Here is a 288358-nt window from a genome sequence, read left to right on the forward strand (position 1 = left end):
TGACAGTGAATAACTTTACATCTGAGGCGTTTAAAGACTCCATTTGTCCATTATTTATTTCCAAAGATACACGACAATGTATAAAGGGCTCCATTACCTTCTATGTTACATTATGGCCTCGTAGAAACAGTTTTTGTAAAAATAGGCTAACGATTGCATCATAACCACTCGACTCTGTCGCACAGTAGAGAAATAACCGTACAGACAGGAGGAGAAGCTCGCAGGCAATCGGGGAGATTATCTTAATATGGCGTACTGGCGTTACATTTTAAAATACTACACAAAATAATTAATCAGAATACTTACTCCTGCTCACTCACGCCAAAGAACTCCCCGCTCAAGCTCGCCGTCTCTGCAAGATTAACGATGGCAGTTTTCACGCACAGCTACTAGAAGATTTACATCTGTCAGACAGGTTGCGGACGTCATCAAGCTTAGTGTGAGTCTGCGCGTCAGAAAGGGAAGTGCTAAAAATCGCTAAAAATGGGCTTCACTTGACTCAATTGAGTTCCAATGGGGTCGCTGTGTCCATTTCTTTTACTGTCTATGGTAATAAGCAGAGTGTACGTGGGATGTGCACCCGCATATAGGTGCATATTATTAAAACGCTCTTTAAATAACAAAACAAATATTGCGGCATTGACTTTAGACCAGGTTTCAATTGATCAATGGTGCAGTCTATTTGAGTTGCCTCAAAATAGCAACACGCCAACAATGCACCTGAACACACCTTGTTTTCAGACCAGCATGCCCATGGGTACACAAATATATGCAAATGCATTTGCTATTTAAACAATGTGGCGCAGGACGTGAATATTATAACTGGGTCGTACTGAAACTAGCAAAAAACGCTTGTGTAGCGTCTGCCGCCACATTGTGCTGAATGTATGATACAGCCCTTATTACGGTTTTGTGTAAAATTCTGTGATTGCTTTTTACTGTTTTTATTCATTTTGAGGAATACTGTTTTCGTGTAAGTGATATGAGTAAATGCATGTTCTCATTTAGTCTAGAACTACAAGAACCATCATGTTCACACAGCGCACACAACACCCTCTGCACTTTATTTCTCTCAACATGGGGACAGGAGAGCTGTCAGTCAATAAATGTGAAAAAGTAACTTGCGTTACTTATTTGAAAAAGTAACTTTGATATTTTGTTGTAAATTGAAAAAGTATTGCGTTTCTTTACTAGTTACTTGAAAAAGTAATCTGATTACATAACTCAAGTTACTTGTAATGCGTACTTTACTGTAAGATGAAATGCAAAAAAAAATTAGTAAACAAAGTAAATATTTATTATTATTATTATTATTATTCAAAAAATCCCAAACCAATCTTTTAACTAATTAAATGTTCCAGTTATTTTTTATATATATTATACATAAACATTAAATTATTTAATTTATAAAAGAAATAAGTTAATATAATTTTTAAAGTAATTCTAATTAGTTTACATAAAACAATACAGTCTATGCTGCACTTGTGTGTGTGTCTGCTGGTTGTACATGTATGTGTATTGTATTACCTGTGGCTGGACGTGTTTTAGACATGCCACCACAGTGAGACATAGTGAAGCCATCCTGAGCAGAGCAGGAGAAATATGCCTGAGCCGCCCACTGCGTCAGTGAAAGAGACTGAGCTATTGTCCTGCAATTTCCCTCACTTCATTACTGTCACACTAAGCAGATGGTCCCTTTCAGAGCACACACACACACACACACACACAAACAGCCTGAAACTACTACGCACATGGCCACTCAAACACACCATCAGTGTGAATCACTCTTTCACAAACAAAGACACACACACACACATACATACATACTGGTTTCCATAGACATCATTATTTTTATACTGTACAAACTGTATATTTTATCCCCTTACCCCAACCCTACCCCTAAACCTACCCATCACAGAAAACCTTCTGCATTTTTACATTTTCAAAAACTTAATTTTGTATGACTCATAAGCAGTTTTCCTCATAGAGACCAAACAAATTTCCCCAAAAGGTCAAAAATGACTGGTATTACTATCCTTGTGGGGACATTTGGTCACCATAATGTAGGGAATGTCAGGTACACACACACACACACACATACACAAGCAATATGGCTTCTTAATTAATTCTAGGCCATGATCCACATTCAGTGCAGTCAAGTCATTAGCATAATTCGCTTTGCTCATGAGCGTTCAAGAATGTGATTTCAATTATGAAAAACTAAATAAACTAAACCCTGGGTAATTGAATATCACAAGAAACAAACACACTGTTTGATTTAATAAGCAGGTCTGGAATTAATTTTGCTGTTTGTCATTTTATGCATGTGTCTAGTGTTTGGATAACATAAAGCATTTGCTGCCAGTAACTCCATGCAAGCAGCAGAGAGAAAGTCAGTCAATATTAGCATACAAAAGGATTTGCTAATTGCTGTTATAACCATTTGCATTATCCACAAGGGAATATGCAAATATATTTGTTCACTGGCCTTTGAGGTGATCCTGCTAATATCAAAAATAGGATGGTAATGCTTCTCATTCTCATTGGTAATTTCAAAGGTTCATGGTGTAATTTTTTTATTTTAAAATAATTTTTCCTATCCCATTTACAGTTTTTTTTTTTTTTTTTTTTTTTTTTTACAATCACTAGCACCCATTTCTCAGTATAGGTCATGTCTTCAAAACTCTTCACACATTGACCATAACAGTAGTCTATGTGATCCTCAGCAATGACCACAAGAACCAGACAAGTCCTTTGCACAGATCCTATGGCCAGTTTCAACTCCTCCCCACCATATGCCGACATGATGTATCCCAATCTTCAAGCAGAAGTAACTGGATGAAATATTCTGAATGATATCAAGCCACAATTCTGATTGTGACTGGAATCATAATCACACCATGTTAATTTGTCGGGTCAGAGCAGAACTGGCCTGGTTTCACCCAAGGTTTTTTCTCCATTTCTGTCACTGATGGAGTTTGGGTTCCTTGCCACTGTCGCCGCTGGCTTGCTTAATTATGGACACTTAATATTTGGCAATATACTTGATTTGACTGTTGGATAAGAACTGAACTGGGCTGGATGATTACATCACTTTTTTTCAACTGAGCTGCTTTATCACTTAATTGAACTCATTTCACACTGATGATCTGTACAGTTATTGAACAGAGCTGAATCAACCCAGAATTGACCTCAGCTCAAACTCAGAAGTGTGAAACTTCATCTACCATATAACTGCAACTTAACTGAACATTCCCATTGAATCTCTGCCCAAGCCTAGAAAAATCCAAGCCATCGATGGAGGCCCTATTGAATGAGGCTTCATCACCCACCGCAGCTTACCACTTCACCTTCTAATGGGAGCCCTTCACCAAGAATACATTTCCCTGCTGATAACCAAATATCTTTAACATCTTCTAATTATGGAGATTTCTTTGGATGGAAATTCACAATTCTCAGCTGTGTTGGTCAGGCAAACAACTCACCTGCTGGTCCTCCTTTTGCAACACTCACTATCTTCATTTTCCAGAACTCTCCATAGGCACTACTTCTATTAAAAGCTAATAATTATCCATCAGTAGTCATACACATAGCCACTGATTTTCTCACAGATCTACTAGAGCTGTATTTTGGTCGTTATAGTCATTATTCCTGATTCAACTACCTAACCTGCCTTCTGCTTTTGCCACTGCAGAACTCTTGTTTAATCATGTGTTTAGGTATTTTAGGATACCAGAGGATTTAGTGAGTGACAGAGGACTGCAGTTCAATGCTTTATGGAGAAATTGGGGCTAACAATAAGTCTAACATCAGAATACCACCCACAAACAAACGGCTAGGTGGAGCAGTCAAACTATGTAAATAGCCACTTCCTTCACACATTCTGTTCTACTAACTCAGGACACTGGGCCTAGTTTTGGCCAGGGCAGAATATGCTCCAAACTCCCTAAGCCATTCAACTGACTCCTTTCCAGTGTGTGCTGGGATATCAGCCTTCATTACTACTATGGAATGATAACCCCACAGATTCTCCAGCAGTGGATGATTGGTTTAGATGCAGCGAAAAAGTCTGGGAAGACACCCATTATCACCTTGAACAGGTGGCACAGACATACAAAACCTTTGCAGACCAGCGCTGTATCAACAACCCTCAATACCACCCTGGAGATCAAATATGGCTGGCCACACAAGATCTATGACAACCAAATAAATGTAAAAAACTCAATCCCAGAGTAACTGTTGAATTCCAGCACAAGACATCCTGGTTCCAAGAGTTTCATGCTAATCAGAATGCTGAGGTCCTCATCCTAGTGCAAAGGCAAAGAATAGCAGTGCTCCTGGAGTTAGCTTTTTTGGGAGGGTACTGTCAGTGAATGTCTTGGTCATTGTTGTAACCTCCTTTTCCTGATGAAGGGAACGAGACATGACATCGATGACTGCACTAGGGGTCATGCTTTGGAGCTCCACTCCCCCAGACATACAGGTATAAAAGGAGCCGGCATGCATCCACTCATTCAGGTTTGTGCTGAAGTGTCTCGTCCATTTCAGCGGACAGTTCAGCACTGTGGCAGGAGGGACACCACGTCTTGTTCCCTCCATCAGGGAAAGGAGGTTACAACAGTAACTGAGACGTTCCATATCGGTCAGTCACTTCAACATGGTGTTGATTACTCACACCGTCACAACAGCTGAACTGTGTTACGAGGTTTTGGTGGTGTAGATGTCGGCAAGCCCCAGTGTGCCGGGTAACAAATGCACTCGCAACAACGTAACCTACCCATTGCCCCACGTAAGCTGTGTAGTCCTTTGTTCCACCTGGGAACAGAGAGGACAGTATTTACCATGGGAATAGGTCACTTCAGACTGTCTTTTGACCTTTTCTCTTTTTAATAAAAAAAAATCACAACTGTGCGGACCTGAGGAAGCGCTGGGGAAGCGTTTCCTTTTTCCATGCAGAAAAGGAACACTACAGAGACCATATCCTGTTTAAAGCAAGGTTAACGAGGAGAATACATCACAGGGAAGTACCGCACCGGGAAGAAGTCTCTGTTGTTGGTCCAGCCTGAAGAGGGAGTAATTTCTACAAGCACAGTGACTGTCAGCAGAGACAGAGCTCTGCGAAGTGGAAGACATGGGTTTACGATCGGGGAAAATGTATCATGGAGGATACCTCATATGAGATTACCATCAGGGAATCACTACACACGGAGCACTCAGTTACAGTACACAGGCTGACCTGAAGGGGCATGCATCATGAGAACTGGGCCTTGCATCGAATTTGCTGAAGGAATTTCTTCCCTGCCACAGGGTGCTGAAAAGTAAGATACATCCAGGGTTCACCGGTACGGGGAACACACGTGGACAAAGAAGTGCATGTTATCACCTCAGGCAGGGAAAAGGCGCTATATGCAAGCAGTACACTCTGCCCGTTGCCCGTAACTTACGTGTTTGTACCCAAAATACAGGATGAAATTAGATATTGTAAATCTCACAAAGGTATTGGGTGTAGTCCAGCCTGCTGCTCTACATGTGTCTGATAGAGAATCACTGTTCACTAGAGCCCAGGAGGATGCAACACTTCTCGTGAAGTGTGCACAAACTCCTAATTTGGATGGCACACCTTGGGTCTGGTATGCCAAGGTAATGGCATCCACGATCCAGTGGGCCATCCTCTGTTTGGAGGCAGCCTTCCACTTCTGCTGTCCCCCGAACAGAGGGGAAACACTTTTGAAGCTCTGCATGCAGTCCAAGTAAACACTGCATACTGGACACAGCAACGACAAGGCTGGGTCTGCCTCATCCCGAGGCAGCGGTTGCAAGTTCACCTCTTGGTCCCTAAAATGGGTAGTGGTAACTTTGTCACATAGCTTGGCCAGGGTCTCAGGGAGTATGCTGGACCGAACTCAAGGCACATTTTACTGACAGAGAACGCCTGCAGGTCCCCAACCCTCTTAATGGAGCCAGAGCCTAGTTTCAAATCAGTTCTTTGTCTTTCGACACACAAAGCACCAGCTATGAACCAGGAAAAGTGGTTCGTAAGTAGCACCAAAACATTGCTGGGCTAGAAGTAAGAACCACTTGCACCAGGGGCTGGGGGCGGGGTTACTGTGACCAACAAGAAACTTGTGATTGCCATTTTTGAAATAGCAGCTAATCAAGCTAATAGCAGCTCGATCGTAATCTCCGTCTATATACAAATTACGGCGAGCCGTGTTTGGATGCCGAAGTAGGTTCGCAAAGCCATGAGCATCAACAGTAGTGAAACATCCGCGACTGTTGATAGAAGGCTTGTTCGAGATGCATCGGAGCAGCGTGGACCGATTCGGCGGGTGCAGCGGATCCTCGGGAGCGTTTGTAGAGCATACGACTCCTTGTACTTTTGGATCGTGCTTGTGGAGCTTTGATGTCATGCGCCGATCGCTTTGTGAGAAGCCGATGCATCTCAAACGAGCCTGGTGTATTTGTGTTTGGCGCTGCAGCGCTAGCTTTGCTGTGAAATATGAGACGTATACAGTGACGTAAGACCTGGCTCTGTGCTGGCTCTCTAGCCTGTGGAAAGGCAAACCAGTTCTTAGAGGGCTCGTCAGTTGAACCAACTCCGAACTGGCAATAGCACTAGCTCTGAACTAGTACCCGGTTCGTGCTGGCGGAAAGGGGGTAAGAAAGATCCCATGAGGGAATAAGGCATGGCCTAGTAGGATTCAACCACCTGGCACCTCTGAGGATCCTGATGATCAGGTCATGATTCCCTAGAGACCTACTATCCACTGCGTTGTGATGTGCCGCTATGGTGGCCACATACACTTTCAAGGTGGAAGGGAACAGCCAGCCCTCTAACCTCTCTTGCAGGAAGGAAAGCACTGATCCGACTGTGCACATCTGTGGGTCTTATCCTCAGGAAGAATGCCAGTTTGCATACAGACTCAACTTTGAAGCATACAGCCGCCTCTTAGAGGTGGCTTGTTTAAATGATAGTTTCTATCACTGCCACTAAAGTCTACTGTGTCCCATTCAGAGGTCTGGGCGTGGGGGGCAAATTGTGCCCCAACCTTGAGAAAGGAGGTCCTTCCTCAGGGGAATTTGCCAGGGAGGTGTTGTCACAACGAGCATGAGTTCAGAGAACCCAGTCCAGTTGGGCCAGTACAGCGCAACCAACAACACCTATTCTCCGTGCTCCCTGACTTTGCACAACATCTGTGCAATCAGGCTCAGTGGGGGAAACATATTTGCATAGGCCCCGGGCCAGCTGTGTGCCAGCATATCAGTGCCGAGGTGGGCCTCGGTCAAGGAATACCACAGCGAGCAATGGGAAGATTCCTGGGAAGTGAACTGGTCTATCTGCACTTCACCAAATCGACTCCAAATCAGCTGGACCACCTGGGGATGGAGTCTCCACACCCCCCTAAAAGCATCACTCGTCACAAATGCATGTCCTCTGGGCGATTGAGTTTGCCTGGGATGTGATTGACCCACAGCGACTTCAGATTAGGAGACAGCGGAAACGTTGGGACGGCAGACATGCGTCGTGAGTATAAACAGCTGTGTTTATACTCACCACACTCCACCACATGCTTGCCCTGGATCAACAGTTATAACCTCTGCAGGGCCAGCAATATTACTAGCAACTCGAGGCAGAGTGGGTGCACACTGGCTCCTTTTATACCAATATGTCCAGGGGAGTGGCGCATGCAAATTCCACTTGTCAATTTTCATTGGCCTTTTCTCAAAATATTAGAGGTGACTGGGGCTCCCAAGTATGACCTCTAGTATCAGTCATCGACACCACGTTGAAGTGACTGACAGATAGGGAACTACCATTTTTTTTCAAATGGATACTTGTGGAGTTTGACACACAGACATGGGAAGATTTTCTCCTCCTCCCTCCTGCAACAGGCCCCACGGCGAACAGGCCAAGGGGCCTGTTTACTTTGCTATCCTAGCAATAAACCTACAGTTTAGATTTTATAATTTTATTGAGAACCACAATCTGAATTATGTTATTTTTCTTCATGTACCACACAAGCTGATACTGTCACATTCAAATCTCAAAAGAATTCCAGGAACACGAGGCCTTCTGCCAGACAGCTGCTCACCTGCAGATGGCTGCAAACGTTCCCGCTTAAACTTAGCACCTGTTACACATATTCTAAACGAAATCTGCAAACATTCAGAGGGATATTTATCTAACCAAAAATCAGTTCACAAGATAACCAAGACTTGCAAAGTGTGGCCCCAAGGTAAATAATCACAGTGTTATCTGAGTGCACGCGCTCTTCCCACCGATACATGCGTGATTTCGCTTCACTTTATCTGCTATGTGTTTACGTGTTAAAGTTGAAAGTCATGTAAAGAGTATAAAGTAAGGTATGATTAGTTATACTTAATTTAAAGATATATAGGCCCGGTTTTACAGAAAGTCAGGATTAGGCCTTAGTTCAATTAGGATATTTAAGTAGCTTTTATAAATGTTCACTAGAAAAAAAAAATTACTAGTGTGCATTTTGAGACCAAATCAATGGCACTGACATATTTTAAGATATGTCAGTACAAGTTGCTTTCAGTTTAAACAGCTCAAACATGCATTTTAGTCTAGGATTAGCTTAAGCCTTGTCTGTGAAACCGGGGGATAAAATATAAATCGATGCTTATAAATAAAATTACACTGGCAGTAGTATGCAGCAGTGCTTACCAAAACTTTACCATACAAAAATACAGTAATAGTTTACAGGATGATTTTGGTGACTTTACTTTAAAGTTTATAGCGATTTATGTCATTAAATGATTTAATGCTAAACAACTCAACTATTCAAAATGTTCTCGTTTATACTGTAGCATTTAATTCCTGCTGCTATTTCGTTGTTTTGAGTAAATTATTAATTTACTGAAAGAATTTACAATGGCATTTTTACAATGTAGAGTGATGTTCTGATTAAAACATTTCATCGAATGACAATGCTATTAGTAAGCATCCAAAAAGCTTATAAATAGACAGTTACAAAATATTAGAGATTGAACTTGTGCATATTTGTGTGCCTTACAGTTGTTTAATGTTTATCAGTCGTATAGAAAGGCTGAATGATGATATGAATATTATGGTCATTAAACAAAGGGCAGTTGTAATATGGCAAACATGTTTTTCAAACATATTCTCTTCTAAACTACAGTAAGAAAGTAAGCCTGCTGCTTTCATTTGAATGGCTCAGTCTTAGACAACAATGAACAGCTCCAGGTCTGGCCTGATTGATCACACTAACTTCATTACAGCACAGTGACATTAATGAGAAGAACAAACTTATTTAAGTTAACTGCCTGTTCCTACTGTGACAAGTTTTGACAGAGTGCAGTTTTCAGATACGTGCTTCAGTTCTCACACTGTGCCATTTAAACTCTATCTGAAATCTGCCACTCGGGAATCTGATTAAGGACCTTCTCAAAGAATAGAAGGACATATCTAACATTCCTCAGACCTGAATGAGATTTTGTGTGCAATACATAATTGTGTACAAACGCACCAACATGTCATGCAGAGATGTTCTTAATATATTAATTTTATATGTAAATCATTTTTCTTTTGTCCTTCCTCTTTCATTTTTTTATCAACTTTGTACTTCAAAAACTTCAGAAAGTGTACATTTTAAATTATCTTATTATCTTCAATCACTTAACGCTGACTTTCTTTAATGCATTTTGAATAACCTCTGTGCATGAAACTTTGTTTTGGATGTTCTTGAGTTTTGGGATGGGTTCTTAGATTTGCAACAGATAATTCATATGTAATGTTGATTGTTAAACAGACACTGACAACAACACAACTTCCTTCAACTCCGAACATAATGAAATTGTTGGAATTTCCCCGAGGCAGGAGACTTGAAGGTGTGGATCTTTGAAAAGTAACGATTATCCAGGATGAAATGAAAAATGTCTGTTAAAAGTTGCTACACCCCTGTCCTGCAGGTGACAGTAATATCAGCAAAAACACTTGTCAGTTTATTATATATCATCTATTGCTATAACAAAGTAATCATATTGCCCCTTACAAATAAGTGGTATCATAATACTGTGTATATCACAGTACTGAATGATTACCATATGATATTACCATATTCATGTTAGTGGCCTTACTTAAAATTTATTTTGTTTTGAATTATGCCCAGCAATGATGGATCAATGGAGAGCAAAACTAAAGGGAAAATGGTGTTTTACAGTTTATTACCAATAAACTCCTGGAGATGGGCTCTGACTGTGCTAAAAAGGCTTGGCATCTGTCCCAGTGTTGACATACAAAAGCTCACCAATATCTAACAAAACCACCTCCAAACTCAGATAAATGTGGGAATTTTTTCGCTCACGGTTAAGTGCTATACTAAATACATTAATTAGGCTGGTGGCTGACAGCCTGGCTTATGGCTACAAAAGGAGATAAACGGGAAGTTATAAACTCTTTATCGAGCCTTACTGACAATGCTTAACTTGATCACAACACCAAACGTGTAATTGGATAAAAAGTTTCTGTTTCTATAATTATTCTGTAAAGACATGCATGAATTACTATAGTAATAACAAAAACAATATTTCTAGGTTGAAGGTTCAACACAAGTTAAGCTCAACAGCATCTGAATCTCTTTTTTTTTTTTTTGGTCCTATCTATTAATTTATTCAAAAATACATTAAATCCATAGATATTATGACTTGGACATACGTATTTAAGGATTAGCATGTTTTTGGCCTGATCGGAACCAAACCTTGAGTCTGATTGTCAATAATTACCAAAAAAAAGTTGAAATCTTGATTCACATCTTCTAAGGGATGCCAAAATGTTCGAAGTGGGTTATATAACTCATGAACGGAATGAGATATTTTCACCAAACTCGGCACACATATGTAAGAGCTCATTCTGTGGTTGTGTTAGAAAGGATGTGGCAACTGGCCACTTGGTGGCGCTATAACATGGGAAATTTTTTTTAAAATGGCTATAACTATGCAACCTGAAGTCTGATTGACTTGAAAATTGGCATTACCAAGGTGCCATGACTGTCTAGGACTTTGGCTTATCTCAAAAAACATGGCCGCCATCGGCCAATGAAGTTTGAGCACCAATTAGACAAGGTTATTGGAGGCTGATCATAATGAAACTTAGTAGGCATGTTCGACTCATGGGCCTAGAGGTCTGTGAGAATTTTGAAAAAAATTGGCCACTAACAATTTTTACGCCTCTGTAATCACGTGGTGTTTCACACATCCACACAATATTCATATCATTTGATAGATCTTCTCATACTAGAAAAACTGCTGTCAATCAAATCGTTCTTTAAATATTCACGATTTTTTTTGTGAACTAGTTTTAGGTTTTGAGGTCACTTGACCGCAGAAAAAAAAAAAATAATAATGCAGTACAATTCTCTGGACTGTAGATCAATAATTATCAACAACAACAAAAAAAAAACTTTAAAACAAGATCTTTTATAAAATTGGTGTGGTCAAATGTTCAAATAAGCCCATAATTCCTAAACGAAAACTCAGAACTTCATGAAACTTGGAGATCACATGCGACATATGACTCTGAACAAGTGTGCAAAATTTCATGGAGATCGGGCGAAAAGTGGAGCACATATATTTCCTTAGTAAACTGCCTATATTGATTGTGAATGGTCTTTTCCATCTTTGATCCAAGTGGTTACAGGCTTGAATAATAAATAATAATACCAAATAAATCATGGTACCATTTTACGCATGTGCTTAAAGACCCTGAAGTGCTTGAACCCCGATAATTGCTGCTCGCAGCTGTATTCTTTTATTTTTTCTTAATATTTATAATATCACTGTATTTGTCAGTTATGATTATTATTGTCAGTTGTGATTTTATATATAATATTATCACTATATATAATAGTTAATAAAAAACAAAACCAAATCACAATGTGACTCCCAACAAATGTAACAATATTCATGAATTAATAATTCATGACAGTTATAAATAAATAAAATACTTAAAAAAAAATTGTACACATGTAAGAGAAAGGTTGTTATTACTTCATCTGATGTAATGTTTGAATGTGAAAAAAGTGGCGGGTGCACATTTCTTCAATGCTTACGGTACTAATAGGCGTAATTCTGTCTTTGTCGACTGACTCTCACTGTCATATTTAATGAATACTTTTCACAGATTAACAATTATGAGGCCTGACCATGGTCTAAAAGAAGGCTTATCCACACTTCAACTCTAAATGAGGCACCAATCAATCAGAACGGCCAGCATTATTCTGCCTGTCCGTCTGAGAGAGAGAGGTACTGTGCCATTGTTAAATGGTGCTGATTGGCCGACTCGCTACTTCAACCACCACCAGCTCACGGGTGAAAGGATGTCCATGTAGAGTTTTCTTTAAAACTCAAAACACCTGCTTTTTAAATGATCACCGTCTCCTGTGTTGAAGCACTTTTTGAGGGATGTGGTCTGGGCTGGACGGGGTGAGGGGTGGAGGTTGGTGCTGTTGGTTTGTGGAGGGCGGTGAGTGGGTATGTTTGAAGACCTTGGCTCACAGCCACAGTTGGAACAAAAAGGCGTACTCTCTTTACATGCATAGCCAGACAGACTAGACTATTCTGGCTTCCAGAAGAAAAAAAAAGTCGACATAAACAGACCTTTTTAGTATTTCCTCCCAAAACATTTTAAGAGATTTTCATTCCTATTTGTTTATTGGCCACAATAGAGGTCACACTATGCAAACTGGCTGGATTCGATTGCATTTGTTTTCAATATTGCATATGAAGCAGAGAGCAAACTGAAGCCGTCTCTGCAAACATCAACAGAGTGAACAAATAAGAGCGGATTTGTATAGCTAAGTATTGGAGAGACAGGTGCAGAAGAGAGAGAGACAGAGAGAGACCCATCAGGTGAGGCGCTCTGGACCAGCGTTCATTCAGTGTTGAGACTCGGCTCTGACAAATTACAACACCTATTAAGTCGTACATCAGTCAAAGGTAAAATATAACAACATTAGGTTTTAGTAATAGTAATTTCATTTTAGTAGTTATATATTTTCCTATATGTACAGTAAAGAAAGTTTGTTTCTCAACTCAAAATGTCTAGGACTAGATTTAAAGGTATAGTTCATCCAAAAATGAAAATTATCCCATAATATTCATCCTCAAGCCAGGTGTAAATGACTTTCTTCTTCCAGTCAAACACAATCAGAGTTATATTAAAATATTCTGGCTTTTCCAGGCTTTATAATGGGAGTGAATAGTAACCAAGATTTTGAAGCCCAAAAAAGCACATCCATCCATCATAAAAGTAATCCTCATTAATTTCAGAAGATCTTTATTAACCCCCTGGAGCCGTATGGATTACTTTTATGATGGATGGATGCACTTTTTTGGGCTTCAAACATAAAAATGATACCATTCACTCCCATTATAAAGCTTGGAAGAGCCAGGATATATTTTAATATAACTCTGATTGTGTTTGACTGAAAGAAGAAAGTCATATACACCTTGATGGCTTGGGGGTGAGTAAATTATGGGATAATTTTTGGGTGAACTATCCCTTTAAGTCTTGTCTGTAAAACTGGGGGTTAATGTTTTGTTTATGTTGCTATGTTTGTCTTTGGATGGGAAGCTAAAATTTTAACACTAAAGCTAAATAAAATAAAGCAAAATGCTAAAATAATTATTAAAACTGAGGATGAAGCTAAAAATAAGGATAAACTAAAGTTAAATCTAAAACTACAGCCAGAATAAGTTTAAACTTGAAAGCAAACTCTAACCCCCAGTTTCACAGACAAGGCTTAAGCCTAGTCCCAGACTAAAATGCATGTTCGAGCTGTTTTAAAGGGGTGGTTGATCATTATTTATCTTTTTAAACTTGTGTAATGTTGCTGTTTGAGCATAAACAACATCTGCAAAGTTACGACACTCAAAGTTCAATGCAAAGGGAGATATTTTCTTTTAAAGAATTTGCTGTTTAAGGACTACAACAAACGGCTGGTAGGGACTACAAAGAGCTTCTTCCTGGTTTAGTGACATCACAAACCCCGAAATTTACATAAACCCCGCCCCCAAGAACATGCAACAAAGGGGATGAGTCCATGTTGGGCTGTTTTAGAGAAGAGGAAGAGTTGTTGTAGTAAAGTGTTGTTGTCATGCCGTCATTTTACGCAGGACTGATTCACAAACGAGGGTCAATTCAACGCTGGATTTGCACAAAAGATGAACATGACGACACATGCTAGTCGATGAGTTGAATCAACTTCACAGCAACTACATAAATTTATCCACTAACCGTTCAGAAACATTCAGTTTCATTCTAAAAGTTGTAACTTCTTCCTGAGTCTCTCCATCAGTGTCCGACTCATTTTAGCTGCGTGAGATTCTCCTGCTTTGTTGTTGTTGAGCAACTGAAATGCGAGCTGTTAAAGTGCCATCTGTGGGGTATTTTGAGCTGAAACTTCACAGAAACATTCTGGGGACACCAGAGACTAAATTAAAGTTATAGCTAAAGCCAAAACTAAGCTTAAACTATAGCTCTAAGCTAACATAAAGGAGACATTCTGTATCTTTTTAAATATTCAGTTTAACCAGAAAATTTGTGAAAGTCAAAAAAGGGCTTCCTGAATTCAGGTAACATGTGACTTAATGCTATTTTCTACCTTTTCAAAAGAGGTACCATTAATTCCTTTCTCTTTCTTTCCACTGAAATCAGCTTAATGCCATTTTGCCTTGTCAATAAGAGCACTCCATCAATCTGCAACAATTGCATATTTCAACAAAAGGCTTATTAAGGCATTCCCCTTCCTTCCAAAAAAAGATTCCCCATCAATTCAACCTGGTTCTTATAGAGATCAATGCCACACTCAATCTCTCCCTCTCATTCTCTGCCTTCTCTGGCCTTTTCATTCATTCACCCTTGGTGCGTTAACTATTGTGGGTATTTGTTTGTGCGTGTGTGTGTTTCTGGGCAGTGTGTCACTCAGGGCAGTTAAAGTATGCCCAGTCTTTGGCCAGATCAAGATAATTAACTGAAGAGGTCACAAACTAATGAAATGAAAAGAGTCCCACAAAATGGTGCTCACTAATCCTATTTGCTGAGACATTATTCAAAAAGCCAAGAATGGAAAAAATGGAAAAGAGCAATGTGGGGCATTATCAGTGTGTTTTAAGAATATAAGCTAATTTATCTGACTTTGTTCAATATAATCATTTTAAATGACCTCACATCTTAACAGTTTGCTTTTATTTATTACAGATAAATGATACACATTGAATGCAGTTGTGTTTCTGAATAAATACCATAGAGAATACATATTTATTTCAGTAGCTTTGCAGGGATTTACAAATGTATGCAATGTTGGATGTAACTACCGAATAGTGTTTTAAAGCCATTTTAATAAGCAGGTTCACTTGTGAATTATTTTGGAGATTTATTTAGACATTTATTAAGTGGCACTTCAGCAGGGAGAGGCAAAATAAGATGTGAAGTACTTTGACATTTACACAACAAATCACTACAAAACAGATTTTATTGCGGCACAGAATGCAGTGCCTACCCTTACAGCCTTTCAAATGTGAACGGATACCCCTAACTTGAAGTCATGTGGTCTTAAAGAAAGCCTATTTCCGCCACATAAGAGAAAAAAAGTCATAAATGGTAAATCGTGGTAAGGACATAGTCATAATTATGACTTTAAATGTATAAATTATGATGTAAAATGTGGATATTTTGACATTACACTATATCTACTCCATAAAGTTTTGGCAACAGATTACAAGCAATATTATTGATTAAATTCAACAAATAGAATTGAGTTAGAATTAATCAAATGAATTTCTTAAATGTCAATCATTTAAAACAAGTAAAATTTAAACAAAACAGACAGACATCAAAGATGAATTAAGAACACTTTATTTTTTTTGCCAACATTGAAGACATTGATTTTGGTCACCATTAGTGTGATCGGTGTTTCACCTGGTTGGGCAGTTTGACTCTGCTTTTTATGTCAGTTTGTGGTTTTTGTAATGGTGTATTACACATTTTAAATGGTTGACTTTTAAGGAATTAATTTGATTAATTCTAAATCAATTCTTGTTGAATTTAATTAATAAAATTGCTTGTAAACTGTTGCCAAAATTTTCTTGAGTAGATACAGTAGATTACTTTTTACAGCGTTTACCAATACTTAATGTACTTTTTCTAAACTCTTAACACAGCAACATACCTATATCACATAATTAATTTTCTGGCCAAAACCATATTTTGGTAAACAAATACTCTAATACAAAACTCTACATTTCAAAATTTTAAAAACCTTTTTCTAAATGCTAACTCTATTAAAACACAGCAAACATGATTCAAAATCGAGTCATTCTGTCAAAACACTAGCAGTAGCTCATCCAACATGAATATATGGTCAATCATAGTGTCAAAATACTAACAGTTGATGGCATTATGAAAACTGCATTATCGGTCATGTTTCGGTTCTACTTGCAGAAAATATGAAATCTATTGTTTTTTTATAATTCAGTTTCCTTTTACTGCAGTACGTAAGCCATTCCACATTTTTGGTTGAGTGCTGAATGTGTGCATTCTTGGCAACATACTATAAAGTAAATAAGTCATTATTTTATAGAAAGTAAAGTAGAAGAAAAGAAGAAGAAGAAAGTAACAGAACTGCTCAGGGCAGCCAATGGTCAAATGGGTCCCCTATGCAGAACTTTACGTGCCCCCTTGGTTGAAATCGCTTTCTGGGGGTGGGGTGTTGAAGTTTCATTTTTGGATGATCTAACCCTTTAAACCTTTGTAAAATGAGGGCATTCAGTTCTGCAGAAAACATTGAGAAAATTGTAATGTGTGTGAAAACAGGTGAAATGTGTTAAACATTTCGAGCAGTGCGTCTTTGGTTTGAGAACTGAATTAATTGTTCTGGAAACTGTCAACTGAATCAGATAGTTTGTTAGCAATCGTGAAAAACTGTAAGTTATGTAATTATAACAAAAAGTTAAAATTGAGAGTCAAATTAGATACTGCAATTAAGACATTAAAGGTGCAATATGTAAGAATTTTGCAGTAAAATATCCAAAAACCACTAGGCCAGTGTTATATATTTTGTTCACTTGAGAACTTACAATATCCCAAATGTTTGTAATTACTTGTAAATCGTGATAAAATTGCAATTTTAACCAAGGCTCCAGGACGTGTGAGGAGTCGCCTTTCAATTGCGTCATACCGGCGTTATCCTCGGTTTCCGCTTTTATTTTGTAGAAACCATGGAAACACTAAAGACGCTTTAATATATTATGTTTTAACAGACAAGGGAATGACTGTTTTGATATAATTTATAGACAGAAAACTACTTATTGTTATATAGCTCAACACGTTTAGTCTTATTGTTTAAATCTAATTTTCTTGATTTTTTTGCGAGTACCATGTATTACCATTCCTCAGAGAAAAACACTATTTTGTGAAGTAGCTAACATAGCATAATTAGTAACAGTAATACAGCATTTTCTCCATCATACAATACATTTTAAAATTAATTGCATGCCATTTATCAACACAAGCCATCCAGCGTTTAATATGATATTGTAAAATCGATCTAGTTTACTGCAGTGTGTAACAGTGTCTCACAGCAGCCACCAATCGAATGCACAGAGTAACGTTATAACATCGTTTTCAACACACTCAAATGTATCTAATATGATAAACAGAGCTGCGTTACCTCATACTCATGACCGGAAAAGCAGAAGCAGCGCTGTGTCATAATAAAAGTCCTGCTGCTCGTGAGGCGTGTGTTGCGCAATCGCTCCAGCTCCTCGTTCAGCTCCCACAACACTCGCTCCTGCTCTGCTTCATACTACAGTAATCTTAATAATCACATCCATAAGGCATGATTTCTGCCTGAGTCCTATTCCGATTATTTCCACCGACTTTGAATTGAAGACCATGTCCCAAGATACTGCGCTCAAACGTGGCGTCATCAAGCTACGCCTTTGTTTTGAATAGGCCTCTAGCGACCTCTAGCGGACAGAACATTTTACATATTGCACCTTTAATCAACATTCTTTGCCATAATTGTTTATCTCATAATTTCGAATTTTAAGAAATCATCATAAAAAAACAACAGAATTTTCAATAATTTAGTTCTTTTAATGAAGCTTTTTTCTTAATTATAGTTATGCCAGCCTGACACTTTTGACCTTATGTTTTATTTCAGAAATTAAAAACATGTTCATCATAGAGATGTGTATTCAAGTCACTGTGTGTATAAAGTGCATTTTAATATACTTTTGATTGTATTAATCAATATGTACACTTTCTAGGCTCTTTTGACTTGGGCCAGTAAGTGGCCACCAATAACCACCATGACGGAAAACTATAGTAGTACTACTACAGTAATGCCACGAGCTAAGATTTTGTTAGTGTACAGCAAAATATAATTTTTATGTGAAGGACATCTTAAAAACTAAGTTTGGAGTCAGGAGTACAACTCGAAAGCAGCACATGACCAACCAGACCCCCTGGTTCTTCCTTTATTCAAGAACAACAAACCCAACAAGGGTCCAGCTCCAGTTCCAGCAGTCATTAGACAGATATAAGCTCACTATCAGAAGTCTAGCAGCCCCCTGCTTTAATGAACTTAATTAGCAGCTCTGTCTGTGTGGAATTACCCTGAAAATCAGGAATGCTGGGCAAAAAAAGAAGAAAAAAACTGGATAGAAAGCTGAAAAGAGCGAAAGAGCCACAAATAGGGGGGGAAAGAGGGTGAATAAAGTGTGCGTGGGGGGGGGGGGGATTAAAATAGTTTGAATTGAGTCCACACTCTGCACATTCATCCGTTATTCTGCTCAAATCTGTGTTTTGTTCAGGCCAGAGTAAAGTAACGTCAATCATCTCAACCCGACTTAAGAAATTGTTATGAAATTGCTTTCGCACATAATGAGGGTCTCCACCACCCGAACCTCCCATCTATATTAGCCCTAAAGGTCAAGAGAGAGTGAGCGAGAGAGTGAAATTCACCACTACCAAACCGCTCGCCCTCTGGACACACATCAAAGTGACAGGAGCGTCCAATCAGATTTGTCTAACAGGCATTACATGATGAATATGGTGCAGCCGTGGCACAAAGGCTTCTTTGTGTGGGCCTGGAGTGAAGGCCATTCACAGCTCCAAACAGCCAGCCAGGGTGGAAGTAAATGGCCAAAAGGCTCTCATCAGAAAAAAAAAAAAAAAAAGAGAAGCCAAACTTGTGTGGTACAATGGTCCATGCAAATGACTGCAAACCCCCCCGTCCACAACTCTGTGAGACACGGTTAGGTCGTCTGAAGTTTAGACAGCTTAGTGCTGTCAAAGTGTAAGGCTCGGCGTTTTCAAACTTTCTTCTTTCTAACTTCTGAGTGAAAAGCAAGTTTTATCTCCCTCCTCCTTAAAGACAGAAGTCTTGTGATTTTTTGTTAGGATTTATAGAGATCCTGAGGCTTTTAGGGAAAGCAGAAGAGTTTTATCCGTAGATGGAATGGCGGGAGGCTGTTGTGAAGTTAACATGCAAGAAAAGAGAAGACAGAAAAATGTGGTATTTGCAGGAGCCTACAAAAATACTAAACTAGTTTATAATACTGACTTTTTTAGCAATAAACATTAAATAAACATATTAAAAAGTGACGAAATGTGTGAAGGAAACGAGGCACATCTGAATCAAATGATTGTGAGATACCTGATTGATCATCTGATTCATTTTTGAAGGCAGCATAGATGTATCCGTTTTTACGCTCAAACATTCAAAAAATTTATATGAAGAAAAATATGTTTTTTTCTCCAGGCTTTAAATTCAAACATTGCTCAAAGGGCCATAAAACAGACCCAGGTGGGATTACCTTTGGAGGAAAGCCATTACATGCCAAGACAAAGTCCACTTTCATCACTTTACAAGCAACAGTGGCTGAATTCTTATCCACATTTAGTTTATGGTCAGGCTCCGCCCCCACAGGTGATTCTGGGTGTGGCTAGAAGCATCACTCTGCTATGGGCCCTTTAAAGGAATAGTTCACCCAAAAATGAAAGTGATCCCATAATTTACTCACCCCCAAGCCATCCTATGTACTTTCTGCTTTCAGCCAAAAACAATCAGAGTTATATTTCAAAATATTCAGGCTCTTCCAAGCTTTATAATGGGAGTGAATGTTGCCATTTTTTGAAGCCCAAAAAAAGCACATCCATCCATCATAAAAGTAATCCACACAACTCCAGGGGGTTAATAAAGGCCTTCTGAAGTGAAGCGATGTGTTTTTGTAAGAAAAATATACATATTTATAGACTTTAATCACTAGTTTCCAGTAACGTCCGTCCCCGCATTCATGAGAGAGTCGAGTTCCGGCTTATGATTTAACATTTGGAATTTGAAGATCAAGGTAATTTGTATTTAATTTGTCTTCCGGAAAACATGAAAGTATCTTCTGTTGCTTCTGAAGGGCAGTACTAAATGAAAAAAAAAAATGATATTCAAGCGAAATAAGAAAAATTGTGACATCTTCATCCTGTTCAAAAGTTTTCACACCCCGACTCTTAAATCGTGTTTCCTTCTGGAGCATCAGTGAATGTTTGAACCTTTTTTTATAGTTGAGTTTAAATCCCTCAATTGTCCTCAGTGTGAAAAGACGGATCTCAAAATCATTCAGTCACTGCTGTAAAGGGTTCAAATATGCAAAAGATGATGGAAAACTGATGAATCTGCAGGAGCTGGAGGATTTTTCTGAAGAACAGAGCTCAGTTTAACTGCTCAGGACAAACAAGAGACTCATGAACAACCATCACAAAACATAAAAACAGTCGTGGATCATCAGGTAACCACACATAGTATTGAGAATCAATGGTTCCCAAACTTTTGAACTGGGTCATTTTAATAAATTCAGCTATTGTTTTGTCTTGTGGATTAAATGCAAACGTCTTTTATGTTAAATATCTTACTCAGGACAGTACTAAATAAAAAAATAACATGCATTTTGTATGATCTCTTATTTTGTTAAAATTTTGCACATTTTCACAGATTCTGCAAGTGGTTCACATACTTTTTCTTGCAACTGTATATATACAGTACTGTGCAAAAGTCTTAGGCACGTAAGTATTTTCATCCCCCAAAAAAGGTTTTAAGCCAGTTATTTATATCTTTTGCTGTAATGTGTCAATATCCGTTCACATTTCCAAACATTCATTTTGCCATTAATTGTGATAATCCAGTGAGATTTTTGAATACACAAGGAGTCTGACAACAGCCGGTGCTCCACGTGGAGATCAGAGCTCACCATCATTGAATCCGTCTGTGATTACATGAAGAAACATATGAAACTGAGACAAACTAAATCCAGAAGAACTGTGGGCATATCTCCAAGAGATTTTAAGAAACCTGCCACCAAAGCTACCTGAAAAATGATACCCAAGTGTACCTGGACAAGAGCTGTTTTAAATGCAAAGGGTGGTCACACAAAATATTGTTTTGATTTAGTTAATATAAGTTAATTGATAAATAAAATCTATTTATAACAGTATTTTTAAAAAAACAATCCTCACTTTACAGCATTTTCACACAAGTGCCTAAAACTCTTCACAGTACTGTATCTTTGCAGGCAGGTTTCTTTAAGCATCTTAGAGACACGGCCACAGTTTTAGTTTGTCTCAGTTTAATCTGTTTCTTTATGTAATCACAGACGGATTCAATGATGGTGAGATCAGATCACTGTGTGGAGCACCGGCTGTTGTCAGACTCCTTGTGTATTCAAAAATCTCACTGGATTATTACAATTAATGACAACATGAATGTTTGGAAATGTAAACGGATATTTCCTATTGACACACTACAGCCAAAGATATAAATAACTGGCTATATATATATATATATATATATATATATATATATATATATATATATATATATATATATATATATATATATATATATATATATATATATATATATATATATATATATATTTATACAACAGTTCTGTCTGGTTCTCGAATCTGATTGGCTGATAGCCATGCGATATTTCAGTGATAACAGCACTCCTACTGCCTTTTCACCATTTGTATCACTCCGCTAGAAGTGACTGTCATGGCGGCCGATCAAATCAACAGTAATTTTTACAAATACTACTTTTTGTACCACGAACTGTAGTTTTAATAGTTTTTTAGGCGCGAATGTAGTTGTTTAGACCTGAAATATGTGACTCATATTTAATAACAGCGCCTATTTTACAATTTGTTTTGGCGTTTTCGGAGATGCGATCTCGATTGCGTCAGCGGCCGTTCAGTGCTTCTGTGACCGTCGAGATCAGCTTCATCTCGGCCAGTGCCTCGGGGATTTGCCGCTGGCTCTTATAGTGGTTAAACACGAGACACAATTCAATTTGAGTACATAGAACGGGCAATCTTTGGTCTTATTAATCTATTATTTGTTACAGAGCAAGTCGAATTGTGCTATATTAAATTTGATGATAATAAACGTTACGTTACATCCTTATATAGCACATTGACTACAACTAGACGGGACATATCAGACTTTTCTCCGCTTCAAATATGTAAAACATTAAACTTTATAAACATATGTTTTTTTGAGTAAAGAAAACGCTTTACATTTTTTTTTCCAAACATCAGATCTTTATTTACCTTTGCATTGCACAGAGATGTCCAAACTGCGTGCGCACTTCATTCAGAGGTGAGGCGGATTAATGAGGCTTGATTGACAGTTTGAGGATCCAATGGAGTTAGGAGGTTTTGCCACAAGCTCTTTAAAATCCTTTTCATTCGTTAAATATTTGTAAAACCCACATACAAGTGTAAATGGTGACCTATTTTTTTTTTAATAACTAGTGCTTTATGTTTGACTGAACTGTACAATTGTGCTTATATGTTGTTCAATAAATATTATTTTATATAAATATGTCCATTAAGTAATATGGATTGAGTGAACATTACATTAATACGGCATTAGATGGCAGCAAAACTTTACAGGAGAATTAGTCAGTGAGTCACAAGAGACTTTTAAATTGAAAGGAACTTTTGCAAAAGGAAGTTGTTTTATCGCTGTGGTGTTATGGATGGAAAATTCCCAAAGCTAAAAAAAAAGAACAAATACAAAGATCGCTTACCTCAGCGGACATTCAAACGGACTTCTATAAAGGATGTAATATTATGGACATCGACTTGATGAATGAATGTAATGCAATATACCAGACACAGGTAATAGCCTACTCTCTTTCTCTCGCTCTCTCTCTCTCTCTCTCTCTCTCTAATACTGTAGAAAATTCAATGTGTTTCAATGAAGCGACTCAACGTTCCTTCGTTACTAGTTCTAAAGTGACATTTTAGAGTTAGCAACGGAGGCTTGGTCCAACTGTCAAATTGAGATTTTAATCCGTGGCGGAAGGAAGTAGTGCTGCACAAAAAAGGGTTTTAAAGACACTCCGTTGTTGTTCTTATTTATTTACACACTGGTGCCGTCGAACTGAATATATATATATATATATATATATATATATATATATATATATATATATATATATATATATATATATATATATATATATATATTCAACTTATTTTCTTTTGAAAATTCATGTTGATGTATGTTTTCAAAATTGCTGCATGGGTGCAGTTGAATATAGCAATCACTTGCACTGAATATCACATTTCAAGAGTTCATTCTCTTATAAACTAAAGTCGGCCCACTGTTAAACACAGTGACATGTCATTTTGGACCCCATGAAGGTCAGCAAAGATTAACTATATTTCAAAATGAAACAATAACCCACCAGTAGGTGATTTATGCTGAGTACATTTTTCTTTTGGTGCCCTAAAAGATATAGAAGAATCCATAAAGAGATGAATAATTGCTGTCATAAATCACTCCCTTATTTTTTAAAACTCCAACCGAGAGGGTTCATCAGCTAGCCAATGGGGTGGAGCAGATGTGTCCCACCAAACACAGGCACGTGGCTCACACCTGCTTAGAAGAACTCTTTATGGTGGCCGAGGGGGCATCAGTGCCCCCTTTGAGATGAATGGGGGAGCATTAGTATTTGCCTGTTTTTGAAGGACCTTAATTGCTCAAATAGATCTTTATCTTGCCTTTTAGAACCACAGACCATCTAAGTTTTTATGCATGAGCTGCACCCAATAAACTCTTGATGGATCATTAAATGGGGTCTTTGTGTTTTATTGTCCCCATGTATCAGCCTGCAGCTGAAATCCAAGTCATTATTTCAATTATTAACAATAAGTAGTGTCATTATATATATATAGAAATGCATAAAGGCAGCTATGAGGATTTCAAAATGACTTCTTTGAATTGGTTTGACAGGGCTGAAAAACTCAGTTGGGGTTAAACACTGACAATAAAAATTTAGACTGACTGCCCTCTGATAAGAAATAGCCCATATAGTGTCTTTGTTAAGAGACAAAATAAGGCAATAAGCCCCATGAAGCCATGGTTTACAGTGAATTTATAACAGCTAAGGGGCGTTGTTAGGCACGACTCAGAGTGATATACATACAGAATACAAATATTAAAGCCAAAAAATATGCAACTTTTATGAAGTAATATCATTAAAAGCTTTCTTTCCGCTTTCCGCTAAAATAGTCCCTGACCATGAACAGCAACAGAAGTTACATTATTACGCCATTAGATCGTGGCAAAGATTGTCTTTATGAGCGAGTCATTCAGTTGCAAAGACTTTTATACTGAAACTTGTTGTGAACAGGGAACAAGACGCAAATGACAAACGCTTTGACTAGCGCTGTGTCAGCAGGGCACCGGAAAACCCATTAAATGTTAAAAGGACGACATTCAAACAGAGTTTTTTATTATGAACATAGGACTGACCTGAAGGAAAATGCTAAATCTGAATGTAAGTAATAAACACCATATCTCTCTCACAGTACTCTTCTACATAATTCAGTAAGCTTCAATGAACAAAATCATTTGAGAGCAAACATATGTTTATGCTGCTAAAAGTGGTTGCTAAGACAGACGCAGCAACAAACACATTCAGTGGTGCAGTGATACTTATGTAATGCGGTCAGCTGTATGTTTGAATAGACCCTTTTCACATTTCCGGGTTTCTCAAAAGCGGAAGTCGTCATAGTTGGGTAAAATTCTATAGCGGTGAATGAGAGAATACATTAAATATATTTTTTGTGTTTCTTTTGCTCAAATAGCAAAAGAAAAGTTGTTTTCACAACTTTCAAAAAGAGGGAAAATAATAGAGAGCGACTGATAATGGCAGTCAGAAGAGAGAAAGATGTCATTTTTACCATCACTTTAAGAAAAACCCTCACAGCAGAATTAACTTTTTTTTTTTTTTTGTGTGTGTGTGTTTCTTTTTTGTAATTTGATGCAAAGGTAATATAATACTAAGTATAGTATTATAAATGTACATACATTTTTTTTAAAAATGAAAATATAAAGGATTTACGATATTGATGACCGTTAAAACGCCTCATCGCAGTCTGTGAACAACGGCTTCGAACGTGGCTCAACCAATCAGAATCAAGGGCCGGAACTATTCCTTTATGTAGCCCCGCCCCTTTTCAGCGCTGCGCTCCTTGTCTTTTGTCTTCCGGTTTGTATTTCCACAGCGATCTTATGTATTTATGAATTAACTGCTCGTTTTAAAACCTTCTGGGTGTACTGAGATTTGTTAAAAGATTAGTCCACTTTTTTAAAAAAAAATTCCTGATAATTTACTCACCCCCATGTCATCCAAGATGTTCATGTCTTTCTTTCTTCAGTGGAAAAGAAATTAAGGATGAAAACATTCCAGGATTATTCTCCTTATAGTGGACTTCAGTGGCCTCCAAACGGTCGAAGGTCAAAATTACAGTTTCAGCGTAGCTTCAAATGGCTTTAAACGATACCAGACGAGGAATAAGGGTATTATCTAGTGAAACGATTGGTCATTTAAAAAAAATACAACTGTTTATGATTTATACACACAAAATATCACCTTGAACATACTTCCGGTTTCCGCATTCTTTAAAACGCTTACGCTGTATGTTCTACGCCTTTCCTATTCTACTTACGGAAACAACGCGGCGCCAGTTTCATTTTTTTTTCCGTAAGTAGAATAGGAAAGGTGTAGGACATACAGCGTAAGCTTTTGAAGAATGCAGAAACCGGAAGTACGTTCAAGGCGATATTTTGTGTTTATAAAGCATATACAGTTTTTTTTTTTTTTCGAAAATTACCTATCGTTTTGCTAGACAAGACCCTTATTCCTCGTCTGGTATCATTTAAAGCTCTGCACTGAAACTGTAATTTTGACCTTCAACAGTCCACTGAAGTCCACTATATGGATAAAAATCCTGGAATGCCTGGAAGGTCCTGGAAATTCCCTCAAAAACCTTAATTTCTTTTCGACTGACGAAAGAAAGACATGAACATCTTGGATGACATGGGGGTGAGTAAATTATCAGGAAAAGTTTATTTAAAAGTAATCCTTTAAGACATCTGCTTTAAACATTACAATGCTCACGAAAACTTTCATTACCTCTACAACAAGTTAATCCACTTCACCAGCTAATTATTCTTTGACAGCGATGCCACAGAAATGTACGGGGCTAAATCAAAAACCGAAGTTCAAAGACCCTTTTCAAAGACGCGATTTAACGGTCATCAATATCGTAAATCCTGCAAAGTTTTTTATATTTTCATTTGAAAAAAAAAAAAAAGCATAGGTACATTTATAACACTATACTTAGCATTATATTACCTTTGCATAAAATTACAAAAAAACGAGTTAACGCTGCTGTGAGGGTGTTTCTCCAGCGGTTATGCGAGTGACAGTAAAAATGACATCTTTCTCTCTTCTGACTGCCGCTATCAATCGCTCTCTTATTTTTTTCCTCTTTTTGAAAGTTGTGAAAACACAATTGTGGAGTTTTTCTTTTGCTATTTGAGCAAATGGAAACACACAATATATTTAATGTATTCTCTCATTCACCGCTATTGAATTTTCCCCAACTCTGACGACTTCCGCTTCTGGGAAACCCGTAAACGTGAAAAGGGTCTATATTATAAAGATGGCGGCGCTCTTGTCTCTCTGGCGCGTAAAGTCTATAAAGGGTGTTTTTTTTATTCTTCCACATCCAGGGATGTTTTATCACCTGTCATGCAGGGAAAATATACCGACTTCCCAACTCAAGTTTGAACATTTGAGTCGTAAATCAACCAGAAACACTGAATATTCATAAATAGAGCAGATTTATTTATAAAAACATTTCCACAAAATATATTTGTTAAATCACTTATGTACACCTACTAAAAATGGACAAGTGCATTTAAAAAAATCTGCCATGTACGGTTTCACAGGAAGAACTACGTCTAAACAATAAAATCTTGATAAATACAGATCGACAGATCGAATCTTCTCCAGTGTTAAAAACAACTTTGATCTATATCGGAATGGTTATTATCCCAACAAACTAACAGAGTTCATTGTCACAAAGAGGCCGTTGTGCTCCACTTACAAAAATATATCTTCATCTTTAACAATACAAAAAGTTATAGTACAAATTTCAACATAGGTCCTTAAGCAGACCTGGTAGTTGGTTGTAGGTAATAATCAATATAACTTGACATTCTTGGAATTGACTAGGGAAGTTTCTCAAAATAGCAAAACAGGACATAAAGAAACGGCATCAACATATCATCCCCACAAATTGCACTTATGAAATATGTTCATCTTAGTCTTGACTTGTATTGTGGAAGCTCATCGACCCCACCGGGGTTTGAACCTACAACCTTTTCCAGCGTAACCACTAAGCCACGGCACGGCAGACTGCTGAGGCAGCATCTGCGAAGTTTAGGCAATTTTGAAACACAGTAGTTGTTTAAATCTGGTCTAAGATCAGCAACAAACCACCATAATAGGTGGTCAACAGACCAGCAAGAAACTAGCAACCATGTCCCAAAATAACTGGGATTTCCAGCAGTCAGTTCCCTTGGAAAGTTTGGGATCTCATCAGTAGCGATCAAACCAGGTGGTGAAGTCCAGCAGCTCTTGTTCCTCGGAGCTCAGGTGCTCGTAACTCCCTTCATCGGACGAATAGGATGAGTGTGGCGACTCTGGATCCGCGGAGTACGAGTTCGAGAGTGTCGGTGACGGAACGCCGCACTGGAACGCGGCGGAGATCGCGTCGTGCTCGTCTAGCAGCTGCTGCAGCGCGCGGATGTACTCCACCGCCGACCGCAGCGTTTCCACTTTACTCATCTTCTTATTGGCCGCGCCGTTAGGGACGTGCTGGCGCAACGTCTGGAATCCCATATTGACCTGTTTGACGCGGTTTCTCTCGCGTTCGTTGCGTCGCGCCACCGCGACGGGCTGCTGCTGCGGGATGGTGTATCCCAGCCCGTTGAACGTGAGTCTCCGCTTGCAGCGCAAAAGCTCCGGCGAACTCGAGCGCTGTCTTTTCAGCACCTTCAACTTGGTTTGACTCGGGAGCGCGCACTCTTGCAGGGTGATGGTCGCGTTGCATGCACTTTGCGCCAGCTGCGTTGCAGTATCCATCTCTTTTGGTAACTCTCAAATCCACTGTCACTGTCAGAAAAAAGTGGCGACGCACGACTCTCGTGCCTTTCGCGTGGTCGGTCGGGAGTATTGTGGTCCGAGTCTCGCTGTCCCTCGTATCTGATACAAACTTTGGCAGCCCTCGGCTTTTTCAACACGCGCCCGACACCCCACCCCCTTTGAAGACGCACGCTTCTTGCTCGAGACTCCGCCTCCGCCGGGTGACGCTCCGCGAGCCGGGCGCGTGGCTCCGCGAGCTCAATAAACAATCGGACGCTTTCACTGCGCCAGCACGCGCTGTGTGCTCATTTACATCCCAATATCTGCAGTCTCAAAGCCTATTGGTGGATTCAAACGCTTTTAAACTGAATGAGAGACCACAAAATGTGCGGAATAAAAGGTGAATGGCTTTATAGATGCTTTTGAATCTAGCCTAACTACTTTGAAAGCGCTCAGTTATACTGACAAAAATACCATCATACAGAAATGTATATAGGCTACGACATGAATTAGGCTGCATGTAAAAAGCTTCGATTGGTAGTCTTATAAAATACAGCGGAATCCAAAAGTGAGATTTCAAATGAAAACGCTGCTATTGATTTGTTTGACTAGTCTGACCGAGTTCAGTAACAAATTTGCTTAGTAGCTTGCCTACATTTGATTAGTAACTTAGCAAAAGGTTAAGTTAGGAATCTTAAATCCTATTTATTTTACATAACTTTCCTTTGATTAACATTTTTCAATATTCAATTATTTGCAGAATACAAAATGTTCCTTTGGAACTTACGGTGTGTGTGTATATATATATATATATATATATATATATATATATATATATATATATATATATATATATATATATATATATATATATATAGCAAAATCCTCAGTGTTAATTTAACACTGATTTTTCTGTGTATATAATATAGGCTATTTTTTTTTTTTTTTAAATACCCATATACTGGTATAATACTAATAATTTATTAATTTATTATGCTAGTGCTGTAATCACTGTTACCACTCATGGTAGTTGCAGTTGTAGTACTAGTAGCAGGTGTCTGTGTGGAAATCTGACTCCCTCTATTGGTAAAAACTTACATTGCTTTCCAAAAGTCTTGCCAGAATTGTATTTTGCACCATATCCTGATAATTCATCAACTATAAAATGAATCACCACTACTTTATAATAAAGTACAGTTTTTATGCATTAGTTTAACTAACAACGGACACTGCAATATTTACTGTTTATTAATTTAGTTGAATGTTAATTTATAAACTGAAAATGTAAAAAAAAAAAATGTATTGCTCATTAATGCATAATTATTTTCATATTACATTTAAAGGTGCATGTAAGAATTTTGCAGTAAAATATCCAAAAATCACTAGGCCAGTGTTATATATTTTGTTCACTTGAGTACTTACAATATCCCAATGTTTTCAACTGTATGTAAAAAATCATGAGAAAATTACAATTTTATTCAAGGCTCTGGGACATGTTGTTACGGTTCGATGTTGTAGAGAAGAGGCGTTCACGGACGTCCACAGCAAATGGGTTCTTTATTGACACAACGTAGAGAAACAACATTTAAACACAAGGTATAACATATAAGAACAGACAAGGAGTGAAGGGAGTGAGTCCATATATATATAGGGAGTGCAAACGAGGAAGTCCAGGTGATGATGATGAGTGAAGATGGGGAGACTTGGCGGGTCAGGAGACGTGGACGGCTATGGCAAAGCACCACCCACATGAGTGTCCCCCACATGTCCCCCACCCACGGGTACTTAGAAAACTGGAAAAATGTTGCCTGGTCTGATGAGTCTTAATTTGGATGGAGGGTCAGAATTTGGCTTAAATATCATGAAAGCATGGATCCATCCTGCCTTGTATCAACGGTTCAGGTGGTGTAATGGTGTGTTGGATATTTTCTTGCCACACTTTGGGCCTCTTAGTACAAATTGAGCGTCATTTAAACGCCACAGCCAACCTGAGTATTGTTTCTGACCATATCCATCCCTTTATGACCACAGTGGACCATCTACTGATGGCTACTTCTAGCAGGATAACACACCATATCACAAAGCTCAAATTATCTTAAACTGGTTTCTTGAACATGACATCGAGTTCACTATACTGAAACTGTCTCCACAGTGCGTTCACACTTGTCATGTTTGGTTCGATTAAAACGAACCCTGGTGCGATTGCTCGGTTAGTGCGGTTCATTTGAACATATGTGAACGCTGCCATCCGAACCCTGGTGCGCACCAAACAAGCGGACAGAGGCCGCTGAAAAGATGGGTCTCGGTCCGCTTCCAAATGAACTCTGGTGCGGTTCGAATGATATATGAACGCAACACAGACCAAAAACAGGAAGACGAGACCCTAAAAAGGACAGAATCCTCACGCATGTCGGTTTTTCTTGTCATAGACGCGAGTTTGCCCATCACAGGCATCAGACGCGCGTCTCCACGCAGCAGATCATTTGTGTGTGTGACGGATGGATTCCCGCCGGTGTTTTGACTCCTTTACACATTTTATAAGCTCTTCACGAGTTCCCAGCTGGCCAAAATACCATCACATGAAAGCTACGCACTGCTACACACACACAACGAGCACATTTACCTCAGCACACAGCATTGTTTTGGATGTTCGGTAAGTTCCATCTCAAAATAGGCAATAAGTCATAAAATCTAACCAATCACGTTGTGAATGTATCCCTATGCCTTAAGGTTCGGTGATAAAATTGCCAATCTGAACGCTAACCGGACCAGGACTAAATGTTTTTTTTTCTTCTTTGGTCCGGACCAAATGAACCAAACAAACCGAACTACAAGTGTGAACGCACCCTAAAGATCTCAATCCAATAGAGCAGCTTTAGGATGTGGTGGATTGGGAGATTTCCATCATGGATGTGAAGCCGGCAAATCTGCAGCAACAGCATGATGTTATCATGTTAAAAGTGCACTATGTAATATTTTCTGTCCGCTAGAGGTCGCTAGAGGCCTATTCAAAACAAAGGTGTAGCTTGATGATGCCAAGTTTGGTAATCTTGGGACATGTCGTCTTCACCTCAACGGCCGGTGGAAATAATCGGGATAGGACTCGGGAAGAAATCATGTTCATGGATGCGATTATTAATGTTACTGTAGTATGAAGCAGAGCAGGAGCGAGTGTTGTGGGAGCTGAACGAGGAGCTGGAGCGATTGCACCAGGGGCGCCATTGGCACGGGGGACGGGGGGTCAGGGACCCCCGCAGTTTTGAAAAGATAGAAGTCGACCCTCGCACTTTTGATAAGGGCTGCTTCAATTAGTCACACTATATCATCTTTTAGCTTAGGATATTTTCTTTCAAATGCACCATTTGCACGTTTCTGTGAGCTTTCGTTCGTAAACAATCAACTGTTTTGTCGCGGATGTGAACAGGAAATGCGCTCTCGAACGGATCTCCAAACCATCGATCAAAGCGTGCTAACTTTTAGGACAGGTCGATGGTATATAAATCGTGCCCGAACGTTAGCGTTTGTCAATCAAGTCAAACCGTCCATTCAGAAACCGAGAAATTTGACACTTTCAGGCTGATCTCTCACGTTGACGCACGAGCTGGCTTGACTGAAGTTTTCGTGAGGATTTATAGTTTATGGACTGTTTTGATTTCGGTAATTACATCTTAAAAGGCAAAAGCATTGATGGCATCTATAAAAAAATCTGAAATCGAAACGGAAGTGATATTGCCTCATCCAGTGGAGGAAGCACGAGAGGAGATCTATGCGTTTAATTGGTATGTGTATACTGTAATACTTAATTTACAATGCTTATCAGTGGCGTGCACTTTGATCGTGAAAGTGCCTTTTGCGGTCGCATCGTGGTGTTCCCGATGTGAACATGAGCTCCAGTTCATTACAATTTAGAGCGGTTAAGGCCGGGTACTTCATTTCCCGCGTTCCGTTCAGTCTCGCGCGAGCCTTTCAGAGAAACTCCTTTGCTGATGAGCGCGGAAAGACCATGGGATAGACGTGCATGCATATGTGCACCGCCCGTTGTCATAACATAAGAAAATGCTGTATTACTGTTACTAAAAATAAAGCTGGTTATGCTATGATAGCTACTTGACAAAATAGTGTTTTTCTCTGAGGCACGGTAAAGCATAGTACTCAAAATCAAGAAAATTAGATTTAAACAATAAGAGTAAACATGTTGAGCTATATAATGATTCATTTTCTGTCTATAAATATATCAAAACAGTTGTTCCCTTGTCTATTAAAACATGAAAATATTAAAGCGTATTTGGTGTTTCCATGGTTTCTACAAAATAAAACCGGAAACCGAGGGTAACGCGGGTATGACGCAATTGACAGGCGACTCCTCACACGTCCCAGAGCCTTGGTTAAAATTGCAGTTTTCTCACGATTTACAAATAGTTGCAAACATTTGGGATATTTTAAGTACTCAAGTGAACAAAATATATAAAACACTGATCTAGTGTTTTTTTTGGATATTTTACTGCAAAATTCTTACATATTACACCTCTGAGAAAAGTTTGCAGCAACTTGTTGAATCTCTGCCATGAAAATTCAGGCAAATTCTGAAGGCAAATTAAATTTAATTTTTTTCATTTCTAGTCACTAAATAATTAAGAAACTTCCATTTTTGTTATTTCAGTTTACTACTAGTTTTTCCACATTTAAAAATGACAAACCATAACCTTAATGATAATATACAGTATACACTGATCAGGCATAAAGTTATGACCACCTTCCTAATATTGTGTTGGTTCCCCTTTTGCTGCCAAAACAGCTCTGACCCATCGAGGCATGGACTCCTCTAGACCCCTGAAGGTGTGCTGTGGGATCTGGCACCAAGATGTTAGCAGCAGATCCTTTAAGTCCTGTAAGATGCGAGGTAGAGCCTCCATGGATTGGACTTGATGTTCAGCACATCCCACAGATGCTCGATTGGATTGAGATCTGGGGAATTTGGAGGCCAAGTCAACACCTCAAACTCGTTGTTGTGCTCCTCAAACCATTCCTGAACCATTTCTGCTTTGTGGCAGAGCGCATTATCCTGCAGAAAGAGGCCACATCCACCAGGGAATACTGTTTCGATGAAAGGGTGTACATGGTCTGCAACAATGCTTGGGTAGGTGGTACGTGTCAAAGTAAAATCCACATGGATGGCAGGACCCAAGGTTACCCAGCAGAACATTGCCCAAAGCATCACACTGCCTCTGCCAGCTTGCCTTCTTCCCATAGTGCATCCTGGTGCCGTGTGTTCTCCAGGTAAGTGACGCACACGCACCCGGTCATCCACGTGATGTAAAAGAAAACGTGATTCATCAGACCAGGCCACCTTCTTCCATTGCTCTATGGTCCAGTTCTGATGCTCACATGCCCACTATTGGTGCTTTTGGCAAAGGACAGGGGTCAGCATGGGCACCCTGACTGGTTTGTGGCTACGCAGCCCCATACGCAACAAACTGTTTTTTCCTTGGACCACTTTTGATAGACACTGACCACTGCAGACCGGGAACGCCTCACAAGAGCTGCAGTTTTGGAGATGCTCAGACCCAGTCATCTAGCCATCACAATTTGGCTCTTGTCAAACTCACTCAAATCCTTACGCTTGCCCATTTTTCCTGCTTCTAACACATCAACTTTGAGGACAAAATGTTCACTTGCTGCCTAATATATTACTTGATAAAGAGATAATCGGTGTTATTCACTTCAACATATATGGTGTATAGAAAGATAGAGAGAGAGAGAGAGAGAGAGAGAGAGAGAGAGAGAGATACGAAATGTTCTTATTGTGTAGAGTGGTTTTATCCCCACCAGAGGGCAGAAATGTACAAGACAACAACAACCCCTGATCATTAGTAGGCCTTCACAACAATTACAGTAACGTGACAAAGCCAAAACTAGAAGTTATGCACTTTCTGTTGGTATCATATTATATATTTATGTTTCAATTTTCTGTTGAAATGTACATTCACAAAAATAGTAAAGTATTTTTAAAATAACAAGAGAAAGTGGTACACAACAGTTTTGTCCAGCTGAGATTTCAGTTATGGTGTTCTGCATAAATAGGTTTTTATTTCCATGCAGTCACAGGTTTCTAAAACTTTCTCTCTGTTTTTCATGAAATCACGAAAAAAGGGAAGTGAAAACACTATATTGCTTTATGTAGGCGAGGAGCCCCCTGTCAGCTGAATCTGGTCAAGAGACTTCAGTATAGGGGAAACAACCCCACACCGGAGGAAAGCTCTTCCTAGGAGTTCGTAGAGAGAAGTGCACCCGTTACACTGAGATTCATTTCCTTTTTCCACTGCTAAATAACAGACACATGCACTTTAAACCTCAAGGGAAAGTGCAGTGAACGTGCAATATTTATAATAGCAATAGTTTTCTCAGGTTCCTCTCTTACAGCTGGCGTGAGAAATGAATGAGGACAGAGAGACGGATAGAGTGCAGAAAGACATCTGTTCAAGAAATGACGTGTCTTTGAGACTGTAGTCTCATGACCACAATCCCCCTTATATGATTTATTTTTGGCACCAAAGTTGCAATTTAATCACTGTATCCAATAGAAGAAAACTGAATTTAGATGTATGTCGAACCAATATGAATGTGATCACACTTTAGTTTCTTTACAGCATTTAACCATCTGTCCACAAGGATTTTGTAATAGCACGAAAAACAGGGATAGTTCACCCAAAAATAAAAATTCTGTCATCATTTATTCACCATCATGTCATTTATTCAAACATGTATGACTTTGTTTTTTTTTTTTTTCAGTGGAACACAAAGAAGATTTTTTTTTTTTTTAAAAAACATTTAAAAATTTTGTCCATGCAATCAAATTGAAGCCGAGTTTTGGACCCCATTGACATTGTCAAAATAGCCCCAAACTGAAACAACAGTAAACAGAGCAAATATAACAGATTAATTACATTAATATTACAACTGTACTATCAATATTACAATGAAAAAATGAATTTCATTGATGTCATTTGGACTAACCTATATAAAGGGACCATTTTGGATCAAGTCGTGCTGTCAGTATCATGTGACAGGATGTGAAATCATTCAGACACCTGCAAAGGACCACATGATCATGAAGCAAAGTTACTAACTCTCTTTTAACTATTTGAAAAATTCATGTTTTCACTTGTTCATACGCATGTCCCGAAACATCAGGTCATTCGGTACAACCGCTATAAAACATGGAAAATGTTGTAATATTTGTACTAAATATAAAATGTTTGCTAGCTAGCTAGATATCAGTCTGTTAGCACTGTTTGAAAATATCGTCATTCGGTGTAACCAAAAGTGTCATTCGGTAAAACTCAAATTTTGACCTTCTTGTAAAAAATGACAAAAGTAGTGTTAATTGATTATAAAAACCACATAATCTCATTGTTAACACAAAATTATATCTCCAGTATATTTTTTGTTTTTACACTTTTAAAAACCTTATTCGTCAATGACCCATAAATATCTGTGTGTTTTAGTGATTTGGACCCCATTGACTTTGCAGTCAAAATCTTTGCAGTCCCAAACAGTAAACAGAGCAAGTTTAACAGATTAATTACATTGAAATTACAGCTGTATTACTATTTAACACATATATTATGAGTTAACAGATGTGAAAAATTCTAACGTGGGTAAAACTAAGGAGAGTCAATACGGCTCAAAGCATATTTGTCTGCGTGCGTTCAGGTAAATCACTGTAGTCTGATTCACACATCAGAGAAGGGTGTGTAGTAAAACAAAAGTCATTACATTGTAATCTGTTAACGTTATAAATCATACTGTTTGAAGTTCAATATGTAATTTCACATCAACATGATGCAAGATCTGTATGAACTCTGTACTTTTATAGTTCTGTGTACGCAAGTAGCTACTGTTTGACAAGACATTATAATCACAATAAGCCTTTGTATCCAAATATCATTTAACACCGTGCAGCACTAGAGCAGTCATAAGTTTTCTATTTTAACATATTTTAAAATAAAATTATTTTCCCAGTCTTCAGTGTCACACGATCCTTCAGAAATCATGCTGATTTGCAGCTCAATAAACATGTATTATTATCATCACGGTTGTGCTGCGTATTATACAATGGCATAATAAATGCCAGTTATTAACATCACTGTGTCTTTAAGATATCACACTTACTTACTAGGGTTATCATATTTTGGCATTAAAAATGTTTGAATACCCCTGAGAACGAGTCTGTTTATGACCAAAACAAATGAAAGTGGTTGGTATAACAGACATGTAAATGTGTATTCAAAGCCAATGGGAGTTGCATCAGCAGCCTTCGCCTCAAAACGATGATGCAACAAAAAGTCACTTTTATTTTCGAAAACGACTCGCTTTCTCCAGGAATTTCGCTTTATCGATAAACCCCTCCCACCTGAAGGGGCGTGCCCGAGTTTACCCGTATATAAACATGAGAGTAACGTCAGAGCCATGTAAACTCCGCGGTAGTAAAGCTGCTTCAGGACCCGAAGTTATGGCAGCGATGCAGAGGTAAGACGAAGGAATTATTATCATTATTATGAAATATAGGCTGTGTCTCAAAACCTAGTGCACGAGCACGAGGAGCCGTGTTAAAGAGGGACAAGTTTACAGTTTGTGTCAAGTTACACTATCATTTCCTTCTGAAGTTATCGTTAGGGTTAGGTATAGGGGTAGTGATTTGAACTACATTTTCGGACAGAAATGTTGACTTACATATAGTTCAACAATGGAGATAAAGTCTATTTTTTAATATCATCCGAGAATCAGTCGGATGATCACAAATATGCTATCTAGGAAGGCAGCTGACTCGGTTTGAGACGCATATGAAGGTAGTACAGTTGAATAGACTACAGATAATGTAATTAAAATGCATATAATAAAATATAAATGATACATAATTATATATATATATATATATATATATATATATATATATATATATATATATATATATATATATATATATATATAAAAGATACATAATATATGCAAAGATAATTTGAATATGTAAATATATAATTAGCAAAATCATATATATATATATGATTTTGCTAATTATATATTTACATATTCAAATCATGTATCTTTGCATACTGTTTTAAAAAGTAAAAGGTAATATGAAGTTCTAAAAAAAAACTATGGTAGGCAATTATTTTGGACATTTTATTTTACATTTTAGTTTGAATTGTATATATATATTGATAGAAGTTTCAATTAAAGCAAAATATTGTAGAAAATTAATATTGTTAAAATTCAACCAAAATCCGTATATTTACATTTAGCACAGATAAACACTGCAGTGTGGCATATATAGTGTATTTGAGTTTATAAGTTATTTGGAAAATTAGGCCTGGGTCATTGATGAACAAGGTCTTTAAAAGTGTAAAAAAAACAAAAAAACAAAAACATAATGGAGATATAATTAATTTTGAAGTTTTATTAAGTGTTAACAATGAGATTATGTGGTTTTTATAATCAATTAACACTGATTTTGGCAAAATTTGTCACCAAAAAAGTCATTTGGTTTAACCAAAATTTTTTAATTTTTTTTGTTTTACCTACCTAGTTAGCAAAAGGACAATCAAACATTTTATATTTAGTACAAGTTTTTAAAATATTACAACATTTTCCATGTTTTATAGCGGTTTTACCGAATGACGTGATGACATGAATTTTTCACATAGTTAAAAGAGAGTTAGTTACTTTGCTTCGCGACCATGTGGTCCTTTGCAGGTGTCTGAATGATGTCACATCCTGTCACATGATACTGACAACATGACTTGATCCAAAATGGTCCCTTTATATTGGTTACTCCGAATGACATCAATGAAATTCATTTTTCAGGACATTTTTTTTTCTCATAACAAAGCAACAACTTCTACACATAATTTGAATAAAATTTTGCACTATGTTGATATTTGATGTTATAAAATCATGCCAGAATAAAAAATACATACATGTATTACATTTTAAGATTGGTCGTTGGACAGTTAAACCAAATGACATTTTGACACTTCAAAAACTTTAAAATGTGCAAAATATAATTAAAACCTTTTGGATTCAATAAAAGAGATATAGTTGTACTACCATACATACTTTGAATGTCATATCTTTGTTTTTTATTATTATTAAGGCCCTTTGAACAGAAAAGTGACCCGTCACGTCATTGACAATTCAATTATTTAAAAAAGAAAACTAAAAAATTGCTTATAAATGTAAATTTAAAATAAGCTTCTAGTGCATTCAGTAGACAGCTGTCTGACATACAATGACGTCACTAATCAAATCTCTCTTTTTTTTTTTTATCTTTCATTGTTTTGTTTTATGCAGCACAATCGGCAAACCTCAGTTCGGCCCATGGCTTATAGAGCAGGTGGAAAGTGGGCGGTATGAGGGAGTGCGCATGATAGGCAATGACATATTTCGCATCCCTTGGAAACACAACTCTAGAAAAGACCTTGGGGACGAGGATATTAAAATATTTAAGGTAACTTCCTCCTTTCATCACACGTTTCACTTCTGCATGAATGGTCCAAGAGGCATATAGCTGCAGTCTGAAGATCTTCAAAGGGGGGTGCAATTAAAAAAGAGGGGGTGGGATTTCCTAACCATTGAGTGGAATTCACCCTTAAATTGTTTTATAGACCATTCACACCTGATGATGCACCAATGACTTGATTTGAATTATACTAACTTGAAATAAATGTAACATGCACTTTGTTACAGGAGTGGGCTGTGGTCAGTGGGAAGATCAACGAGCACCCTAACGACAAAGCCAAATGGAAGACAAATTTCCGTTGTGCGCTTTATAGTCTGAAAAACTTTGAGATGTTAGAGGATCACTCCAAAGATCCGGACGACCAACACAAAGTCTATCGCATTATCCGTCCTCAAAGTGAGTTTAACTGCTCAATCTGCACTTGTCATGGAAAAATGAGTTGATTTATAAAGCTCTGGCTAATCTTGTTCTTCAGATCACCAAGAGGTACAGAGTGCAGAGCCAGTTCAACTTCCCCTACCATTCATTTCTGAGGTCTTCAGCACAAATGATTACATGCCTGAAGACATGGAGGTAAGGCCCAGATTTATGACTGTTAATGATGATATGTACACAATAAATGGAATTCATTCTTTTTTTAAATATGAAATATTTTTAAATATTACTTGAATTAAAAAATTTGGAATAATTACATATTTTTTTCTTTTTTTTGTTGTAAAAATCTCTTAGGCTCACCAAGGCTGCATTTATTTGATAAAAAATAAAGAAGAAACTGTGAAAAAGTATTATTATTTAAAAGAACAGTTTTCTTTTTTAATATATTTTAAAATATAATTTATTCCTGTGATCAAAGCTGAATTTTCAGCATCTTTACTCCAGTCTTCAGTGTCACATGATCCTTCAGAAATCATTCTAATATGCTGATCTGCTGCTCAAGAAACATATTATTATTATTATCAATGTTAAAAACAGCTTTTGCTGCTTCATATTTTCGTATATTAATACTTTAATTCAGCAAGGATGGAATAAATTGATCAAAAGTGACAGTAAAGACCTTTATAATGTTACATTAATTATAATAACTTTCTATGAATTAAAGAATCCTGAAAAAAAATATTGATCACAATAAGAACCATTATTAATAATTCAGCCTCAGTAATAATTGTTAATGATTGCATGTCAAATCATCATATTAGAATGATTTATGAAGGATCGTGTGACACTGAAATTCAGCTTTGATATCACAGGAGTAAATTACATTTTAAATTATATTTATGAAGAAAACATTTAATATTTAAATAATATTTACATTACAATATTATCATTTTTACTGTATTTTTGATCAAAATGCTTTATTTAAAAAATCGTAAATATTCCACATTGACCGGTATTGTATATAAATAAAGTGATTTAAATATATTTTTGAAAATATAATAAATATATTATATTGTGTCTTTTACAGCAGGAATTGCTCAGCCAGGTGGAGACAATGCATCTAAATCCACAACCGGCAGGTATAAAATTTACCATCACTACGATGAGTACATTTAGTAGTTTAAATCATGACTTAGCAACTCAAATCTTAATGTGCGGTCAGTCACATACTGAAATCCAGTCATTTCAATAGGATCTGTGTGGTCAGAATTGTCAAGTTCACACAAATACACTGACCAACAGAAAGCTGCCTGTTTTGAAAGTGACTTCTGTCTGAGCACAATGCATACTTATATAAATAAAGATGACTTAACATCACTTGACTCATTATAAGCATTATATTAGCAAGTTTTGCTCCATGGCAGGAAGTGTGATAGATGGGGAGGCACTTTGGATTCGGCACATTCACAATATACCCTCTTTCTATTCACAGAAACCCAACCATGGGACTGTTCCCAACAAAACATACAGACTACCTCGAGGAGCTACTTTGGGACACCCTACCCAGACCAATGCATGCAGAACAACATGCCTGACCCAGTCCAGCAACCCTACACTACTGGTAACACAAGACACCAGACGCCAAAACAGTTTTATTCAACCAAGTTTCATAAGAAATTGTAACTGTTTTTTACAAGTTGGCTAATTTGTACAATTTGATTAGTATAAAAACATACAATTTTAAGAAAAAAAGCAAACATTAAATGGTTAGTTCACCCAAAAATGAAAATTATCCCATGATTTACTCACCCTCAAGCCATCCGTGGTAAAAAAAAAAAATGTCTTGTTTCTTCCAAGTTTTATAATGGTAGTGAATGGCACTCCTGATTTTGAAGTCTAAAAAAGTGCATCCATCCATCATAAAAGTAATCCATACGACTCCAGGGGGTTAATAAAGGCCTTCTGAAGTGAAGCGATGCATTTTTGTAAGAAAAATATCCATATTTAAAACTTCATAAACTAAAATAACTAGCTTCTGGCAGACTACCTATGCAAATTGACTGGATATCTTTTAGGATGGATGGATGGATGTGCTTTTTTGGGCTTCAAAATCTCGAACACCATTCACTACCATTATAAAGCTTGGAAGAGCCAGAATATTTTATAACTCTGATTGTGTTCATTTGAAAGAAGATAGTCATATACACCGAGGATGGCTTGAGGTTGAGTTAATCATGGGATAATTTTCATTAAGGTTCACCCAAAACCTAACTGTAAGTGGGGCGAAAATATATGAATGAGATTGTATGAATTCGCCACAAATTTGACAAAACGTAAAATATGCCACGAGACTGTGTTGGTTGTATTTGAACCATTGACACTGTCCATATCTAGAATATTGCATATTACATAGTAGTGTATCTCTAAATTGTGTTATATAATGTTACTTCCAGCACAGCAATGGAACGTTCCTGCTCTCTGCGACCTGGAGATCTCGATCAACTACAGAAGAACAGAAGTTTTGAAAACTCGCCTGTGTTCGTCACTCGTTCAGTTTTACTACCAGTGTGACCCATCTGAGCTGATTGGAGAGCCAATACGCTTCCCAACCACCGAGGGTCTGATCGACCACAAACAGATTCAGTTCACTAAACGCATCCTAGACAGCATTCAGAGAGGTCTGCAGCTGGAGGTGAACCAGTATGGCATCTACGGCTTCCGTCAGGACAAGTGTAAGGTCTTTGTCAGCACCAGTGACCCATCTGAGATCCAGAACCCAGAGCCCAGAAAACTGCATCAGAACTCCAAGGAGCAACTGTTCAGTTTTGATAAGTACATAAAAGGTATAAATGATGAGAAGGGAGTATTTACTAAACATACTGAATATTGTTCTATAATATGTTGAATTAATATCCAATTCATTTGCAAACAACTTTTAATTACCAAAAACATAATTTTATAGCTTGGTTCACCATTTGCAACCCTGTTACCATGATTGTTCCCCATTACAAAAATGAAATATTCCTTAAAATTGTGACATATAGGAAGTGACATCATCATAGGGTGTTTTCTACAGCATAGCAATAAAAAATCTCATGCCATTTTCTCAGTTTTTTCAACAAATTGCAGAATTGACTGTATGGGTAAATCTCAAATTTCAAACCTGTTACCATACTTATTGTGCAGAAATTTTTTTGAAAATTTATTTTCCCCTTAAATTTATGAATAATATAAGTTTATCACAAACTAAAAATCAGCATTTGGTCCCAAACTAGCTACTGAGTGACAGATTATGTGAAATATGCAACCCTGTTACTCATTTTAACATTCATTTTAAATACATTTTATTTAGCCTAATACTTATATAAATATAATTTAAAACAAATGTTAAGCACCTTTCGCTGACAAATTGTTGAAAAAAAAAAAAAACTGCAAGTAAAAAAACATTTTTTTCCCCAATTTTCTCGCAAATCGTAGAATTGACTGCTTAGCCTTCAACCCTGTTACTGTGTTTATTCTGGAAAAAAAGAAGAGAAAACACTGAACAAATATTTTTCTTTAATTTATGGAAAATATGTTTATCACTAACTACAAAACCAGCATTTGATCCCATACTAGCTAACAACTACTGAGTGACTGATTTCTGTGAATTATGCAACCCTGTTACTCATTTTGACCTTCATTTTAAATACATTTTATTTAGCCTAATACTTATATAAATATAATTTAAAACAAATGTTAAGCACCTTTCGCTGACAAATTGTTGAAAAAAAAAAAAACTGCAAGTAAAAAAACATTTTTTTCCCCAATTTTCTCGCAAATCGTAGAATTGACTGCTTAGCCTTCAACCCTGTTACTGTGTTTATTCTGGAAAAAAAGAAGAGAAAACACTGAACAAATATTTTTCTTTAATTTATGGAAAATATGTTTATCACTAACTACAAAACCAGCATTTGATCCCATACTAGCTAACAACTACTGAGTGACTGATTTCTGTGAATTATGCAACCCTGTTACTCATTTTGACCTTCATTTTAAATACATTTTATTTAGCCTAATACTTATATAAATATAATTTAAAACAAATGTTAAGCACCTTTCGCTGACAAATTGTTGAAAAAAAAAAAAAACTGCAAGTAAAAAAACATTTTTTTCCCCAATTTTCTCGCAAATCGTAGAATTGACTGCTTAGCCTTCAACCCTCTTACTGTGTTTATTCTGGAAAAAAAGAAGAGAAAACACTGAACAAATATTTTTCTTTAATTTATGGAAAATATGTTTATCACTAACTACAAAACCAGCATTTGATCCCATACTAGCTAACAACTACTGAGTGACTGATTTCTGTGAATTATGCAACCCTGTTACTCATTTTGACCTTCATTTTAAATACATTTTATTTAGCCTAATACTTATATAAATATAATTTAAAACAAATGTTAAGCACCTTTCGCTGACAAATTGTTGAAAAAAAAAAAAAAACTGCAAGTAAAAAAACATTTTTTTTCCCAATTTTCTCGCAAATCGTAGAATTGACTGCTTAGCCTTCAACCCTGTTACTGTGTTTATTCTGGAAAAAAAGAAGAGAAAACACTGAACAAATATTTTTCTTTAATTTATGGAAAATATGTTTATCACTAACTACAAAACCAGCATTTGATCCCATACTAGCTAACAACTACTGAGTGACTGATTTCTGTGAATTATGCAACCCTGTTACTCATTTTGACCTTCATTTTAAATACATTTTATTTAGCCTAATACTTATATAAATATAATTTAAAACAAATGTTAAGCACCTTTCGCTGACAAATTGTTGAAAAAAAAAAAAAACTGCAAGTAAAAAAACATTTTTTTTCCCAATTTTCTCGCAAATCGTAGAATTGACTGCTTAGCCTTCAACCCTGTTACTGTGTTTATTCTGGAAAAAAAGAAGAGAAAACACTGAACAAATATTTTTCTTTAATTTATGGAAAATATGTTTATCACTAACTACAAAACCAGCATTTGATCCCATACTAGCTAACAACTACTGAGTGACTGATTTCTGTGAATTATGCAACCCTGTTACTCATTTTGACCTTCATTTTAAATACATTTTATTTAGCCTAATACTTATATAAATATAATTTAAAACAAATGTTAAGCACCTTTCGCTGACAAATTGTTGAAAAAAAAAACTGCAAGTAAAAAAACATTTTTTTTCCCAATTTTCTCGCAAATCGTAGAATTGACTGCTTAGCCTTCAACCCTGTTAATGTGTTTATTCTGGAAAAAAAGAAGAGAAAACGCTGAACAAATATTTTTCTTTAATTTATGGAAAATATGTTTATCACTAACTACAAAACCAGCATTTGATCCCATACTAGCTAACAACTACTGAGTGACTGATTTCTGTGAATTATGCAACCCTGTTACTCATTTTGACCTTCATTTTAAATACATTTTATTTAGCCTAATACTTATATAAATATAATTTAAAACAAATGTTAAGCACCTTTCGCTGACAAATTGTTGAAAAAAAAAACTGCAAGTAAAAAAACATTTTTTTCCCCAATTTTCTCGCAAATCGTAGAATTGACTGCTTAGCCTTCAACCCTGTTACTGTGTTTATTCTGGAAAAAAAGAAGAGAAAACACTGAACAAATATTTTTCTTTAATTTATGGAAAATATGTTTATCACTAACTACAAAACCAGCATTTGATCCCATACTAGCTAACAACTACTGAGTGACTGATTTCTGTGAATTATGCAACCCTGTTACTCATTTTGACCTTCATTTTAAATACATTTTATTTAGCCTAATACTTATATAAATATAATTTAAAACAAATGTTAAGCACCTTTCGCTGACAAATTGTTGAAAAAAAAAAAAAACTGCAAGTAAAAAAACATTTTTTTTCCCAATTTTCTCGCAAATCGTAGAATTGACTGCTTAGCCTTCAACCCTGTTAATGTGTTTATTCTGGAAAAAAAGAAGAGAAAACGCTGAACAAATATTTTTCTTTAATTTATGGAAAATATGTTTATAGCTAACTACAAAACCAGCATTTGATCCCATACTAGCTAACAACTACTGAGTGACCGATTTCTGTGAATTATGCAACCCTGTTACTCATTTTGACCTTCATTTTAAATACATTTTATTTAGCCTAATACTTATATAAATATAATTTAAAACAAATGTTAAGCACCTTTCGCTGACAAATTGTTGAAAAAAAAAAAAACTGCAAGTAAAAAAACATTTTTTTTCCCAATTTTCTCGCAAATCGTAGAATTGACTGCTTAGCCTTCAACCCTGTTAATGTGTTTATTCTGGAAAAAAAGAAGAGAAAACGCTGAACAAATATTTTTCTTTAATTTATGGAAAATATGTTTATAGCTAACTACAAAACCAGCATTTAATCCCATACTAGCTAACAACTACTGAGTGACCGATTTCTGTGAATTATGCAACCCTGTTACTCATTTTGACCTTCATTTTAAATACATTTTATTTACTCTAATACTTATATAAATATAATTTAAAACAAATGTTAAGTTCCATTCGCTGACAAATTGTTGACAAATTTTTTTTTTTTTTTTCAATTTTCTCGCAAATCGCAGAATTGACTGCTTAGCCTTCAACCCTGTTAGCGTGTTTATTCTGGGGAAAAGATAATGTTTCAAAATATGCTACTGTAACAGTTTAGACAGTATAAGCTATGATTTTAATATTAAATATTTAAATTTTACAAACTGATGGACAAGTTGAAAATCTTTTCTGTTGTAACTGACAGTATGTTACAAATGCTGTCTTTAAATAGACAATAACAACCTCAACTGTATTACAGCAATGTGTTTTCTCATTCGGATTCGAATATCACAATTGTTTTTCAGATCTGGTGGATTTTAAAGAGAACAGACGGGGGTCTCCGGATTACACCATCTACCTGTGCTTTGGGGAGAAGCTCCCTGATGGAAAACCACTGGAGAAAAAACTCATCACTGTCAAAGTAAATATCTTAAAACAGAAACACATTTTTAGTTGCATTTTAAGTGTTTAAGATATAACGTATCTTTTTCATCTTTCGCAGGTTGTCCCTCTGATATGCCGCGAATTACATGAAAGAGCTCAAATGGAGGGAGCGTCCTCTCTTCGAGATAACGTTAGCTTGCAGATCTCCCACAACAGCCTTTTTGACCTTATAAATTCTTTGGGTCTGCCTTCAATGGACTAAAGCTTCTGTTTTCACCATGAAATTAGTCAGCTGTCATTCATTTTCAAGTTTATTCGTTTTGCTACTGTTTACTTCTAGCACAATGCAAACTGAGAGATCTTTTTTTAGAGGTTATTTCCATGGGGCATTCTGGGGGGATTGCTTTGCGGATCTTGTATTTGCTCAAAACTCATTGCTGGTCTTTTACTGTTTGATGGTAATCTCAATGAAACTATTGTCTGAAACATCTCCTTGTTAATATTTTCTAATGAGGGCTTCAGTCTCATTTTAATATCTTGTCTTCTAGTGAAGAATCTTTCACACTTTGCCCAAAGGGCTAAATTTGCTTTTTGTCTGTTTCCTTGTTTATGAATGTGATATCTAGAAAGATTGATGAAATTAAATGGAGTCATTTAAAAAGTAGTGGCTGACTTTTGTGGCTGTTAATTTATTGGATAATGCTGATACCAATAACTAAAGAGTGATGATGGACATCATGTAAAAATGTCAAAGTTGAATAAACATATATGTTAAATGTAATATTTATTTTGTTATATCATTTAAAAATGTTAATATAAAACATATTGCATTATATAAAATATGTATTAAATATAAACATTAAATGTATATTTACATGTAAGACAGTGAATAAGATGTACTCAAAATCGAAAATTCACAGATCTATAACTAAACTATTCAGCACATTTCACAACTAGACATTTTCAAAATTCCTCCTAACTAAACATTATTTTCGGAATACACTGTGCAGAATTATTAGGCAAGTTGATTTTCAGATTTTTTAAATTTATTTATTTATTTTTTACCAAGGCCATTTTACCAATTCCAAACCACATAAATATTAAAGGTACAATATGTAAGATTTTTGCAGTAAAATATCCAAAAACCACTAGGCCAGTGTTATATATTTTGTTCAGCTGATTACTTACAATATCTTTAATGTTTTCAACTACTTGTAAATCATGAGAAATTCCCCATTCTAAACAGTGACACGGGGCAGTGCAGTCGCCTGTCAATGACGCAGTTACCTTTGTTACCGCCTTTACTGACGTAGAAACCACATGACAACAGTGCCGTGGACAAATGCGGAAGTAGTGTCTAGCGTCCAGCAAACCACTAGCTTGCTTCAAGCAGTTCCTTATTTACTTCTTGCACGTTTTATGGTGGATTGTGTTACTTATTTATGGAACATAATTACTGTTTACCATCTGCCGCTGATTCTGTCGACAAGGACAGCTCCCGTAAACTCATGACCGGAAAAGCGGAAGCGGCGCCGGCGACTGTGTCATAATAAAAGTCCTGCTGCTCGTGAGGCATGTGTTGATCAATCGCTCCAGCTCCTCATTCAGCTCCTGCAACACTTGGTCCGGCTCTGCTTCATACTACAGTAACGTTAATAATCGCATCCACAAACATGAGTTCTTCCAGACTCCAATCCTTATTCTTTTGCACCGTCCGTTGAGATGGAGACCACGCATGTCCCAAGTTTCCGCTCTAAAACTTGGCGTCATCAAACTACGCCTTTGTTTTCAATAGGCTTCTAGCGACCTCTAGCGGAAACAAATATCACAAATTGTACCTTTAACTATTATTAATATTGCATTTAATCATTTATAAGTGATATATAATTGTTCATGAAGGTTGGAAATGAAAAACACCTTATATTCAGGTGTACAGAATTATTAGGCAGGTTTTCTTTTACAGACAAAACAAGCCAAAAAAAGATTTAAATTTTGACTTTTCAGTCTAAGTTACTAAATGCACATGAGAAGGCTGGAATACTAATGCAATACTATAAATTGCAAAGTTAAGGCATGACCATTGGACAGCAAAACGCTCATTGGGTCCAGCACCACCATTTTCCAGAACTGAAAACTACTGTACCTGGAGTCTTCAGAAGTGTGAGGTGTCAGGATCTCAGAGACTTAGGTTAGGTGAAGAACCCTTAAAAATGACCCCCACTTAATAAGAATCACAAGCTGAAGTGAAGTAAAATACATGAAGACTGATTTCCTATAGGCTTTATAGACAGACAGATTGAGAGTGACTCTTGTAGGACCAGCACCACATCCTCTTGTACCACTGTTTGCAACTTTGCAATTTCCAGTATTGAATCCTTCTCATGAGCATTATTTAAAATATATTATATATATATATATATATATATATATATATATATATATATATATATATATATATATATATTTTTTTTTTTTTTTTTTTTTTTACTTTTTTGCCAGTTAAATCTCTTTTTTTGGCTCATTTTGCCTGTAACAGAAATCTTGTCTAATAATTCTGCACACCGGAATATAAGGCATGTTTTATTTCCAGCCTTCATGAACAATTATATATCACTTATAAATGATTAATTACAAAATTTATAGTAGTTATTAGGATTGGTGTGGTTTGGAATTGGTAAAATGTGCTTGGAAAAAAAAATATGATCAGAGCTTTCATAAAAATCAACGTGCCTAATAATTCTGCACATGGTTTATTATATGACTAATTGTGCAATCATTGGGTCTCATTCACTAAGCATGCGTACGCACAAATTTGTGCGTGAAATGTGCGTATGAAGAATTTTAAGAACAAATCATGATTCACCGAAAATTTCGTACTAAAAATTATTCTAAATTTACAACAAAATATAGGAAGAACTAAAAGCACTCTTGCTCAAAAAGCACTTACTCTGTATGGACTTATAATCATTAAGAAGTCATATAAATATGAAATTTCATCCTAACATGACTATAATTATTATATTAAAGTATGTTACATAATTAAAGTATGTTGTATAATTGTATTATATAATCCATCTATAAAATTATTAAATAATATAATTTAATCTTAAATACATTTCATCATATACAGTGATTATGTTCAGCTGCGAGGTTTCTCTGAATAACAGATGCATGTGTGTATGTACAGCTGCCTCATGAGGTGTCTATAATCTGGGTCTGTATGAAAGGTGTTTATTGTGAGAACTTGTGAGAATGGCACGCTTGGCATTGCTGGAGGATCAGGCGAGAGCGTGTCATTAAACAGCGCCAGCGGCATGGCTTAACAGAGTGATGCAAGCCTGTTATTAAAGCACGTGGGAAGCCCTTAAAGACATGGTTTCATTCACCAATGAAATCTGACAACAACTGTCACATAAATTTTGTTTCTAAACGCTCGAATCATGACAAAAAAATAAATTTTTCAGACTGGATCGAGCTAATGCGCATGTGCAGTCCTAAGTGTGCGTCTTTATAGAAAGCGTGAGTCTGACTGTTTCTATAGGAACCGGAGCTTTAACGGCCGCTGCAGTGACGCGATGACTTTATCAATCAGCGATTGGCTCTTATTTAAAAGGCGGGACTTATTCCACCACTTTCTCCAATTCAAAACAATACGAGTGACGCCTCTTGTGTTGTTTATGCCCTTAATGTTGTAGTTTTCCCCATAATATCGAAAATAGTATTGAATATCAATGAATAACCTTGTGCACGCGGCTGCTCATTTAGAATACTCCAAATTCACTAAAATAAGAACGAGGTTAAGAACAAATTCATGTACGTACAAATACGAAATAATCCACACAATTATTAGTGAATGAGATCCATTATTGACAGTTGAATCATTAAATATCAGCAACTTTTGCAACTGTGAAACAAGCAAGAAGCATGTCAAGATATATTTTTTTTTTATTAAATAAAGAATCTAATAAAATTATTTACACAAACAGTGGATGCACCAATTTTACATCATTAATCATGTATTCTGTGACTGCTTGGATTCACATGATAAAGTTCACTCCAGTTAAGAGAACAGAATCCTCTCTGTCAGGAAAAGAATCAACTCTCTGAGCAACTCTGCAGTTTGCCACAGGAAAACAGGCCACATGTTCTGCAACTGAAGTTACATCAAGTTACATTTCTCAAGCAATGAAAATGATAATTAATGAAAAGGGTTCAGAAAAACCTTTTGAATTACACTTTTCAGGCATTGTTTACAATCAACTTTTCTTATCAATGCTTTTCATTTAGTAATGCAAAAAGAAATGGTTATTTTCGAGTCTGAATGTCATTTGTAAAAGCAGTCATTCACTAAAAAAAAAAAAAAAATGCCAATGGCAATCAGGAAAAACAATTGGCAAACACATTCATCTGACATGATTTAAAAGGAAATCTGCTAAACAGTCACTTTTCAACTGAACAGAAAAGATCCATTGTAGCCAGTTCACGAGTGTCACGAGTTTCCTATTTACAACAAAGCCATTCGATGAGGGTGAGGCTCTTTAAAAGACTTTAAAGAAATCAGTCAACCAAATAGATTCCAGAGTCTCATAAAGACTAGATATCAGAACAATATTTTAAATTCGAATAAATGCTCTTTTTAAGTATTCGGAGAGATCGCAGAACGTCCTAGAGGTTCTTATGCGTGTACGTCATATACCAAAAAAAAATTATGTCAGTTGTTCATGATGATGTTTACCAAGTTCAAGCATATTGTGTGTGTGTGTATATATGATACATTAGTTAACACAAATGAGCTTTTTATATTTTAGTCTGATGCAAAAGCCTGTCTAGCAACTTACACTTCCTGTTGGATAAGCTTAAAATAGCAAAGAAACACAACACCCTCTTGAAGACTCGTTTTAAACGATGGCAACGTAAAGATTTTTCACATATCTTGTATTCGAACACACCCAGATATTTTCAAATGATCTTTACATTAAAAAGAAAACATACAAACATTCAAAACTGTTCATTTGATTTGTGATAACAAGAGATTGAGCCCTTGGGAGTTTCCTATGTCGTCATAGAAATGCACAGATTAAAAAGTAATCAAATCTACAGTTGATTGCTAATGATACTGTCTGAAAAGGATGTATAACCTCACACTGAAGTTTGGAAGTCTTTCGGGACGTCTGCGTTTTGGCTTTGTCCAGTTTCGTCTTTCTTGTGTTTTCTTGCATGTTTATACTTATCCACATAGGCTTTGACCAGGTTAACTACCTTCACCGGGTTGATCTCACCACTCTTGCTATGACACACCTTGTGAATGGGGCAAACAAGACATAATTGGGATTATTTTCATAGTAATAACATAATTCTTTAATAATTCATCCAAGAAATGGCCCACTGGAGAAAAAGAAACCAAAATAGTATTTGCAAATGTGCTTGTCACATGTATTTACTTGGGTGGTAAAAGGAAGTGAATATGAAAATCAACTGCAAAAGAAACATCTGACGTCACGCAATTACCTTCTGAACGGCTTTCCGCAAAATCTCTTTGTACTCTTCCTTTGTGATGTCTCTTTTCTGATAAAAGGGCTTTATTGCAAGTTTGACCTCCTCTATTGCTCGCTCTTGCATATGAAGTTTCTTCATGTACTACAGAAAGAAAAAAAATGCTTAAAAATTCATGACATCAAGACAATGGAAAGAAATGAGTCAGCGATGTGATGAAACTGCGCAGTGATGCTTTGTTCACCTTATCTTTCTGATTGGGGTCTTGTATAGCTTCTTTGCGGGATTTTGGTTTGCTGGATTCATCTTGGGGAGGAAGGCTGGAGACTGTTGCTGTGAGTTTTGTATCAGCCTTAGATAAAGCTTTGTCCTTTAATATGGAATAGATTTATGGTATTACTGTAGTACCCATAACATTACTTAAGCTGGAATGTCCATTGAAACTGCCCACAATAATAAAAAACTCCCATTAAAAGTTTAAAAGTTTAATGAGGTGTCTCAGCTTCCTGTGATATTCCGGACTTTCCCTTTGCTAAGGTTTAGTTCACCCAAAAATGAAAATTAGCCCATGATTTACTCACCTTCATGTATACATGACTTTCTTCTTTCAGTCAAACACAATCGGAGTTGCATTTAAAAATATTTTGGCTTTTCCGAACTTTATAATGGGATTGAATGGTGTCATTTTTTTAAGCCCAAAAAAGCACATCCATCTATTATAGCAGTAATCCACATGGCTCCAGGTGGTTAAGAAAGACGTTCTGAAGTGAAGCAAAGCGTTTTTGTAAGAAAAATATCCATAATTGTAACTTTATAAACTGTAATCTATAACTGTATCACTAGCACTAAACGCAACTCTGATTGTGTTTGACTGAAAGAATGATAAACACACCTAGGATGGCTGGAGGGTGAGTAAATTATGGGATAATTTTCATTTTTGGGTGAAATTATGGGATCATTTCCATTTTTGGTTGAACTCTCTTTAAGGTAATGTGAAATAATAATTTATCAAGCTCAAAATCAATGCACTTGAATGATTTCGGAGAAATGCAAAACTTCACAGGAAGATTTAGTGAAGATACACAAAATGACAATAATAAACCTTAATAAACTTGAATTGTCAGGGACACTCCTTGTGAAAGAAGGATGCAATTTCCAAGTGTAAGGATAACTTTCATTTCATCTGAAGTGAAGCCTTATAAGGCTGCTTTCAGTTTCGGTCACATGGGTACAATAGGAATTGCATCACCATTGTTTTTACCTTCCTGAGAGATCATGTTGCAAATTGTGAATGTGAACAGTGACATGATGACACCCTCTGGTTGCTTGAAGCAACTGCATATGAGGTGCAACTAATATGATGTGCACTGGTATCCACAAAAACTTATTTAGATCAATTTATGTAACCTCTTCAATAAAATTCTGTATTTACTAGAGCTGTTCCACACAAGTATGATGGTTTGGAACATTTTCACAGTATTTTGGTATATACAATGCAATCACTGGAGTTTACACTTGAAGTTCTTCAAAATATCTTCTTTTGTCTTCTGGAGACTACAGTCATAAGTGTGAAACAACGATGAGGGTGAGTAAATTATGACAATTTTCATTTTGGGAGAATCTATCCCTTTAAAATACTGCAAGAAAGAAAGTATACGACAAGGTTGTACCTGACTGGAGGTTTGTTGGGATGTAGCAGACCTTCGCGACCCTTCTTGCTTGAGTTTTAGTTTGAAGAGTGCAAGTTCTAAATAAGGCACGGGAAAACATTTTTACTAATTTTCAAAATATTTTAGTTTTATGTAGCTTGAATGCTTCAGACCAAGCCTGATGTGACTAAATGTGCAAAGTAGTACATCAAACAATTTTACTCACTGCTTAATTTCTCAGACTGGGGTTCTACTGGTTCCTGCAAATTCCAGGTAACTCTTTTGCCCTGTGGTTTAGACTTTGCACCAGCTGTAACTGTTTCAGTAATTTGCTTATTCCCTGTTGGAGCCTCTGGAGTGGTGGATTTGGGGTCTTCTGTTGAGTCGGCCACAGAGCTCTCACTCATTTCTTTCTTAATGAAGTCCAAATTATCAATCAAGTAATCAACGCTAATATCTTCATCAGACGACATAACAGGTTCTTGTTTTATTGGGGGGTCTGGTGGTTGGAGAGGGGACAACTCCATGTCCTCCTCTAAAAGTGGCGACTGATATGACTCAGTGGGCTCCTTTTTACAGTTCACGGTATCCATGTCAGGTGTATCCAAACTGATGACAAGAGGGTTGTCACGGCAGCTTGGTGAATCATCTTCATCAGGCCATATTTGCTCAATTTTATTCTTTTTTGGCTCAACCATTTCTTGTACTTTCATTTCATCCTGAAAGCCAGTGAGGCTCTTTTCTAAATCAACACTGTTCAAATTAATTTCATTACGATTTGGTGATTCCTTGCTGAAGATGTTTAAAGACATCATCTCTTCATTTTTCATCTCTTTAACACCATATAATTCTCCACAGTTAAGACCGAGTTCCTCCTCCTTTTTGAAATCTTTCAACTCCTTGACAGTGCTAATTGGCCGAGGTTCCTCTTGTTTAAACTGTTTGGGCTTAAGCAGCTCAAGCGAAACATCTTCCTTGCTTTCTTTAATTGTTGTAGTCTGGTCACCATGTTTTGATGACCCAAGACCATGAGTTGTGATGTCACCATCTAATTCTCCATACAAGTTAAGGCCAAGTTCCTCCTTTTTTAAATCTTTCAACTCCTTGACAGTGCTAATTGGCAGAGGTTCCTCTTCTTTAAATTTGTTGGGCTTAAGCAGCTCAAGTGAAACATCTTCCTTGCTTTCTTTAACTGTTCTAGTCTGGTCACCATGTTTTGATGACCCAAGACCATGAGTTGCGATCTCACCATCTAATTCTCCATACAAGTCAAGACTGAGTTCCTCCTCCTTTTTGAAATCTTTCAACTCCTTGACAGCACCAATGGTCCGAGGTTCCTCTCGTTTTAATTTTTTGGGCTTAAGCAGCTCAAGTGAAACATTTTCCTTGCTTTCTTTAACTGTTCTAGTCTGGTCACCATGTTTTGATGACCCAAGACCATGAGTTGCGATCTCACCATCTAATTCTCCATACAAGTTAAGACCCAGATCCTCCTCCTTTTTGAGATCTTTCAACTCCTTGACAGCACTAAAGGGCCGAGGTTCCTCTTGTTTCAATTTCTTGGGCTTAAGCAGCTCAAGTGAAACCTCTTCCTTGCCTTCTTTAACTGCTCTAGTCTGGTCATTATGTCTTGATGACCCAAGACCATAAGTTGTGATGTCAACCAACCGAGTCTCTTGTTTAATTGATGGTTTAGCAGTCCCATATTCGTGTGCTCTTGCATCTTTCTCTGTCTTCACAGTCATTGTAGACTTGATTGAACCAATAGTGGGCTCATGTAACTCAGTAGACATGGGCTCTGCAGACTTATGGGAGCTCCTTTCTGTACGCCGAGAGGTCTCTGATCGATCCTCTCTCCTTTTCCGCTCTCTAGACGTTGATCTTGATCTTGACTTGTGTCTCTTTAACCTATTCTCACCCTTATCCTTTGATGTTCTCCTCCTTTCTCTGGATCTAGATCTAGAGAACGAACGAGATCGCCTTCTTTCTTTTGATCTCTTCTTTCGTCTTTCTCTCCCTCGGTTGTCATTCCTCTCACGACTCACTCTTCTCCCACTTGTCTTCCTCTCTCTACTGCTGGAACTCGAGGAACACCTCCTGTCTCTTGACCGTGGACGTCTCCTCTCTTTCGATCTTGAGCGCTGCCTCTCTTTTGATTTTGAACGGGATCGCCGCCGGTCTCTTGATCTTGAGCGTGACCTCCTCTTTTCTTTTGACCTTGAGTGCTTCTTTTTATGAGAGTCTTTAGATGAAAGGCTTTGCGAGGTTGATGGTGACCGCTTCCTATCCTTGCACTGGGACTGGTGAGGTCTTTCCATTATGTTAGTAGCATTAAAGGCACCACTGACTGAAGGTAGCTCTTTACACACCCCATTTCCTTTGGAAGCTGCTTGTAGATTTGCTAGAGACTCTTCAAGGGACTTTGATTGGGGCCTGACGGGTGGAGGTTTAGCCTCAGGCTCAGACTTCACCTCCAACTTAACGTTTCTGTCACTGCATGACGAGCTTGATCTGGAGTGCTCCTGAGTTTTCCGAAATGGACTTTCTGGTGTTTCACGACTTCCAGGATCTATGCTAGCTTCGCATATAGTAGAATTTATAGAAGCTCCTGAGGTAGCCTGACTGTCGATTGTGTCTGAATGATGTGGTGATTGTTTGCACGGTTTGTCTCTGCAAGGATCTGGTTCTGTCTTAACTTCTGCACATATTTCCGAGTCTCTCTCCATATCGGAGTCCTCACTCATAGGCTCAGATTTGATGTGATGACAGGCATCCTCATTGACTCCAACTGCCACCCGAGACTCAGTATTTTGAGTGCTAACATCAAGACCCTCAACTTCTGGTTCATTATCAGATGAATCAGACCCTGTAGGGTTAAAGGGGTCATAGACCTCACACTTCTCCTCTTTGACTTTTCTTTTTAATGACAACAGTATCTGTTTACTTTTATTACTCTTCTTTAATGATTCCTCATCATTCCCAGTCAGAGTCCCTCCTGATGCAGGAAGTCGCCGAGCTTGCCATGGGTTTCCACTAGTGTTTATACGGAAACTGACGGAGGAGGAGGACGGGCGTGAGTTTGCAGAGGCACTGAAAGAAGATGTAGTGGAGGTGAAAGAGCTAGAAAATGAAGAAGAAGCACCAGTTCGGTCTGCTCTTTGCCTCTGAGCATCCACTGTCCTGTTTTGCTGACTTGTACCCATTCCTTGCTGGTCAACGGTACGTTCCCTACCTGTATTCCCTGCTAAGCTGGTCGCTGAAGACCCAGGCAAAGTACTGCTACTGCTGTCACTGCTACTATTTGCACTGGAGGTACTGTCCCTTTTAATTTTTGGTATCCTTGGCAATACAGAAACATCAACCCATACAGGCTTTGGAGGAGGCTTTCTCACAGGCGGCTGTCGGGCAGTACCCTCCTTGTCTTGATGGGGAGAGTCAGAAGGGCTATTTGACACCCTTGAGAGGGGTTGACCTCTAATCCCATTAGTGCTCAAGTGACCATTTCCAGGTCTTGGTGGATTTAGGGTGATGGGCCTGTGAAGAGCACCTGGATGCAGATGGGGATGTCCCAAAGGAGATTGGTGAGAATGAGGAAGATGTGGAGAGTGTATGGGTGGAGATGTGGGATTCTGTGGTGTGGAACAGGATCCATGAGAATTGTGTACTGGTGTGGGCCTCCTCAATGGGCTAGAGGAAGGACCAGGCTGTTCAAAGGGGTGGATGGGACTTGTTTCTGAGTTTGGTGTGTTTGCCGTTTCCCCTGAGCTTGATTCTCTAGGGGTAGTGTTCCTTGGCAAGGACAGGGACACTGAAAGGAATTAACAAAAATCCCTTTGAAAGGATGACAATCATGCAACATCAAGTCAAGCATTGCTGAAACCATCTACACAGATGCATTTAAGGAGTACAATAAGGTCTGGCTTATGTTTGTGGTTGCAAATAGATGGTGTGTGTATTATATATATATATATTTTATATACATATTAGGGCTGGGTATTGACACAAATTTCACGACTCAATTCAAATCACAAGCTTGCGATTCAATACTATCTAGATTATTCGAAAGAAACGGTGTACACATTAATCAACATTCAGACAGATGTAAATATACTCAAGTTAGCCCAAAGGCAAATATATAATGCTGTAAACTATAAACTACAACCAAGTTGGTACATCACTATAAAATTAGGTTAAAGGTTTAAATACACTGATTTGTAGGCTACTAACATCTAAATTACAAGTTTTTATAATATAACATTATAATATTAAATTCTAAATGACATGATTATGTTTTTACTAATTTTTTGTATAAACACGGTCATAAAAACATGAACGATTTATTCAAACAAATTAAATACTGAAGTTAAGTAAAAATACAATGAATATGCAATGTAGTTCACATATTTATCAAAATGCTCCTCTCTAAGTTTATTTTCCTAGCTGACTAACGAGTTTTTGGACAACGAATGACTTTTGAGTTAAATATAACGTTACGTTTGTTTTATTGACGTCTGCAACATACCTTCTGATGTTCAAAATGAGAATTGATTAAAATCAATATTTTTTTACCCATATATACCCATACTATATACAGTTGCATAGTTAGTTAAATATATAGTTAGTTAAAACTCAATCATCACGAGTGTCAAGGCTTACTATGCCAAATGCTGTGCTGTCATCAGAAATTTGCAAAATATTCATATTGTACCTAATTTCAGTACCTGTACAACCCTAACAGAGGATAAAATTCTTGCCTGATATATGATATATATCCAAAGCATGACTTACCAGGTTTGGTTGCTTTGAGGGAACCATCTCTGTTGATGACCACATCAGAGCTGTCCATGAGAAGCATGCTCTGACCACTGAGAATACTCCCCAGCAGGTCTGGTACAGGGGCTTCCACCTGTGGGATACTCACACCTTGCCTGGAAACCACCACACAACCAGGATTTAAACATCCATTTAAACCCCAAACATATTCTCATTGTGATTTTCATCACCTTGAAGTAGAAATCATCTGTTTCCTCCATCGTGACCATAAAGAGTGATTCCCCCCCTCTAGTAGTTACCTGGAGAGGCCGGCAGATATGGGTCTGGCCACAGGCTGATGGGACCGCAAGGCAGAACGGGAGAGGCCACGGCGTTTGGCATCCAGAACAGAGGATGGTGTTGGAACTTGAATCTCATCCTCCCTAACAAGATAAATTGGAAGATTAACTTAGACACTGAACCACTTACTTCTTAGAAATATTTGACAAATATAAAAAATAAAACCAAGTAGAACTTCACCTATCGTCAAAGGGGTCTAGGTCAAAGGGATCTCCGTAAACAGAGAGGGAGGCTGCACCGATTTCTGCCCGCATACTTCCTAAACTGTACTCTGAAGGCCGATAAACTGAGGGAATGATGGAACCAGGCTTGGGCTTCTTAATCCCTAAATTCCTTGCAATACGACCTCTGGAATTAGTTTCCTTCTTTTTGACCTGAAGGGGCAAAAAGTTCAGTTTTATCAGTTTTTTTGCCAGACATGTAATTGCAAACTTTCACGTGTTCTTACATAGAGGAGGTAAAGCAATACTTTTAATCAGCAAAGCATTTACATTAGAGCTTTTGTCAAGAACTTACCAGTTTTCTTCTCAATTTTGACTTCCTCACTTTGCGTTTCCGTCTTCTCCTCACTCCCATGCTTTTTGTTGTTTTCCCCTCTGAGATTGCTGAGGATTTGCTATTGGTTTTCCTTCTTTTAACTGGTAAGAGAATCCCATTTAAATCAGACAGATAGACAGAACCACACCAAACTAAACAATCAGGTTAATGAAAACTTAAAAGTCTAAATACATATGATCCATTTCATGTTAACCAATGCCAAGAGGTCAGGCAAAACAGTAAAGTAGGTAGTAACACATAAAAGTGTCTTCTGTAAAACATGTTATTTTACAATAGGGTATCTGATTTCTTGAATACATACACTTCTGTTAAAGTTTGGGGTAATTATTTTTCTTTGAAAGATATTAATACATTTATTCATTTTTGGGTTTGTTCACCCAAAAATAAAAATTATCCCATAATTTACTCCCCCTCAAGCCATCCTAGATGTATATGACCATCTTCTTTCGGGCAAAAACAAATCGGATTTATATAAAAAAAATATATTCTGGCTCTTCCAAGCTTTATAATGGGAGTGAATGGGGCATAAGATTCGGAAGCCCAAAAAAAGTGCATTCATCCATCATAATAGTAATTGATACGGCTCCAGGGAGTTAATGAGGACTTCTGAAGCGTTTTATTTTTAAAGAAAAATATCCATATTTATAACTTTCTAAACTAGAATCACTGGCTTCCATACGCAAGTCGATTTCGAACTTTAACCTGACGCATGACGTATTGATGATGTACAGAGTATAGAGCAAAACACCGGTCACGAATTAGAAGTCTAAAACGAGAATTAAAGAGAAATGTTGGAGGAGCTTGAGTTTGTTGCCCAGCCCTATTTGTTTGAACCACAAGAGACGTCTACTCTCACCTAAGCTTACACTACTTCTACATCCTACGTCATACGCTGGAACTCGACTCTCTCTTGAACGCACAGACGGACGTTACCGGAACCTAGTAATTAGTTTATAATGGTTTAAATATTTTTCTTACAAAAACACACCGCTTCACTTCAGAAGGCCTTTATTAACCTCCTGGAGCCGTATGGATTACTTTTATAATGGATGGATTTTTGGGCTTCAAAAAAGTCATATACGCCTAGGATGGCTTGAGGGTGAGTAAATTATGAAATAATTTTCATTTTTGGGTGAACTAACCCTTTAATTCCAGGTGTAAACGGTGGGTCTATGTGTCTCACCTGTCTTTCTCCTCCGGCGGGGTCTGGGGCGAGGAGTCAAGTCTCGAACATACACGGCTGTGTTGAGTCCGGCCACTACAGCATTGATGGTCTCATCCAACCATGTGGACTGCATCATATATCTGGGAGTAAGCTAAAATACACCACCACACAAATCAAGCACTCACTTAGCTCACAACAATAGTAGTACAGTACCGCAAAAAACATTCCCAAAGTTTAAACAAGTTTGTTCAACCGCTAACTCCAACCACATGAACAAAAGTAAGTGATATTTTTTTTTGTTCATGCTTATTCTAGCATGTATGTCATTTACTTGTATTTGAACAAAACAACATAAACATCCAAAGTATCCAGTTGTTTTAAACAAACCAGTTAGACCAGATTCATCATGTCAGTGACACAAAAATCTCAGCCATCAGCAAATCAGTCAAGACAATGTTACATACTTGTGATTAGAGAGCAAAGCAAATGCATCATGCAAACCTGTGCTGCTGTGCGTGCCTGTGTGATACGATGTCTGTTGACGTTGGCCCGAACTCGCTCGCTCTGCTGGGTCCGTGCGATAGCTCGGGTTGGTCTGGACCGGGAACGGCTGGTGGTTGGGAGAGAGCTGCTCTCCTCTTCACTAATTTGTTCAGAACCTATAACAAGATGAAAAATGGTTATTATTACAATATGTAACAAATCTAAAATGCAATGTTAATGTAAGTGGTTTTAAGAAATGAAAGATGACCTGATGTGCGGTTGTTGGCGATGCACTCTGGGCAGAACCATTCCTCTACAGGTACAGCATCCAAAGGCGGTGTGAGACATTCCATGTGATACCTTCCGTAAAAAAGTGAGTATAATATAGAATAAGTAGTCGAATTGAAATTAACCAATAAAACTGGGGTCCTGTAAATAGGCGGGGCTAACACGCAAGATCGTATGTTAAAGCAGTGTTTCCCAACCCTGTTCCTGGAGACACACCAACACCTCACAATTTCCAACTAATACTAATCAATCACACCTGAATCAACTCATCAGCTTGTTAGTAGAGACTCCAAGACCAGAAATACATGGGGCAGATACAGGAGACATCCAAAACTAGTGTGCCTTCAGCAGCAAGGTTGGAAAACACTGTGTTAAATTACTAAACAACAAACACTCTGACTAAATTATGACTATTCCTGGAAATTTAAATAGATAATTCTCTGATTTTTAAAACAACACTGTATATATTCAAATCACTGTCTATAAAAAGTTTGTCAGTGTCATGATCCATGTTCAAATCGCTGCTTAACACAAATAAGCAGATGACACATGGTACCTCTGCACTGGTCAAGAGGACTAATTATTTGTGATCAATGGATAAGTAGATTATTTAATCATTTTATGGAGATTACTGGGGCAAACAGATCCCTTTATATATCAAACACCAATCTGAATTTATTAATTTAAACTCTTATACTTTTTATATTCTTAAAAGACTCCTTTACAAAAGGTAAAAAAGTCATAGGATTTGAACATAGCCCAGCATGACTACAATGCTGCCCCAGAGACGAGGTAGACCTAGGGTTGTCAAAAGTACCAAATTCGGTATCAAGTCGGAACTGAAATTTTACTTAAAACACCTCTGATAGGCAATTGTGTTCACGCACTCAACAAATACAGTATGTCAGTGATTGGCTACAATGATCAACACTTCAAAAACATGTTGCAAATAGACATCTTTGACACTCTTCACCAAACGGTAAGCGTACACATGGGAGCATTTGAAAGTAGGCGTCTATCAGCGGATCCCTAATATATACGCGGATAGATGCCAATCACTGACATAACTGTTGAGTGCGTAAACAAAACGGCCAATCAGAGGTGTTTAAGAATCCGCTCAACAGCGCTCAAAATGCTTGGGGCAAATGCTGGTATTGTCACATTTAGCAATTATTACCAAAGTCAGTACTTTTAACAACCCTAGCCTATCTATATGTGCACAATATAAAATTATACAATCATGTCTTAATACCGCATATTCTTAATTCAAAATAAAATGTTAATATTTTAATAATTTCCATTTATGATAATCCCAGGGGTTGAATTAGTATCTCTTAATATGTTGAAACCGAACATGTCTGGCACCACACTGCATTTAGCTGGTTTAAAATAATTCACGGCAAAACTGTAGTTGATGTCCATTGTCCACAGTAACTAAGCACCTAGCTTACATCACATTCAATACTGAACCATATCTGATCAATTTCAACTTAATCTGTCTGTGGGTTTTCTAATGCCTTACAAAATTCTTATTCGAGTCGCAAGTCATCAAATTTGGGAAGTCCACAACTAGGATTGTTATACATTTCTTACCCAGCATCACAGCCATCACACAGCAGGAGACGATCTTCACGGTCTCGACCCCCGCAAACCTCACAGCTGGTCTGATCCAGGTCCACGTCCACCTGTTCCTCCCCAGGTTTTACAGGCTTCTTAACTGCAATCTAAGCACACACAAACCAATACTTTCCGATTGAGGCTGATATTATGGTGTGTTAAATGTGCCCTTCGAGTGGAGTCGGAAATATCATAATTATGATGTCCAAGCACATGAATGACCAAGAAAAGTTGTATTTAGAAAGGGGGAAAACTCTTTTTATATTCTTAAAAGCAAGCAAGGAAGCAAGTGTGTAGCGTCTAATAACCACTTGACTTCCACATTTGTGAAACCATGTTGTGATACCATGTATAAATAAGTGATTGAAATCAGTACATTTTGAATCCAGATGTAGTTATTAGGGTTTATTATTCACAACATATTTCTTTAAATGTGGAAAACGTAAATGGAATTACAGAATCCTGTCATAAAAATGGAATTTACTGAACAACACAATGTTGTGGAATTTGACAAATTTTGGATACAAGTCGGGCTGTACACTTGACCAAATCACAATATGGACTTCTGAGGCAGCATAATGGTTTAATGATCTACAGCAAAATAGAGTGAGCTTTGGTGATAACTAAGCAAATATTTAATTACTACAATAGTAATTTGATATGAAATCAAAGTGGAAAACGTTGGTCAAAAAAATACATTTTATATAAAACCTGACCACTAACTGCAACTTCAATTTCATTTGAAGTTGTCAGATCACATACATAGAAACTCAGAGGTCTTCACGAGAACCCGTCAAAATAAATGCTCGGTTTACTTGAAGAAATTGTGACGGAACTATATTACTATTGGACAGTACAATGTACCACTCAGAGTAATCATAAAACCAGAATTTTTTGAAAAAATAGTTGTTTAATAAGTTGTTTATAAAGAGGAAAAATACCAATATTTGCAATTCTTGATCATAAAGTTTAATAAATGTAATTCTGAATATTAAAATTTAATTAAACCATTAAAATGGAATCCAGAAAAGTTAAATGGAAAGCACTGAATTTGGGAAAAAATCAAAAGTTTTTCATAGGGCCCTACATGTTGTAATAACGAATGCATGACTCAGAAGTATGAGTTTCATATGTGCAATTTAAGACAGCCCAAGTCCTCCTGGGAAGTTTGTATTTGTGAATTGGGAAGTCACGAATGTCACGAATAAAGAATGCGCATCAAGTGTGTTTTTGATTTTTCATATTTTTATTCAATTTATTAAGTTGATGTAAACTAGGGATGTGCAACGATTAACCGTTTGCAAAATAAAAGTCTGTGTTTACGTAATATATGTGTGTGTTCTGAGTATAATAATTATGCATATATAAATACAGACACATACATGTATATATATATTTAAGAAAAATGTTAGATTTATATATAATAGTTATATAACTATTATATATATATATATATATATATATATATATATATATATATATATATATATATATATATATATATATATATATATATATATATAAAAACATGAATGCATTTCTTAAGTTTATACATGTATGTGTGTGTATTTATATATGCATAATTATTATACACAGAACACATATATTAGGTAAACAGACTTTTATTTTACAAATGATTAATCGCGGTTAATCGTTGCACATCCCTAATGTAAACTGAATTGTTATATTGTTTGATCATAATTTTACAATACTACTTTATTCAAAGACAATTCAAGTTTTCCCAGTTGTCATTACAATATTGTGTTGCCATTTATGTGCGTGAAACTCATAAACCTTTTCAGCATGACTAGAACACACCATTAAATTAGCACCTAATAAATAACTCGAAATGCCCATTCACACCGTGAACGATAACCATAAGTTTATATAAGAAAAGGGCGAACTACAGCTATAATGAAAATGACACAGAGGAACCGTATTGTTAGAAACACTTTCTGAACTTTTTTTTTTCTTTTCCAGCTGATGAATGATGAAAAACACTGACAACCAATCAGAATCGGCAGACGATATAACTGCAGCATGCTTATAATAAACAGAACATTAACATCTATTGATGAACAGCCTAATAATTATAGTTATAGTTCTTGGTGTGAATGGGTCTTTTATACGTAACAGCAATCCTGATGGAAAGATGTGACTCACTGTTTTTTGAACTTTCCCACCATGGCACTTTCTCAGAAGAATGTTATTAAAGACTATTCGGTCCACAGGACAGGAGTTGGCATTCTGAAAAAAAATGTGACATTACTTTTTATGAACCAGAGTTATTATAGTTAACTTAAACCATTTTGTTACTTGAAATAAACTATATAATAAACTATTTCAAGTTAATGCACTAAAATATACTAAAACTGAAATAAAAGTTAATAAAACCTATGTAGACATTAAAAAACACTAATAAAATTGACAAAAAACAAACAACAAAATTACTAATACTATAAAATTAAACAAAAAAATATATAAAAAGATAAAAAAAATCCAAATTAATTAATTAATAAAATAAAAAATAAATAAGTCAGTGCAATTGACTTGCAAACAGGCATGCAATGTCTTTGTCCAAGGTGCTGTGATTGTTTATGAGGACATTCACGTATCTCAAAAAACATCGGCCAATGAAGTTTGAGCACCTATTAGACAAGGTTAACAGGGGCTGGTCGGAATTAAACTCGGTTGCTCTGTTTGACTCATGGCCCTTCGGTGCTTGAACCCATAATAAAATAACACTGTTATGAACAATATTGCATCAACCATTAAGTTACTTCACCAGTTTTTTTTTCAGCATTATTCATAATATGCAAATACAGAACAGAATCACTGACCAAATATGGACAAGATCTTTATGTATGAGTGATGTAAAGGGTCTAAGCCCGTCAATCTTACCTTTGACCATTCCAGAATGCAGTCCAGACAGAAGTAGTGTTCGCAAGACTCCGGTGTGGCCACGGGCTGCTCGTGGAATGAGTTCAGGCAGATGGGGCATTTCTCAGAGTCCTCATCTGAGCTCAGGCCAGCTGCATCCACAGGAACATTCCCTGCAGCTCCTTCCAGGACACTGACGGAGTTCTCATCTGAGGATACAGGTAAAAAGCCTGAGTGTTTTTCTTCCCATGTTTGTTTGATGATGGTGTGGCTGGTCTTATGATATGAATATTTAGGGCAAAATGTAAACATGTCACTCCCAACGAATAAAGTGCCACATGATCTGATGTCACCAGAGAAAAGTTGTCATTGTCAAGGGGAGGGGAAGATAATGGTTTTGATTAAAGATTACGAGGGCACATTCATTTTTCATTCATGTGCATCAGGGTAAGAACTTAAATTTTCCAGGGGCAATATTTTTTTACCTTTACAGGGACAATTTTTATAACTACCGTATTAAATGTATCCGTGTTAATTTTTATGTCAAATCCAATCACAATGCTATAGACTGTCACCAATCAAATGTTTTTCAAAAACAGAAGCTGCATCTGATATGCAGTGCTCCAGATCTACAGAAGGTGGCGCTTGGACCTGATTTGGTGGCGCTGGGCAGGCAGTAGGGGTTGAATCATAAAGGTAATTTAATCTTATTACTATTTTTTTTTTTGCATTAATAAGTACAGTTACTAATAATATTACATGTTTATTTATCTGAAATGTGACAGTAAAGCACTATGTAGATACAATTAACTTTTATTGACAACAGTAACAAAGTAGGGAAAAAATTTGAATATTCTATTCTTATTAAATGTACCATACTGAACTGACCGACAGTGATTATAAAGTGAGCGCTCTTTACTTGCTTTGTGTGTAATTCAGTCACAATTTGAAGAAAAGTTTTTGTTTTTTATGAGACTTTGTGACTTTTCCCCATATATTAGCGAGTGGAAATGGCTATGGAAAAAGCTAATCTACTGTTATACTTGTAATTTCATGTCTTTAAATAAAAGTTTGTTTGCCATAAAATGTTCCTTCATCTTTAAACTTTTAGTTTTACAAGTCATCACATTAAAAATAGCATTAAAATTGAATCATATTTAGAGATTTGAAGTGCCGAATTTAAAAGCTTCCCACAAGATCTCGCTGCGATGTTATTAACTCTGCGGTGAATTCAGTGCTTTCTCTTTGGATCTCCCAGCGCTCTAGTAACAGACGTAGTGCGGTTACATTCCACGTTCATTTAGTTTGATGTTTCTCATATGAATTAAGGCCCCGTTTTTCATGGTTTTTTGAAGCTTTGATTGTGTTTATAGTGTGCAATATAACATGTGTTCATGTTTCGCGTGTATTTTTCACATAATTTACTTATCTGTATACCGCTGTTTCCACTGTCATAAAAACGGGCTGATGACTTCCTTGTTCTATGAAGTCCCTCCTTCAGAAATACGTAACGAGTTCTGATTGTGCCAGCGGTTCCTGTGTTGTTATTCGACAGCAGCTTAAGCGCTCCTTGCCCGGAAAGGTCACGCCTCTTACCATAGCGTGTGCTGCACATAGTTTTAAAAACTGTTTTAGTGCCGTCATTAAAGAAGGAAGTAGAGGGATGTAGTCCAAACTGGCCGTTCGATGTAGGGGACTTCTGTTAAATAAAATATCTCGCTTGGCATTGAACTTTGAGCTGCAAAATTTTACAGATTTTATTTATACTCTAACAACCACATTACACACTAACTAAAGTTTGAAACATGGGATCATGAAGAACGGGACCTTTAAGGCCCCAGTATACTTCAAACGAAATCGAAGAACGAACTGATGTGACGTCATTTTGAACAAAATCAGGCCAAAACGAAGTTTGTTTTATGTTCTTTTTGGAAGTTCGAAACGGCTTGCCAAAGCGAACTTTCAGGAAAAGTTTGCTCCAGCTGCAAAACACCTTCGTACTACCATTGGTCAGTGACGATAAAGTAACAGGAAGTGTGCGCTAAGGGTCCGCCTTCATCCGTGTGGGACACATCTTTGACTCATTTCATGTGTTTGAGTTCGTCGAGGTAAGATCTCCACGGATGAAAACATGAACACATTGGATAATCGCTTTATAGTACAAAATGACGTTGAGCTTCTGATGGAATGAGGCACTGACACTGTTTTTCATGTTTGATACTGTAAAGCTGCTTGATTTTAAAGGGTTAGTTCACCCAAAATTGAAAATGATGTCATTAATGACTCACCCTCATGTCGTTCCAAACCCGTAAGACCTCCGTTCATCTTCAGAACACAGTTTAAGATATTTTAGATTTAGTCCGAGAGCTTTCTGTCCCTCCATTGAAAATGTATGTACGGTAGACTGTCCATGTCCAGAAAGGTAATAAAAACATCATCAAAGTAGTCCATGTGACATCAGTGGGTTAGTTAGAAGTTTTTCAGCATTGTCATTGTCAAGTTTTTTTAGAAGTAATTATTCAGCATTGTCTTCTCTTCTCTGTTGTTATAATCAGACGCTTTTCTTATGCTTTCTATAAAAAATGCTTGCTGTTTTCTCATTTTTGTTTATTTTGATACTGAGAAGAAGAAAGCGCATGGCACATATTTACATATTCATCTAACCGTCGCTCTCAGCAGTGTGGGCGGCGTCAGATGTTCGTTTACAGTATATCGCTGGTCACGCATTTCGAACTTCGTTTTACCCCTAAATGAAGAACAAAAAAGAACTTCGTTTGAAATATACCGGGGCCTTTATGTGCAACAGAAATGGCAGCTCTCATCAGTTGGGCAATGTTTTGGTCACACCAGTGTGACCTCTAACAAAACTGAATCGCACCGACATGAAAAAAGGACACAAAATGCAACCATTTTGTCGCAGTCTGGAATCCTCATATGGCATTTATGTTTATTACACAGAATGTTTAATGCTGTTTAATGTAAATACATGCATGATCATTAATCTTGATATTGTAATAACGATTATTAATGCTGATTAATAAAACTTTTTTTGTGGGGAAAAAGCATATTCAAAATCACATTCTGGCTTCAGACATAACAAGCTAAGAACCATTTATAAATGTATTGCTTTTTACAGATTAGATAATCAAGACCTCACATTGGTTATTTCAGTAGCATGAAAAACAAAACGGTTATTCAAACCTGGATATAATACAAAGAATGCAAGCGAAGAACACCGAAGCAAGCAGAGTTATGCACTTTCACAAAAACTCCTGTTACAATCACTGAAGCTGTCTACACTGTAAAATTAATCTCTTACTTACATTTTTCTGCACTTTGATGTTATGATGATGAAAGAACTAGTGCGAATGCAGATTCAGAAGTCAGTCAGTAAGCGTGTGCAACAAATCTGACATTCTCCGCAGAAGAATCAAAACGCCTCTGATTGGACATTACATTCATAAGCTCAACAGAAACGTGTGTGCTTAGTTATAAAGCTGAACGCTGCATATGAAATATGATGCAACATGAGTAAATCTACAGTAAATGTAATGCTGCATTCGATACTTTACATTCATTTCGCATTGCACTTTAATCGTGACAGCCGTAATAGATCTTGCTTAATTGTGCTGGGGCATTTTTGCCCCCTTAGTTTGAATTTGTAGCATTTTCGTAGCATTTTTGAAAGTCCACTTTCATTTCTGACCCTGATGTGCATGGACAAATCATTTGTAATAAACACTGCAATATTCCATAAAAAAAATTAAGAATCATAAATTGATCAGTACACTATTTATTCCATCTCAATTCTTTCAATATAATTAATTGTTAAATTGAGAAGCATAAAAAAAGTCATCACAAAGGTATGTTGAAGTTAAATCTTACTTTCACTTTCAAGCTCATCATCTTCCTCCTCCTCCTCCTCCTCTCCATCAAGGACATCCTCCACTTCATCATCATCATCTTCCTCACTGCCTGTTTCTCCTTCCTCTGATTCCCCCTCATCTTCTGAGTCGTCCTCTGAATTGGTATGACATGCAGGAAGAGAAGTCACATAGAGTAAAAGAAGAAACTGAATAAAAATATGTATTTATTAAATGCAATCCTAAACTTAACCCTATAAAGCTTACTGAATCATATTTGATACACAAATTTCTAAGGCCTCTAAATGATCAACATGACCACAACTTTGATGTTTTCTGCCATCTGATTGATAGTTTATACTTTTTTTTAGATTATAAGTAAAAGGTCTTATAATCTAGTAGAATTCTAAAAAGTCATGGCATGTATCTTTTATTGTGAAATCTTTACTTGTAATTTACTTTTAACTTTTATATTGTTACTTAGTAATGTTTCAAGATGAACACTTGCTGTAACTGAACTGAAGCAACTTTACTTGATTATCCATATATTATCTTTTAGAAAAATCAAATATGATACATCAGGCTTTTGGAGAATGTTGATTTGTATCGTTCTGTCAATCATCATTATGTTTTGCCCCCCACAATACAAACTACAGAGTTTTTATCATAAAACTAAGCATTTAAATATCATCTTAAGACATATCATTGAGAAATACACAGAGTGACAACTCATATTTTCTTTCCACTATATCATATGAGCAATAAAAGCCTGATGAAATAGGATATGAAACATAAAGGTTCAATAAACTTTTCTTTTTTTTTCCCCGGTATTTCAGACTTTACATGGTTAAATAGGGGCTAGAGATGCATTTAAGGCCCACAACACATCCCTGTGTCGTTCCCTTCGCTGACAGAAGACCACTAACCGTCATCAGAGATGATGGTCATGGCAGGTCTTTTTCCTTTTCCATGGGAGACATTCCTGTTGATCAGCTCATCCTGGCTGTCCTCATCATCCATGATTATGCTCTGATATAATCTAGATATTTTTCAGCACTGAACAACCTGTAAGGCACATATTCATTATACAATGTGAACATCCACTCCAAATGTGATTTAAATAGTATTTTAAATAGTGTCAAACAGAATTAATACATCAGAATAATCTAATAAACGAGGTTAACTATCTTTATCATCAGATATAATTTATCAACACTCATCTGTGTACTCATTTTAAAATACAGTATCACCCAAAACGATTAGCTTTCACGTCAAGCTTAAATGTCCTCAGAAATGTTTTAGATTTTGTAGTTTGATACAGATGGTTCAATGCACATAACTCTCAATGCTTCTATTAAACGGAACAATGTTATTGACTCGATGCTAACGGCAAAGATCAAACCAGCTAATAAAAACACTAACCTGCTTCATTTAAACTACACATTCCAGGACAGTTATAAAGAGGCTGTAAACATGAAAAATAATGCAATGCAAAACACCAAAAGTAATTTTATTTTGTGAAAGTGAGCCTTGAGCACTTGTCATATAGCTAATGCTAAAGCTAACACGCTATCTGTGTTTCTTGCCCTTAGTCTAAATTTAACTCTTCAGCTATTTTTGTTATATGTACTATCCAGGCCGTATCCATGCAGCTTTTAGAGGCGATAAAAGTCCCATTTTTTTAATTCATCGGGGAGGTTATAATTTTGAGCATTTGTACCTACCCTGTAAGGATGTGTAAGACATTATTTGTGTTTTGAAGTCCGTTTGTCTTTGACGCTAGTACGCTACCGGCTGGAGAAATTACGAATCCTACTATGGCAAGGAATTGCTCATGAATATTAATTAAAGTTTCGTGAGGTCTGCCCAATAGGCTTTATACGACTGCCCGAATGTGGGCGCTAGTGAGCTGGCTACTTGGGTAAATGTTTTGGCTTATGAATATTAATTAGCACGTAGATTAATATTCATGAATTTAACTTTCAACTGTGTAAAACAGTGACGGTGAGCACACACACCATAACCTTTGTTTCCGTTTTTGTTTTTTCCACAATATTGTTTACTTCTCTAGCCTTCTCTATAATTCTGTAAAAAATAATTTATTTATTTAGACTATTTTTTTTTTCATCAGCTGACCAATATGTCAAAATTGAATTCTGATAGAGTTGTTGTCCCTATTTTTTATTCATTCATTTTAGTCACAGTATTAAATAATTTGCATTAACCTATTTACTTTATTTAGTAAATACGGAGCCTCTAAAGAGATATGAGCTGTATCCGAAATCATATACTGTCTGAGTAAGTACTACATTTGAATTTAATTTACTTCATGACCACTGAAAAAGTCATTCTATATAGTATGAATGCGTGTAGTATGAATGGAATCCGGATGTACTACATCCGCCATGTTGTTACTGTAACATGACCTACCAGCATCAGTTTCGTTCCCTCAACTTCATTCACAAATCCTCTCCCGTGGCCTCATCATTGGATAGCAAAGTGTCCATCGTACGCGCACTTCAGAATCTCGCCTATAGTCATTTGAGTACTTTTCACCTACTGTTTTTCGAATACTATGAATTCAGACATACTACTCTGTTCGCATACTGTTTTTCACGTACTATACAGCCTAGTAGAGAAGTATTCGATTTCGGATGCAGCGATGGTGATGGCCTAAGCCTAGGGAAAAAAGTAAGATGGGAAGAAAAATTATAATTTTATAACATAATGCTTTTGCAATGTAACTCAAAATGTTTGCGTTCCCCCAAGAAACTTTCGCTGTGTCCAAAATCGAATACTTCTCTACTATATAGTATGCAAAAAAACAGTAATATGTTCAAACTCATAGTATCCGAAAAACAGAAGGCGAAAAGTACCCGGATGAGTTACTACTTTCGGCGAGATTCTGAAGTATACATACGATGGACACGTTACTATCCCATGAGGCCACGGGAAAGGATTTGTGAATGGAGTGGAAGGGACGTAAGTGACGCTGGTAGGTCATGTGACAGTAACAACATGGCGGATGTAGTACTTCCAGATTTCAATTATACTACTTGAATTCCTACAATATATAGGAAATATATATAATATATAAAAGTATATACTTTTTGAAATATATTGAAATTATTCAATATATTTATTTTGAAATTGACTATATTGAAATTGAGATTTATGAAATTTAAATGGTATCAAAAATGTTAATATCATGAAAACCTTCCTCAAAGCAACAACAACAACAACTGTATTGTGATAAATATCGTTATCGAGAAATAAAATTACTCATATTGTGATATAAGATTTTGGTCATATCAAACCCCTAGTACTAAGTATGTTTGAAACCAAGTGTGCCATACAAGTCCTGAAAAGTGAAGCCAAAGCATCTCAACTTTTATCTGGGGAGCCCCGCCAAAAACGTGGATTTTGCCCCCGGAACGGGGGCAGGTTTTGTTGTGAAAACATGACAACACCATTGATAGCGCACGGTTTCACTTCATGCTTACTACTATGCAGACTCAGGTCCCAAATCAGCACAAGATGTCAGCGCCATATTAGGACATTGGCGGCTTCACTTATCTACAAATGGAGGTGCGTCGTCGATATATTTTTACAGTCTATGATTGAAACAAAATACAATATTTCTACGGAGCCCTGCACGACATGCAAGAAAAAAAATTAAATTATGTGCACAATTTACTATTTCGTTCCCTCGATTTACTAAAACGTGCCCCCGATTTATAAATCATGCGCATAATTTATAAGTCAAGGGAACGGAATACTAAATCGTGCGCACGTTTTAGTAAATTGAGGGAACGAAATACTAGTGATGTGACGTTTGACACCGAAGCTTCGAAGCTTGTATCAAAAAAATGAAACATCTCACAGTGAAGCACTGTATCGGAGCTTGATTCGTTTTGCTATAACCACGTGATCGGTGACGTCCGAAGCTTCGTTTTCACACACAACAACGTGACTGCTTCGTAATCTGATTCAAATAACATGAACCCTTGCGCAAATGTGAAGTGTCATTTGCATTTTAGCAAAAGAATATGCCATAATACGAATAAATATTTACATGTGTTCAGTTTGTATTTATTCCCAGTTCATACTTCATTCTATGACAATCATTTATTTTGATAATATATGCCAAAGCTTGCCTATTTCTCCCCCGAAATTTTATTCACTCATTTATTCAAATGTAAAATGACACGTGAAAGACTTTATGTATAATAATAATTTAAATTGTTTAATACGCTTTCATAGTACAAACTGATTTATTACATGAAACAGTCCAAAAATATCCAAAATCGTGCGCACGTTTTAGTAAATCAAGGGAACGAAATACTAAATCATGTGCACGTTTTAGCAAATCAAGGGAACAAAGTAGTAAATCGTGCACACGTTTTAGCAAATCGAGGGAACGAAACAGTAAATCGTGCGAACGTTTTAGTAAATTGAGGAAACTAATAAGTAAATTGTGCGCACGTTTTAGCAAATCGAAGGAACGAAATAGTAAATCGTGCACACGTTTTAGCAAATCAAGGGAACAAAAATGGTAAATCGTGCGCACGTTTTAGCAAATTGAGGGAACGAAATAGTAAATCGTGCACACATTTTAGTAAATCGAGGAAACTAATAAGTAAATCGTGCGCGCGTTTTAGCAAATCGAGGGAACGAAATACTAAATCGTGTGCATGTTTTAGCAAATTGAGGGAACGAAATACTAAATCGTGTGCAAAATTTAGCAAATCGAGGGAACGAAATACTAAATCGTGTGCATGTTTTAGCAAATTGAAGGAACGAAATACTAAATCGTGCGCACGTTTTAGCAAATCGAGGGAACGAAATAGTAAATTGTGCGTATGTTTTAGCAAATCGAGGGATCGAAATAATAAATCATGTGCACGTTTTAGCAAATTGCGGGAACGAAATAGTAAATCGTGCGCACGTTTTAGTAAATCAAGGGAACAAATTAGTAAATCGTGTGCTTGATTTAGCCAACTATTTTTTTCCTGCATGTCATGTCCGGGGCTCCGTACATTTCTGCTCTATGTGGTAAATAATATGCATACTGTGCACCTTATGTGAAGTTTCTCAAGGGGAAGCAATACATTTGCAATAGAACATTAAAAAATGTAAACAAACGAAAAAAACATAACATAATTCTTTATAAATATATATTGTTTCCTATGTATTGTTTTCTCTCCCAGTCCCTTTAGGGCCTCGATTAAAAAGCTCAAAAACTAGCTTTTTACTAGTTTATTTGTTTATTTACTTATAAAACATATTATATTTAATATATAATTACTGTATTATTATTATTAAATATAAACATTTAAACATAAACAAAATCAACATTTTAAAACGAAACGGCCTGCCCTCCTTTTTCTTTATTTCAAAATCCTCAACTTTATGTTACAGCCGCTTACGTTGAGTTTTCAAAATGATTTTTCGCGCCGTCTCTCTCTCTCTCTCTGTCTGTCTCTCTGCATCCTTCGTACGTGCACATCAACACTAGCTTCATGGCTTTACTATACACAGGCGAACAGAGTTCAACCACTTTCAAGACACGGGTGGAGCTCTTTTTTTCGAAAACACGTGAAAGTAATATATAATTGTATCAGTTGAGCTATATGACATCAGTGTCCACTTGCAAAAATCAAAATGCAAAGTGCGATGCGTAAATGACTATAAATATACCAGAAAAGAGGAAAGTAAGCGCGCCGAAAATGGTTCATTCCTAAAGTACGACGTGCAAAACCGAACGCGCCGCACCCCGCTATAACTCTCAGAAAATCCACCGAACAAGTTGATGGTCATAGACAAGCCCCTCTGACGCTGTAATTCGATAGTTCCATTTAATAGGCGGGCTTTCAATAAAGGAATCGGCCGACTATTGGCTGACTGTCACGTCAATCAAACGCTGATTTGCATAAGCAGGTCAGGTTGCAGTTGCAGGGGAGTGGGCAGGGTTGGGATAGCGCAAGTGAGCTGAACTTCTGCGCTGGTGTAGTGTACTATCCTCAATTTAATACTTTATTTGAGAAATTATTTTCTTTGATGAAAATAGCTCTTGCTGCGTGTGTTCTGACAGGACACCACTGAGGAATGTTGGATTTGCTATTCTTCGTGTAATTAATGGGTTTATTGGGAAGTTGAGGTGAGTATGTGTGGCTTTTACCTCTAATTGTCTCTCAAAATAATATTTATCTGTTTATTTGAACAGTTTATTTTATCCTTTAATATTTCTGCTTTATTGTTGTTGTAACAAGACATATATAGCGATACATTAATATTTTACCATCAGTGATTAATTAAAAATTGAGAACTATATTGATTGAAAAATGCTTTATTTATATTTACAAACATATTCAGGCGTTTCATCCATAGGCCACATGGTCGAAGAATATATTATATTAATTTATAACTCATATATTAACAAATATAAATGAATTTACATATGTACATCATCATGTATGACTGTTTAGCTATAGCCTATAACATGTACTATATGTATTCAGATATTTACAGTGATTCCATGGTTTCCTGTGGCATCAGAACTTGTGATTTCTGAAAGCAGGTAAGCCACTGACTAACGCACATTGCGCCTATTCTCCACTCCACTGTGCGTGTGACAGCGGCTAACCAGCTTTTGGATGTGTGCCTGACTTCAGCAGCCGTGGGAATGTCCCACTGGAGACTACTTAACGGATATAGTCACCGAGGGACACTTTTGGGTCCACGGTCCCTCTACAAGTCTTTGTTGCTGTAGCTCAACTGGTAATGCTTGAAACACGAAGGTTGTGTGTTCGATTCCCATGGAGCACATGGATCAATGTACAGTAAATGTAAATTTTGTATGACATCAGCCTACGTGCAGTGTGTCACAGCCAGTGCTGGATATACATGTGCTCCTGTACAGTCTTGTGTCATACCGATTAAACTTGTATCTGTAGATTAAGTTTAGTATGCAATAATGATTTTATCAATATATTTTGCGTGCATCCAGCAGCTCTGAACTTCTGAACTTGTGGGAGTGTCATTATGTCAGCTGAAATAACTTTGAATCGTATTTTCACAACTTGAGTGTGACAATCAGTGTTATTTTCCATAAATGTTTCATTAAAAAAGTTTTGTTTTCAGTTTTGGTTGTGTACAGTAAATGTGGTTTAGTAGATGTTTTCTCTTTTCAGTATGTTGGTGATTTCATGATATGACACTATATTATATTATGAAAATATATCAAATAAAATATAAAGTAAATCTTAACAATTTCGCATACGTTATGTGAAATAGCGTATATATTTAGCAAAAAAAAAGTTTGTAGTAAGATTTTGCTAAAGAAATGGGTGATGCAGTGGGGAACCAAGTAAACAATTTGTTTACAATTACAAATAAATGTAAAAATTTATTTAAAAATTAATACAAAAATGCTTTTAGCAACAAAATATTGAAGTAGTTGTACGATTTTCCTAAAGAATTTGTTAACATGGTGCAACACAAAGTTAACAATTTAAAAGTTAAATTTGGTAAAAAATAAAATAAATGAAAAAATTAATAATTTTTCATATGTTAATGTTTCCATTATATTATATATTTTATATTATGAATATATTTTATATATTTATTATGTTTTATATAATATATATATATATATATATATATATATATATATATATATATATATATATATATCTATATCCTATTTCAGAATACAAATATGCTTTTAGCCACAAAATATTAAAGATTGTGCTAAAATTGTGCTAAAAAATGAGTAACATGGTACATCAGGCATTGTCTTGAAAAGCACTTTATATTACATAAATCTGACCGAATTTAGTTGATTTAGATACATTTTGGAGTTTGAGTTCCATAAAATGTAAATCCCGCCTCCTAACATTAAATCAAATTTCGTATCAATTCTCAATGGCCATTTATAATGTATAACCGTTATTGGGATGTAGCAGCCGAAAAATCATTATTGTGTCTTGGGCCATGATAGTGCTGTGAACGGCTCTGGCTCACTTAAGGGAATTCATCACAGATTAGAGATTTGATTTGATTGAATAACTTTTGAACCTGCCCTTTTTTGTTGTGATTAAACCCCCTTGGTGGAATGAATTTAAAAATGTAATTCTCATTAATGGAGATTCATGACCATCGCCACACCTTTACTTGTGTTTATCTGTATCTATAGCTCCTATAGCTGTACAGTGTTGACTGCCATGAGGATTTGAGGCTTATCTCCAGCCATGGCAGACGGTTCCTTGATCTCATCCTTATAATCCACTTTCATAGTTTATTCATTATATCAAAGCACCCAACTAATAGAGAACACTGAACACTGTTTTTTTTTTTTTTTTTTTTTTTTAACTGAATCATAGTGTTTAGTGATGTTTACAGGACATTTTTAGTAAAATGCAGCAATTGTTTGGACACCTTTATGGTGAAGTGGAAGAACAGATCTGTGATGTCAAGGTAAGATGTGCAGAGTTTTTTTCTGTAATAATTGAAAATTCCTTTTTTTATACACAACATTACATGGGTTTAGTTTAGTGTCTCCTAAATTCCTAGAACCATATTTCACTCAAAAAAATTAACTTTCACTGTTAGTTTCACTCAAACCATCCTTGTTCATATGACTTAAAAATCTCATGTAGAAAAATCTACTTGAACTTAATTGATCTGAGTTGTTTCTACTAAAAATGAGAATTGCTAGCTTTACTTAAGTATTTGTTCAGTGAAACACACAAATTAATGTTGACATAACTAACTGGGCAGTGGATCTGTAGTTCCCAGCATGCTTTGCAAGGGACTGCATTATGAGAATAAATTTAGGGATTAAAGTTTTATTTTATGCTTTTAGCTTTCAGTTTTGTTGACCTTATGTACACCTTATGTAATAAACATAACCTTATTAATTAAACAGCACATATAAATATTATGTAACAGTGACAAATTCAAATGATTTGTATTTACTCAAAGAAATGTCAGCTTTACTTGAATTTATTTTGTTCATACAACTAAATTGATATTTGTACAAAGTACTCAATATAGTTGTGTGGAAACACTTGACGCTGCTTTTGTTTAAGTAAATCCAACAATTTATTTGTTCAATATTCATATATTACAATTCATAATTATTAGAATTTTTTAATGAAAAGATGTATTTATACTTTTTTAAATAATATATTAATATCATGTATATTAAATGTGAAATGTATTGTATTAAAACATTTAATACATAAATATAACAATGAAATAATAAAATAACTAAATAAATATATAAATCAATATTTATTTGCTCTCAACTCGTTTCACTTGAGAATGGCATCTCCACGACCGTTTATGAGCGTTATTTATTCATATTAAACATTTAACATTTTAAAGTTATACATTTAAAATATTTACAGTCAACACAACAGTCTCCGTGCTCACAGCATCACAGACATTAATATTTTAACGATTTATAAAAGATGAATCACTGTCTGGCCATCTGGGATTTTGTTATGGAGATAAAGTTATGATTATAATTTATAAGTATTATACACTACATCGTGTGTATATTAGCACCATTTGTTGTTTTCTTGTGGTATGAGATAGCGTTTAGACCCGGAAGCGCCGCAGCGTGACGTCAGACTCAGACTTAACCGAATAATAACACTTAATATCAAGAAATTCTGAAAAATAATGTTAATTGACCCTTCGCCGGGAGTTTGATTGACAAGTGATCTAACCAATCATAACGCTGAATCCTCCATTTTGTCCAAGAAAGCAGTCAGGAGTTAAAAGATTAACCTTGGTGGACTTAAACTTGAAAAATGGTGTGTACTGACATCTTTCCGCTTTGAAACAACATTCCTTCTGATGTTCATTCATGTTTATTTGATGCTGTAAATTAACTAGTCGGAAGAGATGATGGGGTCTTTGCAAAGGCGTTTTACTTAAATTATTAAGTATTAATTATTATCTTAAGTGGTCTGAAACCTTTGGACCCTACTGTATATACTCTCAGTGTACTTTTAGAAAAATTGAGACACTGTTGTAATTTTTATTCATGTTTTGAATTTTTATTTTTATAATAGTTTGTATTAATTATTTTTATTATTATAATTATTTAATTATTAAATGTCTATATAGTTTTTATTACTATTTTCAATTTTAGTTTTAGTTATTTTAGTACATAAAGTTAAACTAAATGAAAATAAAAAGCTGAATAATTAGCAGAAATCTTTTTTTTGTTTTGTTTTGGTAACAGTTTACAATAAGGTCCATTATTTAACTTAATAAGTTAACAATGAGTGATATATGTGTTACAGTATTTGTTAGTTAATAAAAATTCAACTTTGTTTGTTTACGTTAGGTCCATTAAATAATATTAACACAACTTTGATTTTAATAATGTATTAGTAAATGTTGAAATTAACATTAACCAGGATTAATAAATGCTTTAGAAGTATTGTTCATTGCTAGTTGATGTTAACAAATGGAACCTTACTGTAAAGTGTTACTGTTCTTATATTTTATATATCAGTTAAAGTCAATTAATTATGGTTTTAGTAAACTATAATAAGCTGGTATAAACAGCAGTTGTGTGATATGAATACTCATTTTATCCATAATGTATATTAACCCAGTTTAAGTGTTATAAAACATTCCCTGTGTTTGTTTTCACTTATAACATCTGAACTTGTGTGAATCAGTAATGGAAAGTGGCAAAAGATGTACGATCACTGAACTGACAAACTATCAAGCGCAAGTCATCTAAGACACAATGCACAGTCTTTATTATACTTAAATACATAGACAAAAGTAAAAGTTCTCGAGATAAAATCTGGTAATATTTTACAGTAAATACATGATTTGAAATGTACCAAAAAGTAGTAAATATATAATTAATATATATATATTCATATATACAGGATATATATAACATAAGCAGTTATACTGATGACAGTTAAGACAGCGGGGTTGAATACAAGCAGAAAGTCATTATAAATCCTTAGCCCTGTGCTTCAGGTTTATTACCGCCAAGATGATTCCCTGGATGTCAGGACTGCAAGACACATAGAAAAGTACATTGAGTGAAACTGTTGGGAATAGCAACCATGACAGGTACAAAAATACTTCATCTGCGGGGGTTTCAGACACATTCCCATGCACACAGCAGCTGAGAGAGCACAGAAGGAAACTTCAAACCCAGGGAAAAGTCTGTAGGTACCCAGTGTTTTAGCAGATGCGAAACCAGCAACATACTGCCTCAGTCTTATTGATGAATTTGTAATGTAGCACAAGGCATTGATAATGTGCGGGAATGATGAATTCAACATCATTTGTTCTTTGGAAATGGCAAATACACACAGAGACGTTCCAGCAGTTTTACTTTGCAGGTTTATCCAGAAAGTGTCCCGATAGTAGCAGATACAGACCAGAAAAACAAGTGTTCACCGGTAAAACATCTACTCAAATATGATGTTCTTGTCATTTATAAGTTGTATTCCACTTTTAAGAAAAGTCACAGCTTTGGAATTGTTTGAAAGCATATGAATATGGAAAGGTTCATATTTTTGAATACTTGTGCAGCCATTTGTTTACAATCAGATGCTTTCAAAATGACTCTTATGTACAGTCACAATCTTTGTATTAACATTCAGAACGAATAAAATGACTGTTTGTCCTCTCACTAACTCACTCTTGGGGACAAATAGTTGTTTAAGGAGACAAGATAACATGTCACAAATGAAAGCCATCACATCATTAGATGTGGTAAAGTGATAGGATTTTTTGTGATTTACCCTTATGATGTCCAAACTAATTTTCTTTATTCCATGAATGGAACACAGGGGGAGATATTTAGCAAAATGTTCATGCTGCTGCTTTTACATTCAAAATCATATAGTAACCAGGGGCAAGATTCACGAAACATTCTTAAAAGGTTAGTTTACCCAAAAATGAATATTCTGTCACCAATTACTCACCCTCATGTCGTTACACATCCGTAAGACTTTCTTTCTTCTTCAGAACACAAATGAAGAGCTTTTTGATGAAATCTGAGAGCTTTCTGTCCCTCCATAGCTACACAACTACTAATTTCAAAAAAGTGAATCGACAGCCCATCGGCTAATTTTCATGTTTGTTATTAAACATTTGTTTTGGATTGATCTATTTTTAGAGTTTAAACCAAAAAATGTTGTTTTATAAGAGAAGGACAGGTATGATTCAGTTTGCGGCACTTCTCATTCATTTCTATGGTGTCCGCAAACAGTGATTGTCTTTTGCACAATTCTGAACGGAGTTCAATGACGTCAAGTCTGTAATGTGATTGGTTATCACAGTGAACACGTGATCCAAGTTAGCCATTACACTTTCTTCAGTGGAAGAGCTTCTGACCCTTGTATCTCCCCACAATAAGACCATTTCCATCTCTCAAACATGATGTGTAACAAACAAGAATGAACCTCATTGGTTCTTGAGGAAGCTCAAACGTGCTGCTTAACATGAGAATGAACCTCATTGGTTCTTGAGAAAGCTCAAACGTGCTGCTTAACATGAGAATGAACCTCATTGGTTCTTGAAGAAGCTCAAACGTGCTGCGTAACACGAGAATGAATCTCATTGGTTCTTGAAGAAGCTCAAACGTGCTGCGTAACACGAGAATGAACCTCATTGGTTCTTGCAGAAGCTCAAACGTGCTGCTTAACATGAGAATGAACCTCATTGGTTCTTGAGAAAGCTCAAACGTGCTGCTTAACATGAGAATGAACCTCATTGGTTCTTGAGGAAGCTCAAACATGCTGCGTAACACAAGAATGAACCTCATTGGTTCTTGAGAAAGCTCAAACGTGCTGCTTAACATGAGAATGAACCTCATTGGTTCTTGCAGAAGCTCAAATGTGATGCGTAACACGAGAATGAACCTCATTGGTTCTTGAGGAAGCTCAAACATGCTGCTTAACATGAGAATGAACCTCATTGGTTCTTGAGGAAGCTCAAACGTGCTGCTTAACATGAGAATGAACCTCATTGGTTCTTGCAGAAGCTCAAATGTGAAGTGTAAAACGAGAATGAACCTCATTGGTTCTTGAAGAAGCTCAAACGTGCTGCGTAACACGAGAATGAACCTCATTGGTTCTTGAGAAAGCTCAAACGTGCTGCATTACACGAGAATGAACCTCATTGGTTCTTGCAGAAGCTCAAACGTGCTGCTTAACATGAGAATGAACCTCATTGGTTCTTGAGAAAGCTCAAACGTGCTGCTTAACATGAGAATGAACCTCATTGGTTCTTGAAGAAGCTCAAACGTGCTGCGTAACACGAGAATGAATCTCATTGGTTCTTGAAGAAGCTCAAACGTGCTGCGTAACACGAGAATGAACCTCATTGGTTCTTGAGAAAGCTCAAACGTGCTGCTTAACATGAGAATGAACCTCATTGGTTCTTGCAGAAGCTCAAATGTGATGCGTAACACGAGAATGAACCTCATTGGTTCTTGAGGAAGCTCAAACATGCTGCGTAACACAAGAATGAACCTCATTGGTTCTTGAGAAAGCTCAAACGTGCTGCTTAACATGAGAATGAACCTCATTGGTTCTTGCAGAAGCTCAAATGTGATGCGTAACACGAGAATGAACCTCATTGGTTCTTGAGGAAGCTCAAACATGATGCGTAACACAAGAATGAACCTCATTGGTTCTTGAGGAAGCTCAAACGTGCTGCATTACACGAGAATGAACCTCATTGGTTCTTGCAGAAGCTCAAACATGATGCGTAACACAAGAATGAACCTCATTGGTTCTTGAGGAAGCTCAAACGTGCTGCGTAACACGAGAATGAACCTCATTGGTTCTTGCAGAAGCTCAAATGTGATGCGTAACACGAGAATGAACCTCATTGGTTCTTGAGGAAGCTCAAACATGATGCGTAACACAAGAATGAACCTCATTGGTTCTTGCAGAAGCTCAAACGTGCTGCTTAACACGAGAATTAACCTAATTGGTTCTTGAAGAAGCTCAAACGTGTGGCATAACATGAGAATGAACCTCATTGGTTCTTGAGGAAGCTCAAACGTGCTGCGTTACACAAGAATGAACCTCATTTGTTCTCGTACGTCAAGCAAAAATGAGTTTCCGTTCATCATATCTGATGTGTGAGTTGATGAATGTTTATATGTGAATAAAAGCCTAAATTAAATATGTTTATCATATAAAGTGATTGAGTCTCTTCAGAAAATTTGGACTAAACTGCTCAATTCATGTTGCGTGGGGCAAAAATCTCACAGATTTTAAAAATATGTTCATTTGTGTTCCGAAGATGAACAAAAGACTTGCGAGTTTGGAACAACATGAGGGTGAGTAAAAAAAGACAGAATTTTTTTTTTTTTTGGATGAACTAACCCTTTAAGAATAAAATTCTTCTCAACTGATATTTTCTTCTCAATTTAAGAACAAGGTTAAGAATTATCAGTTATTGACTGATAATCTTCCCCTCCGCTATGGCTTTTAAATCTCATTTGCACTTCCTTATATTCAAACATGTCACATACACGTCACTCCAGGTTTGGATTGGAACCCCAAACATGTCAAGGCTATACTGAGTCGAGCTCATCAGAGTCGGGGAAAGCGTTCTTGGTTGGAAAAGAGCAGTGTGAACATTCTTCAAAATGTCTTATTTTGTGTTTCATGGAAGAAAGTTATACAGGTGTGGAAGCCCAAGTAAAGTAAATGAAAACTGAATTCATATTTTAGGTGAACTATCACTTTAATAACACACACACACACACACACACACACATGTTTGTTTTTGTGAAATGTGGGGACATTCCATAGACATAATGGTTTTTATACTGTACAAACCGTATTTACTATCCCCCTACACTACCCCTAACCCTAAACCTAACCATCGCAGGAAACTGTGCACACTTTTACTTTCTCACAAAAACTCATTCTGTGTGATTTATAAGCCTTTTGAAAAGTGGGGACATGCTGAATGTCCTCATATTTCACCTTTTTTTGTAATACCCATGTCATACCCATGTCATTATACACATTTATGTCCTGATATTTCACAAAAACAAGTACACACACACACACACACACACACACACCGAGAGAAAGAGAGAGAACGAGCACTGAAGTATAAATCAGCAAAACAGATGATAGGACTCACAACAACACAATGTAAGGACACCAAACTGGGACAGAAGAGCGTAAAAAAAAGGAAAGGAGGGTAGAACTCAAAGGAACATTGCAAAGACACTTTAGTTTGCAAATGTTAAGTGAAATTACATCTTCATAAGCAAAACTATCTCAACTAAACTTCAACGAAAGTTTTTAGCAGCTTGTCAAGATGTAATTTGAAACCAGCCCACTATCCCTTAAACTAAAGTGATGAACACAGGTCATAGTAACACTTCTTTATGAAAGGCACTACATACTGACAATGTAATATGTAACATCAATATTTACAGACCCAAGTAGTTAAACAAAATCAGCATGTACTGTATATTAATAGTACTAATATACAGCGGCTAAAGCTATATCGGTAATGTTGTGTAAATTAGTTGACGCAATGCCTTTCAGCTAAAGTGCTACAATAATCAGGCATGTTGATCAAAAGAGGGCGGTTAAGGGGGGCCACCATGCAGGCACTTTCACCCAGAAAGGGCTGCCGCCACTGGGCATGGCAGGCTGGGGTTGCAGAGCAGGGCAGGCAGGGAAGCAGCAGCAGGCTGTCACACATACACACCCTCAGGGTTCAGGCTGGACACCAGGGGGTGCTGCAGGTTGCGCGGGTGACCAAGGAACTGCTTAGCAGTGGGACGTGGGGGTGAATCTGTGGGAAAGAAATATCGGGTAAAATATACATCAGCAACATCAGATGCTCATATAAACAAAAAACTGTATTCATGGAATAAAAACATGCAGTGTACAACAACAACAACAAAAAAATCCCTAAAAGAAATAATGTTTCCCACAAAGCAACAGACTTTACTTTCCATTTCCAGTGTAACAAATGAGCAGAGATGTTTCGAATCTCCTTCTTGAAATATTTTTTTTATTTATCAGACAGTTAAGACATATTTACGTTACATTAAAATTGAAATACTTAAATCCAAGATGTCCGAATGCTATATTTTGAATTAAATATGCATAAACAAACATAATGACAACAAAGTGAGACAAAGAAATGAAATACTTGTCTGTATATACTGTATACTGCCTACTGTTTGAAAAAAATATAGTAGCTGAAACAGTATGCATTATATTAGGATAAATATTTAAAACAGTAGCATGCAATGTCACTTTACCTCATTATGTTGCATGTTTAATTTAGCGAGCAACATTCAGTTAGATGTTGGAAATAACTTATTTTTATTTTTGTATTAAAAATCTTAAAATGTGCAGGCTATACTGTAGCACACTACTAGAAATAGGAAGTGAAGTATGGTAGTATGCTATTCCAAATTAGCCATTGAAAACTGCAGATCATGTGATTCCAGTTACCACATCATTAGCACACTGCATTGTAAATCAGTAAATCATTTGGGTATTCCAAATATGCAGACAATGTGCATACTATGTTTGAATACACACTATAGTTCTATGTTAGTATGTAACTAGTTGTTAGTATGCTGTATGTGTAGTATGCAGTAAACAGTATGCTGACGTTAAAGAGATAGTTCACCCAAAAATGAAAATTACCCCATGATTTACTCATCCTTAAGCCATCGAAGGTGTATATGACTTTCTTCTTCCAGTCAAACACAATCAGAGATATATTTAAAAATATCCTTGCTCTTCCAAGCTTTATAATGGTTGTGAATGGTTAATAAAGTCCTTCTGAAGCGAAGCGTTTTTGTAAGAAATATATACATATTTAAAACTTTGTAAATTCAAATAACTAGCTTCAGGTGGACGACCTTACGCATAATGCATAATGTCAACTTGCGCCACTAGAGTAACCCGTGATGCTGTAATCGCAACATAATGATAAGATCTTTATCATCAGCAAATATCTATGTTATAGCATCCAATCACATTTTCTTTTGCTGTACTTAACATAACAAGAAGTTAAGAGTCAAACTGCCCAACTAAAGCAAAAACTGACCACCAAAATGGTGACACCAAACCAGACTTATTTTTTCAATAAACTATCAACATCTAAACCTTTGTAAATCTCAATAAGAACTTTTATACATGCATGACAGAAATAAAGTTAGTCTGGTTTATAATAAGTGAAGCTGGTAATGCTGTTTTTGGAGTTATTTAATGATGTCGGGTTGGGTTTTCACTTTCAACCAAAATTTGACATCTGAGCTGTGCGAGTCCACATCCAGTGGCCAATAGGAAGCTTCCCGCTAAAATCTTTATAAGAATGTTAGGGGATAATGTTCTAACAATGTAACATTTTTAGAATGTTTTAGAGAATGTTATCCAACCTTTTAGGAGAATGTTCTGGGAACAAAAATAAAACTTGGCACTGAAAGCATTCCCAGAACATAGCATAATGTTCTTAATACAATTTCTAGCTGGGATTATAAAGCTTGGAGGAGCAAGGATATTTTTAAATACATCTCCAAGTGTGTTCGCCTGAAAAAAGATAGTCATATACACCTAGGATGGCTTGAGGGTGAGTAAATCATGGGATAATTTTCATTTTTGGGTGAACTATCCCTTTAATTTGTTTTCTCTGATGAATTACTTGCATATACCTGCAGCAGATTTAGTGTGTGTGTGTGTGTGTGTGTGTGTGTGTGTAGGCCATACCATTGTCCTGCTGTTGTTGAGCCAGGTCCAGTTCTTTCGGGTGTTCATTGAGGTCTGTGCGGGCTTGAGTGTGGGTAGGCAGGGCTCCAGCCTGCTGGATAAACTGTTGTAAATTACACTGTCTGAGCTCCTTATTCAACTCCTCAACTTCCTCCTGCTTTGCCTACACACAGAGAGAACAGACTATCACAAACAGCCTGCTGACTAAAATAAAAAAAAAAAAACTGTTCAAAATATTATGAATATGAAACATAAACCAAAGTCATTTTTGGAGTTGCTGCACTGTAGTATGTTGTTAAGATGCTTCAGATAAAGACAGACAATTGGATACATTTGACATTTTTTGTATTTATTAAATTATTATTTTATATTTTTAATATTTATTTTGACATTTTTAACAAATGATTTAATTACTACCTTTAAATCAATCCCTGTAAAAATTCTTGTGAATGTTGTCTGAATACAATTTTGCTTCTTTCTTGTAATTCCACCAGCAATCACAAGGAGGCGCCATGTTTCAACAGCAACAACAGCCAAGGCAGTAAGTTTGTGCCCTGTGGCTTTGTTTACAGTAATCTCGGGATTTGTCCTCTATGGGTACGTTTCACACCTTTCTGGCTGTAGGTTTCACGTGTTTAACAAGACAAGCCAAATTCAAATACAGACAAGTCAAAGGTAACCACAAAGTATGCGACTCAAGTAATCACCTGAGCTGCCATTTGAAAACTATGATAATTCACTGCGTGGTCATGGAGGAAGAGCAGCATACTTCACATGCAAGACTTATCTAATGAGAATAGATTTTGATTATGTAAGAGATCCGGTTAGTCACGGTTGATTTTCTTGCTTTTTGGAAGAAGACATAAAGGAAGATTTTCAAATGGTACTTGTGATATGAAGTAGTGTAGATCATCTTCACAGACTTGCAAGTCTTTGATTTAAGTCTCTGGAATAGTGAAATATTGAAATGCTGTTTTAAAACCGAGGCTGGTGCATAATTACCTACCTACAGTGTGAAATTCATACATGCCTAGCAGGAAAGGAAACTCATTTAATAAGTGTATACCTTTATTTTGTCCTTTCAAGGCATAAAATACACAGGAAATAAAAGAAATGTATGCGTGTCCAAATAAAAACATTTGTTTTTGTGCACAGAAAAGTAGGTTAAAAGATTGAATGCATATGTTCTGAGTGTGAACATCTGAATCATTTCAAAAGGTGAGTTCCTTTGCTCAGATTTTCAGTTCATTGCTCGTACGCCCTTGCCGAGGGGACCGCAATACCTGCCAGCATTTTGTAGCCAACAGCTATAAGCCTCTCTCTTGAGCCACACCCTCTCTGCTTACCTTCAGCAGAGTCTCCGCCCTCCCCAAAGCCTTCTCAAGCTCTATAAGCTCTGCCTCCAACTCCTCCCCCTGCTTTTGTCGACTTTGAAGATCTGCCTTGACTACCCCCAAAGAGTCTTTTGAATCGGACTGATTGGGCAAGTTGTCCACCTGTAGCATTTCTCGCTGAATGTCCTTTTCAAGCTGCATGGCACGAGTGTTGAATTCATGCAACTTCTGCCCGCAATCATCCAGTTTAGCATGCAGCTCTCCTAACCGCCGCTTCATCCCACGCTCCCTCTCGGTCTCGATCCTTAATTCCTCCTCCCAGAACTCCTCGTCCACCAGCTCTTGCTGGTTCTTCCACAAGGTATTTTCCAAAACCTCCATCTCTGCCTGCAGGGATGTCTCCTCTGTAGACGTCTGGTCCCAAGTTTCGCATTCCCTGTCCACAGCCACCAGCTGGGACTCGAGGGCACGTAGCTGCTCTTGCTGCTGGAGAACATGCCGGAACACCTCCTCTTTAGATGGCCCCGGAAGGTACGCCGTGTGTGGAACTGGGGATGCCCTCTGTTCAGGAGAAGGTGTTTTACGAGAGTCCTTAGTTTTTGTACGAGGAGAACAGGAAGGGCCCAAGTTGAAGGTTAAGGATTTCTTCGGTAATCCCCGTTTCGGTTCTGATGTGGAAGGCTTGGAGTGAGGGAGGGTGCGGTTGTGCAGACTTTGTTCCTCACTGCTGCTGGGACCAGTCCGCCGCAGGAAGAACTGCACCTCACTGCTATGTTGGCCCAGTTTGGCCAGGGACTCCAGCGGCCGCTCATTGGCCAGAAGTTGGCGCTCAGTGTCCCTCAATTTCTGAATGAGAACGTATCGCCCCGTCTGGCCTGTAGAGAGCACAGGGGTAGTTAGAGTCTTAAAAGGCATCATACCTACTTACTCTTTTGTACACTTATTATGTGGACAATCCCCCTTGATCTAGGGTCCTGTTTACACCTGGTATTAAGATGCGGTATTAAGTGGACGATGAAAAATACAGGTGTAAATGGGGTCTAAAACGTTTTGAGCTTGTCCGCTGTTGACCAATTCAAGAGGATTGCTTTCATAGTGTAGACACTCATGTGGTCGAATGAGTTTGAACAGCCAAAAAAGACCACCAACTCTCTGCCTGCTGATCTAATGCTTAAACATTATGGAAAGCGGGCTATCTAGACAGGATTTAAACTTTGTCGGCTGAAGACCCAAGTTTGGTTTGAAGACAAAAAAAATAAATGTACCAAGCACAATGTTCTCTCACCATTCCTGATTTCTAACACACACTCACAGCGTTCTGTATGTTCTTGCAGCTGTCGGAGCAGAAATGAAAGCTGATGCTCACCGTATGTTTTCTGTTGTCTCCAGGCATGTTCATATTTAAATTGCATGAGCTTATGTTGCCCATTAGATTGAAAAACCCATACATTTACCCACCCATAGACCCTCCCCTTGAATAAATCAGGACAGAAGAGGTTGAAAGTGAACAAAAGTGACCAGCAATGTACACAGGGATATCTCCATTGTCTACTTGTGATCAGATTGACCAAAAAGCATCTTAATACCAGGTATAAACAGGACCTAGGGGAACTGTCCGAGGGTTACTTTAAGTGTCTTGATCAAGGGCACTATGGCAAGGCCTCATTGACAAAAATTTTGTTGGCTTCTAACCTACAATCTACTGGTTACCAGCCCAGATCTTTTAATGTCTAAACTCACCACCTAAAGTTCATTCTCAGAGGTACTTACCAATGGCTTGAGCGAGTGCAATGACTACATCCTGGCATGATGTCTCTTCTGACAGTCCGCAAACCACTCGTACAACTCCATCCACCCAAACTTTCAGCTCCATCAGAGACACTGAACACAGATCAGCTTACATCAGCAATGCATGACAAAGTCTGGATTCTGAAATGACAAAGCAGCAACAGTGCCAAGTTATTGCAACATGTTTTCATGGTCTGAAATATATTACATTACAAACTTCAATAATCCTTTATCATTTTCGGTTCAACACAGAGGTTTTGATAGTTTTTTGATGCAATACAATGGCTGAAGACATCCATATGACATACATATGCATAGAACAATTAACAAAACACAACAATCCATTGCCCCAACATAAAGTACTGGAGACCTTAGGTATAGTCATAAACAAACAAATAAATAAATAAAATCGCATGAGGGAGCATGCCCTGGGACCTTGCTAAAATGGTTCACACTTCAATGCCCCCAACTGAAACTACGCCCTTTTCTGTGGAGTTTAGAATTTGAGAAGACAAAATTACTAAATTGCCCATCTCTAGTCCAAACTTGTAAAAAATAAGGCCCAAAAAACATCCATAAAGAAAAATCAAGCTATTTTCTACTTTAATTGTTTCTACCTGATTGATCAAACTCTGCAGGTATTTCCAGACATGAGACTTGAAATCATGACTGAACATCAGGTCCAGTGGGTAAGCAAATTTCAAGAGTTATTATTAGCAGAAGGTTGATGGACTCATAGCTCTGCTCCAATTAAATGCACTGCTGGCTCTCTTCAAAGGCATTTTGGCAGATGAATGCTTAAGGGAACAGACAGGCAGAACTTAGTTGTTCAGAGACTGCATGTGCTTGCATGTGTGTCTGAGTCCACTTTGAAGCCCCACAGCAGGAACAGATGGAGCTGCTAAGGTAAGGTGTGCATCTGAATTTTTCAGCCGTGCAGTTATTGAATGAATACCTGTTTGTGAGATTAATAAGAGTGAGACATAATGAATGTTGGCTCTGTGCACTTTGACTGTTGCGCATTACACCCTTTGTGAGGAAATTCTATGATAAAGTCTACCGCATTAACTTATGAAAACATTTAATAGCAGTGCTAAGATACAAAGCAGACCATTTAGCAGCTGCTAAGTACCCGATGATGGATCTCTAGGCCACAAAGTCAAGTTTAATAGAGAATGAAGAGAATTAAGGTGAGAGGAGCAGCATTTTTTTTTCATAACTCACATAAACATGTCAGGGTCATATTCGCCCCCATTGTATGTGTGTTTATTGTGTGGAAGCTTGTTATCGCTGTAGAATACAAACTTCTCAGAATTCTGAGATATAAACTCACAAAAATTTTTTTTTTTTCAAAAACCTTAAAGGATTAGTTCACCCAAAAATTAAAAATATCCCATAATTTACTGACCCTCAAGCCATTCTAGGTGTGATTCTAGTCTATAAAAGTTAAAAATATGGATAATTTATTACAAAAATGCATCGCTTTGCTTCAGAAGGCCTTTATTAACCCACTGGAGTCGTATGGGTTACTTTTATGATGGATGGATGAGCTTTTTTGGACTTCAAAATATCGGTTACTATTCACTCCCATTATAAAGCTTGGAAGAGCCAGAATATATTTTAATAGAACTCTGATTGTGTTTGTCTGAAAGAAGAAAGTCATATTCACCTAGGATGGCTTGAGGGTAGGGCTGGGTATCGTTCAAAAATTTTCGATACCGAGACGATACCGATACCTTGACTTCGATACCGATACCTAAACGATACCTTTTTCGGTACCAATTTTATAAAATATGTTTAAACAAGATTACATAACCTCAAAAAAATCTTTGGTTTTATATTTTAACTTTGTTGACTTGTTTTCAGACTCAAAGACTCATCTCCTGAGCCACTGCGGGGAATAAAAAAAGCACAAATTAAAAAAATTTACCCAACACAATAAATCAGTGCAAATAGTTTTAATAAAGTTTAGTTTTCAATGCAAAAATTAAGTATGTGAGGCTCTTTTTTAAATCACTCAGCAATTGTTCTTCAAAAAAATAATTATTATTAACAAGATCAAAGTGGAAGTAAGAGTGATGCAAGTTCGTTGCGTCTTACCGTGAAATAAGAGTTCTGTGTCTTTATTAAAATCAACACATTAATGATTCATCTCTCATCCACCCGCAATTAATTTGAATGTTATTTTTTTTTTATTATTTCTTGGCCCGACCCGCAGATTATCCGCAGTATCAGGAGGACGCTGATACCCCTTTTTCAGCAGAATTGTTCGCGTTCTGGAGCCAGAGGCAGAGCCTGTGCTCGTGCAGGCGAACTAGAGGCCGTCACGAACCGGTCGCGTGTTTCCATAGACTTGAGGGACGAACGCTGATGTAAAGCTGCTGTGTGTTGTACCTTAGACTACAAAAAACATTGCGCGTTCCGCTGTTTCTGCAGGCAGTGCTACACTTTTGTTTTCTGTTAACAGTATCTGTAGTGAACCGGCTGCTCACATAAACAGCCGTTTCTCACCCGTCCATTCGGAGATAAACTGAAAACGAAACCGTTGATTCAATCGCCCTCTCGCACATAGGGTCTCTCTCGCACGTATAGTTTTATATATTTAGATATAAATAACAATGTAGCGCAACGTTACTTGCTCCTCAACGAGACAGCGAAAGCATTTCTCCGCCCCTCTCCTTGGCTCCATTCTGAGGTACCGAAATTTGGTACCGAATGACAAGACACTTTTCGATACTCGGTAGTATCGAGGCAGTTCGATCGGTACCTAAAAAGTATCGAGTTCGGTACCCAGCCCTACTTGAGGGTGAGTAAGTTATAGGATAATTTTTGGGTGAACTAACCGTTTAATTTTCTTCATTAAAGGTGCCCTCGAATGAAAAATTTAATTTATCTTGGCATAGTCAAATAATAAGAGTTCAGTACATGGAAATGACATACAGTGAGTCTCAAACTCCATTGTTTCCTCCTTATATAAATCTCATTTGTTTAAAAGACCTCCGAAGAACAGGCGAATCTCAACATAACACCGACTGTTACGTAACAGTCGGGGTGTACACCCCAATATTTGCATATGCCAGCCCATGTTCCCAACATTATGAAAGGCATTAGACAAGGGTGGCCAGTATTAACATCTGGATCTGCACAGGTGAATCAACAGACTAGGTAAGCAAGCAATAACAACAGCGAAAAATGGCAGATGGAGCGATAATAACTGACATGATCCATGATATCATGATATTTTTAGTGATATATTTGTAAATTGTCTTTCTAAATGTTTCGTTAACATGTTGCTAATGTACTGTTAAATGTGGTTAAAGTTACCATCGTTTCTTACTATATTCACAGAGACAAGAACCGTCGCTGTTTTCATTATTAAACACTTGCAGTCTGTATAATGCATAAACAACTTCATTCTTTATAAATCTCTCCAACAGTGTAGCATTAGCCGTTAGCCACAGAGCACAGCCTCAAATTCATTCAGAATCAAATGTAAACAATATAACAGTATACAATACTCACATAATCCGACAAATGCATAACGAGCACTTTGTTAAGATCCAATTTGAGGGTTATATTAGCTGTGTGAACTGTTTATGCACTGTTCAAGGCAAGCATGAGCTCTGTGGGCGTGGAGCACGAGAATTAAAGGGCCAGCAGCCCTGAATCGGCTCATTTATAATGATGCCCCAAAATAGGCCGTTAAAAAAATGAATTAAAAAAAATCTATGGGGTATTTTGAGCAGGTAAAAAAAAAAAGGCACCTCTAAACTCAAGTCCTAAACTTGAAAACTTCCAGTTTGAAATCGGTTTTCTTTCCACCTGCTCTTGTAAGCCTCTTAATCTATTGTTTTTCTGTTCTTCAAAAATTCTGAAATGGTGCTGGCGAACACTGAAGCTTTCTTCCAGCCCTTTCCCATCCACACTGAAGCAGAGGAATGCTACCCTGTTGGCCCACGTGCAGCAGAGAGTAAAACAAATCTTCTTTTGTCTCCTGTACCTCTAACAGGCTCATACTAAATGAAGCCCGTGGCCTCAGGGTACACCTCTCAACTCAGCCCGCTGCAGTTACCATGCCAATAAAGTACTGGAACGTGAAAGATGAATGGCAGAAGAATCAACAGGTGCCAGACGCACCAGTCGGACAGTTTGGACTTATGTTCACAGGATTCGTGTTAGAACAGAAAAATATATATTTTAGCATGGTGACCTGACTCACAGCAGGCTTGCATTTGAGATTTGGGTGAATCATCAACTTCCATCTTAAAATGCAATCACTCGCACATGTCCAGACCCACTGCTTCAGAAATGCAGACCCACCCCAGACACATCTAAAACGTCCCTGTCTCCTCCCTTCTGAGCACGTTCTCCAAAAGCTATGATTACTGGAACGATCCCATTCCTCTCTCTCATCATCCTCTTTATGTTTTGTGGGCTGTTGGGAATATGTCCTGAGGAACAAGCACACTGTTATTGTGCAGGCGTGGAGCTTTCTCTTAACGCAGATTTTATTAGCCAGTTGTTCTTATTGAAAAACTACTGTGCAAAGCTGCCGTTAATAAATCAATGTAACTGTATGAGATAGTTAGAGGAGTGAAGCTCTAGGGGGAGATAGAGAAGTCTCACACAACTGCAACAACTACAACTGCTCACATCTGCAGAAGGAAGCACGTAAACATCATCTTGCCCCACAAGGGATGTGATCTGTGCTTTCTTTTAGCAATTCAGCTGTTTAATACACAAAGCATGAAAGTGCAAATAATTCATGAGGCAACACTGACGTTACGCACAAAGACTATGTCTATTGCTTATTCTATTTAAGTATTAAATATGTCGTGCTACAGACAAGAATGATATCTTAAACGGTGCAAATGTGCTGATCTTTTCCAAACGATTCAGACTTATTCTGCCTGGCAGATGAAAAGCTCATGAAGACATTTAACCAGGTACAAGAGCCATATCTTGAAAGAATCACATGGCTACACCCTGGAAATTACCCAGAACAACCTAGCAACGTATTAACCACCAATACCAAAGCCACACTCTAGCATCTACCCAGAACACCATATCAACATGTCAACAGCAGCCAAAACACCCTAGCAACACCCTAAGCAACTACCTAGAACAGTTTAGCATCAGCATAGCAACATATTGACGACCACTCATCCTAACAACCAGCTAACAACACCGTAAGCAACTACCCAGAACTCTCTAGCATTCACATCTCAATGTATTAACATCCCACCCTAGCAACTACCCAAAACACCATATAAACCACATAGCAACATGTCAACAACTCCCCAAACACCCCAGCAAACACTACCCAGAACACCTTATCAATTGCATAGCAATGTGTTAACAACAACCCAAAACACCCTTGCATCCACCTAGCAACTACTCAGAACACCTTATCAACCGCATTACATGTTAACAACACCCTAAAACACCGTAGCAACCACCTAAGTAACTACCCAGATCACTTTAGCATCAGCATAGCAACATATTGACAACCACTCACCCAAACAACCAGCTAACAACACCCTAAGCAACTACCCAGAACTCTCTAGCGTTTGCATTGCAACATATTAACATCCCACCCTAGCAACTACCCAAAACACCCTATCAACCACATAGCAACTTCAACAACACCTCAAACACCCTAGCAACCACCTAGCAAGCAACTACCCAGAACACCTTCAATGTGTTAACAAACCCCAAAACGTCCTAGTAACTACCATCCTATACCGTAGCAACTTGCAGAATATTACCTAGAACACCCTATCAACCTCATAACGTTAACAACCACCCAAAACACCCTAGCATCCACCTAGCAACTACACAGAACACCATATCAACCGCATACCAACATGTTAACCTAAAACACCCTACCAACCACATAAGTACTACCCAGAACACCTTATCAATTGCATAGCAATGGGTTAACAACAACCCAAAACACCCTAGCATCCACCTAGCAATTACCCAGAACAGTTTAGCATCAGCATAGCAACATATTGACAACCACTCACCCTAACAACCAGCTAACCACACCCTAAGCAACTACCCTGAACTCTCTAGAATTTGCATTGCAACATATTAACATCCCACCCTAGCAACTACCTAAAACACCATATCAACCACATAGCAACATGTCAACAACACCCCAAACACCCTAACAACCACCTAGCAACTACCCAGAACACCCTATCTAATCACACATCAATGTGTTAACAAACCCCAAAACTTCCTAGTAACTACCAAGCTACACCGTAGCAACTTGCAGAATATATTACCTAGAACACCCTATCAACCACATAACATGTTAACAACCACCCAAAACACCCTAGCATCCACATAGCAACTAGCCAGAACACCATATCAACTGCATACCAACATGTTAACCTAAAACACCCTAGCAACCACATAGGTACTACCCAGAAGACCCTATCAATTGCATAGCAATGTGTTAACAACAACCCCAAACACCCTAGCATCCACCTAGCAACTACCCAGAACACCCTATCAATTGCATAGCAACGTGTTAACAACAACCCAAAACACCCTAGCATCCACCTAGCACCTACCCATAACATCCTATCAACCGCATAGCAACATGTTAACTTAAAACACCCTAGCAACCGCCTAAGTAACTACCCAGAACACTTTAGCATCAGCATAGCAACATATCGACAACCACTCACCCTAACAACCAGCTAGCAACACCCTAAGCAACTACCCAGAACTCTCTAGCATTCGCATGGCAACATATTAACATCTCACCCTAGCAACTACCAAAACATCATATCAACCACATAGCAACATGTCAACAACACCCTAGCAACCACCTAGCAACTACCCAGAACCCCCAATCACACTTCAATGTGTTAACAACCCCCAAAACTTCCTAGTAACTACCAAGCTACACCGTAGCAACTTGCAGAAGATATTACCTAGAACACCCTATCAACCGCATAACATGTTAACAACCACCCAAAACAACCTAGCAATCACCTAGCAACTACCCAGAACACCATATCAACCGTATACCAACATGTTCACCTAAAACACCCTAGCAACCACCTAGCAACTACCCAAAACACCATATCAACCACATAGCAACATGTCAACAACACCCCCAATCACCCTAGCATCCACCTAGCAACTACCTAAAACATCATATCATCCGCATAACATGTTAACAACACCCCAAAACACCATAGCAACCACCTTGCAACTAGAACAACCTATCAAAAGCATAAAATGTTAACAACACCCCAAAACACCCTAGCAACTACCCAGAACACCCTATCAACCACATAGCACTGTGTTAACAATCCACAAAAACATCCTGGCAACCACCAAGCTACACCCTTTCAACTTGCAGAACATATCAGCATCCACACTTGTTAACAACCACACAAAACATCCTAGCAATCACCTAGCAACACCCTAAGCAATTATACAGAACACCTTAGTAATCAGACAAATATTAGCCACAATACAATGTCTAAACATAACAGTGGAAAAAATTCTTCATATGTACATATTCTTCGAAATGCTCTTGCACCACTGAACAAACATCCGATCAGATGTGATATTGACAGCTTTTGTTTTGTCTGTTCTTGTCTATATAATCAAATGCATTTCTTTAAGCAAACATCGTTATGTCTAAGCAATGGAATATCTTCATGTCAAACGTCAGGCTGAAACATGTCACTTGTCATAACGGCTAGAAGAAGAAAAAATTACAGGTGTTTGGCTTATGGTGGGTGTTAGTTTCATACCTTTATTAATACAATATGAGCAGACACAAAAGGCCACTTATATCACATGGAATAAAGTTTCAGCTGTTGATGTGCATATATCCCATGGTGCATGTCTTCTTCAGCCCCCACATATGCATAACAACTGCTCTTTCTGAGTGAGAAAACATCTGTGTTTTAGCCTTTTCTGCAGCTTTAACAAACAAAAAAGTAAAATACAAGGGCAGGGTGGGACGGCTCTCTCTTTCAGCTGTTGTGTGGCTTTGATTTAATGTTTCCTCAGCAGTTGATCACTGAACGAATGTGGTGCTGAGAAAGCAGATGGATTGTGTCATGGAGTGACTGATGGGTGTGTGTGGTGAATTATAACTGTCTCTACTCATTATGGATCAATCAGTGATTTATTAGGATGGCATCTCCAATCCACAGCAGTGAGGCATCAGCAACATCTCTGACTAATGGTCTTTTATATATGAAATAAAACAAATAAAGGGCCAGACCAATCCAAAGCATAGTCACTAAAGGTCTGATAGCAGATCCAGGCCCGACAGGACCGTGTGAGGTTTCTGACCATGATTAGTTCACTTTCTCTTCACTTTTTCTTCAATTTTACATATATTAGGGGTGTAACAGTACATATATTCGTCCCGAACCATCACGATACAGATGTCGTGGATCTGTGCATACGGTCAGATGACGAATACAGTCAATCACAGGCGATTCACACTTTAATCCAGAAGGGGGCGCATGCGGTAATGCAATGCTGTTTGCTAACCGCCACAACAGAAAAAAGCACAGAAGAAGAACAAAATCTATGCACTGCGTCCGAAATTGTATACTCTTGTTCATTACTAAGTATTTACTGTAATTTAATTAATTTTCCCTTGAAAAAGTAAAGTTAGGGATTACTCTTAATTTTTCTAATTTAATTACAGTTACTTCTGATGTAATTGCATGAAATACTGTATAGTAGAGTTGTCAAAAGTACCGACTTCGGTACCAATCTGTCAACATTACATTGGCTCCCTATTAAACATTGTATAGATTTTAAAATCTTGCTACTTACTTATAAAGCTCTAAATGGTTTAGCTCCCCAGTACCTAAGTGAGCTCTTAATGCATTATAGTCCTTCACGTCTATTGCGATCTCAGAATTCAGGCCAGTTGATAATACCCAGAATATAAAAATCAACTGAAGGTGGCAGATCCTTTTCCTATTTAGCACCTAAACTCTGGAACAATCTTCCTAGCATTGTTCGGGAAGCAGACACACTCTGTCAGTTTAAATCTAAACTAAAAACACATCTCTTTGCTCTTGCATACACATAACACATTATCAATACATTAACATTTTTCAAATCCGTTAAAGGATTGTTACGCTGCAATAATTAGGTCGGCTGGAACCGAGAACATTTCCTATAACACTAGATATACCTGTACATCAGAATAAGAACGGCATCTCCGCTAATATCTGTCTCTCTGCTTATCCTGAGGTTTGCCAGGTGCTGGATCCAGACCGTATCGAGATCAGATGGAGAACCTGTGTCTGGACCTGACTACAACGTAGCCCAGGAGACAATGGGCCTACAGATCCAGTTCTGGCTGCATCTATAATTCAGATTTTTAATCTCCGTATCCGCTTACATATATTTATATATAATCTATTTTTAATCTCTATAATAAAAATGTATAATTCAGATTTTGATCTCCATATTCATTTACATATATTATATATATATATATATATATATATATATATATATTATATATATATATATATATATATATATATATATCTTCCAAGGGGTTTTTTCCCTTCCTAGGACTTTCCCAGTGTTAGCACGCTGGGTTTTTCTCCTAGGGGTTTTTTTCCACCCCTGGGAGTCAGCCAACATTGGCTTAATGTAGCACCATCTTGTATATGTTACACATTACCACGCTTGCTTGTACTTATTTTTTTTCTGTGCTTCTAATATGTAAAGCTGCTTTGAAACAATTACCAATTGTAAAAAGCGCTATATCACAATAAAAGCGCTATAACACAATCACCAATCAGAGGTGTTTACGAATCTGCTCAACAGCGCTCAAAGCTTACCGAAGTCGGTACTTTTTGGTATATAGCCTATAATATGTCATCAACATGCTACATGCATCAATAGGTCCTCAACATGCTAGTGTACACCTAAAAGTTGACAATGCAAACTTTAAGATAAATACACATTTAAAATCTACAGTCTTTCTACTCTTGAAACAGACAAAAAATATTGATGACATCACCTTACACTTGTAGGTATGTCCCAATATTTGACCCATAAAATGCCCTCTACAATGACAATGTTCCTCCTGCAAAGTCATCTGTGACTGACTAGCAATAAGTCAATTGCTAATAAGCTAATTATTGTCCATAGCTGTGATGTAAACTAAAGACTAATGGTTATTCCTGAACTTCCTGTTCCAATGGGAAACATGTCAGCAATGGAAGAAAAATTGCAACAAGAACAGCGCGGCCAGCTTAATTAGTGCAAAAAAAAATCCATGGATGTCTTCGTAATTCTGTATCAAACGTACTGTCTCATCCATTCATAGAAAGCTCAATCACACTTCTGCATCAAAATAACCATCAAACAACTCCAGGCAAGTTCTGAACATGCCCCCCACCAACAAACATTACAGATGAGTCAGTTGGTGGTTAACATTTTTGTACTTATTTCCTCTTTGAATAACTGATTAATCTTCTTTGAACAAACATGAACCTATAAATATGTCATTGCTTTCACATATGAATTACAGTCGGATCAGCATGCATTGAGTGTCTCCGTCCATAACCTGAATAGACATTCCTTCATAATGGCCTTGTTGCCAGCAACAAACACAATCAGAAACTGAATGTTGTCCATAACTGCAATTTGTCTGATTTCCTGATCCAGACAGATGTGTTTAAAGTAAACATAAAGTAAATACTGAACTTTTTTATTTACTCAATACACTCCCGGCCTCCCAAATGCTACTTTCTGGCATACACATGCTAATGCCTAGGCAGGGACACTGCAGTTATCCACAATCACAAAAGTTTATTATTTGCATGCGTTCTTGGCCGTTAAACATTTTATTCACAAGCTGTTCTGACATGCACTTTTCTGAGCGCATACATCCTAAGCGTGCACACTAAAAGCCTGTCAAACAGCGTGTGAGTACTAAACTAGGTTATCCTTCGCATCTATGGGGTATTTTGAGCTGAAACTTCACAGACACATTCAGGGGACACCTTAGACTTATATTACATCTTTTAACCCTCAGGGGTCTGAGGATTTTTGGGACCCTGGAGAAGTTTTGACATTTGTGCTTTTTTTAGTTGTTCATGAACATATTAATGGAAAAAGTGTCATTACACTGTATTCAGCACAAACTAGGCTACAATAATATGTGAGGAACATGTATGTACATGTTTGTGGTTTTGAAGGAATAACGTATATGCGTGGTTATTGAACTGAAATAAAGCCAAAAAATATATATTAAATCTTTGTTCACAAGACTTCTGGATATTTGAGGTTGTAGACTAGAGTTTTTGCTTCAGAATGAGGTAAAAATTATGCTGCCTGCTTGTTCATATAAAACAATAGAGATTTAAATTTTCTAAAACATCTTTGGTCAAGAAACACAGTATGCGTGGAGGTGTGAATCCTCATGTATAATGGGTGATTCTCACCTGAGAAGACAAAAGAATCACATAATAATGACCTGAAATGACTTGCATATTAATGAGGCCTTTCAGTCAGGTAGGCTATGAAAAAAACCCTCTGTGATCATGATTCAAATCTCATCATGGTGTAAATCAAACATACAGAAAAAACAGCAATACTGTGAAATATTATTACAATTTAAAATAATGGAATTCTATTATATTCTTTAAAATATAATGTATTTCTGTGATGCAAAGTGTCTGAACAATTATGTTACCTCTATGGCATTTCATACAGGCTTTTAGCTTAAAAGCATGCACATTTGGAGAAATATTGATGGATTCTCATATGTTTCTCAACAGTAATATTTATTCAGGATTTATTGTCATTACTATGAGTGCTGGATACTGTGTTGTTTTCAATTCATACTCGCAGCCGGAGGGCGCTCTGTACACCTTTAGTCCACAAATGCCTGAGCACTAAAGAAGAATAGGCTATCCAGGAACTAACTGGACTAACAGAGGCCAGAGATCACTAACTATGACTATTCAAAACACTTTTCAAGACAATAAATACACGATTGAGACGATGAATGCATGCATTGCCTCAGAATTTGCCTCTGAATAGCGCTGACTCCGTGGGCGTGGCCACATTAGCGGATAATGAGCTGAATCACGGATTTCTGACATGGCTCACTTTTTATACAGATTTCATAAACACAGAATGTTTGTTTCCGATTTGACTTACACGATTTAAAACATGACATTTCAACGTTTTTTTAGACATAAGTCTAATTTTTTTGTGATTAGTATTCACTAAGTTACAGTTCGTTCAGAGGGAGATGAGAGATCACGCATCATGTTAGTTTTCTTTATTTTACAAAAAGCACAACATTTTGTTGTTACTCTGAGTGTACACAAATAAAAGAAGATATTCCACAGATTAAAATGGTGTATAACTCTTAATTGTATGTGCAACATTAACAGAGTATTTTGAGTCTCTTTCACACTGGTAAGAAAAAAACCCTGTCGGTATCGCTGGCGATACCCTCAGACCTCAGAGTGTTAAAAAGACGTTCTACGGCACCTTTAAGTTTGTCTTTACTGCTCAGCCACTTGCAAAATAGTAAAATCAACATGATCAACCTTTTTGCCATATCGCCCACCCCTAGTTGTACATAACACAGTATGTTAACAAAAATGTGCAAAATGGATCTCCCTCACAAGAAATGTGGTTGGGAAGTCCAATTAATTTTTTGCAAGTTTGCAGAATAGTCTCAAATTCCCTCCTTTGTCCACAACAATAATATAAGAGGCCATGACTTTTGCAGTCATTTGCGATTTACTGTATAATAAATTACGGATAATGATTTTTAGGTGTCTCCTATCACATGAATGGTAGGAGCAGCAACCCTTTGCCTCTAAGACAGAGGAATGTTGAGGGCACCAAAAGTGACCAGGCTTCACCTCTAACCTAAACAAAGGCAGCCTGGGAAAACAAACAAGGCTGTCTCTGCTCACTGCCCAGAAATCCCTATCTTGGCTTCAGCAAGTGGGATGCACACACACTGAAAAAGAGAGACTGCAAATGTGTGGGCACACATTTTTGTCAGGCCGCCAATGGGAAGTTGCATTTGGACTTTTGACTCAACATCGCAAAAAGATCACAAATAAATGTCAATCTTATGTCTGACACCAAATTAATACTGTGTGCAACCACAAGAAAAGAATCTGTTAGACATTAGCATAATGCATGGGTTGTAATTCCAGTGCTAAAGACAGGTGGGTGGTTTTCACTTCATGAGAGACACTAACCAGGTGTAAGCAGACCATAAGGGAATCTGCAGAGAAAATAGTGTGAGCCGTGTATGACAAGCCCTGTAAGAAACCAGCTTTGAAACATTATGTTCTCTTGTGTGGAGCTTTGCAGTTTGTCATAACCAATTAAATGTGTTTTTCCACAGAGGAAATGAAATCAGAAGTATTTGTTTACTGACATCACTGAACAGCCGTACCAATTTAAGCCAGTGTATGTGTCCACTTTACCATCTCTATTCGTGAAATTTGCTTGCATGCAGCATGAGACTTCTGGTTCATAAGTTATTTAATACTCTTTTACATGCCTGCTGTGCTAAATAATTTAAAATGGTGTTCCACACTTTATATAATGTTGCTTTCTGTTCCAGATTTATCAAAATGATGAATATCAAAGCCTGAGGTGTAAAAGACAGATCGCCAACAAAGGAAGTCCTGAGGCATTGGCCTATTTTCAATGCAAGACAGAACAGGTGCACCTACTATATTAAAACAAGACCAAACTCCCTTGTGGTCAGACAGTAAAGATCTGGACATTTTTAAACAGGTGCACAAACTGTACATCCACCATCAAATTCCTTCTGAAGTGAAACTACTTATTAAAGTCAACATGAAATCACAGTTGACCCATTTTACTTTAACATATACATTAATGGATTCACTAAAGTAAAGTTTGTTTTTGTAATCTTTAAAGTTTACTAGCGATATTTGTTGTCAAAATTACCAACTTTGGTACCAAGTCGGTACTGAAATTTAAAAAATGTTGAGCGGATTCTTAAACACCTCTGATTGGCCATTGTGTTCATGAGCTCAACAGATATGTCTGTTATTGGCTAAAATGATCAACGCTTCAAAAACATAGATACACACTGGAGCGTTTTAAAATTTGTAAATTGTTAGTGGTGAAATGATTTCAATATTTTCAATATTAAATATTTTTTTTTTTTATATTTAGCTATCTAGTCAGTGAGGTTAACTGGCAAGTTAAGAGGTGGTGTTTTAAAGTAATTCAATTTGAATTTAAAAATGCAGTTTCAATAGTTTGCAATAATCTTCATATATAAAGTATTTCATACTTGGTTGATTAGGAAGTTTTTCTTTTTTTTTTTCATTTGTAAATGAAGGTGGTGCATTAAAGTGGATAAATTTAGATCTGCAATTTGAATATTTTGCAATAAACATTTTTTTTTTTATCATTAACCAATTAGTCAGTTAGTGAGGATAACTAGCAAGTTTATCTAAATTTTTTTAATACTTCAAGGTGACATTTTAAAACAGATAAACTTCACACATATTGTATTGCTGTATATCTTTAAAAGTGCAATAGGCGATTCTTTACAGAAACATTTATTGTTATACTGGTTAAAAGTCTCCTCTTATACTGATAGCAATCACTATGTTAAATGGTCTAAATGTATTTTTATAAATACACATCATCTGTGCAAGGCGTAGGAACACAAAATGTAAATCCAATCATTATATTCTGTCCGAATGAAATAATTAGGTTGTATCTGCCTGTCAACGTATGTTTTTACACACCCTCGCGCACCCTGTTCGTTATGTAGACAGACGTCAGTCACGGAGCACCACAAACAAACAGCAGTCACCTTTTCAGTTCCTACTAAATCAAAACAAGGAACTTTTCTTGCATTCACGCCATAACTACCGTAATTAAGAGATGAACCTAACCGGAGCTGTTCACGTCCTCAGACTCGGAATTATACGTTTCCATGTCAACAGTATCAACACCGAAATGAATTTGCAGCAGTCAGGTACAAGCTCTCCAAGTTATTTATGTTCATTATTATTGTATGTTATGTGCTTTGAGACATGAGGTAGTTTAACGCTGTCTCTTGTGATGCTTTGCCTAGAGCATCGATTTGCAGTGAGGGTGGGATCGTATGCTTTCAATGCTTTAATTCCTCAAACCATCTTCACTAACCGTGTGCTGCTTTAAAGAGGATAAATTTAGAGACATGATTTCTCAGTGAGGTTTCTAGCAAATTCCAAATGAGAAGTTGATTTTGAACATTCAGACATTTTAGTTTTACAACTGGAAACAACATTATGTTAAGTTGAATGCTGACCAATGCTCTCTTTACTCTGTAGAGCATTGGTTTATTCACAAACCATGTTAAATTCAACTCCTACCAAGATAGCACATGACTGTTCATCACCTTTCCACATGACATCTTTGGCGAAGGTCAAGGGTCTGTACTCTGCTTTTTCAAGCTTCAGAGAATGTTTGCAAAAGGTCTGGAATGTGCGATTTTAGGTGACAGATCCAGTCCCTGTGGCGGGAAACCTCACTGTTGATTCACAGACAAAAACGTTAGTGGAATGCGTGTGTTGCGAAACAACACATTCCTGGTGTGGGAGCATTGAGAAGTGTGTGCATTCTTGACATCCCCCTGCCTGCTTTATTCCAGATATTCTACTACCAAGTTTAATGAAGCAGAAAATCCATGATAAAGAGATACCTCCCACCAAGAGAGTGGATTAGGTGACATCAAATCAGGCATCCAAAAGAGCACAACAGGCTGGATCCAGGAATTAAAATCTCATATTCGCCATCGAAGAATTTTAGTAATAATGTATAAAACTTCCATCAAATCACATCTTCCATGACAGATCTACCATGCTTGTGTAAAATTCGTCAGGAACTTTATGAAAAGTCGACGGTCACTGTTGCATTCTTTCTTCAATCAACATTTTGTCCTGTTACTTCTGCAGTTAAGAAGTGGCGCAGATGGGAACTTTGGGGCATCGGCACTAAGCAACAGTGGTGAGCAGCTTGTGGTTTCCAAGGGAGGATATTTATATGGGTGAATCCCGGCGAAGCATAGCGAACTCACTCTCTCATTATGTGAGCTTTGCTAAATAATTACCAGGACAGTCTTGGGACATGAAAAGCATCAACACTTGGATTTTTCACACGATTCCAAGTCTCCTTGATGCGTCAGGCAGAAAGACAATGTCTATGCCAGTGTCCTGGGTCAGACAAGTGTTTCAAGTAGTATGCGTGTGAATCCAAGAACCACAGGAGATTGATTCTTCAGTCAAGACATGGGAACCAAGGATGAAACAAAATTACAACTTAGAGGATTGGGATCTAAGCTCTTTCAGATTATCAAAGATTATCAAACAACTGAGCTTTGTGAGAAAAGCTGTAAAGGGTGTCAGGATGAGACATGAGAAAATGAGAGACAGACTAAACCTTTCCCTGAACTGTGATTTTGCAGAATAAAAATAACAGCAGATGCTAAGGCGAGGAAGAAAATAGAAGCATCACCTGCTTTAAAAAAAAATGTAAGGCACCCTAAAAATAACTTTGTTTATCTCACAAATTCACACTTTGTGAGATTAAGAAATGTTTCAAATTGGAGAGAAGAACTAAACCAAATCCTAGAGTATGTGATTTTCAACATTTTCAAAACACAGTGTAAATAAAAATCTTTTCAAATTCTAATTTAAAATACATGTGCCAAGTTTAAATCATGTCTCCGTTTCGTGTCGTGCCTAACAACGCCCTTATTCACGATACACCACAGCCTCTCATACCTTATTGCTTTTATAAAACTGTTACCACACAATACAAATATTAAAGCCAAAAAACGTATCAATGCAACTTTCATGAAGTTAACTTTCACTAAAAACCTTCCTTCCGCAGAGAAAAAAATAGTCCCTGATCGTGAACAGCAACAGAAGTTACATTATTACACCATTAGATGGCGACAAAGACTGTCTTTATGAGTGTATCAGTCAGTAGTGAAGACTTTTACATTGAAAAGACTGAATTGTTGTGAACACGGAATAAGACGCAACTGAAAAATGCTTTGACTAGCGCTGTCAGTCACGGGAAAACCCCTTAACTGTTAAAAGAACAAGATAATACATCGGACATTTAAACAGATTTTTTATTATGAACACAGGACTGATCTGAAGGAAAATGCTAAATCTGAATGCAGGTAATAAACTCGCTCACTCGATCTCTTTCTCACAATACTCTTCTACATAATACAGTAAGCTTCAATGAACAATATCAGTTGAGAACATACAGTTTACGTTGCTAAGAGTGGTTGCTAAGGGTGTTGTGTAGTGATACACAGAACTGTTGGGTGAAGCGGTCATAGCCGCGTTTTATCGTGAATAAAACACAGCAGAATATTCAATCAAATATTTTAAGAGATTTCCTGATATCATTGCTCACATTCTGTTTTCACGTTTCTGCACGCTGGTTGCACCACATGACTGATTTGGCAGGCAAATGTTTTTTCAAATATTTTTAACAAAACTGCTTCACTGCTTTTTCCCTCCAAAATTTAAATAATAAAAAAAGAAAAATGGCATCTTTCTGATGAGGCTTTTTTTCTAAATTATGATATTAGAACAGTTGTACCACCCTGACATTTTTTTTATTGAATGCCTCTCAAAAATATCAAAAATACATTTTAATTTCAGAAATTCCATGAAAAAACTTGTTCATCATAGAAGAGGTGTATTCAAGTCAGTGTATGTGTGAATTTAATTTTTATGCATCTCTTAATAAATTCATAGAACCATACAAAAAATGCGCACCACGTCTTTGACTTTTAACTGAACTCGAATGACAATCTTGCGAGTTCTTGCAGATTTTCACAGGTGATATTTATATGCTTTGAGGATGTTGTTAGTTGTCCTTGTGTTGAGTAAGCACTCAGTGTTTGTGGTTGTTTTGCTTTTCCATCTCTTGCTTACATCAGACAGGAGTTTCCATACGAGTAAACGTCAAACCCAAATACTTTTCTCGAAAGCGCTCTACCTCTCTGAGTTGGTGTTTAAAGTGTTTAAAAGTCATGTTAATTCTTTCTAGGAGTGCTCATTCCCCAAAGTGAAGTGAAGGTCGACATCTACAGACTGTTACAAAAATTGTTTGCATGGGAGTTGAGGTTGTTTCATTATTCTTTCATTCTATTCAATATCTACAAGAATAGCAGGAGAATAACCGCACCTACTCTTGTAAGGGTCTCTGGAGACTTCATTCCTGCCAGAAGATATATTCAACAACACACATCTGGAACATTACAAAGCATTGTAGCTAGTTAGTTCACCCAAAAATGAAAATTACCCAATGATTTACTAACCCTCAAGCCATCCTAGGTGTATGACTATCTTCTTTCAGATGAACACAATCAGAGTTATATTAAATAATGTCCTCATCCAAGCTTTATAATGGCAGGATGAGATTTTGAATCCCAAAAAGCACATTCATCCATCATAAAAGACAACCACCGAGCTCCAGGGGGTTAATAAAGGCCTTCTGAAGTGAAGCGATGTGTTTGTGTAAGAATAATATCCATATTTAAAACGTTAAAAACTATAATAACTGGCTTCTGGCAGACGGCCATATGCACGTCGTCTTGCAACAAAAGAGAAACCTCTGACGCGATGTAAGTCGCAGGATGTAGGAGTATCGTAAGTTTAGACGCCTCAACGCGGTTCAAACAAATAGGTCTAGGCAACAAACTCAAGCTTCTCTTCTCTTATAATGAGATCCTCCTCTCTATAAACATTCTCAATTTTAGACTTCTAATTCGTGACCGGTGTTTTGTTTTGCTCTATCCTCTACGCTTCCACATTTGTCAATACATCATGCGTCAGGTCAGAGATCACTCTTCACCGCAAATCGATGTGTACGGCCGTCTTCCAGAAGCTAGTTATTTTAGTTTATAAAGTTCGAAATATGGATATTTTTCTTATACAAATACATCGTTTCACTTCAGAAGGCCTTTATTAAGCCCCTGGAGCCGTATGGATTACTTTTATGATGGATGGAAGTGCTTTTTTGGGCTTCAAAATCTCAGTAACTATTCACTCCAATTATAAAGCTTGGAAGAGCCAGAATATTTTGAAATATAACTCTGATTGTGTTTGACTGGAAGAAGAAAGTCATATACACCTAAGATGGCTTGAGGGTGAGTAAATCATGGGATAATTTTCATTTTTGGGTGAACTATCCTTTTAAGAAAATTTCTGATACCATTTCTATGATGGAATACTGGGAAAACTTTTGTATAACATATTATACTTATCTTCTGGGTCTTTACAGAGTGCATTTAAGATGGTTGGATTTGGCTTGAAACTAACCTGACCTTGAGAGCGATCAAAGGCTTTTTATTGTGTTATCTGTGAATCTTCACACTTTTGAACACATATTTTCACACCTTCCTGAGATTGTCAATGGAGTGTGAAAGACAGAAGCTTACAGGTCAGAGAATAGAGAGTTGCAGAGAACTGGAAAGATCCAGGCAACGATAGAGAGAAACAGGGAGAAGGTTCACACTGAATACTTACAAAGCAAGTAAATGATTTGCATGTAAGATGAAACTGCCCATCGTGAAATACAGAAGCTTTCACAAACTCTAATGAAAGCTCACATGTGTTTCTCAACATTGATCCAGAGAAAGCCAATGATGCTTAGTGGTCACCACAGGGGTCAATGAAACTTCACTTTCCAGTAAAAGGCCATTATGTGTTTTCTATTACCATGGGGATATGAGAGAAAAACTAAAAAAAAACTAAAAAAAAAAAAAATCAAAAAAAAAAAAAAAAAAAAAAAACGAACATGCCCAGGTCACATTTGAATGATAATGAAAATTAAACCTATTTAAGATTAAGATAAGCACATTTTCCCTAAAATTCTCATTACTGTAAAGCACTAAATATATACAGATACCAGAAACTAGTGATCATAAAATTATAAATATGGATATTTTTCTTACAAAAATGCATCACTTCACTTCAGAAGTTCTTTATTAACCCCCTGGAGTCGTATGGATTACTTTTTTTGATGGATGGATGTGCTTTTTTTGGCTTCTAAATCTTGGTTAATATTCACTCCCATTAAAAAGCTTGGATTTTTTTAATATAACTCTGATTGTGTTTGACTGAAATAAGAAAGTCATATACATCTAGGATGACTTGAGGGTCATTTTTGGGTGAACTATGCCTTTAATCAAAAATGTTCGTTAAAGGATTAGTCACTTTCAAATAAAATTTACGGAACGAACGCAGTGCCAGTTCCATTTTTTCTTTCCATAAGTAGAATAGGGAAGGCGTAGGACATACAGCGTAAGCTTTTTGATGAATACGAAAGTGCGGTTTTGGCGGAAGCACATGCAAGGTGATCATTTGTTTATATAAAGCATATATATTTACATTTTGTCTAAAATACCCGATCGTTTCTCTAGATAAGACCCTTATTCCTCGTCTAACGTTTAAAGCCCTTTGAAGCTGCACTGAAACTGTACTTTTGACCATCAACCGTTTGGAGTCCACTGAAGTCCACTATAAGGAGAAAAATCCTGGAATGTTTTCATCAAAAACCTTAATTTCTTTTCGACTGAAGAAAGAAGGACATGAATATCTTGAATGACATGGGGGTGAGTAACTTATCAGGAAAATGTTATCTGAAAGTGAACTAATCCTTTAAATGGAACATTTAGTGATAATATTTCAAAGTGATTTCCATCATTTTTGACAGATTTACCCATTTTTAAAACATTCCAGTAAACACTGCTAATATAGATTAAAAGTTAAAATGTAACTGTCCCCACTTTTCAAGCATCCTTGTGAAAACAAACCTGGAAAGAGATGTAAGGGTTTGGGGAGAAAACGAGAGATTCTTCGCGCATTCCAGTGAATTATTCATGGGATATATCGTAAATTAAAATCGGAAGAGCAGACCACAAATGCGCAGTATTGTCTTTTTGTTTTTTTTATATTGCTACAGTGGAATACAAGGGGGAAAAAAAGAAAATAATCAGGAGGAAAAGAATTCAGTGAATGAAAAGCCACAGATATTCTTTCCATACGGCGTGACATTAAAATACAAAGTGTTACGTCTGAAACAAGAAGCGCCTCCCTTACTCTAAAACGCAGTATCGTTAGGAAAAAGGTGGACACAGAACACAAACACACCGCAGCACGTCTGCACCTCTAATGGATAGCTGTGTACGTGTTACTGATGAGGAACAGCAGATCTGTCTAAACGGAGCAGTCCACCGGTAGATCACATCAGCATCACCCTAAACAGCTTAACAAGCCAAGTGCTGAACTGTCACTTCACCCGCCCCCTTAACAAAGAGCTGAGCTGGGCATTTCAAAAGATGATCTGCTGCCTTTGACTTTACGTCACAAGACTTAAGTTGATTAGTCATGAAATCTTTCACGTGACCACATATTCCACAGGTGCTGCATCTGCAACATTTGACTGGATGCGTTGCTGTGCAGTTGCTATTCTGAGCGGTGAAGTCATACAGCACATGCTTCGAAAATGAAGGTTTTGTTGAGTGAATAAGATAACGATATTACATGGCTCCTAATGATAAACTAACCAGATTTTGTGCCCGTGCTGGACTCATGCAGTCTGGTCATTAGCAGACCGAATGCAGTTAAACACGGATTGACAAGGGAATCAGGTTAGATTAAAAGCAAACAGCAAGTTCATAAAGGACTTAGTGAGAAGCGCCTTGTTAAAGAAGCATGATTCATGTAGCTCTAAACACATGGGCACATAATTAAATCCAGGATCCACGCTATCATCCATTATCCGTCATATTATGGTTCATGTCTCATTTTTCATTGGAAAAGAGAGTTGAAAGTGATTACAAAATTTCTTGAAGAAACATTTCCTTTAAAGGGTTAGTTCACCCCAAAATGAAAATTCTGTCATTAATTACTCACCCTCATGACGTTCAAAACACGTGACACTTTTGTTCATCTTTGGAACACAAATTAAGATGTTTTTGAGTAAATCTAAGCGATTTCTGAGAATTTAAACTTTGACACTTAAAAAAAAATTCTAAAATGAATTAATATGAATTGAGCAATTTATTCTCAAAGAGACTCAATTGCTTTATGTGATGAATAGATTGAATTTAGGCTATTATTCACGTATAAACATTCATCAACTGTAAAATTAGGTTCATTCTCGTGTTACGCAGCACGTTTGAGCTTCTGGAAGAGGTTTGTTCTCGTACGTCAAGCAGGTTTGGTTGAGCTTCTGTTGCTAATCAATGTTTATATGCGAGTAAAAGACTAAATTAAATTAAATTAAACAAAGCGGAAAAAAATGGACTAAACCACTCAATACATAGTTTTACAATCTCTTTATGAACTTTTTGAAACATCAAAGTTGTGTAGCTGTCTATGGAGGGACAGAAAGCTCTCAGATTACATTAAAAATATCTTCATTTGTGTTCCGAAGATGAACGAAAGTCAGGTTTGGAATGACATGAGGCTGAGTAAATGATTTTGATTTTTGGATGAAATAACCCTTTAAATATTTGAAAGGTCTCCCTTCTGGAGTTTCAGAAATGATCTCAAACTGTGCTCAGATTTTCCAAGATAGGAAAGTTTGCAATTTACCACCAAACATCTTTTTATTAACTCAAATATTTCTCATCAAATTTTCTGTTATCCATACTTTCGCCTAAGTGAACTTGCTCATATTTTTCTTCAGGAAAAAAAAGACTCCAATAGTCTCACATGAGTCTCCTCTGGAGTTTCGTCGGAGATCTCAACAGTCTCAAACAGCACTCAGACTTTCTAAGATACCAAAGTTTGCAATTAAATGTTAAAAATTTGATTATAAACTCTCATCAGATTTTTCATCTATGTTTTCCATATTCCTTTTATAGTTCCTTTATACACTTACTATTTTCTTCTCCAAAAGATGATTAGAAAAACACCAAGGAGATATTTAAAGGGATAGTTCACCCCAAAATGAAAATTATCCCATAATTTACTCACCCTCAAGCCATCCGAGGTGAATATGACTTTCTTCTTTCAGTCAAACACAATTGGGAGTTACATTAAAAAATATTCTGGCTTTTTCAAACTTTATAATGAGAATAATTGGCGCAATTTTTTCGAAGCCCAAAAAAGCACATCCATCCATCATAGAAGTAATCCACACAGCTCCAGGGGGTAATAAAGGCCTTCTGAAACGAAGTGATGTGTTTTTGAAAGAAAAATATCCATATTTATAACTTTACAAACTAATCACTGGCTTGCATACATGAGTTGATTCCAGCGAAAGAGTGACCTCTGACCTAACACATGACGTATTGATGAACGCGGAAGCACAGATGGAGCAAAACAAAACACCGGTCACGAATTAGAAGTCTAAAACGAGAGTTTTTAAAGAGAAATGTGGGAGGAGATTGAGTTTGTTGTCCAGCCCTATTTGTTTGAACCACAAGAGGCGTCTAAGCTTACGCTACTCCTACATCCCACATCAAACACTGGAACTTGACTCTCTTGCGAACACGGACTGATTTTAGTTTATGAAGTTATAAATATTTTTCTTACAAAAACCTCTTGCTTCGCTTCAGAAGGCCTTTATTAACCCCCTGGAGTCGTATGGATTACTTTTATGATGGATGAATGTGCTTTTTGGGCTTCAAAATATCAGTTACTAACTGTAAAGCTTGGAAGAGCCAGTATATTTTTAAAATAACGATTGTGTTTGACTGAAAGAAGAAAGTCATATACATCTAAGATGTCCTGAGGGTGTGTAAAAGATGGGATAATTTTCATTTTTGGGTGAACTATCCCATTAAATGAAAATTTGATGTTTATCTGCTTACCCCCAGGGCATCCAAGATGTAGGTGACTTTGTTTCTTCAGTAGAACATAAATGATGATTTTTAACTCCAACCGTTGTGGTCTGTCAGTCGTATAATGTGTGTCAATGGGAACTTCATCTATAAGAGTCAAAAAAACATGCACAGACAAATCCAAATTAAACCCTGCGGCTCGTGACGACACATTGATGTCCTGAGACATGAAACGATCGGTTTGTGTGAGAAACTGAACAGTATTTATATAATTTTTACCTCTAATACACCACTATGTCCAACTGCGTTCAGCACTCGCTTAGTGAGGTCTGACAGCGTAAGTAATGTCTCACACTCATTGACATATATACGCGTGAGAGATCACTTCCGTCATCAGAACACGTTTTCTGACCTCACCAACCGGATGCTGAACACAGTTGGACATAGTGGTGTATTAGAGGTAAAAATTATATAAATACTGTTCAGTTTCTCGCACAAACCAATCGTTTCGTGTCTTAGGACATCAATGTGTCGTCACGAGCCGCATGGTTTAATTTGGATTTGTCTATGCATGTTTTTTTGACTCTTATAGACGAAGTTCCCATTGACACGCATTATACGACTGACAGACGGCAGCGGTTGGAGTTAAAAATCATAATTTGTGTTCTACTGAAGAAAAAAAGTCACCTACATCTTGGATGCCCTGGGGGTAAGCAGATAAACATCAAATTTTCATTTTTGGGTGAACTATCCCTTTCATATCCGACCATCTCTATACAGAAATTTAATTAAATGGAGAGCAACGCGAGACTTTTGCTCAAGTGTACTGCTCAGATTTTTCTTCTCAGAATAGTTTCAGAATAAATCTCAACAATGTCTCGAACTGTGCTCAGATTTGCCAAGATTCTTCTAAAACCAAATTATATGAGCTAGGGCTATATCCACATTAATTTTATAATTCTCATTCATGTCTATTCTAGGAGAAACATCTGAAAAAGAGTTGAAGCTTGAATGAAATATAACAAAGACCTCCATTAAGTCTCCCGAGCAATTAAAGAGCAACATCTGAGGAATAAAGTTTTCCTCTGAACAAAGCTTAGTGTAAAATAATTTGAGTCCCTGAGATCTCAATGCTCTAACAGACGTCTCACGCTCTAGCAGCGGCTCAGGACCAACAGGTTGATTTGAAGCCTTGATTTACAACTGCAAGCAAACATGCGGAGGATAGTTTTCTTACCTCATAAATATAAAATTCCTCTTGGCTTTGCCTGCTACTTCCACATAAAAGCAGATACTTCCTCTAGTTCCTCTGAGACTGACGTGCAGGTCTTCCGTTAGGATGGTGTGGTGAGTGTGTTCTGCTCTTTAACGCTCCTCAGGAATGCTCCGGCGTCTGACAGCACTTCCCACTCACATCTGCAGCTCTCTCTCTCTCTCTCTCTCTCTCTCTCTCCCCGCCTCAGTGAACTCTGCTGACATCCAAAGCTCCGCCCCCCTCTCCAGGTAGGTCGAGTGTCTTGTTTTGTTTTGAGCAGTTTCTGTCCCCTAACTATCGACGTGCTTCACACCTACACCCATCTATATAGTTACCTTAATGAGGACATACTTAGACCTCTATTGTTTTTCTACAGAGCTAATTATAATTGCTAATTTTGCTAACACAAACATAATCCTAACAGAAATAAAAATGTTATTAATTATTAACAACACATTATTTGTATGAAATCCTATTAACACTTTACAGCAAGGTAAAGAGAAATTTTATTATTTCTATTATCTTGATGTGTTTGGCATGAGTGAGCATTAGGAGTTGTTTTTTTTTTTTTTCACTCCACTATCTGTGTGTGTGAGCGTAACCAGATGCGAACGTTTTATTGCTCACAGTTCAGAATACTTCATGGAGGTCTCTGTTTTGTCTTGGATTACAAATAAATAAGACTTAGTTCTCCACTTTATCTCACTGCCCATCTAGGAGAAACAATCGAGATAAGAAACATCACGAATGAGACCTCCTTCCAATGGATAATGGTGTGCTCTGTTGTAGATGACGAGTGCTTAAAACACACATACGATACACTGAAACTGGACCATCAGCTTCCCACTGAAACCAAAAAACACAGCAAAAACCAAGTGGACGGACGGCTCCATCACAAAACATGATGGTTATGTGGGTGTCATATTACAACCCAAAAACAAATAAGAAATACATTGTTTTGCAAGAAAATGAAGCCAATTTATAGGACCATTAAGATGTTTCAGCTCATTTTCCTGATCATTTTTCATTACTGTAATGTGTCCAGATGTTTTACTTTTGAGTTTATGATTCTCATTATTCATAATGATCTTGTTAGATTCTCATTATTTTAATACAGTAATGAAAATAATCCTAGACACAATTTGATATTTTGAATGAGATTTTTGTTTAATCTGTAAATTATCGAATAAAATAAATGGATAAATATATTAATTAAATGCATTGTTAATACATTTATAGATGAATAAAAATAAAGAAATCTAAATACTAAAATGTGTAAACTATATATTATATATATATATATATATATATATATATATATATATATATATATATATATATATATATATATATATATATATATACATATATATATATATATATATATATATATATATACACACACACACACTTATTTATTTAATATTTGGTTATCCATCAATTTTAAAGGATTAGTTCACTTTCAAATGAAAATTACCCCTAGTTTTACACATCCTAGGTGTTCTTGACTTTCTTCTTTCTGATGAACACAATCAGAGTTAAATTAAATAATGTCCTGATGCATCCAAGCTTTATAATGGCAGCAAACGGGGGCAATGAGTTTGAAGATGAAGAAAGTACATCCATCCAAAGCAAAACGTACCCCACACGACTCTGGAGGGTTAATAAAGGCCTTCTAAAGTGAAGAAATGCATTTGTGTAAGAAAAATATCCATATTAACCAAGTTATAAAGTAAAATATCTAGCTTCCTCCAGACCGCCTTCCATATTCAACTTATGAAGAAAGTGTAATCCCTCTCGCAGTTCAAAAAGCTTACTCTACGTCCTCCGCCTTCCCTATTTTACTTTATAACTTGGTTAATAGGGATATTTTTCTTACACATATGCATCACTTCGCTTCAGAAGGCCTTTATTAACCCCTGGAGTCGTGTGAAGTACGTTTATGATGGATGGATACACTTTCTTGAGTTTTATATAGTTGGTCCTGTTCACTGCCATTATAAAGCTTGGATGCGTCAGGATATTTATTAATATATCTCAGATTGTGTTCATCAGAAAGAAGAAAGTCATATACACCTAGAATTGCTTGAGGGTGAGTAAATCTTGGGCTAATTTTCCTTCTAAAGTGAACTAATTCTTTAAGGCAGTACAAGTACTAGCATGATGTATAAAAGCTTCCAAATAATATATAATTTTTATGTACTGTGGTAATAAGAATTTGGTAAATGTGAAAAAACTAGGGCTGCAACGATTAATCGCGATTAATCGTTTGCAAAATAAAAGTCTGTGTTTACGTAATATATATGTGTGTGTTCTGTGTATAATAATTATGTATATATAAATACACACACATTCATGTATATATTTAAAAAAAATATATATTTATATATAAAATATTTATGTTTATATGTAATATAAAATATATATAAATATATATATATATTTATAATACATGCATACATTTCTAAACTTTATACCTGTATGTGTGTGTATTTATATATACATAATTATTATACACAGAACACACACATATATATTACGTAAACACAGACTTTTATTTTGCAAACGATTAATCGCGATTAATCGTTGCAGCCCTAGAAAAAACAATGCAAATAATATGACTAAATCAGCTTTTTATTCAGCCAAAATATAATTGTATTTCTTCTGAAGTTTGGAAATGTGACCTGCATGGACATGTTTCTGAAATTCAACCATACGATGTAAACAGCTGTTATCTATAGCCCTGTACAACACTGTCACATTAACAATGTAATGAGTAACAACTGAGCCTTTGGCCTGATTTGTCCACACAACGACATAAACATGCACACACAACAAAACCAGCAGTCAATTATTAATGCGTCCTCTCGCTTTGTACACCAAGAGCAATACAATTACCTTCTGCACCATGATAACAATGCAATGCTTTATAACAGTGTATGATCAACACGTGGAGTTCATTGCCACTATGATAAATAATCTCTTCTAATTTAGTAAAGTGTGAATTGAGGCAGGATTAGCCTTAAAGTGTCCAACATTAAGGGATTAAAAGGTGGTTATAACTCTTGGTTTTATCTGTTTTACGTTCCACTGACACCCTTGAAGCATTCCTGAGGGCAACTTCTTAAACCTGTAATCTCGCCCCATCCCCCGCGGCATCTCAGACCCCCCACGCTTTCTGGAGCCGCATTCCCTCAGTTTCGGGTTACAATCCGGTTTCAAAATGCATGAATTAAATGTGCACTGAATAGCCAATAGCCAATTTGTCTTGAGCTGTTACTCAATTCCAAGAACGCAGAGAACGGACTTGTGTTCTCGTGAAGTTCGGTCTTGCAAGGCGACCTTGAAAGAACAATCTTGGAAGGACACGAGGACAGAGAACGCATCATTTGAGAATTGAGATGTACTGCGATCTTGTTGCTCAAATGAATGTCCCAGCATATTATAAGTGGCTAATGCACAATAAATACAACATAACACAAACAATTGTCATAACCTATTAAAAAAATTCTTTCATATTATGATAGGCATTGTTTTCATATAATTTTATATCTTTTTATTTCACCGCGTGTATTTATAAAAATGAGTAGCCTTTGGCTGTTATGCTGTGTCAATGTTAAGATTATTTTTATATGCCAATAAAAATACTGCAGGCTTTCTTCAGGTTATCATTTTATTAACGGTTTACTTTCACGAGCCGTCACGTATTTGCGAGCTTGTAGCTGGAATCTCACAAGAACTTTAAAGCTTACAGGCTTCCGTACGTCGACCGCCGCAGCGTCTTCTGGGATTTTTAACGGTTCGATTCCCTCCAGTTTGCATTCAATGCATCCTCGATATCAAGAACACATCCGGGTACTTTCATGTGTCCTCCGTTCTTGCGTTCTTGAGTATTGGAACGAACTTCGACGGTTGAAGATGACGTAGAGCAAGAACACAAAGACGCAAGATCGCCGAAGAACGCATATTGAGAAACAGCCTTGAACTCCATATTGCCACCTATTGGTGCGGATGCCAAACACTAATTTGCCAAACAAAAGCGTACAATAATGAGAGAGTGACGAGATGCAGACCTTATTCCACCAAGTGCAACATGTTCCTAGACTAACAAGATGCAGTGTTGCCAATTGCTTTCAGTTGAAAGTAGCTAAAATTGGTCGCTAAATGTCGCTAGATGACGTCAAACTGGTGAGTCCACTGATCTATATTAATATAAATATAGATCAGTGGGCGAGACATGGAATCTATATAAGGTTTGTAAAAAGTTGCTAGGCTTTTGACAAAAATCTCAAAAGGGGCGAGGAAGTCGCTATATCTATAGCGACAAAACTGCTAAATTGCCAGCTCTGCATCTTTGTTAATCCTGGAACAACATTCCAATCAAACAGATTTGTGGGCCAAGTTTATGCTTTACAACCAAGTTAAGGTGCTTCTACATCAGTTTTGTTCATCTTTTCCCTCTGATTTTAGGGATAACTTATGGGTAGGGTGAAGTTTAGGGGTAGGGATATGGTTAGGACAAAATTTTTGACAGGAACTTTGTTCCAGGATTAACAAAATTTGCCTAACTCTGCAAAATTTAGGATGTGCTACAGAGATACAGCGAGCGGTATTCATCTGGTCATGTGATCACAAAATGCCGGCCTCTATGAGGAGGTCCAACTGCAGAATAAAACTGGTATCTCAAGTGAGTTTATCATTTTAACCCTTTAAGTCCTGAAGGCATTTTTAGAGTTGTTTTAGAGTGACATACACAAAGTAAAGACTCCAAAACTATAGCAAGGAGGGTCAAAAAGGTAGGTATCGTTTGATAGAAAACTTTGTACATTTTTAGAACTGCTGATAAAAGACAAAAATATATATAATTTTACATATCTTTCTTCATCAGGAGCATCCACTGTAAGTAATGATGTGCCATTTTCCACGATCAGAGTTTTATGAAAGTTTTATGTGTCATAACTCCGTGAGGAACATCTCGTGATCGGCGCAATGGTTTATGTTGATTTTGGACATCGTGAGAATCTGCTGTAAATAATGATGTGCCATTTTCCACTATCGGAGCATGTTTCATGAATTTACAAGTGAAAACATTACATAAATGCCACATCCGTATATTATTTACATATGGGTCTTGCTGGGCTTCACATACAAAAACTTGCCCAAGTTTAGTCAAAGCCCAAAACAATTATGCTTTTTGTATTCTACTCCATGAGACCTTTTAAATGACATATGACATGATTATCTGAGCTGTTTGATGTTTTTGACACAATGCAGTGCATAGTACAAAAAAGTTTTTCGTAATTTATGAAAAACATTTTTTTATTTATCAACAAATAACTCAGCACTACTTAGGAGTTAAAGGGTTATATTACCCCAAAATGAAAATTCTGTGATTAATTACTCACCCTCATGTCGTTTCACATCCGTAAGACCTTCTTTATCTTCGGAACACAAATTAGGATATTTTTGATAAAAAAAAAAAAAAAAAAATGCCAGCAAGATAATTAACACTTTTAGATGCCCAGAAAGCTACTAAAGACATTTAAAATAGTTCACGTGACTACAGTGGTTCAATCTTAGTGTTTTGAAGCGACGAGAATATATTTGTGCGTCAAAAAAAACAAAAAAACAACAGCTTTATTCAACAATATCTAGTGATGGGCAATTTCAAAACACTGATTCATGAAGCTTTGAAGCTTTGCGAATCTTTTGTTTCGAATCAGTGGTTAGGAGCGTGTATCAAACTGCCAAAGTCACGTGATTTCAGTAAACGAGGCTTCGTTACGTCATAAGTGTTTCGAAGCGTTTAGAAATTTCAATGGTTCACGTGACTTTGGCAGTTTGATACACGCTCCGAACAACTGATTCGAAACAAAAGATTTTTCAGTAGTATTTTTTCGTAGCTAGGTGGCGCCCGCCGGCGGTACACTCCAGTTTAGCGGGATGACTCAGCACTCGTTAAGAATTGTTCAAAATAGTTGGATGCATTAAAAAGTTGAGTTTCTAAGCTTTTTTAACCATTTTGGGTTATTCCTGTCAGTGGTTGCCTAGTAATTTGACTATGATTTTTTTCATGGGGGGTGGTGTACCGCCGGTGGCACACTTCAGGTTTAAGCGGTTAAAAAGATTTCTCAAGAGTACAATTTGTTTGTTTGTTTATCATTTGATGATCTGGACATCAGAAAGCATGGCTGATAACCGCATGACCTACTTTATGAGGAACCACAACTTAAATTCAAAAGGATTGGCCTGAATAGGAACGCGACTGCTTCCTTACCTAATCTATCTTGTCATTGTATTTCCATTCGCACACAAAAGCTGTTGGGTGCATTGTAAAAGAATAAATATTCCATCGTAAAGAAAAGGATGCTCAGCGGTTAAACTTGTTTCAACATAAAACTGAGCAGATGTGACCCATTAGTTTCCCTCAAACAGATTTCAGCATTCGTCCAGGAGATCTTTTCAAAGCACAGGTGCACTTTGAAGAATCCAATGACAGAGACACTCTAAAGTCTCTTTAGATCAGTGGACAAAACATGGACAGGTGTGCTGAGCTCAAAACAGACCACTGCATACTTTATTAACAACCCATAACAGTGACTGAACACTAAATGACAATGCTTTACTACGATTAAGAGAATTAGGCTGCTCAGACTGCAGGCAAATTGGATTTTTTTTCTCAAATCAGATCTTTTCAGGCAGACTGTCCGCACTATTCATTGTAAGCAATCAAATAAGATTTGTGTTCAGACATAACCAACCTATCTGCATGAGTTGAAAGAAAGTCATACGGGTTTGGAACAAGATGATGGTGAGATTTTATTGTTTGCGTGAACTATTTCTTCAACTGCACAAGGCAATGAGGCAATGAACTTTGGATTACATGCATCTTTCTTGTTACAAATAACAGGCAAAGCTCTTCTTCAGGAGGGAAGTGAAACAATCTGACCTTGACAGTAGAAAAAAGAAAAAGAAAAAAGCAGCCCATAATTGGAACAGGCATGCCAACATTGTGTGAACAGGTTGTGATTTTAAATGGTGTCTGACTTTTCTTTCACATAATGAAGAAAGAAGAAAAACACCTCATTAAAAGGATGAAATTCTTGGAAAAAGTAGCTTGGGGGTATGATAAAAAAAACATTTAATATATTGTTTGTATATTTGTGTAGGCAGAAACAGTACAGATTTCTACAGTACCTATTAAGTCAAGAATACTGATTTCATTTCAAATCATTTTAACTAACCAGATCATATGCATTAATATTAATTTAGAATATAGACAAACCTTATTTTACTGTAACTGGCAATATGTTTAATCTGCCCTATTAAGCATTAATTTTTTTTCTATTTAAAACAAACAAACAGAACATGAATCTATCAATTTACACTTCTATAATTCAAAGTGGCTGCTGCTACACTGCTACACACAAAAAAAGGTTTGTTTTTACAACTTCTCACAAATCTTTTGTCAAATCAGCTTAGCTTCACAAACATTGTTCAGGTAACATAATATTTTGAGTTTCTGTTGAATAAACTAATCTCGTTCTTTGTATCAACTCAAAATTATAGTTTAAATGTACTCAAACTTGAGTATGGCCGTACTGTATTTTTTGTAACCTTGCATACATGTATGCGCAGGTCGCACATGCGCATTTAATGTTTTTGCAGTAATTAAGGTGGCAACCATGCCCTGGGGTGTCGATTCACAAGGTAGTCAAAGAAAAACTGCATAAACAGAACAGACGGGAACACATGCGAGCTACAGCGACAATGGAGGCCTATATAGACGAAAGATTGTGCGAAGAGGTTAGAAAGTACCCTCATTTGTACAACTCTTGCATCAAAGAATACAAAGATGTTTACATGGGTTGTAACTCATGGAGAGAGATTGCTCAAAACTGTCGAATGCCTGTGTACGCAAGTCAAATTAAGTATACTTTGCAAGGCTGTGTATTCGACTGTGCACATAAAAAAAAACAAAAAACAAAAAAAAAAACACGAAGGCAACCAGGTTAGGCTACTTTAGGTTAAACCAACAAATAATTTTTACAATGTAATTGTGTCTTTAATCATTTCTGTGCATGATGTTAATCTAACGCCACATCCACAATAATACGGTTTGATTTAAAAATGTAATTTTCCAATGAAAATAACATTTTCTAAAGTGTCTCCACGTTCTGTTTTCGCTGGAGGAAAACAATGAACTCAGTGGAAATTCTGGTATCGCTCCCGCATCACATTATAAAAACAGCATTTAGTAAAAATCTATTGATAAACACACACCTTTTTCTCTTCAGATAATGGCACTGCGCCGCTGCGGACTGAAGAACACGCTGACTGAAAGACAGGAAGGAGCCAAAGCCTGCTGCCATTTTCATACAAGGTTTAAAGGGAACAGAAGCGATAAATTTGTTTACAGATTGTGGAGCTAATCACAATTTTAAGAAAAATTGAGGGTACGCCACAGCTTAAAATATTGAAGTGCTGATGTGCCGAATTCCTACCCCCTGCCAAATTATTACCCCCTAGTATTGGTATAGGTTTAGTATTAGGTGTGGGGGAGGGGTTAGGATTAGGGTTGGGGTTAAGATAAGACAATCAGACAACGACTTCAATGAGGGAGGTAATAATTTGGCAGGGAGTCGAAATTCGGCACAACACCTGTACTGCGTACCAATGCTTACTGGCCCACTTCGAGCACGGTATATAATATATGCATTTATAAATGTGCATTTATGCACAAAAATACTTTGAAATTTAAAGTATTTTTTGAAATTAACAATTAAGATTTATGTTATTTTACAATTAAGATATACGAGTCATTAAATTTAAATTTGTCTTGAAAATGCCAATGACAGTTTTTCAAAACCAATTAGACCAATACAAAGAATACATTTATAAGAACTTGGCACATGTGTTTTAATAAACGTGATTTTTAAATGATTTTTTATTTTTTAATTATGAACACTCTGACTCGGAGTGCATTTTTGTACATATTAACATCAGCACAAGAATCAAGTTGAGTTTCTTTTGCAGTAGCGAAATATACAGAAAAGCAAAATCCAAATTCTAAAACTGAAAATCCAAAATGGATTGGAACAACCTTTGAGTCAGGAGGTAACAGATGATGCTTTAAAAATGCATTCTAGGTTTGGAACAGTGATATTCACACATACAAAAAGCTTCTCCACAAATCGCAATGCATAGCTTTGGCATCAGGAAGAAGTAAAAGCAGAAACAATACAAGGTAGCACCGCTTGATTGTTGTTTATAGGCAGCGCTTTTAAATATAGCCCGGCTCTGTCATTACGGTCACCACATGATGACAGAGTTCTTTGTCGTTTGCTGGAATTTGTGTGCAGTGCAACTTACACTTCTCATTTTGCAGTTAAACTCCTATAACTCAGTAAAGCACAGCCCCAAATCTCATTGTCAACAATAAAAGTTTTCTCCTTTCTCCTTAGGCAATTCCAAACAGCTCGAGTTTCAGGTCTATTTTAAACACGCACCCGAAGCAAAATATATTCAACAATATCTAAGAGTTTGAAGAAACAGAAGTTTCAACAGAAGTTAAGCTCGAACTAAAACACTCAGAACCACAAAAGTCTATAATACCCAGACAATGTAAAGCCAGAAAAGCAATAGGTTAACAATCTGAACTTTCATGCCACTATACTTAGTTTATTTCCTCAAACCAAAGTTGGGGGGGGAAGTGTTTAACTAATTAATTCTGATGATTCTGTCAGAATCACAGTGAGAAAGTGCCCATTCAGGATGAAAGAATTTTGAGTAATTTTCCCTGGAAAAGAATAGAGGAACAGGAAGTTTTGTGATTTTGTTCACCTGCAGCTCATTTACTTGCTGATGTTTTTTTTTTTCCTCCATTTATTGGTATTAGCCTATACTTATATTTAATTGTGAATGCTTTTTTTTTTTTTTTTTTACATTTAAATGACCTTTGCTTCAACCTACTTAAAGATATTTAAAAAGTACTCTGCTGAATCTTTGGCAAATCTCAAGATGAATATTCATTTTCATACTGCACATTCAACTGTTGTGATGCATGAATTTACTTGTAGCACTTAAAATTAGTTATTTTAGATCTTACAATTAAATTTATCTAGACAAAATGTATAGAATTTTACTATTGGGCCATTTACTGTTAATCTGCCATAACATGAAAATAATTATAATATCAGCCAGAACTTTAATATTGTTTCATCCCTAGTTTTATGCAATAAAATGTTAGTTATTTTGCTTATGTAAAAATTATTGTAATTTTAACTGTAAAATGCGACAGTAAAAACCCGTTATTTGGTTAAAAGTTCCCTTACAACATACAGAGAAAAACAGTAATAGATCTAACCTTACATTGTGTAATTTTACAGTAAAATACTGTTATACTGTTTTTGAAGTAAAAACAACAAATCATCTTAAAATTTACAGTGAAAAGCCATAAAATTACATTCCCAGATTTTCCTGTGAATCACTTCACATTTGATGGCTTTTAATTTTAATAAATATGTTTCTTCATAGTTTTTTGTTATCATTTATGTGCAGTAGGGTTTTATATTGCATCTTATGTTGTTAAATTATTGTTTATTGCATTTTAGTAGTATCATTGTTACCATTATGGTGATTGTTTTGTGTTTGTGTGCATGTGCGCTTTCTATAGTATTTTCCTCAGCTTGTGGAAAAGTTACTTGTGATGAACTTCATGTGGGTTTCTCTTTATGTTATTACGGTGATGCCAGTATATTTTAAAAGTACAACAGATTTAAGTAGAAACATGGCCTCGCTTCTGGACTTACCAGTTTAAAGTGTAATTTTTCTTTTTTTGTAAATTACAGTTTTAAACTAAAATTTGCAGGCTGTTCTATAAACATGTTTACATTTTTACAGTATTTTTGTGTATCTGTTAGATCTCATCTGATTAACATCCATATATCCCTTTTACCTACTTATATAAAATATATTAGTATATACTAAGTATATAAAGTATATAAAATATATACTACCATTCATAAGTTAGGGGTCAGTCCTTTTTTTTTTTTTTTTTTTAGAACGAACTAAAAAGTTTTATTTAGTAAGCGTGCATTAAATTGATAGGTTTCCACAAATTTTAGCAGCATATTTAGCTGGTGTCTAAGCCTGGGCCAAGCTGGTCTGTTTGTTGGTTTTAGAGGAGTTTTGAGTATTTATCAGGTTGGAAGACCAGCTGGACAACCAGATACAACAGATAAACACCAGCTTGGCCAGGCTGGGAGACCAACTAAACCAGCTAAGACCAGCAAATCCCTAACCAATGACAACAGTAATGCTTTTCTTGTCAAAAACATCTAACTAGCTGTGCACCTGGAGTTCTTTGGTACTGTAATGACCTGTTTACACCTGGTATTAAGATGTGTTTTGGTCGATTGGATCACAAGCGGATGACGCTAAATACAGGTGTAACCGGGATCTAAAACGTTTTCAGCTTGTCCACTTTCGACCACTTCCAGAGGTGGTCGAAAACGCATTTGACTGGATTGCTTTCGTAGTGTAAATGCTCAAGTGGTCAAATGCGTTCAAACAGCCACAAAAGACCGCCTACTGAACTAACGTGTAAACATCATGGGAAGCGCACTGCCCAGACAGGATTTAAACTGTCGACTGAAGACCTAAATTTAGTTTGAAGACTAAAAATGTACCAAGCACAATGTTCTCTCACCATTCTGATTTCTAACACACACACACAGCATTCAGCTGGTCTTGTGGCTGTCAGAGCAGAAACAAAAGCTGATGCTCTCCGTATGTTTTCCATCGTCTCCTTTCGCCTTCATTTGTAAATTGTGCAAGCTTATTTCATCCATTAGATTGGAAGATCTGAAAAACCCATTCATTTACTCACATATAGACCCTCCTCTTGAAGAAATCAGGACAGAAGTGGACAAAAGAGATGAATTAAAACACCAGGTGAAAATAGGAATGAGTTTCCCTCGTCCACTTGTGATCCGATCGAAAAAAAAAAAAACGCATTTTAATACCAGGTTTAAACAGGGCCTATGTCAGTAAAACAGCGTTGAGAACTTCAAGGTCACGTCTCCAGCCAGAGATACAAAATTTGGAAGTGCAGTTTTGGGTGGGTCGGTTGTTTTTGCTTTCTGTCAGAAATGCTTTCAAGAGCTCAGGAAGAGGAGTATGAACAAAATCACCTGTCATGTGCCTGGGGGTCACGGGGCACAAGAAACAAAAGGCATGTGAACTCATCTTTCAAAGGCCCCCCAGCTCTGTCTGACAGATATCCAAACACAGAGAACAATGACGCTTTCAAAACATTTCACTCTCATCCTTCATCACCATCAAAGAGCTACAGACAGTGCGGCAGACCCATATAAAGATGTTTTTGTTCCATTTCTTCCAAATTAGTCTTGTTAATTCATTGGTAGATCCAGATACCCAAATGTCATACACATTTCGAAACATATCCAACAGATGTTACTGAATTGTAGCCAGCAGCACATCTCCAGAATGAATGAAGCTTTGTTAGGCTGTAGGTGGTAGAGAGAGAGAGAGACGATAATAAAAGCAGGTGTGTGTAAATGACAGTATTGGGTGGATTCCAGACAATGAATCATTCCTGAGGGCAACAGGTCAACGGGAATATCAGGACTGTTCAAGCAACTAGTAATGACGCCATGTCATTCAACAAGTACTTAGATCCTCAACAACATACAAAAGAATGATTATATAATACCTTGCACACAAACTGTGTGCCCAGAAAGTGTTTAGACATGAGTCATATTTAAAAATCAAATCAAATGCCATTTATTTTAAAGAAATATATGCAAGCACTTTTAAAACAAAACACTTTACAATAAGAAGTTTGTTGGTTTTAAAATATACAACAGATATACGGTTTAAAATGACAGACACGGATAGCCAGGCTGTTGGATTCAAAAGTGCCTCCACATACTGGGCTGCACAATATATCGAATGCTTTTGTCACGCGCATTTCGCCAGTAAAGCTGGTTCCCTGATTACCGCTAAATCGCCATCACCTGCTTTCAAATGAAGCGGCATTTAATAGACAGAGCCGTAGATCACTGACAAGCTACGCAATATCGTGTTCATTATCTCAGATGAATCGCCTTCGATATTGAACGTGATATTGCGTAGCTTGTCAGTGAACTACGGCTCTGTCTATTAAATGCCGCTCCATTTGAAAGCAGGTGAAGGCGATTTAGCGGTAATCAGGGAACCAGCTTTACTGAGGAAATGCGCGTGACAAAAGCATTCGATATATCGTGCAACCCTAATGTATATATTAAGGTTCATCACTAATTCAAGAGCCCTTGCCCATCATTGTTTACTGTACTCTCATGTTGGTTGGCCTGTGTTGTCATCTCAGACTCAAGCACTTTTACTTACTTATATATAAAATCATCTTATTTACGTATTCATTGCGTATTTACAGCAGAGTATTATTCAGCAAGGTGTAAAGAATTATGGTCTTCGCTCACAAGACTTATCTTTTAAACATCCCGAAAGTTCACAGAAATATGGGTAAACGGGCATTTAGCTATGCTGCTCCATTTGATTGCAACCAGTTTCAAGACAAATTAAGTTTAAAAGAGTTGGTATCACTAAATGTTTTTAAGGTTATTTTAAAGGATCTAGTTTCTGAGTGATTTGATTGTAATTGTTTTTGAGTGATTTTGTGTATTTCTGTATATGTAAATGAATGTATTTGTTATATGTTCAACTAAATGTGCTGCCTGTCTTGGCCAGGACCCTCTTCTGACGAGAATATATTATATTATATTATATTTATATATTTATATATATTTATATATATATATATATATATATATATATATATATAAAATGACCTTGGGACCAAATATGATCGTAAAATTTACGATTTGAATGAAAAACTGTACACACTAAAAAAAATGTCCCTTTAAGACAAGTTGTTTCACTCAGCGGCCATCTTTGAAACGCGTCTCGGGCACTGCAAGTTCAGCTCCTATCCAAGCTTTCGATTCAATTTCATATTTGAAATCACCAATGAAATCTGACAACAACTGTCTCATAAATTGTGTTTTTAAATGCCCGAATCATGACAAAAAAAAACAAAAACAGCATTTTTCAGGCTGGATCGAGCTAATGCACATGTGCAGACCTAAGTATGCGTCTCGTGTCATTTTGGAGGTGCGCGTCTGACTGTTTCTATAGGAACCGGAGCTTCTAACGGCAGCTGCGATGACTTTACCAATTGCCGATTGTCTCTCATTTAGAAGGCGGGACTTATTCCGCCATACTGCCTCTTGCATCATTCAGTCTTTGGTTAAAAACGACCCAAGTTGGGTGAAAATTGACAAACTCAGCAATTGGGTTCATTTTAACCCAGCGAATGGGTTGCTTTAACCCAGTGGTTGGGTTAAATGTTTGCCCAACCTGCTGGGTAGTTTTATTTAACTCAACTATTGTTTAAAAATGACTGTATTGCTTGCTTAAAATGAACCCAAAGTATGTTGGAAATTAACATGCATGTTTAATAAATGAACATGAATAATAATAAGCATTTATTAAATTGCTTATTAATAAAAGTTCACCTTTTGATTATTATTGTTGCCTCTAGTAATTATGTGTTTGATATTTTGGGTTCATTTTAAGCCAGCCATATAGTAATTTTAAACAATAGCTGAGTTAAATTAAAACTGCCCAGCACTTTAGGCAAACATATAACCCAACCGCTGAGTTAAAACAACCCAATTGCTGGGTTTGTCCATTTTCAATCCAACTTTGGTTGTTTTCAACGCAACATTTGTACGACGGTCCTAACTCCAAGCCGAAAACTTCTCGCTCAAGTGGGGTGAGAGCAGATCATACAAAACTGTACGAATGAGATCATATGAAATTGCAACAAGTCAAAATAGTTACAAATTGCTGAGAGACTGTGCTTGCAGCATTTGTTTTCAGATACCACTTGGTTTGATATTTTGAATCTAATGCAATGACATTCATACATTTTGGAGGCAACAACCTTACCTTCTCTAAAAAAGATCATAAAAATACTAAACTACCATAATTTCTCATTCAAAGCTATACAACATACACGAAAACGTTACCGAGAACCACCATCGAGAAGCATTTCTTGGCAAAGTGTTTCCTGCGCAATTCCAAAAGCCAACAGTTTTGTGTTATAAAACATCTCTTAAACGGAACAGAACAGCTAAAAAATTTAGCTTATTTTTTTGTAACTCTTGCAAATCTAACATATTTACACCCCACAAGTTTGCATGAAACTTCAAAACATTGAAAAATGAAACTCTATATGCCTACATGCCAATAAAAACAGATTACTCACCTATAATGCTATCTTTAGAAAGTGCAAGACTTGTCTGAAAGCGCGAGACAGTTGAAGCCACCTGATTTGGTACGTGAGAGTCCGTGTGAAGCGTTAGGAGGGGCCCGGAGACAAATCTGAAGTGGTGCCGCCATTCCGTTACCAGGGAGACTGATGCTCTTTCAAAGCGACCGACCAATGGCGAGGCATTGCGATTGTGTTGGGACAAAAGTCACATGACCAGTGTTTGAGCAGCACACAAAACATGAGTGGGGTTGGGGTGGGCAGGAGTTGTCGGGGCATTCGGGGGAGGAATGGACGCTTGAAAGAGTCACAAAAGAAATCAAACGGCAAGCAATCACACCATGGTGAGGCACCAACTTTATGCTTGTTTAGGGGCCATTCCTTCAGCCAAGCAAATCCAGTGACCTTTAACAAGCACTAAGAATCTGTGAAAACACATTCTTTTTCGATTGAACAATAACTGTTAAACCAAACTTTGACGAGGTTAAAAAAACGCACCTCAGAATCATGAAGGTATAACAACGCTCCTTCAAACTATCAAACTAATTTTGTTCAATTGTGTTTCGAATGATGTTATTTCATGAGGTTCATCACGTTAAGTGCCCTACGAACATTGCTGCGACTCTGATGTAATCATGGAGCAATGTTACGGTCCATAAAACTCCAGTCAACAATAGTTCATCTCTGTGGTAGATTGTCAGTTTGCAAAAGGGATGTTTTTCTTTGATTGATCTTACTGTGACAGAAATGAAAATAACACAAAATGTTCAACCTTGAAGAATTCAAGCAGAACGGGATGGATAGATTCAGACTGGTAATATTGATTTATACCACAATTTACATAAGGAGGGCAAAGTTCAATTACAATTAAATCTGTTCAAATATTTTGTGATTATTTACTCACATCTTTATCTCACATCGTTCCAAACCTGTATGACCTTATTTCTTAAATAGAAAACAAAAGGAGATATTTTGAAAAATGTTCACACTGCTCAGTTCCATGAAATGAAGGTAGACAATGGCCATTTAAAGGGTTAGTTCACCCATAAATTTCTGTCATTAATTACTCACCCTCATGCCATTTCACACCCGTAAGACCTTCGTTAATCTCCAGAACACAAATGAAGATATTTAGTTGAAATCCAATGGCTCCGTGAGGCCTGCATAGTGAGCAATGACATTTCCTCACTCAAGATCCATTAATGTACTAAAAACTTATTTAAATCAGTTCATGTGAGTACAGTGCTTCAATATTAATATTATAAAGTGATGACAATATTTTTGGTGCGCTAGATAGTGCGCACAGATAGTGTGCACAGACTTTAAAAGGTTCGCACACTCAACTGTGCACAAGATGAAGCGGGACACGGAAAATGAAGTAAGGCCTATACCCATGGCTTAAAAGACAACTTTTATTTTCTTTCACACACAGCACAGAGAAACAACTTCCTAATAAAGTGACCAAACTTCTTGTCAAGTAGACGAAACTGATGTACACACCACTCAAAGATATAGAAGAAAATGAATAAAAACATTTTGGATCAATAAACCTTGAAATATTAAAAACTGTTTAATCAAACATTAATTTACAGATTTGAATTAGAGCAGAATATACCGTTCTAATAAATAAAAATAGCATAATTTAAAAAAACGAAACAGCCATAATTAACCCAGATAGCACACGTATGTCTGCAAGATGTCTGTACTTCATCTGGAAAGTATCTGCTGTTTACAAACATCTTATAGACATCTTTAAGATGTCAGTTTTACATACATTCTAAATCATAAACATCTTAAAGACATCTTCTAAACGTCTATTTGACATCTGACAGGAAGTGTCATATAGACGTATTGCAGATGAGCAAACACTCTAAAAAACGTCTTCCAGACGTAAAAATACACACATCATATAGACGTCTCCGAGATGTACGTGTGCTAACAGGGAAGTCACAACTGCAAAATGCCTAAAGTGCAGGGGAATATATATAAATATAAATAAAGTACACCATAAAGTGCATACCGTATGCACGCCAAAACTCATTTCGGCATATACATTCCACGACACTGCACACGTATTATTGATACGCATTTTCGTGTGATCGGGCACATAAAATCAGATATTGAGCACACCCATATCTCATTTCATAACACCTCTGCAAAGATTCCACTGTGAGATTGGTAGTCGAATCAGGCTCCTCCTATCGAAGCATCGAATCGTCGACTATTCAGGGTCACCCTACACTGCTTCATTAAGCTTCGGAGCGTTATGAATCTTTTGTGTCGAATCATGATTCGGATAGCGTGTCAACCCGCCAAACTGCTGAAATTTGGCGCTTCGACTTTGGCGCTTCGAACCGCCGATGCAACACAAAAGATTCATAACGCTATGAATTTTCGTTAAGCATGCCATAGGTTCTGGGTTTTAATCCGCCCTCGTGTCGTTTTTTTCTTAACCAAGATGTTAATCAGTGATTGTATATCAAGAGCACGTTTATGTGCATTTTGTTTTGTGATTTCACAGGAACGAATAGAGAGTCTCCGGTGTTAAGTGATATATTAAAGCACTCCTCCGTGAAGACTGAGCAGTGTGCACGAGCATCAAGAGAACAGTTGCGCCATAGCAGCGGCAGCAATGACTCTGCATGATTTTTAAAAATCAACATCACAGTGCCAAATCGCATCTTATTTAACACAAACGAACGAATTGCTAATCAACTACAGTAGAAGTGTTTCTTTTGTATTAGATACATCCGTGTCGTGAGATGTTTCAAAGGGTGGTGGGGACAATATCAACCCTGGCAAAAAGTGGTGGGGACATGTCCCACCCATCCCACCCGCAAATTACGCCTAAGAGGTTGAACCACTGCAGTCACATGGACTATTTTAACGATGTCTTTAATACCTTTCTTGGCCTTGATGCTTGTTGCAATGACGTTGCTGCCTATGTGTGGTTCAGAAAGCTCTCGGATTTAATCAAAAATTTCTTAATTTGTGTTCTGAAGATGAACGAAGGTCTTACGGGATTGGAACGACATGAGGGTGAGTAATTAATGACAGAAATTTCATTTTTTTGTGTTAAAGGTGCTAAAGAGGATGTTTTGTTTTATAAATTTTTTGCAATAGTACTTGAAACGGTCTTTACTAACTGATAAAAGACAATTTATTAGGTGCACTGAAAGGAATAATATTAATATACATCATCTGTGCACGAGTAGGGCCTTAAAAACGTCAGCTGATGATCGCGTAAACGATTGGCCCTCTGTCTTGTCAATCACTGCCATGACGTTCCTTGTGAGAGACGAGCGCGGCTGCGCGCTCCAGTAACTTTCCACACTCCACAGGCGCCGCATGCAATGTTTTTGTCCGGAGACAGGAGTAACAACTGCAGATTATGAGTTACCTGCGGTGAGTCCGACAAAACGAATCCACGAACACGACACAGCGAATGCCGATGGTAAACACTCGTGTTCGAATACGAGCGTTTACTAGTTTTGGGAGGCCTTCCTTCAAAGGAGGGGGGTTGTTCTTACGCATGCGCTCATTTCAAAAACTGTCTTTGGTTTCTGAGTCGACGAAAAGATCCTCTTTAGCACGTTTAAGTAACCCTTTAAAACTAAATAAATAAAAATGAATACTTTTTAAAAATGTATTTCAACAACTTAAATTTTGGCCTGTTCATCAAAACTTGATGTAAAACTTGCCTGTTTTTAAAAATATTTTTCAAAGTAAAAGGTTTTTTACAAATATGAATGATTAATTCATAAACATAATTTGGTTTTAGGGGGTTGTACCACATGACAGTTTACAACTGACCTTGTCATAAAAAAATAAATAAATTATCTGATATTTTATGAGACTTACTGACTTTGAAACACAGTAGTCATAATAATAATAATAATAATAATAATAATAATAATCCAAACTACTTAAAGGCCATTCACACAGAAAAAAAAAAACTATATTTAAAAACAGGCAAGAAAATGTCTAACTGCACACTGAATTAAGTCCAGACTAAAAAAAAAAAAAAGACGACTTTTTTTAGTCTGGACTGAATTGAGTGTGCGGTTAGCAATTTTCTTGCTTGTTTGGAAAAACCCTTTTGGCTCTACGCACCTGAAGCAAAAGGTTTTTTTTATCCATTTGGAGCACAACAATTCTTTTTATATGTTTAAAAACAGGGCAGTGGAATGAAAAAAAATGTGTGGGAATGCATTTTTTCAAACTTCTTTTAACTTAAATGCCACGTTTTTAGAAAGCCGTAAAATGCACGAGACACAGCAAAAGACGCAAACACAATGTTAAAACACATCTGTCTGGTTCATTTTACATTTAGAAACAAAGTAAAAGCAGTGCAGTTGAATGCAAATTTGTGTCTGTCTGCATAATAATTTCCTTCTTTTTTTTCTTAATTATGATATCAGTACAGTTGTCACCTTCACATTTTTTATTTTATACCCCCCAAAAAATATAGAATTGACTTTTAATTCAGAAATTGAAAACATGCTTTTCATACAATGAATTGTATTTTATGTATTTTTGTGTAAATTAAAAAAAGATAAAACTTCATGCAAAGTAAATTGAGTGAGTTTTGGGGTATTAGTTTCCTTTTTTAAAACTGGCAGAAATACCAAAGACTAATTTCCTTTTATAAAGCTCTGTAACCCAAAACTGACTTGATAAGGCAATGATATCACTTCAAATGATTTTGCAATGCTAATTCATTTCTTTTGAACTGCCCTGTTTTGATCATGAGAATATGTAACATAACCAAAACAGCAATGTGGTAATCAAAGATTGTGTTTCAGGAACGTTAAGGAGTAATTCCCAACATATTTCTATCATGAGAAACATAAAGTGGAGGCATAACTCAGGAGGCATAGTCAAGCCTACGTGTGTGTGATGTGAAGTGGGTGCCCGTGAAGAAGTATGCGCTATCTCCAGATGGTACATAAGCTCTTTTTGTTCTCGATCCATCTAGCAGCTGGACAGATGAGTCACTGTGAAGAGCTTTTGCAGGAGGAGAGACAGACACTATTTGATTCCCATGTCCGCCAAAAACTAGCCCACTTCATCCAGAAAGAACATGGTAAAAATCACATTTCGGGAGGAGGGTGTGTGAGAATTTCATGATGGAAATTGCAAAACACCACGTCATGAGTGAAGAAATAAAGATTACATAAAGTGCATTCACTAAAATTTGCCATTTGTCGGCAAATAAGATCCATTCTCTATTGCCAATAGTTTAGCAATGTAGTAGTGCTGGCCGGTATACCGGATTCAATTTCAAGTATAATATGTATGTTGCAAATACCGCCATACCGAAAATACCATGTGAGCCCTGATTTTCGCGATTCAGAAAACGCGGACAGAATCTTTCTTTATAAAGTGGAATGTCTCAAAATTTGACCATTTTTGGATAAACCAAATGTAGGGCTCTACAATGAATCAAATCACAATATGGACTAGTGTCTGAGAATATTAAAGCTTAAAAAGACTGGTCTTTAAAGCCTCTGCCGCATCACTATATGAAGACATGAACTTCATCTACAGAATCACTTTGTGAGCATTTTATAGTTTAATTTGAGAAAAACTATTATCATATCATAAGCACACAGAAACTCAAAGGTCTTCAATGGCAACCTGTTAAAAAAAGTTCAGTTTAACGTGAAGAAATTGTGAATATATTAATTCAATATGATAAGAATATATGAATTCAATTAGAAATGCTTTTTGATTATTACAATTTATTTAAACCATTAAAACTGAATCCAGAAAACTTAAAGGGGGACTCAGTGATATTTCAAATCCACTGTTTGGAAGTCAGTCAGGCCAACAACAAACATCTAAAACATCAGCATCGGGGGGGTATGACAGTCGAGGAGAGAGAACGGGGGGTTATTTTTCATGAAGCATTTTGTTGCGCGTCAGCTGTGATAGACATCCACCCGCATTGCGTGTGTAAAAGTGGTCAGATTTGAGCAGGTAAACCACTGCGCACTGACGACTGCTAGAGAATGAGGTCCCAGGTGAAAAAAAAAGTACATTTCTATAATATACTTATTTAAAAAATGTATTTAGATACCACTTATAGTACATTTGAACCCACAGTGTGCTACAAGTGGTAGCAAAATATATTTTTTAAATACAGAGATAGTATATTAAAAGCACATTTTAGTTCATATTTCATGCTGTCTCAAAATAGCACAGTTGAGTACACTTAGATGTCATTAAGATGATCTTAAGAAGTACTAAAGAAGAATTTTTAGTGTATTAAGTACAAAATTAGTGCCCTTGTGTAATGCCTCAATCATGGGCTGGCATATGCAAATATTGGGGGCGTACATATTAATGATCCCGACTGTTACGTAACAGTCAGTGTTATGTTGAGATTCGCCTGTTCTTCGGAGGTCTTTTAAACAAATGAGATTTATATAAGGAGGAAACAATGATGTTTGAGATTCACTGTATGTCATTTCCATGTACTGAATTCTTGTTATTCAACTATGCCAAGGTAAATTCAATTTTTAATTCTAGGGCACCTTTAACTTTTAATAGATTGTTGTTAAATTGTATATGTTTCATGACTTCAATTAATTAGACATGCTTTTTTATTACTAAAATTTAATTTAACCTTTAAAATGGAGTACAAAGCAATGAAAATGGAAAAAACAATAAATATATGGTATTTGGGAAAAAATAAAACAGATTTCATAGGGCCTTAGAAGTCGCTCGTATTTGGGCAGTTGTGTTTTTTTTGTTTGTTTTTTGTTTGGAGGGATGAATTCCTTCCACTCCCTCCTCTCTAAAGAGGATTTCCAGAATACAGCTGCGAATTTGGGCTTTTTAGTGGTTGGCACTCAGACAAAACGTTTGACCGCTTAATCGTTATTTAGTGTGTGATGATCTGAGATGATTTATCTGTCTGTCAATGCCACTGACTATCACTGCTCCATCAGTTTGAGTGAGTGCGGTGAGTGAGGTGTCAGAGGCAAGTAAGCACTCTTCCCATTCCGCCTGAATGGTGATGCTATTCATATCAGCAATGCATGCATTTTATGACTATGTTACTGCTACTGTGTATGTTACTATTTAACTTTTTTTTAATTTATTTTTTTACCAGTCTTACAAAAAGATATTTTGACATCTGAAGTAATTGAATTCAGCATTTGTATGCCATTACGAGTGGCTTTTGATGCAACAGTAAGAAATTACTTAAAAAAAAAAAACATAGCCATCAATGAACATATTTATTTGTAAATACGATTATATTATTTGGATATCCATGGAAAATAAGACCCCACCCCCGAAAACCAGGGGTCGTGTAATTTGTAGGGCTGGGTAAACAATATCCATTTCTCGATTTTAATCGATTCTCATTTTTACGAACCGATATCGATTCTTAAATCCCAAGGATGGATTGGTCTAGTCTGTTTTCAGTTGATGAATGAGCAGAATAAGTAGCGCCTCCCATCCAATAAATCACAATAATCTTTGTGCTTTGTTACTTTTGATATGAAGCAAAGTCTCAGGGTGCGTTCACACTTGTAGTTCGGTTCGTTGGGTTCATTTGGTCTGGACCAAGCTAGTCCTGGTCCGGTTAGCGTTCACATTGGCAATTTTATCACCGAACCAAAAGATACCGAACCTTAAGGCATAGGGATACATTCACAACATGATTCGGATTTTATGACATATTGCCTATTTTGAGACGGAATTTACCGAACATCCAAAACAATGCTGTGTGCTGAGGTAAATGCGCTCGTTGTGTGGCGTAGCAGTGCGTAGCTTTCATGTGATGGTATTTTGGCCAGCTGGGAACTCGTGAAGATTTTATAAAATGTGTAAAGGAGTCAAAACACCGGCGGGAATCCATCCGTCACACACACAAACGATCTGCTACGTGGAGACGCGCGTCTGATGCCTGTGATGAGCAAACTCTCGTCTATGACGAGAAAAACCGACATGTGTGAGGATTCTGTCCTTTTTAGGGTCTCGTCTTCCTGTTTTTGGTTCGTTTACATGTCTTTGGTCCGTGTTGCGTTCATATTTCATTCTAACCGCACCAGAGTTTGTTTGGAAGCGGACCGAGACCCATCTTTTCAGCGGCCTCTGTCCGCTTGTTTGGTGCGCACCAGGGTTCGGATGGCAGCGTTCACATATGTTCAAATGAACCGCACTAACCGAGCAATCGCACCAGGGTTCGTTTTAATCGAACCAAACATGACAAGTGTGAACGCACCCTAAGATTTCAAATGATGTCCATCTTATTATGAGATTCAAAAAATAAACACCGTTTTGGCGCTGTTTAATGTGGCGTGACAGATCGCCTTAGCGCCTCAATTAAAGAGAAGCGGCAGCACGAACGCATGTGAACATCCTCTCCTCCGTCTTAACACCAGTTACAGCGCGAAATAAACATGAATAAACATCTGAAGGTATGTTAAAAGATACAGTACAACTTACCAAAATCCGTATCATGTCTCGTGTAATAACTCTATCAGTGTTTCAACCTCGGAAAGACGTCAATAAAACAGCTTGTAAACAATGTCACATAACGTCACATTTACCTCAGAAAAACATATTCAGTGACCATAAACTCATTAGTCATCTAGAAAAGTGAACTCTAGAAAGCAGCATTCTGATAAATATAGCTATGCACTGTTACATATTCATTATAATGTTCTTCAATATTTAATGCACGTTTGAATAAATCAGTTATGACAGCCATGATTTAGTTGTTTATATTTAAAAAAAATAAATAGAAATATGATTATGTAATTCTAAACTTTATTATTAAAAAAAACATAAGTGGGTGTAATTTAAGTGTTTGTATATAAGTTAATTTTAACCTTCAATATTATAGATTATCAACTGACTAGTGTAGCTTACAGCATTAGCTGAGAGATTTTTTTCCTCTAGAAAATTTGCCATGTACTGTAACTGAAATACTACATCCAAAATAATTGATATTGAATCGAATCAAAAGCATGTGAATAGAAATCAAATCAAATTGTGAAAATTGAGTCAATACTCAGCCCTAGTATTTTGGGCTTGTTTTTTCAGACCAGGTCACTTATTTCTTTAGCGAAACCTGGCAACACTGGCCCTGTCCCAAATGGAACCATATGCCCTCGCAATCTTCCTACGAGTCCTAACTTTTGTACTCACTGTCGATTTGACTGTTGGGTAGAAGTCTGCTGTGGAGCTCACTTCAGTGCGGGCTCAGAAAAAGTGTGCATCAAGGGTGCACATCGCAAACACCCTTCTGAAACCTAAAATGAGAAATGGGACACCCTACGGTCTTGTGGATTTAACAGACACACACGGGCAGCCATTGTAAGTCCACAAGACAGCAAGTGCACATGAAGTGTGCCATTTGGGAAGGGCCTCTCTGTGTGAATGAGCATCGCAGTTTCACCTACTACACACAAATTCCATCCGAAATTGCATAAAAATAGTATGTGACAAAAGTATGTCCGAATTCACAGTACTCATAAAAGAGTAGACTAAAAGTACCCGGATGACCAACTATTTCCAGCAACATTCTGAAGTGTGCATACGATGGACAATTTACTATCCCATGAGGCCGCGGGAGAGGATTTGTGAAGGGCACAAATGTTTTCGGCGTCTGCCGCCTCACTATATGAGGACATGAACGCATGAACTTCATCTGCAGAACTGGTCTGAGAGTCACTCACCAGCATTTCACCATTTCATTTGATAAAACTACTGCATATCATATAGATAGAACCTCATTACAACCCAACAAAATAAAAGTATGGTCTAACTTGAAGAAATTATGAAAGAAATATGTTTGAAATAGCATACTAATTGCAATATTTCTGAATACTGTAAACAGTATTTCCTGTATACACACAAGGATGACCTACTACATCTGCAGCAATGTGTAATATACAACACACTTCAACAGAATGCTATATCCCACAATGCAGTGCGCTCAATGAGTGTCCATTTTTAGCCAGACAACAGAAACCACAGGTAATTGACCCTTTGCAAAGACCTGCCCGCTTAGTTACTGTTGCTACGTCCAACAAGCCATGGCGCGCTCGCGCAGTGAAAAATAGGCTACATCGCAGAGCAAAGAGTACAAAGTCTCAGCTTTCAAATTTTGTCTTTTTAAAGCTGCTGTCTGTAACTTTTTTTAGTTAAAAATGATCCAAAATCAATTTTTGAGCAAGTACATAACCAGCCAGTGTTCAAAACGATCTCCTTAGCCCGATTCACAACGGTAAGCTTGTAATAATGCTGTATAATAAAATCAGTACTGGTGGGTTTCCGCTGGAAATTCAAGCATGCAGCCATTCGTCTTTGCGTCATTATGTCACATCTGTAAACAGAAAGAAGGAGTCCCAGCTAGTAGACTGTATGGCATGATATTCCAGGTAGCGGATCATTTATAGCCTTTTCTCACAGCAGCTGGAATAATTAAACTTATTTTGATGGAGGATTGTAATCCAGAAAGGTACAAATGACAATCATTAGTGACAACTGGAGATTCACCTGTAGTCAAAAGAAAAAAAACTTCAGACTGTGGAGTGCTACAGAAATTGAAATCTACAGGTAACGCTAATATACACTAAATACAAATAATGCTGATGCTGTTGACATTAACAATTTGAGAACAAAGTATAACAATAATAATAATAATAATAATATGCACGGTTTGACGTGATCCGATCTAAGCGATCGCTAGATTTAATCATCATTGGCAGCGCAATTTATTGTAATGCTTTTTTTCTCAGTTGGTCAGAACAAAAGTGGCAGATGTTACTTACTTGACATTTTCCAGTGAAAATTCTTATTTTGGTCATACTTCCAAGACTACAATCTGTGATTCTGAAGTACAGTATCCACACCAATGTGGTGACTGACAGCAAACCGATCATCTTTTCCTACTAGTCATAGCATGAAATTAACATGAATGAACATAAGAAGGTATGTTGTTTCAACTGTGGAAAGATGTCAATACACACCATTTTTCAAGTTCATGTCCACCGATGTTAAAGGGTGAGTTCACCCAAAAATGAAAATTCTGTCATTTATTTCTCACCCTCATGCCATTCCACACCCATATGACCTTCGTTAGTCTTCGGAACACAAATTAAGATATTTTTGTTGAAATCTGATGGCTCAGTGAGGCCTGCATAGCCAGCAATGACATTTCCTCTCTCAAGATCCATAAATGTACTAAAAACATATTTAAATCAGTTCATGTGAGTACAGTGCTTCAATATTAATATTATAAAGCAACGAGAATATTTTTGGTGCGCCAAAAAACAAACAAAATAACGACTTATTTAGTGATGGCCGATTTCAAAACACTGCTTTATGAAGCTTCAGAGCGTTATGAATCTGCGTGTTGAATCAGTGGTTCAGAGCGCCATAGTCACATGATTTCAGCAGTCTGGTGGTTTGACACCCGATCCGAATCATGATTCGACACAAAACGCTCCGAAGCTTCATGAAGCAGTGTTTTGAAATCGGCCATCACTATATAACTCATTATCGCATGCAAAATAAAAGTTTGAGTTTGCCTAATATATGTGGGTGTAGTGTGTGGTATCATCATATTATATATATATATATATATATATATATATATATATATATATATATATATATATATATATATATATATATATATATATATATATATATATAATACAAACACATCCATGTATATTTTTGAGAAATATTTAGAAGTATATGTATTTATTTATATTTTTATATAATTTATATTATATAAATACATACTTTTTTTGTACATAAATAACATATTTCTCTTAGATACATTAATTTGTGTTTATTTATATATACATATTATTTACACACATTACTCACACATATATTATGCAAACTCAAACTTGCAATCGCGATTAATCGTTTGACAGCCCTAGTCGTTATTTTGTTTTTTTTGGCGCACCAAAAATATTCTCGTCGCTTTATAGTAATAGTGAACCACTGTACTCACATGAACCGATTTAAATGTCATTGCTGGCAATGCAGGCCTCACCGAGCCATCAGATTTCAACAAAAATATCTTAATTTGTGTTCCGAAGATAAACGAAGGTCTTACAGTTGTGGAACAGCATAAGGGTGAGTAATAAATGAAATTATTTTCATTTTTGGGTGAACTAACACTTTAATCTACTAACTCTGGTTTGTTTGTCAAACAAAATGGCGGATTCAGCATTATGATTATTTAGATTGCCTGTCTATCAAAATCAAACTCCCTGCCAACCATGATTTTTGCTTTGGCTCATAATTTGATCAGACTGCTAAAAGTTGAACACAAAATGTTATTTTTATATATATAAAATTGTTTATTAGGACGATATCACAGTTATCTTGAACTCTCTACTGACATCTATTGGTGTGGATGAAGCGTCATGCAAAAGGAAGAGTTTTCAATATTAATTGGCATTGTCAAAATATCCTATTTTATAGAATTTTCACCTGTCATGAATTTATTCTGCAACCATATGCATCTAATAATAGGGGTATTACGGAGATAAGATCAGTAGTATCCAGCTGGTTATGCGACAACTGGAGACTTCATCCTGTGTGTATTTCAAATTAGCTATTCCATCAGATTTCAAAGATATAACTTCCCTATCACTCACCTGTCACATATACAAGTAATGACTGCACAACTGACATGACACAAAGCATCACATCACGAACACCAAGGCACTGCTACCATTACCACAAATAAGCTCCATGACAGTGATGGGTTATCTGCATGGGTTATTCTAGTAATATGCCTCTCTTGCTTACCTCAGCACTGGTTACAAGTATTTACACTTAGTCTGCTGTATAGTCAAATGTTAATGTATTAAGGGGATTAATTGCAGAGCATGGTTTACACTAATACATATGTGTACATGTAATTAAATTTCCTAAACAAATAAATTAAAATCAAATGTCACTGCATTAGATAACAAAATATCAAGGCAAACAAATACTGCATCTTTTCTCAAAACTGACCGAGTATTTTTTTTTAACCCAGCAGGTGTCAAGTTGAATTTAGTGGATGTATGAAGTGGGTGTTCAGTTTCCTAGCAGGTGGAATTCATCATTTTAACTATGGACATGTAACGTTTGCAACCAGAAGCGTCTGGAGAGTTTGTTTTGTAAAGACAGCTTGCTTCCAACTTCATTCATACATTATACCAATTTAAGAAGGTGCATATATACTTACCACTAACACAATGCATTTCTCCGCACTTTTTCACCCACTATTTTGTCCGCTACTGAAGGACACCGTATGTGTAAGCAAGCGACACGACACGACGCCACACAACTCAGAACTCTCCCACCAGTCTATGCTGTGAGTGAACGCGACGCTCGTTTGATAGAACAGTGACGTAGACGCCAGTTGACCTATCAAAAAGGTTTGTACTTGCGTTGCGTCGATATCGGTGTCACGCGTGTTGCCATAGTTTATTTTAAAGGGGAAACACTAAGCCACTAATTGCTTTAATTTCCCGCCCTACAATTGTTTATTTAGTCGAAATAATTGTAAATGTAACAACTTGTATTATAATATTTGTTGTTTCTTGTGGGTATATTCACTGAAAAAAAATTACTCTTTCTTTACAACAGCATTTCAGCGTTTTCAGTCAAATGATCCTTCAGAAATCAGAAATCAATATTTTTTTTGTGGATATCATATGTGTAAACATATGTTTTTCAAAGAAATTATTTGAAATTCAGATCTTTTGTAAGATAATAAATCTCGAAAAATTTCGATCAGTGCCCAAGGAAGTCGACCGGAAGTTGAAGTCGGCCGCGTGCCGCCATCTTGTAGCAGAACTTAACTTTCGCTAGCATCCCATTGACTCCCATTCATTTTGGCATCACTTTGACAGCGAATAACTTTACATTTGAGGCGTTTAAAGACTTCATTTGTCCATTATTTATTTCTAAAGATACACGACAATGTATAAAGGGCTCCATTACCTTCTATGTTACATTATGGCCCCGTAGAAACAGTTTTTGTAAAAATAGGCTAACGATTGCATCATAACCACTCGACTCTGTCGCACAGTAGAGAAATTACCGTACAGACAGGAGGAGAAGCTCGCAGGCAATCGGGGAGACGTCAAGAGAGAAGCCTACTGGCATTACATTTTAAAATACTATACAAAATAATTAATCAGAATAATTACTCCTGCTCACTCACGCCAAAGAACTCCCCGCTCAAGCTCGCCGTCTCTGCAAGATTAACGATGGCAGTTTTCACGCACAGCTACTAGAAGACTTACATCTGTCAGACAGGTTGCTGACGCCATCAAGCTTAGTTTGAGTCTGCGCGTCAGAAACGGAAGTGCTAAAAATCGCTAAAAATGGGCTTCACTTGTCTCAATTGAGTTCCAATGGGGTCGCTGTGTCCATTTCTTTTACTGTCTATGATTTTGATCAATTTAAAGGTGCAATATGTAAGAATTTTGCAGTAAAATATCCAAAAACCACTAGGCCAGTGTTATATATATTTTGTTCACTTGAGTACTTACAATATCCCAAATGTTTGCAACTATTTTTAAATTGTGAGAAAATTGCAATTTTAACCAAGGCTCCGGGACGTGTGAGGAGTCGCCTGTCAATTGCGTCATATCCGCGTTACCCTCGGTTTCCGGTTTTATTTTGTAGAAACCATGGAAACACCAAAGACGCTTTAATATATTACAGGTTTTAATAGACAAGGGAACAACTGTTTTGATATATTTATAGACAGAAAACTAATTGTTGTTGTTATATAGCTCAACACGTTTAGTCTTATTGTTTAAATCAAATTTTCTTGATTTTCCAAGAGTACCATGCTTTACCATGCCTCAGTGAAAAACACTATTTTGTCAAGTAGCTAACATAGCATAATCATCATTTTCAACACACTCAAATGTATCTAATATGATAAACAGAGCAGTGTTACCTCATACTCATGACTGGAAAAGCGTAAGCAGCGCCGGCGACTGTGTCATAATAAAAGTCCCGCTGCTCGTGAGGCGTGTGTTGTGCAATCATTCCAGCTCCTCGTTCAGCTCCCACAACACTCGCTCCTGCTCTGCTTCATACTACAGTAACATTAATAATCACATCCATGAACATGATTTCTTCCCGAGTCCTATCCCTATTCTTTTCCACCGGCCGTTGAGGTGAAGACGACATGTCCCAAGATTCCGCGCTCAAACTTGGCACCATCAAGCTACACCTTTGTTTTGAATAGGCCTCTAGCGACCTCTAGTAGACAGACAATATTACATATTGCACCTTTAATGCATCTTGGCTGAAGAAAAGTATTAATTTAAAAAATGTACTGACCAAACTTTTTAACAGTTCTTTCTTATTATACATAATGACATTCCAGATTATAATTTGTAAATATCAGTTGTTATAATGTTCCACAAGGATATATATTAAATATATTGTTAAAAACCCATTAAAGTTTTTTATTGTAAAAGAATGATTGTTTTTCATTCTCCATTGGCCTTTATTAACAAACAGTATTTGATGTTCAGCTGTAACCCTCCAACAAAATGTCTTACTGTATTTTAGTCATTTTATGTGCATTTTATTATTTTATCATTGAGATATATATATCTGGATGTACTGTACATTGTTAAAAATACTAAAAAACCTAAATACTGCCAAAAATGCTTGGACCCTGTAGAAACTATTGACAGATTAATTATATGTGGCTTCTCAGAACAACACTCTGTTATCTGACTTGTCAACTGTGGAAAATATTTCAGAGACATGTGGAGGAACAGTCTTGCACCTGCGTCTGCACACACTGTACCTGCAAGACCAGACATGTTAAGAATCTGACAGATGGGGATGCTGCGCTGCTGGAGATCCATGAGAGGAAAACAGTTTTGAAGCATGAGTCATCTGACATTAACGTCAAATATAATGTCTCAATGGGACACTTAGAGTATTATTTCTCTGTATTAGTGTTCACGTAATATCTGGACTAAGACTCTCTCCTTTCATGGAACACATCTAAACTAAAGCAGAGAAAAACAAGCATTTATCATAATGGAGATGGCGCCCCCTAATGATTCAGCAATGTAAGTGACTTTACACTGGTTCTGAAACCCTGTAGTGAAAAGATGTATGACCAAATCTGACCCAAAATCCATTCATTCCAGGTGGCCGTTTCTTCGGTTTCGGTCTGGAAGCCTCTGCAGTACAGCTCTGGCTGTTTGTGGACGTCTGGGTGTTAGTTTTTCAGAGAGTGTTATTGGTTTGTGCTGGATGTCCGAGTATTGATGATTCCCAGTATCCTCTGACCTAAATTGGGAGAATATATTGTAGTCAGAAATGCGTTTGTTAAAATTATAGTTCACGTAAATATGAATTTAAACAGGAATGGTGGGAATATACCCTTGCGCTCTAACAGCAGAGGGTCTATGAGGTTTGTGGAATATCTGAGTCTGAGATGATACAGTCATAATACTCTGGGGACACAAGTTTCTGAGATCAGTCCCAGGAGTCTCCTCTGGTTTACTAATGTCAGCATAATGAGGTCTGAGTCTCCTAGTGCGGATCTGCGTTATCCTCCGGCCAGCAGGGGGAGCTGCTGAGTTGGGCGGAGGTGAGGGAGACATGGAGCAGTCTGATGAAGAGGTTAGTCTCAACATGTCTGGAGATTCTGTCAGAAAGGCACAAGATAAAACATGACAAGACTTATGAGGATCATTTATAATATATATGAGAGAAATAACGTGACATACCTGGTGAGGGAGACTGAAAGGACGAATCAGGAGAGCTTGTGTTTCTGTCTTTAATGATGTCATCACTGCTGAAACTATGACTGTGGCTGCCTTCATCATCACACTCATCATCACTGTGGTGGATTTTCATCACCTGCGGCTGCTGGTCCTTCTCAATAGCCAACAGATGTCTGTCGGAAGTCAAAGCACAGTATCCATTATACCACATTGTAACAGGAAGTAAAGTGTGTATGTGTTTTAGAGGAGTTTCAGTACTTCTTGTGCTCAATCCTCCTGCTTCTGAGCTCAGCAAAAACTTTGCTGCGGTCCTCACTGCTTGACTCTTCATAGTCATATGTGTGTTCAGGAACGTAACTGCCGAGCCGTGTGCTGGGTCGGGTTTGAGAATGCGAGTTTTGGAGCTGAGCAGATGGGAAAAAAAAATGTTTTCATGGGTCTTTAATATCTAATTATATTGCCATTAATGCTTTATGTACAGTATATGTATCAGTATGATCAGATTCACCTTTATTTTCTGTCTTTGTGCTCGAACAGCCTGTAGTGGATTCCCACAGAGAACAAAACCTGTGGAAACGTCACCTTTCACATATCACTTTCTAACATGTAGCAGAAACCAGTAAATATGTGATATTATACATAATGTTGTGATTACAAATATCATCATCATGTCCAGCCGCAACTCGTCTGTATGGGCAGGTGGGGCAGAGCCCCACTAAAATATTCATTCACACATAGACCTCTATATACACTGAATTAATAATAAATTATAAATGTGTTTAGCATTCTGCAACAAATATTTTCCAGATTTTCTAAACTATTTTAAGTCGTAAAGTGAGCAGGATATATTAAAATGTAGCACAAGGATTCAGCAGGCATGTCTTCATGATAATACATGGGACAGGCGGCCTTGAACCCTCCCTCTAGCTCTACAGTGCCCCACATATTTCCAATGTATATCTGTGGTGAAAAATGGAACTGCAGCACGCTCTCATGGGCTAATATGAGGCAATTAAAGGATTAGTCCACTTTCAAATAAAATTTTTCTGATAATTTACTCACCCCCATGTCATCCAAGATATTCATGTCTTTCTTTCTTCAGTCGAAAAGAAATTAAGGTTTTTGATGAAAACATTTCAGGATTATTTTCCTTATAGTGGACTTCAACGGCCTCCAACAGTTGAAGGTCAAAATTACAGTTTCAGTGCAGCTTCAAAGAGCTTTAAATGATACCAGACGAGGAATAAGGGTCTTATCTAGTGAAACAATAAGTCATTTTCGATTTTATTTTTTTAAATGTATATGCTTTATATGAACAAATGATCGCCTTCTAAGTGGTTCCGTTAAAACCGCACTTTTGTATTCTTCAAAAAGCTTACGCTGTATGTTCTACACCTTCCCTATTCTACTTACGGAATGAACGCAGCGCCAGTTCCATTTTTTCCGTAAGTAGAATTGGGAAGGCGTAGGACATACAGCGTAAGCTCTTTGAAGAATACAAAAGTGCGGTTTTAACGGAAGCACTTGGAAGGCAATCATTTGTTTATATAAAGCATATACATTTACATTTTTTTCGAAAATGACAGATCGTTTCGCTAGATAAGACCCTTATTCCTCATCTGGTATCGTTTAAAGCTCTTTGAAGCTGCACTGAAACTGTAATTTTGACCTTCAACCGTTTGGAGGCCATTGAAGTCCACTATAAGGAGAATAATCCTGGAATCCTTAATTTCCTTTTCACTGAAGAAAGAAAGACATGAACATCTTGGATGACGGGGTGAGTAAATTAAAGTTTGGCATCGGGCCAAAAAAACTTTTTCGCCACTAGATGGCGGGCAAGAACATAGTCAAATGATGGATGAAAAATGCAACTGGTAGTGAGCTGTGATCTGTGTTAAATCCTGTAGTAGGACAGTCAATAACAAAAAGCCATATTTGTGTGGCAGTGTCCGGGTTTTACACTGCATAAATTAATAAAGCAGAGTAGTGACCTGGCAAGTATCTTCATTCACCAACTTGCAACACAGATCGGCCTTGCTAAAACACACATGTGGGAGATGCGGAATGGATAGAAAAAAAATAATAATATAAAAAATAAAAGAGGACTTAAATAAGCCCATTAATGGCATGTTTGAGTCACTTAACAAACTATGTTTTATTTCCTCTGTCAATATTATGAATAATAAATGTGTATCATTTTAATTTGCTTGTTACACAATGGAGCCTAACTTACTGTAATAATTATTTGACGTAGCCTACTTTTACACTTTTGAATTATTCCTTGGCATCCTCACATACTAATCTGCATTTATTTTAAATTGTTTGCGTGCTGGAGGTACGCTATTACGTCGTGTGCAGAGTGATGTTAATATTTAAGCTAGCTGGTGAGAGAAAATAGTACAATCAAAGAGTCTAAAGAGGAAAGTTGACAGCGAAAATAGGGCATACAAAGAAGAATAGAAAGACAACTATGCGCTCTTACCTAGTTTTGTGAATGCAAAGCTGATGTGTCTTATCTGCAATGAAGTTGTCGCTGTTTGCAAAGAATATAACACTGTGTCTACAGAGGATGTGAGTGGCGAAAAGCGATGCGTCAAAAGATAATAGAACCCAAGATAATAGAACGCATTATAATCAGTGGTATTGTCTACACTGGATGCGACGCGACACAACACATTCCCGACAGTAAATGGATTCCCCGTTCTGTTTCTGACATAGTCCAAGTGCTTTACAATGGTCAGTTTGTCGAGTTCAGAGTAGACAGCTTTTAGCTGTTGCAGTGTGGCGAGAAAAAAGTCATGTCTGGTGTAGACACGGTGATAATATTAGACGGCACCACGAGATCTATTTCAGAACCAGCCGCTATCAAGGCCAGATATTATTGCTGGCGGGCCAGTTTTGTCCCGCTGGCCGCCTATTGCCGAACACTGCTCTATCATGTTCAGTGAAGATGTTTTACCGTTTGTTAGATCACTGGCCCTGTGTTTCAAGATGATGATGTCGGAGTCAGTCAACCCGGTTCTTGGCCTGGTGCAGGAAGTGAAAGGTCTGGCACTGCCTGGACTGCTGGAGAGACTCCTGGAGGAGATTCTCAGATCAAGAGGCCGGGCTGAAGCAGGTCTGATGCCGCACACACTGACAGATCTCTCTTCTGATGGAGTAAAACATTCTTAAAGATATCAAGTGCTGCTCAAACAGTCTTAAAGGAACACTCCACTTTTTTTGAAAATAGGCTCATTTTCGAACTCCCCTAGAGTTAAACTGTTGAGTTTTACCGTTTTCAAATCCATTCAGCCAATCTCCAGGTCTGGCGGTACCACTTTTAGCATAGCTTAGCATAGTTCATTGAATCTGATTAGACCGTTAGCATCTCGCTCAAAAATGACCAAAGAGTTTCGATATTTTCCCTATTTAAAACCTTTGTAGTTACATCGTGTACTAAGACCGACGGAAAATGAAAAGTTGCGATTTTCTAGGCGAATATGGCTAGGAACTATACTCTCATTCCAGCGTAATGATCAAGGAACTTTGCTGCCGTACCATGGGTGCAGCAGGTGCAGTGATATTACGCAGCACCTGTGACCCCCTGCTTGCATAGAGAGCATGCCTTGCAACCATGGAGACATTTGTGAGAGACGCTGCGTAATATCATTGCGCCTGCTGCAGCCATGATACGGCAGCAAAGTTCTTTGATTATTACACTGGAATGAGAGTATAGTTCCTAGCCATATCAGCCTAGAAAATCGCAACTTTTCATTTTCCGTCAGTCTTAGTACACGATGTAACTACAGAAGAGTCAAGTTTTAAATAGAAAACATATTGAAACTCTTTGGTCATTTTTGAGCGAGATGCTAATGGTCTAATCAGATTCAATGAACTATGCTAAGCTATGCTAAAAGTGGTACCGGAGATCGGCTGAATGGATTTGAAAACGGTAAAACTCAACTGTTTAACTCTAGGGGAGTTGGAAAATGAGCCTATTTTCAAAAAAAGTGGCGTGTTCCTTTAAGACAGTCTTGGCAATTACTGCTTGTCTTTACCTGTATCTGTATTTGTGTGATCCAGGCTGTCATTAACTGAACCATCTTTGATTGATTCTTTCAGAAGAGTCCAATCATGCAATGAAGTTCTACAGCACTGAGGTTTGTCCTCTTCAACAGGTACGTCATCGAGGACACTCAACTGAGGGATCAGCTCACGGACCGCAGACCTGTAGCTGTAGTCTAATACCTGTTCATCAAACAACACAAACCAAATGTGATGAATCAATCTTTAATAAAAGTGTGTTGTTCTAGCTGAAACACTGTAACCACTCAGAAAATCCTAGGAACTGCATAGCAACATGCTAACAGCCACATTATGGTGGCAACTTTTTTCTTATTAGAAATGTTGAAAACAGTTGTGTTGCTTAAAAAGGCCATACTATGCCTTTTTGCAAAGTCTTGATTTTGTTTTTGGGGTCTACTAGAATATGTTTTCATGCTTGAATGTTCAAACAACATTTTTTTTTTTTTTCACATATTTTATCACACCTCTTGTCACAATTATGTCATGTTCAGTTTCTTGTCTTGTTTTGTTCATTAATTTCTGTTTAGGTTCTTTGTCATGGTTTTCCCTTACTGTTTTGCCTGAGTTCTAGTTTGTAGTTTGTTACCCCGTTGATGAGGACATCGCCAGCCCTGACTCAACACCAGAACCAGATCCCAGCTAGCCTTCAGCCATGCCTGCTACAGATCACAAGCCAGAGCCCACCGCAGACTCAGAGCCTGATCCTGCCGTGACACAAGAGCCAGAGCATTTTTCCACAGGCCAAATTCATCCTGGAGCACTAGCCCATTGCGGAGTCTGATCAGGTCATTGAGGGAATATTAGTGGAGCTCAATGTGATGGATTGGATCCCCACCCTCACTCCCATTGATTAGGGCCTTTTAAAGAGCTGAGTCCTCTCTGAGGTATTATTTGATGAGCTGAATGATGTAATGTTTCATGGTCTACAGTCACTGCTGGTTCAACCCATTTCCAAATCATTTTTGTCTCTTCTGGTTTAGCCCAATTCCAAGTCTTCTTCGTGATCATTGAATCAGACCATCTCTAAGTCACCTTTGTCGCCATTGACTCTGCCCAACTCAAAGTCGAGTTTGTCGCTATTGGCTCTGCCCAGCTCCAAGTCTCCTTTGTCACCATTGGTTCTGCCCAGCTGATAGTCTCATTCATTGTGGATGGCCCTGCCCAACCTCCTCCTCCCTCCTCTTCTGCCTAAGCCATCCAGTTCCTTAGCCTTATCTTTGCTGTCTCCCTTTAGCCCCTCAGCTCCTTCAGTGGTTCCTCCCAGCTGCTCAGCTCCCCCTTGGTGTTGACGATCCTTCAGCTCCATCTCAAGCTTCTGAGCCCCGGACTCCACCTTAGCCCTCCAATCCATCGGCTTCTCCTTGGCTCAATGCTCCCTCAGTCTACCATGGTCTGTCATCCCTCAGGCTCCACCGGGCTCCCTCGTCCCTCTGGCTCCACCTTGGTCTGTCATCACTCCTCCTTCCCTCTGGATCAGCCATTGTTCTCTGTTGCACTGACTGAGGACAATGGCGGAACTGCCAAGCCAACATCTGCATCTTGGTCACACGCGTCTGTGAACCTGTCTTCGCACTCCAGGCCTTCTGGGTCTTTGTATTCCTGGTTCTGCCTAGGTCTCCCTTTATCACGACTTCTCCAGTAGCAACTCAGTCAGCTGGGCTCCTGGCTCCATCTTGGCTCCGCCCTCCATTAGTTCCGCTGTTGGCTTTTGTCCTGGCTCTGCTCTGGGTCATCCTCTGGCTACTCCCTCTGTCGCCTCCTCCCTGACTCCTCACTTCATCATCTCTGCTTTGGTGTTCCCTTCTACCAGCCCCTACACTCAAGTCTATTTCCAGATCCTTTTCCTAATTGATCCTTGTTTTAATCATGTCTTGTTTAGTTTAGTTTTTTCATTGTCATGTCCTGAGTCCATGAGTTTCATGAGTCCATGTTTTGCCATAGTTCTAGTTCATAGTTTGTTACCATGGTTTCTGATTAGTTGCACACCTGTTAGTCCTTGTCTCTATGAAGCACCTCCTTCTGAAAAGCGCAATGTGCTCTGATTGGTTGGCTGGACCAGTGTTATGTGACTGGTCAACTGCTTTGAGCGTGTATGGGAAATGTCACTCCCCTTACCATAACTGGAAGTTTCAACACACTAACACAACTCAACCAGGCCTCACCCCTTTATTTTGCGTATGCCTTGGGCAGTACATTCTCAGTAGAAAACTCAATCGAGATGTTTTAGGGAGTTAGTTGAGAAACAATACTTACTGATATAGAGAATAACTCCCTTTGGAATGGCTTTACGCTTTGTACCTTTGCTGACATTTATTGCTCAAATAGCAACATTAAACAATAAAGTTGAAAATGTAAAAAAGCATAATAGGTCGTCTTTAATATTTTTGTGGAAACCATAATACTTGGATTTATAAGGATTTATTAATTAATAGAACATTCAAAAGAACAATATTTATTTTAAACAGATATCTTTTTTAACACTAAAGTATTTACTGTCACTTTTGATCAATTTAATATGTCCTTGACTTCTTGCTGAATAAAAGTATTAATGTCTTTTGTACTACTGTACAAAAGTTAAGACCCTTAACTTTTGTACAGTAGTGTACATATATATATATATATATATACCAGTTAAATATCACTTGTTGCTGTGAAGGGAAATTCAAAGGCCTGTTTTCATCCGCAGTAAAGGAAGTGAGTGAAAGACAGAGAGAAAGCAAATGAGGGCACTGTTCATTTACCACTTCATGAATATTCAAAGCAGTTTGTTCACTGAACACTTGCCCCAGTTTTGTAAGTCATGACGAATTACAAAAGAAGAAAAGTATCGAAAACTGAAAATTGAAACCAGTAAGGGGAACTCAGTCTAAATAAAAGTGTTGATATGCATGAAATAAATTAAATATTACATAAAAAACATAAAATAAAATATAAATATTAGATCAACAAAATAAATGTTATCTTGGCAGCTAAATAAAATAAAATGTTTACATCGAAGTATTAAAATTACTAAACCTAAAATAGATTTTAAAAAGTTATTAAAGCTAAACAGAAATAGTTAAAAAAAAAACATTATAATGAAAACAAACATTTACTGAGTTAACAAATGGAACCTTATTTGTAAAGTATTACCAATTTACTGACTTATTTTGTTCTGCTTATATGTTAAGGCTAAAAGGACCAAAATGTAGTGATGCAACAGCACCAATATTTACATCAATCATTGGCCTTGTCCATTATGGGTCTCCATTTCTATAATGGATGGGGTGGGGCAGCATTACATCAAGTGGTCAAAAATAATTGATTCTGATTTAATGGACCATATGGAGACATCATCATCTGTCAGGACATTTAGTCCAGTCAACCACAGAGAGAAGCTGAGCCTCATTTCTCTCATTCTCTATTACACAGGCCGCTTATAATTTGGTCTAAACTCTTTATGTACCTCTGACATGCCTGGACTGGGGCAGGTGCACACAGGGTTTCCTTCCAGTGAAAGTGTTCTGATCTTCCCACAACAGCCTAAATACCACAACTGAGCCAGATCATCAACATCATTCCCCTCCAGGTCCAACAGCTCCAGGTGTTCCAGCATACTGACCGGACTCAGGTCTGATATGCTGTTATATGCCACATACAGCTCCTGAGGAAAACATAATACAGTACATGATCGATTTATTAGGTGACTCTTTTACTTTTATTTCAAAGAAATAAACATTTTATATTAATTAATACTAAATACTATAATAAGATGGCTTAATAAGATCAAAATACTTTCACATTAGAAAAACAAATACCTTTTACTGTGCGTTCCAAAAAAAGAGTTCAATCAATTCAGTCTGTAACCCTTTTACTTTTATAAATGGTGTTTGATACCTTTAAGGAAGAAAGAGCAGAAATTCCCTCCAGGTCGGTCAGACCACATCGAGCCAGCCATAAGACCTGCAGGTGGGAAAGGCTGGTTCCGAGATCCCTGAGGAAATATTGAGATTAATAAGCGATCATTGCCCTTCTCTCCAGCAGCATTCCCTGATTCACTCCCTCGAATTTATTTCAAGAATTAATTGCATGTTTATCTTCTGTGAAATTCAATGTAGTCTGTTGTGCATTCTTTAAAATGTTTGTTTATTCTTATGTTTGTAGATGGTTTTTGAGGATGAGGACATGAAACACAACCTGTCCATGTTTGTGTCAAGCTTGACATCCAAGTCCCCAACTTTCATTGTACATGTTAATAGCAAAGAGCAGAGTTCTGGCAAAATATCTCCTGTTGTCTTCACCGGAAGAAAGTCATTCAGGGTTTAGAACAAGAGAAAATGAGTAAAAGATGACATTTGCATATTTCATTTTTGGGTGAATTATTCCTTAATGCAGTGGTTCCCAAACTGGGGTACATGAGGTGACAGAGGGGGTACGCAAACAAAATGTTGAGTTTTGCCGTTCATTTAATTCTAATCCATCTTTAAAAAGCATGAAACCCGAGCATGTATTTCTAACAGGCAAAATGGTCAAATGCATGACATCCAATCAAATTACCTCATCTTTTGTGGTCAAAACTGACTGCATCCACACAAGCAGTGTGCATATGATAGGTTGTGTGTGCAGAGTATGTTGCCTTATCAAATCACACTACATTACTGCCGTTCTCGACAACGTACCTTTGTAAAAGTGGGGATTTAGCACTTACTAGCATGAAGAACAAATATATACACAGGCTGTGCATAGAGACTGATTAAAGGGTTAGTTCGCATAAAAATGAAAATGATGTCATTAATGACTCACCCTCATGTCGTTCCAAACCCGTAAGACCTCCGTTCATCTTCGGAACACAGTTTAAGATATTTTAGATTTAGTCCGAGAGCTTTCTGTCCCTCCATTGAAAATGTTTGTACGGCAGACTGTCCATGTCCAGAAAGGTAATAAAAACATCATCAAAGTAGTCGATGTGACATCAGTGGGTTAGTTAGAAAATTTTGAAGCATCTAAAATACATTTTGGTCCAAAAATAACAAAAACTATGACTTTATTCAGTATTGTCTTCTCTTCCAGAATCCTTTCCATTGAATTGATTCCATTGAATACTTTCATCTGTCGGTGTTGAACAAGAAGGGGGCGGTAATGCACCAAAACGCTGGATGCCAACCGCCGTAAAACAAGAAGAAGAAGAAGCTTCGGTTACAATCTGAGGGAGACGCACGCTGTTTTCAAGCTATTCTACATTGTTTGTATTTTGGTATTGCTATATTTTTTAAAATGGTGCATAAGTGTGCATGTCGGGATGTCCTAATCGGCAAAAACAACGACGTAAAACTGTATTACAATGCCGACAGATGAAAGGATTCAATGGAATCAATTCAATGGAATCAATTAAATGGAAAGGATTCCAGAAGAGAAGACAATGCTGAATAAAGTCGTAGTTTTTGTTATTTTTGGACCAAAATGTATTTTCGATGCTTCAAAAACTTCTAACTGACCCTCTGATGTCACATGGACTACTTTGATGATGTTTTTATTACCTTTCTGGACATGGACAGTCTGCCGTACAAACATTTTCAATGGAGGGACAGAAAGCTCTCGGACTAAATCTAAAATATCTTAAACTGTGTTCTGAAGATGAACAGAGGTCTTACGGGTTTGGAACGACATGAGGGTGAGTCATTAATGACATCATTTTCATTTTTGGGTGAACTAACCCTATAAGACTCAAACTCTCTTCGATACAAAAAACATACCCCGTGTGATTTCAAGTTTTTAATGTTAATAATATATTATATGAGCAAGAATGCAATTTTTCCCAAATATCCACAAAACTGCAAATGTGACTTTGATTTTATACAGTTCCACAAACAAAAGGGTAAAATTACAAGGGTCCTTGATTATGATTTCCCTTTTTTAACTTCGGTTAGTGTATATTTTTGCTGTTTGAGCATAAAAACATTGGCAAAGTTATAATGCTCAAAGTTCAATGTAAAGGGAGATATTTTCTTTTACAGAAATCGCTGTTTAAGGACTACAACAAATGGCTGGTATGGACTACAACAAGCTTCTTCCAGGGTTGGTGACATCACAAACCCCAAAATTTACGCCATGTTGGGCTTCTTTAGAGAAGAGGAAGAGTCGTTGTAGTAGAGTGTTGTTATGATGCCGTCATTTTACGCCGGACTGATTCACAAACGATGGATTTGCACAAAAGATTAACATGACGGAAAATGCTATACGATGAGTTGAATCAACTCCACAGCAACTACATAAATTTATCCACTAACCATTCAGAAACATTCAGTTTCATTCTAAAACTTGTAACTTCTTCCTGAGTCTCTCCATCAGTGTCGACTCCAGTTTGAACAATGTTACACCATGTCCTAACCAGACGCGATGCGATAAGATTCCAGCGTCAAGCAATTTGACTGTTCACACTAGACGCAACGCGACAATGAGAAGCAATAAAATCAATCAAAAACCAATCAGAAGAGAGTGTGGGTGAGCTCTCTTGGCAAGAGCACAGCAGACAAAATGAAATGAGCAAGTGCATAGTAAAATTCATAAATATTACATCATTTAAACATTATTTAAAGTACATATGTAGTGACTGAACCAATCTTTGTCATAGAATACACTTGTTTGTTCGCATTGAGTTGACAGTTTGAACATTCTTGTGCCCATTTATTTATTTTCAAGATCTGAGGTGAATCAGCCAGTGTTGTTTTCATTACAGCTAAAAAGCTGGGAAAACAGAATGATATTCAAACTCACGTTATACGCTTTTAACATTAACAGTACCTACCTGATATTGTCATTGCCATACTTTGTGTTGCTGTTCCAGCTGTGACGTCGTGGAGAAACAGAAACAGTTTCTAAAGTAGAGTATTTGCGCGTCGCCATCATGGCTGGTTAGGACAAAAACTGGAAACATGGAAAAGATACCTTTTATCGCTTGTTGTGGCGCGTCTGATTAGGACACGGTGTAAGGCTGAACACCGTTACTGACAATCATCATTTTGGCTGCGTGAGATTGTCCAGTTTTGTTGTTGTTGAGCAACCAAAGCACGAGCTGTTAAAGCTCCGCCCTCTTCTGAAAAGCAGGTCAGGAGCAGCAGCGCATTTGCATTTAAAGGGACACACACAAAAATGGTCTGTTTTTGCTCACACCCAAATAGGGCAAATTTGACAAGCTATGATCTGTGGGGTATTTTGAGCTGAAACTTCACAGACACATTCTGGAGACACCAGAGAAATATTACATCTGGTAAAAACATTACATATTTTATAGAGGTAAAAAATGCACTGTCAAATCAATTTAAGCGAGCAAACATTGTCCCTTAAAGGAAGAGGTGTGTGGAAGAGAGGGAGGATGCAGAAGGATGTTAAATGCCTTACGTAGGGAAATGGAGGTCTTACCGCACAGATGAGATCAAACTGTTGTTCATTTTCAGCTGTGTAAGTTTGGGCAAGTAGATTCCTGAGAGACAAGTGGACAAAAACATAAGCGATCATCAAATTTCATAGAAGGTAATGTCTTCATTGCTTATTCAGCCATATCAATCCAAACTACACCCCATTCACATTTGGACCATTACTATTTTTTACAATGACATGAATGACAAGTAAAAATGTGTTGCCCCCAAATTCTTAATACCAGCATAAAGCTAAAATAGATAAATTAATTAGCTATTTAAAGAATAAATAGGCTACATTTTTTTTAATTAATAAATCAAATTTATATTTTAACAAATAAAAATCTCACCGAAGTTGTCTAGAGTGACCTGTCGGGTGTCAACAAACATTTCTAGTGACTTCACTTCTTGTAAATTGTCTGATCCAGACAGGAATTTCTGGAAATAAAAGGACATTTAACCTAAACATCCGGTGATTTTGAGCAGTAACATAATAGCCAACAACGTTTTTACATTTATCGCCCAATTTAACGTTACATGAAACGTTTAAAGTTTAGCCTCAACATTGACAGCCTACCAACTTTTCTGGTAAAAGGCACCGTTGATCCAGCATCAGGTCAGAGGGCTCGGGGTCAGCAGCAGGTGTGGGGTTTAATACAGCAGACCCGCTGAACTCAGTCACAGTGGAGCGAGCTGGGCCAGCTCTCTTCTTTAGCGGTGCTTCACTCCACATTTGTAACCTTTGTTTTGCCTACCCTGAAATAAATGTTGACAATTTTAGAAAAAACGGCAAACTTAATGAATTCAGTAAACTGTTCAAATGTCATACTATGTGCGTTGTATCTTATAATTGTATTTTTTTTTTTACCTTTTGAGCCTAAACAACGTGATAATTGGTGTATAAGCATTCGTCTCCTGTCTCACTCGACAGCAAGTTTGCATAGCAACGGGAACTATTTCCTGGATACGGGCCGGGGCGCGTAGGATTTGTAGTCCATTATAGAATACAGCTTCGTGACTGTAGTTTGTAATAACGAATAGGCCCGTTCACACCAAGGACGATAACTATAAAGATAACGATAAAGATATGGTTCTAAAAATCGTTTTTAGTAGAATAGCAAAGTTCACACCACAGCTATAACGATAACGGCACAGATAAATATTGTTGGAATCGAATTCAGAACGATTTTATCCAGCAGATTAACGATAACAACCAATCAGAATCGATGTAACGCTGTAGCTCGAGCACTTAAAGTGACAGACAAGCACGCGGTTCGAATAAACACAGACAGAATGGTAACGGCCATAAGTTTTCATTTCCATGAACGCGCAATTCTATTAAGAATGTTTAGTAGATGAGTATTGGGTAGAGAGAACTGGGTAGATTACTTATGAATTGTAAACAGTTACTAATTACAAATTACATGGCAAAATATGTCAGTAAAATAATCTCTTAGATTACACATTTTTGGTAACGTAATCTGACTACTTTTGGATTACATTTAGATTACTTTTGTGGTAACCCTTATTTGATGTCACATATATTGTAGGATAATCTTGTACTATTTTGACAGATACAAAGAAAAAATATATTCCAAAACATATATTCTATTCACCAACAATACTTCAAAATACTAACACTAATGTACCTGTTAGTGTTTGCTGATAGTAACACTGAATAAAACAAAATCTCATCTTATGATTGTAAAACATATTTACTTAAAATTAAGTACATTTAGAAAACAGCAACATTACAAAAACAAATATTGAAAAACATGAATTTCAAAGCAATATCACTGCTGCATCAAATATTTAATCTATATTTTATCTATATTATTATTATTTCATATATATATTAATAATTATATAATAATTATATAATAATAATTAATAATAATTATTATTAATAATTATTATATATATATATATATATATATATATATATATATATATATATATATATATATATATATATATATATATGATTATATATATATTTTATCTATATTTCCCCCTCACCACCGGAAAAAAACTCGAAGAATCACGGACATCTATAAGTGGCAGGTTTATTATGAAAAAAATATAAATGTAAAAAAAAAAGAAAATTAGGAGAATCAATGAATTATGAACAACTTACTGCCATTTGTGTAAATAATATGTAATCGTAATCCATAAAAAAATAACTGTAGTCTATAGTCTATGTAGCTACACATAAGGAGAGATGTTACAATTGTAGAAAAACTGCAAAAGAATTACAACGACAGCAGTTATGTAATCATAAAAAAAATCTTTTATTAGGTTTTGCAATTTTGCAAAAAAAAAATGATAACAGTACGAGGAGCTGTATTCTGGCGGTGCCTACTAACCCCATTGGTTGTTGTGTTATTGGGGGTGGGACAAAGCCTTGTGATTGGCACTAAAGGAGCTTCCAAGCAACGTCACCAGGATCTACTTAATATTCATAAGCGCAGCCTTTGCCATAGTAGGATTGGTGATTGGGCTGCCGGGGCGGTACTGTGTGTCGTGTGGGGCTGGGCGTAGTCTGTACTGCACACACACACACACACACACACACATACACAGCGGAGCACATTGTTCACACTGGACTGTCTGCTACATCTAATACAATCCAAGAAAATCTCGAAATAAACGAAGTCTCCTGGAGAGTGACGGTATCCGGGGAATCAGAGGTGAAGTGTGCATTTTTCTGCTATTAAACCATAAATCGTTTGATTGCAATGTAACATTGTAACCTAACGACTCATAGTGGAAAAAATGTTTACCTTAAACATATTGCTATTAATTTACAGACACAATTGCTCGATATGTATGGTAATTATTAGTGCGTTTTTATAATTGCATTGAGAATGTTTACATATGTGTGAATCGATATAGATTCCAGTCTGTATTTTCTATAATCTGCGTTTTATTCTTAACTGTTTTTGAGGATTGAAATAGAAAACTCGTATAGTGTTTATTGAATTAGTTTATTTTTTCTTCACCCTTCACAATGAAACCTGTTCAAGCATCTACGTTAAACACTGAATCAGTTCAGTTTACACTGAACCAGACTCTAGTAATCGATCAAACTGACCATGGCTTCTCTTCCCGACAACTTGCATTTATTGGAAAAGATTTCAAGTCTAACACTGAATGTAAAGATGTTGTCTAATTATCTAATTTGTTAAGTTTTGGTGGCATCCATGTGACAGTTACGAGCCTCTCTATAAACTCGGGTGACGCCCCATAGTACCCGACGAACAATTGCAAATTCTACTATGACAAAGACTAGCTCATGAATATTAAGTAGTCCATCCTGAGTTTGCGTCGCAGCGTTCCAATGGCGAAGGACTGTTTGCTGAATAATAATTACTTTCCGCTGACGTCGCTTAGTAGCCCACCAATTGCAAAGACGCAGCTCATGTATATTAATATTCCTCAGCATAGTAGGAATCGTAATTTCTAGACTGTGAAGAGCAGTGCGGAAGTTTAATAGTCTGTTTTATCGCAGAACAACCAAGTTTATGTCGCTGAAGTACAGAAGTGTGATATTTTATTGCTCCGGAATATTTTTATACCGCACAGTGTGATTCGTAGATGTTCTCTTTGGTTACAAAATGAACCAGATGTGTTTTTCTGAAGCCTTCTAGGCTGTTATTTTAGATGATGTGAGTTGGTGCTATATCATATTATGATCCTTATTTACAGGCTCTTTTCACTGTGAGGGACACTATATTGACATATGATTATGCTTCCTTCAGTTCAGCCATGTCAAAGTCTAATGTATATAAATCTGAACCAAAACCTGCTGAAAAACAGGCTAGTCTAAGCTAGCGTAAGATGTTTTTTTTTTGTTTGAGTTGGTGTCGCAGACAGGTATTTTGGCTTGTTTTAAAGGGTCAGTTCACCCAAAAATGAAAATGATGTCATTTATTACTCACCCTCATGTCATTCTTCAGCCTTAAGACCTTCGTTAATCCTCGGAACACAAATTAAGATATTGTTGATGAAATCCGATGGCTCAGTGACTCATCTATTGAGAGCAATGACATTCAAAGTTTCAAGATCCATTAATGTAATAAAAACATATTTGAAACAGTTCATGTGAGTACAGTGGTTCTGTCTTAATATTATAAAGTGACAAGAATACTTTTTGTGCGCCAAAAAAACAAAATAACAATTTTTCAACAATATCTATATGGGCCGATTTCAAAACACTGCAGCTTCTGAGCTTTATGAATCTTTTGTTTCGAATCAGGGATTCGGATCTCCTATCAAACAGCTAAACTGCTGAAATCACGTGACTCTGGCGCTACGAGTCACTGATTCGATTTGTAAAGGTCTGAGAAGCTGTAGAACGACATGAGGGTGAGTAATTAATGACATTATTTTCATTTTTGGGTGAACTAACCCTTTAAAGTGGTTTTGGGCTTGTCAGGTTTGCGTTCAGGTGGCCTAGCTGAAGACCTGCCAGGTTAAACCAGTTATGATCACCTCAAACCAGTAAAGACCAGTATTGTTCTCATTTACTAAAACTTATAATAATATATCCAGTTAATTGAAATAAAACTGAAATAAAATATAATATTTGACCCCGGACCACAAAACCAGTCGGGTCAAAAGCTGAATAAATAAGCTTTCCATTGATGTCTGGTTTGTTAGGAAAGGACAATATTTGTCTGAGATACAACTATTTGAAAATCTGGAATTTGAGGATGCAGAAAAATCAAAATATTGAGAAAATTGCCTTTAAAATTGTCCAAATGAAGTCCTCATCCACTCACAAAAATATGTTTTTGATAAATTTACAGTTTTTGATAAATGTACAATGCACCTGACTATGTATTGTTGGCTATTGCTACAAATATACCCGTGCTACTTATGACTGGTTTTGTGGCCCAGGGTCACATATAAATATTAGATAAAAACTTAAACTTTGTTTACACAACAATGATGTACTAAAAACAGAAAAGTACAGAAAACAACGTTTTAAAAATGATCCCCGTTCACACGGATCCACGAAAACGGCTAAAAACTTTGCATTCTGCTGCCAGGCCAATAGATGGCGATGTTACTTTGTAAAGAAACACTACGCACCAATAGAGTATCTCAGAGATGACGTATTTTTGTATGCAAAACCCGGAAGCGAGTTAGCATTTTAGGATTTCCAGTTCCATCTCCCTAAAGTCTATGGTTTTTTGAATGGGTCTGTGGTTAACAAAGCCTCTAAATATTTTCACGTTTTGATCTATGACATAAAACACACAAGTTATAACCCACTTGCGATTTTTTTTTTTTTAAAAAAAACCTTTTTAAGTGTCTTGAAAATGGCGGTTGCTAACAAGTTGCTAAAAGGGACTGCTTCCTTTGGCGGGGACTTTAGACTTCATCGTGACAGACAGGACATTTGGACAGCATTTCTCATGGAAAAGTGGATAAGTATTCATACACAGCGCAGATCATAATCAGCTAGCATGCATTTAAAAAACGTTGTTTTTTAAATAAAGTTTGAGGAAGCTTGGTGGTGGTGACGTTGATCCACGACCATGGTGTGCTATAGTCCGTTTATAACCTACTGTTAGCTTTTTATATCTGACCACTTTATATTAGGCTAAATGTTGTGTTAACTTGTAAAGATTATCTTGATAGACAAAACGTTAAACACAGAGCATATTTTTTCGATTTTCTATGGGAAAAATGAACCGAGGGAACCAGTGCGGCGCTAACTTCCGGGTTGGCCTACAAAAACACGTCATCCCTGAGGTACTCTATAGACTGAACACGTAATACGCATGACGTCACCATTGTCACAAATTTGAGTTTTTGTAATTTACATGGAGACAATAACGGTATCGTTTTCAAAAACTTGCACTTTGAAATCCGTTTTCAGGCCCCCAAAATCATTTAATTTGAGTTTCAGATATTTGGAAGCATTTTTGTTGGTGTTTTTATATCATTTTTCTTCATACTGTGTGCTGTAAAGTGTTTCAAGTGCATTCATCTGCAACAAACAAACAATGTCTTGAAGTGTCTGCAGTGTAGGGCAGCAAATTTAGGCTAGACAGATGTAATGATCTGGCTGGTGATGGTTATTTTGGGGGATGATGTCAGTCGCTCACTCAGCCTGGATCTGTTATGGTTCCTCAGTATTCGATTCCATCATTTCCCATGTGAGATTCTTTTTACTGTCTGAACCTGACTGGAAATCACTTAGGCCTTCTTCTTTTGTAGGGTTGTTGCTCAGGGAAAATTGATACTTGAGGTTCTGTTGGGACCATTTACTTGTGCTCTAACATAATGTTTAGTTATATAAGATTCAAAATAACTGACAGGACTTCACAATGATTAGGCAAATAATATTCATTCCAAATCCTAGGTGTTAGATATACTTTTGTGTCCATAAAATGCCGACCTGATAGTGTCAGTAAGTTTATCCTGAGCTTCCAGAGGGACTATAGGGTTTCAAAATGAGCTGTTCATATTGCCTGCTCATGGTGACACGGTGTATGTATGCTGCTCTAAAGCCTTGGCAGATCCTAGAGCCGATGTTTAGTTCTTGCTTTCAGCCTTTCCTGTAGTTTTTGAAAAATAAATCATCACGTCACTTGCTAAAGAGAGCCATGTTGTTGCTTTCCAAAGCAAACACACTTGCTATAATACAGGTTGTGTTCACTGATTGGATATCGATTAATTGTCAATAATAATTTAATCGATAGGCCTTAACTTATTGATGATCCATTAAACAAGGTCATTATTAGAATGCATAGTTTTGAGGTGCAAAAACATTGACACTGACACTGAAAAATGAAGCGAGCGCTGTACAGTAGTTACGTATTCTAAGTGTATTAAAGGATTGGTTCACTTCAAAATAAAAATTACCCTGTTTTACTCACCCTCAAGCCATCTTAGGCATATATGACTTTCTTCTTTCTGATGAACACAATCGGAGTTATATTAATAAATATCCTGATGCATCCGATCTTTATAATGGCAGTGATCGGGAAACAATGAGTATGAAGCTGAAGAAAGTGCATCCATCCGTTATAAACATACTTCACACGTCTCCAGGGGTTTATGGAGGCCTTCTGAAGTGAAGCGATGCGTTTGTATAAGAAAAATATCCATATTTAACAAGTTATAAAATATCTAGCTTCCAAAAAGATCAACGTCAGTTACGCTTTTTTCGCAATTTGGAAAAGTATGGAATTTGATTTGAGTCATTTCCAGGTCTGGAAAAGAATGGATAAAGAAAGCAGAGTATGGAAAAATATTTGCATTTCCAGACTATTGCCCCTATTTAGTTTTCTATAATATCATACAAGAAGTGTATTTTATGGCAGCTGTTTAGTGATTCTTTAGTGATTGTCAAACACAACTTAATGAATTCAAGATGCACTTTTATGCAAAAATGCAGGGTTTCTTCTCACGATATTCTTAGCACCGCATTACAGAGTCTCTAAAAGGACCTTTGCAAAAATAAAAAATATACAGACTTTCGTGTGTGCACAAGAAACCATTAAACTTAGCATATAGGACATTGCACACTGAGTCACCTATCATCCATCAGCCCATTTTGTGGTGTGGTTTCTTGGCTGCCACAGAGTATGCGTTTAAGCAGACCTAAGGCCTTGAAATAGGAAGTACTGCCCAAACGAAAGCCAAATTTTGAACACTTTTTTTTTTTTTTTTTTTTCAAAATCTTTTCTGTCTTTTTTTATATACCCTTGAACTTGGCAAATAGGACAATGTACACAGCCATATTGTGCCATCAGGCCATTTCGTTTCATGGTTTCTCTTTGCCACAGAGGATGCATTAATGGACATTAGGCCTTGATATTAGAGGTTCTGTCCTAAGGAAAATAGATCTCTTTTAATTCATGTGCGTTCATGCTCTTGTTTTCTTCATAGTATGATGGCAGTTTAGTGACACTTTTCCACTTTGAAACAATCCATTTTAAATGAGCCCACAGGACATGACGGCACTTCTGGACCATGTTCATATATGGCTTCCTTTTTGCGTGATAGAGCTTTAGTTGGCATCTGCAGATGGCACGGCGGATTGTGTACTGACAGTGGTTTCTGGAAGTATTCCTGGGCCCATTTAGTAATGTCATTGACACAATCATGCCGATGAGTGATGCAGTGTCATCTGAGGGCCCGAAGACCACGGGCATCCAATAAAGGTCTTTGGCCCTTTCGTTTACGCACAGAGATTTCTCCAGTTTATCTTTTGATCATGTTATGCACTGTAGTTGATGAGATTTGCAAAGCCTTTTCAATTTGATGTTGAGGAACATTGTTTTTTAAAGTATTCCACAATCTTTTTACGCACTCTTTCACAGATTGGAGAGCCTATGCCCATCTTTACTTCTGAGAGACTCTGCCTCTCTAAGACATCCCTTTTATAGCTACAGACCTGATTTCAATTAACTTAATTAGTTGCTAGATGTTTTTCCAGCTGAATCTTTCCAAAATGTCTTGCTTTTTCGTCATTTGTTGCTCCCGTGCCAACTATTTTGAGACCTGTAGCAGGCATCAAATTTAAAATTATCTCATTTAGTGGATAAAAGTGTAAAATTTCTTAGTTTAAACATTTGTTATCTATGTTCTATAGTGAATAAAATATTGACTCATGTGATTTGAAAGTCTTTTAGTTTTCATTTTATTCAAATTTAAAAAACGTCCCAACATTTCCGGAATTTGGGTTGTAAAAACGTAATAGTTAGGGTTAGGCTAAAAACTTGAAATTGTAAAATATAAATTTATGAAAACTTAAATGGAAATGAGGTATATTGCCTTGCCAACTGACTGAAATAAAATAAGTTTAAGTTGAAGAAATGAATTTTTACAGAAACACCGAAACCAAAATTAAAGTTTTCGTTTAAGCTGTATTTAAATTTGGGTAATAGAATTGTTCAGTGTTCATTTTCACAAGTGATAAACCAGTTGTAGTAAAGTTCTTCACCAGAGAGCTGTGAGGAAATTTTATATATTGCTAAAGAGTTTTACCAAATGCCAAATGTATGTTTTAAAAAAAAAAAAAAAATCACGGTGAAATGCGTCCACACTGCTGACCTATTTACCTGTAGTTTATCCACATTGTGTGCTAAAAATAGATGCTGATGCAGTAAGAACGCATCATCGTAGAAATGCTATCTGTTTTGGTCTTTGATTTCGGCCCACCAACTTTTGATTAGGGTTGGAAAGTAGCCACCACCTAGAAACCACACAGAAAACTCTAGAAACTTCATAGTAATGTCCTAGAAACACACTTAAGACGTTATTTCACCACTGGCTACCCGTCATGCAAGTGTTGTCTTTGGTTTAGATGGTTTATTCCCAAACAGTACAGGACTACAGGGGCTCATTAGGACCCTTTTGAAGCCCCATGACACTTTGGTGCTAATTATGAATCTTAGAAAGAGCGATATAGAGATAGCACTGGGAAGAACCCGATGGGATGTGTAGTTTAGTCTCTACTGATCTCTTCATCCCAAACAACAGGTTGCTCTGACAGAAGGTCCTAATCAAACTTTCATCGCCCTCTGTATGTGTTTATAATTCATTCAGTTCTTCCCTCGCTGTGGCCTAGTTTAGTTAAAGGGGTTATTCAAATGATGGCCTAAATTTGGGCATACTTTGCTCAACCGTGTTAAATTGAAACTGAAAGTGTCACTCATCTCTGGTTTTGCGCAACTACATTATGAACATCAACACATAATACAACATTTTCCTGAGAATGACATTAACTTCCATTGTATTCATGTTTAACTTGATAAAGCACAATTTCTAGTGAAATTCTGCTTTTTAAATGCGAATTATGACATATTTACTTTCTTAATACTGAATTTCCTGCATCTTACTGCATGCAATTCACCAGTGCACATTATTTTAATGAAAAAAACCCTTTTTTCATAATTCTTTCATCAAAATGTGATCATTTTTCCACCCCTGAAACCTCCTTTCTTGTGATGTAACCAACAGCATGAGGGCGTGGCAAAATAATATTAACCAATAATATTCTACTTTGTTTGCAATGCAGTCAAATCCTGATTTCCTGAAGCCCACGCTATAAACCCTAACGCTTAAAATAATTAATTGGTTTGAGTAGGACAAACTTAAATTAAATTAGTTCCGTCAAATCAGCTTTTATGAGTATTTAGCACTTTCTTAAGTTCACAGAACTGATATATTTTAAGTAAACTGAACTGTTCCATTGTTTTGAGTTTTTTTAATTTATTTCTTTTAATTTAGACAAACTTAAGTTTAACTGAAACTGGGCTGGGATTTCTGTTTCCCAGCATGCTTTGCCCAAGGCACTCGAAAGGGACAGTAAATGCTAAAATTAAAGGGTTAGTTCACTCAAAAATGAAATTCTGTTATTAATTACTCACCCTCATGTCGTTTCACACCCGTAAGACCTTCGTTCATCTTCAAATCAGATGGCTCAGTGAGGCCTGCATTGACAGCAAGATAATTAACACTTTCAATGCCCAGAAAGCTACTAAAGACATATTTAAAACAGTTCATGTGACTACAGTGGTTAAACCTTAATGTTATAAAGCGACGAGAATAATTTTTGTGCGGCAATAAATAAAATAATGACTTTTTTCAACAATATCTAGTGATGGGCGAGTTCAAAACACTGCTTCATGAATACATGCTTCAAAACACTGATTCGAAACAAAAGATTCGTAAAGCTTTGAAGCTTCATGAAGCAGTGTTTTGAAATCGCCATTCACTAAATATTACTGAATAAAGTCTTTATTTGTTTTTTGGCACACAAAAAGTATTCTTGTCAGTTTATAACATTAAGGTTGAACCACTGTAGTCACATGAACTGTGTTAAACATGTTTTTTCTAGCTTTCTGGGCAAGTGTTAATTCCTCAAGCGTTAATTATCTTGCAATGGAGGCCTCACTGAGCCATAGGATTTGATCAAAAATGTCTTAATTTGTGTTCTGAAGATGAACGAAGGTCTTACGGGTGTGTTATAACATGTGGGCAAGTAATTAATTAATGACTGAATTGTCATTTTTGGGTGAACTAACCGTTTAAGTGTTATATGTTTTTTTTTTTTTTTTTGTGCAAGATTAATGTTAAGTGGGAGATTTAGTAATGATTAATGTTTTGTTATGCTAATTTAGAAGAGTTTATGTTAATGGCTAATGTTGGTTTTTTGAGAGTTACCATCATGGTGACCAGTGGTGCATGCAGTTTGGTTTGATCAAGTATGTTAAATGCTTTATATTGCTGCACTCCTTCAGCAAGTGCTATACCATATGCTATTGTTAACATGTTAGCAAGTTAGCGTTTTTTGAATTAGCTTGTTATAGCTAGCTAAGTTTACACTAATATAAAATAAAATGTTCACATTGAGGTTACATGATAATTTACATCTTTAAATGTATGAATTAGTGTACTCAAACATTTCAAGTTAACAATTCTAATGTATGACTACAAAACAAAAATCTGCCAGTTCTGCTAACTTAAACTTTGAATTTCTCAACTTAAAAAAACTGATTGCCTCTTTTTTTTTTTTTTTGAGTTTTGCCAACTTATTCAGTATAGTTTAATATTCTGTTTCTCTCAAAATATAGGCCCATTTTATTATTAAAGATAAATGTTACGTGAATCCTGTTTCATGTAGTTCAAATAAAATTTCCTCAAGTAAACAAAAAGGTTACTGTTCTATGCAATGTCATGATTTATCACCAAACAATATTTCATGTATAGTTCAGACAAAACTGAAAAATGCTGCCATCATTTACACACCCTCATGTCATTCTAAACCCAACTTACTTTCTTCTTTAGAAGAAGAAGAATGTACATACATTCATGTACTTGCATTTTTCAAGCTTAAGTAATGTACCTTCTTGCCATTACCTTTCTAAGTGATCGGACTTGCTGTACAATTTTCACATGGTGGATGATAAAACAGGCAAAAAATCCCATAGATTTGCATTGAAGTCCATTTATAGAGCACAGATTATCATACAGCCTTGAGGGTGGGCTCAGTAAGCAACCTCCTATTAATGTAAATATTGTAATTAAATGTATAAAAATGCATTTTATTCTTTCTTCTATTACATTTACCCTGATGTTTTGCTTTCAAGCGTTTAAGGAAGTAAAACAGTGGCATCATGTATGAACTCGCTGCCCTTTAATAGCTCAGTTGTGTGTGTAAGAGCGCGTGCCAGGGAGTGCGTGCGCCTGCGCGTCGAGTTACTCATTAATCGTCCAGCACTTTAGTGTTTCTCACAGATGCATTGTGCTGGACTCTCATAAGTTGCAGTCACCATAGTACCAAGAAACTTTGTATTTTCATTAATCATTAATGCTGCAGACCCACCTCTGGTGATCTTGAGTTGCACTTACAGCCTCAATGACGACTAATAATAAAACTCCACGCCCTGGGACTAATATAGTCTGCCTGGTGATGTGCTGTCATGGATGGCTGATTGGCTGTGACTACGGTTGTGTCTTAAAGTGAGCCTTTTACTGTGTTATGTGAAATGTGAAATGTAGCAGAGGCAATGAAAAGCAAGTTGACCACAATAAAGAAATGCAAAATTTAAAAAAAAGTTCAAAACACATATGCAAAGTTCTTAAATGCACATGTGAGTTTTATATGCATACCATTTGCTAGAAAAGTTTTAATGTAATGACACTAACAATGTCATGTTGTTCAACCATTAGATATATAAAAATCCATATTCATATCCTAATATAATACTGAAGAAAAAAGCCTTATTAAAAGAGTTAAATACTTTAAAAAGAAAGCCTTATTATAATACTAGTTTGGCATAATTATTATTGATATTTCTTTTAGAAAAAACACCACTTTTTCTTATTAAAATTTAAACAATATTTTTAACTAAATGAAAGTTATTGGGTGCGAACAACATGTGACGGAGGACTGACTCTGAGTGTCGAGGTCAAGTTTCTTAAAATTTATTTTATATCAAGGTGAGGTAAAATTACCCAGTAACCCTCCAAAAACATAATATAGATGAATTATTAACTAACAATATTTGTAAAAATAATAGTAATACTTTTTGCCTTGAAAAAAATTGATTTAAAAATAATTTGACCATTTACTTCAGGTTGTAAAATGGCATGAGGCACAATCCCTGTAATACACGTGGTGATATTTATGATTTAGTAATGCTATTTGCATAAATACTTTTTTATCTTGAAAAATATATTTTAAAACATTTTGAGAGTAAGGAATATATGTTACTTTTTACTTAGTTACAATTAATTGATAGCAGAACATTATTGAAAATGTTTATGGTGTTATGAATCATTGTCACATTGTCAGTATAGCATCATGCATGTAAATATAGTTCCCCCCAAAATAAAAATTCTGTCATCATTTACTCACCCTTGTGTAATTTCAAACCTCTATGACTTTCTTTTCTTCTGTGGAACATTAAAATATATATGTGTGTGTGTGTGTGTGTGTGTGTATTGTTGACGTGACAGTCACACATGACAAAAATGAATATAATTAGTATTGGCATCATTTAAAATGCAGTAAATGGTTAAACATGCCTTTGTTGTACTTGGACCTGTTGTTAAAAACTACTTTATTCGATTTTTTTTTTTTTTTTTTTACATTTTTGGGCCAAATCCCAAAATTGTCCTATGGTGTGACTGTCTCAAGCATGGTTCAATAAATGACAACTTTTATAAATTAAAAAGAAAAGCATAAAAATGTTATTAAATACGTCAGGCATAATTTTGTTTTAGTAAATGGCAATCCTTTTTTTATCCATATATTTCAAAAAGCGACCAATCTTGATACATTTTGTCACTGAAAACCATGTCCTTCGGTGTGACACCATATCCTGATAATTCAGATATCCGGGCAATTCCACAGACAAATTTAATCATTTGAAGGACCCCATTCAAGGTCATGTTACTGAAGCCCATGACATGTGCACATGGCTAGTTTTTGTCTCAGAATTGTTCAAATATTTAACTATTTTGGAACCACTATAAAAGTGTTACTTTTGTTGTCCTTTGGTGTGACACTCCTTAATTATATTTTTTAATTAAAAATGTATGTTAAACTACATAATCATGGAAAATTATGCAAATGTGTCAAATCCTATGGTGTGACAGATAATGTCCACCAGTGTGACAGTACAGGACAAAGATGTCCATCATCAAGTCTGTCTGTGATTAACATGAAGAAACAACAGATGAAACTGAGACAAACTAAATCCAGAAGAACTGTGGCCGTGTCTCCAAGACGCGTATATTCAAAAATATCACTGGATTATTAAAGGGTTAGTTCACCCAAAACATAAAATAATGTCATTTATTACTCACCCTCATGCCATTCCACACCCATAAGGCCTTTGTTAATCTTCAGAATTAAGATATTTTTGATGAAATCCGATGGCTCAACGAGGCCTGCATAGACAGCAATGGTATTTCCTCTCTCAAGATCCATAAAGGTACTAAAAACATTTAAATCAGTTCATGTGAGTACAGTGGTTCTACCTTAATATTATAAAGCGATGAGAATATTTTTGGTGCGCCAAAAAAAAACAAATTAACGACTTTTTAACAATATCTAGTGATGGCCTATTTCAAAACACTGCTGAAGCTTCGGAGCTTTATGAATCAAATCAGTGGATCGGAGCACCAAAGTCACGTGATTTCAGCAGTTTAGCCATTCGATAGGAGATCAACAACATCAACCACCCAAAACCAGCAACAAGCATGATCACATTCAGAGTTAGAAATGTTGTTTTAGACCATGTTGAAACTTGAAATGAAACCCACAAAGTTATCAGTTATCAGATAAAAGCTCTGTGCACTGCAAGCTTGGGTCTTATTTCAAGCGCCAAAGTGCTTTTCATATTTCATAGTTATCTCCTTTGCATTTCTGTGAGAGCTTGTTCGCTGAATGCTAAACAGAGATGGGAGAGTATTCCATATTTCTTTAAGATAAATTCTCAAGTGTCTTGGTTATGGATTACCACACTCCTTAAGGCAGTGACCAATGTCATGTTCCCTCTCACTTAATACTATATAAATGTAAATGGGATGAAAAATATTAAATGCACTGCATGTTAGCTTGCTTATTGAGCCCAAGACGAGCATGATGTATTTAAGTCAACATGTCATAGTAAGAAGAAACTTTACTTTTAACCACAGGTCGAGAGCTGTTGTTTCAACCACAAAAAATTGCGATCCTGTTTGCAAATGTTTGTTGGAGCTGTGGTTTCTGAAAAACCCCAAATTGTTAAACCATGTTGGTAACAACAGAACTTGCAAACATAGTTGGATAACAGTGCTTTTGGGAAACGCACTCCAGATTGGATGTTCAGCTTATCGAACCAGTCTATAAGATAAAAAAACAAAATGCATGTGAATGACGAAATGCTGCTTTGTCCTAGCTCTTCCAGTTTCCCTTACTGGATTACTGAGTCTCGAACCCGTGACCTTCAGGTTACAAGTCGGACTCTCTAACCATTAGGCCCCAACTGTCACAACTTTCACCTTCTGCTATGGAAATGTTCTTCCTCTCATGCAGGTGTTGAATGTACATGCTAGTTGGCCGTTGACTGTAGCGTTTGTGGTGTGTTCAAATGCAACTTTGACATGATGCAACAGCACAGTCCTTTGATGTCAGTTTGGTGTGCCTGGGCCTTAGCATAGATGAATAGCTAAAGAAATAAGCATGGTGCATCATCATGTAATAATTTACAGACTTGAGTTGTAATTTAAATTTTAAAGTCAAATAGTCAAAGATTTGGAAATGGGACAATAAGACTTTGGACTTCTTTTATGCTAATTTCAACAACGCACTGCTTCACCATCAAACATTACATCCTATGAATCCTGTACTAACCATACCTTAAGGCCTGAAAATGATCTTTGTTGTGCCTTTAAGAACTGAGACATCACTGAGCATGGAAAAGCAGTGGGAGGTTTGTTTGTATTGATTGTGTTGCTGGTTTCTCCTCAGGTGTGGTGAGTGGTTGAAGAGGTGTGAAGGAATGACTGAATATAAACTGGTGGTGGTGGGTGCTGGAGGCGTGGGCAAGAGCGCTCTCACCATCCAACTCATCCAGAACCACTTTGTGGATGAATACGACCCTACTATAGAGGTAACGTGTGCGCACATTCAGTGATCTCAGCTAGTGATATACAGTATCTTAATAGGCAAATACTTAAGAGTCTATGGATGGATCATTATTACAGTGAAACAGCATGTTATATGTTTGGCAACGGTCCTTTTAACCCTAAAAGATGGAGTGTGTGTAGCTTTTCATTTCTTAAACAACCATGTATTAAGATGTATCATGGCCATATTCCAGGATGACAATGCCAAGATTCATCAGGCTCAAATTGTGAAAGAATGGTTGGGAGGGAGCATGAAGAATCATTTTCACACATGAATTGGCACTGACCTTAAATTCAGTGAAAGTCTTTGGGATGTGCTGGAGGAGACTTTACAGAGTGCTTGATTTTGTACAAGATCTTGACCAAAAAATGATGCACCTCTTAATGGAAATAAATGTTGTGATGTTATTTCCATCAAGAGGTGCATCAATTTTTGGTCAAGATCTTGTATTGACAATGCAAGAGGTGAGCACTCTGTAAAGTCTCCTCCAGCACATCCCAAAAACTTACACTGAGGTTAAAGTCAGGACTCAGAGGTGCCAATTCATGTCTGTAAATGATTCTTCATGCTCCCTCCCAACCATTCTTTCACAATTTTAACCCTGGTGAATCTTGACATTGTCCTCCTGGAATATGGCCATGATGTGTCTTCCTACATGGTTGTTTAAGAAATGAAAAGCTACACACTTCATCTTTAAGGCTAGAAACATAATAATCACTGCAATGATTATTCATTCCATTCATAGATTCTTAAGTATTTGCCTGTTAAAATCCAAACAGTCCCTTTTTTTTTTTTTTTTTGGCCGGCAATGTATATGCTTAGCATGCTGATACACATAATTGAAAATCATCAGGTTGTTGTGATTGAAATCAGTTCACAATCAATAATTTACCTATTTGTGCTTTTACCCCATCAGCTGTAGCTGTTAGGTAATTAAGCTAATTCATTAATGCAATACTATGTAACTATACTATGTAAAATAATCCATCTTCCAAACCGTGTCTTTACTTTACCCAGATACACTTTTATAAATACTCCTGTGTGTATCTGTAAGTGCTCAGTGAAGAGTGTCAAAAATGTCTATTTAAAACATGTTTTTGAAGTGTTGATCATTGTACCCAATCAGACATATCTGTTGAGCACATGAACGCAATGGCCAATCAGAGGTGTTTAAGAATACTTTCAGTTTAATTTTAATTTTAGTTAGTTTTAGTAATTCTGTTATGTGCTTCTGTCATTTTTAATAGTTTTTGTATATTTTTATATAGCTTTTTCTTCTGTTTTTGTAATTTTAGTATTTCCACTTATTTATTTTCATCAAATATTTATATGTTTCAGCTGTATTTCAAATACCAAAAACATTTTAGTTTTAGTTAACAATAACAAATTAATCTCTTTTACTGAATGTTATGCTTTATTATATTGGCCAATGGTCTGTCTGTTCACTAGATATCACATCAGCATTGGGTGACCACTAAAGTCTAGCCTCATCATTTACAAACGCTCTCTATTTTTCTCTGCACACTCAGTGTCAAATAAACCCCAGGAGTTTCCCCTCAGCCCACGTTTGCTTCCAGCATGAGGGATGTGTGTGTACGTGCTTCTACATGTCCGTCTTTCTCTCTTTCTGTTCCGTTTTCCCGCCACACCCATCTCTGGACAAAACAATGTCCTTTTTATGGCTGAAATTGCTGTGTGCTGCTAACACACATGAGCATAGAGACGCATGCTTATGTGTCTGACGGGACACATCTTTTGTTATTACAGTCCTTAAAGTGTTGTCCCAAAGTTCTTTCCTGGGCACATTTTTAGAAAAGTCATTTAAAGAATTCAAAACAAGTTCATGGCTGTAAAATAACTTAAGCTTATTGGCTATTGAGTCAGAAAAAAATAGATCTTATTGGAATTATTGATGAAAGTAAACTTGAGTTTGGTGTTGATTTGGCTGGGCATCTTTGTGCAGGACTCCTACAGGAAGCAGGTGGTGATTGACGGGGAGACATGTCTTCTGGACATCTTGGACACTGCAGGTCAGGAGGAGTACAGCGCCATGAGGGACCAGTACATGAGGACAGGCGAGGGATTCCTTTGTGTCTTTGCCATCAATAACACCAAGTCCTTTGAGGACATTCACCAATACAGGTGTGTGTTTGTGTGTTTGTTTGTTTTGGCCGGACATTTTTGATCTTCAGTTTTTTATTCTTTGGAATATGCCCTCAAAATCATATTTGTTAAATTTTAGGTTGAAGCAAAAAAGAAAAAGAAAAAAGCAGAAGAAATGTTGGGTCAAGAAAATGAAGAAATTGTATTTAAAGGGTTAGTTGACCCAAAAATGAAAATTATCCCATGATTTAATCACTCTCAAGCCATCCTAGGTTTATATAGCCACATTTCCACCGCAGGAAATTTCCCCAGGAACTAGCGACATTGGGGTGGTAGTCTGTGTGTTCTGACCGCAGGAACCAGGGTCTAAATGAAGTTACGGGTAAAACTTGGCCCCTCAGAAAGTCCCTGCTCACGAGGTAGTTCTTTTTCAAAGTTCAGGTACTTTTGGGGGTGGGACATGGTTGCTGAACATACTGATTGGTTGAGTTCACACAGCATTTAGATTTTATTTCAACCACCATTTTTAAAAAGTTGTTTGCTATTCGAATCAACAATGGAGTTTAAAAAATACGACCAATGGACCGTTGATGAGGTTCAGGCTTCATTAAGCTTATATGCGGAGGACAAAATCTAGCGGGAACTGGAAAGTCGCGCACGGTGCCATGTCACCCGATTCATTTGCCTAATCTTCATGGTACTTTAGACTGTGACGAAAACGCAGACAGCAACAGGTCTGGGGGAAAAAAGATCCTGGGACAAATTGTTGCGGGTATTTTGGTGGAAACACGGCTTATGACTGTCTTTATATTTTAAAAATAGTCTGGATTTTCCAAGCTTTATAAGAGGAATAGTTAGTAACTGAGGTTTTGAAGCCCAAAAAATCCATCATAAAAGTAATCCATACGGCTCCAGGCGGTTAATAAAGGCCTTATGAAGTGAAGCGATGCGTTTTTGTAAGAAAAATATCCATAATTATAACTTTATAAACTGTAATCACTAGCTTCCGGTAACGTCCGTCCACGCATTCACGAAAGTCGATTCCGGTGTATGACGTAGGATGTAGGAGTAGCGTAAGCTTAGGTGAGAGTGAACATCTCTCGCAGTTCAAACAAATAGGGCTGGGCAACAAACTCAAGCTCCTCCAACATTTCTCTTTAAAAATTCTCATTTTAGACTTCTAATTTGTGACCGGTGTTTTGTTTTGCTCTATCCTCTGTGCTTCCGTGTTCGTCAATACGTCATGCATCAGGTCAAAGTTCAACTCTTTGGAATCGACTTGCGTAAGGAAGCTAGTGATTCTAGTATATAAAATTATAAATATGGATATTTTTCATACAAAAACGCATCACTTCGCTTCAGAAGGCCTTTATTAATCCTTAAATGCATACTTCGGGTCTTTAGTGACCCGTGACATCATTCACTACCCTCCTCCTCGTTCATTTTTTAAAGTTAGACATCAACCTTCTTAGTATTCTTCAATCAATTCATTATAAAGAATATAACAAGAAAAAAATCATAAAATTATAAAAGAATGCCTATTTTTGTATTCATGTTTTGTAAAAATTGTATAGGGTCGCTAACGAGTGTGTATGAGTGTAAGTATATTTTTTCTTCACAACAATAACTGAATCTTAGATGACGGAATAAGTGCAATTCACCTTTATTCCACAAGGTGGCAGTGTCTGATACACAATGCTGAAGTGACAACTCATTCAGACAGAAAACGAAATAATAAGAAAAACATGAAATGGCTCAGCGATTTACTGCAGAGCAAGTACTGAACGCAATCAAATATGACTGTAACTGTCACTGGATGGATCTGGTGATGCTGTTAGCTCGAAATATTGATTTTGAAGATGTTGCAAATTATACAGTTTTGAGAATACGTTTGAGATCGCGAATGGGCGCATATTCGTGACCTCAAACATAAATCTAGCCTATTATTTGCTGAATTTACTGGGAAATGAGCTCTGATGAGGACAGTGATGATGGCATAAAACATCTGCTCAAACGGAGCCCTTTCAAGCTCCAAAAGGTAACAAAATATGCTTTATTTTATTCTTCTGTAATTATTACTCTAATATCAGAGGAGTTTTATATTATCGCGACAGGAAGCGATCCTTCGTGTTAGATATTGATCCGGGTCCATAAAGACCCGAATATGTAAGAATGATTGGCGAAACAGTCATGCATTTAAGGGTTAACCCATATGGATTACTTTTATCATGGATGGAAGTGCTTTTTTGGGCTTCAAAATCTCAGTTACTATTCACTCCCATTATAAAGCTTGGAAAAGCCAGAACATTTTTTATTATAACTCTGATTGTGTTTGACTGAAAGAAGAAAGTCATATACACCTAAGATGGCTTGAGGGTGAGTAAATTATGACATCAGTTTCATTTTTGCGTGAACTATCCCTTTAATTTATATTTTCATTTTATATATGTATATAATTTAAATTAGAATTAATATAATTTATAATTTATTTATCTTTTTTTATTTAGATTTTTTGTGTGAAATGTGACCAGGTGTATTTAAAAAAAAGCTGATGTGTTAAACTGCAATCACACAAAGTAACATCGCCCCCCCCTGATGTGAGACCATCAACCCTGTGACCTCTGTAATCATGTTAGCATTGCTTCTGATTCACCTCTTATTGTTATTTATCAACTTGTTTGACGTCACAACAGAAACGCAACATGGATTACACCGTCGGGTCCTTAAATTGGATTTTTGACTGAGGATCCGTTGCAAAATATTCAGTAGTTGCACTTGAAAGGACAGCAGAAAGTGAGATGGAGTATAATAGTGCAGTGCCAGTGAAATCGATCCCAACTCAATTAGAATAAAGGAGAGAGAGTGAGCGAGAGAGCTTTCAAGGGCATGAAAGGAGAAAGGAAAAGGAGGATAACTGGATTATATCAATCAGTTTGTTGTTTGTGGGTAATGGGATCTAGATAATGGATTTTTAATATATGAAGTACAGTACAACATGGGGAAAAGTAATGCACTGTTTAATATCAGCCTCGGATGGCAGTTGTGTACAATATTCAGTTTGCATTATAATTTATTCACATTTGGCTTGCAAACATGTAGGTTACTATGCATGTTAGTCTAATATATCTGTATATTATATTGCTGTCTGCTATATTTTAGTAATCATCATAAATAAGGTATTATTCAAAAGCTTAAAAGCTAAAAAAAAATCCTTTTGAATCAGACATTGCGCTACCAAGGAAATTGTTCTTTAAAACCCTTTAGTAGGCTCCTCCCCCTAGCTGGCGGTGTCATGTTTCATATTACAACATTTATTTAAATTATTTTATAATAATTTTTTTCTAATCTTGACAAAACACACATCGTCGGAAAGATCTGAGAGTCAAGGTTCCATATTTGGTGAATGTTTTGTGATAGAAGTGATATTGTGACAGAAATATATTAATTTGTTACAAGAGAATGCATTAAAAAAAAAAATTTAATTTGGGTGTGGCTATTTTTGGTATAGCGCCTAAACAAAATCTCACAGGATCTTCCATTTTTGTGATATCGACTTCAAAATTGGAACACAACTTGGTTAGACATATGGCTTTGACTCTATAGCAATTTTAGAGTCAAAATTATTTTGTAAAATATTATTAATATGGAGTGTCTATTTACACTAAGTGCAAATAGTGTCCCTTGTTGGCAAACACAATTTACACTAGCTCTTTTAACTAGTACACTACACTAGTTTTAAAAAAGACGCACAGAATTAAAAGTCTTCAGTGGCACAGCAGTATTGAGTAAGGCTTGCAGACCTGGCCTTTAAACGCGGGTTCGAATCTGCCTTTTGTCGAGCTCGCATTTATTTTCAATAAAAATGAAAATAATGTTCTAAAAATCTAAATAAACTGCGAACGGGTGTTTAATAATATTAAAAGTGGTTATTGGGTAGGGTTAAGGGAAGGTGTAGAGAGGGTTTTAATTCTCCCAATAAGGCAGCATCCATTTAATAATTTTAATAAATATAATCATCTACACTCTATGATATTATCGCATCCTTTTAATGTACAAAAATACTGAGGTGCAAATAGTATCTGCCAATATAAAGTATAGATAGCATCTAATAACTAATTACTCTTATTGCAAAGAACTGATACTTTTACATGGTGTAAATAGAATCTATCGCTATTTTCACTTAGTGCAAATAGCCACTGCCTTATTATTATTATTATTATTATTAAATTATCCACAAATAATGTTTTTTTAAGTCAAAAACTGAGGTATGTAAGCTCAGATAAATAAGGCCTACGATTGATCAATTTCAAAAAGAAATATAAAACCTGTCCTAATTGAAAGAAAACAAGTTGGCAAAAAGATTAAATCCAATATTTGGTTATGTAGCATGATGAAAAATTTATAAGCAATTTTTTGTAGGTTAGTCATTTTTGACTGCGGACATCACAAGTGTTACAAAATGGGGGGGAATACCCACAAAATAAATTAAAAAAGTATCAAAAATGTTCAAATTTTAGTCCAACAAAATAACATTTAACACACCCACAGTCTTGTTGTATTTGACTGTGACATTTTGTCTTCACGCACAGGGAACAAATCAAACGGGTAAAGGACTCCGATGACGTGCCCATGGTGCTGGTGGGTAACAAATGTGACCTCCCGGCTCGGACGGTGGACACACGGCAAGCGCAGGAGCTCGCCCGCAGCTACGGGATCCCTTTCATCGAGACCTCAGCCAAAACCAGACAAGTGAGTCGGATGGAGGGGCAAAAGGATTGAAAGAATACCATATTCATTATTTTTTGCAGCAAAAACTAGTCAGACTGTGTCCAATGTTAAATTTCTATAGTTTTGTTTTTGTGTTTTTGTTTTGTTAAGGTCCTTAAAAAATATGACTTACTTTCTGTCTTAAAACACAAAAGAGATCATTTGAAGAATTGTCAAGTTGCTCTTTTCCATACAGTTACCATACAGCTGTCAAGCTATAAACAATATTTATAGAAGTAGTCCATACAATTATTCCAAGTCTTCTGAAGTCATGCAACAGATTTGTGTGATGAAGACATCAAAATGAAAGTTGTTCTTCACCTCCAACTAGTGTTGTCAGAGATATCAATATTTCAATACATATTGATACTGAAATATCTGAAACGATTCCAATACTTCTTTTTCTGAATTATTGATACACTGATACCAGTTGGGCGTTCTTGCTCTCACTCACTTGTCTCATCCGCTCCGGTTGAATAGTGCTTGTATTGCGCATAATTTTAGCCATTCCCACAGGTTTGGCGCTCACACCAAAAGCGTGTGCACCACTGATCTATATTTATGTGGTACGCACATAAAGCCGCCTCTCAAACAGCTCGCGAGTACCAAAATTACTTCTTTTTTGTGGTGTATCGCACTTTAAAGGCATTTGCACACTGAGTCCAAAATTTTCGCAAGCGTTTTTTCGTATTCGCAATCCTAAAAATACGTCACGCACAGAGACCTTGCACACTGAGTCCGATGCGTATTAATGAATGCGTTGCGAAAAAAATCGCTAAATAAATCGCAAAACAATATAAAATGAAGTCTTCAAGCAGCAGTAAGCACGATTAGTTGTCTTCTCTCTTATTAAAAAGAGAAAAAGAAAGAGGAAATATTGGGTCCATTCAATCCCGAGATTGCATAGAGAGAAAGGAGAATTCACCTCATCAAGGAGCTGCGGGATTATCCGAGCGTTTCGAAGATTAGTTACTTCAGGTGTCAGTGGCTCTGTTTGACGCTCTACTACTGGCACATGTCTTTATATTCGGTCTCTTTGTATTCCTCGCTTTGTATGTCATTCAGTGCTGCTGTTTTGTGCTGTAGACGACGTGGATCAACTTGTCCGATGGCATTCTGGATTTTTGCGTTCGCGTACGGTGGCTCTGAATTGTCAAAAACATCTCACAAAATGCGAGCCACGGATGCAAAAAACGCAGAAAATCAAACCTGATCGGAATATTTTTTTGACGGACGAAAGTTTCGGAGGCAGTGTGCAAACGCGATTGACATAACGTGAGGTCGAATTTATTTTTTAACGTGCGAAAGTTTCGGACTCGGTGTGCAATGACCTTAACAGTCAAATCAGAGGTCGCGTTAACCGAAAATTGTCTGTCATTGACGGAATTTTTTTATCAATGATGGAAAAATCTGAAGGCCGTCCATCACGTTGACAGATTACACTGAGGGTGATCTTTTGTAAATTGTAACTGTAATTCCCACCCCTGTCCAGTTGGTGGCGAGTGTGCTCCAATGTAGCACTGGATCCAGGACAAAAATTAAACTGGCATGAATCTTTTGCTATGCATTTGATAACGCACAGGCAAGTACCCAGAAGCTATCTATCACGCCACATTAAAGAGCGCCAAAACGGTATTTATTGCTTGAATTTCTTAATGAGATGAATTTGAAATCTGAGACTTTGTTTCATATCAAAAGCAACACAAAGTTTTAAGCCTATTGCGATTTATTGGATGGGAGGCGCACTATTTCAACTGAAAACGGCATATATGTACCAAAAGATTGACTGGGATTTACGAATTGATAATGGTCATAAAAATGAGAATATATTAAAATCGCTGTTACTGCGGGGTGTGGTGATGAACATGAAAAGTTACGCAGTCTAATCTGTTAATCTGTTCTTCAAAATAAATGCATAAGCCTATATCGTCCTGTAAGTTCATAATTAAAAATGAAAATGTGAACAAAAATAAAAGCAATTAAATATGTTATTATAATTAAAATATGAAAATTACAATGACGGGTAGTAATACATTATGATGGAATTTTTACGACCCAAGTCTAATGCAACCTCTGGGTCAGATACATACAAAATTATGTCAAAATGCCCTTATTGGTGAGTATTCAGGTGAACACAGTCAGTTTTGTAACGTAAATAGAGAAAACTCATGTTGTGTAACAGTATATTGGATCAGCGCATAAGCTCTTAAAGTGACAGCAGCCTAATAAACCTGCTGCAAAAGACAAATAGGACATCACTCGCTGCTCTTGACTGAGTAACTTTTAGAATTTAATTGTAAGCATTAATCTGTATTTAATTTTTACAATGAAAACTATCCAGTGTTATTTTACATTTGATTAATATTTTAGTATTTCTTTCCTGAATACTACTGTTAGACTTACCTGAAAAAGCCATGTTTATTTCATTTGTCTCTTTATTCTATTGTATTTATTTGTGCCATCATTTGCAATTTTATTTGTTCTTACTGTATTTTAATGCTAACTGTTTACTTGTCATTTTTTTGTAAATGTAGTCCAACAATTCAAATAAAGCCTCCCTGTGCTGTGTGTAAGCTCAAAATTATGAGATAATAGCAAATTATGTGTATGGCAGTACATATGTCAGTTTTCCCCCGTGGTATCGAAAATAGTATCGAATATCGATATTTTTCATAGTATCGTTTCGAAGTTTAAGGTTTTTATGTATAAGTATTTTATTTCAGTTAACCAATATTTTATTTCAACATTTTTTAGATAGTTTTAGTTTAATATAATAACACTCCCTCAAAATAGAATGCTGCTTTTTGAAATTTGTCCAATTTGTAGCTTTTAAGGATAGAATTTGATGGATCTGTATTTTCGCTTCTGAGTCTAGAATCAGTCTCAAGGGTTTTATGGTTCTGGGAGATTCTTTGGATTTACAGTATTTAATGCTGTAATTCTCCTCATGGCCACCTACATACACTCAGCACACACACACACACAGGGTGTGTTGTATAACACTGCAGGGAATGACTCACTGCTGCTTTGTGTTATGCCCATCTGACAAGAACTGCAAGGAAAAGAGCAAGAAAGACCACACTTTTTTCATCACATTACTCTAGAGTGTCACTCTTTCATTACTAGTTGCAGGTTTTCATGTAGTTATTCAGATCTAGTCATTATTTTGGTTAATATTGTTGTGTTTCTGACCAATCACTGCTTTTGAAATCTCTTGATAGCATCAGCTTTTCTCATCGTGAGTGTGGTTATCATCTCTGCAGGGTGTGGAGGACGCGTTTTACACGCTCGTACGAGAGATCCGTCAACACAAAATGAGGAAGCTGAACCCACCGGATGAGAGTGGACAGGACTGCATGAGCTGCCGCTGCGTCGTGTCGTGATTAAGGTGTTTAAATACACGTAATGACACAATACACAGACCATGTGAAAGATAGTGAAGCAACCACATAACACGTTGGTTTCAGTCTTTAAATGACTCATTGCTCTCTGATCACGCAAAATAAACTGCAAATCATCACTGAATTGCTGAGATCAAGGGTTGGCAACTTGGCAACCTTAACGCATGCCACCACTAGTGCGAGAGAGAGAAATAAAGTTTTTTTTTTATGAAACAAGACTTTTTTTTCAATGAAGTTTTAGAAATATCTGTTATGCACACGATGGGATTTACACCATGTTCCACCAGTAGGGCATTAGGAAAGCCCCTGTTGATCAGAGAAGCTACCAAGAGGCCAAAGGCAACTTTGAAGGACTTGGCTGGGACTTATCGGTCTGTGGGCTTGACTCAAACCTGGCCTGTATGGCAGGGTGGCAAGAAAGAAGCCTTTCCTGAAAAAGTGCCACACCCAGTCTTGTTTGCACTGTGCAGAAACATACCTAGAAGACTCTGATGCCATCTGGCAAAAGGTGCTATGGTCTGATGAGAAATTGACCTTTTTGGATTGAACTCAAAGTGCTATATTTGGCGAAAAGCAAACACAGCACACCACCCAAAACACACCATACCTATTGTGAAGTATGGTGGTGGCAGCATCATGTTGTGGGTGTGTTTCTCCTTAGCGGGGGCTGAGCGATTGGTCAGAATTGAAGGGAAAATGGATACTCCCAAGTACAAATTCTTGAGGAAAACCTGCTAGACAGCTGAAGATGGGCAGGTCATTCACCTTCCAACAAGGCAATGATCCTAAACATGCCACCAAAAGAATAATGCAATGGCTTAAGGATAGAAAGGTGAATGTCCTTGAGTGGCCAAGTCAGAGCCCGGACTTAAAGGGTTAGTTCACCCAAAAATGAAAATTCTGTCATTAATTACTTACCCTCATGTCGTTCCACACCCGTAAGACCTTCGCTCATCTTCGGAATACAAATTAAGATATTTTTGATGAAATCCGATGGCTCAGTGAGGCCTGCATTCACAGCAATGGTGCTTTCTCTCTCAAGATCCATAAAGGTACTAAAAACATATTTTAAATCAGTTAATGTGAGTTCAGTGGTTAATTAATAATATTATAAAGCGTCGAGAATACTTTTTTTGATGGGCCGATTTCAAAACACTGCTTCGGAGCTTTACGAATCGAATCAGTGATTCGGATCTCCTATCAAACGGCTAAACTGCTGAAATCATGTGACTTTGGCGCTCCGATTCATTGATTCGATTCGTAAAGCTCCGAAGCTTCAAGAAACAGTGTTTTGAAATCGGCCATCTCTAGATATTTTTGAAAAGTCGTTATTTTGTTTTTTGGTGCACAAAATGTATTCTCGTTGCTTTATATTTTTAAGGTAGAACCACTGTATTCACATGAACTGATTTAAATATGTTTTTAGTACATTAATGGATCTTGAGAGAGGAAGTATGTCCATGCAGCATAGAAAGCCTCACTGAGCCATCGGATTTAATTAAAATATCTTAATTTGTGTTCTGAAGATGAACGAAGGTCTTACGGGTGTAGGACGACATGAGGGTGAGTAATTAATTACATGATTTTCATTTTTGTGTGAACTAACACTTTAAATCCAATAGAAAATCTGTGGATGGACTTGAAGAGAGCAGTCCATTGCCGCTCACCACAGAATTTGACTGAACTTGAGCAATTATGTGAGAAAGAATGGGCAAATATTCCCCAATCTAGGTGTGCAAAGCTAGTACAGACGTATCCAAAAAGATTAATGGCTGTAATTAAAGCAAAAGGTGGCTCTACGAGTATTAAATCAGGGGACTGATGACTTTTCCAACCCTGTTGTTCTAGTTTTTCAGTGATTTTTATAAATTTTCAGAACTGTTGCCATTTGTTGTTGTTGTTGTTATAAGGGGGAAAAAAGTAACTATTTCAAAGGGGTATGATGATTTTTCTATAGGCACTGTATGCTGAAAATTCAGCTTTATATCACAGGAGAAATATACATTTTAAAATATATTAATTTAGAAAACTGATACCTGATGAATAGAAAGTTATATATATATATATATATATATATATATATATATATATATATATATATATATATATATATATATATATATATATATATATATATATATATATATATATTATTAGTCTAACCAAAAATTATTCAGACACTAGATATAATTTTTGATATATTTTTACTAGTAGTTTTACCAGGACACTATAGTTCATTTATGTAAGTGAGGATAGCAAAATAAAGTAAACTGTGGCATATTATAGTTATACCCAAAAATTCTTCATACAGTGGACTACGAGTAAAACTGATAAAAATTTGGGACCAAAAATCCAGTAAAATATATATAATTTAAATATAAAATACATCCATTCATTCAAATTGTAAAGTGTATACATCATGGTAGTGTTTGTTGTCTGCCTTCTAATTTATTCATTTAAAAGAAAAACAAAAAATTTGTATTATAGATTTTTTTCCTTTAAATTAATAAATAATTTAGAAATAATGTATTGCAGTACTAGAAAAACTAAAAAGTCAGACACATTATGGTATTTTTTGGCATTATGGTACTGAGAATTGGCATTGAAATGTTGTGAAAAACAAATGTCATTATGAATCTATTTTTAATGGTATTTTTTTAACTTTTTTTTTTATTTAATGGACATCTTGTTGTCTTGTCCCCAGCTAACTGGCATGTGTTGGGAGAAGTTGACCCATGGTTCCGTGCGGCAGACAGGACCAGAGAGGAAAGACGTACTGTCTCATCTGAAAGCGACTGTTAAGGAAAAGCAAGCAAGGCCTCCTGCATAACGAACTTTTGATACAGGAAGGAGTCTTGCGTTGACCAACCGGGTGACCTCTCTGGATGTCCACGTCTGCCTGATAAACACCACTAATGACTTACTCGTTTATGTTCTTTATTTGTAACCCCAGTGTGCTCATGCTGGGCGACTCTGTGGATTTCTGCTAAATTATTGTTCTTGAAGTCTCAACACTGGTCTTAAATGGACTCGGCACGTCTCATGACCTCATCATCACACAAAAACCTTCCTCAGCTCTGATGGAAAAGACTGGACACTAGTGACCTCATCCCATGACCCCCGCCCCCCCTCAGTCACACCTCACAGAAAGCATATATCGGTTAGAGAGAATGTATGTCGAATGAGCAGAAACTATGTACAAAAATAATTTTTGCTTAATGTGCAGGTTGTTTTAACATTTGTAAATAGGGCTTTGTGTAAATCAAAACGGAAGCATTAGTTATGTGTGCTGGTATATGTGTATGTTACGAACGAACGTTACCATTAGAAAATTAAAAAAGGCTGACTGAATTTTCAAAAATAAAAACTGTTGAGTTGTTTGAAGAAGCTTTTGTTTGTTTTGAAATTCTGTCTGGAAAACCATTTGAAAGATATTTCGCAACAATAACCTCAATCAATAAACGTACTGTTAAAACAGCACCCCCATGTGGCTGTTTTATATATATACACAGTCATTGTTACAATTATTGGCACCCTTGGTAAATATGATCAAAGAAGCCTGTGAAAATAAATCTGAATTGTTAAAGGATTAGTTCACTTTCAAATTAAAATTTCCAGATAATTTATTCACCCCCATGTCATCAAAGATGTCCATGTCCTTCTTTCTTCAGCCGAAAAGAAATTTTATCTCCAGATTTTTCTCCATATAGTGGACTTCAGTGGAGCCCATACGGTTGAAGGTCAAAATTAGTTTCATTGCAGCTTCAAAGCATTCTACGTTATCCCAGGTGAGGAATAAGGGTCTTATCTTGAACTAGCTCTCTTCTTCTTCTCTATTAGAATTCCAGCAGTGTAGATGCTGCTAAGTGTATTACTGCCCTCCACAGGTCAAAGTTTGAACTAATTGTTATATACTATTGAACAAACATATTGTATATGACAATTTAGTTTAAACTTTGACCTGTGGAGGGCAGTAATACACTTAGTAGCATCTACACTGCTGGAATTCTAATAGAGTACCTCAGGGATTACGTGTTTTTGTAGGCAAAACCCGGAAGCGAGTTAGCATTTTAGGACTTCCGGTTCCATCGCCCTAAAGTCAATTGGTTTTTTGAATGGGTTTTTGCTAAATCTCCTGAAATAAGGTCTGTGGTTAACAAAGCCTCTAAATATTTTCACGTTTTGATCTGTGACATAAAACACACCAGTTATAACCTGCTTGTGATTTTTTTTTTTTAAACCTTTATTGTGTCTTAAAAACGGCGGTTGCTAACAAGTTGCTAAAAGGGACTACTTCCTTTGGTGGGGACTTTAGACGTCATCATTAAAAACGGGACATTTGGACAGCATTTCTCATGAAAAAGTGTATAAGTATTCATAACAGCACAGATCATAATCTGCGAACATGTTTTTAAATAACCTTGTTTTTTAAATACAGTTTGAAGAAGCTTGGCAGTGATGACTTTGATCCGCGACCATGGTGTGCTGTAGTCCGTTTATAGCCTACTGTTAGCATTTTATATCTGACCACTTTATTTAGGCTTCAAATTGTATAAATGTTGTGTTAACTTGTAAAGATTATCTTGATAGACAAAACACGTAAGTGTCATGAACATGCATGCAAAGTTTCAACACGCTGATGAGTTGAGAAATGTGCGTACATAAATTCTATACGTTCTTACTGTTCGTGGATCAGTTTGACCCATATAGACAGCTGTTCAAAAGCAACTGTAGGCTACAGACCCAAAATACAAAACACTTCTGTGTTGTATGTCAGAGCTCTTCAACTCTAGTCCTGAAGTGCCAGTATCTTGCTTTAAAGTTTGTAAAAATATAAAGTTGTTTTACCTGTTAATTGTCTGTCCCACTTTTTGAGCATAGACATCAAAATGACTTTTACAACTTAAATTGTTTAAAATCTTGAATACTTCAGAGCACAGACTTTACACAGAACACTTCACAGATTATTTTAGAAGTAAAAAAAGTTGTAAAAGTAAAGTTTTTATAAAAAAAAGTTATAGAAGTTTGTCTATGAAAATGTAAAATATATATATATTTTAATATTATATATAACCTATATATTTTACAAAACATTCTCAACTCTAAAACTTCAAGAAAATCAAAGTTAAACATCTGAACAAGTTCTGTGGCAAATTTTAGGTTGATATCTCAAAAAAAGAACTTTCAATAAGATTTGTTTGTGCACAGTACCAAACTTTTTCACTAGATGACATCCAGTCACCTCACCGGTGACTATATAAGGACTCTTCAATTTCCATATATGGTTTGAGAGATCTGAACCATATTTTTCCATACTTTTCAAAATTTTTATGAAGTAGAAGTTTGGACAGTAATGTTAATATTTGATTTGAATTTAATCCCAAAACAAATATAAAAAACACTTGGATAGAATCAGAGTGTGTTTTATAGTTTGGTTCACAAATGAACAATCTATTGCTATTTATCTATTGCTCTGTCTTTTCTTTTGAAAATCAGTCACCAAATATGAAAAGTAGAGCCTGAAAGCTTCAAACGATATATAGTTTGTCAAGATTACTTTTGTTTTAGACTAAGATATTATTGTTATACCGTGTATCCGGAAAGTATTCACAGCACTTTACTTTTTCCACATTTGGTTATGTTACAGCCTTATTACAAAAGGTATTAAATTCATTATTCTCCTCAAAATTCTACAAACAATACCCCGTAATGACATTGTGAAGGAAGTTTGCTGGAAATCTTTTTAAATTTATAAAAAAAAAAAAAGAAAAAATCACATAAGTATTCACAGCCTTTGCCATGACCCTCAAAATTGAGCTCAGGTGCATCTTGTTTCCACCGATCATCCTTGAGATGTTTCTACAGCTTGATTGGAGTCTACTTGGAGTGGTAAATTCAGTTGATTGGACATGATTTGGAAAGGCACACATCTGTCTATATAAGGTCCCACAGTTAACAGTGGATGTCAGAGCACAAACCAAGCACCGAGACAGGATTGTATTGAGGCACAGATCTGGGGAAGGGTACAGAAAAAATTCTGCAGCATTAAAGGTCCCAATGAGCACAGTGGCCTCCATCATCTATAAATGGAAGAAGTTTGGAACCACCAGGACTCTTCACGGGCTGCCCGGCCAAACTGAGTGATCGGGGGAGAAGGGCCTTAGTCAGGGAGGTGACCAATAACCCGATGGTCACTCTGACAGAGCTCCATCATTTCTCTGTGGAGAGAGAAGAACCTTCCAGAAGAACAACCATCTCTGCAGCACTCCACCAATCAGGCTTATATGGTAGAGTGGCACTCCTCAGTAAAAGGCACATGAGAGCCCGCCTGGAGGACTCTCAGACCATGAGAAACAATATTCTCTGGTCTGATGAAACAAAGATTTAACTCTTTGGCCTGAATAGCAAGCCTTCCACCTCACTACTGCATTTCACTTTCATTCCATGTATCGCTGCCCAAACCATTCACTAATCCTCTGGTTCCTTCTCCCCCAGGGTCTGGTACTAATGGCGTACCTCCTCCTCCTTCAGTGGACACAGATGAAGGGCACATCTACAAAGTCAATACCATTCTGGACTCCTGGCGACGGGGCAGGCACCTGGAGTACCTCATGGATTGGGAGGGTTACGGCCCAGAGTGGGATCGTGAGATGCTCGTGAACACATTCTGGACCCATCATTGTTGATCGAATTCCACATCAACCATCCCAGTCATTCAGCACCAAGAGGAAGAGGCCTCCCCGTCATCATCCACCACGGTCATCAGGAGCTGCCCGTGGGGGTGGGGTTACGGTCACAGTCAGTCGCATCCTCAGCACCAGACCTCTCTGCACCACCCGCTCATTCACAGTCACCCGAATTCTGAGCAGCAACACCTGCACCCGCTAATCAAGGACTCACTATTGTCTGGTCTTCTTGTTCTGTACTGAGCTACTTACACCTGTGAGACTTACCTGTTGATGAACCTGTCTTCAGTCATTTTCTGTCTTCAGCCCATCTTGTTGCAACAGCCAGCACCTGCAAAGAATAAGTGTTTGCAACTGTTTGATGTACTCAGTTACTCACCTGCTTGCATCACTGGTTTCCCTCACTTACCTGACAGTAAACAACCTTTGTGGAAGTTACCTTTGTGCTGTCTTCTGTTTGCTAACACTCTCACACTCTACTGACAGAAACTAATGTACTACTAATGTGTCTTTTGTCACTTGTTAAGTTATTACTTTTCCCAGCTAAAGTCTAATTTACTCTACAGGTGTCAAATGTTCACATCTAAATGAGCCAGACATGCTGGAAATGCCTAATCACCTTAATTGTAACAGGTACAGTGGTTACGGAAAGTATTCAGACGCCCTTAAATGTTTCACTCTTTGTTTTATTGCAGTTATTTGCTAAAATCATTGAAGTTATTTTTTTTTTCCTCATTAATGTACACACAGCACCTCATATTGACAGAAAAACACAGAATTGTTGACATTTTTGCAGATTTACTAAAAAAGAAAAACTGAAATATCACATGGTCCTAAGTATTCAGACCCTTTGCTGTGACACTCATATATTTAACTGTCCATTTTTTCTTATCATCCTTGAGATGGTTTTACACCTTCATTTGAGTCCAGCTGTGTTTCATTATACTGACTGGACTTCATTAGGAAAGCCACACACCTGTCTATATAAGACCTTACAGCTCACAGTGCATGTCAGAGCAAATGAGAATCATGAGGTCAAAGGAACTGCCTGAAGAGCTCAGAGACAGAATTGTGGCAAGGCACAGATCTGGCCATGGTTACAAAAAAAATTCTTAAGGTTCCTAAGAGCACAGTGGCTTCCATAATCCTTAAATGGAAGATGTTTGGGATGACCAGGACCCTTCCTAGAGCTGGCCGTCTGGCCAAACTGAGCTATCGGGGGAGAAGAGCCTTGGTGAGAGAGGTAAAGAAGAACCCAAAGATCACTGTGGCTGAGCTCCAGAGATGCAGTCGGGAGATGGGAAAAAGTTGTAGAAAGTCAACCATCACTGCAGCCCTCCACCAGTCAGGGCTTTATGGCAGAGTGGCCCGACGGAAGCCTCTCCTCAGTGCAAGACACACAAAAGCGCATGGGGTTTGCTAAAAAAACAACTGAAGGACTCCAAGATGGTGAGAAATAAGATTCTCTGGTCTGATGAGACCAAGATAGAACTTTTTGGCCTTAATTCTAAGTGGTATGTGTGGAGAAAACCAGGCACTGCTCATCACCTGTCCAATACAGTCCCAACAGTGAAGCATGGTGGTGGCAGCATCGTGCTGTGGGGGTGTTTTTCAGCTGCAGGGACAGGACGACTGGTTGCAATCGTGGGAAAAATGAATGCGGCCAAGTACAGGGATATCCTGACGAAAACCTTCTCCAGAGTGCTCAGGACCTCAGACTGGGCCGAAGGTTTACCTTCCAACAAGACAATGACCCTAAGCACACAGCTAAAATAACGAAGGAGTGGCTTCACAACAACTCTGTGACTGTTCTTGAATGGCCCAGCCAGAGCCCTGATTTAAACCCAATTGAGCATCTCTGGAGAGACCTAAAAATGGCTGTCCACCAACGTTTACCATCCAACCTGACAGAACTGGAGAGGATCTGCAAGGAGGAATGGCAGAGGATCCCCAAATCCAGGTGTGAAAAACTTGTTGCATCTCTAACAAAAAGACTCATGGCTGTATTAGATCAAAAGGGTGCTTCTACTAAATACGGAGCAAAGGGTCTGAATACTTAGGACCATGTGATATTTCAGTTTTTCTTTTTTAATAAATCTGCCAAAATGTCAACAATTCTGTTTTTTTCTGTCAATATGGGGTGCTGTGTGTACATTAATGAGGAAAAAAATGAATTTAAATGATTTTACCAAATGGCTACAATATAACAAAGAGTGAAACATTTAAGGGGGTCTGAATACTTTCCGTACCCACTGTATGTAACAATAACCAAAAAATATAAAAATATAAAAGTTAGTTAAGTTAATAGAAAAGTTATAATTGTATAAATTATAGAATATTAACATATTTAAGACTCTAGGTTGGTTTATCAGTGTAAGTGTGTCAGTATGGCTGTACATCAATCATTGACATAAATTAATGTTTCCTTCCTTGTGATATCTTTTGCAGCACTTAAAAAACTTGTTGTCACAAGAATGTTTATGTGCAGTTTATTTGTTCTGAATGACCTTTGAGTTTGTAGATAACAGTTCATCCAAGTTTGCATAAATCTCCCTAAACTGCTCTGCTATTGGCTGTTTCTGACAATAACATGGTTTATTGAGCTGAGGGGAGCTTTCATATGAACTTCATACACTTCCTGTTGTGAAAAAACACTGTAAGATCTTCAGGAGGTAAACAGCAGTTCTTCTGTATCAGTTTGTATTTAATTTGAAGTCATGACAGTTACACCAGTCCGTAATCTAAGGAGGATATTACCTAAGGTAAAACTTTGAGAATTTCTTATGTAAATATCTCACAATTTGTCTTTCTTAAAGGGATAATTCACCCAAAAATGTAAATTTGTTGTTCCGAACCAGTATGAATTTCTTCTGTGGAGCACAAAAGAAGATATTTTGAAGAATGTGGGTATAACCAAATAGTTCACCATAGCCATAGACTTCCATAGAATATTCCCCCCATACTATGGAAGTACAGTGCTCAGCAAAATAAAGAAGTTGATACAGGTTTGCAACAACTTGAGGGTGAGTAAATGATGACAGGATTTTCATTTTTGGGTGAACTATCCCTTCAAGTGTTACTTACAAATACGACACAACATTATGAAAAGTCTAAGGTGTATGTAGCAGGTAAGTGCTTACATACTAATGACGTATGTGGACATGTTTTCAGACATATGATCACAGGAGAAAGGTGCTGTCAGATATCTCTACGGTTTTGTCTCATCATCAGTATCTTGAGCCAGTGCTGGAGAGATTTGGTGAGCAATTAAATTCAGTTTATTTGTATAGCATATTTCACAAAATAATTGTGGGCATTTGGAAACTATATTGTTCTGTAGGCTATAAACTCTAAGTTTACATATTATGTTTAACTTTAGTATATATTACTTAATATGTAAAAATACTTGCACAAAAATATAACCTCCTTTTGGTTTTACAAATGGTTTTACAGGCTAATGTTATAGGAGGAACTCTAAAAGATCTTCAAATACATTTTACTCCTAATATTCTTGTTGCATAAAAAAATAATATAAATAATATAATAATCATATAATTTATTTCAAAATATTGTATAATAATTTAAACGTTTAAGTTATACAAAGTATTTTAAAACAATGCAAAATGAATCTTTTTTATGTACGTTTACAATGACAAAAAAAAAAAAAAGCTTGTCTTAACTTGAATTAACTAATTAATAAGTGGCATAAAAACCCCCTGAGAAATATTACATGAATATCACCTATATAGCTATATTTTATGTGAATACAATTTTTTTTACAGGTCACATGTTTATAATTCAGTGCATTCATTGTGATTCATGATCAGTTTAGTTTGAAATCTTTTTCATATTCAGACTTTATCATATCAAAAGGACTTACTTAAATATGTAAATATGCAGATATATAGACACTGGGATATTACAATTAGGCACCACAACATATTTACTTACATTTTAAAAATGTACCCACAAATAACAATGTTCTGGTTTTAAAGAACAAGAACAATAATTAATAAAAAAAAATGAAATTAATATACAATTTTATTGTACTTTTCAAAGACAAAAAAATTTGACATAACTTGAATTTACTGTAATAATGGATGTCACAGAAACATCACATGTGTATTTCATGAAATATCACATGTATATCACAGTTTAGTACTATTTGGTTACATTACAATAATTTTAATGGCCATTTTACAGTTATTTACCATATAAACAAAGAAAAGTTTACAGTGTGAACCTAAAATTGAACTTAAGAGTGTGTGATTATGTTTATAACTAGTACATTAAGAATTTCCTTAACTTTTTTCACTTTTTCATTATCTTGTAATTTCCTCACAGTCTTTAATGATGGCACAGCAAAGACCTTGATCAGTTTGACTGGAACTGTTGAGATGTTTTATAAAGGTAAGATAGACCATAAAGATAAGTGAATTTCCCTGTTGATTTACACTCAAGAAAAATGTTATGCAGCAAGCAAAACACTTCTACACATTGTGCTTTAGGGAAACAGTACAATATTCCAGTGAGTTTGTGGCTAAAGGAAAGTTATCCACACACTGCCCCCATCTGCTATCTGAAACCCACCCGTGAGATGGTTGTTGTGACTAGCAGACACGTCAGCAGCAATGGAGAGATCCTGTTGCCTTACCTGGATGAGTGGAAACATGTAAGACTACAGCTTGAATATGCTACAATGGTTTTGGCCTACCACAAAACAAATAATTTCAATTTTATCTCTTTTTATGAAATGATCTTTGTTTGTTTGTGGGTTAATTTACAGAAGCAGTGTGACTTGCACAGCTTGATTCAGGTTATGATGACTGTGTTTAGTGAGGTACCTCCTCTGCGTATGTGTCTTGACCCAGAAGATTGTGAGTATAGTTTCCTTGTTTATTCCCATCATCCCATAAACTTTTCACAACTATATAGAGCAGTTTAACTCCTGAATCTCTTTATATGTTCTAATTGCTTCAGGGAAACAAATAAGCAGACAGTTTAGACCTAGTTTAGGTTATCTGAAATATGATAAAGTGTTCACAGGTTGATGTGATTTTATGGTTTGTTAAACAGAAATTATCATTGTGCAATGACACTGTACAACAGCAGAAAAACACAGCCCAGTCTCATTAGAAAAAACATTCCTATGAGAACATTTTTGCAAAACGAAAATATATAGTGCCAATATGCTTCATGACAGTTTCAATGTGAAATGTCCACTGAGTGGCGCTAAAAGCGTGTTCAGTTTTTTCCGAAACAGATGAACGTAAATATGGTATGTTTTATATTACGTCGGTTTTGTACTTATCACCGCAGTTCTGATTTGAAATGCTACACCAAAACCTACCCAATAGAGTTAACAAAAGCAATCGTAAGCATGTCGTTTTAGCTATTTTTTATCTCTCATCTTTGAGCTCTTTTATCGTGAGTCATGTTTCACCGGATTCGTACCCAATGCTTCTGCATTCTAAGTACAATTCTGTACCAGCTACCGAGCAAGCTTGTTACGTCAGAAAAGTGAAACATAGGGAGCTGGTTAATCAATGCAAAGTCCAAATCATGCATTTTGGCAAAAACTGTTTTGAGATATAATATTGTGCAAGGAGACATGAAAACAAGTTTTTATTAATCCATAATCTGACCCTGTAATCATAACTGTGTATAAAAATGATTCAAATTGTTTGCTGTTTTACTGCCTGTAGTGTTAATTTCTTTTGGAAACTTCAGTGATATGTATGTATTATTATTTTGCATTTTGCAAAAATGTTCACACAGGTATGTTTTTCCATGAGATCAGGTTGGAAAAACATGGCATTTTGATTTGTTTCACAGACAGGGCTTAGACTAAGCCAGGATTAGGCCTTATTTCATTTAGGACATTTAAGTAGCTTTTATAAACATGCCATAGAAAAAACATTATATGTGTGCATCTTGAGACAAAACAATGGCACATATTTTAAGATATGTCAGTACAAGCAAAGTCCCTTTTTTGTTATTCTATAGTCTTTGGTACAAGTTGCTTTCAGTTAAAACAGCTCAAACATGCATTTTAGTCTAGGACTAGCTTAAGCCTTGTCTGAGAAACCAGGGGAAAGTGATATAATAACTACTGTATTATTTTGCACTCCTATAGAAAATACATTTGTGTATTTGTGTGGATATTTAGGTTAAATGACAATTCTTGTTTATTTACAGTAAGTTCTGCTCACACAGTACACTCACTTGAAGAATTGTCACATGTGACGCTGGACAGAGAGGACGATCTTCCTTTCTCAGAAACTGTCTGTTAGCTTGCTAAATGTCTTTGCAATATGATTTGTACATTTAATCATTTTTTTTTTTGTATAAAAATAATAATAATGAATGTATGAAGCTGTAATGAGCTCACAAAAATGAACTGTATGAATGTAAATGTCAAATGTCATGTAAATTTTATGTAAATACATAAGTCACATGTTTATGATGCAATGTTTTCCTAGTAATTCTTGCTCATTGAATATATATTGTATATCAAAATATGTACTCAGATAATAAGTGGGGTATTATAAATATACACTACATTTTCACTCATACATTTTATGAAGATGAATTGATGTAAAAAAAAAAAAAAAAAAAAAACGTTTCAAAACTGAAATGCATTGCATTAATCTAAAAGTAGTTTAAATGAATCAAGTCTTGGATTGTCTGTGGAGGTTTAAACGGCAGTGGAGTTTAAAAAATGTGAACCAACCTAGAAAAAAGAAAAAAGAAAGTCCATAAAATAGAGCATACACATTATATTATTTTTAATGAATATAATACATTATGAATGATGACTTACGAATTATAAATGTTTGTCATTTGTTATGATGAACAGACTTTTCTTTTGAAAAACCCGACACACTCCCACCGGAAGTGAAACTCTGTCGCTGTACTGACGCTCGTATCCTTCGTCTTGTTTATCTTCGTCGAGATGAACGCTAGTCGACTTTACTTGTGTTTATTGGAATCTCGTTAAATAGCTATAATTTGGATTATATTAATGAGTTTTAAAGGTGTTTAGAGTGTGTTTGTGTCACACAGCAGGCGTTAATACGATTGTTTAGGGATTGTTTGAGTGTTTTGGCCTGAGCTGAGACACATTCATAAATTTCACACATTTATTCTTTTATTTGTGTGTTTTCTTATATTTGTATAATAAATCATGGCTGTTGTCAACGAAGGAGCTCTGAAAAAGATGCTGAAGGTTTGTATTGCGCATTTGCTCTCATTTGAATAGTTATTTCAATGTCATATGGAATAGTATGATATGTATTTGATATTTATTGTGTTAAAATGTAAAATAATGTCTTATGGACTGTATTAGGCAGTTTTTTTTGTCTTTATTTATATAAGATGTACTGAAATAGTTGTCATAATGGATTTGGGTGTTTTTTTAAAGTCAATATTTTCATATTGTATAACTTTCATTAATGATATTAGTAAGAAAGATGTTTACACTTACCAGTTCATTGTTGAATGTACATTTAGTATATGTCATCTTGATTAAATATATTTTCATACAATTCATTGCAATAAGGCATTATAAAGGAGACGGTTATAAAATAAGAAAAGATAAAGAAAATTAAATTTAGCATCAAGATATCTTTTGCAGATTTTCTGATTCCCGTTAATGTGTATCATACATTTGCAAGTATTCAGCAGTGTTATTTTAGTATTAATAATTTGCTATTATAATGTTTATTAATATTTTCAATTGGCTTTTACTTTTATAGTTTCGTTTTAGTTTAAGTTTTAGTAATAGTAATATTTATATGCTTTTGAATTTTGTATGTGGCTTTTGTCATTGTTTATATTAATATATATATAATATAATTTTTTTTTTAGCTTTATTTTTATTTCATTTTTAGTTTGAGTAGGCTAATTTTAGTACTTCAACTTAAAGGTGCAATATGTAGAAATTTTGCAGTAAAATATCCAAAAATCACTAGGCCAGTGTTATATATTTTGTTCACTTGAGTACTTACAATATCCCAAATGTTTGCAACTGTTTGTAAATCGTGAGAAAATTGCAATTTTAACCAAGACGTGTGAGGAGTCGCCTGTCAATTGTGTCATATCCGCGTTACCCTCGGTTTCCGCTTTTATTTTGTAGAAACCAGAAACACCAAAGACGCTTTAATATTTACATGTTTTAATAGACAAGGGAACAACTGTTTTGATATATTTATAGACAGAAAATTAATCATTATATAGCTCAACATGTTTACTCTTATTGTTTAAATCAATTTTCTTGATTTATTTTGCTTTACCATGCCTCAGAGACAAACACTACTTTGTCAAGTAGCTAACATAGCATAATCAGATACAGCTTTATATTTAGTAACAGTAATACAGAATTTTCTCCATCATACAATACGTTTTAAAATGAATTGCATGCCATTTATCAACACAAGCCATCCAGCATTTGATATGATATACTAAAATCGATCTATCCTACTGCAGTGTGTAACAGTGTCTCACAGCAGCCACCGAACGAACGCACAGAGTAACGTTATAACATTTTCAACACACTCAAATGTATCTAATATGATAAACAGAGCTGCGTTACCTCATACTCATGACCGGAAAAGAGGAAGCGCCGCCGCCGACTAATAAAAGTCCCGCTGCTCGTGAGGCGTGTGTTTCACAACCGCTCCAGCTCCTCATTCAGCTCCCACAACACTCGCTCCTGCTCTGCTTCATACTACAGTAACGTTAATAATCACATCCATGAACATGATTTCTGCCCGAGTCCTATCCCAATTCTTTCCCACTGGCTTATGAGGTGAAGACCACATGTCCCAAGATTCAGTGCTCAAACTTGGCACCATCAAGTTACACCTTTGTTTTGAATACACCTCTAGTGACCTCTGGCAGACAGAAAATATTACATAGTGCACCTTTAAACGTACTTATTTCAGTTAAATGCCAAGACACCATTTTAAACTTTAAAGTTCAGTTTATCTACTGTATTAGGCAGGTTATTTATTTGTATTTATATAAGATGTACTAAAATAATTGACATATTGGATTTGGGCGGTTTCATAATGTTTTACCTTTTTAAGGTAAATGTCAAAATAGTTATATTAATATTTTATAATAACTTTCGTTAATGACATCAAACATTATTACATTATTGAATGCGCATTTAAATAGTTTGAAATGTCATGTTGATTCACCGTATTTTCACACAATTCATTGTGATAACGCTATATAATGGAGACAATAATTTGTTAATCAGATTGTTTGGTTATTCATATTAGTGTATTTTTTTATATTCAGCAATACAAGTACAGAGATCTCACTGTCCGAGAGATAACAAACGTCATCTCTCAGTACAAAGACCTCAAACCAGTTATGGATGCGTACGGTAAGTTTCTCTCATCCTATCTTCATTTTCTAGATCTCTTCTTTGAGTTTCTCATGAGTAACTGATGTTTCTTTCACAGTGTTTAATGACGGATCATCCAGAGACTTGATGAGCCTCACAGGAACTGTACCAGTTAGTTATAGAGGTGGGTTAGAGAAGTGTTTAAAGTGTAAAGATGAAAGCAACATTATAACATGTATAACTATTCTTGATTTCCTGTCTCAGGGAATGTGTACAATATTCCCGTGTGCCTGTGGCTGTTGGATACGTATCCCTACAATCCTCCTATATGTTTTGTGAAGCCCACCAGTGCGATGATGATCAAGACCGGCAAACACATTGATGCCAATGGCAAGATCTACCTGCCTTACCTGCATGAGTGGAAACACGTACGACTCAATCCAGCACACAAATGATTTAATCCTAATATCAATGTTTCCCCCCATGTCTTTGTTTCACAAAGAAATAAAAATAAAATGGAAATTAGCCACCAGGGGCATATCAAATCTCTCACTCAACTTTTATATGATTTTCTTCTTGCCCATTAGCCTCAGTCAGATCTATACGGGCTTATCCAGGTCATGATTGTTGTGTTTGGTGAGGAGCCGCCTGTTTTCTCCAGACCCACCACACAACCTCCTTACCAGGCCTTCCAAGCAGCTGGACCTCCGAACCGTAAGCACAGAGGGAATCTCAGAAAACATGACAAAACATTTTCCAAGTGATATGGACAGGTTTAAAAAAATAAATAAATAAAATAAATGAGAATTTATATTATTTATATAAAGAAAATGAAGGTCAAGATTGCAGATTTTCTCATTAATGTAATGATAAATTATTTAGTACATTTGTACCATACAATTGCAAGTATACATGAGTGTTATTTTATTATTACTTATATACTTATTCATATTTTTATATTCATATACTTGTATTCGTATTTATTTAAGTTAGTTTCTTAGTGAAAAAAAACTTCCACCAAAATATATTTAAAATGCTTTTTTTTTTTTCATACTTAGTATACTATAAATCCATTAACATATTTATTGACTCATCACTTGAGACTTACTGATATAAATATTCTAATTAAACTTTATTTGGTGTATTTCTTTAAAGGATTAGTTCAATTTCAAATTAAAATCTCCTCATAATTTACTCACCCCCATGTCATCCAAGATGTTCATGTCTTTATTTCTTCAGTCGAAAAGAAATTAAGGTTTTTGATGAAAACTTTCCAGGATTATTCTCCTTATAGTGGACTTCAATGGCCTCCAATTGGTCGAAGGTCAAAATTACAGTTTCAGTGCAGCTTCAAAGGGCTCTACACGATCCCAGACAAGGAATAAAAGTCTTATCTAGAGAAACCATCACTCATTTTCTAAAAAAAAAAAAAAATTATATAAGTTTTAAAAATAAATGCTCATCTTGAACTAGCTCTCTTCTTCTTCTCTATTAGAATTCCAGCAGTGTAGATGCTGCTAAGTGTATTACTGCCCTCCACAGGTTAAAGTTTGAACTAATTGTTATATACTTGCTCTAACATATTGAATATGACAATTTAGTTCAAACCTTGACCTGTGGAGGGCAGTAAGAAAGAAAGACATGAACATCTTGAATGATGGAGGTGAGTAAATTATCAGGAAATTTTAATTTGAAAGTGAATTAATCCTTTAATACACAATGCACATTTCTTAATATTAAGCCTAAAATGTGTTTTCATATCACTATTAGTAAGGATTGTATGATCATTGCATAATATCAGTCTTTGTTCTATAACTAGTATACATGGTACTATACAACACAACAGTATCTGTTGTACTGAATATATTTATAAATATAAATGATGGCATAAAAATAATGTCACAGTAAAAAATATTAATGGTACTAATAATAGACTTTTTTCCCCCCCAAATTATAATTTTTTCTTTTGGTTTTGGCAGTAGGATACAGACATTTCTTAACCTGGTGATATATCCTTATAGAATGCATGGTGGTAAAACATAGATACTTGAATCTGTTATGAGAAAAACTTAATGTAAATTTTTTTAAGATTGCATTATCAAATATTTATTTTTTCAGCTCATATTGTTCATATATGAAATAAGCTTCACATGATCATTTAACCATTCCTTTTTTTTCCCAAAGTAATGCCTGTTATAAACAGCAGATGTCTCCCTGCACCATCAGTGCATATTAAAGTATTTGTTTTGTGTCTTGCTTCTCCTTCCAGAGTCCTATATGCCAGGAATGCCAGCAGTATCTCCCTATGGGCCCAACCCAAACCCATGGTAATGATTCAGTCTGACCAAATATCACATGAAACAGCCTAAACAATTAATAAACCTGTTAAAGTCATTAATATTTTCCCCAACACTTATGATATGAAAACACATGGTTTAAAAGGCTGTGTTGTAATTAGAGGGTGTGATTAATTGGTTATATAATGATTTATGTCTGCTTCAGTGGTTACCCAGGTTACCCTTACCCAGGAGGCAATGCTTATCCTGCCACAGGTGGTCCTGCACATTATACTTCCCAGACTCCTGTCACTACTGTGGGTGAGTTGTCATGTTTGCTCATTTCTGGAGTTAAACTACTTCATATATCATTTTAGCACACAAATCGGAGTAACCCTGGAATAAGCAATATGGATTCTATTTTATAAGCTTCAGTTTGTAGGCCTCAGATGTAATTTTTCAGACTTGTTCCTAGCTCCGTTTCAGTCTGAATTGGCAACATTTACTCTGCATCTGGGTTGATGTGAATTTGCATCTGAGTAAGTGAGTTACTTAATTGGCAACATTCAATTTCAGTTTATTTGAAGTGGCAACATTAAGTAAGGCAAAAAGTATATCTGAATCAACAGTACAGAATTTGCAACATTTAAAGTGAATCTGGGTTAATCTGAAGTGGCAACACTGAATCAGAATTGGAGACAAACTGAACTAAATTGGCTGCATTCAGTATGACTGAGTTTATCTTAATTATCAACATTCTGTCTGAATTTGAGTTAATCTGAATTGACAACACTGAATCTGATCTAAACTGAAGTGGTAGCATTCAGTTTGAATCTGAATTTATTTGAATTGGCAACATTCAATCTGAATCAGTGTTAATGTGAATTGGTAGCCTTTACTCTGTATTTAAATGATCAGCATTCAATCAGAATCTAAATTAATTGTTCTAAACTGGCTGCATTCAATATGAATATGAGTTCATCTAAATCACTGAACATTCTGTCTGAATGCAAGTTAATCTCAATTGGCAACACTGAATATGAAATCAGAGACAAACTGAACTGAATTAATTTGAGCTGGCAACATTCATTCTGAAAATTGAGTTAATATAAATTGGCTGCATTCAGTATGACTATGAGTTAATCTGAATTAGTGGCATTCTGTCTCAATCTGAGTTAATCTGAATCGACAATACTGAATCTGAGCTAAACTGAAGTGGTAGCATTCAGTTTGAATCTGAATTCATTTGAATTGGCAACATTCAATCTGAATCTGTGTTAATGTGAATTGGTAGCCTTTACTCTGTATTTAAATTATCAGCATTCAATCTGAATCTAAATTAATTAATCTAAAGTGGCTGCATTCAATACGAATATGAGTTAATCTAAATCATTAAACATTGATTTTCTGAATGCATGTTAATCTGAATTGGCAACACTGAATCTGAATCGGAGCTAAACTTAATTGGTATTCACTTTGAAGCTGAATTAATTTGAATTTGTAGCATTTACTCTGAATTTGGATTAATACCATTCAATCTTAATGTGAGTTCATATGAATTGGCATTTTTTCCAAGAAAAAGAGTTCAATCTGAATTTGAGTTAATCTGAATTGATAACACATACAGGATGCTCATTCTTTAACTACACTTTCTATAACATATAATTCTTTAAATAGACTTTTACTCAGTTGTCAAGAGTATATTGCAGTATTGGGAGTTTATCTAAAATAAGATATTGGACATATTGGACACAGGCTACCCTGAGTTACATGAGACACCATGTTAATGTCAGTTTCATAAAAGTACAACACACTTCGCCCTTTATATTCACTCTACCCATCTATCTCTGCCTTGTCTTGACCCTGACCTCTGGTCTTCTGCCTGGCTCCATGACTAGTTTACAGTGACTTTGTTGGAGCGCTCTGAAAGGTTGGGCCTGTAATTAGATTCTGAACTGGTAAAGGTCAAAGGACTTGGTTCATCCAGTTTGACAGAGAGGCTAGTGTGTATATTTAGGGTGGCAAGAGTGGGAAGTGGATATCAGTCCCAGGGAACTTTCATCATTAGGTTTGAACCATGACATTAACTACAGTGCTATGCAAAATGTGTGAGTCTATAATCACACTGAGTTTCTCGGTATGGCTGAGATGATATGAAAACGTTTCAGCCGAGCTGCTCACTGACAGCAGGCATTTTCTGGGGCACAACTTATGTAATAATGGAGAAAAATTTTTGTTTTCACAGTGGAATGTTGTAAAGTTAAAACATAAAACATTTATATTTTACATATCCATGCTAGCAGCAGATCCTTTAAGTCCTGTAAGTTGTGAGGTGGAGCCTCCATGGATTGGACTTGTTTTTCAGCACATCCCACAGATGCTTGATTGGATTGAGATCTGGAGAATTTGGAGGCCAAGTTAACACCTCAAACTCGTACATGGTTTGCAACAGTGCTTAGGTAGGTGGTACGTGTCAAAGTAACATCCACATGGATGGCAGGACCCAAGGTTTCCCAGCAGAACATTGCCCAAAGCATCACACTGCCTCCGCCAGCTTGCCTTCTTCCCATAGTGCATCCTGGTGCCATGTTTCCCCCCGGTAAACGACGCACACACACCCGGCCATCCACGTGATGAAAAAGAAAAAGTGATTCATCAGACCAGGCCACCTTCTTCCATTGCTCCGTGGTCTAGTTCTGATGCTCACATGCCCACTATTGGTGCTTTCGGCGGTGGACAGGAGTCAGCATGACTGATCTGCAGCCCCATACGCAACAAACTGATGCACTGTGTATTCTGACACCTTTCTATCAGAACCAGCATTAACTTCTTGAGCAATTTGAGCTACAGTAGCTCATCTGTTGGATTGGACCACGTGGGTCAGCCTTTGCACCCAATGTCCACCCATGACCCTGTCGTCCGTTCACCACTGTTCCTTCCTTGGACCACTTTTGATAGATACTGACTACTGCAGACCGGGAACACCCCACAAGAGCTGCAGTTTTGGAGATGCTCTGACCCAGTTGTCTAGCCATCACAATTTGGTCGTTGTCAAACTCACTCAAATCCTTACGCTTATTAATTCATGGATTCCTTAAGAATCAAACTCATGACTTTGGCATTGATAGTGCCATGCTCTACTGTTAACGGCAGCAAAATCTCGAATGTATCATGAATATTCAGTTTGTCGTCCAGCTCTACCAAAGTTAACTCAAAAGTATTTTGAATCAGAAAATGTACAGTTTCTGAACAATTTCTATAAGAACTGTGGCACTAAATTTGTGTCTCTGTCTTCTCCCTCCAGGTCCAAGTCGTGATGGTACCATCGGTGAAGATACCATCCGAGCGTCACTAATCTCCGCTGTGAGCGATAAACTGCGCTGGAGAATGAAGGAGGAGATGGACAGAGCGCAAGCCGAGCTGGACGCCCTGAAGAGGACAGAGGAAGACCTGAAGAAAGGACACCAGAAGCTGGAAGACATGGTGTCCCGCCTGGACCAAGAAGTGGTAAGAATGTTTACAGTTATTCTATAGGGAAGGTTGATCTTCCCAAATTATGCGTTGAGATCACACAGTTTCTGTAGAAGCATGATAGATGTAGTGTTGTCAAAAGTATCGACTTCGTACTGAAATTTTAAAAATGTAACGATTACCAGCATTTCCCTCTAGGATTTTGAGTGCTGTTGAGCGGATTCTTAAACACCTCTGATTGGCCATTGTGTTCACACACTCAACAGATATGTCTGTGATTGGCTACAATGATTAACGCCTCAAAAACATGTTGTAAACAGTAACATTCGGGAACGTCAAAGGTGTCTATTTACAACATGTTTTTGAAGCATTGTAGCCAATCACTGACATATCTGTTGAGTGCGTGAACACAATGGCCAATCAGAGGTGTTTAAGAATCGATGCTGGTATCGTCACATTTTTAAAGGGGTCCTTGATTATGATTTCAATTTTTTAACTTTAGTTGGTGTGTAATGTTGCTGTTTGAGCATTAACAACATCTGCAAAGTAACACCGCTCAAAGTTCAATGCAAAGGGAGATATTTTCTTTAAAAGAATTCTACAGAAGGGCTGCTAGGGACTACTATAAGCTCGTGTTGGTTACATCACAACCCCCTAAATTTACATAAACCCTGCCTCCAGGAACACACAACAAAGAAGCTTTAGAGAAGAGGAAGAGTTGTAGTAGAGTGTTGTTACCATGCCATCATTTTACACCGGACTGCTTCACAAACGAGGTTCTGGATTTGCACCAAAGATTAACATGACGACACATGCTAGTGGATGAGTTGAATCAACTCCACAGCAGCTACATAAATTTATCCACTAACCATTCAGAAACGCCCAGTTTCATTCTAAAAGTTGTTACTTCTTCCTGAGTCTCTCCATCAGTGTCCGACTGGCGTGTTTCTGCTCACACCCAAATAGGGGCAAATTTGACAAAGTAAAATAAATAATCTGTGGGGTACTTTGAGCTGAAACTTCACAGACACTTTCTGGGGACACCAGAACCTTCTATTACATCTATTACATTATCTTGTGAAAAGGGGCATTATAGAAATGTCAGTACCAAAGTCAGTACTTTTGACAACACTAGTTAGATGTGTGTTTGTGGTATGTGCACCCTCAGGCTGAGGTGGACCGAAACATTGAGCTCCTCAAGAAGAAGGACGAGGAACTGAGTGAAGCTCTGGAGAAGATGGAGAACCAATCAGAAAACAATGACATTGATGACGTGATCATACCCACAGCCCCGCTCTACAAACAGATCCTGAACCTGTATGCAGAGGAGAACGCTATAGAGGACACCATCTTTTACCTGGGAGAAGCCCTGCGTAGAGGAGTCATCGACCTGGAGGTCTTTCTCAAGGTTTGTTCATCCCTCTGTTTCTTTTTGGTTTTAGTTTTTTGCTCAGAGAACAAAAGTTTTGCCATTTGTTGTCCTGTATTGACTTTTCCTGGCAATGTTATGCTTGACATCCCCCCCCCCCCCCCCGGTCCCATTTTTGTCCTCAGCATGTGCGTCTGCTGTCCCGAAAACAGTTCCAGCTGCGAGCGCTCATGCAGAAAGCACGGAAGACCGCTGGACTTAGTGACCTTTACTGACCCTGCCGCTACCAATACATTCTCCTTCCGACACTCCAGCTCTGATCATATGACCCAGACTCTGATCTGGTCGCTTTGTGGTATGTCAGCGGGAGTTCACCAGTGATATTTTACTTCTGTGTGAATTTTAGCTACTGTACACCTCCCTGATTTTATTTTCTTAATTTGGAAAAAGCAAAATGCAAATCAGGTACGATATTTGAACTCTAGAAGGTAAAAACTAGTCCTGAGAATTAGAAGTAAATGAGACGTCAGAGACATTACGTTCCTTCTTTCATTTGAGCTTCTGGCAGGCGTTTGGGTCTTTGGCTTTAGATACTACTGCTATTAACTGTACAGAGTGATACGTTTAAAATGTGACATCCCCAGGAAATATATGAGAAGATTGCTCTCAGTTGTGAATAGCAACTCCTATTTTCATTCAGGCACTGTTACAAAATATTGTCATATTCCATACTTAGGTGAATCACAGGAAAATTCATCCCAATAATTAAAAAAGAACTCATACATTTTGCATAAAAAGATGAAACCTATTTTTAGGACCGTTATGATTTTTTATGTACTTTTTTTATTTACGCCCTAAAATTCCTGTTGCCGTAATGAGGAAAAGTGTCTTATTGTGATTGCTGTAATACAGTAATAAAATCTCCTCCAGTCCAGACATTTTGGATTACTTTTTTTTTCAATTAAAATCAGCATCATTTAAATTCAGTAACGTAAACAAGATGTTTAATTTGTGTTTTATCTTTATCAATATTTTTTTTCTCTCTTGAAAGTGAAAATTGGAGGGGAAAAATATTTAATATCACAATACAGAATATCTATCTAAAAATAGACTTTACTTTATGCAAAATGTAATTTATTCCTTTTTTTATTTTGGGGTAAAATATGACATTTCATGAGTTTTTATGGGATTCACCTTATGGAGAAGTTACATAAGTTATGACTTATGGTTCAATATTTCAATTTTATTACATTTATTTTGCCGAGTTTATTATTTATCTCATCACAGTTGGGAACTATTTGGTGTTCCAGATTTGTTATGATGTTATAACTGTAAATCATTTAGTATGGTTTGTTACTAATGTTACATTTGAAAACTGAAAAGCTATAAACTGTTGTACTGTACTTTCAATTTTCACTGTTTATTCTTCCAAATGTGTTTTAAAATTAATTCTTTTTAGACTTTTTTTTTTTTGTGTGTGTGTGGAGATCTTACCTGTTGCTTTGCAGTCAATTGTTTTAATGCACTTTTGGGATGTGAATTAGATTTGCTTGAGTTTGAGTTGCTGTTTCTGAGAGACTTTACCCCCTAATATTTGTTCCAGGCTGTAGATTATGTTGAGAAGATCAAATAAAAGAACATGATCTTTAATCATGATAGATTTGTGAATAGTCAGCAATTGTTTCATGTTTTCATATCAGTGTTCGTAATAAATGGTTGGCAGGTGCCACTGTACTACACTGTATTTTGACCTTGGGGTAGAACTATAGATTGACTGTTTCTGTACACCTATTATGTCTATTTAGCATAGAGGACAAACACAGAACAAAGAGACAGAAAAGCAGCTTTTGTAGTTAGTCACAATGTTTATTCGGTTACGGACTGTGTCTCAATTGTACAATCACACGCTTCAAGTAACAGCTATAACCGTTGCTGTGTATTACCAAAGACTATAGATATTGAGAGACTTTGGTATTACCACTAGTGCGTTGTTGTTCTTGTGGACAAACACTAACAGAAAAAAGAAAATACATTGACAACAGCATTTTGTTTCCAGCTGACACACAAGGTGTACACTTACACCAATTACAAGCAGTCAAAAAGTTAACACCTCAATATGATTTTGTTATACCATAATTTAAAATAAATTCTGCTTAGACTTAGACAATAAATTTAGTTTTATTCCCATATATATATATATATATATATATATATATATATATATATATATATATATATATATATATATATGTATATGTGTGTGTGTAAGTGCTTTTTCCTGGTAGACATCCAGTGCACTTGTGGTTGAGCTCAAAGCCACACAAAGTCAATGTTAGTCAATGGACCTCAATGCATTGACAGGTTTGTAAATGAGCTGATTTTTGAACCGTTTTATTTTACATTGTTCACAAAATGATATTTCGTAAATTTTGTAAAGGTCAGATTTTATGTGTTGGTCTTGGCGAAATTATCAATAGCGTGACATAAGAACGGAATGCTAGCTGACCTCAGAGCGGAATAAAATAGACTCAAATTGCACATCGTCTTGCTCACAAGTGCTTTTTTTCTTGAAAATACAATAGTACGCACACAGACACAAACTTTTACAAAGGGTGATGATCTCTGTAAAGGCAACAGGAATAAACGATTTCTCCTCTGCAGCTAAAACCAATAAAATAAGGAGAGTTACAATCTAAAGGCCTGAGACTGGAGAAATCTAATGGTTACAGGCAGTAAGGTTTATGAGGTCAGGAGACAGATAGGCAGTGAGGTTTGAAATTTGTGACACTGGCTACATTTTGGAGAAAATGGCGTTTCACAGGGTCAGTTCCTTCTGAACGCCCCACAGGGTCTCAGCGCTCTTCACCAGCTGTTTCTGCTCGTCTGGCTTGAGGGTCATGTGGACAACATCTGTCAAGCCGGTGTTACCCAGGATGCAAGGCACGCTGAGGAAGACCTCGTCGTTCACACCATGCATTCCCTGTAAATACACAACAAATGTCAAATAATGGTGCTCTGTAGGTATTTTATAGCTGTGTTCCAAGCTTGGCACCTAGCCACCATTTTTAGATGATTGAAACAAAATGATTGTGCATTTATACAGTAGATGCCACATTTTGACCTAATATTAAGCAGCATGGCATGTACCTTTCAAAGAGAATTAAATCACAGAATGCAATACAACAAACTCTGAGAAGCATTTTGTCCAAAATGGTAGACAGTCGATGGAAAGTCGATTAAAATTAACATTAAAAACTGAAAAAAAAAACTTGAAAACTCAACCTGCAATAGTTTCCAACAGAGTTTGAGGTTAGCATGTTGCTAAGTTAATGACCAGTGTTGGGGACATATCTGTTGAGTGCATGAACCCACTGGCCAATCAAAGGTGTTTAAGAACCCGCTCAACAGCGTTCAAAATGCTAGGGGGAAATGCTGGTATCGTAACATTTTTAGAATTTCAGTACTGGTACTGAAGTCGGTACTTTTGACGACCCTAGTTACTTGTAATGCGTCACCCCCAACATCTTACCCCTATCCTAGTTATGACGTAGGAACAGTAAATTTAAGTATATTCAGTCACAATGCAAGGAATATAGAACAGTTCCATGTACTCACAAATGCAAACAAATGTACTACACATGTTGAGCTATTTGTGGCACTTGTAGGATTTGCTGTCCATGAAGAATTGTTCAGATCCATACATAAGATTGTTAGCTTAGCAACATGCTAATGTAAAATGTTAGCAAAATAGGACACTGCCTTAGAAGGTAGTTGCCTATATTGTCATTAGACAGTGGTTTATTATTATATATGTACATACTTTTGTTCTGTTTCTCCATACTAGAAAAAATATGGTTCGCAATATTTAGTTAATGAAGATGGCTGGTCACCCAGAACCAAACATGAGAATCTCACCTTGACCAAAGTAGAAACTGGATGACACTTGTGTAGGTTCTTCAAGATGCTCTCACACAGGTCAGCTACAGACATACCAATAGCCCAGGAAGTGTAACCCTTCAGCTTAATAACCTCATATGCACTGCCAAAGCAAACCAGATTTATGTTAAACACACATAAACAACCACGAGTCCAGACTAAACACATTTACGCAAGGACTTGATTTATAGGCTTTCTAATGGCAACATATAGTATACATTTATTACAGATCATATACAAACAAACAGAGATGACTCTAAACATTCGGCCTCTCTCTAAAGGCAGGAACATTATTGATAATTATTCAGTGTAATATAATACTTATGGTGTTATACTGACAACTGTTAAGGCAGGAACACACCAAGCCGACGCCGATGAACTAGTGGCGACGAAAGCAGACTGCGGGGTTGGCTCACATTGGCAGCGTCTGGGTCCAAAGTTGCCCTGACACACCAAACCGATGCTTGACAGCCAACGGCCAAGTAGCACGTCCGTTCTGCGCCTGCGCAAGATTAAATGCCTTTCCGTACCAGCAGGTGGCAGTAGCTGCACAGCCAATCAGAATGATCAGATGGCCCAATGTACCCATGAGCTCCGACACCAATTCAACATGTCAAATCGGCCGGAAAAAAGCCAACGAGGACTTAGTCGGCCAACGAACAAAAGCTGCCCGATGGCCGACCGTCAGCTTGGTGTGTTCCTGCCTTAAAGCCTTTCTGTGTCCTTCTGGGATGATTATTAGCACAAGTACTAAACCACTGTATGGATGTCTAGTTGGCTCACCTGTCAACCACCATCTTGTGGACGCTCTTCCAGTCCTCCTTGTCTTTATCTGTACCCATGTCAGGGTTCAGACTCTGAAGGGACACGCCAGCCACATTCACTCCGCTCCACACAGGAACTAAAAGAGAAAGAGGGTGTTCAGTTTTTCTGATGAAGAGGAGTTTGTATTCATTGTGCACTTTACGGTCCTCACCGCTGGAGTCTCCATGTTCTCCGACAACCCAACCATGGCAGCTAGATGGGTGAATGCCCAACTTCTCTCCCATCAGGTAACGGAAACGAGCAGAGTCCAGGTTTGTGCCGCTGCCTATCACACGGTTCCTGGGTAAACCGCTCAGCTTCCAGGCAACGTAGGTCAAGATGTCAACTGAAGAGAAAAGAACATTGGTTTACGTTTTCCGAGGCTACACGCCATCAAACTACAATCATTGAAAGCAAAGGACATTCAATGCCGGTCCTGGTCTCAATCGACAGTCATTGTGAAATTACAAACCTGGGTTTGAGACCACCAGAAGGATGCAGTTGGGGCTGTACTTAATGATGTTAGGGATGATGAACTTGAAGATGTTGACGTTCCTCTGGACGAGGTTCAGGCGGCTCTCACCCTCCTGCTGACGGGCTCCAGCAGTCACAACCACCAATTTGGAGTTTGCCGTCACACTGTAGTCTGTAAATCACATGAAATGATCAATTTTGGAATGATCTCACGCTTTGAGAGAAAGGCACTGGATTTCTCTCAAACATTGTTTCAAGGCCTGTTCAGACCAAGCTTAAAGGGTTAGTTCACCCAAAAATGAAAAAATCTATCATTAATTACTCACCCTCCATAGACAGCTACACAACTGACACTTTGATGTTTCAAAAAGTTCATAAAGAGATCACAAATCTAATTTATATGAATTGAGTGGTTTAGTCTAAATTTTCTGAAGAGACTCACCTTATATGATGAAAAGATTTAAGTTAGGCTTTTATTATCATTGATCAGCGAACATAAACAAAAGCTTAACTGAACCTGCTTGGTGCACAAGAACAAACCTCTTGCAGAAGCTCAATCGTGCTGCGTAACACATGAGAATGAACCTCATTGGTTCTTGCAGAAGCTCAATCGTGCTGCGTAACACACGAGAATGAACCTCATTGGTTCTTGAGGAAGCTCGAACGTGCTGCGTAACACGAGAATGAACCTCATTGGTTCTTGAGGAAGCTCAAACGTGATGCGTAACATGAGAATGAACCTCATTGGTTCTTGAGGAAGCTCAACTTGCTGCGTAACACACAAGAATGAACCTCATTGGTTCTTGAGGAAGCTCAAACGTGATGCGTAACACACGAGAATGAACCTCATTGGTTCTTGAGGAAGCTCAAACGTGATGCGTAACACGAGAATGAACCTCGTTGGTTCTTGAGGAAGCTCAAACGTGATGCGTAACACGAGAATGAACCTCATTGGTTATTGAGGAAGCTCAAACGTGATGCGTAACACGAGAATGAACCTCATTGGTTCTTGAGGAAGCTCAACTTGCTGCGTAACACACAAGAATGAACCTCATTGGTTCTTGAGGAAGCTCAAACGTGATGCGTAACACGAGAATGAACCTCATTGGTTCTTGAGGAAGCTCAAACGTGATGCGTAACACGAGAATGAACCTCATTGGTTCTTGAGGAAGCTCAACTTGCTGCGTAACACACAAGAATGAACCTCATTGGTTCTTGAGGAAGCTCAAACGTGATGCGTAACACGAGAATGAACCTCATTGGTTCTTGAGGAAGCTCAACTTGCTGCGTAACACACAAGAATGAACCTCATTGGTTCTTGAGGAAGCTCAAACGTGATGCGTAACACACGAGAATGAACCTCATTGGTTCTTGAAGAAGCTCAAACGTGATGCGTAACACGAGAATGAACCTCGTTGGTTCTTGAGGAAGCTCAAACATGCTGCGTAACACGAGAATGAACCTCATTGGTTCTTGAGGAAGCTCAAACGTGCTGCGTAACACACGATAATGAACCTCATAGTTACTTGTACGTTAAGCAAACATGCTTGAGCTTCCGTTTACCACAACTGATGTGAGCTGATGAATGTTCATATATGAATAAAAGCCTAAATTAAATCTGTTCATCATATAAAGCGATTGTGTCTCTTCAGAAAATTTTAAACCGCTCAATTCATATGGATTCGTTTTACGATCTCTTTATGATCTTTTTGAAGTGTTTAAAGTGGTAGTTGCATAGCTTTCTATGAAGGGACAGAAAGCTCTCAGATTTCATTAAAAAGATCTTCATTTGTGTTCTGAAGATGAACAAAAGTGTTACGGGTTTGGTTAAACTAACCCTTTAGTAGATGGTAGAAAGCACTGGCACCAATGGTTACGATCAATTTATGCTTATGATGCAGAGACGAAAAATGAAATTTTGTCCATCCATAATGAGTTAACACATTTTTTTTCTTTCTTCATTTGGAAATCACTGAACAATATGATTTGCATGCCAGGACCAGAGACCAGCTCTTTTTTTCTGGCTCTTTCGTCTGCATTTGTTTACTTTGTTTTTACTTTGTTCTTGGCGTGAATAGGCATTTATAGTAGATTGGCTTCAAAATCATTTCTCGTGTTAATAAACTTCTTTCTGTTAAGGCTGTGACACACCAAGCTGACAGTCAGCCAATGCAGAGTGAGCCAAAGTTGGTGAAAATCTGTCAGTCTTATTTTTTCCTGTGTGTTTCACACTGTCTGCATTAGCAGGACTGCCGGTGGAGGCCTTTCGGATGATTGAGCAGGTTGAATTGGTGGCAGATATTGTCGGTGAGAGATCACTCAGGGGTGCGTTTCCCAAAAACAACTATGGTCACAAGTTCTGTCATTACCAACAGAGTTCAACAGAAATTGCAAACAGAGTTGGCTTATGATACTTTTGGGAAACACACCCCCGAATTAACTTAGCGAACTAGTGTACAAAAAAACTCCCGAAGTGATGAAAGCAAGCAAACTATGAAGTCAAGAGGGCACACAAAGAAGACTCTTATCATGTTTCATCTTCGGTTCATTTCCCTTGTTGAATGATGAATACAGTCTACTGCCACCTGCTGGTATGGAGAGTTTTTCTCTCACAAAGGCACAGAGAGTATGTGCTATTTGCTCATTGCCTATAGTATGGAAGCTTGTTTCCACCACAGAATAAAAGTTTTTTAAAAATAATTACAGCTTTTTATCTCACTATTCTGACATTTTTTCTCGGAATTGCAAGATATAAACTTGCAATTCTGACCTTTTGAGGGATTGTGAGATGTAAACCTGCAACTGTGAGTTGTGAAGTCCAATTCTGAGGAAAAAAAAAAGACTTTTTTCCTCAAAATTGCGAGTTTATATCTCACAATTGTGACTTTATAACTCGCAATTGCGACTTTATATCATGTAGTTCTGAAAAAGTAAGTCAGAATTGCAAGCTTGCAATTGTGAGGAAAAAGTAAGACAAGAGACATTTAAAATGTGCAGTGTTGAGGGGTTTTAAGAAGTTATTAATCACTTTTGTTAATAAAAATCATCTTTGCTTTTTGAAACATTTTAACTGAAATACGCTGCAGCCCCTTGAATGCTGCTTTGAATTGTAACATTTTACTTCTATTTTTACATAAATAGTATAATAATTTCGAATCTAGGTCACCTCAATGGTATGTTATCAGCACCAACCTCACTGTCTGCTCCTTATCATCAATCATAAATTCTGTTACTTTTCCCCCCCTCACATTTTTTTTAACGTTTGATTATGAAATCTGACCTTTATCCGCCACTATCTTGTGTGTCTTGAGAAAGAGGCTTCCATGCTGCAGGTCCATAGCCTCTCCTTTCAGCTTATCTTCCATCACGTCCACCAGGGCGAGTTCATCAGTCAGATCCTGCACAAACACATGCACTGAGATAAACAATCCTAGACACTATTAATGGCTGCTTAGACATTGGTAGATTAACTTTTACATTTAGGGATTAACTGTATTATTTAAGGTCATGAGTCTGAACCTGTTTGATTTAGGTACCACTACGTTTTCTAATATTTAAAAGATTGTTTCTTCTGTAGGTTCAGCAACTGCATTTTACACCAATGGAAAAAGGAAGAGAGCTGAAGAGTGCAGACTCTTAAAGTCTGCTAAGTCTCCAGATACAGAGATCATGTTTAATATTGGCGGAGGTTGAAGGCCCTCCTTCTCATTCAGAAATCGCTTTACGTTCAAAGGTCAGGAAAGCTTTCAAAGCCAGTGTTATTTACTTGAGCCATAGCAGCTTGTGGTTCCTGATGGTTCAAGGAAGATATGGGAATCAGTATGACATTTTCATTTCCTAGTTTTTGTTTGTTTGTTTTTTTGTTCACATGCAATAGGAAACAGAAAGAGTGGGCACAACATTGCATTTGATTTATTTTGGACCTTCACAAATTTGTTAAAATTGCTGGCACATAGTTATTGTTTAACTCTTAATACAAACGTTTATTAAAGATTTTGATATAAATGAGTTATAGTCATATCAGTGAAATATCTTTTTCCATTCTCCATTTTCTTTACAAGAATGGTAAAGAGATGACAGGAAATGATGAGGGAACCATATTGGGAAATGTTGTGAGGCAGATTCAAACCCTCAGTTTATTTTAAAATAAATTAGACATTTAGATAATTTAAAAAGGTACAATTTTTTTAATAAATTATTGAATTTATTTATTTATTTTAAAATAAATTTGTCATTTAGATCATTTAAAAAAGTAAAATTTTACTACATTTATTTTAAAATAAATTAGTCATTTAGATCATTTAAAAGTCCAATTTTACAAAATTCATTTTCAAATAAATTATTAATTTTTTTTTTTATTTTAAAATAAATTAGCCATTTAGATAATTTAAAAAAGGTTGAATTTTACTACATTTATTTTTAAATAAATTATTGATTTCTACACTTATTTTAAATAAAATTGTCATTTAGATAATTTGAAAAGATCCATTTTTACTACATTTACTTTAAATTATTATTTTCTTAATTTTAAAATAAATTTGTCATTTAGATCATTTAAAAAAGTAAAATTTTACTAAATTTATTTTAAAATAAATAATTAATTTCTTAATTTATTTAAAATAAATTAGTCATTTAGATTTAAAAAGGTCCAATATTTCTCTGTTTATTTTCATACAAATTAAGTCGTTTAGATAATTTAAAAAGGTCAATTTTTACTACATTTACTTTAAATTATTAATTTCTTAATTTATTTTAATATAAATTTGTCATTCAGATCATTTAAAAAAGTAAAATTTTCTAAATTTATTTTAAAATAAATAATTAATTTCTTCATTTATTTAAAATAAATTAGTCATTTAGATTTAAAAAGGTCCAATATTTCTCTGTTTATTTTCATACAAATTAGTCATTTAGATAATTTAAAAAGGTCAATTTTTACTACATTTACTTTAAACTAAATTATTAATTTCTTCATTTATTTTAATATAAATTTGTCTTTTAGATCATTTAAAAAAGGTCTAATTTTACTAAATTTATTTTAAATTTAATTTAAAATAAAATTGTCATTTAGATCATTAAAAAGGTCCTTGCTTACTAAATGTATTTTAATTTCTCAAATTTATTTTAAAACAAATTATTTTAAAATAAATTACTTTCAATTTTATTAAACATTTTAAATGGCCAAGCATGAATGTTGTCCGTTATGTAATAGTAATGTGTTCTTCATCTCGTGGTGAGTGTTTATCCAGTGCAGTGACCTCACTGACCTTGAGAAGGATGCTGATGGCGGCTGCCATTCCAACCATTCCCACACCGACCACAGTCACCTTGTTCGTGGGCCCGGCGGGCTCCTCCTTACTCACGTGAGCAATGAGTTTCTCCTTTGTAGAGGCCATCTTTAGCTACAGGGGACAGAATCTCATGAGTCACTCTGTCTTTTAAATGCATCATTCATTAGCTTTTAGGATCAATGCTCTGTGGGAAACTATGGGTAATGTGAACCTGAATTGCTTCTAATAAAAAGGTGCCATTTTGAAACAACTGCACTGACTGAAGACAGTGCTTCTCAAACCTGTCCTGGGGTCTCTCTCATTGACACATTCAAAATGTGAAAGGGAGGGAGATCCCCGAGACAGGTCTGAGAAGCCATTTTATCTTCCTGTCAAGTGTAGTAATGGAAAATGTGTATAAAAGAGCAAAGTGCTATTTTCATCCCCCCACAACCAGCCTCTGCAGTGTTGTGTGCACAGAGGCACGTAGAAGAAGGGATCTGCAGCATTAATGCAAAGAGGATAAGCAAATCACCTTAGAGCCCCTTGCTCATGATATAAACACGTCATTCAACATATGCAGTCCAAACACAAGCTCTTCAGAGATTTATAATGTCTGTCTGTAGTCATTTATCCACAGATCATCACTAAACATCACTATAAAAACTAAACATTTTAATGAATTATGCCTGTCATTGAGAGGTTTTGTAAAACAAGCACTGATGAATGGAGTAAATGAGCATTTATTTATTTACAATAAATAAGAACATTTTCAGAGTTACAGTTGGTATTATGTAAACAAAACGTTTTATAAAGCCTTTTTAACCATATTTCATTACAGTAATACTTAAAGAAATGTAATTTCCACAATGTGTCCAGATGTTTTACTTCAGATTATTCCCAATGACTATTCTCAGTAGAGTCTCATCACTTTCATACAGTACTTTAAAACCGTTTTACCCGGTAGAGGTCGGTGTTAAGTTGACACAAAATAGGCGAATCATGTCGAGACCATAAATGGGGAAATTCTACACAAACTAAATGAAATATTGACTCATCTCGCGCACAAATTGAGCAAATTAGAACATTTTCAGAATTACAGTTGTTATTATTTAAAGAAAACATCTTATATAGCCATTTTAACCATATTTGATTACCGTAATACACAAAGAAATTTCATTACGGTAATGTGTCCGGATGTTTTACTTCAAATTATTCCCAGTGATGATTCTCAGTAGAGTCTCATCACTTTACAGTACTTTAACATCTTTTTTCTTAAATTCTACACAAACTGAATAAAATATTGACTCATCTCGCACACAAATTGAGGACATTAGAACATTTTCAGAGTTACAGTTGGTATTATATAAACAAAATGTTTTATAAAGCCTTTTTAATCCTATTTCATTACCGTAATACACAAAGAAATGTCATTACCACAATGTGTCTGGATGTTTTACTTCAAATTATTCCCAATGATGATTCTCAGTCATTAAAATTGTTTTCCCGGTAGAGGTCGGTGTTTAGTTGACGCAAAATAGGCGAATCATGTCGAGACCATAAATGGGGAAATTCTACACAAACTAAATGAAATATTGACTGATTTTTGCACAAATTAGAACATTTTCAGAGTTACAGTTGTTATTATGTAAAGAAAACATCTTATATAGCCATTTTAACTATATTTCATTACCGTAATACACAAAGAAATGTCATTACCGTAATGTGTCCGGATGTTTTACTTCAAATTATTCCCAATGACGATTCTCAGTAAGGTCTCATCACTTTACAGTACTTTAACATCTTTTTTCTTAAATTCTACACAAACTGAATAAAATATTGACTCATCTCGCACACAAATTGAGCAAATTAGAACATTTTCAGAGTTACAGTTGTTATTATGTAAAGAAAACATCTTATATAGATATTTTAACCATATTTCATTACCGTAATACACAAAGAAATGTCATTACCGTAATGTGTCCAGATGTTTTACTTCAAATTATTCCCAATGATGATTCACAGTAGAGTCTCGTCACTTTACAGTACTTTAAAATCGTTTTACCCGGTAGAGGTCAGTGTTAAGTTGACGCAAAATGGGCTAATCATGTCCAGACCATAACTGGGGAAATTCTACACAAACTGATTGAAATATTGACTGATTTTGTGCACAGATTGAGCAAATTAGAACATTTTCAGAGTTACAGTTGGTATTATGTAAAGAAAACGTTTTATAAAGCCTTTTTATCCATATTTCATTACCGTAATACACAAAGAAATGTCATTACCGTAATGTGCCCGGATGTTTTACTTCAAATTATTCCTAATCATGATTCCCAGCAAACATTGGTCTGAGGGAACATCATGTCCCTGGTCACAATAGTCTTGGTTGGGACGGCATAAATCGGTAAAAATATGTAACACAGAACATTTCCTAAAAATACATTCAGATACATTTCAGATACACAACAGTTATTTTGTAACTATTTTTCAACAAAGACGGCAGGGACGTTTTCAGCGGTCATTGAACGTCACTAATGTTTGCTGGGTTCTCAGTAGAGTCTCGTCACTTTAATACAGTACTTTAAAATCTTTTTTTCCCGGTAGAGGCCGGTGTGAAGATGACGCAAAATGGGCGAATCATATCGAGACCATAAATGGGGAAATTCTACACGAGTTGAATGAAATATTGACTCATCTCGCGCACAAATTGAGCAAATCGGGACTTTTATATACTAAAGCATCCGGGCGTCCCTAAATGCACCCTTAAAACCACAAGTACCAGAATCCTTTGCATCTAGGGAAGCAAGAAGTGAAGTGCATCTGATGTGTTCATGTTGAGGATTTCTTGAAGCACGTAGGCTCCATTGACTGAATGACCATCTATAACAGAATTCAGTCATATGCTCCCCTATACACTAAAATGCTTGTAAATGTAACTGTATTAATACCTAATCATAAGCTTTATTTGAAAACAAGCCGCAACAGGTCGTATTTGAACTCACAAATAGTGAAAATGCAGGTTCATTTGTAAACTGTTGCGTATGATGTGCATCGACGATTATGTAACATCAGCTAGACTGCAAGAGCAGACGTTGCGTTCAGCATCATATCTCTGCGTGCTACAGTAAATATACATCCTAATGATAAGAAGAATGCCATATATTGATTCAATATAATTTTAACTATATACATTATAGAGAAAATAACCAACACCAAATATTCTGCGTTTAAATACCTTTCTTTTATCTAAAGTGTTTTATATAACTAAATAGTGCCATTGTGTGTCTTACCTGTAGATGCTGTTATTTTACTGTGAAATGCAGAGTAGACTGGGCAGTGAAGTTATTCCGCACTGGTGCTGTGAGGAAGAGGCTGCGCGGCTTATAAAGCACGGAACGCCCTCACGCTACAGTCGCGTCATTTGCATATGAATCAGATGGGCGTGATTTCGTGCCACGTGGTGGAAGTCACGTCCATCTGGGGAAGCGTCATGGAAGCGGATGTGGCTCAGCGCTTCACGTGCGACGGTTTTATTACACTAGTTTGCATTTCTTCACCTACTACATGTTTGATTATGTCACAAAACATACTGATGTACTGTAATGTTCAGCGCAAGCCTACACTTGTTATTTCATTATTTATTTGTAATGATAATACAAAAGGATCAAAGGTGCCATGTGTAATTTTTAGGAGGATCTATTGACAGAAATGTAAAATAATATACAGAATTATATTTTCTGTGGTGTATAAAGACCTTACATAATGAACTGTTATGTTTTTATAGCCTTAGATTGAGTCATTTCTATCTACATACACTGCGGGTCTCCTTACATGTTAAAGGTGCCCAAGAATGCTTTTTCACAAGAAGTAATATAAGTCTGAGGTGTCTCCTGAATGTGTCTGTGAAGTTTCAGCTCAAAATACCCCATATATATTTTTTTAAATTCATTTTTTTAACTGCCTATTTTGGGGCATCATTAACTATACACTGATTTTGGCAGCACGCCACCCCTTTAATTCGCCTGCTCCCTGCCACACAAGCTCTCGACTATATTGCAGTGCATTTACAAAGTTCACACAGCTAATATAACCCTCAAATGGATCTTTACAAGATGTTTGTCATGCATGCTGTATGAATGCTTCGAATCATGTGAGTAAAGTATTTATTTTGATGTTTACGTTTGATTCTGAATGAGTTTGAGGCTATGCTCTGTGGCTAATGGCTATTGCTACACTGTTGGAGAGATTTATAAAGAATGAGGTTGTGTTTACGCATTATACAGACTGCAAGTGTTTAAAAATGAAAATAGCGACGGCTCTTGTCTCCGTGAATACAGTAAGAAACGATGGTAACTTTAACCACATTTAACAGTACATTAGCAACATGCTAATGAAACATTTAGAAAGACAATTTACAAATATCACTAAAAATATGCTATCATGGATCATGTCAGTTATTATTGCTCCATCTGCCATTTTTCACTGTTGTCCTTGCTTGCTTACCTTGTCTGTGCACAGATCCAGACGTAAATACTGCCTTTCCTTGTCTAATGCCTTGAACATGGGCTGGTATATATGCAAATATTGGGGGGGCGTACATATTAATGATCCCGACTGTTACGTAACAGTCTGTGTTATGTTGAGATCCATGTGTTTTCTGGAAGTCTTTTAAACAAATGAGATTTACATAAGAAGGAGGAAGCAATGGGGTTTGAAACTCAATGTATGTCTTTTCCATGTACTGAACTCTTGTTATTTAACTATGCCGAGGTAAATTCAAATTTTGATCCTAGGGCACCTTTAAGTCACCATTTTGCGTTGGCATGTTTCTACAGTAGCCCTAAATGGACAAACTGCTCTCCAGAGCGCGTTTGTTTGACTGGCTACTTTCTGCTGTCTCAGGGTATGTTTACACAACAATGATGTAGTAAAAACGGAAAAGTTTTTTCTTTGTACAGATGACAACGTTACAAAACTGACTAAAAACGCTGTATTATGCCAGACAAGTAGTTGGCAATGTCAATTTGTAAAGAAAGGTTACGCACTTGCGCATACGTATTGTTATACAGAGCACTCGCACCATGCATATCCAAATTTATTTTTATAGTTTACTGAAATTTGATATTGTTCTCGTTATTTCCCTAATAAATCAGACGTCTCACACATTCACAGAAATACCTTAATTCTGCATTGACAAATAAGGTGGATAGACTAAACATGTAATACGCATGTTTTCACATATTCACGTTTTTGCAGTTTACACAGAGATAACGGTATAGTTTTCAAAAACTTCCACTTTGAAACCCGTAGCTTCTCTATATTGCAATTCACCACCTCACCACTAGATGCCACTAAAATTTACACACTGCGCCTTTAATTGCATGGGTTTATTTTTTTACAAAATAATAATTACTTGTCTAGTTTACTTTATTTATGTTTAAGTTTTTTTCCGCATTATATTATATTGCAGGCTACTGAAGCCATAAATCTCATTTGCGTAAATAAAATTGCTCTTGAATACAAATAATAGGCAGATTAAGTACATCTTAAATTTTACTCTTTATTAAATACAGATCAAAAAGATTGAATAGGTAAAATACAGTATGTAACATTAATGAATGCTAAATGATAACAAAAAAATCTATTAAGTAAATTGTAATGGTTTTATTTTAATTCATTGTTTTCTTCTCATTTATTAAAGTGAAATTGTGAAAGGACAGTTAATGAATGGTAAGTCAAGTCACCTTTATTTATATAGTGCTTTATACAATACAGATTGTTTCAAAGCAGCTTTACAGTAATTAATAGGAAAATAACGATTCAATGATGCAAACAGAGTTGAATTCTGCCGTAAAGCAGCTCTAAACAGACAACAGTCATCATTCAGTTGAAATCAGTTCAGTGTTGATTCAGTAAAGATCATCAATTATGAAATTAGTTCAATTCAGTTCTTAAGCAGCTCAGTAGACAACAGGGATGTCATCATCCAGCTCAGCTCAGTTCTCATCCAATAGTGTCAGTGCAGTCAAATCAATAATATTGTTGAAATATTAAGAATATTGAATATGATAAGTGTCCCCAACTAAGCAAGCCAGAGGCGACCGTGGCAAGGAACCCAAAATCCATCTGTGACAGAAATGGAGAAAAAAAAACTTGGTAGAAATCCGACTCAATTCATCTGATTCAGGCTGCAAGTCATAAATTGCAAGATATACACATACAAAGCAAAACTTATACAATGAAAATACATCTGGCATAAGCATAACTAATACAAATTGTACTTCAAGAATGATCTGCATCACTGTCAGAGGAATGCAGTGTGAATGTGCTGTGTCATGGTGAACTGGCATGTAGGTTTCAACAACAGAAACAGCCTAAGGAAAAGGATGCAAAGGAACAGTATTATCATCGGTGGACAGTCGTAGCAGTAGGCTACTGTAAAAATAGCAGACCGGAATAAAACATATGTTTTTATAGGCCTAATTATTTTATAGCCTACATGATTGGCTTACAGTTAACCATCAGTTTTAGACTAAATTTGTAGGCTATTACCAAAAAACGTTGCCTAAATAGGTCAATAGGTTAGCTGAGCTGGTTAACCTATAAAAACAGATAGCAGGCTGATTAAGTGGTAAAAAGAATAGGCCCTTCTGTGCCGTTTTTAATGTGTTTTGTAATGAAACTGCGCCATCTTGTGGCAAGAAAAGCCTTTTTTATCCAGAATTTGTATGTAGTTTATTCATAAACGTCATGATGAGCACATATACCAAATGACCACATGTTCGGCCATGCCTAATATTAGTTATTTACCCTGCGGTCACCGTGATTTTGCCAAGTAAGACATGCTCCGATCAACAAAATTTCTTGATCCTGGAACAACATTCCTGTCTCAAAATGTAGTTTTATTTGAACCCTTTAGGAACAGCAAAATACATTAGCATTCCTTAAGGGTGTTTTTTTGTTTTTGTTTTGTTTTGTTTTTTCCCCATTATGCAATGCAACTTGTCATGACCTGTCACAAATAGGAGAACGTGACTTCATCAAGTACAATATGTTCTTTGGATTATAACACCTTTGTTGATAATGGAACAACTTTTCAATCAACCAATCAAGATTTGAGGGACAAGTTTACAGTTTATGTCAAATTTAGCCTTACAACCAGTGCTTCTACATCAGTGTTATTCAACTATCATTTCCCACTGATTTTAGGGATAACCTATGGGTAGGGTTAGGTTTGGGATCTTCTAAGATACAATGGGTTAAACTGAAATTCTAAAGAAAAAAAATAGTGAAAACTGAAATGGTAATTTATCCAGAAAGATCTTGGTTCTATCCCTACACCTAAACTTAACCCTACCCATAAGTTATCCCTACAATCAGAGGGAAATGATAGTTGAATAACACTGATGTAGAAGCACTGGTTGTAAGGCCTAATTTGACATAAACTGTAAACTTGTCCCTCAAATCTTGATTGGTTGATTGAAAAGTTGTTCCAGGATCAACAAAGGTGTTATAATCCAAAGAACATGTACTTGATGAAGTCACGTTCTCCTATATGTGACAGGTCATGACAAGTTGCATTGCATAATGGGGAAAAAACTAAACAAAAACAAAAAATACCCTTAAGGAATGCTAATGCATTTTGCTGTTCCTAAAGGGTTCAAATAAAACCAAGTTTAACCCATTGTATCTTAGAAGATCCCAGTTGGAGATCAAATAATATGATACAAATTCAACTCTGCTAACTCCAGAGAAAAGAATTCATTTATTTCCCCACTGTTTACTCTCAATCCATCATGAAGCTCGCTCGTGTCTTCAGGGCGATTGCCACAGTGTGGTTATTGCACAGAGTTTTGAGACTCTTCTCGGCCTATGGCAACACAACAGTCATGGACTTCGCTGAAGCAAATAATCAGATCACAGCTTTCGGCAAGTCTCATTTTGATCTCCAAACTACATTGGACCACACAGGCGCTACACGCACTGACATTTATCATTAAATGTTGTCGTTCCATGTGACACTATATCCCGGCGGCCTTTTTTCATCTGTGCTTCATCTCTCCTTCAAGTAAGGTAAAATTTTCCTTCTCTACTCTCTTTGTTTCAAATGCGCAAAGCTCACAGCGGCTAATCTCCTCATAACTACAGCATCCAGGGAGGTTACTTTATAGCATAATTAACCCCAATTAGACGTTGATATGATTGTCAGGCTCCACGTTAAGTCAGCGTGGTGTAATCTTCATGTCATCAGCTATTATGGCTCCACGGGGAAAGCAAATATCCCCCAGGGGTTTATGCCCTTATCAAACATCTTTTTTTCCAATCAGTTATGAAATCAGTAGTCCTCGGGTTGAAATGAGGTGTAATGAAAACAAGGTTTGATTATCAACGTTAATTGTTGCCCTTTGTCTTAATTTGTGTACCCTGTCAGGGAATAAATCAAGCCTATGTATATTTCTGTGGGAAAATGACAATTAGCACTGATAGAAAAGGGCAATGAGACACAACAGAGATTCAGTATTAATTAATTACTGCCCAGCAAACACAGAGCATTTCCTCAACATTTAGTTTTTTGAGAACCAAATAATAACATTCTTAGAAATGTTTTTATGGTTATATTTTTATGTTGCAAGTAGGTTTTTTTTTTTTTTTTGAAGAAAGAAAAAACAAAACAAACATTTTGTTCCATAACTGTCATTTTTAACAAACATTGGTCAAAAACATTCATTTACACACAAACTGACCAGAAACCGCAACTTTCAGACAGCATCTTTATTTTTCTAGCTCAGCTGTCGAGATGGTCCTCACTGCAGAACACTGCAGAACACAAGATCTAAGGGGATATCCCTAAACCAACCTGGCTCTAAACCTACCCGTCTCCACCCCCTGGTTCTAGATCCAACTCCTCCCACTTTACATATACCTTAACCTACCCATCTCCACCCCCTGGTTCTAGATCCAATTCCTCCCACTTCACATATCCCTAAACCTACCCGTCTCTGCTCCCTGGCTCTAAACCTACCCATCTCCATCCCCTGGTTCTAGATCCAACTCCTCCCACTTTACATATCCCTAAACCTACCCGTCTCTGCCCCCTGGATCTAGAGTGTTCTGCAGTAAGGGGGCTGCTGCAACTGTCACCGAATGGAACGCACAGGATTATGGGATATCATTATCAAATGCAGCAAAGTATTGGCTGCGTCCGACAACTGGAAAATGCTGCCTTCGGAGGACACATTTCAAGGTAGGAAGGCATCAAGGCACGTCCGATTCCAATGTCAGCTTCACTTCCTGTTTCATGAGATACCTTCATCTGATCGATTTTTGAAGGCAGCATAGATGTATCCTTTGCTGCCTTTGATATCCCACAATCTTGTGCTTTCCATTCTGTGACAGTTGAGCAGCTAGAAAAATAAAGATGGTGTCTGAAGTTGCATTTGCTGGCCAGTTTGTGAGTAAATGTACATTTTTGACCAACATTTTCCACTTTTGATGTCATTTCTAGCAAGAAACTGCACTTTAGTAATTAAATATTTGTTTAGTTCTCACCAAAGCTTGCGCTATATTGCTGTAGATCCATAAACTCTTATGCTGCCTCAGAAGTCTGAGCGAAATCCATTTCATGAAGTGCCTTCATGCACTGTTTTGGCCTCAAAAGAGGGGTGTGTTTCAAGGGGTTAAATTCTGTTTTTTGAGGTTTTGCTGAACAAAACAGTGTCAGGCTACTCACTGGATCATTTGGGGTCTCTGTTGTTAGAAGCTTGCCTCCTATCCACCACAGCTGCTGTGCAGAACGGTTCCCCTCAGAGGAGAGAGGGTCTTGATCCCATGTTCTCCAGAACAGATCCAGGTGCATGTTGATTTGAGGCAGCATCACGTAATGTAGGCAAATAACATGAATTTTAATTTGAATGTCCAGAGTGCCACACACAAGTTGTCCTGCCAAAGACGCTCAATCCTCTGGTTGTGCACACTGATAAAATTCTTCTTTTCTAGAAAGAAAAAAAAAATCATACAATTACAGTATCATTACCTGGCAGCAAGGTGTCACAAGAGATGAAGGCAGACATGAGGATGGAATCACCACAAGACTTTAATGGTGTTTCTTAAACAGAACACAACTCAGGAACGTAAGTGAGGTATGAGAAGGGATATGTCAAGGATCTGTGAGGGAGGACTCAAATGCAGGATGAGTTTTACAGGTTTATTGACAGACTTGGAATATAGAGGGAGAGGAGGTGAACACAGTCCTAACGGTAGGAAGGGGGTGAGGCACAAAGATGAGCACGCTGAGGGAACAGCCACTGAGAACAGCCCAGGTAGTAAGCAGGCCGGTGAACATTGGCAGGTGCGCAGTATGAGGCCCAAAGGAGTAGCGGGAGCCGGACAGGATCAACCGGCAGAAGTAGCTTGAACCATCAGATACGATCAGGCACTGGACCAGTCTGGCTGCTTGGCGGAGAGATATAGCAGCCACAGGGATCCTCAGTGGGTGTTGGACAGGACAGGGTGAAACCAGAGACACTACCAGGGCTAGACAAGACAGGTGGTTAGATGGTCTGAAACAAGACAGACAACGATGACAAAATGGATACGAGAATCTTCTACACAAAACGCTATGAGCTTAGGTGAACAAAAGACTAGAATACAGGCACAAAGTTTAACGAACTGGCAAAGACATGAGGGAAAGAGTGCACAATATAAAGGAGGCAAAGAACACGAGGAACAAGTGACAACACTTAGACTAACGAGGACTCTACAAGTAAGGGAGCAGGGAACAGGTGAGAACACTAATAACAAACAAGGACTGAACAATGACTAGACCAAAGGGCGTGGTAACAACAAACAAGGAGGAGGGAACAGAGGAGCAAATGGCAGACACAAAAACAGACAAAGCCATGTGCTCAAACATAACATAAACAAGGACACATTAAACAGAGACAAAACAGACAGGGCTGTCAGGGCAGAACCCTGACAGGATACATGGAAGGTGGGTGAAATATGGTATTGTGGAAGTAAGTTGATCCGATAGGTGACATCATTTATCTCACTTGTGATGTTAAATGGTCCAATGTAGTCAGAGGTAATTGTCCCTGGTTGGGAGACAGACCTTTTGTCCCGGGTGGTATATTGGGGTGCCTGCTCTTCGGCCTGGCTCTTGTGCCTCCTCCTTGTGCCCTCTGCAGATGGACATGAGCTGAATCCCAGAACCTCTCACTCTTCTTGAACCAGTGGTTTACAGCTGGAACTTCTGAAGGCTCTCCTGACCAGGGAAACAGAGGTAGTTGGAAACCAAGCACGCACTGGAACGGTGTGAAACCAGTGGTGGATTGTCGAGTTTTGTGCGTACTCGGCACATGGGACGTAACGGCTCCTGCTGTGTGGGTGACTGTGGCAATATGACCTTAGGAAGTGGCCGATCTCCTGTATTTTCTGCTCTGTCCATTTAATTGTGGATGATAACCAGAGGATAGGCTCACTGACACCTAGGAGCTGGTGATAAACCTTTCATACCCTTGAGATGAATTGTAGGCCTCTGTCTGAGACAATGTCTTAAGTTAAAGCTAAAGTTTCTGGACACATGATGTCTCCATGGCTGTAGGAAGGCCTCTTATGGGAATGAGATGGCAAGGTTTGGAGAACCTGTCGACCACCACAAGAACATAGGTAAAAGAATTTGATTCTTGGAGGAATGAAATCCACTCATTGGTGTGACCAGGGTCGTTGATGTATGGGTAGTGAGTGCAGTTTACTTTCAGGTAAGTGGTGAGATTTAAAGATGGTACAAGTGGGACATCTCTGTACGTAGCGATGGACTTCCTGGGTCATATGAAGCCACCTACTGGTTGCGGAGGAGTGAGAGAGTTTGCTAGGTCCCACTGGATGGCGCTTAAGAAGATGGTTGGAGGGAGGATGGGTTCTGGAGTTCCAGATACTCTGGTAGAGTATCTGCCTTGATGTTCTTGTTTCCGGGTCTGTAGGTGACTTTAAAGTTGAATTCAGTGAAGAATAAAGCCCAGCGAGCTTGTTGGAGGTGGAGACAGGCTTCCAGGAGGTATTTGAGGTTGTGGTGGGCAGTGATAACCTCAAAGGGGTGTCTAGCTCCCTTCAGCCAGTGTTGCCACTCCTCGAGAGCCAGTTTGATGGCTAGAAACCGTTTTTTTGTCAACGTCATAGTTCTGCTATGAAGTAGGCTATTATGTCATGTTCAATCTGTGTTTGTCGGTCGTGAAGTGACATAGGCTACTATAATCTGGTTGTGTTGGTAGGGGTCTGTCGGTGCCGTGTGAATTGGCCTTAAAAACCAAAAAACTGTTAAGGGTTTTTTGGATGAGTTTGTTAATTAAGATTATGGGCACATTCCTGCTAATTCCTGTCACATCTAATTTATTGACTCTCTTGAGTCCAGGTACCTTGTAATCGATTCTTTCTGATATTGATTCCCTGCCCCAACTATCAGTAAAGGTATTATTTGGAGGTTTGGCATGAAATACTATACTGCTAAATACTGTATTTACAGTGTACTTTTTTAAGATATTTCCCATAACATAAAATATTTGTATATAGTTTTTAACCATGTTATAAATTATGTTATTATTATATTATATATTATTTATACTTCATTATAGCCTGTTATTTTTTATATATCTTTTTATAAATTACATATCTTTAAATTTTATTAAAACGTTATATATTAAAACACACACACACACACACACATATAAAATACAAATAACAAATATTAATATTTTTTATTTATATTTTCTTATAGACAGTATATGTGTAAGATAAAATAAAGTGAGTGTATATTAAAAGATAAAAAGAGGGGCTTATCCATCACTCACATGCTGTGACAGGTTGGGGTTCGTTCCTCCTAGGGACACAATTTAATGTACAGTAGAAAGCTAGACCTTGCGACCTCATCGTTAAGAGAGGAATCAAGGTTAATTGAAGTGGTTAGAGTGAAAGTGCTTCTCTCTGAGGGGAGGAGATGGGTATAACCGCACCAGCGCCCCATCTCTGCCACCGATACATGTGGGTGGTAAAGGTCAAGTGTGCCCAGCCTGTATCTCTGTCTGGCCTTTCCTCCTACTTTCCTTCACCAACCTCTTCCCTCTGATTGTCCCCTCCTCCTCTGTGACCTTTCCTCCATCCATTTCTCCATCCTGACATCTTTTTCATTCAAACTCACAGATGACAGACACCCCATGTTCGGCAGGACAGCTGGTGAGGCGGGGGCTGGACCGACTGTTTTAACTCTAATCAGATTTTATGACTCTCGGTGGGAAAATGTTAGTGAACCCCTGCCAAAATAACTCTCTGCTGTCAGTCAGGGTGTGTGCTTAGTTGATAAATTTAATGATTCTTATATGACATACTGTAGCAGTACCATGGTACATACTGTACTAAAATTAATGTACAAGGTATTTAGATGGTATTCCAAAGTGCTTTTCCAGAATACAATGGCATGTACAATGTACTACACATGTCATTTAAGTATGTGCCTACTATTGTATTACCATAGTAGATATAAAAAAAAAATATATAAACCGATCAGGCGTAACATTATGACCACTTTCCTAATATTGTGTTGGTCCCTCTTTTGCTGCCAAAACAGCTCTGACCTGTCGAGACCTTGACTCCACTAGACCCCTGAAGGTTGTATCTGCACCAAGATTTTAGCAGCAGATCCTTTAAGTCCCGTAAGTTGCGAGGTGGAGCCTCCATGGATCGGACTTGTTTCTTCAGCACATCCCACAGATGCTCGATTGGATTGAGATCTGGGGAATTTGGAGGCCAAGTCAACACCTCAAACTCGTTGTTGTGCTCCTCAAACCATTCCTGAACCATTTTTGCTTTGTGGCAGAGCACATTATCCTGCTGAAAGAGGCCACAGCCACCAGGGAATACGTTTTCCATTAAAGGATGTACATGGTCTGCAACAGTGCTTAGGTAGGTGGTACATGTCAAAGTAACATCCACATGGATGGCAGGACCCAAGGTTTCCCAGCAGAACATTGCCCAAAACATCACACTACCTCTGCTGCCTTGCCTTCTTCCCATAGTGCATCCTGGTGCCCAGGTAAGCGATGCACAGGCACTCGGCCATCCGTGTGATGTAAAAGAAAACGTGATTCATTAGACCAAGCCACCTTCTTCCACCTTGCTCTGTGGTCCAGTTCTGATCAAAAACGTGCTTTCTATTATCCATGGAGGCTGTCGTCGTATCAAAAGTGGTCCAACTTTTGATAGATACTGACCAATGCAGACCAGGAACACCCCACAAGAGCTGCAGTTTTGCAGATGCTCTGACCCAGTCGTCTAGCCATCACAATATGATGTTTTATAAACGTAGTTCAGGAGGAACAAGTCAAATAAGATACCCAATCATTACATCATCTTAATCATTACGTCATCTCAACCAGCTGTCAACAATATGTAATCAACGTATCTACCCAATCGGCATGAGTTCAGGCCTGTATATAATCACAGTCAAACTCACCCAAGGATCCTCGACAGTTTCCAGAATTTGGTTCCTAACATGTCCGAAGTCGCGTCCGATGAAGAATCTTTCATCCTCGAGGAATCTTTGCCACAATCCTCTGGCCTTAAGAACAATTTTTCTCCAATCCAACGGCATTATTTCGGAGGGGCGTCAGCCCAAGCAAACGGGTCCCTGCATGCCAAAACTCCGAGGCCTGTCACCACGTCCGAATCATCCGCGATATCCTTCTGTGTATTTCCCTACTCTTGCCCATTCAATCATTACTGTCATAGAAAAATGACAATAAGGCAGCCGAGCACCAAGCTCGAGTCTCGGGCAATGCCGCCTCTTCCCGCGACGGAACGGGCCTTCTTCCAACGTCAGGCCGCCGCAGCAGGCCTTCAGTAAACCCGGAGCATGGGAGCCGTGCCGCAGCGCAGATCCAGTTCCCAGCCGGCTCACACTCTCCACTCCATCGGCTCAACCCCGCAAGAAGCACAGTTTAAATCCTTCTCGTCTTCTTTCCTGAATTTTCAGTCATTCCATCTGGATCAATGTTGATCGGGGGATTGTTTCTGTGACTTGCCGTTATAAATTACTGTGCTGCTTCCTTGCGGTTAAACACGCAAACAGTGGCTCATATATCACGTTCAGTTCGCACGCTGAATCACTATGAAACTCGGAACTTATTGTCATCGCTGTTCTGCGATTTATCAACAAATCGCTTGGAAACTTAAAGTAATAGTATGCATTTCTGTAACTTCAACCCACAGCTTCACTATTGAGACGAGGCACAGACTGGTAGGACAAATTCTTAAAATCGTTCTTTTGCTGATGCATTTAAATAAATTTTACCGTTCTTATTCATCTGTATGTTCATCTATATTTAGAACTAGCAGAATCTGTAAGTAACGTAACGAACCATAGACAAATAACCAGTGAATAAACTGTTATGTTGTATGTTCCTACGCAGTTTGATAAAGCATGGAATTTGATTTGAGTAATTTGAATACCAGGTCTGGATAAGTATTGGGAAATAGAACTAAAAAATAAACAAATAAATGTAATTATAATAAAAAAAAAAAATCATTCAAGCAGCGTGTTCACGGTAAATTTAGTGCTTGTTGAACACCATTGAATAAATCCAAGTTGCACATTTTTATTATGCAAAGCTCTCTTTTTACAAGCTAGTCTCTTTTGATCTTTACTAAATGAAGGTGCACGTGACTCAAACCAGCAACATTTAAAGTCCCTGTAAAGTCATTTTAAAGTATGTGTTTTGAGCTCTTCACACCACAGAAAAATGTGTTATTAACCACCCAGCCAAATTTGAATGATTAAAAAAATCTGCAAGTAAATGAAATAAGTTATCAAAATCTCGAAAAAATAGGCAGCGCTCTCTGCTCTCAAACGCTGGGGGCGTGTCCGCCGTCGGCGCTGAAACCACACCCACTCGCCTGAGCTGCTGTCTCAACTTACTTGTCTAATGAGTCAAACATACTGATGCATATAAACAAAAGAATTACGTTTGAGGGTTGCACATTTTAGTAGAGTTACTGTGGACTACCTACTAATTATAACATATGCAAACTCGGTAACTTACACTCATTGGTGGGCACGTAGCCTACTGCCGGACTGTTTTCGAGTCGACAAATGACGGTGCCGCGAGACGGGAGGAAATAAGAAGACCTAGCTGTATTGTATATTATAACAACCATGTTATATGCATTTGAGTGACAAAGGCATTACTAGCTAAATGTACAAAGGGCTGTATGACTGTAATGACACTCGAGACACAGCGAGTGAACCGCTGTAGAGGCGGCGCCACGCTCGGTGCGTCATCGACAGTTATATAGTGTTAGGGGAGGGGCTATGCTCGGGGGACGATGTGCGTCATTAGACCCCCGTTTTAGCTCCGCCCAAAAAATCCTGAGCAGAGACTTGGTGAAAAACTGTTTAACGCTCTAACTTCACAATTAAGCATTACTCAATTCACACACTTTGTAATGTGTTTTAGCAATACATTTGTAACATTTATAAAGTGTTTAGAAAGAATTCTCAGAATTGACTTTACAGGGACTTTAAAAGAACAAACGATCATCTAAATCAGTCTGTAGCCTACTTTGCTGTTTGATGATTGTTCAACATCAATCAATTACAGTACAAACTGTAAACGGCAGTATGGTATCAAACAATCGTGCCAGAGGTGAATATATGCAGGTTATAAAGCATTTTAGGCTTATTAATAAAAATTAATAATCGATTTCTCAGCCTTGCACAGTTTTGCTGAACTCAAACTGAATTTATGGGCTTTAACTTAAATAGTTAATTTCTAGGCCTCACCACATAAGGAAAAATAGGATATTTTTTTTATTTGTTTCCATCTTCATAGATGGTCCAAACTGTTCCAAACAGGAACTGCTATCTTTGCTTCAGCTATCTTCATGATGCGCATAATCCCGCAGGTCGCTTTTTCATCTCCTCTCTCTTGCTTCTTCGATTCATGCACTGGGCCCCAGATTCCCCACTCTCCTCCTCCCTCCGCCTAGCCACACACCACAGTTTCCCAGGTGCCACACCACATACAGCTCTCTTCGCCCTCTTGGCGAATGCCTTCCCTCCTAGCGTGAGGATGCCTCCGCTAGCAGAGCAAGCTCCGCTGTTTCAGCCATTTCATCCCACCGTCTCTTACCCTATCCATTTTCTGTGGCCTGTAGATGTTAGCATGAGGATGCCTCCGCTAATAGCGCAGGCCCAGTCATCAGTCTCAAACTCTCTTTTTGTCTTTGGTCTACAGCTCAACCACGGACCTTAGCGTGAGGCTGCCTCCGCTAGCGGCGCAGGCCCAGATGCCATATTTTACTCCCCAGTTTCCCTCTTTTCTACACTTCTTGTTCCTTCCCAGGCTCCAGGGTCTGACCCAAGCGTGAGGTTGCCTCCGCTAGCGGCGCAGGCCCAGAGGCCTTATTTGACTCCCAGCTTCCCTCTTTTCTACACTTCTTGTTCCTCCCCAGGCTCCAGGGACTGACCCAAGCGTGAGGTTGCCTCCGCTAGCGGCGCAGGCCCAGAGGCCCTATTGGACTCCCAGCTTCCCTCTTTTCTACACTTCTTGTTCCTCCCTAGGTTCCAGGGGCCAGCCCGAGCATGAGGCTGCCTCTGCAAGCGGCCTCGGGCCCAGCCATTCCTCCAGCCTGCCTTTCCTGATTTTCTCTTCTCAACATTACTTTATTTATATCATGTAAACAGCATTAAGAACCTCCAAGCTCCCAGCAGACCACTTTTCCAGTAATTTGTTCCCCATAGGAGCAACAACCACAGCTGCTCAATAAGGCCTTTCCCAGCATCAGATTCAAACACTTGGTCACTGGTCATAAGAAGCTTTTAAGAACTACATCAAACTGTTTCCACATTAAAGAAGCCTAACAAACGCTAATCAGCTAGGTTTTCAGCTCCAGCTCATATTCTCACACATACCCACAAGCCATATCAAACTCAACTAATACCATCATTCCAATAAAATGGGAATGATCTCATTGCCAGTGCAGCGATGTCGCTCAATTCTTCTGGCCCTTCTCTCCACTGCCGCAGCAGTGATGTCACTTCGGCTCCCACAGATCAGTTCTTCTGGCTAATTTCTCCACTGCCGCAGCAGTGATGTCACCCCCGTTCCCGCAGGAGCCCAGCTCTGCCCAAACTCGCCCTCATCCAATGTTGCAAGAAATCTCCCGGTCTTCAAACTAAACCTCTAAACAGATGATTCAAACCACTCAGTCAAATCAGTCAAACTTCAATCTGACACCATGAGTATTGAGCTCCCATAAGAACCTCAGAAACGGTATACATTTTCTATTTTCGTTCAACTATGGCTGGGCTTACCAGTCAAAAATAGCTAAACGTTTTGCGTTTATGCCATCAGGGGCTTACCCGTCCATTCGCAGCGAGTATTGAACTCCCGTCGGACGTCGCTAGAGAGCTTGCCAATCTAAAATAATTAAACGTTTACCTCACTGCCAGCAGGGGCTTACCCGTCCGATCGCAGCGAGTATTGAACTCCCGTCGGACGCCGCTAGAACCCTGCCAATCTAAAATAACTAAACATTCACCCCATGCCAACCGTGGCTTACCTGTCCGATCGCAGTGAGTATTGAACTCCCGTCGGACACCACACGAGCCTCCAATCTAAAATTACTAAATGTCCACCCCACCATCAGTGGGGGGGCTTACCCGTCCAATCGCAGCGAGTATTGAACTCCCGTTGGACGCTGCTAGAACCCTCCCAATCTAAAATAACTAAACATTCACCCCATGCCAACAGGGGCTTACCCGTCTGATCGCAGTGAGTATTGAACTCCCGTCGGATGCCGCAAGAGCCCCCCAATTACTAAACGTCCTCCCCACCGTCAGCTGGGGCTTACCCGTCCGATCGCAGTGAGTATTGAACTCCGGTCGGACACCTAAAGGGGCCCCCTCAGCTGAAGCTACCCTTCTAGTCGCCGCAAGTAACGAACTCCCGTCGGATGCCATTCCTTCTCAATGTTCTGGCTGGTGGGGTTTTACCCATCCGATCGCTGCGAGTATTGAACTCCCGTCGGATGCTGCAGACGCCCCCAGCCAAAACATCTAAACCTTATCTTAGTTTGCTGGTCGAAGAGGTTTATATTCATTGGTTCGCTGTGAGTATTGAACTCCCATCAGATAGAACCCTCCCGATCCGGCAGACAGCTTTCTCCTTGCAAACATCAGCCTTATTTTTATATTTTTGGGGGGTTACAGTTCCCGGCTGCTGTCCGTAGCCAACATTTTGCATTTTTGGGGGGGTACTCTGTGTTCGGGCCGATTACTGAGCTCGGAGCCCTCTCCCCGGACAGCACGCCAAATACGTTTACCAATTAATTTACCTGACTTATTTGTAAGTGTGAACTCGTGAATTGGCCCTTGTCAAACTTGATCAAATCCTTATGCTTTTTTCCTGCTTCTAACACATCAACTTTGAGGAAAGTTGAATGAATTTTGAAGAATGTTCACTTGCTGCCTAATATATCCCACCCACTAACAGATGCTGTGATGGTATACAAAGACACGGTATTAACATTTCCAGAAAGATTTTACTGTACATAAAAAAAATATTTGGTAATACTGTGAAAAGTGGCTTACCCAAAAATATGATATTACTATCTGAAAAATTGTATGACCATGGTGCATATACAAATAACCTGATAAAAAAGTACATTTCTGTCACGGTACACACGAAGACAAAGATGGTAGATCCAATCACAGCATAGGCATTTATTAGGGAAATCCAGAAACATAATCCAAAACCAGGCAAGGGACAAAATCCATGTAGACCGTCCAAACAAACAGGAACAAGAAATAACACAAAGAAAAACCAGGGAATCAGAAGTACACGTAACATGAAAACAACGAACCAACACCAAGGACAGAAACAACTCAGTATAAATAGACAGACACTAATGATGTGATATAATACAGCTGGGTACAATGACAATGATAATGAGTCCGGGGAGTGCGTTATGGGTAATGTAGCGAATGCAATGAGTGGAAATGAGAGTCCGGAATGGAGTGCCCTCTAGTGGCTGATAGGGCACTTCACTGGTGATCGTGAAACATTTCTGTAATATACTTTTCGTGCACTAATTTTGCACTTAATATACTAAAAATTCTTCTTTAGTACTTCTTAAGATCATCTTAAGAACATCTAAGTGTACTCAACTGTGCTATTTTGAGACGGCGTGAAATATGAACTAAAATTATTGTGATATGTATGTCCAAAAATGATGTTACTATGGTGCATATGCAAAGAAACATGGTATTATAGTAAATGGAAAAACATGGTATTACTGTGACACGTCCAAGCTACAGTGCAAATCGAAAAACAGCATTGTATTACTATGGTAATACTTGCAAAAATCATGGTACTACTATAGCCAAAACATATATTTATTGTTATTTCATATTATACTTAAAGTTACCATTTTTACTCTGCATTACCATCTGATTCCATCCCTGTACTATGGTATCACCCCAGTACTGTACCATGTAAGTCTAAAACATGCCTGGTTCTTTTGTGCACAGAGTTTTTCTTTGTGTGTCTGTGGTGTGAGGAGCAGTTAGATGATGATGGGTCACAGGCAGCCATTACACGCACAACCCAGCGAGGTCTGTCCAAACCACTGCTTTCAATCAATCTTTCTGTGTGTGTGGAGCGAGTCAAACGCAGCAGGAATAGAGACATCTGCAGAAATACATCTGCTGTAATCACTGCTGCTCTGTGACCCTGACCACCCCATACTTAAAGTTGCTGTCGTCGTCTTCACCCTTCTCATCCATCTTTTTTCTCCCTCCTTCATCGTCCACTTTCCTCCACATAGGAATCCCTCAATTCTATTGACTTACATGTAAAATAAGATCTGTGATCGATATTATGTAATTGCACACAGAGATACTGTTTTAAATGTGATTTTTTTGAAAAGCTGCTGTTTTTCTTTTATAAATTCTATAAAGTTGCAAACGTTGCTACAGTATAAGAACTAGCCTATAATTGTGTGATTTGTCAAGCATGTAAACACATAAGTGTAACACAGTTCGTAGATACGGGAAGAAGGAGGTGGGAATCAGCTAACGTTCATCAAAACTTTAATTCTAAAATAAACAAATACAAAACGAAAGTAATGCCGGCAGACCCTCGCGGACGTCTGCCGGCCACACAAACATAATAAAGCATAAAATAAAGTCCAGGCCTGGTCCTCTCTCGTCCTTCACTGTCGTCGCTCCTCCTTTTATGCTTCCGGAGCTCCTCCCTGAGAGACTCAAGGCCGGTGTGCCTCCCAGGTGGAACTCGTTAACTCTCGCACCACCGGCCTCGCACCGTTCCCTCACGGCTCTCGCCCGCCCTGGTCGCCGCATACCCCCATCGCCCCTTGCAGGCCTGGGGTACTCCCGTGACTGTGCTTACTCCCCCCCGGGGCCTGTCTTGGCAGCCGCAGCACCTGGGGGTAAGGACAGACCAGACGAGAGAAAGGAGACGGAAGCAAGGGGAGCGACAGAACGAGAGAGGGGAGAGAGGAAAAAGAGAAAAAAAATTCTGGGTCCGGCTCCCAGACACACTGCCCCTCTGTCCTCAGCCAGCCAAGAGGCTCTTCCTCTCGTTGCCATGTGATGGCACTGGACGCTCGGTGGATGGCCCGATCCTCGACCGCCTCCTGGCAGCCAGCGATGGCTCCTCCGGTTGAGGGCAGCTGGCAGCGAGTCCGCCATCCCCTGCTCCTCCCCTTCATGGCGGACGGCAGCAGGCTCCGGCCCACGGCGGACGACGGCACTCCTCCGCTCCCTCCAGGATGGCAGCCACCCCACCTCGTCCCAGGAGCACGGCATCCAGGTCTCCGTCCCACCTTTCACAAGGCTCCAGTACCACCGCCTCGGGCAGCCTCTCGCGGTCTTCACTCCCGCACTGCCCGAACTCCGTAGCACCGCTCTCCGACAGCATGTCCCTCCTTCCTCCCGGGTTTCGGCACCAATGTAACACAGTTCGTAGATACGGGAAGAAGGAGGCGGGAACCGGCGAACGCTCAACAAAACTTTAATTCCAAAATAAACAAATTCAAAATGAAAGTAATGCCGGCAGACCCTCGCGGACGTCTGCCGGCCACACAAACATAATAAAGCATAAAATAAAGTCCAGGCCTGGTCCTCTCTCATCCTTCACTGTCGTTGCTCCTCCTTTTATGCATCCGGAGCTCCTCCGTGAGAGACTCAAGGCCGGTGAGCCTCCCAGGTGGAGCTTGTTAACTCTTGTGCCACCGGCCTCGTGCCATTCCCTCACGGGTCTCGTCATTTTTTTTTAAACACAGTGGCTTTAAAACATACCTTATTATACACATTAAAGAGGCCCAATAAGACAAATCCTGAGGGAAACCATGGGTCTGTCTTAATCAGCTTAATAGATCATGAATCAGTATATCACGTACATGAATTCAGGCACTGGTAAGGACAGTAAGGACCCAGGGCTCACTACACATTGGGACACACTGATGACTATTTCCAGTGACATGATAAACATCCTCTGTCACAAACTTCTCTGAAACACTGGTTGAAGATCCAAATGCAGTTTTATTGGGGCAATCCAAAATCATAATCCACGTATAACAGGCAGAGGGTCAAAACCAAGGCAAACATTAGAAACAGAGATCAGGACACAGGCAAACAGGGAAATCCAGGGAAACGGGCAGGAGATCACGACTATGAACCATGACAAGGGAAACAAGAGAGAGCACTCAGAAATGCAGTGTGACACTAGCAAGACTAGCAAGGAATGACTGAAAACACAGGGCTTATAAAGGTAATGCTGCATTCCAGACAGAATGGAATTTGTATTTTTCCCACCGACCTCCTTCTAGGGAAAAATATCTGGAACGCCACTCAAAGTTAGACATTCGACATGTGAACTTGGGGTACATCGACCTCAGGGTGACGAGTCATTTGATGTAACTTCCAAGATATCGGCAGGTCAACTTCCAATGAGCATAAACGCAAAAAAAAAACAACTTACATTAGACATTATATTTATGTAATGATACCTTCATTTTTGCTTTTCGTCAGCTGTTTTCAAACAAATTTATGTTATTAGAGGTTCCCAAGGATCAGCATTCTCCCCTAAATGTGATTGGGCAGACCAAACCTTAAGTCATAGAAATTTGAAACTTTGAGGGCTGGAAGTACTCACACCATCTACAACATCACCAAGGCTCATCTCAATCGGCCTGATGGGGGCGCTACAGCGGTGAAAAGTACGAAATCGCTTATAACTCCTAAACTATTAGGCGTAGGCTCAAAATTTCGGAATACATACAATTTTCAGGTATTTTGGATCTTTTGAAAAACCTACTTTTGCCGAACTAGTGCTAGGTTTTTGGCTGATCGGAACCAAACCAGTGCAGCGAGATTCTCCGGAGTCTGATTGTTAATAATAATCAGAAAAAAGTTGAAATTTTGATTCACGGTCTCTAAAGGGCCAACAAAACATTTGAAGTGGGTGGACCCACTTTTACTAACATGGCTATAACTCATGAACAGAATGAGATATTTTCACCAAACTTAGCACACCTATGTAAGAGCTCATTCTGTGGTCACATGAAAAAAGGCAACTGGCCACTTGGTGGCACTATAACATGAAAAAAACATGAAAACGGTATTAGTCCGATTGACTTGGAAATTGGCATGCGGTGTCTTCGATCAGATGCCATGACTATCTATGAGGACATTGACATATCTCAAAAAACATGTCCGCCATCGGAAATTAATTTTGAGCAGCTATCGACAAGGTTAACGGAGGCCGATCGGAACGAAACTCGCCGGGCCTGTTTGACTAATGGTGCCCATTGAAGTCCATTATATGAAGAAAAATCCTGGAATGTTTTCATCAAAAACCTTAATTTCTTTTCGACTGAAGAAAGAAAGACATGGACATCTTGGATGACATGGAGGTGAGTAAATTATCATCAAAAGTTTATTTAAAAGTGAACTAATCCTTTAAAATGCTTGAACCCCATGTGGTAAAAATAAAAATGTGGTAATACTGTGAAAAGTGCCCCACCCAAAATATGGTATTACATGATTGGTATTACAAAATATAAAAATATGGCTCGCATGATTTATGTTTTGCGCTTCAAAACTTCTGTCAAGGGAACATTGTGAGCATTGATGCTCCCTGGTTTTCATGGTGCATTGATATTTTAGGGAGTGAACATTTCAGCGCACTGGAAGGATTTTGTGATCAAGACAGCCTTTAAAATGTCCAACTCCCTGATCAGTGCCCTGACTACTGAACGAGGGAGAAATGAAAATGCTAATTCTCTTTGTAGGACTAACTACAAACTGAACAGCTGTTCTCTGAACATAGCCTTTATAGTTTCAGCAACAAGATAAGTGATTATAGCATTTAAATAACTTTCTTTTTGATACAGTGAAACTGTTTTAGATGTCTAAATGCAACCAAAGAGGATTATGAATGATCATTCTCATCATTCAGAGGTAAATGAGCATGTGCAGTGTTATGAGGAAAACCCTTTAATTTGGTCAAAGATTACAACTTTATAAAATGAAAGACATTTAACTGTCTCCCTGCAGGCTAATACTGGGCTACATCAGAGCCGGAACATGCTTACATACAGATTCAAATCTGGACTGAACCCAAGAGCAATTAATATCAAATTCATCTTATTGGATGACCCACACGAAAGACCAAATAAGGGAACTACACCATGGACAGGATACACACTATACTGAAACATCAAATATGCCTTTCCTTTTCAAGCCACAGCAAAATGTATTAAAAGAAGAGATAGGCTGAACTGTCAGTCAGCACTGAGAACCAATCAGATTTCAGCTGAGGAAGGCAGGTCTGTTGAGAAACAGCAGCATAGTGATTTGAGATGTGATAAGTGACTAATTAAAGACTCCAGTTGATTTTTTTTGTAGTGTTTTCTAGTTGTTTCCTCAGTGTAGTACACAACCTGTAATTATTTAGACGCAGCAAACCTAATTATCTGAACCACCCCCAACTGCACCCAATGGCTGCATCCAAATATGCATACTTCCCTACTATACAGTAGATAGAGCAGTCCGTCTGAATTTACATTATTTCTAAAACATTAGTTTAAAAACTACCTGAATAACCTATTACTTCCGATGAGATTGTGAAGTTGGCATCTGATGGATGTTTTATTATCCATTGAGGCCACGAGAGAGGATTTGTGAATGTTAGTGAAGCGACGCAACTGACCCTAGTAGATCATGTGACAATGACAACATGAAGAATGTATGTTCAGATTACACACATTCATACTATATAGAACATACTTTTTTAAAAGTTGCAAAGTAATTACTTATTCAAAAGAAGTACCTACTCAGAGAGTACATGATTTTAGCCACATTCATATGCTACAGACATGAATATATTACATTTTGCAGCTTGTTAAGAGGACTTGAGTATTTTCTACGTTAAAAATAGCCAGTATCTATGCAGAAACAGAATCGGCTCTTAACCACATAGCAACATACTAAAAAAGGCTCAGGACCATTAAGCAACTGCAAATCAGCGCAATAGCATTGTTAGCATGGGCAACAGATTCACATTTTTCTTTCGAGAAAGTGTATAAATCTTGTTTTGTGTTAGCCGATTTCACTCGCTCAGCTAAGTCTAAAACAATCCACAAAGTTATCAATTACCAAAAAAGTACTATCCCAGCAAATATTCTGACGTTTAATGACCGTTGAAAAGACGTCCACCGACACATCCTGTTATGGTTGAAAAATAGTTCCAAAATGAAATTTGAATGGACGTCTTATTATTAATTAATTAATTATTATACTGAACGTAGCTAAAAGTCAAAGTAACAATTATACATGGAACCCCAGAGAAGAGTAGAAATGTATAAACGTATCTAAATGCATTTTTAGGGTGTATTTGTTACATATTTTTACCGCTTTATGCCGTCCGATCGCGACTTTTTGGCCAGGCATGACGTTGCCGTTGGACCATGTTTGCTGGTATGGTTCTTTTTGATATGATAATGCTAATATCATGCTTTTTAAACATGTAATACCATTATATTATTGGAAGTACCTTGGGATACCTTGTAAATAACATGTTACATGAATGTAGTATTTATTCAGTACCATTGTACCATGGTGTTACTGTCTTCTACCAAGGTACCACTTCTTTTAAGGGGGAAACGTAGGCTATGCCTAATCAAAACCTAAAGGTAAGCTACAATATTGTATTATTTATGTTATATTTTCATACACAAGCTTGATGTGTGAAATTCAACAAACAAAAGTAAAATGCAGTAACCTATAAAATGCCCAGAAGGTGGCGGTATGCTGTTGCATTTACACATTTGTCCATGCAAAGACTGAATGCAAGCGTGTGTGTCCCAAAGGATATTCAAGCTGGTATATGCGCGTGTGTGTGAGAGAGATGGTATGTGTTGCTTCAAGGCACAATAAAGCTGCAACCAAGCCAGAGAATGTTTTGTGGTCTTGTACGATCAATCATTCTCCCAGGGTGCACAGGCGAAACGTATCAAGTGTCATATTTGTGCCCATTTGGGCTGTCCGTTCAGCCTTTGTCTCTACAAACACACTGCCACACACACAAATTCACTTAAAAGTGACCCAGCAATGGATAATAAACAAACCTGCGGCTAAATTGACATGCCACATGAATCAGTTTCTGTTCACTAATCTAATAACATGACATGAAAAGGAACAAGCTCTGAAGCTCTCTGGCTGCGGCTGAGTTCCTTCAACACTGCTGAAACATGAGCCGACACTCTTCACAATATGGGAAATACCAAGAACCTCCAAATATGAAATCGCTGATGTTTTTGACATTACAAACTACCTTGTAAGCAATCACGTCAACGTGCCGACGGGCTTTAGTTGCTTGTAAGGATACTGATTGTTAGAAGGCAGCTGTCTGACTCTGACATGGTGAACGAGAACACATTATTAGCCGTTTGATAACATAGTCAAGCAAAAGACTAATCATATTAATTACCTCTATGTGTACGATGTTGTAGAGAGCAAAACCATTGTGCTGCATTTACCTCAGTAAGTTGACCGAGTGGATCTCTGAGCTGGCGCGAGCGAGTGGAGGCGAGGCTAATTTGCATATTCATTGATCAGTGTATATTAAATGAGGCAAGGGTGTGAGTTATTAAGTTATTTTAAGGCATGAAGATTTTTAAATATGTAATTTTGGTGATCAAAGATGAGTTTTAAGGGATAAAATTATTGACTACAGGGGGACTTTAAGTATTACAGCATTGTGTTATTTTCTACCCATTAGATTTGGGTTATATAAGAGAAACATTTTAAAATCAAATTTATTTGTAAAGCAGTTTTCATAATGAATATTGTTCCAAAGCAGCTTTACAGAAAATCACCATACAACCAGTAAGCAAGCTAAAAAAAAAACTATTTCATTTTTCTTTTGTAATTCATTTTTGTATGAATTACAAAAGAGTATCTACCTGCGGCCTCCTGGAGCTCCATGAACCCCAGCTTACCTTATAGATCATTTCATGCTGAGTTTACAACATTATTTCAGCACAACAAAAGGATCTCTGGAAAACAAACATCAGAAATATGAAGTGTGAATATTGTCTGTAATGTTCCCCGGTTTCATCATTCTCATTTTTCTTTTCTTGCTTATCATATTTGAGTTCTCCACAGGCATCAGTGACAATAACTTCTGATTTCTGCAACACTCTTAGACTCTTACCCTACAATTCTCTTTCCTTCTGCCCATGTTTTCATGCTGTTCTCAAATGTTGTTCACACTTTTCTACTCTATTATCCTCTATATTTCTGTCTGGGAAAATTGATCCTTGAAAGTTTGTGAACCTTTGAACAAAATTTTAACAAATACAACATGTTAAGAATGTTAAGGACAGCTAAGACATGAACATTACTGGTATACAGTAATAACAGGTAAAGTGGTACTTCATACAAATTCTAAAAGTGTATGTAAATCACAGAATACAAGACTATACATTTGAACTAAACTATTACCTAAAGTCTATTGGCAAACAAACAATCAAATGATTCATTAAAGGGATAGTTCACCCAAAAATTATCCCATAATTTACTCACCCTCAAGCCGAGGTGAATATGACTTTCTTCTTTCAGTCAAACACAATAAGAGTTATATTAAAAAATATTCTGGCTCTTTCAAGCTTTATAATGGGAGTGAATATTAACCGAGATTTAGGAGCCCAAAAAAGCACATCCATCTATTATAAAAGTAATCCATAAGACTCCAGGAAGTTGATAAAGGCCTAAAAATGTCCATATTTATAACTTTATATACTATAATCACTAGCTTTCGGTAACGTCTGTCCAAGTCACTTAGTTTATAAAGTTCTAAATATGAATATTTTTCTTACAAAAACCCTTCGCTTTGCTTCAGGAGGCCTTTATCAACTTCCTGTAGTCGTATGGATTACTTTTATGATGGATGGATGTGCTTTTTGGGCTTCAAAATATTGGTTACTATTCACTGCCATTAAAAAGCATGGAAGAGCCAGAAAATATTTTAATATAACTCTGATTGTGTTTAGAAGAAAGTCATATACACCTAGGATGGCTTGAGGGTGAGTACATTATGGGATAATTTAAATTTTTTGGGTGAACTATCCCTTTAATCATTTATTTATTTTTAGTCATGGCTTGCAAAGTGTTGCTTATTCTCAATGTAGAAGTGCTGGCCAGCCTGCCACTGAACAAGAGAAATAAAGCAAAAGAGGATCCCAGCATCTTTGTTCACTCCAGCTCCTAAATGCTTACAGATGGGCTATAATGGGTTTCCCTGTTTGCCGCTGATCTTTCAATTAATCACACTCTCCTTCTGTTCACACCCACCGAACCTGTATCAGCTTCTACCTGAATCCAAGCCACAGCACAATCCAATAAGCTGTACAACTGATCTTGAAACACAGTTTTACGTCAAATTGTATTAAGTACGTACAGTAGATTTACGAGCTGAAGCAAGAATCAAGCATGCTTAACCTGTTACGTTGGAAAGTCTGATTCATTCCAGTAAATCGGTTTATCTTATATGGTCCTAGATGAAGAGATGGGCATTCCGATACATCTTAGTGAATCTACTTTAACGGTTCTTTATCTCATGTAATTTTGGACAGTGTGGAGGTGGAAAGTCTGATTCATTGAATCAGTTCATCATAAACGATTCTCTCTGTCATATGTAAAGTTTGATTCATTCTTGTTAATCAGTTCATCACTTCTCTTTCTAGTATGTAGCATTGAAAATCCGATTCATCCTAATCAACTGGTCTGTCTCAAACGGTGCTCTCTCTCTCTTATATGTAGAGTTAGAAAGTCCCATTTATTTTAGTACAACCCCAATTCCAGAAAAGTTTAAATTTGAATAAAATGAAAACTAAAAGACTTTCAAATCACATTAGCCAATATTTTATTCAAATAGAACATAGATAACATAAATGTTTAAACAGAGACATTTTACACTTTTATCCACTAAATGAGCTCATTTCAAATTTGATGCCTGCTACAGGTCTCAAAATAGTTGGCACGAGGGCAACAAATGGCTGAAAAAGCAAGACATTTTGGAAAGATTCAGCTGGAAAAACATCTAGCAACTAATTAAGTTAATTGAAATCAGGTCTGTAGCTATAAAAGGGATGTCTTAGAGAGCCAGAGTCTCTCAGAAGTAAAGATGGGAAGAGGCTCTCCAATCTGTGAAAGAGTGCGTAAAAAGATTGTGGAATACTTTAAAAACAAATTGCAAATCTCATCATCTACAGTGCATAACATCACCAAAAGATTCAGAGAAACTGGAGAAATCTCTGTGCATAAGGGACAAGGCCGAAGAGCTTTATTAGATGCCCGTGGTCCTCAGACGACACTGCATCACTCATCGGTATGATTTTGTCAATGACATTACTAAATAGGCCCAGGAATACTTCCAGAAACCACTGTCGGTAAACACAATCCGCCGTGCCATCTGCAGATGCCAACTAAAGCTCTATCACGCAAAAAGGAAGCCATATGTGAACATGGTCCAGAAGCGCAGTCATGTCCTGTGAGCCAAGGCTCATTTAAAATGGACTGTTTCAAAGTGGAAAAGTGTTCTATTGTCAGACGAGTCCAATTTTGACATTCTTGTTGGAAATCATGGACCCTGTGTCCTCCAGGCTAAAGAGGAGGGAGACCTTCCAGCGTGTTATCAGCGTTCAGTTCAAAAGCCAGCATCTCTGATGGTATGGGGGTGCAAAAGCAGCTTGCATGTTTTGAAAGGCATTATGAATGCTGAAAGTCAGGTCTTTGAAGGTCTTTGAATACTGGCACATTTAACAGTCATTGCAATCAGGACGGGGTGCACAATGTACAGTAGCCACATCATGCTGTAGCGGTTTTACAGTAACTCTGTTTGAACCAGTGTTACTCCAAATTCTGTGACCTATCGAATTCTGTGACCGTAGTAGGTGCTGTTATCACCCTAACCCTAACCATCCTTACAGAGAGCCTACTAGTGTCACAGAGTTTGGTGTAACACTGGTCAACCACCGAACAAGTCCGGCAGTGTATGTTGCTAGGTCATCTGAGTCAAGTGCAATATGGAACACAGTTTAAATCAAAACTTTCACAGCCAAGCAATCATCGCTGTCATTAGGTAGCATGTCATGGGAAAAGTATTCCAAAAGCAGTGAACCCATTATATTTCTAATTAAAATTCATACCTTAAATCCCAATATGTGTGTGACAAGGCTTATAGATCAAGGCTGCGTTTCCCAAAAGCATTGTAAGCCTAAGTTGATCATTGCCACCAATGGAGCTACGACCGACTTAGGCTTACGATGCTTTTGGGAAACGGCCTGTCTGCTCATTGCAAATGTATTTTGTGTTACATGAATGAATTCAATCATTTTCTTTGCGTTATAAGCCTTCTTCACTTTTTTTTTTTGGCTTTCGAAAAGTGGTGGGTAAATTTCCACCTTTGCTTAAAAGTTCTATTTTTGGGAAGAAAAATTAGATACCTAAAATTGACTTTAATTGACTTTAGGGTATTATTAACTTTAACATCTTCATAAATACTCCACATTTTATTTAATTACATGTACTGTACTAAAACGATTCTTCCTATCATAAGAAATCAAGTATCATGTTGATCTGCCAGATGTGGGTCTTTCACACACCTTTAAATCACTGTTGCAATGGATATTAACATTGTCTCTTATCTTTACAGGTAGTAACCAGATGATCTGGAGGAAACAGGGACTGAATTGGCTTGTCCTAATGAAGTTATGAAGTTCATTTCATTCTAGTGAATCAGTTTATTCAAACAGTTTATGTAAAATTCACTGATACAAGCCCCTGTTCTGTGTAAATTAATTACATTTGTGTGTTAATGTGGTCCCCCTTAAAGGATTAGTTCACTTTAAAATGAAAATTACCCCAAGATTTACTCACCCTCAAGCCATCCTAGGTGTATTTGACTTTCTTTTTTCTAATGAACACAATCAGAGTTATATTAATAAAAAATCCTGATGCATCTATGTAAGCAATAAGGTATGAGAGGCTATGCTGTATCGAGAATAAGTCACGGCTAAAGGGCATTGTTAGATGCGAAGCGGAGTGCCTGCAACCCCTTCAGCCGTGACTTATTCATGATACAACACTAGCCTCAAGTACCTTATTGCTTTTATAAAACGGTTACCATACAATACAAATATTAAAGCCAAAAATATGTATCAATGCAACTTTCATGAAGTAAAATCACTAAAAGCCTTCTTTCCGCTTGAAAAAATAGTCCCTGGCTGTGAACAGCAACAGAAGTTACATTATTACACCATTAGATGGCGGCAAAGTCTGTCTTTATGAGTGTGTCAGTCAGTAGCGAAGACTTTTATATTGAAAAGACTGAATTGTTGTGAACACGGAACAAGACGCAACTGACAAATGCTTTGCCTAGTGCTGTCAGTCATGGGAAAACCCCTTAACTGTTAAAAGGACAAGATATTGCAGCGGACATTTAAACAGATTATAAACATAGGACTGACCTGAAGGAAAATGCTAAATCTGAAAGCAGGTAATAAACTCGCTCACTTGATCTCTTTCTTACAGTACTCTTCTACATAATACAGTAAACTTCAGTGAACAATTGAGAACAAACAGTTTACGTAGCTAAGCGTGGTTGCTAAATGTGTTGTGTAGTGATACACAGAATCGTTCGGTGAATCGGTCATTGCTGTGTTTTATCAATCCACCCATCATAAACATGCTCCACACGGCTCCAGGGGGTTAATAAAGGCCTTCTAAAGTGAAGCGATGTATTTGTGTAAGAAAAATATCCATATTCAACAAGTAAATTGGTAAAATATAAAGTAAAATATCTAGCTTCTACCATTTTTTGGCAGTTATCAAAAAATACTCAATGTGGTAACTAAAAACCGTCTTTATACTGTATTCTGTTGTTCGCACCCCACAGACACAGTATATGAAATATGTTAATTTATTTGAAAACATTCATTGGTTTTGTCATATCATCAGAAAGTTCTATATTTAAAAGATATTCATCTGTAAGTTTCAAAGTAGTTTCCCTAACATTTTTTTTTTTTTTACTCACTGTAGAACAATATCAAAAAATCAGCAATTTGTGGATGCATGTTCCAAAACAGCACATATCAAATCATTACTAGGAGCTTCAGCAAATGTTTGGAAGTTAGTTTGTATTACAAACAACAGGCATCACATCTCATAATAAAAAACTTTGGGAATTGGAGAAAGATTAGCACACACTTGTAAGACCTTTAACAGACATTCACATGTAGCATCAAGCGAAGTCATTTCCTGCCCTTCAGATCTACAAACCATTTCTTCAGCTTCACCTTTCTATCTGATATGTACATCTGCATCTCATTAGCATTAATCTGTATAATATTCCCGTCTCGCCTGGTTGCTCACACACGGACAACCGGGCAATTGTAAATCAAAGGTACAGAGGACACTATTTACCAAGTTTATTTGGTTTGCGCCCGTCAGCATGTAAACAGTAAATAGCACTGCTGCTTGCTGTGACTCCTGATTAATTTCACAGTAGTTGTGATGCAGGGGAGCTAGGGACGTACTGGCAGCCTTGATTAGACACAACATGTACAGATGTTCCTCAATGCTTCAAAGGGAGATTCTCACTGAGAACTGTTATTGTGGATGGGGATATGAGAGCTGGGTGTTGGTTACTGTGATCAACGGCTCCTTTCCTTTTTTGGACTTCATTGAGTTTAATAATATAACAAAGACTTCTGAAACATTCTTCAAAATATCTTCTTTTGAGTTCCAACCCGATCTCGTGGGAAAACTTAAATATTCAACGAGGTGGCGATTTAGTATGAATTCGTATGGTGTGAGTCGTACAAAAATGTAGGAATTTTAGAAAAAAATTAAACATGAAAGTCCACTAAATCATATGAAATTGAATGAATTAGATCATACAAATTAAGCCAATTCTTTAAGTCCTGTAAGTTGTGAGGTGGAGCCTCCATGAATCGGACTTGTTTGTTCAGCACATCCCACAGATGCTCGATTGGATTGAGATCTGGAGAATTTGGAGGCCAAGTCAACACCTCAAACTTGTTGTTGTGCTTCCTGAACCATTCTTGCTTTGTGACAGGCTGAATTATCCTGCTGAAAGAGGCCACAGCCACCGGGGAATACCGTTTCCATGAAAGGATGTACATGGTCTGCAACAATGCTGAGGTAGGTGGTACGTGTCAAAGTAACATCCACATGGATGGCAGGAACCAAGGTTTCCCAGCAGAACATTGCCCAAAGCATCACACTGCCTTCTTCCCATAGCGCATCCTGGTGCCATGTGTTCCCCAGGTAAGCGACACACACACACCTGGCCATCAACATGATGTAAAAGAAAACATGATTCCTCAGACCAGGCCACCTTCTTCCATTGCTCCGTGGTCCAGTTCTGATGCTCACGTGCCCACTGTTGGTACTTTCGGCAGTGGACAGGAGTCAGCATGGACATCCTGACTGGTCTGTGGCTGTGCAGCCCCATACGCAACTGTGTATTCTGACACCTTTCTATCAGAACCAGCATTAACTTCTTGAGCAGCTTGAGCTACAGTAGTCCACAGGCCAGCCTTTGCTCCCCATGTGCATCAATGAACCTTGGTCTCCCATGAACATGTCACCGGTTCACCACTGCTCCTTCCTTGGACCACTTTTGATAGATACTGACCACTGCAGACCGGGAACACCCCACAAGTGCTGCAGTTTTGGAGATGCTCTGGCCCAGTCGTCTAGCCATCACAATTTGGCGCTCGTCAAACTCACTCAAATCCTTACACTTGCCCATTTTTCCTGCTTCTAACACATGACACGTGATGAAGAGATAATCAGTGTTATTCTCTTCACCTGTCAGTGGTCATATATATATATATATATATATATATATATATATATATATATATATATATATATATATTTTTTTTTTTTTTGCATGAACTATTCCTTTAAGGAATACTCTAAAAAGTATTTCCATGGACCTAGCAACTTAAATAAATGCATGATTGCAAGTAAAAAATGCTAACTCATTGTTTTAATTAAACCTTTTAAGTTTCAAATATGATTTCTTGAGTTCTGTGGACATAATTATGTTGATCATTACATCAACTTAATATTGTGTGTAATTTAAACTCAAATTTCTGCGTAAATTGATTTTATTGGAAAAATTTGGGGTATTTTTACACAACTATGATGTACTAAAAATGGAAAAAAGTTTTTCCTTTGCATTTTTTGAAAGTGATCCCTGTTCACACGGATCCACAAAAATGCTGTATTATCTCAATAATCCTTAAGAGGTTAGTATCTCATTAAATTAAATTAAATTATTACTCACTCTGACTTTCAGTAAAGTTATAAAGTTTAAAAGTTTTAAATATGGATATTTTTCATTCAAAAACACATTGTTTCGCTTCAGAGGGCTTTATTAACCCCCTGGAGCTGTATGGATTACTTTTATGATAGATGAATATGCTTTTTTTGGGCTTCAAAATCTTGGTTACTATTCACTCCCATTATAAAGCTTGAAAGAGCCAGAATATTTTGTAATTTAACGCCAATTGTGTTTGACTGAATGAAGAAAGTCATATACACCTAGGATGGCTTGAGGGTGATTCAATGATGGGATAATTTTAATGTTTGGGTGAACTATCCTTTAAAGGAAGAAGTTTGGAACAACCATTACTCTTCCTAGAGCTGGCCTCCTGAGCAATCGATGGAGAAGGACCTTGGTTAGAGTAGTGACCAAGAAGCTTATGGTTGAGCTCCATGATCATTTATATATACGGAGATGGGAGAAACTTATAGAAGGACAAACATCACTGCAACACTCCACCGATCTGGGCTTTATGGCAGAGTGACCAGATTCAAAGCTTTTCTATAGTGAAGACACGTGGAATTTGCAAAAAAACACCTATAGGACTCTGTCAGACTGTGAGAAACAATATTCTCCGGTCTGATGAACCTCAGTTCCAAGCGTCATGTCTGGAGGAATCCTGGCACCACTCATCACCTGCACGATACCATCCCTACAGTGCTGTAGAGGTGTTTTTCAGTGGCAGGGACTGAGGGACTCGTCAGGGTAGAAGGAAAGCTCATTGCAGCAAAATATAGAGATATTCTTAATGAAAGCCTAGTTCAGAGAATTCAGAACCTCGGACAGGGCAGAAGGTTTACCTTCCAACAGGACAGTAACCCAAAGCACACAGCTAAGACAATGCAAGAGTGGCTTTTGGACAACTCTGTGAATGTCCTTGAGACCGGAATCAAACATCTCTGGAGAAACCTGAAAACGACTGTCCACCGGCGGTCCCCATCCAACCTGACAGAGCTTTAGAGGAAGAAAAGAATGGCAGGAAAGAATGGCCCCAAAGGCAGATGTACAAAGCTTGTCGCATCACACCAAAAAAAGATTTGAGGCTGTGAAGGTGCTGTGAAAAAAACGAAGTGGTACGAATGCTTTCGAAAGGCATTTTATATTGTGAAAAGCAGTACTCATGAAGTGTAGTGTGTCCAGATTCTGAGTATTCATGAAAGAGTTCATGAGAAACTCCTGGATGGTTTACCACTTCTGTCAGAATTTGTGAGTGGACATTTTACTATCCCATGAGGCCACGGTAAGGACTTGCTCAGGACAGGTCAGATGAAAATGCCAACATGGCGGATGCTGTATATACATCCAAACTGCATTTATACTATACACCGTAAACAGTAGTATACCAGAAAGTTCCTATAAGAAAGTATGTGCTAGGGTTGTTTTTTTTTTTTTTTTTTTGGGATTTACCAATATGGGCCGAGATCTTCCAGGAGAACATCAACTTCTCTCTTGAGGACAACTGCCAGGAACGTTTTTTGTTCCTGATATTTTGTTTCAAACTGTTGTTAATGTGTCTCAAATTCCTCAATACAGCTGATAAAGTCTCTTGATGTGTATTGAGTTACACTGAAGCATGTGTTGTGGTACTGCATGTATATCAGGATATGTAATGCAATGCTGTGAGTGTGGTGAACAGTAAGATCCTCTCTGGCACAGCAGTGAGCTTCTCAAAGTAGGGTGCTGTCACACTTGGGGAGGCGTGTCATTGGCTGCTGCCCCTCCAGCACCTGTTCTCACTCTCACACAGGTCTGAGATCAGTAGGTTGTGAAATGAAGCTTCTGGCCAACACACTCTGCTCAGTGAACACAGCACTGGAACCTTGATGAGCAGGTAACTGAGACACCACAACCTGTTTCTCTGTAGAAATGCTTAGATCATAGCAGAAAAATGTGGCTAATAATAAAAGAACAGACAAAATACTTAATGTAGGTTAATGATTTAATGTAGGAATTGAACAAAAGAGAATATTAACTTTTTTTAACTAGCTTTTTTAAAGGCCCACTGAAGTGTCTTGGAATGCGAAGTATTATTCACTGTATTAACGTAACTTCCAATGAAACAGGAAGAGAGGGCGGGAGAACGGCTAGATCATGTTGAGCTCATAAAAAACAATTTTCCTTTATAATCTCTAACCATTTATTCTCCATACTGCTTTAAAATATAGCATTCTTTGTAGAATTCAAATGTGTCTGAACGTTTTGTAGTCTGTGCCGACTCGCGTGTATGATCCACTCGCGCTGCAGCGGTTCACGTTATCCTAACGTGAAAACGGCCTTAATTCGCATCAATGGAAATCATATTTACACTGTCTTAATCATTCCCTATCCTTCTTTATAGTGCACTATGTGCCATTCACCATAGTAAATGTGTGAAGAAATGGCTGATTTCAGCGTCTGTTTAGTGTAGGAGGGGGCAGGACTTCAGATTCTTGTAAGCATTTGATTGGACAGTTCATGTTGATGTCATGAAAATCCATGATCCATTTTAGCAGAAGGGAGATACTGCAAGTTTTGAATGCTTATATCTCCTAAATGCGAATTTTGTCATTATTTTGGAACACATCAGCTTATTCATAACCTTAAAGGGTTAGTTCAACCAAAAATGAAAATTCTGTCATTTATTACTCACCCTCATGTCGTTCAACACCCGTAAGACCTTCATTAATCTTCGGAACACAAATTAAGATATTTTTCTTTAAATCTGATTAAAGGCCTGCATGGAGCAATGACATTTCCTCTCTCAAGATCCATAAAGGTACTAAAAACATATTTAAATCAGTTCATGTGAGTACAGTGGTTCAATATTAATATTATAAAGTGACGAGAATATTTTTGGTGCGCCAAAAAAAACAAAATAACGACTTATTTAGTGATGGCCGATTTCAAAACACTGCTTCATGAAGCATCGGAGCATAAATGAATCAGTGTGTCGAATCTGCTGTTCGGAGCGCCAAAGTCACGTGATTTCAGCCGTTGGCAGTTTGACATGCGATCCGAATCATGATTCGATACACTGATTCATTTGTGCTCCGAAGCTTCCTGAAGCAGTGTTTTGAAATCGGCCATCACTAAATAAGTCGTTTTTTTTTTTTTTTTTGGGGCACCAAAAATATTCTCGTTTTTTTTGTAATATTAATATTGAACCACTGTACTCACATGAACTGATTTAGATGCAATTCTGACTTTTAGATTTAGATTTGTTTTAGTACATTAACGGATCTTGAGAGAGGAAATGTCATTGCTGGCTATGGAGGCCTCACGGAGCCATCAGATTTCAACAAAAATATCTTAATTTGTGTTCCAAAGATTAACGAAGGTCTTACAGGTGTGGAACGACATGAGGGTGAGTAATAAATGACAGAACTTTCATTTTTGGGTGAACTTACCATTTAAGCCTAACATATTCATACTATAAGCTAAAAAAAAAACGTATTTTGATTTCAGAGGGACTATATTAATTTAGGTTTTCTGATTAACTAAATTCTTTTAAAGACTATCTATCTATCTATCTATCTATCTATCTATCTATCTATCTATCTATCTATCTATCTATCTATCTATCTATCTATCTATCTATCTATCTATCTATCTATCTATCTATCTATCTATCTATCTATCTATCTATCTATCTATCTATCTATCTATCTATCTATCTATCTATCTATCTATCTATCTATCGCGACCTGTGGTTGTTGCTCACAGACACTCAGACAGGCGAGCTTCTCCATCAATCAAAATTGAGCGCTGCGGATCAGCCTCTACACGCGAAATTACCAATCCTACTACGATAAAGGCGTATCTCATTAATATGCATTAGGGTTCGATGATGTCACTTGTCCATCCTCCAATGGCGAAGGCTTAACTTCTTTAGTAAATGCCATGTACATTAAAGCAAACTTGCCAAATGTAAACAATGAAAATAAATAAACGCTGTAATAAATTCTCACAAATAAATTAATAACTTAGCATACTGATTTAATTTTATGAATGCAGGACTATTTTTGTGTGAAAATGCCTAAATGTATGAAATACATTTGCCTAATTGTGTTTATTATTTGCATTATACACATTTATTTATTTAACGTACATTACTGGTCCTTCACTTGTTTCTTGATCTTCGATTAAAAAAATGCCTTCTTAATATTAATTAAATCCTGCTGACGTTGCTTTATGATTATCCAATGGCGAGGGCTTAGCTCATGAATATTAATTAGCGTGCCTTCACCGTAGTAGCGTCGGTTGATTCGCAGACCGGTCACTCCACAGAGAGCAGCCGCACAGGCGGACACAAGCTGTGCAGGTCCCCGCAATGCCAGTTGGATTTTAAGCCGCCCGGTTCACCCCGTGAAAAGGAAAGGAGAGGACACATTAAAAGACCTCTTTTCCCATCTTAACCACAGACTATCGGTCTGAAACGGGCAGGAGAAACAAAAAGAGACATCGTTAATTTGGAGTAAAGCGCGTCCTCCGGTGCAGCCAGCTATAAGAGGATTGCTGTATCCCAAGAACTGCAACGCCGCGTGAAGTGTGTTTAGACGGGAAACATGTCATTGTCTGGGAAAGAAAATAGCACTACCCCTCATGCCAATTACGTGGGACCATACCGCTTAGAAAAGACCCTCGGGAAAGGACAGACAGGTTTGTGCTTTCAGGCATTTAAATTGTGTATTATAATCTCATGTAAGAGATCAGCATGTGTTGAGCTGAGCTGATATTGTGTTGCTTTGGTTATATATTGATGTGCATGACGGGCAGGTGGATGCGTATCTGTCACTGATTTGTTTCTGTGTTCAGTAAGATTGTAACAAATTGTCTCTGCAACCTTCAGCTCGGGTGTGTTGCAGCATTGGGATCTGAATGCGTGCTTATGAACTTGTCTTATACCTACACCTGAGTTTTACATGATGCATTGATGCATAAAGGCTAATAACTAGCCAGCTTTAACTTTTCTAAGAATAGCTGTAGGCAGGGAATCACCACGATCTGCACCTTCATCTTTTCATTAGCATGTGGTCATAAGGGTTTACAGGTGTATGATGCCACCTGAAAGTGATCGATGCACAAAATTACTGCTTTTTTTTTTTTTTTTTTTTGCGTTTGACGTCAGATATTGATAGTTAACAAATTCATAAAGTAGCTATAACCTGCATAGTTATATTACAGTTGAAATTTGTAATATTTGCATACTAGTTTAATATTTTATTAATAGTACGTTTAATATGTAGCTAGCCTATTTGTTATTTTTATATATTGCCGATTATTTATTCTATTTTTTTTTAAAGGAATGTTTTTGTATAATTCTTTATAAAATTATAGATAAAATGTGACATGTGGAGCATGTGCTGGGAACCACTAAATCACTGCAAGGAGAAAGTGATGCAACACATTATTGCTCTTTCTGCCCAACTACAAATATTACATTTGCGGTTGTTTTCTTATAACCTCTTCTCCAGAAGATGCTTAGTGCATGTTTTTGGGAACATGTTTGGATGGTTCCTATTAGATAGAAGCTGAAATGATGGTGATTGGTAGTATTTTATACACAGAGCCTGTTTGCTTAAAAATGGACCATGTTGGTTTGATCTATGGAAGCTTATTTCCGCCACTGAATAAACAATGAAAAAAAGGTATAATTGTGACTTTTTTTAAATCTTGCAATTCTGACTTTTTACTCAGAATTGCGTAATTATAAACTCGCAATAGCGAGTTATAAAAGCAGAATTGCGAGGTATAAACTCACATTTGCGAGTTAACAACTCAGAATTGCAAAATATAAACTCGGAATTGCGAGTTATAAAGTCAGAAATGTGGGATATAAACTCGGAATTGCGAGTCATGAAGTCAGAATTGCAAGATATAAACTTGGAATTGCAAGTTATGAAGTCAGAATTGCAAGATATAAACTCGGAATTGCGAGTCATGAAGTCAGAATTGCAAGATATAAACTCGGAATTGCGAGTTATAAAGTCAGAAATGTGGGATATAAACTCGGAATTGCGAGTCATGAAGTCAGAATTGCAAGATATAAACTCGGAATTGCGAGTCATGAAGTCAGAATTGCAAGATATAAACTTGGAATTGCAAGTTATGAAGTCAGAATTGCAAGATATAAACTCGGAATTGCGAGTCATGAAGTCAGAATTGCAAGATATAAACTCGGAATTGCGAGTTATAAAGTCAGAAATGTGGGATATAAACTCGGAATTGCGAGTCATGAAGTCAGAATTGCAAGATATAAACTCGGAATTGCGAGTCATGAAGTCAGAATTGCAAAATATAAACTCGGAATTGCGAGTTATAAAGTCAGAAATGTGGGATATAAACTCGGAATTGCGAGTTATAAAGTCAGAAATGTGGGATATAAACTCGGAATTGCGAGTCATGAAGTCAGAATTGCAAGATATAAACTTGGAATTGCGAGTTATGAAGTCAGAATTGCAAAATATAAACTCGGAATTGCGAGTTATAAAGTCAGAAATGTGGGATATAAACTCGGAATTGCGAGTCATGAAGTCAGAATTGCAAGATATAAACTTGGAATTGCGAGTTATGAAGTCAGAAATGTGGGATATAAACTCGGAATTGCGAGTCATGAAGTCAGAATTGCAAGATATAAACTTGGAATTGCGAGTTATGAAGTCAGAATTGCAAGATATAAACTTGGAATTGCAATCATGAAGTCAGAATTTCGCTCGGACTTTAATTAGTTTAATTCTTTAATTTAATTTGGCTTCATAAATTGATTAGAAGTGCTGTATTTTTGTGTAATTAATTAAAGCCGGGCACACATTTAACGACTAGCTGAAACATTCTAAGACTGAGCTCAACATACAGCGATTGTTTCCTGCGACTGAAGCAGATTTATATACTTACACATGGAATTTGAACAACAACTGTAATCGCAAAATAAATACGAACTTGAACACTTTTCATTACGAGTTTATCTCACAATTCTGAATTGTGAGTTATCTTGCAATTGCGAGGGAAAAAAAGAATTACTAGTTTATAACTCACAAAAGTTACTTTATTTCTCCCAATTGTGAGTTTATATCTCAATTCAACAAATGGCAAACAGAATGGGATTTATATACTATGAACAAACGTAATGAAATCAACCTCAATGTTGGAAGAAGTGTTGTTGAAATCAAATCTCAAACTGATGGGAACAAATTGTTTATACCCATTGCAGAATAGATTCCTGAATGACACACAAGTTTTTAATACTAGGAGAAGATCCACCAAAATGTTCTTGGTGTCAAAACTCTTTATCATTGAAAGATGTTTTACACGATTGTACTGGTTTTAAACCTGTGAGAAATTTGTGGCGGAAACAAGCTTCCATATTGATCAGTGGTGTTATTCTGCCATCAGTGCTCAAAGTTCAGATCATCTGTGTTTAATTGCGTTTATTATATTACTTTGTCAAGTTTTTCGGTGACAACTTTAGCCACGTTTAATATATGAATTGCACTTAGATAGAAAATACGAACGTTTATTTTAAAGATTTCGCAAGCACCCATTTCAAAACATTTGACAAAAATAATTAAGTAAATTAACTGTAAAAATGTGGTTTAACCGACTTCATACATCCACTAAAAATCACCAAGTTGATTGAAAGACATTACAAAAAGGACTCCATAAAGTGCTGATACTGCTTGCCATGATGTTTTGTTATAATGTGGTGACATTTAGAAATTTGAAAGTGTCCAGATATCTTTCAGCCACTGTAAACTGATATGTTTCATTGAATATGCAATCTGTGCACATGCAAAGCCTACAGGATTCAGTTTGTTCTTCATAGATCACACAGTATATGTTACCTACCGCTTTCCTTTGTGTTAGTCTGCATGTCTACCACCTGTCTGGCTGATCAGATCAGAAGGATAGGCGCATTTGCGATGCCTGTTATGCGACTGACTGTTGCCATTATGCCCTTTTTTTCCTTGTGGATATTCAACGGCAAAGCTTAGCTCTGACTTTCCAGGTATCAACCAAGAGTTTGAAGACAAATGGCCAGCGACTGTTAGCTTCTTGATGCTAGCTCTGTCTGTGATAGAGCTGTTATTTATAGTGTAAAGCAGAAGGCCTGGGCTGTGCAATGCCATATTCATTATGTGATTAGGATCCGACACAAACACACTTGTGTTTGTAATCCCTCATGGTAAGTCTCTGGCTCACACAATCTTTCACGTGGACCGGGCACCCGTAGGACCACGCGTGCCTGTGACGAGCTAGAAACCAAGGGAGGGAGGAAGCGAGAAAAAGGAATAAAGCTGGATTTTTGGCTATAGCCTTGAGAGCGTTTTGAAGTGAGATGATGGATTGAATTGTCTCGTTTCTTGTTGCTAGGGAGTTCCGCAGTCTGGGGTAAAAAGGCAGTTTTAAGCTTGTGGTGGTTTATTTTAACTGCAGCTTCTAATTGCATAAACAGTATAATTTTATATCGGTTGCTGTTCTGAAGCGACTGGGGGTGGAATCATGTGATGTGCTACAATGAGGCAGCTCCATTACAAGTTTTATATTTCAACTTCCCTACACTGATCTAATACAGGATGGCTGCAGTAGGTTAATGGAGGATGCCTACCAAGAGCAGTTGCCCATATGAGCCTCACTGGAGATGGCGCAACTTGTGTCTGAGAACATTTTCAATCACTCAGGATGTTGTAAATATCTTGTATAATATTAGTTTTATTAATTTGTCACAATACTGGAATTTTACTTCGGTAAGATACCTTGAAAAGTATTAATATTCGATACATTTTCGATACTTGATAGTAGTACCACTAGATCTCTTTTATTGAATCCAAAAGGTTTTAATTATATTTTGCTACATATAAAGGTATTTTATTTTATTTATTTTTTATTTTTTTTAAGATTTTGAAGTGTCAAAAGGTCATTCGGTTTAACCGTCCAAAGACCAATACAGCCATTTCATTTGTGATTAAAATATCTTAAGATGTAGTAAATGTGTATGTGTATATATATATATATATATATATATATATATATATATATATATATATATATATATATATATATATATATATATATAAATAAATAAATAAATAAATAAATAAATAAATAAATAAATAAATAAATAAATAAATAAATAAAATAAATAAATAAATAAATAAATAAATAAATAAATAAATAAATTAAATTAAATTAAATTAAATTAAATTAAATTAAATTAAATTAAATTAATAAATTAATTATTCTGGCATGATTTTATAACATCATATATGAACATGGTATTAAAATTATGTGTAGAAGTCATTGCTTTGTTATGAGAAAAATGAATTTCATTGATGTCATTCGGAGTAACCAATAAAAAGGGACCATTTTGGACGTCAATATCATGTGACAGGATGTGACATCATTCAGACACCTGGGGACTTAATGAGAAAAGTAAAAGTGTTATTTTATGTGTTTTTTAACAAGATGAGAAAAGGAGGAGACTTGATAGTGTTTATAGGGTACATTTACACTACAACGTTTTAAAAACAAAAGTTTTTCCTTTGCGTTTTTCGCGTATTGGCGACAACGTTGTCAAAACAATCCCCGTTCACACGGAAATGACTAAAAACGCTGTATTCTGCTGCCAGGCCAGTAGTTGGCGATGTCAATTTTTAAACAAACACTACGTGCCTATAGACTGAGACAAATTTGCATTTTTGTAGTTTACACCAAGACGATAACGCTATCATCTTTAAAAACAAAACGCATAAGAAAGTTTTCTGTTTTTAGTTGAAAATTGTGTTGTGTAAACAGCCCCTAATTTTGTTTAATGTTCAGTTAATTATTAGAACCATTTAAATTACACTGGGTTACCATTGTGGAGATGAGTGGAGCATTTGATTAGGCTCTGGACTGGTCATTACTGCTTTGTTCAAGGAGCATTTACTGCTTACCATTTAGCATGCTAAATGTGCTATTGCTAGCTAATCCTTTGTGAGCTAGCTAGTACAATCCTATAATTATGACATGTGACAAAATAGGGAACCATATAAAATTACTTTGATACTACTTAATTGGGTCACTTTATTACTTAATTTATGTGATGTTGAAATTATGTGAACAAATCATGTTTGTATAACTTAATCGATTCATGTGGGATGAAATTTTTGCATTAAAATATCCAACAACCACTAGAACAATGTTATATATTTTGACTTGTGGTCTTAAATTATCCTAAATGTTTCCAACAATTTTTAAAACCAGAAATTTTCAATTTCACAGCCCATATTATTGCGTCATTTGTCAATGGCATCATATCCCCCCCACCCTTAGCTGTCGGTAGAAACCATGGAAAAACAGTGCGCAAAAATTTCTGGCTTTGAGTGTTTTTTTGGGACAAAATTGGTAAATCTTTTTTTTTTTTTTTTTTTGCTGTGTTTTGTCTCAGATGGAATGACAATATTTTAGCCTCATTGCTGGTTTTTAAACGGGTTCCACATTAGCTAGGCACAATAAGGCAATCAAGGTGTTTGTTCTCCTTATCATTGAACTCTGAGCTGGTCTGATCTCTTCCCATTTGAAGCAGTAATTGTGCTTTTAACATCCTTTGTGTGTGTTTCGGGGCAATATAACAACGAATGACATGCATGGCCAAATTATTTCCAGCTCAAGTTGTTGTAAGCAGACCCGAATTATTTTTTTATTTTTTTCCATCAATGTTTCTGTTGATGAGAAAAGTTAGGGGAAAATCTAATTTCATATTTCCAATCATCAAAAAAATATTTTTCATTATTTTGAATGGCACACTGAGTGTCTTGAAGAATTCTGTTCAGTCTAGTATGCTTAAGTTATGCAGTGTGTCAAAATGCTGTCTCACACTGTGTGAATCGGTCACACCATGTTATGGTTTATGTACTGTAGGTCTTTAGACTTCTCTTAGATTGGAACAAGTCTTGCTAGTTAGCCTTGTTGCCCGTAGCCAAGTCTGCATCAGGCTTTTGACTCATTTATTCATAATGTGAGCCATTATGCCCTGGCCTCAACCAGCCAAAGGCTGCAAGATGGACAACTATGAGACATTTGGGGATTTTATGAAGGCTGCAACAGTTTTCTTATGAATTAACGTACTGAATCTCCAAAGGATTTAAACAAACCTCAAGCATTACAACCCAGAGATGTTGGTTGTTTTTGCTGTTTTGTTAATGTCAAGTTGAGCAATGACATTTTAGATTTTATTTTATTTTTGAGCTTTTTACACCACATTTTTACACGCACAAAAAAAATAGAGTAAATGTTTTGGATTTATATATATATATTATATATTTTCAATGTATTTTCTCATTATTTGGCCTTCCATTATTACATATTCCAGTTTATGTGTGTTAAGCAGCAGTGCTTGATTTTAATTTTACAGTTTTTTTTTTTTTTTTTTTTAGCCTGGTCTCATCTGTATAGCTGCTAGGCTTGAGTGAACCAGAGATTGTTTACCAGTTTTAAGTGGTGTGTGCAACTGGGTTACGAACACATGCAAGTGTGTACGCATATATTATTAAAAGAATAAATGAATGTGCATTAGCTGGAGCTGACCAATAACAAGACATGGTATATTGGTAACAAGCTGGTATATTTAGGACTGGTTTTGTTCAAAATGGAATACTGCTTACTGTGTATTGTACATCAAAGACTATATATAACACAAGACGTGTCACTCGTATTGTTTTGAATGGGAGAAAGTGTAACGCGCAATATGGCGGAATAAGTCCCGCCTTCTAAATAAGAGCCAATCGCAGACTGGTAAAGTCATCGCGTCACTTCAGCGGCCGTTAGAATCACCTATAGAAACAGTTAGAATCACAATAACAGTTAGAATCACAATATACAAAACTGTTAGAATCACCTGTTTCTATAGAAACAGTCAGACGCGCGCCTCCGAAGAGACGCGCATTTAGGTCTGCGCATGCGCATTAGCTTGATCCAGCCTTAAAAATAGTTTATTTTTGTCATGATTCGAGCGTTTAGAAACTAAATTTATGAGCCGATTGTTGTTAGATTTCATTGGTGATTTCAAATATGAAATTTAATCGTAAGGTTGGCGAACAGTTTTGGAGAATTTGATGTTTCCCCATTCAAAGAGATTGCATGATGCCCAAGATGCCTGGCGAGTGAAATGACTTGTCTTAAAGGGACTTTGTTGTACATACAGCCTACTACTACTGTTATAATTTTAAAAAAGTGTGTAATTTAAAAACAGTAACTTTTTTTGTTGTTGTTGTTCAAAATTTAACAATTTAAATGAGTCAATACATCATCAATCCTTCTTCCAAAACATGTTTTTGTCTTGGCCTGATTCACTATGGTAAGACTATTATAAGTGTTTATTTAAACTTGATAAGATGGTTTTCAAGGGAAATTGCGGACATACCTCTCTCGCCAGTGCATGTCTCGTCATATCCGTAAATAGAGAACAGTTGCTCCGGCTACTTTGACACATATATGGTGTGGGAGTGGCCTCACCTCCGGTGAATTACCCGTTTCAAACAAACACTGAAAAGAGAAGAGTCTGGTGGCAAAAAGGTAACGCGACAGAACTCGTAATAAAACAAGAATAAACATCAGCACGGCTTTTCGGAGATGGAGAGAACTGAGGGATTTGAAATGTTGTAAAAGCAACATGGAGATGATTTTGCCTGTACTGTCTTGCCTTAAAGGGGACCTATAATGTCTCTGGTGTCCCCAAAATGTGTCTGTGAAATTTCAGCTCAAAATACCCCACAGATCATTTATTATAGCTGGGTGTCCCTTTAAATGCAAATGAGCTGCTGCTGCCGGCCCCTTTCCAGAAGATGGCAGAGTTTTAACAGCTCACTCTTCAGTTGCTCAACAACAACAAAACTTGATAATCTCACGCAGCCGAAATGACGATTGTCAGTAACTGTGTTCAGCCTTACATTGTTCAAACTGGAGTCGGACACTGATGGAGAGACTCAGGAAGAAGTTACAACTTTTAGAATGAAACCGGACATTTTTGAACTGTTAGTGGAAAAGTTTATGTAGTTACTGTGGAGTTCAACTCATCAACTAGCACGTGCCGTCATGTTAATCTTTCGTGCAAATCCAGCGTTGAATTGACCCTCGTTTGTGAAGCAGTCCGGCGTAAAATGACCGTATGGTAACAACACTCTTCTACATGGCCTCACCCCCTTGGTTGCGTGTTCTCAGGGGCAGGGTTTATGTAAATTTTAAGGGTAGTGATGTAACCAACCCACTCTTTGTAGTCCCTACCAGCCATTTGTTGTAGTCCTTAAACAGAAAATTCTTTAAAAGAAAATATCTCCCTTTGCTTTGCGCGTCGTAACTTTGCAGATGTTGTTAATGCTCAAACAGCAACATTGCACACTAACTAAAGTTAAAAAAAGTGAAATCATAATCAAGGACCCCGAACATGAGTGTTCAAGTGAGCGACAACTTGATTACTATTAAACAATCCCAACCTCTCCATCAAATGTGCCCTTGTGCCTAATTTTGCAAATTTGCAGACGCGGAAAAATAATTACAGACCAATAACAAGCACGTTTCTGACCTGCAGCGATTGAATGAGTGCGTACATGTGCGCATGTTGCCCTTGGCATGAGGTGAAATTTCAACTGAGATCTCACGAAACTGATTGCCTCACTGTTTCACCATCAACTACACAGAATGAGTGTAAACTGCCAACTGTATTGATGTTTTTGTCAGGGGTGATAGCCGTGTTTTTCTGAATGATGGTTGTGAAGTGTTGACTGAAAACCGTTTGTCAACATGTTCATCATTTATGCAGTGCCTGTTATAGCTGTTAAAACAACAGTTCACCTACAAATGAAAATCCAAACCCCTGCAACTTTCCGTACATTGAAAGTGGATTGGAGTTGTCAAGCTCCAAAAAGCACTTTAAAATTTTCCGTATGACTTGCACACTACATTCCAGTGACGGCCCGTTAGCCTACCCAAAATTTTGAGGTGAAAATGGGAGAAGGGTGATTTAATGTTAATACAATTTCCAATTATTTATTTAATTTCATGTTTCTGAATGTGTATTTCTTGTTCACCACTGTAACACCATAAAATATTACTGATTACTGTTCCCCGAACTTGCCGAAACTGCTTATGTAATTACAACTGTTTGGAAAACTGCAAGTCTAATGGGATAAAGGGCAGGCGGAGGCAAAGCCATAGCCAGGGACATATTCCTCCACTGGTAAAAGAAGTTAGCCATTCACCATCGAGTTTTTCACTTTCAGCGGTTAGATTGTTAAGAAAAAATGCATGGCAGAGGCCTTGCTAGCCTCCCTTGGTATATAGGGCCCTACAAAATCATACCAAATTCAGTATAAATTTTTTTGTTCCAAATAAAGTTTTTTTTTTTTTTTCTGTTTTAATTTTTCTGGATTTACTACTTTTATTATTTTTTTTTAATTTTAGTAATCAAAAAGCATGGCTAATTAATTGAAATCATGAAACTTATACAATTTAACAACAATTTATTAAGAGTTTAACAACAATTACATTTTGTTTAGGGCCCTATGAATTATTTTTTATATTTTTTTCCAAATTCTGTTTTCTAATGGTTTAATTAAATTTGTTTATAAATCTGTGGATGTGTAATTATATTCATAAAAAGAACAATTCTTATTTTATTAAAAAAAAAAATAATTTTTTTTTTCACAGAAATTTCTGTATTTTAATTTGTTAATCAAATGAAGGCATAAAACATTAATTTAAAAAACAAAAATGAAATTAAACTTTTCTGTCAAACAAAATGCTGCACAACAAAGATAATTAAAATATGGAAGAAATGTGTAAGAAAAAATGTGATTATTCCTTTAAGGTTTTAACAATAATTTATTATTATTAGTGTTAGTATTATTACATTGAGATTCTAAATTCTACTGTAAAACAGTAATATACAGTGGGTACGGAAAGTATTCAGACCCCCTTAAATTGTGATATTTCAGTTTTTCTTTTTTAATAAATCTGCAAAAATGTCAACAATTATGTGTTTTTCTGTCAATATGGGGTGCTGTGTGTACATTAATAAGGAAAAAAAAAAAAAAAAACTTAGAGATAGTTCACCCAAAAATGAAAATTTGATGTTTATCTGCTTACCCCCAGGGCATCCAAGACTTTTTTTCTTCAGTCGAACGCAAATGATGATTTTTAACTGCAACCGCTGCCGTCTGTCAGTCAAATAATAGCAGTGATTGGGAACTTGAACAATAAGAGTCGAAAAAACTTCCATAGACAAATCCAAATTAAACCCTGCGGCTCGTGACGACACATTGATGTCATAAGACCCGAAACGATCGGTTTGTGCGAGAAACCGAACAGTATTTATATAATTTTTTACCTCTAATACACCACTATGTCCAACTGCGTTCAGCTTCCTGTTAGTGAGGTCTGATCGCGCTCTGACAACGGAAGTGATCTCTCGCACTCATTGAAGTATATGGGCAAGACATCACTTCCGTCATCACAACGCGTTTTTTGACCTCACTAACGGGAAGCTGAACGAAGTTGGACATAGTGGTGTATTAGAGGTAAAAATTATATTAATAATGTTCGGTTTCTCGCACAAACCGATCGTTTCGTGTATTAGGACATTAATGTGTCGTCACGAGCTGCAGGGTTTAATTTGGATTTGTCTAAGCAAGTTTTATTTACTGTTATAGTTGAAGTTCCCATCTACTGCTATTATTTGACTGACAGATGGCAGCGGTTGCAGTTAAAAATCATAATTTGCGTTCGACTGAAGGAAAAAAAGTCATCTACATCTTGGAAGCACTGGGGGTAAGCAGATAAACATCAAATTTTCATTTTTGGGTGAACTATCCCTTTAAATGATTTTAGCAAATGGCTGCAATATAACAAAGAGTGAAAAATTTAAGAGGGTCTCAATACTTTCCGTACCCACTGTATTTCTGTCACAATTTCTTCGTTAAATCGAACTTTTATTTTGACGGGTTGCTGTGTAGACCTTTTGAGTTTCTGTGTGTATATGATATATGAGGATAGTTTTTCTCAAATTAAACAGTAAAATGCTCATGAAGTGACTCTCAGAGTGGCTCTAGAAATGAAGTTCGTGTATCCATGTCTTCATATAATGAGGCGGCAGAGGCTGAAAAAACAGCAAGCGTCACGTGTCCTTCAGTGTGTGTGTGTGTGTGTGTGTGTGTGTGTGTGGTAAAACCGTGCATCTGCGCCATTCATTCACACAGAGACGCAGAACATGATTCATAATTAAAGCGTTTTTGTGGTTTAATATTCACAGACACTAGTGTATATCACTATTTGATTTAAGTCTGCTGACCTGCTTATTATTTATTCATCAAAAATTTGACAATTCCACGTTATACAGTAAATTCTGTTTTTATGACTGGATTCTGCGATTCCGTCCGCGTTTTCTGCATCACGGAAATCACAGAGCCCGAGGTATATCAACCAATCATCGTAGAGATGTAAATTTGCGTGATTATTAGTTTTAATAACTAATTTTAATGCAGTTAAGCAAATAAATAAATTAGGGCTGTCAAACGATGAATCGCTATTAATCGCATACAAAATAAAAGTTTGAGTTTGCCTAATATTTGTGGGTGTACTGTGTGTAATTATTATGTATATATAAATACCAACACGTTCAAGTATATATTTGAGAAATATTTAATTATTTATATTTTTATATAATTTATATTATATATAAATAAAAATATTTTGTACATAAATAACATATTTCTCTTAAATATATACATTAATTTGTGTGTATTTCTATATACATATTAATTACACACAGTACACCCACATATATTAGGCAAACTCAAACTTTTATTTTGTATGCGATTAATCACGATTAATCATTTGACAGCCCTAAAATACATAAATAAAAGAAAATCCTTGTGATCCCCAGACCACTACAGTTTAGTGTGCCTCCTCTATTGTAACCCTACCAGCCACCACTGCTACATTCAACGTCTGTTTTATGTTCCACTGAAGAAATAAATTCATACAGGGTGTTTTAATGAGTAGATGACCGATTTTTAAATTTTAGGTGCACTGTCCCTTTAAATTTACTTTTCGGTTTATGCAGTAGAGTTTGTTGGGCAGGTTTTATTGAGCTCTGTTTGGGGTGTAACCCAGCGTATCAGAGGCTGCTGTTTTGTCGTCAGGTTTGACAAGTGGAAAAGCCCTGAAATTGTCACAGAATGATGGGGCTGCTACGCTCAATTTTCCTTCAATTCCAAACACTATAAGAGATTTTCTGTTTTCTTGGTCTCCCGTCGACTGTTAAACTGATATACATCTGTGTTGTCTCTGTTTGCATGCACAATACATTGTCAAGTGATTTGATAAACAACATAATAAGGCTCACTGTGAGCCATGTAACATTGTTCTTGAATTGTGTTATTTTGATGGATTCTGAAACATAACAGCAGTTAGATGCTCAGATATACTTTGGCAGCAAAAGTATTTTTGAATAAACTTAGTACTTTTTTCAGCAAGGATTCATTAAATCTATAATGTTACAAAAGGTTTATATTTCACATACAACCCACATTAAATGTACTTAACCAATTCATCCATTTTTTTTTTTTAACGGTTTCATAGAAAAATGAACAAAACAGCAGTATAGCAAAATTATTAGTCTTCAGATGGTTTAAATCTTTAATGCGTCTAATACGTTTTCACAATAGACACATTAAAGACTTTTCCGAAAACAATTATGAAACTCAAAATAATTCATGAAACACCAAAAATGTAAAGTATAACAATAATAACTTTATTCATCCCTTTTAGGGAAATTCAGACTACACATAAATACATAAACATGGCTTTTGGGGAATAAATAATGTAATTATTATTCATAGCATTCATAGCAAACATGTGACAACTTGCCCCGATCTGACATGTATAGAAAATGTTTTTAACATACAAAACCTCTGCTAGAAGAAATAAACCTCTGCATAATAGTATTCTTGACTTTAAGTATTCAAAAACTTGCAATGTAAAACATGATTTTCTAAGTTGTAAATGAAACAAAGATTATTTGCTAATTCAAAATTTCATGTTTGATTCAATGTGTAGAAAGCGATGATATTACCACATTCAAGATCCATAAAAGTTGGCCAGTACTGAATCGGCATTCTGACATAAAACCTGGAAGATCTGCAATGTCAACAGCGTAGGAGAATGATGGGAGAGATGAATTTGTTGAATAAAGTCGTTATTGTTTTGTTTTTGTGCACAAAATTATTCTCGTCGCTTCATAACATTAAGGTTGAAGTCATGTTGGCTATTTTAACAATGTTTTTACTACTTTTCTGGACCTTGAGTGCTGTAATTTCATTGCTTTCTATTCAGGATAGAAAAATAAAAAATATCTTAATTTGTGTTCCTAAGATGAACGAAGATCTTACTGGTGTGGATAATTAATGACAGAAATGTAATTTTTGGGTGAACTAACCCTTTAAGTGAACATTGAACACGAGAACGAAAACGTGTAATATTATCAGTATGTTGGATTAGTGCATTAGCTCTTAAAGTGACAGCAGCTAATATTCCTGTTGCTGTCTGTTTTTAATGATAATCAAACAACAGAATCACTGCAAAATGCTCAATGCTCTTGATTGAATAACTTTTGTAGCTTTATATTTAATTTATAAAGTGAAAACTATGCAATTTTATTTTACATTTCATTACTTAATTCAATTGCTGCACCTAATCTATGTAATTTGTTTCTAACTACTGTTAGATCTACCTTATTTGTTCTTATTTTATTACAGACTGTGCACTTGACTTTAAAGGTGCCATAGAGCGTCTTTTTAAAAGATGTAATATAAGTCTAAGGTGTCCCCTGAATGTGTCTGTGAAGTTTCAGCTCAAAATACCCCATAGATTTTTTTTTTTTTTTTAACTGCCTATTTTGGGGCATCATTAAATATGAGCCAATTTAGGCTGCGGCCCCTTTAAATCTCGTACTCTCCGCCCACGGAGATCGCGCTTGCCTTAAAGAGTGCATAAACAAAGTTCACACAGCTAATATAACCCTCAAAATGGATCTTTACAAAGTGTTCGTCATGCAGCATGTCTAATCACGCAAGTACAGTGTTTATTTGGATGTTTACATTTGATTCTGAATGAGTTTGATAGTGCTCCATGGCTAAAGCTAAGCTAACATTACACACTGTTGGAGAGATTTATAAAAAAATGAAGTTGTGTTTATGAATTATACAGACTGCAAGTGTTTAATAATGAAAATAGCGACAGCTCTTGTCTCCGTGAATATAGTAAGAAACAATGGTAACTTTAACCACATTTAACAGTACATTAGCAACATGCTAACGAAACATTTAAAAAGACAATTTACAAATATCACTAAAAATATCATATCATGGATCATGTCAGTTATTATTGCTCCATCTGCCATTTTTCACTGTTGTTCTTGCTTGCTTACCTAGTCTGATGATTCAGCTGTGCACAGATCCAGACGTAACAGTCGCTGTTATGTTGAGATTCACCTGTTTTTCAGAGGTCTTTTAAACAAATGAGATTTATATAAGGAGGAAACAATGGAGTTTGAGACTCACTGTATGTCATTTCCATGTACTGAACTCTTGTTATTTAACTATGCCGGGGTAAATTCAATTTTCAATTCGATGGCACCTTTAATAGTGTTTGAAATTCATATTTTATATTTATATTTTCAATTATATTTATGTATAATTTTTTTTTTTTTTTTTAGTTTGCATTGTTCTTGCATTCCACGTAAAAAGTCTGGCGAGTAAAATAAACAATTTAATCGAGCTTCATTGTGTCCATAGAGGGTTGAATCCGTAAGATCTTACCTTCATACTGTGGAAATACAAACTGAAAGACAACGAGCGCAGCGCTGAAAAGGGGCGGGGCAAGTTCTAAACTGCCTAATAATTTAAAAAAAACTAACTATAACAAAGGTAATTGTTTCATGGTAAACATTGTAAACAGTGACATTGCTGCTGTTTTGCATTTTGAATCCAATTTTGTGTGTAAACTTGTCAAACTGATCGAATCCAACGAATGATTCAAACAATCAAAAGAAGATTTGTACATGATATTAGTCACGTTACATTTGTCGCACGGGAAATGAAATTTCAGGGTTGAGTACATTGCATTGTGGAATACAGTATTCAGTGAAGTGTCGTCGTTATATACTGCAGATTTTGGCAAATGTAGAACTGTAGGTCATCCGGGTCTAATATGCATATAGAAAACTAGCATACTCAGTACAGAGGGAATAGTATGTAAAGTCTGGTAGTGGATCATAGCCAGGGGAAATGATTGGATATGATGACGATTATAGGAAAAAAATTAATAGAGGGAAGAAGATGGATGCATCTATAAAGATGAATGGTTGCAGAGTTTAATGCATATTTAAATTTATCTTAAGGCAACACAAAGTACATTTTGCATAGATTTATCTGGAACAGTTGCTTGAACAACATGCACACTGATGAGTAACACTGTTTGGTGACATCACTTTCTCTCGCTAATGTGTGACACGGGTTGCTATGGCAACGTACGCAAAGGCGGGCAGCACACTCATGTGTTTTGTGTGTGTTGCGAGTATGTGAGTGTGTGCGTTTGAGTGCGTGTGCACATGCGGGCCGCAGTGTTTCCCCACGGTCCACTCGTGATGGCAAAATCACCCTTAACAGGGCGGAATAGAGCGATTCACTGAGGTTTTTAATAATTTCATACGTGGCGATTAAATCTCACTGGCCACTAATGGGATTCTCTCAGTAGGGTGCGCGGACCTCTCCCACATAATAACATTCAATTACTTCAAACTCTCTCTCTCTTGCTTTCCATATGAGCTCCCCTCTGCTACATCACCACCTAATACTTCAGGACTAGATTTCGAGCGCTTGCATTTTTTTTGGGTGTTTTTTTTTTAATAATTGTGTAGGTCTACTTCTTTTGTATCCCCATACAAACATTAAATATTGTTTCACTCTAAAATACATCACATTACAGAAGTTTTATTTATGCACTTCCATGTTCCATGTGAAGCATTGTTCAACAAAACCACAAAATTATTGTTTGCGTAAAGAAAAAAAATACGTCATAACCATAATGCATCTGTGTGTGTTTTTATAATTAAAGGCTGTGGTGTGCAAAAAATGCCACAGTGTATGTATTTTGTAAAAGCGTAATATAACAATAAAAGACTTAAATTTTAAAACACCTATTGTAAAGACTTTTATATTGTAAATTTTATATTGTCACAAATGATTTCACAATTTATTTATTTATTTATTTATTTATTTTTTGCGCATAGAAAATTAAGCCACAAAACAGGAATTTGTCGTTACCGTAACAGCGCCCAGGTGTTTAATTTCATTTTCCTTTTATTTACCTTTTTTATGTATAATAAATACTACTACTACTACTAATACTACTACTAATTAATTAAATAAAATTTGTGTTTTTTGACATTACAGTAATTTTTGTTTAGTTGTTTTTTTGCATTATGGTAACGAGGAATGGTGGAAAATGTACTGTTTTATGCTAATTGTCATGAAAGTCACAATGCACAAATTTTAATGATTTTATTATATAATTAAATATAATTTTTTGACATTACGGTAATTTTTTTTTGCATTATGGTAATGAGGAAAGATGGAATTATTCTAATTGTCATGAAAGTCACAATGCACTAAAATCTTAATGATTTTAATATATAATTAATTTTCTCACATTATGGTTTTTGCATTATAGTAATAAGGAATGGTGGAAAATGTACTGTTTTATGCTAATTGTCACAATGCACAAAAGTCTTAATGATTTTAATATAGAATTTTTTTTTTTTTTTTTTTTTACTATGGTAATGAGTTTTTTTGCATTATGGTAATGAGGAATGGTGGAAAATTTACTGTTTTATGCGAACTGTCATGAAAGTCACAATACATAAATTTGAATGATTTTAATATAGAATTTTTTTTTTTTTACTACAATAATGAGGAGTTTTATGCTAATTGTCATAAGTCACAATGCACAAAAATCTTTATTAATTAATTAAATCAAACATTTTTTGACATTATGGTTTTTGCAGAATGGTAATGAGGAATGGTGGAAAATTGAATGTTTTATGCTAATTGTCATGAAAATCAAAATGCACAAAAATCCTAAAAATAAGCATCACTTTCTTTAAGGCAAATGTAATTTCTTATTCCTTTCTTTTAATTTTTGGGATACAATATGACCCACATATGTTCTTGAAAAGCTTTGTGGGTTTCACCCAGCTAGTCTAGTATGCTCCATAATGACAACAACATGACAGAAAACAAGAAACCAAGTGTTTTAATGTGTGCAGGGTGATGAGCTTCTGTCTTGTAATGTGCACGATGAGGCTTTACTGGCTATTAGATGGACCAGCCTCATTAAATGAGAATACACTACAGTCAGTGTTAATGGTACACACAATTCAGTGACTCATCCTCTTCAAATTGCACAGCATCCCAACCATTAAACATATCCAGCAGATTAAATGTTTACTTTGAATCTTTGTGTAAAAAGGGCCATTTAGGGCCAAAATTGTCTTAGCAGAGAACATCTAATGGTTGTTTTTATGTAAATGCAGTAATTGCATGTGAAATCTGTTCTCTCAGTTAGCAATTTTGCTATAAATTACATAGAAGTTTGGAAAATGGAGATTGCAGTAATTTTGTTATTTAGGTTGTATTTGTTGAAAGACTTCCAAATGTATCTTGAAACAACAGTAAATTAATTATTGATGGGAATTATTGTGTCTTTACAGTATTACATAACATTTTGGCAGTGGCAGTCAATAAAATGTCTGATTTTGTGCAGTGCTGGTCTACAGGAAGGTATTTTCCAATTGATCTTTTCGATTCTGATTTGGGCCGCTTCCATATGTGGATTTTACATACGGTAGTTCTTTGATCACTCGGTGAAGATGGCAGTGAGGTTAGTCAGTGGAGTGATGGTAAGCTGTTATACTCATAAGTATTACGATCACTCTATACTAGCAAAACTTGAGAAAAAACGTATGAGAAAATCTTTACTGTTTTTCTCCTCATCGTTGTCCATGTCCTCCTTATCACCGCCGCACAAATTCGCTGGCTTTCATGGTACATCACCTGGTAAATGAACACATAAATGCTGACTTCAGTAACCTCCGTGCTGGGGGGACCCTGCAAATACCCTCCTGGAACGCAATTTCTACCAAGGGGGTTTATCGCCAAAAGTCCATACCGATAGTTTTTCCATGTTGCGTCCGTTACTAGAGCGGCTGAGAAGGGTCCACTGTCAATATATAGTACAAGAGCGACCTCTTGAGGCGAGATAAAAACAATCACTGATGCCTCGTGGAGTTTGTTTTGACACGTGAGACTGCGCGCTGCACAGACCGGATTTAAAGCAGACAATGAAACGGTATGTATACAGTACACTACCGTATGTGTTTTCATATCATTATAAAGTAATTAATTTGTTGACAAGATGCTGCATTAGTGGAGAAAGAACAGGAGTATGTTTGCTGTCGAGGCCGAGAGGACACTAACATTAGTAGTACCTCAAATGGTTAAAATAGTGTGACAAACACACGCAATTCTCACCCAAATGTTTGTCACAGTTGTTACCATCTGTTTGTATTACTTTATACCCAGCTGGTCGCTTTTATGTATTCATTATGCAACGAAAAACTATCGGTTGATTAATCGGCTATCGACCAGTGTGGTCCAATCTAGTTATCGTTAGCAGTAAAATTGGTTTTGTGCCTTTTAGTAAGCATTTCTATACATGGTGTTAAGAGTGCCTTCTATAACTGACATTCAAACTAAAGAGCAAAACGCATCAAAGTGCTATTAAGAGCTCTTCACACTTCGACCCTTGAAACATCATTTTGGTCAAATGCTTTGTGTGACACAAACGTATAAGTTACCATTCTGACTCATGTTTTTTTTTTATTCTGGTTCTCTGTTAGTTTAACGGTCAAGACCTCTGCTGTACAAACTGCCAGCAGTGAATATTCGTCCATAAATCACAGAATAAATGTCAGGTCTTTAATGGGCTCTGAGGGGTGAACAGCACTGAACTTTACTTTCCCTCTCGTACTGAAAAAACTTGCCCTATAAATGTAATAATATCTTAGGAATGTTGGACTATGTCTGTTGAGTTATATGGTAAGGTTTTCATTGTATATGTGTTGCGTCAGCAGGGCTTAGGTGCTAATTAAAAAAGTTTTACACTTTCCATCCACCTATTTTTATGCACATTTTGGGATATAGCATAAAAAAATGATGAATGGAAATGGCAAGATGTGCATAAATTCTAAAAATGCGCATTAAAAAAGGCTTTTCCGCCTCCTCATTGGTGTCCCCTTGTTGAGATCACATGACCAGCTGTGTCATGTTCACTTTAACAGCCAGCATGTTTTCTTTACAGTGCTCAAGGTGCTTTACAAATTGTAACTAAAAAATAAAACTTTTTAGAACTAGTATTTTAAGACTGTTTTCATTTTACTTTAGACTCCTGCAAAGCCTGGAAGACCAGAAAAAATTAACAATGGAAACCAGCAAATAATTGGTGAAATAGAAAGTACCCTGTGTCCACACAGTCATTAGTATTGTCCCTGAGGAAGGCTGAGATTTATTGCGAAGGGCTGAGAGTTTTAATCGACTGACCCCGTCCTCAGTAGCTGCTAGGAGGCCAATAATCACCTTCGCTCTCTTAATACCCCCATGAGTGCTCTCACCGGCCTTTACTGCTCCACACTCCTCTCAGTAACGCTTAAACCTGCCGTAAGAGCCAAGAGCTGCTACAAAACAGAAAGGACATATTGTGCATTGATTTATTTATGACAGTCATAAATATGTCATAAATAACTTAAAAACAAGTTTGTTGTAAATTTTTTTTTTTTTTTTTTACTTTTAGTGTTGACTAGTTGGTATGGAAGCATGATATAAAGTTGAAATTGCTTTCTATAAAGTCAGAATTGTGAGATATAAAGTCGCAATTCTGAGAAAAGTCTGTTATTTTTTCCTCAGAAGTGGACTTTGTAATTGAAGAAAAGTCAGAATTGTGAGGAAAAAGTCAGAATCACGAGATATAAACTTGCAATTGCGAGAAAAGAAAAACTTTATACCTCACAATTGCGAGTTTATATCTCAAAAATCTGACTTTTCTCGCTATTGCGAGTTTGTATCTTGCAATTCTGAGTTTATAACTCACAATTGCAAGTTATTTCACACAATTCAGAGGAAAATAGTCAGAATTGCGAGATGTAAACTCGAAATGGCGAGAATGTCAGAATTGCGAGATATAAACTTGCAATTGCGAGAAAAAAACCTTATACCTCACAATTGCGAGTTTATATCTCAAAGTTCTGACTTTTCTCGCTATTGCGAGTTTGTATCTTGCAATTCTGAGTTTATAACTCACAATTGCAAGTTATTTCACACAATTCAGAGGAAAAGTCAGAATTGCGAGATGTAAACTCGATATTGCGAGAATCAGAATTGCGAGACATAAACTTGCAATTGCGAGAAAAGAGAACTTTATACCTCACAATTGCGAGTTTATATCTCGCAATTCTGATGTTATAACTCACAATTGAGTTATTTCACACAATTCAGAGAAAAAAATTCAGAATTGCGAGGAAAGTCACAGTTGTGAGATAAATTTGCAATTGCGCGAAAAAAATGTATACCTCATAATTGCGAGTTTATATCTTAAAATTCTGACTTTTCTCGCTATTGCGAGTTTATAACTCACAATTGCGAGTTATTTCACACAATTCAGAGAAAAAAATTTCAGAATTGTGAGAAGTCACAGTTGTGAGATATAAACTTGCAATTGCGAGAAGAAAAAAAAAACAGTGAAGTGATGCAACTGACGCTGGTAGGTCACATGACAATGACAACATTCTGGATGTAGTATGTCCAATTTCAGAGGCACAGACTGACTTTTTTCAAACAGGCTTCCCAAACAATCCACACATCAGTTGGTCAAAAAGATAGTTTGGGGGTTAAACTCACAACATTGGTTGAGCCAGTGTTGCTATGTCAGGCTGGTCACATTTTGCTAACAGAGTATATTTTTATAGTATCAGAGCCACAGTGTTTATACTTTTTGGACAAACAACCTACAGATAACTTACATGTAGTTGTCTTTGCATGTTATCCTTGGATAGGAGAAAGTATTTTAACATTGAATTAAAATAACACAGTTCAGCGTTAAGTAGCTAATTGGCTTCTGCTAACCATGATGCTAACAAGACTCACCTCCTGTTTTCCATCTCTCCATCTCAGATGAGTTGAGCTTATGTCACCACAGAAATATAGAGAGGCAGCAATGCAAAAATTCTCTTTGAAATGGAGACTAAACCCCTCGTTCCTCTCCAGCCTGAGGGTGCGAATACCCTCACATGCTCCGTGAAAGCTAAGCGCATCAATCTCGTTTGCTCATAGTCAAATAGAGGGAAGCCAAGCGGCTTCAAAGCTCAAATCATTTGCCGCCTGATAAAGAAAGAAACGGATGCTTCCATAATCATTACTCAGCACAGTTCACATATTCCTACTGATTTGAGCCAGTGGTCAAAGAGGGAATGAAGTTCTGAGGTGAAAACTTCTGCTGGTTATTCTCACTGTGTGATGTTTTTGAAAATACTGTATATCACAGCCATTTTAAATTTGTTTTCCAAGAAGTAGTGACTTATTATTATTCTGTATTACAGGAATTCAGTTTTCTAATACTTATGACTGTGAGTGATGCTCTTTTGGTTCTTCTCAACATCATTAAGTTAGTGGGCTTTAAATAGAAGATGGGCGTGATATGTACAGATGCTGGAGGTACTGTATGTTATACCTGTGTCGTTTGCTGTTTCTATGGTGACTGCTGTGCAAACATGCATGTTTGTGGTGCTCACTCAAGCCTTAGAGGAAAAGGCCGTCTATTTTACATGGTATATTACCATTGGCATGACCTGTTTGACACAGCTACTCAGAGGAAATGGTCCCTGGACCATGGATGAAAAGTATTTCTCATGATGTTTACTGGATTCATATTGACTGAAATAGAAATATGAATTGCCACAATGCATTAAACGACAATAAAATAGGTATACTGTGCTTTACTAAGGGATAGTTCACCCAAAAAATAAAGATTATCCCAGATTTATATCTTTATATCTCAGATAAAGGTTTACTCACCCTTAATCCATCTTAGGTGTATATGACTATTTTCTTTCAGACAAACACAATTGTATTATAAAATATCCTGGCTCTTCCTAGCTTTATAATGGGAGTGAATAGCGCTCCTGATTTTGAAGTCCAAAAAAGTGCATCCATCTATTATAAATGTACTCCACGTGGCTCCGGGGGGTTCATAAAAGCCTTCTAAAGCAAACCGATGCATTTTTGTTAGAAAAATATCCATATTTAAAACTTAATAAACTATAATAACTAGCTTCTGGCAGACGGCCTACGCAAATCGACTTCTGCCAAAAGAGTAACTTCTAATTATATCAGAGAAGACCCATGAAGAACCTCATTGTTTCAGGTAGGGATTGTTTTAAATTGTCAAATTGTCTGATATTTTATGACAAAGCAAAGTTAGTTTGGGATGTAAAAATTTCATGTGGTGTGACTCCATGAAAACTGATATAATATTATATGAAGATGTAATAAAAAAATACGTTAAGATTTTAAGATTACGTTAAGAATTTCTTAAAAAAAAAAAAAAAATTAGAGATGTATTAAAGATGAAAAATTTTATATTTTCCAACTTTTTATTTGATTGTTACACCACAGAGCATCTTTATTGTACGGAAGTATTAGGGCCAAGCAATAATAAAAAAATAAAACCATCTCGAGATTAAAGTTGTTAAATTTCGAGAAAAAAACTCATTAAATTTTGTTATTTTGTAAAATTTTGTAAATTTTGTATTTTGTTAAATTTTGAGAAAAAGTTTAAATAAAATGTTGAGAATAAAGTCATTAAATTGAGAAAAAAGTCAAATTACGAGAACAAATTCGTTAAATTATGAGAAAAATGTCATTAAATTTCGAGAAAAAAGTCGAGATAAAAATTGAGAATAAAGTAATTCAATTATGAGAAAAAAGTCGTTAAATTACGAGAACAAATTCGTTAAATTATGAGAACAAATTCTTTAAATTTCGAGAAAAGTCTAGATAAAATGTTGAGAATAAAGTAATTCAATTATGAGAAAAAAGTCGTTAAATTACGAGAACAAATTCTTTAAATTATGAGAAAGTCATTAAATTTCGAGAAAGTCTAGATAAAATGTTGAGAATAAACTCATTAAATTATGAGAAAAAAGTCGTTAAATTACGAGAACAAATTCTTTAAATTATGAGAAAGTCATTAAATTTCGAGAAAAAAGTCGAGATAAAATGTTGAGAATAAAGTAATTAAATTATGAGAAAAAAGTTGTTAAATTACGAGAACAAATTCGTTAAATTACGAATTTGTTCTCATAATTTAATGACTTTTTTTCTCGTATTTTAACAACTTTTTTTCTCATCATTTAATGAGTTTATTCTCAACATTTTATCTAGACTTTTTTTTTCTCGAAATTTAACAACTTTAATCTCGAGATGGTTTTATTTTTTTATTATTGCTTGGCCCTAATCCTCTTCCGTATTATTTTCATTTAAATTGAATCTTTTCTTGAAAATGGTTTTCCAAAACCACATGAAACCAACACAAACACATTCAATTAGCTAAGTACTATTTCTCAGATTTTTAAAAGTCCGCCCCCTCTTTTTTTATTTGTTATAGCATAGATGATCTAATTTGTCATTGACTCATGTTAGTGAGGGTTCATGTTGTTTGGATGCCCATGTCCAGTTTTCAAAGCCTAGATTCGCAAGTTCTGGATCTCTTCAAAATGGATGATTTGGAGTGTTTCTGGCACAGCTGATATACCACTGAGAGTTAAACTTCATATTCCTACACAGCCTTTGATGTGGAAGTCTCTGTGATTACTCACTTTTTCTGGAAGAGAGAGAGGAAATGAGAGAGAATGACATATAGAAAATGAAAACTCAATGACTATCTTCTTCCATCCTCAATATCTTTAGAACAGACACCTGGTGTGTCGTTTCTCCTGTGATTTCTTTGATTCTTTCTCGGTTTCACTACTTTGTGGAGACTTTTATGAATACTTTGACCAGTTAGACTAAAGCAGGTTTGTCTAAAAGGATATATATATATAATATATATATATATATATATATATATATATATATATATATATATATATATATATATATATATATATATATAATATATATATATATATATATATATATATATATATATATTTTTTTTTAATAGTAATATGTAGTGTTGTTTTTGGTGGCCTGTTTTAATTTTAGTTTTAGTCTAATCTTTGTGTCAAGCGGTCATTTTAGTTTTTATTAGTTTTAGTCACGTTCATACACTTTTTAGTCTAGTCAAGTTTCAGTCGACTAAAGGTCTGAGCATTTTAGTTTTATTTTAATCAGAATTATCCATAACTATTTTCGTCTAGTTTTAGTCGGCAAAAACTGGTGACATTTAGTCTAATTTTAGTCAATGAAAATTGTATTTTAGTCTCTTTTTTTTAAGTAATGCAACTCTATTTAACCCAGTCAATAGAGGTTATTTTTTTCTGAGCGACACACAAAAAAGTAAAGACTCATAACTCCAAAACTGTAGCAAGGAGAGTCATTTGATCGAACACTTTAATGTTTTAGAAAATATAAATTAGATTACATTTGGACATTTTCATGCTGAAAAACTGCTGATAAAAGACAAAAAAAATGTATATATATTTTTATATATATTTTGTTTTGTTTTTTTGACATGGAATAAGATGAGATGAGGAGATGCTCTCCTACATGTGAGCTGCATCTGGTTCAAATTTTGTGGCATAAAGTATAGTTAAATAAAGTGTAAAATTCATTTTTTCGCTGCTAGGTGGCGCCCACGGACGGGAAACTCGGGTTTAAAAGACACTTCTCAGCACTCCTTACGAGTTTTTCAAAAATGGATACATTAAAAAGCCGAGTTTCTAAGCTTTAAGATGATACCTATTTGTGTTATTCCACGTTGGAAAACGAACATGGATGGGTCCGGGATCATTGGATATACTGCATCCCGGAAAGATGAGACACGTTTTTAGCCAAGTATATTAAATCATTTCCTGTGTAATATCTTGTGAACAATGCAATATATTATGTTGATTTTGGATTCATTTCGTAAGAATCTGTTTTAAATCATGATGTGCATTTTCTATGATCTGTGCATTTTTCATGACGTTATGAACATATGAAATCTACATATTTCATATGTTCATAACGTCATGAAAAATGCACAGATCATAGAAAATGATCTGTGCATTTCTCTGTGTCAGACTTAACTTTGACTTAACTTCACCGCAGCTGCAGCTTCTAAACAGTGCCGCGAGTGGGGCTTGAGGAAGTGACGTCGCCTGACATTTTAGCATAGTTTTTATTTTGTAAACCACATTTAGGGTGCGTTCACACTTGTCATGTTTGGTTCGATTAAAACGAACCCTGGTTTGATTGCTCGGTTAATGCGGTTCATTTGAACATATGTGAACGCTGCCATCCGAACCCCCGTGCGCACCAAACAAGCGGACCGAGTCCGCTGAAAAGATGGGTCTCGGTCCGCTTCCAAACGAACTCTGGTGCGGTTAGAATGAAATATGAACGCAACACGGACCAAAGACATGTAAACGAACCAAAAACAGGAAGTAGAGACCCTAAAAAGGACAGAATCCTCACACATGTCGGTTTTTCTCGTCATAGACGAGAGTTTGCTCATCAGACGCGCGTCTCCACGCAGCAGATCGTTTGTGTGTGACGGATGGATTCCCGCCGGTGTTTTGACTCCTTTACACATTTTATAAGCTCTTCACGAGTTCCCAGTTGGCCTAAATACCATCGCATGCAGGCTACGCACCGCTACGCACACACAACGAGCACATTTACCTCAGCAAACAGCATTGTTTTGGATGTTCGGTAAGTTCCGTCTCAAAATCGGCAATAAGTCATAAAATCCGACCAATCACTTTGTGAATGTATCCCTATGCCTTAAGGTTCGGTATCTTTTGGTTCGGTGATAAAATTGCCAATGTGAAAGCTAACCGGACCAGGACTAAATGTTTTTTTTTTTTTTGGTCCGGACCAAATTAACCAAACGAACCGAACTACAAGTGTGAACGCACCCTAAATCTCGTTTTTATTCGTCAACAATATTGCATTATACGTTTAATTATAGTCATTGTCACATGACCAGAATTTATGTCGTGTCTCGTCTCGTTTTCGTCACGTGATAAAGGTTCGTTGACGACGATATTTAGTCATAATTTTGACGACGATATTTAGTCATAATTTCCGTTGATGAAAGCAACACTAGTAATCGAGTGTCCCAGGGATGACGCGTTTTTGTAGGCAAAACCTGGAAGCGAGTTAGCATTTTAGGACTTCCGGTTCCAACGCCGTCAAGTCTATGGGTTTTTTGAATGGGTTTTTGCTAAATCGTCTTATATAAGGTCTGTGGTTAACAAAGCCTCTAAATACTTTCACGTTTTGATCTATGACATAAAACACACCAGTTATAACCCACTTGTGATTTTTTTTTTTAACTTTTACTGTGTCTTCAAATCGGCGGTTGCTAACAAATTGCTAAAAGGGACTACTTCCTTTGGCGGGGACTTTAGATGTCATCATGACAAACAGGACATTTGGACTGCATTTCTCATGAAAAAGTGGATAAGTATTCATAACAGCACAGATCATAATCAGCAAGCATGTTTTTAAATGGAGTTGTTTTTTAAATACAGTTTGAGGAAGCTTGGTGGTGATGACGTTGATCCGTGACCATGGTGTGCTGTAGTCCGTTTATAGCCTACTGTTAGCCTTTTATATCTGACGACTTTATTTAGGCTTCAAAATCTATAAATGTTGTGTTAACTTGTAAAGATTATCTTGATAGACAAAACGTGTAAGTGTCATAACCCTTTGTTAAACACAGAGCTTATTTTCTGCAATTTTCCAAAAGTCTATGGGAAAAATGCATAGGCTTTCAACCGAGGGAACCCGTGCGCCACTAACTTCCGGTTTGGCCTACAAAAACGCGTCATCCCTGAGGCACTCTATATGATGTAATGTTCATAACGTGAAGCTCTTCCTAGTCCACCCAGAATATTTACTGAAATTAAACTGCAACTTTTTTCTTATGATTTTGTGGTGAAATATGACCGACCAGATGTTCTTCACCAAATTTTATGAAATTCATCTAAGTTGACTTCTGAGAAAGTTAAATAAAGCAAAAGTGAGGAAAATGTCTTCTTGGAATGTTAGTTACGTAAGTGTTTAACAATCTACAGTGTTACATTACACTTGACAGCAAAACAGACAGATGTAAATTGACTATAAGGAGGCAGTATGGAGAGAGTAACTGAAAAACGATCATCAGATACGGAAGGAGGACAGTAAAGAAAAGGCTGAAAGACCATGTAGAGGATAGAGAGGTAGAAGTGAGGACAAAGACAGACGTATGGGCCTGATAAGAGGAAAAGAGATGAGGGAACAAAAAGATTGTGGATGAGAGGATTAAACCCTGCTGCTGTTAGTAATGGACTTGCCTGTTGGTCGTGCAGCAGCAGATGGCTGGCCTGTGCTCTCTGGAGGTTATGTAACCAGACAAACCCCCTCTCATCCCGCATAAAACAACCTCGCCTCGCTCTTTCTCTTCCCATATCGCTCTCTCACTGTTTTTCCTGCCTTGCTGAGCTGCATGCGACTGCACACCCTCCACAAACACCATGTGCAAGATTAAGCATAACTGCCAAATCAGCATTCGGTCAGCATACTTCTGTTCTTTTTTTGTATAAATGTTTAATGATTTGTTGACATGCAATTTAAAGATCCAGTATTCATGTGGCCAAGTCATTTAGTAATGGGGTGAAGCTCACAAAACTTGTCAGTTATTTTGTGATTGTGTTGTGTGTTTATGATGTTAATTTAAGAGAAAATATATTTTATGTAACATTTGCATAGCCAACATTGTTCTACATCAAACCATAATAATGAGCCTAGCATACACATAAAGCTTGCTGAACCTTTTAATAATGTATTAATGATCTAGTGTTTTCTGAGTCAGCGTTGGCTGCAAAGTAGTTTAATGATTAGGCACCATGAAAACATGGCGAACGGTCCACTCGTATCTGCTAGTTTCTTTCCAGCTCAACCAATAGTGAGTGCTTGGGGGCGTGGCTACTGTAGCAGGCGGAGCCAGAAGTTGTTTAGCCGGTGTGGCACCATGGCTGACATGTTACTGTACACAGAAGGGAATGACGCACGAGAGGGACGTTTGCAAAATATGCTTGTGACGAGCAGGGCGGGCGAGAGCCGTGAGGGAACGGCGCGAGGAGCTCCGGAGGCATAAAAGGAGGAGCGACTACAATGAAAGACGAGAGAGGACCAGGCCTGGATATTATTTTATGTTTTATTATGTTTGTGTGGCCGGCAGACGTCCGCGAGGGTCTGCCGGTATTACTTTCGTTTTGTTCTTTGTTTATTTTATATTAAAGTTTTGTGGAATGTTCGCCGGTTCCCGCCTTCTTCTTCCCACATTTACGAACCTTGTTACATTGGTGCCGAAACCCGGGAGGAAGGAGGGACATGCTGTCGAAGAGCCCTCGCTGCTGAGGGGGATCGCGGTGCTGCGGAGTTCGGGCAGCGCGGGAGTGAAGACCGCAAGAGGCTGCCCGAGGCGGTGGTACTGGAGCCTTGTGAAAGGTGGGACGGAGACCCGGATGCCGTGCTCCTGGGACGAGGTGGGGTGGCTGCCTTCCAGGATGGAGCGGAGGAGTCGCCGCCGTCCGCCGTGGGCCGGAGCCTGCTGCCGTCCGCCATGAAGGGGAGGAGCAGGGGACGGGGGACTCGCTGCCGGCTGCCCTCAGCCGGAGGAGCCATCGCCGGCCGCCAGGAGGCGGTCGAGGATCGGGCCGTCCACCAAGCGTCCGGTGCCATCGCATGTGGCACCGCGAGGAAGAGCCTCTTGGCAGGCTGAGGACTGAGCGGCAGTGTGTCGGGGAACCGGACCAAGAATTTTTTTTTTTCTCTTTCTTTTTCCTCTCTCCCCTCTCTCGTCCTGTTGCTCCCCTTGCTTCCGTCTCCTTTCTCTCGTCTCGTCTGTCCTTA

General features: G+C 37.0%; 10 protein-coding genes across 17 annotated transcripts in view; 5 read left to right on the forward strand and 5 right to left on the reverse strand.

The window, feature by feature from the left end:
* Nucleotides 1-28002: 28002 nt before the first annotated feature.
* Nucleotides 28003-28548, reverse strand: LOC137014801 (achaete-scute homolog 1b-like). Its single transcript, XM_067379320.1, has one exon. The coding sequence runs from the start codon at nt 28546-28548 to the stop codon at nt 28003-28005; it is 546 nt and encodes a 181-aa protein (XP_067235421.1).
* An 8427-nt stretch (nt 28549-36975) lies between these two features.
* irf7 (interferon regulatory factor 7) lies at nt 36976-47154 on the forward strand. The gene is made up of 9 exons (XM_067378832.1): nt 36976-37077; nt 38899-39055; nt 39295-39463; nt 39543-39640; nt 40530-40581; nt 40935-41063; nt 41896-42285; nt 46323-46438; nt 46520-47154. Exons 1-9 carry the CDS (start codon nt 36998-37000, stop codon nt 46661-46663), a joined length of 1335 nt encoding a protein of 444 aa, XP_067234933.1. The 5' UTR covers nt 36976-36997; the 3' UTR covers nt 46664-47154.
* On the reverse strand, nt 45029-71331 carry phrf1 (PHD and ring finger domains 1). Of its 4 annotated transcripts, none has more exons than XM_067378829.1 (19): nt 71234-71331; nt 70436-70574; nt 69532-69666; nt 65668-65855; nt 64930-65013; nt 62743-62873; nt 61130-61221; nt 60880-61037; nt 60397-60529; nt 59172-59293; nt 58836-59029; nt 58616-58738; nt 58332-58471; nt 53770-57351; nt 53565-53641; nt 52139-52264; nt 51910-52038; nt 51540-51699; nt 45029-45057 (listed from the first exon to the last, which is right to left on the reverse strand). In XM_067378829.1, exons 2-18 carry the CDS (start codon nt 70527-70529, stop codon nt 51541-51543), a joined length of 5667 nt encoding a protein of 1888 aa, XP_067234930.1. In that variant the 5' UTR covers nt 70530-70574; nt 71234-71331; the 3' UTR covers nt 45029-45057; nt 51540. The 4 variants fall into 4 exon arrangements, with proteins under 4 accessions (XP_067234930.1, XP_067234928.1, XP_067234932.1 ...); XM_067378827.1 differs by lacking the exon at nt 45029-45057 and adding an exon at nt 50395-50554; XM_067378831.1 differs by lacking the exons at nt 45029-45057; nt 51540-51699; nt 51910-52038; nt 52139-52264 and adding an exon at nt 52271-52655.
* An 8961-nt stretch (nt 71332-80292) lies between these two features.
* Nucleotides 80293-144194, reverse strand: rassf7a (Ras association domain family member 7a). 2 transcript variants are annotated; one of them, XM_067380417.1, is made up of 6 exons: nt 144086-144194; nt 90379-90537; nt 88621-89483; nt 87275-87437; nt 85254-85340; nt 80293-80565 (listed from the first exon to the last, which is right to left on the reverse strand). In XM_067380417.1, exons 2-6 carry the CDS (start codon nt 90479-90481, stop codon nt 80534-80536), a joined length of 1248 nt encoding a protein of 415 aa, XP_067236518.1. In that variant the 5' UTR covers nt 90482-90537; nt 144086-144194; the 3' UTR covers nt 80293-80533. The 2 variants fall into 2 exon arrangements, with proteins under 2 accessions (XP_067236518.1, XP_067236517.1); XM_067380416.1 differs by lacking the exon at nt 144086-144194 and adding an exon at nt 115491-115632.
* Nucleotides 144195-146456: 2262 nt separating this feature from the next.
* lrrc56 (leucine rich repeat containing 56) lies at nt 146457-160028 on the reverse strand. The gene is made up of 13 exons (XM_067379141.1): nt 159948-160028; nt 159657-159835; nt 159430-159517; nt 159084-159144; nt 155562-155658; nt 155131-155328; nt 151658-151847; nt 150577-150768; nt 148126-148199; nt 147876-148021; nt 147621-147790; nt 147271-147538; nt 146457-147177 (listed from the first exon to the last, which is right to left on the reverse strand). Exons 2-13 carry the CDS (start codon nt 159810-159812, stop codon nt 147027-147029), a joined length of 1791 nt encoding a protein of 596 aa, XP_067235242.1. The 5' UTR covers nt 159813-159835; nt 159948-160028; the 3' UTR covers nt 146457-147026.
* Nucleotides 160029-161637: 1609 nt separating this feature from the next.
* Nucleotides 161638-189046, forward strand: hrasa (HRas proto-oncogene, GTPase a). 4 transcript variants are annotated; one of them, XM_067379139.1, is made up of 7 exons: nt 161638-161769; nt 163338-163447; nt 175068-175209; nt 177190-177368; nt 181919-182078; nt 185360-185484; nt 188202-189046. In XM_067379139.1, exons 3-6 carry the CDS (start codon nt 175099-175101, stop codon nt 185477-185479), a joined length of 570 nt encoding a protein of 189 aa, XP_067235240.1. In that variant the 5' UTR covers nt 161638-161769; nt 163338-163447; nt 175068-175098; the 3' UTR covers nt 185480-185484; nt 188202-189046. The 4 variants fall into 4 exon arrangements, with proteins under 4 accessions (XP_067235240.1, XP_067235239.1, XP_067235241.1 ...); XM_067379140.1 differs by lacking the exon at nt 161638-161769 and adding an exon at nt 162416-162747; XM_067379138.1 differs by lacking the exon at nt 163338-163447 and having other exon boundaries at nt 161640-161769; nt 188202-189045.
* A 5761-nt stretch (nt 189047-194807) lies between these two features.
* On the forward strand, nt 194808-198661 carry zgc:123278 (uncharacterized protein LOC641569 homolog). The gene is made up of 6 exons (XM_067380477.1): nt 194808-194945; nt 195355-195442; nt 196528-196593; nt 196692-196855; nt 196970-197060; nt 198382-198661. The coding sequence occupies exons 1-6, from the start codon at nt 194901-194903 to the stop codon at nt 198474-198476; spliced, it is 549 nt and encodes a 182-aa protein (XP_067236578.1). The 5' UTR covers nt 194808-194900; the 3' UTR covers nt 198477-198661.
* A 226-nt stretch (nt 198662-198887) lies between these two features.
* tsg101a (tumor susceptibility 101a) lies at nt 198888-210354 on the forward strand. Its single transcript, XM_067380475.1, has 10 exons — nt 198888-199411; nt 201490-201577; nt 201657-201722; nt 201803-201966; nt 202126-202252; nt 203808-203865; nt 204041-204135; nt 207119-207321; nt 208454-208693; nt 208840-210354. Exons 1-10 carry the CDS (start codon nt 199370-199372, stop codon nt 208927-208929), a joined length of 1173 nt encoding a protein of 390 aa, XP_067236576.1. The 5' UTR covers nt 198888-199369; the 3' UTR covers nt 208930-210354.
* A 145-nt stretch (nt 210355-210499) lies between these two features.
* On the reverse strand, nt 210500-222551 carry ldha (lactate dehydrogenase A4). Its single transcript, XM_067380476.1, has 8 exons — nt 222432-222551; nt 219136-219270; nt 217149-217266; nt 213867-214040; nt 213567-213740; nt 213374-213491; nt 212570-212693; nt 210500-211634 (listed from the first exon to the last, which is right to left on the reverse strand). The coding sequence occupies exons 2-8, from the start codon at nt 219262-219264 to the stop codon at nt 211470-211472; spliced, it is 1002 nt and encodes a 333-aa protein (XP_067236577.1). The 5' UTR covers nt 219265-219270; nt 222432-222551; the 3' UTR covers nt 210500-211469.
* Nucleotides 222552-258679: 36128 nt separating this feature from the next.
* brsk2a (BR serine/threonine kinase 2a) overlaps nt 258680-288358 on the forward strand; it is a 273553-nt gene continuing 243874 nt past the window's right edge. The window contains exon 1 of the mRNA XM_067379486.1: nt 258680-258773. Within this exon, the coding sequence (XP_067235587.1) occupies nt 258680-258773 (94 nt within the window). The remainder of the gene's footprint in view (nt 258774-288358) is intronic.

Source organism: Chanodichthys erythropterus, chromosome 24, assembly GCF_024489055.1.
Source record: "Chanodichthys erythropterus isolate Z2021 chromosome 24, ASM2448905v1, whole genome shotgun sequence".
NCBI classification, from domain to species: domain Eukaryota; kingdom Metazoa; phylum Chordata; class Actinopteri; order Cypriniformes; family Xenocyprididae; genus Chanodichthys; species Chanodichthys erythropterus.

What these genes read in the sequence shown, in the direction of transcription:
- hrasa (XM_067379137.1), top strand. An exon ending in AATACGACCCTACTATAGAG is followed by an intron (nt 175,210 to 177,189) that starts GTAACGTGTGCG and finishes ATCTTTGTGCAG; the next exon opens with GACTCCTACAGGAAGCAGGT. An exon ending in CCTCAGCCAAAACCAGACAA is followed by an intron (nt 182,079 to 185,359) that starts GTGAGTCGGATG and finishes TCATCTCTGCAG; the next exon opens with GGTGTGGAGGACGCGTTTTA.
- rassf7a (XM_067380417.1), bottom strand. Translation starts at nt 90,481, where the DNA reads ATGGAGCTGAAAGTTTGGGTGGATGGAGTTGTACGAGTGGTTTGCGGA. An exon ending in GGGCGGAGACTCTGCTGAAG is followed by an intron (nt 87,438 to 88,620) that starts GTAAGCAGAGAG and finishes CTCTGTGTGTAG; the next exon opens with GCAAAGCAGGAGGAAGTTGA. An exon ending in GTCCAGCCTGAACCCTGAGG is followed by an intron (nt 80,566 to 85,253) that starts GTGTGTATGTGT and finishes TGTGTCTTGCAG; the next exon opens with TCCTGACATCCAGGGAATCA.
- tsg101a (XM_067380475.1), top strand. Translation starts at nt 199,370, where the DNA reads ATGGCTGTTGTCAACGAAGGAGCTCTGAAAAAGATGCTGAAG. An exon ending in CTCTGAAAAAGATGCTGAAG is followed by an intron (nt 199,412 to 201,489) that starts GTTTGTATTGCG and finishes TTTTATATTCAG; the next exon opens with CAATACAAGTACAGAGATCT. An exon ending in ACCTGCATGAGTGGAAACAC is followed by an intron (nt 201,967 to 202,125) that starts GTACGACTCAAT and finishes CTTGCCCATTAG; the next exon opens with CCTCAGTCAGATCTATACGG.
- phrf1 (XM_067378829.1), bottom strand. Translation starts at nt 70,529, where the DNA reads ATGGATGATGAGGACAGCCAGGATGAGCTGATCAACAGGAATGTCTCC. An exon ending in GTGGGAAAGTTCAAAAAACA is followed by an intron (nt 62,874 to 64,929) that starts GTGAGTCACATC and finishes GTGTGTGCTTAG; the next exon opens with ATTGCAGTTAAGAAGCCTGT. An exon ending in ATATCTGCCGGCCTCTCCAG is followed by an intron (nt 58,472 to 58,615) that starts GTAACTACTAGA and finishes GGTGGTTTCCAG; the next exon opens with GCAAGGTGTGAGTATCCCAC.
- irf7 (XM_067378832.1), top strand. Translation starts at nt 36,998, where the DNA reads ATGAGAGTAACGTCAGAGCCATGTAAACTCCGCGGTAGTAAAGCTGCT. An exon ending in GTTATGGCAGCGATGCAGAG is followed by an intron (nt 37,078 to 38,898) that starts GTAAGACGAAGG and finishes TGTTTTATGCAG; the next exon opens with CACAATCGGCAAACCTCAGT. An exon ending in ACATGCCTGAAGACATGGAG is followed by an intron (nt 39,641 to 40,529) that starts GTAAGGCCCAGA and finishes TGTCTTTTACAG; the next exon opens with CAGGAATTGCTCAGCCAGGT.
- lrrc56 (XM_067379141.1), bottom strand. Translation starts at nt 159,812, where the DNA reads ATGTGGAGTGAAGCACCGCTAAAGAAGAGAGCTGGCCCAGCTCGCTCC. An exon ending in CCAGTCCAGGCATGTCAGAG is followed by an intron (nt 151,848 to 155,130) that starts GTACATAAAGAG and finishes TTTGATGAACAG; the next exon opens with GTATTAGACTACAGCTACAG. An exon ending in CACAAAGACAGAAAATAAAG is followed by an intron (nt 148,022 to 148,125) that starts GTGAATCTGATC and finishes CCATCTGCTCAG; the next exon opens with CTCCAAAACTCGCATTCTCA.
- ldha (XM_067380476.1), bottom strand. Translation starts at nt 219,264, where the DNA reads ATGGCCTCTACAAAGGAGAAACTCATTGCTCACGTGAGTAAGGAGGAG. An exon ending in TCTGGTGGTCTCAAACCCAG is followed by an intron (nt 213,741 to 213,866) that starts GTTTGTAATTTC and finishes TTTTCTCTTCAG; the next exon opens with TTGACATCTTGACCTACGTT. An exon ending in AGAACATGGAGACTCCAGCG is followed by an intron (nt 213,492 to 213,566) that starts GTGAGGACCGTA and finishes TTTCTCTTTTAG; the next exon opens with TTCCTGTGTGGAGCGGAGTG.
- LOC137014801 (XM_067379320.1), bottom strand. Translation starts at nt 28,548, where the DNA reads ATGGATACTGCAACGCAGCTGGCGCAAAGTGCATGCAACGCGACCATC.
- zgc:123278 (XM_067380477.1), top strand. Translation starts at nt 194,901, where the DNA reads ATGACAGTTACACCAGTCCGTAATCTAAGGAGGATATTACCTAAG. An exon ending in TGTTGAGATGTTTTATAAAG is followed by an intron (nt 196,594 to 196,691) that starts GTAAGATAGACC and finishes ATTGTGCTTTAG; the next exon opens with GGAAACAGTACAATATTCCA. An exon ending in GTGTCTTGACCCAGAAGATT is followed by an intron (nt 197,061 to 198,381) that starts GTGAGTATAGTT and finishes GTTTATTTACAG; the next exon opens with TAAGTTCTGCTCACACAGTA.